Below are 254,861 nucleotides of genomic sequence, written 5' to 3'. Positions count from 1 at the left end.
AAGCCAGCCTCAGCAAAAGTGAGGCACTAAGGAACTCAGTGAGACTCTGTCTCTAAATAAAATACAAAATAGGACTGGGGATGTGGCTCAGGGTAGTCGAGTGCCCCTGAGTTCAATTCCCCTTACCAAAAATAGAACAACAGTTACAAAAGATCCAGATCTTGTGCTGGGGATATAGCTCAGTTCATAGAGTGCTTGCCTGTCAAGCACAAGGCTCTGGGTTCAATCCCTGGCAGTGCAAAGAAAAAAAAAAATTCATATTTCCCCATTCCACCTCAATACCACCCTCCCCCTCTTTTTGTGTTTGTTACACATATAGAACATACGATGGAACTATGGAACTGAAAAATCGGAAAATAGTTCTTGCTCTAATTGGAGGAGGGGTGCCAGGGTCTCAGGGCAGCTGAAGAATGAAGTACAGTAGACCCCCCAATCCATGGTTTTACTTTCCATGCTTGCAGTTACCCTTGGTCAATACAGGTCCGAAAGTGTTACATGGAACATATCAGAAATAAATAACATAGGTTTTAAGTAACTTTTATTACAGCATATTGTTCTAATTGTTCTACTTTACTAATATTGTTCTCTCTTATGGTACTACTTAATTAAATAAACTTTATCACAGGTATGCAGGTGTAGGGGAAAACAGTATACATAGCTTTCTGTACTGTCTATGGTTTCAGGCATCCCTTGGAGTCTTGAATGTTCCCACAAAAGGGGGAGAGGGGCTACTACAGAGGGAAACAGCAACTAACACCCATGCTGGAAGCCTTATAGCCATTAAAAACCCTTCCCTGCTGTCACTCCCAGCCACTCAAGCTGTGGTTTCCAACCAGCAAATCAGACCTTTTTGTAGAAATTCTCACAACTGTAGATTGCCACCTGCAATGACAATCTCCTCCCCTACTTACTTTTACCAAGGTGAGATTCAGTGAATTCATGTGTTCTTACAGGAGTGCTAGATTCAGAGAAAGAAATAGCAAAAAGGTGGAGACTTCCCCGCTTGAGGAAATGCTTTCTAAATAAATCCAAGTGCTGTCCATTCTCAGAATGAGGTCCTCTGGCAGTCGACCGGAGGTGTCACAGCTGGTCAAGGATGTATTCAGAGGCCAGTCAGCCCACCAGACAAGAGTTGTGGTCACCTCTAAGGACCCCAGGAGGTGGCAAGGGCAGGGACTGTCACTAAAATGGACCCAAGACCAAATCAGGTTTGCCCAATCCAACAGTCATATTGGAAAGTGTCTCCCAGGAGTTGGTTCTGGTTTCTATCTAACTAAAGGCAGCCAGGCAGTTGCTTTACCAGCTCCAGTCCCCAGTTGCCAGATTTTCCTGTTTTCTTCCAGAAACTAGGAATCCACACTTTTTAAAGTAAAATAACTCCCCCACCACCACCCAGCTTGAGGCAGGGTCTTGCTAAAACACCCAGGCCTGCTTCAAACTTGTGATCCTCCTGCTTTAGGCTCCAGAGTAGCTGGGATTACAGGGGTGCGCCACCGTGCCTGGCACCTATTTGTATTTTAAATGTCCTGGCAAGTTATTCCAAGGTGTTTTAAATACTACCAAGTCACTGGGCCAGACATGGCCTCTGATGGTCGGTGTCCGACTCTGACCGGAATTTTTGCTACCACGCCTAAGTCCCAGAGTTCGTGAAGCTGGGCTGAAGGAGGATCCCAGACTCTGGAGTAGTAACGGAAGCCCCCTGTTACCAGATGGGTCAGGGCGCACCCCGGGACTCTAATCGCTTCACTTTTCAGTTTGGGTCAAGGGCCAAAACTCAAAGCCAAAACCCTGCATCCTCCTTCAGAGGAACCGCGATCGAGATGGTGCTTAACGCAGCCAGCAGAACTCACCGACCATGGCTCCCACTGCGCGAGGCGGAGGAGCAGATCCGGAGCGCTGATTGGTTGGAATGCTGGTTGCCGGGGCGACCCCTGGGGGCGGGGCAAGGAAGTCCAAGGGCTGCGCGAGGTATTCCAAGTGCTGGGCACCCGCGGGTTTATATCCCGCCTGGCCCAGCCCAGGTGACCAGCGAGGGTGGGGCCGGACAACTGCACCCTGGGGCCCTGGGCAGAGGACGCCAGGGCTGAGATACAGGAAGTATCTCAGTATCCAGCCTGGGCCCTGGATGTGGAAGTCAAGAAGGTTTTCTTGGGGTCAAGGAGACCTGAAGGATCTGGGTGGGTGTGGGAGGCACCCCGTCCTAGGACCACCTGAAGATGCAAAAGGGATAATTCCCCGTGGAGGCCCAGCCTCTGTTGGATGTTGGGAGTCTGGCCTTTCCCAGTCCCATAAAAAGAGCCTTTTTACCCAAAGGGGTGGACAAAAAACTAGGTGAGTTGGGGGCTGGGGTTGTAGCTCAGTGTTAGAATGCTTGCCTAGCACGTGTGAGGCACTGGCTTGGATTCCTGGCACCACATAAAAACTAAATAAACAAAATAAAGATATTAAAAAACAAAAACCTAGGTGAGACTGATTACGATCATTTCATCTGATTCTGCTGAGTCACTGTGACTCCGGACTTGAGAGCACCAGGGAGCCTTGCTCGGGTGGAAATCAATAGTTTCTTCCTTGATAAGGTTCAGTTCAGACCTGGAGCGGGATGAGGGGCACAGAGTCCACTTCCCTGCATGCACGCTCCTCATGCCAAGCAATGGGGAATTAACCTGCTTTGCCTCCCTTGAACTAGGTAGGGCAAGGCGGGTGAGGGAGATAGCAGCTATGGGGCGGATGAAAGTTTAATGGCTTCACACATAGCTTAGGGTATGGAACAGAAGAGCAGAAGTTTAAAATCTTAAGTAAAAGTTACACTGAAGTCATCTTACCCGATAGAGGGTCTAGAAAAAAAGGAATTAAACTTGAAAGTGATGATTCTGAAGGAGGGAAGGGAGCTAGAGAGTACAGGGCCCTTACCAGTGGTGCCAATTTTGAGATGGTCCTGGAAAGCTTTGCCTTCCAGATAAATAATACTTGAATGCAGTATTTCTGAAAATCAAAATTAATACCCAAAACAAATCATGATGAGCAAAATATTGAAATGGTAAAGACAGGATTAGTGACATTACCAAGCCATACTGAGCCTAAGAGAAAGGAGAAACTAGTAATACCATGGTGAAGCCAGAATTAAGAACAGGTAGTTAGTGTAGAAATAGGGGATCGGGTCAAATCGAGGACATGGAGGCCATTAAGCCATCTGCCTCTGGAAGTTGGAGACTGCCCCTGGAAGAACAGAATGTCACCAAATTCACCTGCCTTTATCAAGGACTGCAAACAAGGGGCTGCTAATTGGTGCCCCTTGGACCGTTATCTGCCTGAATCACCCTGGCTCTCCCCCTGCCCATGGTTTCTCACTTAATGAAAAACCAGGCCTAGTCAAGTAGGCAGGAAGGAGAGATAAGCGGGGGAGAGAACTGAAGAACAAAAGAGACTTTAACCTCTAAAAGATGTAGGGTGCGCTCACTTCTTGGGGGACTTTTAGAACATAAGCCATGGCACCCTTCTGCCGGGAGAAGTCTGTATTATTACCTTTAAATAAAACCTGCTTAATATGCTTGCCTTGGTGTGCTTCTCTAGTGTTCAATCTTCAACATTAGAAGGAGCAGAACTCGTCACCGGTAAATGGCAGTATCAACGGTATCTTTTATTTAACATTTTGTTTACCCTAGACTTTTTTATTCTTTTGTCTTTTTAAAATATTTTTGGTGTAGATAGGCTCACTACCTTTATTTATCTTTATGTGGTGCTGAGGATCAAACCCAGTGCCTCACATGTGGTAGGCAAACGCTCTACTAGTGAACCACAACCACAGCCCTGTTTTTTTTTTTTTAATACTGTATTAAAATTATTGCAATCATTGAGTCTCCTTAGATTTTGTGCCTGAGGCAGCAGCATCTCACTCTTGTTGGAGCCTTAACTGTAAGTAAACCATTTCTTCATAATACAAAGTAAATTGATACTGTATAAAGTTAATAATTGAAGACTTAGAGGCAAAAGCACTTAATTAGAATGCAGCAACCTCTGGAACCATTAAACACCACATTTCAAGTGTATCTCCTAGGAGTGGAAACTGATCGGAGATGACTGCATCTAAGAATTAAAACCATAGCTGGGTGCTGTGGCACTCACCTATAATCCCAGCGGCCCAGGAGGCTGAGGCAGGAGGATTGCAAATTTGGGGCCAGGACAACTTAGGCTCTAAGCAACTTAGCAAGAACCTGTCTCAAAAAATAAAAAGGGTTGGGGATGTGGTTCAGCACATACCTATAATTCCAGCAGCTCCAGAGGCTAAGGCAGGAGGATCTCAAGTTCAAAGCCAGCCTTAGCAAGGGTGAGGCACTAAGCAACTCAGTGAGACCCTGTCTCTAAATAAAATACAAGATAGGGCTGGGGATGTGGCTCAGTGGTCGAGTGCTCCTGAGTTCAATCCCTTTGACTTGTAAGCATTTTCTTTTTCCTCTTCTTGGGAAGGTGTCTAGAAGCACCCAGAATGATCTAGTGTTTGACATCTGTCACAGGCTTTCCTACCAAACAGCCTCTAACAAAACTCGGGTGTCCGGAAACACTGGTGATAGAATTGTTTACCTTTATACCAATAAGGTGGGCAAAGCACCCAAGCCTACGAGTGGCAGTGCCCGGGCAGACTCGGAGTGGATCCTGTCGTGATACCTACCGTTCTTGTAGATTGTCTAGGATCAGAAAACATCTGCAGGCCTGTGGTTGTCCCGTGTGTGCTAAATGTGCCTGTGACAGGGGCAAGCCTGCCTTCCTCACCAAGGAACAGTACATCATTGTCAAAGTATTGAAAGCACAAGAGTTAAGGCTGAATTTAAAAATGAAGCTTCTTTGAGTAATAAAAGGTCAAAGGGCAAAAAATAAAAATGAAAGGTCTTGTTAGCACTGGCCAATAGGAATTGTCATACTGTGCTGCCCAAATAAGGTAGTGACAAGTCACAAGTGGCTATTGAGCTGGGGTGGGGGCTCATGGACTGAGGAGTTGGCAGTGTGCCAGCCATTTTGTCCCCCTACTCTCTCCTCCTCTGCCCTGTCCTGTCTACTATGCTCCCCAGGAGGCCGACCGAAGGTGGCATCCTTGAGCTCCCTTGTGCTCTGGCTTCCAGATGTGTAGATGTAGCCAATGGGATATATCGCAAAAGGTCACGCGTCGAGAGAAGGTTCTGCCACCTCTGTGCCCTGCCATCCTCAGAAGAGTCGCTCCTGTGGTGGCCCCTTCCTGTGACTCTGACTCCCTGGGTCTCCATAACTGGTCCTTCCCTTTGTTTCTTGGTCCTGGCTTCCCATTGCTGTGGGTCCCTGGGTGCCTCACCACCCCAGTTTGGTTCCCTTGACTTTGCCCAAACACTTTTGAGTGTGCCACCTGCTTCCCGCCACACCGTGACTGCTGTAAAGCCTTGAAGGACATTACCATTTCTAGGAAGTGCCAACTGAGGGGCACCTGGGGCAGCATCCTGAGAAGGACCTTCTAGGTTCAGACCAAGGAGGCAGAGCAACTGCATGTGACAGAGTGCGGATGAGCAGGAGACCAGGTACCGAACGGCTCTTCGCAGGGGCGTGTCTGTCAAGCACAGACCAGAGATACTGCAGCAGCTAGAAGGCCGTGCATCGTGCATCGGGAGGGCAGGGGCATGTGCGCATCTGGTGAGTGGGCGGGGACGCGCTTCAGTGCTTTGCAAATGTTGAGTATTGAAACTGAGTGTTGGGTACATAGAGGTTGATTCATTATCCTTTTTATTTGTACTAGGAATTAAGCCCAGGGGTGCTTTACCACCGAATTATATCTCCAGCCCTTTTTATTTTGAAACAGGGTCTCATTAAGTTGCTGAAGCTGGACTCCAACTTGTGATCCTGCTGCCCTGCTTTTTTTTTTTTTTTTTTTGAGAAATGAGAGGATCTCACAATGTTGCCCAGGTACTGGCCTTCAACTTGTGATCTTCCTGCCACAACCGAACTAGCTAGGATTATAGGTATATGCCACCACACACACACACACACACACACACACGTTTCATTATCCTATTCTTAGTTACACATCCATTTGAAAATTTACATTATAAAAAAGTTGACCAGCCAGATGTGATGGCGCATGCCTGTAATCCCAGTGGCTCAGGAGGCTGAGGCAGGAGGATCACAAGTGTGAAGTCAGCCTCAGCAACTTAGTGAGATGCTGTCCCCAAATAAAAAGGGTTAGGGATGTGACTCAGTGGTTAAGTGCCGCTGGGTACAATCGCTGTTACCAAACAACAACAAAAATAAACAAACCCCCAAATTTACAGGAAGACACTGGACTCCTTGAAGCTTTCAGATAAAATTTTACTTTGGAATTACAGAAAAGTTGCAGAATTCACATTTTATATAACTGTAAAATATCAAATCTAAGAATTTGATTTGAATTCAGATTTTAGATTTACTGGTTTTCTCACCTGTAAAAGGAGAATTTAGGCTACACTGGTTTTGTTTTTAATCATTCATTTTCATTACTGAAATAATACATGAACACATCTTTTAAAAAATATTTTTGTTTTAATACTTATACAGAATTTTTTTTACTTATTCTTTGGTGCTGGGAATTGAACCTAGGATGCTTTACCACAGAGTCACATCCCCAGTCTCTTTATTTTTGAGACAGTGTCTTGAAATTTCTGAGGTTGGCCTTGAACTTACAAGACTCCGGTCTCAGCCTCCAGAGCTGCTGGGACTGCAGGCTACACCACTCTGCCTGGCTTCCTTCTTCTCCCTTTTTTTTCTTTTCCCAAGTGGAATATATTCTCCAATAGTTTCTAAGAAAGAATATGTGGAAAGGCAATTTTCTTATACATTGCATATCTACCTACCTTCCTGTGTAGAATCCTAGGCTGAAAATTGTCCCTTAGGACTTTGAACGCATTGACATACGCTCTCCAGGTTTGGGGGTTGTTGAGAATTTTTCATTATCTGCTTACTGATCATTTGGATCTGACCCACTTTTTCTCTCTGTAAGTATCTGAGATCTGCTTATTCCTAGCATTCTAACTTCCAGCTTTCTCTTTTATGGATTTATGGTTTTGGTGTCATAGCTGAGATATCATTGCCTAATCCCAAATCATGAAAATTTAACCAAGTGTTTTTTTTTTTTTTTCCACCTAAGAATTTTCCTCTTTGAGATAAATTTTATGTATGCTATCAGATAGGGAATAAACCCCCATTTTATAGATATGGAAACTGAGGCACCAAGTGGTTATGTGATGTGCCCATGGTCATAAGCTTATAGTGTAGAATGTGGACCCAGGCCACAGGCCCCAAGGTCAGCTCCCAGCCCTGCGAATTAGAGCTCTTGAGTCTGCCAATGCTCTTGTCTTTGAGCCCCAGTTGCTTTGTGAAAATGTGGGTTTGGGTTGTGGCTGTGTCGTCTTCCCACCTTAATTTGCTGTCAGTACAAGTTCATCTGATTCCCCTGGTCTTTTCTGAAGCAGGTCTCTGTCCCAGGAGTATGGTGTCCTCAAGGTCCCCTCCCGCACCCCCAGGGAGTGGGGACCAGAGCTGTGAGGCTTTGTTGATTGTCTTCATTATCTGGAAACACAAGCAGGAGCGGGAGGAGAAGCCTCGGGAGTCCCCCCCGACCCCGGCCGCCTCCTGATGGAGGAACACAAACAGCCTCATTAGGCCTCTGTGGATACTGTCCACACGTGCAGCTGATTTCTTGCACAAGAAGTCCTCAAAGTCCTCTAAGCTGTGAATGATGGACTTTGTACATTATCTCAAGAGCCATTCTCGGGCCAGTCTGGGGACCTGGGTATCTGTTGTCCTCAGTGGTTCCTGTGGATACCAGCCAGGTATCCCTGGAGGAAACAGGTCCTCGGTGTTAGGGGAGGGAGTTTCTTCTCCTATAAACCCTGCTCTTTTCTGTCTTCCTGTCTCCCACCATCATCGCTGCCTGACAGGACACATGCCATTATGTTGAACTTCCTGTTTGGTGTGTCTTGCTGGAATTTTGTCATGTTACATATCGCTTGAATTAGGTCACCCTCTACGGGGTGGGGGGGTTTAACACTGATTAAACTGAAATCTGTCTTGAAATGACATTCATTTGCTGTGATGGCGTTTTGTTCGATGTAGCACCTCTGGATAGACTGTACGGTACAGAAGGGACTCCATTGTCCATGCTTGGTCCTCTTCATCCTCACAAGTAGCTCTTCAGCTTTCACGCATGTACCTTCGGGGATAGGGAACTCATTTGTTATTTCCTGGAGCAAACTAAAGAATAAGTTAGGAGGAGACATTTCCTACCTCTTGATTATTTTCTCCTGGTCGATCTGAGTCACGCATTCAGTTCCACAAACATGTATTGAAATCACTTCAGATCCAGGCACCAAGCTCCATAGAGGATGTGTGAGGATAAGCCACACCCAGTCCCCCACAGGAAGAAACAGTCAGTACATGTGCACCACCCTCCCCTGCCATTGTGGCTCACAGAATCAGCCTCATTACTGTCTTAATTATGCAAGAGTCTCGTGTAAAAATCTACCTCCAAATACATGAGAACACAAACTCTGTGATCTAGACATCCAGCATCTCCACTGTAGGTTTCTTCCCATCTGTATGTGCTGGGGTGACAGTATCTAATAATTTGGGGACTATTAATCTGGACACCCCAGAGTGAGTTCATTTTTCTTGGTGCTGGAGCTTGAACATAGGGCCTTTGTACACACGAGGCAAGACTACCAGTGAGCTACACGCCCAGTTCCCTGGTTTTTTTTTTTTTTTTTTTTGGTACTGGGGAATTCAATCCATGGGTGCTCTACCACTGAGCTACATTTCCAGATCTTAAAAAAATTTTTTTTTTTAAATTTTGGACAACATCTCAATTTCTGAGGCTGGCCTTGATTTTATGATCTTCCTGCCTCAACCTCCTATTAGAATTATAGTATGTCACTGTGCCTGGCTCCCCTGTAGTTATTCTCTCTCTCTCTCTCTCTCTCTCTCTTTTTTTTTTTTTTTATACTGGGGATTGAACTCAGGGGCACTTGACACTGAGCCACATTCCTGGCCCTATTTTATATTTTATTTAGAGACAGGGTCTCATTGAGTTGCTTAGCACCTCGCTTTTGCTGAGGCTGGCTTTGAACCCATGATCCTCCTACCTCACCTCCCAAGCTGCTGGAATTACAGGTGTGTGTCACCGTGCCTGGTCCTACAATTATTCTTAAAATGAAGCTAAATATACAACCTGCTCCTTTTCTGTCTTTCTACTAAGTCCTTCTCGAAGATGAAGTTTTATCCAAATATCCATTATCTCATCATCTATCACATTTAATTGAAATAATTGTGTGCTAGAATTTTGAGCCTTTGAATATAAACATTATTCTTATTTTCAAATATGGCTACAAAATACAAAACAATTCACTTAATCCTGTGCAGCTATTCCTGTGTAGATGGTTTATTTTGGGGGTTGGGCACATAGGGACAGGCAGAATGCCATCTTTTTACTCTTCCCTTATTAAATAAAATTTACCTTCTCATAAGCTAGGGATGTAGCTCAGGAGTAGATCCCTTATCTAGGATGCTCAAGGCCCTTGGTTCTGTCTCCACTGGAGAAAAAAAAAAACTGGTTCTCATATATATATCACACATAGGCCAGTGTCCTTTGGCGTTAAGGCAATCTCAGTTTGAGCATATGTATAAACAAGGCTTCCTCTGGTTCCCTATGTATTTGAAGCTGGTGTCGAATTTGAGATCTTCCTGTCTCAGCCTCTGTTGTTGCTGGGATTGCAGGCATGGTTGCTAGCCTTTTTAAACCTGCAGTCCTGTTGGCTGGAAAGCTGGAATTAATAATTAGTATGTACACATTTAACACCCCTTTTCTACAAGTTGCTTCCAGAGATGCATGCTTCTCTGCAACTGTGGTTGTCATTAATGCTGTTCATCAGGGATTTCTGGTGCCTGGTCTTCCAGACATTGGGACTGTTTCTGGATGTTGGGTGACTGGATAGGGCAACAGGACTAGTCCTGGCCATTGAATGGTGAGCAGGATCCTTGGGGGCTTGCAGTGTTGGGTAGCACTAGAAAAGCTTTTGATCTGGAAATGAGTTCCCACTTTGTAATGTTCTACCTAATGCCTGTGAATTTCAATGTTGTCCATTGTTTAGTGGGAAGTGAACTATTCTGGCCTGTATGCAGTTTGAGGATTGCTTCTTTTGCTTTTTGGGAAATTTCTTTCCTTAGCTTCAGGGAGCGCCTCACACGCATGTAAGATCAGTACTTAATTCTTAGCTGAAGACTTCATGCGGCCCTCCACAGATCTCCAGGGCAGCTTCTCATGACATTCTGCCCTCCAAGTTCCCTGGCTTGGCCTTCTTGGACTCCCAGCTGTTATCTCAGAGACTTCTGGGCTCTACCTCCTCCTTCTAGAAACTCTCTCAGTGCAACTGTTTTCTCCTTAGGATCACCATACTGCCCTATCTGACCTCTTAAGTCTGAATTATATGAGTTTCCCATCCATTATCTGAAATATTTGTTGTTTTAGGTGGGAGGGTGTTTTAACCAGTGTGGACCCTTTTGCTTCATCTTGGCTGGTAGCAAAACTGTATGATTTGCTGAGTGGAGGGGCAACTCTGTAATCCCAACTACTGGGGGAGGCTGAGGCAGGATTGCTAAGCTCAAGGCCAGCCTTAGCAGCTTAGGGAGACCCTGTATCAAAAAATAAAAGGGAGTAGGGATGTCAGTAGTGGTAAAGGGAACCCTGGGTTCAATCTCAAGTACTCCTCCCCACAAAAATCTTGATCAGCATTACTGTCTTCTGACCTCATAAATGGAGTGGAACTGGGTGAGACTGGGAAGAGAGAAAAGGGTTTAAAGACAAAATGAGAAGAGTATAGTTAAAAGCCTTGTCCTTCTCGATTCCATCTTTTGGCCAAAATGGCAGGGAGGAAACTTCTCCACTGGCTTCTGGAGGGGTTTCCCTATAGGACATCTATTGTTTCCCTTATGCCAATGGATTGAGAGGAACATTCAGGAAAAATCTTTATGTATTCCCAGATTCAGCTGCAATTCCACAAGTGACCTGAAGGGGACAGTGGCCACTGCCTTCCCCCAGAGGTATATTTTAAAAGCATGCAAATTCTCCTTCCTCAATCTGTTTTTCAGTTTTTTCCTTTGTAATCTAAAGGTTTTCAATTTTTTCTTTGAAACTCAGAAACTTTTGGTATCTGGAATGTTGTACTAAACAGTGAAAGAGTAAGACATAATGAAGCTGTTATATCTAATATCACCCTAATTTTCTGTATGTTTGACTTACCAGTATGAGACATGGCAAAGGCAGGTGTGGCCATGCCCCAGGTTCTAACGACTAGGTATCTTTCCTCCAGCACTCTGGGATCTAGGTGGGCGTCATCCACCTAGGATGGCATCAAATGCATGAGAGTCGTACATCGAAAGTGTTATCTTATTGGCATTTGTTGCTTGAAAGCACAATGAACTAAACTGAAATCTTGACCCGGGCACTGACAAATCTATTTGGACAAGTCATTTAACCCATATGGCCCAGGGCTGCGGGAGGTAGCAGCACCCATGCTGTAAATGCATCTGATGGATTAAAGGGGCTAAAGTACTTAGCGTAGGCACTGCAACATGGCTAAATGCCTGAATGTGCAGCTTTTCACAATGGAGTGCCAGCAACTGATAAGAAGAAGTACCTGATCGGAGTGACAGTGATTTTCAGTGCTGACTGTTCATTAAATAAGTTTACCAATGTTAACTACCTTGAATTTGATAAGCGAGAGCTTCTTAGGGGTAAAACACCATCCTTTGCCCGGGAGACACTGAAAGAGCAAGTGGGACGAGATGTCAAGGACGTGTGACTCCAGGTGAAAGGCCGCCAGTTCACCACCATGAACTTTTCTGAATGACTGAAATTTTCCAAAATAGAGGTTAAAAAGAGGCAGTGCTTAGTTTTCCTGTGGAATATTTATTATAATATTTGGCAAAAAGATAAATCTAGACTCTTAATCCTTACACATACAGCTTGTCAGCCTTCACATTCCCTAGGATGCAAGAGCTGGTTCACTGCACAGAAGCTTGCAGTCACATTTATTAGAAAAATAGTCCCATTTGGAAATTCCCTTCTTTAAAGGTTTAAAATTTGTTCCTGGGCATTGCTCTTTCTGTTTTCATCAATTTCCACTCACAGGGCAGAAGTTCCGGCTCTTTGGATGCTGAGGCCACGGGATGGCCAGTCCCACCACAAACCCCGCGTAACACTGGGAATCATGCAGCAGCAGTGCGAAGCTCGTGCTAACGTTTCCACCCAGATGGCTCTGGGGACAGCACAGCTGGGGGAATGAGCCACCAGAGCTCCTCAGCAACTGCACCCTAAGAGTCTGCCTGCAGCAGCTCCCCTTCACCTTTTCTTCACAAACTTCTTTCTGGAAGCATTGGGATTTAATCGTCTCCGCCCAGCTCCCAAGGTGCTGTCCCGGACCTGCAGAGTGGCTGAGCGGCTGGAGATGTCATTCTCTGCAAAGGGAGAGACCCCGGCTATGTAGTCAGGAGCAAACACGTCGGTCTTCTGCCTGGCCTTGCGCGAAAGTCGCAGCTGAGGGAAGCGCTGATCCTCAGTCAGGTGGGGGTTGACGGCATATTTGCCCCCTTTGGGCGTGGGAAGTGAGTACTGCAAGAAAGAGAGACAGCTGTCAAAACAGGGAGCCGGGGCTGGGGCTAGGGCTGGGGCTGAGTGGTAGAGCGCTTGCCTAGCATGTGTGAGGCCCTGGGTTCAATCCTCAATACCACATGAAGATAAATAAATAAAATAAAGGTATTATGTCCATCTACAACTAAAAAAATATATATATATAATTATCTATAAGAAACTACCTTAACCATGTGATTGACCATGTGATTAAAAGTTAACATCGCTAGTAAACTATGCAACTAATGTACTGCCCGCTATAATGCACTGAGAACACAATAACATTACTTTTGGGGTATTCCTGACCAACGCGTAGCCTGGAACTAACCATGAACAATATCAGACAAATCCAATGGAGGGGAATATCAAGGTCATGAAGGATAAATGATTTGAGAAATGACTCTAGTTTAAAAGGGACTCAAGTGCCAGGAGTCATGGTGACACCTGAATCCCAACTACTCTGGAGGGTGAGGCTGGATGATCATAGGTTTGAGTCCAGTCTGGGCAACGTAGTGAGACCCTGTCACAAACTAAAAATAAAACAAGGGCTGGGGGGTATAGTTCAGCGGTACAGCATCCCCAGGTTCAATCTCCATATTGCATAATTTTTAAAAGTTGCAAAATACTGCAGAAAATTAACATTCTCCCTTTACCTAGATGTCTGTTAATCTTTAACTATATCTGCTCTATCATCCTCTTTCTAAATATACATCCATCTTTTTCTGAAGTATCTGAAAGTATACACATAATGGCCCTTTACCCTTAAAAGAACGACAGTACAGTACATAACCAGTATATAACCACAGTACAGATATAAAAACGTACACTTCTGCATCCAGTTTTCCAACTTAACTATAAATCTAAAATTACTTCAAAACAAAAGTTTAAACACCCTCCTCATGTCCTAGTGGCACATTTGCTGCTTGGGGGACACTGGTGTCAGGTGGCCTTCACTCCTGTGCTCCCCACCTCTTAATCCACCTCTCTGGATCTCCTTGCAATAAACCCGAGGCTGCTGTGTCTCCAACCCTGGCCTTTCTCCCATGCTGGGCTGCACTCTCTCCTTCTGTCCCACCTCATGGGGCTTCTGTAGATTGTGTCCATCCCCCAACTCCTGCACCGGCCTCCTCTGTGTTCAAGGATCTGTCACGTGGCCCCCTTAGCACTCAGGGCGTGGAGTCACTGCTACTTTTTTTTTTTTTTTTTGCGGTGCTGAGGATTGAACCCAGGGCCTCGTTTTGCGAGGCAAGCACGCTACCAACTGAGCTATCTCCCCGGCCCACTGGCAGTTACTTATCAGACTGCAAACTCCCTAAGAAATGCCCAGCAAGAGCACACTCTGCCCACGGAGCCCTGGATCACAGGCTTTCAGCCTCTATCTCTTGGTCACGGCTGGACTGGCTTTTTCTCGTCCACTGGTCATGCTATTCTGGTCAGGGGAATGGGGAACGAGCCACTCACCCGGAGGCCTCGAGGATTCAGCACCTTGGGGTTGCGGGAGAAGTGCATGTGCAGGGTGCCATCGTCACTGACCGTCACAGACACTTTCTTCAGCGTCTTGTTCCCACAATGTGCGCAGAACACTCGGCTCATGTCAGACGTTGTCCTGGGAGACCCAAAAGGAGAGACTGTGTGCTGGCGGCACAGGCAGCAACTCAACCCCAGCGCACAAGGTGAGCCGCAGGCCTCAGAGGAGGAAGTAACAAAATGGAGAGAAGGCTAAACCACATTATTCTTGCCGTGGTAAAAACAAAGGCCACTGGCCTCCTGCTAAATGAAGATGTAAGTGAAAAGCTGCTGTCTTCCTCAGGGGGAAAGGCAAACGCTACAGGAGCAAGTCACCAAGCCACCGTGAAACCAGCAGGATGTTGTTGCATTAAGAAGAACTTTTCCTGAACATTGCCAGGTACTGTCCTCCAAGTCTAACACCAAAAGAATCCTAGGAAGTCAGTACTACCTTGATTTCACAGACCAGGAAACTGAGGCAAGCTAAGGCACCCTGCTGAAAGTCACATGGCTAGTAACCCAGGCAGTCTGACTGCAAAATGACAGCTCTTGACATTGCTATTCTTTTTCAAGGTGCATATTATCTCAGCTTTAACCCACCTTGTCCCCAAATGTCAGCCTTGGGCGTTAACCCAGGAGGTGGCAAGAACTTATTAATGAATCACAGAGGAAACACTGTATAACCCATCATGGTTGATGGGTGTGGGTGCTGAAGGCAGACCCTGAGGCCTGGCCTCCTCCTGTCCACTCAAGCTCCCAAGGAGGACCCCAGACAGTAAGAGCTGCTATTGTCAAGGGCCAGGCAGGAGCCCACATTCCTGTCTCTCGGGGTTCCCCCACCAACTCCTGATGGTCTGATGAGAGCTGTATGAACTGGCTGGAGAAGCCAGTTCCCTTATCTGCAGTATCCCGAGTGGACCAAGTGCCTCTACAGATGCTGGAACTAACTATTCTGTCTAAGAAACTGTCTAGTCATTGTAATAATCTCACAAGTATTTCCGAGCATTTCTAAGAATGAGGGTTAAATTTGGGGAATAAGGGCTTTTGTACAAAGGATAGTGGGGAAATGGGTTTTTATGAAGCAAGGAGCTTTGCTCTCACAAGCCTGGTACCTTCAGTATGAGGAGACAGGAAAACTATAGTAAGGGCAGAAGAACGCATGGGCAACTCTGAGGAGTGGCTTAAGTTCCCAGCAGAACTGCAAGGATGGTGGCAGGCTGGACCCCTGGGCCTTCAGGGAGGGGTTATTTTTAAGCCTTAGGGAAACAAGGTCACACCCAGGTAACTCCCCAGTGTGGCAGCTTTGGGGCCCTGGTGAGAGAAGCCTCGATGCTCCAGAACTGTCCCCAAAGGCCTCTGCGACATGGGGCTCCACACAATCTGCAAGATGACCAGAGCAAGATGACAGATGTGGGATGGCTAGAAGCTGGCCCAGGCTAAGTCCCGGGGCCACACTTCCACAGACAGGGTGAGATCAAGTCCCTTCTACTCCAGCCAGAACCCAGGGCCTGCCCAAAGAACACCAGCCCCACCACAGGAAGCACAACCTGAGCCTGGAAAGAAGTGAAGAGAAAGGAGCAGTCAATAAGCTACAGTTCACCTGAAGGGAGCACTTCCAATGTGCCAAATACCTTGCCAAATCCTTCAAAGGATTTATCTTCCTAGTTCCTCACAACCCTTTCAATTTTCTTTAAGAGGAATCTGATGCACAGAGAAGGTAACCAAATTTGAAAAATCACACGGGTAACAGAAGGGATCTGGATGTAACCCACATACTCTGGGTTCAGAGTCCACTTTTTTTTTTTTTCCTTCAAATAGAAAAATTTCAGGCGTAGACGCAGACAGAAGAGCAAAATGCACTTCCACGTACTCATCACTGACTATTAACTGATGGCTCATCTCATTTCATCTCCACTCCTACTTGCTCTTTCCACTTGAGTATTATTTCAAAGCAAATCCTAGACATTCCATCCACAAATGTTTCGGTACATATCTCTAGAGAATCAATGTTCTTTGTTCCAAAACTTACATCCTTAACACTATGTCGCTGAGATAAAGTGGGAGGTCAGGGTAACCTGTTGCAGGGGCTTCAGGGAACTGGTGGAAGCAGAAAACAGCCCACACAGGAATGACGAAGTGGAAGGAGAAGACTCATGGCACAGGGTTCTCTTTCAGGAAGTAGCTAGTAGAGGTAGGAAGACCGTGTTTAACAGAGGGGCCCTGGCTCGATTATCAGCCACCTACTTGAAACAGCCGTGACAGCGCAAAATGTAGCTCCGGGCCTCCCGGATCAGCATGCCGTTCACTGCCAGCACGTGCAGCCCCATCTGCAGCAGGACATTCTGCAACCCACAAGTTAAACAAGTTTTAATGATGACTTTGTAACCAGTTAAGTGAACTCTGCACACCCTGATTTGGCTCATGATCTGTGACTTCTGCTAAGGGAAGTGGGCTTGGCTCGCCTTGATACAGAGAGGACCCAGGTTTCTCTCTAGTTGCAAGTACTGGAGCCCGCGCTCATCACGAGCAAGCCTCTCAACAGAGACCTTTATTTTGTCAGGGAAAATATTCTCCTGGCTACCTTCTCCACATGCCTAATTGAGTCTAGAACTACACATGACTGAGAAGAAAGCACCAAATGACTGTGAATCTTGTTCAAAAAAAAAAAAGGGTATTTTTTAGTTGTAAGTGGACACAATATCTTTATTTTGTTTATCTTTTTATGTGATGCTGAGGATTGAACCCAGGGTCTCACACGTGCTAGGAAAGCAATCTACTACTGAGCCACAATGCCAGTCCCCTGCCTATGAAGTGTAAAGATTAAAAATTTAACGTACTACACAAATTTTGCCACTATATGCTATGATTGTGGCCTTCAAGCAAAATTCGCAATTACCAAAGAGCACAGGCGAAGTTTCTAGAACCAGGAAAATTGGCAGTACACAAAGGCAGCTCTGAACACATCACCAATCTCCACAGCACTGTTGCTGGTGACAGGCCTACCATTCTACCTACCTGCATGGCAAAGTCTGTAGTCACACAGCCAACACGCACATCCTTGGGGACATCGCACTGTTCCAGCTCCTGCTGGATCTGCTTGATGTTGCTGGGGGTTATCCACCCACCCCCGTCATCACTGTCTTCATCTTCCCTTTCTTCAAATCCCTCCTCCTCCTCCTCCTCCTCCTCTCTGTCAGTCTGAAACATCAACAGAATCCACAAACTAAAGCCCACAGGAGCGGTGGGGAGAATCTGCATTGTCGCTGGGAAGAAATTTTGAGTCAGGGCCTTACCAGCAGCTCCTGTAGTTCACTATCAATATTAGGCAGCGGGTTCCTCCAGAACATAAAGGAACTGAATTTGAGGTTCTCAGGTTCATCAGCTGGGTGTCTATGATCTACCTTTTCTTGCGGGGGTTTGGGCTAAGATTTAAAAAAAAAAAAAAACAATGAAAAAATGTGAAAATGGAGTTAGAGGTGAAACTATGACATACAAGTCAGATTACACAGAGCTAGAAAAACTGTGCTGTTGTGACAAGTGGCAGCAAAGAGCTGGAGGAACAGGGCTCATCTAAGGAGTTACCTTGGAGGGCAGATGGAAACCAGAAATGTGAAGAGGAGTTTCTGGGTGCTGAGTAGAGGAGCTCACTTTAACCTTTAAAAAAAAAAAAAAGAAAGGTAATCAGAGCTGGGCACAGTGGCACATGCTGTAATCCCAGTGGCTCAGGAGGCTGAGGTAGGAACATCACAAGTTCAAAGCCAGCCTCAACAACTCAGTGAGACAAATAAAATATAAAAAAGGGCTGGGGATGCAGCTCAGTGGTTAAGTGTTCCTGGGTTAATCTCTGGTGTGCGCATACACATTAAAAAAAAAAAAAAAAAAATTAATGAGAAAAACTACTATCATTTCCTCCTGGTTATAAATGTCAAAGGTATCTTAACATTAGCCAGGTGTGGTAGCACAGGTCTGTGATCCAGAAACTTGGGAGGCTGAAGCAGGAAGACTGCAAGTTTGAGGACGCCTTGGCAATTCAGTGAGACCCTGTCCCAAAATTAAGCTAAAAAGGGCTGGAGGTGTAGCTCTGTGGTAAAGCATCTCTGGGTTCAATGCCCAGTACCAAAAAGGGAAAACATTAAAAAAAGAGAAAATAAGAAAACAATATTTAGTTTTCTTAGTACCACTAAATGAGTACTTCGGGACACTTCTTTTTTCTTTTGGTTTACTGGGGATTCAACCCAGGGTTTTGAGCATGTGAGGCAAGTATTCTATCCACTGAATTACATTTCCAGTCCTTTTAAAAATTCTATTTTGAGACAGGGTCTGGCTAAGTTGCCCAGGCTGACCTTGAACTTGTGATCCTCCTGCCTTGGCCTCTTGAGTAGCTGGGATTCAGGTGGGTGCTACCAAGCCTGGTACAGGTCTCTTGTTTTTTAATCATTATATACAGAGCTGCAACAAACATCATTACCTGTAAAATTTGGAAGTATCATTAACATAAAGGCCTTAGGGTAAAATTGCTCGGACAAAGGACATGCTGCTTTAAAGCTTTTGATATGCAACATGTAATTCTTTGCCAAATGCTGTAGTAAAGGATACTTTTTAGAAATTATAGGTGGGATTGGGAATGTAGCTCAGGGGTAGAACGCTTTTATAGTATGGATAATGTCCTGGGTTCAATCCCCAGCAGGACAAAAAATAAAAATAAAGTAAAATAAACCAGAGGTTGATAGATGCCAACCAGCTACACTGTGTTCAGAAAATCAGAGTCAGAGTTTATATAAAACTAATAAAAACTATTCCCTTCACCAACATCCTGCCAAAATGTGTATGTAGTATGTAGTTTTGGATTTTAGACTTTGGATGGGGGAACTCTAAACCTGTTGAAAACAAGTGAGGACAGTTCTGACTAGGGTACAAATGTGCACACATCACAGTCTTAACGGCTTTAGATAGAGGAGATCCAGCAGTTCTTTGCCAACACCATTAGAAAGAGATTATTATTGTTCCTTATTTGGCTTCCCAAATCCTGGAAAGAAGTAATGGGACCCAGGACACATCTAGCATCACTCTCTTCAACCTAACCACGTCCCTACAAGCTCAACAGGATCCTACAGTTTTTTTTGTTTTTTTTTTTTGGGGGGGGGGTACCAGGGCACTCTACCACTGAGCCACATCCCTAGCCCCATTTTGTATTATATTTAGAGACAGGGTCTCACTGAGTGGCTTAGCACCTCACTTTTCTGAGTCTGGCTTTGAACTTGTGCTGCTCCTGCCTCAGCCTCCTGAGCTGGTGGATTTCAGGCATAGGCCACCGCATGCCCAGCAGGATCCTACAGTTTTGAAGGTAGCGAGTACTGAAAGAAATGGCAAGTACTTCGTGCTCCTTTTTTACTTCCAGAAAGAAGTTTATTAAAATAAGCAAAACAATAAAAAATAAGAGTTTCACTCTTTGTATTTTCCAAATTTAACTACCTTCCAGTCAACTACAGATCAAGATGATGAGATACTTTTGCTAACTGCTATGTATGAACCCTTTACATGAATCTAGACCCAAGCAAACTACTAATGATTGCATAGTCAACAACGTTAGGGTTACTACTCATGTTGTGCAGATGTAATGATGGCTCCTCGGCTATTTTTTATAATGTTTTTTAAGAGTACATGTATCTAGAGACATATGAACAAATACCTAAGAGTAAATACCTAAGAGTAACATGTGATGTCTGAGATCAAAATACTCAGTGCAATGGCTCAGTATAAACGAAAACAGGCTAGCCATGAGACGATAACTACAAAGGAGCATGACAAGAATACAAGCTTCATTACACTATCCCCTCTACTTATATATATCTGACAGATCCCAGAATAAAATAATAATAAAAATAAAGAAATAAACCCCCAACCTTCCTGATTTACCTTTTCTGGTTCTTGTTTTAGGTGAGACACCCCAACAAACTCTGCTTCCAACTGGTAAGTGAGTGCCAGCACCTGAATATCTGTGGCAGAGAGACTGGGATAGTCTCCGGTTTTCTTTGAAAACTCAGTCACTGTAAACAAGAGATTGACAACATCAGTTAGGGGCAAAAAAACAACAGAACCTTGGGTAACCACAGTGAGTACCAGAAGAATTGAGAAAGATCATGATCCCATAAAAATGCCAACATTTTCATCCATTTTCCAACCTTTTTCTACTTACAGTTGAGAAATTTGTGTTCTCTACCAAGATTCAGGCCAGTTAGGTTTATTGTAACATACTTATCAAGCACAGATGAAGGACCAGAAGAAAGTTAATAGAAACTCACTGAAAGTTAGCATCATATTTGTCCACGATTAGAATTCCTTATTGAAGTTTTGGTATTACCATTATTTTTGTGGTACTTGGGATTTAACCCAGGAGTACTCTACCACTTTTTATTTTTTTGAGATAGGGACTACATTGCTGAGGCTGGCCTTGGGACCTGTGATCTTCCTGCCTCAGCCTCTCAAGTCACTGGGATTACAGGCATGCACCACTGTGCCCAACCTGAAGCTTTGGCATTAATTAGTAAGCCCTCTTCTCTCCCAGCTCTAAAATTCTCTGATATTAATATAATGATCTATGATGAAACAAAAATACTGGATTGTTTGTAACAAAGAGTCAATTTTAAAAAAATAATTACAGTATGCTGAATACATAGTAAATGCCAGCTATTACTACTGTATATGCTGATTGACAAAACACAATATTCTGCTAATAGAGATGTATTCTGCTACAACAGCACAAAGAACAGCACATTGCTCACATTTCCTAAAAAAGATAAATTAAGAGCAACTACAATTTATCGTGCACTTACTGTGTACCAGACGCTATGTTGAAAGCTTTACATGTTAATTTCATTCTCAACCAAATCCTACTAAGTACTATTAATCTCAGAAAGATTAAGTAACTTTGCAAAGATCTCACAGCTAGTAAACTGGGGGACGTAACAAACAAGCAGAGTAGCCAGCAACTCTATTGGCAGTCTCTAACCTAAAACACTTCCAACCACTGACAGCCTTTCCTGCAAGCCATCTACCATCTTCTATTTGGAATCCAAATTAATTTAATGCATGCTAACAAAGTGCTGGACACAGTGCCAAGTGACAATCCCCATTTAACGTCCACAGCAACCTTGGTGGAAGGTGCTATTATTACTGTTTTACAATTGAGACATAGTCTGGGTGACATATCCGAGAGCACAGGTCTAGGTAGTGGCAAGGCCTAGGAAGAGTTAGGCCTCGGAGGCCTCTCTCACAAGGATCTAGAACGTGCTGTCTCTAGGTCAAAAGCTCTGACAGAGCAACCAGACCCGCACGCAACTCGCACCCAGGCAGGTCCAGTGTGCACCCTGGTCCCCGGCTTCGCCGACGGTGCTGGGGCAGAGGCACTCACCCAGCCGCACATACTCAGGGAAGGGCTGTTTGAACCGCAGCTCGTAGGGCAAGACGGCGAGCCGCCGGCGCGTGGCCTTGTCCCGAATCTCGCTGACCACCTCCCGGATGGTGTAGATGTTCTTCCCGATGTCCTGCAGGGAAACCATGCCAGCTCACACTCTCCCGCACCTCCCGGTCCCGTGCGCTTCCTCAGGGCCTGCCAGCCCAGACCCCCCGGAGGGGCTGGAACTCCCTGTACCTGCAGTGCCGCGTCCCGTAGAAAAGCCCCAGCATCTGCCACAACGTGCTCCACCGGCGCCATGTTGGAAGGACGGGTACGCAACGCGCGTGCGCAGGAGCTTGCGTCCGCCCCTACGTCTCAATCCAGGCCTCCGGGAACCGGGAGGAGCTGCCACGACTTAACAGCGCCCCCTGGCGACCGGGCCCGGCTCAGTGTTTCCCGTGCGCGTGCGCAGTGACTCCTCCAGCTCAGACAGGGAGATGTGGGAGGAGTAGTTCAATCTTGGGTTTTGAGGGAAGGAACAATTGAGGAAATCTCAACATCCATCCACCACTGAGCCACAACTCCAGCCCTTTTTACTCTGAGACAGGGTCTCAGTAAGTTGCTCAGGGCTTTGCTAAATTGCTGAGGTTGGTTTTGAACTTGGCAATCTTCCTGCCTCAGCCTCCCCAATCCCTGGGATTACAGGTGTAAGCCACTGCACCCAAGAGTACCTTCTTAAATTTTTAAAGTAAAACCTGTTTATATAAAAATCAGTCAACAGGCAACCTAATTTAATCATAACAATCCTATGAAATAAGTACTATTTTACAGACAAGTGATAACTACTTAAGGCCAAGAGGCTCAGATAATTTACCTAGGAGGTGGTGGTAACCAGGTAACCCAGGTAACCCTCAAACAGACTGACTTGGAGATACTTTCTCATCAATTATGCTGTATGGCCAGTGTTTATGTACCCCCGCTTCCTTTTGAGCACCTTGGATTCAGGGTCTATGTCTTATTTATCCTAATATCCTCATCTCTTTTCCCTAAGCAAGGCACAGAATTTGTTAGAAAATAATTTATTACTGAATTGAATGGAAGGGGTAATTGCCTCCACATTTCCTTTCATTATTGGAGAGTCCATAATTATGAGCTGGCCTAATACATGCCATCAATTTTAGCTGAATGTTGACTTGAGTTTGTATGGTCTATCTTTGTCCCCAATCTCTTCCTCAGGTTTCCACTGCAATCTTATCCCTCACCTGTGATTTATCTGTCCTACCTCAAAAGTCCATTGGTGCCCTGATGGTATCCATCAGCAAATACCCACATCCCTTTTCCTTCCCCCAAATTTTTCTGTCTCCTTTCTTAGCTCTCAAGTCTCTTCAGCCTCTAGCGCCTACTTGTGCTACTACCCTAAAACAGTGCAGCTGAAGGTGATTTCCAGTTTTCTACCATATCCTATTTTGTTTTTTATTTTTCAGCTTTCCCAATTTATCTGCAGGATTTGACATTGCTGATCACCTCCTTTTTCTGGATTGTTTTGCTTTGCCTCCTTTGGCTAATTATCTTGTGATCCTGGTCTCTTTTCCTCTTGGATGGATTTCACCCTCTTTCATTTGACTCTCTTCTTGTCTTGCAACCAAGGTACTCCCCATAGAACTATCTGGGCATTTTTGTTTATATATGCACTCTGCTTCAGCGATACTATCTATCTCCAAGGCTTCAATGATCACATTGTGAGGACTCTATTCCCAAATCATCATCTTCTCCTCCTTCTTTGCCCCCCCCCCTCTCTTTTTGTTTGCAGTACTGGGGATTGAAGCCAGGAGCACTCTACCACTGAGCTATATCCCCAGCCCTTTTTTATTTTATTTATTTATCTTTATTTCTGAGACAAGGTCTTGCTGAGTTACCCAGACTGTGCTCAAACTTGACATCCTGTCTCAGCCTCTCCAGTTGCTGGGATTATAAGATGTGCATCAAGACACCTGGTGTACTCCTCCCAAATCCTTTGTCCAATCCCTGTCTTATTTCCCAGCCCTCCTTTTCTTGGAACTTCCATCTGAAAACTTCTGGCATCTTCACTCAGGAGGAAGGTTTAAACTGAGATAATTATCTGTGCCCCTCAAGCTTTCTATGCTTGTTCGAGTCTCTTTTTTAAATTATTTTTTATTAAAGGCATTATCAACCAAAGCATTCAAGGTAAGAATCTCTGAGTCATCCTCATCTCCACCCTCACTCTCAACCAGTACTCAGTGCTCTCAGTACATTGTGTTGACGCCACTCTGAAATGTTTGTGGTATCTGGATCCCTTCCACATCCATTCCCATTACTCTAATCAAGTTTTTATCTTTTTCCCAGAAAATAAAATTCCTTCAACACTTACTGTTTGCTTTCTCTACTTTCTCCTTCCCCCATTGATCATCCACATTGACCTAAAAGTGGAGGGAAGATGTGGGAACTGGACTCCCTAATGAAGGAGATTTATTGAAGTTGGCAGGTATCACTATAAATGCTAAAGAACAATCTAGGTTTGTGATTCTCAAACTTGAGTATGCATCAGAATCACCTGGAGAGCTTGTGAGACGATTACTGGGCCCCATCCTCAGTTTTGGATTTAGAAGGTCTTGGCAAGACCAGAAAGTTTGCAATTCTGGTAAGTTTCAGGGGATGCTGATGCTGATGCTATTGACCTGGGAGCCACATTGGAGAGCTACCTTGTTATTTACTTCCTTTGGTGCTGGGGCTTGAACCTGGGTCTTGTGCAGGCTAGGCAAGTGCTCCACCACTGAGCTACATTCTCAACTCAGAAGCCATGTTTTGAGAACTACTGCTTTAGATGGATAATCTGGGAAAGAAATTTCAGACTTTGAGCTATTTTCTAGTAAACACTAAGAATACTTAAAAAGATTTCTTGGCACTTAGTAACTTCGGTAGTACTTTTTTGTAGCATTTTAATCCCTTTTCTGTTTCCCTTTAACATTCTAAATGCCTCCCAAAGCCTTGGGACTCCCATTTATTCAACAAACATGTACTGAGAGCTAACACCATTAGGGTTAAGCTTATATAACAGTCAAGAGCAAATTGATAATTTGTGCAATATCTAGGGGCACCTTCAGAGTTTTTGAATTTGAAATTTGATCTTGAAGCACTACCAGGGCAAAAGCACTAAGGTGTGAAGTTTCAAGGAGTGTACAGGGAATTAAGGGTAATACTTCTGGGTAGCACGGGGTATCTGGGGAGAGTTTCTATTTTTTCCACCAGGGATTGAACCAAGGGGCACTTAACCACTGAGCAACATCCCTAGCCCTTTAAAATTTTTTTTAAAATTTTGAGACAGGGTCTAAGTTGCTGAGGCTGGCCTTGAACTTGAAATCCTCCTGCCTTAGCCTCCCTAGTTGCTGGGATTACAGGCGTGTTGCTACAACTTCCAGCTCCCTGGGACAATTTTTTGAAGTTTGTGGCCTTTTACAAGGCAAAGAGATGTCAAAAAACACCACTACCAAAATTATAGTCACTTAAAAAAGTTTAACAAGTAATTAGGAGGCATCCAAACTTGAAGACCCAAAAGTTATGGAATAATTAATATGCAGTCCTTAAGACTAATTAAGTTTTTTTTTCTTGCAGTGCTGGGGATTGAACCCAGGGCCTTATGCTTGCAAGGCAAGCACTCTACCAACCGAGTTATATCCCCAGTTCCTTAAATTTAAATTTTTTTTTTTTTTTTTGCAGTACTGGGAATCAAACCCTAGGCCTTACACATGCTAGGCAAGTGTTCCACCACAAAGCTAGATCCCCAGAGCCCCCCATTTCAAATTTTATTGTGAGAGAGTGTTCAAGTTGCCTGACTGGCCTTGAACTTTGGATTCTTCTGCCTCAATCTCTCAAACAGCTGGGATCATAGCATGAACCACCACACTTGGGAGATTAGTATTAATTTTAATCAGCGTGACTAAAGGCGAGAAATTGAGCCCATACAACTTGTCAAAGCTGAGAGTCCCAGACCATCAGTAAAGAATGTTGATTCAAAACGTTTTACTAATTCATACAGGTCTACGTACTCTGTAAAGTGAAAGGGGTTGGTTTGGTGGGGCAGGGTAGTTTATGGACCTGTCTGGTGTTTTGAAGTTTTTCAATTTTTGCTTTTTGTCACAAGAGCTGATGTGCCACAGAGGATTTTTGTTTCTGGAGCCTAGGACAAAGTTTGACACACAGTAGATGTAAAGTTGCCGGAATTAGCAAATGCAAACACAAGATAATTAAGTTTGATTTTCATATAATCAGTAAATACTTCCTTTTGTATAAATATGTCCCTTGTAGTACTTAGGACACATTTAACACTCTTGTTTATATGACATTAAACTTTAAGTATGTTCTGTATTTTATCTGGCAACCCTACAAAGGAGCTCAAGTATTTGTTGACTTAACTGGAAGGTCTTCTCTCACCTGTGACAAGGGGCCAATAATGGTACCCGCCCCCATAGAGATGACAGAAAAACTAAGTAAAGCCCGTGGCCCTCAATTTCCCTGATTGCTCAGGGAATCATCCACCGAGCAGAACACCTTTCCGCAGGGGGACGTTCGAGCGGCAAGAGGATCACCTTTGGGTCATAGGCTCCCCAGCCGGCCTAGGTTGCCGGCACCTGTGAGCCCGGCCAGCCTCTTCCGGGTCAGGTGACCGCGCGCGGTCACGTGACCCGGCCCGAGTGCGGGCGGTGGAAGGCGGAAGTGGGAGCGGAGTTGGGCGCCGCTTCTGTGGCCGCGGCAGGTAGCGAGCGCCCGCGCGGGGGGCGCGGGGCGGGCGCGGGGCGCGGGGCGGGCCGGGGGCGGCGGGCGGCGCGGGGTGGGCCGGGGGCGGCGCGGCCCGGGCGCCGGGGGGCGGCGGCTTCCTGTGGGAGGGGCCTGGCGCCGCGGTTCCGGCCTCCGAGGAGGGGTGTCCCGGCTCCCGCCGGAGCGGGGTGGGCGCGCCGCGGGCCGTGCGGGGCCGCGCCGGAGGGGGCGTCTGGGCGGCCGCGGGTGCAGCTGGGAGCGAGGGCTACCCGAAAGGGAGAGGAGCGAGCTTTGTGGCGGGATCGGCATCCAGGAAGGGCGACTTGGGACCGAGCTGGGAGGGGTGCCTGGGAGTGGGCGTACGGCAGGGAGCGACCCGGAGAAGTCAGGAGGAAGATGCGGCCTGACCCTCCTCCGAGAGTCTCTTCCTTCCTTCCTCTTTGGAAACGATTGCTAGCCGCGACTTTGATTTCGCTCCCATTCAGTTTTTAAACTTCAGGAGGGATCAGAGCATCTTGATCATCTTGCTTTCGTCACACCCACTTAGTCCTGCTGGTGTAGGGTTTTTACTTCTTGGGGAAACTAGCCCTTCGGATCTTATTTCTTTGAAAAAATTTCCCTGATCAGGTCATCTTCGAGGCTAAAAAATAAAAAGGTGTGGGCACTTTGGTCATAAAATGGCTTTTAACCTACGCCAGTGTTAGCTCAGCAACATAGGGGTTGCTGGACTCTTGGACAGAGAAGTGTCAGCCTGTACTGCTTTATGACTTTTCCGCTTTCTTAGGCTTAAATTATTCAGCTTTTCCTACCATGTGACTGCTTATCTTGACACACTGTGTAACTAGATAGGGTGACTGAGAGGTCTGTGTTGTGTTCTTCAGAACTGCGACCTGGATCATGATTTTGAGGTTAAAGAGTTGTTAAAATTGTTCATCCTCCTTTCTATTCATGTTTACGAAAATTTGCAGAAATGACATTAGTTTAACGAATGCTTTTTAACTAAAGCGAATGTTCAAACTGAACACACATAGGAGCCAGAGTCGTTTTGGGTTTCATATAGTGGGAAAAAAGTACTTTGCAAATGTATTAGAAGTTCAGGGCTTTGGAGTATTTGACAAACATTTAAGTTAGTTTTTGTGGCAGCCCTGAGAGTTAAGTTCTTTTCATTTCACAAGGAACAGATAGACCTATGAGAACTGACTTGATTTTTTCTTTTTTTAAACAATTAATTGCTTCTGGTCTTTCTTCCTGCTAGACTGCATATCCTTTAAGGGCAGGGTTCATGATTTTATTTGGCTTCCTTGGCTACTAGCCTGGTGCCTGGTATGTTGCGGGCACTTGGTCAATGTTAGGTGAATAAGTGAGGTTTTAAAAGTCATAGAGCTGTTAAGTGGTGAACAAGGGATTCCAACTCAGATCTTTTGTTCTTTCATCACACAAGCTTGCCATTTTCTGTTATTGGCCCATGTGAAAATGATAGGCATGAGAAAAAGGCTTGGATTAACTTCTCAGTCTCTCACTTTTCCATATGCAAAGAGCTTATACTAATATCTCATTTAATCTTCATAATCTCATGAAGGTTGGCATATTGCCTTTATTCTACAAATGAAAACAGACTTACTGAAGTCCTTTCTTTAGATTGCAGAGCTAGTAAATGAGCAGGAACTCAAGCCTAGGTCTTTTCTGTTCTACTTATAACAGCAGGAGAAAGTTTTATTTTAGAAAAATTTTCAAGTATAAAAAGTATATTTTATGGAAAAATTAGTGTAGGTCACTGAAAAGATTGTAAATGTGTTGAAGTTTAGAAAATCCTGTACTGTACTTTCTTAGTCCATTTTGTGCTGTTATAAAAGAGTACTATAGACTGGATAATTTATAAACAGTGGAACCTTATTTGACTCCCAGTTCTGTAGACTGGGAAGTCCATATTCAGGATGAAGAGGCTGTATCTGGTGAAGGCCTTCTTGCTTTGTCATCCCATGGCAGAAGGCATCACATGGCAAAAGAACACGTGTGTGTGTGTGTGTGTGTGTGTGTGTGTGTGTTGGGGGGAAAGGATGTGTCCTGCTGACTTTTATAGGAGACCCACTTTCATGATGACATTAATCCACTCATGACCTAGTTACCTCTTAACCATCCCATCTTTCAAAACTGTTGCACTGGGATTAAGTTTCCAACACATGAACTTTGGGGGACACATTCAGATCATTGTGTACACCATCGTCCCCTCTTCTGGGGAAAATACTGTTTCATTCAGTAATTATATAAGTCCCTGCCCTATGTCAGACTTTATACTGGAGTTGAACTGTTCAGTATGGTGGCCATTGGACGCATGGGGCTGTTGAACAATATGCTGTGAGCATAGAATACACACCAGATTTTGAAGACTTGTCATGAGAAATGTAAATGTCTCTGATTTTTTAAAATTCGGTAAAATCATATAAATTTATATGGATTAGGTTAAATACAATATGCTTAAAGTTAATTTCACCTGTTTCTTTTAATTTTTAAAATGTGTTTCATAGAAAATTTATGTGGCTCCTGTTTTATTTCTATTGCACAGTGTTCTAAACACTGGGAATATATAGTACACAGGAAAGGCAAAAATCTCTATCCTTCTGGATTTTCTTTTTGGTACTGGGAATTGAACCCAGGGACACTTTACCACTAAGCTACAATCCCTAGCCCTTTTCATTTTATATTTTGAGATAGGCTGTATGTAAGTTGCTTAGGTTTTTGCTAAATTGCTGAATTAAATGTTTGATCCTCCTACCTCAGTCTCCTGAATCACTGGGACTACGAGTGTGCGCTACCATGCCTAGCTGTGTGGTTCTTAAATTTTAGTGGGGAAGAACACAATAAGGGAAATAACTAAGTAAAATGCTTATTATATTGTAATAAAGCAGAGAAGAGGGATGTGGAATGTTGGGTGGGGTTGCAATTTTAAATAGAGTTCTTAGAAAAGTTTCTCTGAAGCCAGGTGCAGTGGTGCACATCTGTAATTCCCAGCGACTCAGGAGGCTGAGGCAGGAGGATTGCAAGTTCAAAGCCAGCTTCAGTAATTTAGCTCTGCCTTAAGCTACTTGATGAGACCCTGTCTCAGTATTAAAAAATAATAATAAAAAAAGGGCCAGGTATTAGCATGGCCACTGTGTGAGGACGACACACAAATTTATGAAGCGTCCCATGTTTTTAATAAATTGTAATAAACTGTTATTTAAAAAAAGGGCCAGGGCTATGGCTCAGTGGTTAAGTGCTGGAGTCACTCCCCAGTATCCAAAAAAAATCTGAGAAGGTGACGGTTAAGATCCGAAGCATGTAAATGTGACTGAATGGGGGCAGAGTGGCCCAGGCCAAGGGATGAACATGTTCAAAAGCTGGGAGGAAGGAGCACACCTGGTGGTTTTTTTTTTCCTTTTAAAATATATTTTTAGTTGGCTGTGGGCCTTTATTTTATTTATTTATATGCAGTGCTGAGAATCGAACCCAGTGCCTCACACGTGCTAGGCACGCGCTCTGCCACTGAGCCACAACCCCAGCCCCCTGATGGATTTTTAACCAGCCAGGAAGCCAGGGTGGCTGGAGAGGAGTGGGTGAGTGAGGGGTGAACAGGATCAGATCAGGGGGGTATTGGGTGTGGGGTGGAAGGTGGGCAGGTCATAGAAGCTTCGTAGGCCATTGGAAGGATGTTGGTTTCCACTCGGGGAGCAGCGGGTCCCTTGGAGGGTTCTGAAGAGTGGAGTGGACACAATTCATCCTGCCTCTTCCTGGACCCACTCAGATGACTGTGTGAAGTGAAGGGAGCCAGAGGAGAGATGGAAAGAAAGTGAGGAGGCCTCTGCCACTCTCTCAGTGACGGATGCCTTCTAAGTGTGTTTTGAAGCACAGCAGCAGGATTTGTGGATGAGTTGAGTGTGAGAGGAAGAGAGGCGCTGGCGCTGACTCCAAGGTCTTTGGCTTGAGCAGCTGGAAGAAGAGAGTCGTCATTACTGTGGGGGAGGCCTGTAGGAGGAGCGGGGTGGGGACTCAGTTTTGTTCATGTTGATCATAGAATACCTAATAGAAATTCACGTGAAGATATTGTGGGCAATTAGAGGCGGAAGTCTGGTGAGAGGCCTGGGCTGGAGGTGTACCTGTGGGTCTGTAGTATGGATGAGCGTTAAGGTGGATGAGGTCACCTAGGGAGTAGTGTGGATACCTATCCAAGAAGAGTGCATCCTGCTAGACATAAATCTCAGTTGATACTGTTCTACTAGTAGGTTTTTTAAGTACTGCAAAGCATTGTAGTATGTCTCTGGAAACTTGGATTTCTCTCCTTTTCACTTTTCATTTAAAGACCCTTTTGAAAACCACAAACTAATGGGTTTCTTTTTTCTTAAGGAAGCTGTTCTTCCAACAGGGCATTTTTGTAGTGCCACTGAAATCAATTCAAATGCCAATTTCTGGAATTAGTCTGGTGGGTTGGCAACCAATTTAGAGACCTCTGGGAAGGGTGGGAAGGAGACAGCCAGGCAGCATGGAAATGGGTTGTTAGTGTTTAAAATATTGGTTTCACCAAATAGGTATTGAATATATGCTTTTGTCACACACCCCACCATCTTATAGATTCAACACAAACAGAACCACCTGAGTGAAGTGATCAGTGTGAGGTCATGTAACCAAGAAATAGAGGAGCTGGGATTTGAATCTTGAACTTGGGAGTTCAGAGCTGATGTTTCCATGAGTAAGATAGTTGGTTGCAGATGTATGAACATCAACTCCCTTTGGGATCAAATCTGTGAGCTGCTTTTTGAGTGACTTTGAGTCATTTAGGACTATTATGGATTCTGGAATTTCTGAGAGTTGGGAACGGAAGGGAAGATTGTGTTTCCCTTAGATTCCAATTAGAATCTTTTTTAGAAGGCTACCAGTTGCCTGTTCTCGTCTCCAAATCCCCCCAGTTTATAAACAGTCAGTGATTTGAGTGGTAATAACCAGGGAAAGTACCAAGGACCGAGACAGGGCAGTCCTGACTCGGGGCCGGTCCTCGCCCTCAAGTCACCTGTGCTTTTTGCTTCTTGTTTGGTCATGAGATCAGTTTTCTGATCTCTTTTATTACTAGTCTGTAATTCCACTGTGCTTCCAAGGCTATTTCTCTCCACCCCTCATTTTTCTGTGCTTTGTCTTTGTACTGGTGTCATTTGGCAAAGTTCATTTCTGTTTGATTATTTTTCAACATGGGTCTTTGGAGAACGGACAGTAACTCAATCCTGGACAGAGGAAAGGGGCCAAGAAAGAAGCACTAGTATTGGAAAGAACTGGAAAAGCCTGAGAGTATAAAGGAAAGGAGAGAGTTTTGGACAAATCCTTCTATTGCACATCTTTGGAGAAGTGGAGGCAGGCTTGATCTATAGTTAGAAATAAGCTCTGCTTGCAGCTGGTTAATTAGAAGGAAAATCTTGCTGCTATAGTTTTTGCTTTTTCCTGGTTCATTTTTATGCTCAGGTCTTTTCCTCTCAAGATCAGTGTTTACTGGTTTTTCAATTCAAAGCTGGGTCAAGATTTTAGGAATTGAGATTGAGGTGCTGTATTCTCAGAGTCTAGAATTTTAATCTCAAGAACTAGTAGCATTTGGATGTATTTCAAGAGCACCTCTTAAGAGCTGCCTGCTTTACTTGAACACATTTAATTTGTACAGTAATCTTATGAACTAAGTATTCTTATGGGTTCACTTCTTAGATGGGGAAATTAAAATTTAGAGAGGGTAAATAAGTGTCAGTATCATTCAGTGACTTCTGAATGATTAAGCCTATTTACCTCTAAGAGATTGGTGGGGAAGGTTCTTGCTGTTAAGAATGGTAAAGTAAGGTGCAGACTCAGTGAGAGTGCTCAGTGGTAGCGCACTCGCCTGGGATGGGCAAGGCCCTGGGCTCAAATCCCCAGCACCAAAAATAGAGTCAACCCATTCTAACAATCCAAATGTTCACCAGCTAAGAATGGGTATGAAAAATGTATATCCATTGCAATGGAATATTATTTAGCCATGAAAGGGATGAAGTTCTGATACATGCTGCAACAAGGATGAACCCCAAAATATGCTCGTGAAAGAAACCAGTCCAAAAAGACCACACATGTTTTACGATTCCATTTATTTGAAATGTCTGGAATAGGAGAATCTAAAAAACAGACAAATGGTTTCCAGGGACTGAGGGCAGGAAGAAATAGGGAATGACTGCTGATGGTGCAGGCTTTCTTTTGGGGTGAATGTAGTATAACTCCATAAATAAACTACAACCCACTGAATCATATGCTTTAAAATGAATTTATTGTATCTGAATTATATTTCAATAAAGAATGAAGCAAGCCATGTGCAGTGGTGCATGCCTGTAATTCCAGTGAATCAGGAGGCTGAGGCAGGAGGATTGCAAGTTTGAAGCTAGCCTCAGCAATTTAGTGAGAATTAGCAACTTAGTAAGACCCTGTCTCAAAATAAAATAAAAAGGACTTGGGTGGGGGGGATGTAGCTCTGTGGTCCCTGAGTTCAACCCCAGTCCCTCTGTGTCCTGTGGAGGCCCAGTCAAGATTCTAGTGCAGGGGCTGGGGTGAGGCTCAGTAGTAGAGTGCTTGCATAGCATGCACGAGGTTCTGACTTCCATCCCCAGCGCTGCAAAAAAAAAAAAAAAGGAAAGATTTAATGTTACACCAGCAGCCGCTGCCCTTCTGGCTGCTGTGACATCACGTGTCATTTACCTTCCTCTAATGTTTCCAGTAAATACGTTAAAAGTTTTTTCTCCCTGCTCTTTTGACCTTAGATATTTCAAATGTTTTGACCAAAAACAACTATGATAGGTCTTTGTTCTTTCTGGATGTCTCTGGAAACTTTGATCTAGAGGTGGACCCTTGAAGCGCTTAACTGTGCTACTGAGAAGGATGCTTCTTACTGCCGCCCACCCCTTAAAGGAGACGTAAGGCCACTGTTTGTTCCCTTCAGCACATAGCTGATAAGCCTGGGCTGTATTTGGATCAAAGGCCCATGTCCTCAAAGGCCCATGTCCTGAAGACTTGGTCCTCAGCTTGGTGCCTTTGGGATGTGCCAGAGCGGTTAACCGCAGGGGCCTTGTAGGAGGTTTGTGGTCCTTGAGGGCGTGCCCTTGAAGCGGATGGTAGCCCCCATCCCTTCCTCCTCTCATTTACTTCCAGGCCACGTGGTGAGGGGTTTTATTTCACCACATGCTCCCTGCCATCATGTGCTGGCTTGGCCCTTGGCCCAAGAGCAATGGGACAGCCAGCCTGGACTAAAACCTCCAAAACTGTGAGCCAAAGCAAACCTTTCCTCTTTAAAAGATGACGTCAGGTATTTGTTAGAGTGACAGGCCGCTGACTACCTCAGCGGTCTAACTCTCCACTGCAGGTTGGGGCGCAGCTTCCTTCTTCCCCCGCTTGGTTGAGCGCCCATGGTGTCCACACGGGGCCTGGGGTGTGTTTCCAACACCGACGGGAAAGGAGAGAAGTTGGAGATAAGGAGGAAGCAGACAAGTAGGAGTGACAAGAGTCCTTGGTGTCAAGACCAGAGACAGGCTGCCTGCTAGTTTTCTACCAGAACCCTTCATGCTTCATTCTGTCACTGTTCACTAAAATAGATATTTTATGCTCAAGTTCTCTGAATCTCTTAGTGTTAGTGGTGGCATCAATATTTTTTTTAAAAAGCATGAAAAATACTCATTTTTTTTATAATGAAATAAAACAGTGGTACATTAAAGATTCTCTTTTGTGCTGGATGTGATGGTCCACGCCTGTAATTCCAGCGGCTCAGGAGGCTGAGGCAGGAGGATCATGAATTCAAAGCCAGCCTCAGGAAAAGTGAGGTGCTAAGCAACTCAGTGAGATCCTGTCTCTAAATAAAGTACAAAATAGGGCTGGGGGTGTGGCTCAGTGGCTGAGTGCCCCTGAGTTCAACCCCTAGTACCAAAAAAAAAAAAAAAAATTCTTTTTGTTCCTGGAATTATAAGGAACAATAATTTCAGTAAGACCATGCCCTGCGACTGCAGGGGTTCTTTTTTTCCCAGCTTTTCTTTCTCTTTTGGTTGCTGGGGAATAGAAACCAGGGCCTTGTACATGCTTTGCCGCAGAGATGTGCCCCTAGCCTTCTCAGTTTTTAATTTGGAGAAAGGGTCTCACTATGTTACTGAGGCTGGCCTTGAACTTGTGATCCTTTTGCCTCAGCCTTGGTGAGATTAAGGATGTGTACCACCACATCCTACTCCAACTCACAATTTTTTTTTCATCTCACAATTTTTGATTAAATTGTTTATACTATTATGATTATAAAATGCTGTTCACAGCTGAGCCATATAATTTACTCGGATTACATTTCCTTCTTTATATAGCTCTTTTTTTTTTTTTTTTTTTTTGTATTGGGGATTGAATCCAGGAGCACTCAACTAGTGATCCACATCCTCAGCCCTTTTTTAGGTTATTTTTATGTAGAGACAGGGTCTCACTGAGTTGCTTAGGGCCTTGCTAAGTTGCTGAGGCTGGCTTTGAACTCGAGATCCTCCTGCCTCAGCCTTCTAAGCCTGACCTTATACTGCTTTTTTTATTAGTTAAATATTTCCCTCAAACACTCTGATAGAGCCAAAATACTTCTTTCAATGCAAGTAAGATGCGTCTTGTAATATGTTCCTTCTTAGAGATGACATCTATAAATTCTCAAATCTGGACTGTCTGGGGTTTAGGAATTCCTTCTGCTTCTCCCGTGTGAATACTTGGTACCTCCATCTTTCTCATTTCCTCCTGGGAATGGTCTTTCATTAGCTTCCCGAGAAAGCCCCCTCTTTTGAGACTTCGCAGTTCTGAAAGTATTGTTTCCTGTCATCCTTGATGGATAGTTTTCTTGGCTATAGAATTATAGATTGGAAATAATTTTACCTTATAATTAGGAAATATTGCATATTGTGGCCTTCAGTGTAACTGTTAGAAGTTCCATGCCATTCCGGTTGCTGTTCTTCGTAAATGTTGCTGGAATCTTGTGTCTTTTTTATTCTCATCTCCGGAATTTCATGACTTTGTGCAGTATGGTCCTTTTTCATTCATTGTGCTGTGCATTTTCTGTCTAGAAATGTATATCAGTTCTAGAAAAAAAAGTTGCAATTTCTTGATGAATGTCCTCCTTTTTTTAGCACATGCCTTCACTTTATCAACTTTGTTTCTGCTCTTAGTGGGTTCTTCCCAAGACCACTTTCTTATTCTCTGAATATTTCTTCCTTTTAAAAAAAATGACATTGTTTTCTTGTTTCATGTGTGCAGTGTTTTCTTACTGTTCTGAAATTGTTTCAAGGTTTTTCTTTGAGTTTTTTAAAAACTGTTTTTCACTAAATCCATTACTCTTCAAGTTCTTTGTGTCTCTCCGTATTTATGTGTGTGTGTGTGTGTGTGTGTGTGTGTATTCACACACGTATTCTTTTTTTTTTTTTTTTTTTTCTTTTTGGGCAGGGATACTGGGGATTGAATCCAGAGGTACTTTACTGAGCCACAACCCCAGTCCTTTTAATTTTTTTTTTATTTAGAGAGAGGGTCTCACTAAGTTGCCTTGTGAAGTTGTTGAGGCTGACCTTGAACTTGCCATCCTCCTGCCTCAGCCTCCTGAGCTGCTGGGATTACAGGTGTGTGCCACCACACCTGGTCATTTGATTATATTTTAAACATTGTTCCGCTTCCTCACTTGCTTACCTCAGGCTTATGCTAACTCATACCCCCTCCTCCTTTGGAGTGACTTGGATACAAATACTTTTCAGGGGAAAATGTTACTTGAGTATAAGAATGGAGTCATGTAGGACTGGGGATGTAGCTCAGTGGTAGAGTGCTTGCCTAGCTTGTTCGATCCCTATTACCAAAAAGAAAAAAAAAAAGGGCTGGGGATATAGCTCAGTTGGTAGAGTGCTTGCCTTGCAAGCACAAGGTCTTGGGTTCAATCCCCAGCACTGCAAAAAAAAAAAAAAAAAAAAAAAAAGACTCATCTATTTGTGTTGCTGCAATGGGTATAGAATCAATTTCTGGCCTCAAGTTTCACAAGCTTCCTGTAGCAGATGGTCGGGATTTAGGCCTAATGCTGTCCATGCTAGGAACCATGTCTAAGATGAGACCCTGAGACAAAAGCGAACAGGTTGAAATTACTTGGACATGGTTGAGATCTGTGTCAGTTAGCTTTTTGTTGCTGTGATCAAAATACCTGACAAGAACTTAGAGGAGGAAAAGTTTATTTTGGCACACGTTTTCAGCGGTTTAGTCCATGGTCAGCTGACTCCATTGCTCTGAGCCCAAGGTGAGGCAGAGCATCATGGTGGAAGGTTGTGGTAGAGGAAAACCTGATCAGGATGCAGAGGGAGCAAAATGGGATGGGGGGGGTGGCACGATACAATCCTCAACGACACACCCCCATGACCTACTTCCTCCAGCCCTGCCCCACCTGCCTACAGTTACCACCCAGTACAGTAGGCCTTTCAAGTGATTAATCCATCAGATGGATTAATTCTCTGATTAGATCACAACTCTCATAATTTGGTCATTTCACCTCTGAACATTGCTGCATAATCTCTCATGAGTTTTGGGGAACATATCATAGCCAAACCATAAAATCTGTCTCCCTTCCTAGTTATGGTTATTTTCCTTACATGGAGACTGAACAGGCTTTATAATTCACAGAGCCTGCCTTGTAATGTCCAGGTGGTATCTGGCTAATAGGGCATGGAAGTACACATGGAGTTGCACATAATAACTTCAACTACTGTTGATAAATGATGGTCTGTAATCATGACAGACATGGGAGAAAGAAAACATGGCGGCATCCTCTACCCCATTTCTCCTGCTTTCTCAGTTGCCTTTGTTCTTTCTGAGCCTTCTTTAGAATTTATCCAATTGATTTTGTTTTGGGGCCATGAGTTGTAGATCAAGAGGTTTGGTCTTCTTCTCACTTAACAGTCGTGTGGGGACTTGGAATTTCATTCTCTAAGAGTTAGGACCAAAGGCTAAACACAGTTAAAGCTACCCTTAGTTGAGTTGCCTGAGGAAAGAAAGAGTCCCAATAGATATAAAGATTTTTAAAATATTCTTTTATTTTTAAAATCTATAAATAATGGATTTCCAGCTTTTAGTGTTGTAACCCCTGTTACTAGAAGCCCCAGGGCTTCATTTATAATCATGAATCTTTCTTTCATTACTACTCAGGGTAGAATCTTTTTCCCCCTTAAAATTATTATTCAATTATGAAAAAGATCAAACATGCAAATGGTTCAGAGACTAAGATAACAAACAGTCATAAAAGCCACCATCTGGATTTAATGAATATGGACATTTTGCCATATTTGCTTGAGAACTTTTTTCTTTAAAAGATAAAATGTTACAGCTACAATTGAAGCTCCCTGGTCTCGCTCCTTTTTCCAGTTCCCCTGCTCCCCGCTCCCCTACCCCAGAGAGAACTTCCGTTCTCAGCCTGGTGTGTCTCCTGCCTGTCTGTGTCTCTGCATTTTCCTGTGTATGTACCCACAGCAGCATGCAGGGTTGTCAGGTGTGAGTTCAGGTGTACGCCAATGGCATCATGCTGTACTGAGGCTGCCACTTGGATCCCCCTTCTCTCTTGTGGTTTGGGATTTGTCCATATGGATTAAATTCACATCTTTCAAGTGTGAGGTAGCATTTTAGAATTCTATCACAACTTGTCCATTCCCCCACTGATGGGCACTTAGGTTCGTTTACAGATTTTTGCTGTTGAAAGCATTGTTTCTTCTGCCTGTATAGGAGACTCCTAACCCCTGCCAATGCAATCCTGGGGACAGGTTCTGTATAGGCACCTTCGGTGCTTCCAGAAGTTTCTGAGTGTCGTCTAATTGGCACAATCTCCAGAAACCTATGAGACCTCCCACCAACACTATTGTTAGACTTCTAATCTGATGGTTAACTGAAAGAGTTGATTATTTTACTACTTCTGCAAAAGAAATTCAGCCGAAGGGAGTCAAGAATGAGGCAGTATTATGTCTTTTTGTAAACTGAATATATCTTATAAATAAGGAAGATTCTGTTTGTTTGGTTTTGCCAAAATCATGAAGCATAAAATTGTTTGACCTAAGATGTGAAGAGTGACAAGGTCAATGTCACTTTGCTATAGATACATTTAATTCTCATTTTAAAAGGCTTCCATTCTTACAGTAATATTGAGGGTTAATAACCATGTTTAGGGTCAAACAATTCATTAAAATAGGACTTTAAATAATCTAAAATAGATTGAAAGATGGTATAAAGGATGTTGAATAGGACTGGAATTTGACAGTGTTTTTAAAGCAGTAGTTTTCAAGCATGATTATCAGGTACCTCGAGGCCTCCTGGACTCTCTTTGGATTTTGCAAGGTCAAAACTATTTTCATAATAACACTAATATTTTATTTACCTTTTCACTGTAGTTGTATTTGCACTGATGGTGCAAAGGCAAAGGTGAGTAAAACTGTTGGTACCACAGTATGAGACAGAGTGTGCTGTTTTCATTGTATTTCTTATCAGGACACTTGTAAGAAGAATACAGCCAGTTTCCTGTAAGAATGTTCTTGCCTGGTAAGGTGATGCATGCCTTTAATCTCAGTGACTCGGGATCCTGAGGCAGGAGGACTGCAAGTTTGAGGGCAGCCTGGGCTTCTTAGAAAGACTCTGTCTCAAAAAATAAGAACTGGAGATGTAGCTCACTGGTAGAGCGCCCACCTAACGTGCCTGAGACCCTGAGGTTCAATCCTAGCACTGAAGAAACAAAACCAAAAAATCCAATGTCCTTGGTAAAGTGGTAAAAATCTATTACTGTGATTAAGTCTTAACTCTTGAGCACATGTCTTCTTAATATTGTGTGTTGAAATGGGAACAGGCCTCAAGTGCTACTTACTCCGAAGCATAAAGGCTGATGGAGAATAAGCACTTGTGCAGTTATTTGAATTGAGAGCTTAAATAGTTGCGTTTTTCATGAAATACCATTTTTTTCTTCAGAAAACAACTAAGATACAACTAAAATTACTAAATTTGGGAATTTGGCAGACATTTTCCTCCAAGTGAATGAAGCAAGCCTGACGCATCCAGGAGAACAACTGGCAGTATTTGCTGCCAGTTCCAAAATAGGAGTTCTTCAGTGGAAATCAGAATTTTGGAATCCTTACATCTACACCCAGAGCTTGACAACTTCCCAATGTTGGAGGCTTATCTGATGAGATCATTGGTGACATTCACAAATGTGATTTTTTTTGATACCGTATAATTAAATGTGTCAACATTTGGAATATCTGCATGGCTCAATGAACCAATATTTTCCAAATGACAAATGACAGCATTCCAAAATCTTATTTGAGTAAGAGATCTGTTCAGAATGCCAGTTGGACTTCAGCTTCTAGATGGAGTGACAGGGACACCCAATGGCTAAGGATGGTCAGCATCTCTTCTTGGATTTATTGGCCATGGGGTATCTTCTTTGGAGACATGTCTATTCAGATCTTTTGCCCATTTGAAAATCAGACTAGTTGTTCTTTTATTATTGAGTGGGAACTTTCTTTTTGGAAATGTTCTGTTAGATCCTGCCTCCTCCAGGTTTGGCTGGAACAGGCCTGTCGCCTTCCTAGCCACCCAGGCCTTTCCACATTCAGTAATCTTTACAAGACAGACCACACAGCTGAAAGTAGCATGGCCACAGTGGCTTAGATGTTTGTATTTTTTTTTTTTTGTCTCTGTCTCTTTAAACTTAAATATAAAAATTTAGTTCAGTTCTTTAGTCCTCTGAGATAGCCTCTAAACCCACTGCTCTGCTTATCTTGCAGTTTCATGGTGATGATATGGCATCTGCCAGCTCCAGCCGGGCAGGAGTCGCCCTGCCTTTTGAGAAATCTCAGCTTACTCTGAAAGGTGAGTGGCTTTGGGTGAAGTGTTTTATCATTTGAGGTCTATCCCAATCTGGAGAAGAGGTAGAACTGCATACCACATCATAATCTGGAGAGTTTAATTTTCTGAAATAGCTTTTGAGTGTAACTGTTCATTCTTTTTTTTTTTAAATATATATATATTAGTTGTCAGTGGATCTTTTATTTATTTATATGCAGTGCTGAGTATTGAGCTCAGTGTCTCACACATGCCAGGCAAGTGCTCTACCACTGAGCCACAACTCCAGCCCCACTATCATTCTTATAGGATTGTCACATAGCTAGAATTCTTAAAAAGAAAGGAAAATAACTTGACGAAGATGGGAAAAAAAAGTAACTAAAATGGTGTGAAATGGTGGTGATTCCTTCACATCCCAGGGCTCTTTTCTGTCTATGTTCAACCCTTAGGCAATCTCATACAACTTCATGGCTTTCAGTGCCACTGATAAAGGTCATGTCAAAATCTGGTAGCCAACCTGTCACCCCCACTTAATAAATGTTCGGTAAATATCCAAATTTAACATGTTTGGAACTCAGTTCCTGGTTTTTCTTTCTTGTATTCAACCCATTAACAAATCTGGTTGGTTCCATCTTCAAAATATCTTCAAAATACATTCACTATTCAGTACTTTCCTGCATCCCTCCTGTCCCATCATCTCTACCCTGGGTTAAGACAGTGGCCCCCTGACCACTCCCCTTCTGTCCTTTGTCCCCCTTCAGTCCGTGGGTCACACATCAGCTAGTGATCTTGTTGAAATAAGCTGGATCTTGTTACACGTCCGCTCAAACCCACCAAGGGTTTTAACTTCCACGGTTGCTCTGCTGGAGCCACCTGGGCTTCTGGCTCTTCATTGAACACACTGGGCCGGCTTCTGTCTCTGGGCCTTTGCACTTACTGTCCTCTCTAGGTTTTAGTTTGCTTCTATACTTTCACGGTCTTTACTCAGATGTTATCTTCTTCAATGAGGCCTCCTGATCTCCTGATCTATAGCCACCTCCCTCCCCGACTTCCTCACACCTGTCTCCTTCCCTCCTTTACATTTTTCTTCTCAGCCCTTGTCACTGTTTAATATACTACACATTTTCATTTATTTGATTTGTCATCTGTCTCCTTCAATAGAGTGTAGACTCTGCGAGAACAGGGAGTTTGGTCTGTTTGGGTCACTGTTGAGACCCCGGCCACCGTGAGAACTCAGTGTCTATGATGGGGATGGAAGAGCAGAGTGCTGCGGGAGTCAGGGCCGAGCAGGTGCCTGGGATGGGCTGGGGCACTCAGTACCTGAGCTCAGGCCTGCAGCATGGTTGTGGGGAGGCAAAAAAAATTTTTTCTTGGACAATATTTTCCTTTAGAATTTTTGAGATGTAAATGTTATTCATTTGTTTAATAATTCATATAGTTCAAACGTGTTTCCTTCAGTACCCTGCTTGGAGGAAACTACTGTCACCTGTTTCTTTGTGTCCCTTCTAAGACACACCCAATTTTGAGAACCAGATTGCCTTTCTTGGAGTACTCTTAACACTGGGCAAGAGGGCCTGTTTGCCCACGGCTTTACCAACACATGGTGTCGTTGGACTTCTGTTTATTCGTTTTGTGGTACTGGGGGTCAAACCCAGGGCATGTTAGGCGGGTGCTCTGCCCCTGATCTACACCCCTAGTCCCTGTTGTTAGACTTATGTTTTTGTCAATTTTATTAGTAAAAGGCTGTGATTTGGGCTTGGGGTGTAGTTCAGTGTTACAGTGCTTGCCTAGAATGTTCTGAGGGCCCTGGGTTTGATTCCCAGCACTGGGGGGAAATGATAGTTTTCTCAATGTAGTTTTATTTTGTACTTTTTTAATTATAAATGATGTTTAGCATCTTCTCATATTCAAGGGCAATTTATGTTTCCTTTTCTTGTGGCTTGTCTATTTGTATTCTTTGCCTATTTCTTATTGAGTTGAGTGTGTGTGTGTGTGTGTGTGTGTGTGTGGTGTCTTGAAACATTGAAACTATTTTTCTGGGAGTCTCCCGCCTGCTGTAGCCCCTTTGAATAGGGAAATGGGTTATAATGCACTGATAAGGTTTTGGTCTTGGGTCTGTAGCCTTTATTACCTTCCCTAATAATTAGCAGGCCTAGGTCAAAGTAGAAGCCTGCTCATGGAACCTGGTGACATTCCTAGGTTCCTGTTTTGAGGGCATGTTATTCAGGATACACTGATTTCTAAAGGTCTCTGTGTTGCCTTTCCTCAAGGCAGATTTTCTTACAAGTGTGGAAAGAGTTAACTTGGAAGTACATTCAGTAGGGATTCAGTAGTACCATCCAGGAAAACAGTGGGAGAGAGACCTGACGACATAAAGAGCAACAGGGGTTCTTACTCCCATTTCATTGATCCAGCCAGTAGTGCAGCTGAGGGGCATTACTAAGTGGTTCCCTCTGTTCACCCCTGTTGCCTTGTGTTTCTCCATAATGAGTGTGAGCATGGAGTCTTAAGGGTCTTTATAAAAGACATCAAAGCCCTTAAATATAAGCCATCATTTTGTCTGATATTTAACTCAATTGAACATTAAAAATCACAGCATAATAAAGCAAAAACTGGCTACTTGGAACCTCTTGAAAGACAGTAGGCCAAACTCTATCATGGTGGCTTTCTGGCAGTATTTTTTTTTTCTTTTTTGCAGTGCTAGGGATTGAGCCCAGGGCTTTACGCATGCTAGGCAAGTGCTCTACCACTGAACTATACCCCCAACCCTCTAAGAACTGAGGGTATAATTTTTGATTTTTTTTTTTTTTTTTTTTTTTTTTTTTGTATTTGTGGTCCTGGGAATGGAGCCCCATACCTCAAGCATACTAAGCAGGTGCTCTCTCTGCCACTGAATAGAAGCTAAATGAAGATGAGAAGCTAGCATTTATAGTTAATGAAACATTTAATAACCTTTCTAGATAACCTTGTTCAAATATATATTTAAAAAATTTTTAATAACATTGAAATTTTTTTTGTAGTTGTAGATGGACAGAATGCCTTTATTTTATTTGTTTATTTTTATGTGGTGCTAAGGATCGAACCCAGTGCCTCACACATGCTAGGCAAGTGCTCTGCCACTGATCTACAGCCCCAGGCCCATCTTTGCTCAAATCTTGAGGTTTTTATTCTGACAAGTCTTTTGTGAGTGTGTGTGTGTGTGTGTGTGTGTGTGTGTACTGGGGATTGAACCCAGGGGTGCTCTACCACTGAGGGACATCCCCAGCCCTTTTTATTTTTTATTTTGAGACAGGGTTTTGTTAAGTTGCAGGTGCTGACCTTGAACTTGTGATCTTCCTGCCTCAGTCTCCCAGGTAACTGGGATTACAGGCATGTGCCACCATACCCGGCTATTTTGGCATGCCTTTTAAGAACAAGAAACATTCAAAACATCACCCCACCAATAACTATAAATTACAGAGGGGGAAAAAGTATCTTTGTATAAGCAGGACTTGACAGACTCCAAGCTAACAAGCCAAACTTGGCATCTTCAGTAGGAGGATAACCTAATGTACAATTGGAGGTACAAAATGAAACCTACGAAATGTCCTTGATGCAGGGTCTGCAGTGAGGGACTGGGACTTGGCTCAGTGGTAGAACACTTGCTTAGCATGTGCGAAGCCCCAGGTTCCATCCCTGGTACTACAAAATAAGCAAAATGAACAAAAAAGCAAAGGCTCATAAAAATGCAAATTTTGGCATATGCTATAAAACATCTAGTCAAAGACTTTAATCACCAAAGTGAGTGCTGGAGTTGTAGCTCAGTGGTAGATTGCTTGGCTAGCATGTGTGAGACCCTGAGTTCAATCCTGTCACAGAAAAAAATCATTGTCATGAAAAGAAGGGAGGGCATTATAGATTTTAAAACATTAAGGAGATAACAATCAAGTATAATTTGTGTGTCTTGATTGGATCCAGGATTGGGAAAAACAGCAGTAAAAATGCTTGGAAGAATTGGGGGAAATTTGGACATGGCATGGCTGTCATATGACTGAAGGAGTGACTAATTTTTTTAAATTTAAACATTTTATGTATTTTTTTTTAGTGGTAGGTGGACACAATACCTTTATTTTATTTTTTTGATGGTTTATATTTTTATTTACCTTTCGTTACAACCACTTCTTCCCTGAAGGGCCAGAAGCACCTCTCAGGTGAGTGTCATTTCTCAAATCACAGATCCTTTATTTTCTAGATACAGAGTCCCCATCATTCTGTCCATTTTGTCTGTGGACTAGACCCATCATGTCCGGCCTGGTCAGGACCATAATCTTCAGCCACATTCCCAAAGACAAAGACTACACCAGCCCCCACTGTCCTCTAAAGACTCAGGAACTTTATTTTACTTTTATGTGGTGCTGAGGATCGAACCCAGGACCTCACATGTGCTAGGCGAGCGCTCCACCACTGAGTCCCAGCCCCAGTCTGTGACTAATTAAATTTTTTTAGGTATGATAATAGTGTTGCGGTTAGATGGGAGAATGTCCTTGTTAGGAGTTGGCATTCTGAAGATATTTAGAGCTGATCTATGATGTGTCTATGACTTACTTTCAAAGAAAGTATGGCTAGATACATCCAAACATACCCATGGACATAGATGTCATGTTTCTATAACCTGTCCAATTAGGGTAGCCTTTATAGCCACAAAGAATTATTTACATTTTAATTAAGATTAAGTAAAATTTATAATTCACAGCCATCGCACCAGCTATCTTTCAAGCGCTCAGTAGCTTCACATGTTCTGGAAATGCGTGGACCAGTAGAATGTTTCCACGACTGGGGAAGTTCTTTTGGGTAGTGCTGATGTAGACACACAGAGAAACAGAACAAAGCAAATGTGGCAAAATGGTGACAATTGGGGAAGTGTAGCCAAATACTGATTCCATTCTTTGAACTTTTCTGTGGATTAGAAACTTCCAAATAACTACTAAAAATACCATGTGATCCCACATTAAGGCCTGGACTAGAAAAATTTTTTCCTGTTTTTTGCTATGTTGGACATTGATAGGACAATTGGCATGATTTGAATAAAGTTCATAGAGTAAATAATGGTACCATAAAAAATGTTAAGTTTCCTGAGTTTGGTCATTGTTCTACTGGTTATGTTAGAAAATGTCCTTGTTCTTAGCCAGGCACAGTGGCGCATGCCTGTAATCCCAGCAGTTTAGGAGGCTGAGATAGGAGAATCGTGAGTTCAAAGCCAGCCTCAGCAAAAGCAAGGTGCTAAGCAACTCAGTGAGACCCTGTCCCTAAATAAAATACAAAATAGGACTGGGGATGTGACTCAGTGGTCCTGTGCCCCTGAGTTCAATCCCCAGTACCCCATCCCCCTCAATAAAAGTTCAAAGCCAGTCTCAGCAACTTTGCAAGGTCCTAAGCAACTCAGTGAAAATACAAAAAAAGGTTGGGGATGTGGCTCAGTGGTTAAGCACCACTAGGTTCGATCCCTGGCATACCCCGGCTTAAAAAAAAAAAAGAAAGAAAATGTCCGTGTTCTTAGGAAATGCACTCTGAAGTATTTAGGAGTAAGGAGTAAGGGGTACTTCTGCTTACAAAGTTTCAGGAAAAAGTGTGCACAAGTGAGATAAGGGAAAGGAGTTGTAAGGCAGGTATAGAAACAGTTAATATTGGGTGACTCTAAGAGAAGGTTTGTAAGAATTATTTGTATTTTTCTTGTAAATTTCTATCAAAAATTTAAAAAACTTAGGGGACAAAAGCTAGAGGATAGAAAAAGGCACATCAGGGTAGGGTTGAAGGAATTGCCTGGGAGTTGGAAAAGCTGGTTCTAGTCTTAGCTCTGCCTTTGTCTAGGGCAGTAATTTTGTATGTTATTTCACTTTCCTGAAACTTGGTTGGTTGTGAAATAAAGGACTTGAAACTTGTTGATTTTAAAGAGATCGTCAGCCAGGTGCAGTGGTGGATGCCTGCTCATCCCAGCAACTTGGGAGGCTGAAGCAAAGCAGGAGGATCACAAGTTCAAGGCTGACCTCAGCAATGTAGCGAGGCCCTAAGCAACTTGGTGAGATCTTCTCTCAAAATAAAAAAATTAAAAGGACTACGGATATGGTTCAGTGGTAAAATCCCCTTGGGTTCAATTTCCAGTACCAAAAAGAAACAAAACAAAACAGAAAGATTATTTAGCTCAAAATTTCAAGACTCTTAATTATATTAAACCAGTGCCTTATTTTTGTTTGTTAAAGGAGCGCAGAGCTGCTCTGTCACCACCAGGTGGCCTCAGCTAACCTTGGTCCATGTGTAATGTACTGTGTGTTTTTACTCTGGATCCTACCTCAGTGCTGCAAACCTTTGTTCCTCGTACCCCTTGTAGCTGCTGAATCTTAGCCACGGCTGGGCTTGTTCTTTTAATTTTTTGTTTCTTGGCTTCCTCCTTGCTGCTCCTTTTGGGCCTGGGGAAGAGTTACAGCTAAAAACAACCAGTGGTTGAGTTGAACTTTGTAAAATTGTAGACTTTTATAGGGACTGCCACTCTCCAAAATGTCTGGGAGAAAGATTTGCTACCTCTCCACATAGGAGAGTTCAGGCCAGGGTAATCTTGCCATCACGGGCGAGGAATATCATCGTGTCTTCCGTTTTGGGGCACAGGATGGAAGGCATTTCATCCTAGTGACCTGGAGTTCCCACCATGGGTCATACTTGTTAGCAGACTTGTGCTCCTGGGAATGACGCTTGCTTGGCTTTGTGCTCTGTGAGTCTTTGGCTCGCTGGTGCCAAACGAACAGCAGAAATGCTGCCACATGAAGGCTATGAACAGAAGAGGAAATGCAGATGGCCAAACAGCACATGGAAAAAATTCAGCCTCACTAGTAATTTTAGAATGGCAATAGGACAGATAAGCAAAGTCTGGTGATGACACACAGAATGGCGTGGAGTCAGACTGGCTGGGTGTTCTTTCTGACCCCTTGTTCCATGCATGTGTAGCCTGGGCAGTGACCTTTCTTCTCAAGCCCATTTTCTCCTGGGTAAAATGTGGGTGATGATATATTCTCTTCTTCATGGGTTTGTTGTGAAGATTCAGTTTAATGATGTGTGCATACCAGAGTGTCTGTAATAAGTGCTTATTAAATCTTAGCTATTATCTTCAAATTACTATTTTTTTAAACCTGTATCATTTGCAAAGAGTGAAAAAAATGGTACTCAGTGCTTGGCAGAGAAATGGATGTACTCACATAGCCCTGCTGGGAGGCTTCATGGTTTACCCCTTAGGAAAGATGTGAGCAGTTTTAAGAACTTTAAAAATTTTTCCATATCCTTTGAGGGATGCTCAGAGATACATGCAAATATATGCATTTTTGGTAGTTTTTCCAGAGTAAAAAGCTCAACACAATGTTTTCAACAATGAAGAAACAGTTAACATATCCATAAAATGGGTTTATATTACAGTCTATTTAGGATAGATTAGGGGGCTGTAAGTCAGTGGTAGAGCACCTGCCCATGTGTGAGGCGATGGGGTTTTTTGATCCTCAGCACTGCAGAGGGGAAAAAAAAAAGGTTTTGGGAAGAGAAGAATATTTAAAGAATTAGGGAAATAAAAGTCTGGAAGATTTACCAGTGATAAATTGGTAATGATAATTTTCTCAGTGGTTTCAGGATAGGAGTGATTTTTTTTCCCCCTTAGGCTTCATATTTTAAAAATTTACCCATATTTCTTTAGAATCAGAACAAAACAGATTTTCGTTTTTTAAAAACAGCCATAAAGAGCCAGAACATCTGCCACAGGGGGGCATCTGGGAGCCCTCTAAGTCATCTTTGACTTTCTCTCCCTTTCCCGTCCAGTGGTGTCAGCAAAGCCCAAGGTGCATAATCGTCAACCTCGAATTAACTCCTACGTGGAAGTGGCGGTGGATGGACTCCCCAGCGAGACCAAGAAAACTGGGAAGCGCATTGGGAGCTCTGAGCTTCTCTGGAATGAGATCATCATTTTGTAAGAGAAAGTCCTTGTTTTGGAATGCTCTAAGAGGGGGAAGAGTGAGGTGCTCCGAGGGGTGGGGAGTCCAGGTCTCCAGGGTAGCCTCAAGACGCTTTCCCTTGGTCCCCAGAGTGCCTCTGTCCAGGTGTTTCTACCTCATTGAGCTCACAGAGTGTTCATTATTAGCTAGAGGGTTACAGGTTCAGTGCTGTGGGGGAAAGGGTATGTATGAGTGTCTTCCTGTTTTGTCCCCCAAGATGTCAGCAATATGGTTGAACTGATTTCTTCCAAGTTTTGGGAGTGACTGAACTTGCTTGGATGTGATGAATCAGGTATTTGTTTTCCAGGAATGTCACGGCCCAGAGTCATTTAGATTTGAAGGTCTGGAGCTGCCATACTTTGAGAAATGAACTGCTAGGCACCGCCTCTGTCAACCTCTCCAATGTCCTGAAGAACAATGGGGGCAAAAGTACGTATGATGCAGAGGGTGGCAGACGTGATTCATTAGTGGGCCTGGGGAGGACATGGCGTTTACCTGGTAAATGTGGAGATGCACTTTCCTCCAGAACCATGGGCTATGTGCTTCTGCCCCTTTGGATGGTATCCATGGAGTTTTGGGATGGCTGAGAGCTCCTCTCTGCTTCCACTGGGGTTCAGCCTCCCATGTCTGGGACCTCTAGTAGTGGGATGCAGTGCTGTGTCCTGGATCCTTCCTCTGGGGTGGAGACTCCTACCTTTGCCCCTGTTCTGACTCAGATGTGTGAGATGTTGAGTTAAACTGTCACATGCCTCCAACCTAAATCTTTGCTTTTCTCAGCTGAGCCCGGAACAGAATAAGGAACAAGGAAGCTGTGTGTGTGTGTGTGTGTCTTATGTGTGTGCGCACGTGTGTGTGCATGTGTGTACGTGTCTGTGTGTGTGTTAGGGACAGTGTTACAAATGGTGCCTTGTGCTTAGTGAGTGCTCAAGAGACAGTGGGATGTATGGCAGCTCCATCTTAATTATCGAGGGTGCCTCTGCTGCCTGGCCTTGTAAATCCTCACGTCTGTTCTTGCTGTTTGTGGTCGTTGCCCTCGCCTGTGCCTGTGGTCGTTGGACCCTCCCTCATAAAGCCTCTATTCAGAGTAGTACCATATGTGGCAACTGAATGCCTCAGAAAGAAAGACTCCTTTTTCTCTTGATGTCTGCTGTCTAGAAAATATTTTTGGAAAGCAGATTCAGCCCAAGAGGGCTGTAGGGGTGGGGGTGTCGAGTTCCAGGGACAGCATTGCATTGATTCAAGAGTCTTTTCTTTCTGAGCCTGTCCTTTCTGCTGGGCCATTTGAGAAGTGTTCGTACTTCCTCTGGTTTTTTCCTTTCTGCTTTATGTGCTTTCACCACGTAAAGACGTGGCGAACCTTCTCTGGTCTGAGAAATTGGCCGGGATCAGGGATGCGCCTCTGTTTGGATTCTGCAGGGAGCTCCGCATGCTGTGTCTTCTGAGTTGACCTTTACTTTCCCAGATCCTAGCCTGCTTTTTGTGATTTGATTATCAAGGAATTATCATTATTATGTTATTTGGAAATATACTTGTGAACATTCTCACGTTAGGAGGCTGCACCAGCATGATTGGTCTTTCCCTTTTTTGTTTGTCCGGTCAACATACTGCAACTTTTTTTTCTTTTTTCTTTTTCTTTTTGTGGTCCTGGGAATCCAACCCGGAGCTTCAGTCATGCCAGGCAGGGGCTCTACCACTGAACTGCACCCCCAGCCCCAACATACATCAGCTTTTGATTATAAAAGTAATTGTAGAAAAGTTGGAATTATAGAAAAGGACATAAAACCAAAGAAAATAAAATTTGCCTTAAGCATGACACCTAGTGATAATTATTGTTAATCTTTTTTTTCCAAGTGTGTATGGTACTGGGGATTTACCCCAGGGGTATTCTACCACTGAGCTACATGCCCAGCCCTATTTTATGTTTTTATTTTGAGACAGGGTCTTGCTAAGTTGTTGAGGTTGGCTTTGAACTTGCCATTCTCCTGCTTCAGCCTCCTGAGGTGCTGGGATGACAAGTGCATGCCGCTGCACCCAGTTTATTGTTAAGATTTTGATGCATACACCCTTTTGGACTTTTTATTTCTTTGCATGAATGTATATTAATATTTATGATATCAGAGAAACAAAACATTGAAATTATACACATTGTTTTGCAACATGCCTTTTCTGTTTCAAATGTATCACTGTTTATATATGTAACTGTATTTTTGATTGTGATAAAATATACAACATAAAATTTCCCTTCTTAATCATTTTTAGTGTATAGTTGGGGTGGCAGTAAGCACAGTGGCCTGATGTGCCACCATTACCACCATCCGTCACCAGAACTCTTTTTCACGTTATAAAGAAACTGAAACTTTGTTCTCATTAAATACCTCTCCATTCTCCCTTCCCCTGGCCACCACCATTCCACTATGACTCTAAATTTTATATTCTATGTACCTCATGTAAGTGAACACTTAACAGTATTTGTCTTTTTGAGACTGGCTTATTTCACTCCGCTTAATGTCTTTGAGTCATATTCATGATGTGCCTGATATATCAGAATTCCCTCCTTTAAAGGTGGAATGATATTCCACTGTATGGCTATACTGCATTTTGTTTTCTGTCCATCTGTTGAAGGGCACTTGTGTTGCTTTAGACTATTGTGAATAATGCTGTTGTTGGTACCAATATCCCTTCAAGGCCCGGCTTTCAATTGTGTGGCTACACACCCAGAGGTGGAGTTGTGGGCTTATGCAGGATCATCTTATTGTTGTTATTAGTAGTCGCCTTACACGGTGGTAGGGATTGAATCCAGGACTTTGCACGTGGGAAGGTACTCTGCCACTGAGGTACATCCCTGGCCCTTGTTTTCAATTTTTTGAGGAACTGCTGTAGTGTTATTTGCTTCATAAAAATGTAGCAGCAGAGTGTTAATTCTTCTAAAACCCAGTTTTTGATGATTGCCTAGTAGTTTTCTGTCATATAGTTGTGTGAAAATATGAGGTTGAATGTTGTAGTAGTTTTTGATATTTGACAATCATAATAAACTTACAAGTTTATAAATCTTTGTGCTTATTGTTTAAGTTTGCTTGGAATAAATAAAATTTTGAATATGGATTTGCCAGGTTTAAAGATTTCTCAAGGTTTTTGACCCATGTTGCTAGATTTCCCCTCCAGAAAGTTCTAGCTAAGTTCCAGCTTACCCTCTTTCAGCAGGGGTTGAAATTGCTGGTTTCCATTTCACCCTGACATGTGTTGAATTTTATTTATTTTAAAAAATTCTCTTTATGGCCTATTTGATAATTTGCCAGATTTGCCTGTTCCTTTTGGTTAAAATATTTAAAATGATAAACATTCAGACATTTTATTCTAGATTCTGCAGCCCATGTTGAAAAAAGGACATTTTCTTATATAACTGCCCTACATTATCACACCTAGTGGTATTAACATGAATTCCTTATTTTATGTAATACCCAGTTGCGTTCAATCACTCTTTGTCTCTGAAACGTCATTTTTGCCTTTTGCTTGACCCTGGGCTTAGACAGAATCCACTGACTGCACTTGGTTGTTAGTCTCTGAAGGTCCCCCACTTCCACCCCACTCTTTTATGCCAGGATTTGTTGAAGGATATTGAATGTTTTAAGTGTGTTTATTGCCCTATTAATGTCCTTTGCTTGTTTTTATATTCAAGTGTGCATTTTTCTCTTTTGGTTTTGAAAGAGATCTTTATATGTTAAGGCTATTATTCTTTGTCTTATAATCTGTAAATTTTTTTCCCCAGTTTTTCATTTGCATTTTAACTTTGAAGGCTTTTTTCTCTTTTTTCCATATAGATGTTTTAAGTTTTATATTTTCATCATTATCTTTTATGCTTTGAAAGGTGTTCCCCCTTCTGAGGTCATCTAAATATCTCTGTTTCTTTCCTGTTTGTGTGTTTTTTTTTTTTTTAATATTTTTTAGTTGTCAATGGACTTTATTTTTATTTTTTTATATGTGATGCTGAGAATTGAACCCAGTGCCTCACATGTCCCAGGCAAGCATTCTACCACTGAGCTACAACCCTAGCCCATGTTTTTTTACCTGTTTCTTTGTGATTTTATTTGTTCATATTTAATTCTTCATCCAAATGAATTTATTTTTTAATATGGTGTGATGAGAGATCCCATTTAATTTCTTCCTTAATAGTTAGCCATTGCTTTAGCACTACTTATTGAATAATCCATTTATCACTCCCAATGATTCAGGTTTCTACCTTCAGCATATATTGAAACCATATGTATACTTGGGCCTGTTTAGAGACTTTTCATTTAATCCATTTTTATTAGTCTTTCCAAATCATTCTGTACATTATTATAAGATTATGTTTTAATATCTGGCAGTTCAAGTTTCTCTTTTTTTTTTCCCAAAATCTTCCTACTTTTTTCTTTACATACATGACATTTAAATTATTTTGGCATGTTCTCCCCTTTTTCATACCTGCCTCCTATTCCTTGAGATTTTATTGGAACCCTTTCATATATAAAGTTAATTTAATGGAGAATTTTCATACTGAACCTTCCTACACAGGAACATAGAATGTTTCTAAATTCATTCAAATAAATTTGAAGTTTATCTTTGGATGAACTCTGTTTTGTTTTGTTTTCTTTTAGTGCCGAGAATTGAATCCAGGGCCTTGTACATCCCCAACTCTACGCTGTTTTAATTTTTACAAAGTGTTTATTATTTTAGTGAGACCTTTTCTTGTTGGGTCTTCTGACTTAGTACAAGTTTTCAGTAATTTACTATGAGTTTTCTGAGTAGACATTTATTTGGGTCCGATGCTGATACTTTTGCTTGTGCTTTGGTGATAATTGTGCTTCTCTTTCTTGTTAGTTGCTTTGTGTGGGACCTTGTGTTTTGGTGGTGACTGCAGCAACATCTCTAGTCACTCATGTCTAGGTGTTAAGATTAGGTGTCAGTAACCTGTCTTTTTACTTTATTAATTATTATTATTATTATTATTATTATTTAATCAGGAAGGGTGTTGAATTTTTATCAGTTACCTTTAAAGCACCCATTGGGATGATTACATGATTTTTCTTCTTTAATTTGTTATTAATTCCCTAATAGTAAGTCTTAGAATTTCTAGAATTTATCTAATTTCTCAAGGTAGATTGTTCCTCGACATTTTTGTTAGAATCATTTATTAAAATTTTATTTGGAGGTTTCCCACTTCTGTTCATCAGTGAGATTTCTCTGTAGCTTTGCTCTATTTTTGTTAGCCTTGGACTCGAGGCTAAGCTCAAATTTTATGAAGTAAATTGAAGCACTTTCCAACTTTGGGGGGGGCAGACTGCATAGCTTGGGAATTATCTGTTCCATGAGTGCAGGAAAGAGCTTGACTGGGAAACCAATGAGGTCTGGCATCTTCCTTGAAATCATTCTTTGATGACTTTTTCAGTTTTTTTCCACCCATAATTATTGGTTTGTTCAACTTTCCTGATTGATCTTGAGTCAGTTTTGTTAATTCATTTTTTTCTGAGAAAATTGTTTCATGAGATTTTTCAAATTTATTGGTGTATGGATTTTAAATAGCATTCTCATTTTTAAAAAAATGTGTAATTTTTCTCACTTAAAATTTTTGGTGTTTATGTTTTTGACAATATTTTTTCTTGACCAGCTTGAATATTTTAACTTCTGGTCTTCAGTTTACTTTCCACAGAATAGCTTCTTGGGTTTTTGTCCATTATATTTTCTAGCATTAATTTCTGTTTTTAACTTAATATTAATGTTTTTCTACTATCTGCCCTATATCTTTTTACACTTTATTCATTCATTCCTTCATTCATTCATTCGTTTATCTATAGCTTTTCAACCTGAAAAAACTTAGTGCATTTATTTTTTATTTAAATTGTGCAGTGCCGGGGTAAGGGCTCAACCACTAAGCTAAACTCTTAGCCCTACTACTTTTATTTCTATCCTTTCTTGTTTAGATAATGAAAACATTCTTGTTTTGAATTTGTCTTTTTTTTCTCTCTCTTTCTCTCTCTGGGTATTTAAAAATTTTTTTTCAAAGTAAAGTGCACAAATTTTAAGTTTCACAGCTCAACAAATATGTATACATATTCACATCTGTATAATCTCTATTTGGATAAAGATATAGAACATTTCCTGCATTCCCAGAAAGTTCCTCATGTTCCTTGCATCCCATATCCCCTTCCCCAGCCCTGAGGAACCACTGTTCTGACTTTTGTCACTGTTGATGAGCTTTGCCTATTCTTGGATTTCCTATCAGTGAGATCATACAGTGTGTCTTCTTTTGTCTGGCAGCTCATCATTTCACATCCATGAATTTCATCCCTGGGTTTGCATGTATCACCAGTGCTGGTTTTTAAAATTTGGTTATCTATTGCTAATTTATGAACATACCATGATGCCCTTACCCATTCTTGCATTGATGGACGACCTTGGATGGTTTCCAGTTTTTGACCATTATGAACAAAATTGCTGTGTACATTCTTTTTTTTTTTTTTAAAAAAATGTTTTTAGATGGTTAGACCTTTATTTTATTAATTTACTTATATGTGGTGCTGAGACTTGAACCCAGTGCCTCACACATGCTAGGCAAGCACTCCACTACTGAGCCACAACCCCAGCCCACTGCTGTGTACATTCTTAAACACGTATTTGGAGGACATATTCCTGTATCTTTATGGGACATAATCATATTAAGGGGCCTCAGCTCATAAGGTGCTTATGTGTTTAGCTTTAGTAGTTTCTATTAGTTTTCTAGCATCAAATGTGCTATCCCATAAATTTTGCTATATTCTGCTTGCTGTTTGTAATTAGTATTGTGATTTTCTCTTCCAGCCCAGAGTTATTTAGGAGAATGTTTTCCAGTGGTTATGTTGTTTGTGGTATTGGTTGCAGCTGTTGCTGCCTCCGCCCTGGCTGGCACTAGCTGTAGCGCACTGTATGTGTGGCTGGGTTGGGCAGTAGGCTCATTAGATTAGAATCTGATGCAAAATGTGGATTGTAATAGGTCAGTGGGCTGCTTTTTCTTAGAAAAACAAATCTAGAATGACAGTAGCATAGCCTGTATACATAATATTATGGTCATGTTTCATAAAGCCTTCTGTTTAGAGCAAGGCTATTTCTGGGTATATGATTATGTTGCATAGAGAAGTGGTTAATAACATGTAGACTCTGGAGCCAGAGTATCTGGATTTGAATATTGATTCCACCAGCCTTGTGATGTTGGACAGTTACTTAACCCCTGTGCTCTTGGTTCCTTATCTGTGAATTGTTGTTTTGAGATTAAATGAGCTAATGACAGTACCTGGCACATGTAAGATCTGTGCAAGCAGTGGTTGTAATAGTAGTATCCTCTGACACATTTCTTCCCAAAGATTGAAAGGTTTGAGTCCCAGAGATGGACAGCAGAGTCCCTGTTTCCTGGTGTGGGCCTTCTTGCTTAAATGGAAGGCAGTCCGGAGGTTGTTCTAGGAGAGAATTCCAAGATGGGACAAATGGAAAAGCTTTGGTAAACATAGAGCGGGTAGACTGTCATTGACAGGGGACATTTCAGCACCATAGTCTTGGTTCCTTGCTCAGTGTGGCGCTGCGAGGCTGGAAGTGGTGTCCAAGTGTGAATACAGTTATGTAGGGTAAGTGGGTCACAGTATGTTAGGAACTCCTCACTGTGGCCTGGTCTTTCTGAAACAGCTTTTTTCAGGAAAGAACGTAATGGGCAATGGTTGCCCTAACTGGCACTCTTCTGTTCCATGAGCATAATTTGTTCTTTCATTCGCTCCCTTGTTTCCCCTGGGTAGACTTGCAAGTTGACTGGGAAACTCAGCTGGCCTTTCACACCTTCCCTTGGCAGAGGGAAGCAGTGATGGAGGGTTTTGCTCCAGTCTGGCAGTTGGTCTGATTCATTGGCCCTGGCTGGGCTGCAGGCACATTGGCCTGGCTAGATTGTCGAGAAGAGTTGACCAGAAGTACCAGTTTGGCTCCTCAAGGTAGCTATAGATACCTCTGTGTAGCAGCCAGTTTTTGAGGTTGCATATTGATTGTGAAAACCTTTTTATGAGGCGAAGTTTTAAGCTGCATCTTCATCACTTGGCTTCACAAGTTATCAGTGTGGTTCCTGTCTGCTTGCCTACTGAGTGACCTTGATTTCTTTCTGAACTGGTGGCTGCTAGGGTCCAAGACTATCCTCTTGTGGTTCTCTTGCAGCTGGCCTCACTGTCACCACAGACCCTGGCCCTTCAGATTCTGATCCTTGTAGGAGGGAAATGGAGCTGGAAGTAGATTTTTAAAAAAAATTCTTTAAGATAATTATTTCAAATTCAGAGAAAAATTATAAGAATAGGATAAAGAACTTCTCTGCATCCTTCAACCAATTGTTGATATTTTGATACAGTTGCACTCACATGGTTTCCATCTGTATATTTGTGTATAATTGTTTCATGAATCATTTTTAGTGTGAATTACAAATCTTGAGGTTTTTCCTCCCTAAATAAATACTTACGTGTCTGTTTCTGAAGGATAGTCATACATAAGCACAATAGAATTAACCAAATCAAGAAATTGAACATTTTTACAATATTGTTATCTAATTCAGATTTTCTGGTGACCACAGTAATGAACTTTGAGTTCTCCCTCCACTAGCCCAGGATCTCTTGCAAGGTATGCAGGGAAATTTGTTATCATGCCTCAAATTTGGTGGGCCCTCAGGCTGTATCGTTCATGACTTTGTCATTGTTGAAAAGTATAGGTCATTTTGTAGAATCCCCTCAATTTGGAAAGGTAAGATGATGTATTTTCTGTAGAAGCACTCAGAAGGGCTGTCGTCTTTCTCAGTGCTTGGTATCAAGATGTACATGGACAGATGACATTAAACCATTTGGTTGAGGTGTCAGGTTTCTCCAATACACAATTACTACTTTCCTTTGTAATTAAAAAATGATTTTTGAGGTGATACTTTGAAACTGTTCCACATCCTATCTTCACCTGCTAGGTTTTGCATTCAATAATGATTTTACTGTGATGGTGGCAAATTCTTTGATTCGTTTGTTTCTGATTTCATCATTCCTTCTGTCCTCACGAGTTGGCACAGTACTGCAAGGGAGAGTTTCCCCTTTTCCTTGGAATTTGCACATAGGTGTGTGTTGTCAGGCTCAAATCATGGATTCTTATTTTATTCAGAGGAATGTGATTTATGAGTGCCTTTTGTTTGATGCTAATATCATCCCTGGCATGGTCTTTTGAAGAGGACAGAGAGGAGCATCTTCATTCTTTTCAGAGATGCGTACTCTTCAGGCTCACTCCTGTGTCTTTTTGACATGTCCCCATCATGTGTGTGTGTGCGTGTGTGTATTTGTTATTGGAAATTGAACCCAGGGGTACTTAAGCACTGAGCCACGTCCTCAGCCCTTTTTATTTTCTATTTTGGAACAGGGTTATCACTGAATTGCTTAGAACCTTGCTGTGTTCCTGAGGCTGGCTTTGATCTTGGGATCCTCCTGCCTCAGTGTCCTGAGTCACTGGGATTATAGGTGTGTGCCACTAGGTCTGGCTCCATCACATATTTTTGTCCAACTATAACCTACTATAGATACGACTTGCTGTATGGCAAAGGTAGCACATAAAATCAGAGAAGAAAAGCATAGGAATGGTACTGGGATCATCAGATAACCTAGTGGTTTGCAAACTGTGGTCCTGAGACCAGCAGAAAGTACATCTCCTGGAAGAAATTTAAATTCTCAGGCCTATTCCATGCCATCGATTCAGGAACTGGGGGTGGGGCCCAGCAATCTGTGTTTGAACTATCATTCCAGGAGATTGGGATGTGAGCTGAGGTTTAAGAATCACTATGCCAACTAGTTGAGAAAAAATAATACCTTCCTTATATCAACATGTGTCATGGGGCCTTGGGGCTCTTATTATTCAGGAATTTGTTTGTTTGATGACCAGAGACTTTTAATCCTCTCCTTAGCAATTTAGGAGAACAACTTGGTGAGCACAGCATTCCCACTGCCTGAATCCTGAGCCATGGAGCAACTGGAAATGCAACCTTCCTCTAATCTACCGTCTTGCCTCTTTTCCCTTTTCCCTTGTTATTTAGTTTTTTAAGCATTTAACTCTTGAATAAATCTGGAGTGCATTTTGGGATAGGGATCAAATTGTGTTTTTCCATACTGGGCTTTACACATTCTCACTGTTTTCACTGGCAGGAGAGTCCACAGCAGGTGGGACTTTTTTTTTTTTTTTTTTAATAATTTTTAGATGTTGATAGATCTTTATCTTATTCATTTATTTATATGTGGTGCTGAGAATCGAACCCAGTGCCTCACACGTGCTAGGCAAACGCTCTACCACTGAGCCACAACCCCAGCTCAGCAGGTGGGACATTTGAAAACACTCTTGGCTCTTCAGCCTTCATCTTTTTTTTTCTGGATGGACTTTATTGATTGACTGATTGATTGTACTGGAGATTGAACCCAAGGCTGCTCCACCACTGAGCTACAGCCCTATCCTATTTTATTTTTTGAGACAGGGCTTGCTGAGTTGCCTAGGCTGGCCTCCAACGTGAGATCCTCCTGTCTCAGTCTCCTGAGTAGCTGGGATTACAGGTGTTCGGGCCATACCTGGCTCTGACAGACTGTATATATAAATGTGTGCATGTACACAAACATGTGCACACATCAGTGCACACACATGCAAGTCTCTTTCTATAGCTACATATTAAACCCCATGAGTCCACACCAAACCCTCCAGTTCCAGTTCATACCCATGGGTTTCCTCCACTTTGTATGAGAGTCCTGGCTCTCAGCACTGTCTGTATACAGTTACTTATTCCCTCAAGTCTACTGTGCACAGAAGGTGCTTTGAGAGTCGCTGTACCCATACCATGGTGAAAAATGAAGTAGGCTTCAAAAGGCTCCCTGCTGGACCCTCTCTGTTCTATGTATGGCTCTTTTCTTTCCCCCATGTATGTCTCCCAGGTCGAAAAAAAGAAAGAAAACAGCTCCTTATTTATTTAAAAATCTTATAAGCAGAGGCCTGTTACGACACTTTACCTTCTGAGAACAGACAGGCCAGTTAGGAGCAGCGGCCTCCTCCCCGGCTCCTCTGTGAGGATGGCGTGTTCTGCTGGGTGGGCCACGGGGCTCCAGGAGCCGCGCCTGACACAGTACATGCTTTGATTTTAAAGTAAACACTGTACTGTTTTTCTGCCTTTTCAACTAAAATATAAATAAAACTACTGAACCTTGGAACTTGATTCAGAGGGAGAAGAGAAAAATTTAAAAAAAATTTAAAAATTAGCATTCAGTTAAAAATGATTTTAAATTTAAATTTGAAATATTGCTCATCATTTCTTGAACTGAGGGGGGAGGTCAAGGGACAAGGGCTGTATGATGATTTTGTAAGCAGGTAGGGAGATGTCATTTAGGACATGACTGCAAGCCACAGTGCCTTGAATAGGCTGTGTGGTAGAAATGGCTAAACCAGTCCTGCTGAGCCAGTTAGCTATTTTTATGAATCTGGTAAGCCACCGAGACCAACTATTTCAAACTCATGAAATGCTCCACAATAATATTAGGTTCTGAGAGTTTCTATCTTATTTCTGAAACTGCAAATTATTAATATTTTTTCTGATCATAAAAGAAATATAAAATTTTGTCATGTGTTTTACTACAATTAAAATAAAAAGCAGGAGAAATATAAAAAGTATAAAGCAATACATCTAAAATAAAAATATCATTGGTATTTTTTATTATTATTTCATGCATATTATAAAAAGACAAAAATATTCTGAGTGCTTAGTGTGTGTTAGACATTGTTCTGAATTCCCTCCCTCTGTGTATTTATGTTTGTGAAAATTTGTAGATACATACACATGCAGGTGCTCCTTGACTTCTGGGCTTATGTTTGGATAAATCCATCATTAAGTTGAAAATATCATAAATTAAAAGTGCATTTAATACACTAAGTGGCCCCAGCACACTGAACTGTCATTCTCCTTGTGATCTTGTGGCAGATGGCGGCTGTGGTTTGCCTCCCCTGCCCAAGATCTTGAGAGAGGATTGGACCACATATGTCACTAGCCTTGGAAAAGGTCCCAGTTCAAAATTTGAAATATGATTTCTACTGCCTGTGTATCACCATAGGAAAGTTGAAAAGTCCCAGTTTGAGGTAACGTAGATTGGGGACTGTCTGAACATGTACTCATTTAATGTCCTCCATACTACAAGGGAGATCCTACTGACATCCCCTTTCCTGAGGAAACAGAACAGTTACAGAGCTTGCCCAGGACCATGCCATTGGATTGCAGAGTTGGGATTTAACCCAGGCGCCCTGATTCCAGAGCTATGCCCTTAACCTCTATATGTGCTGCCTTCCAGTGAAGGGGAAGTTAAAGTAACTTGAAAGTCTGTTATTCATACCTATACCTCTTCATAATTTGTTAAACATTAATTTTTATTTTTCCTATCATGAAAATCATGTTGGTGTGTATGTATGCCCCCTAACCCCACAAAGGGAACTCATTATATATACATAATTGCTTTGTAACTTTTTCCCACTGTTTCCACATCACGGAAATGAGATCATTTTGTTAAAAGTAATTTTTTTGGTTGTAGACGGACATGATACCTTTATTTATTTATTTATTTGTTTACTTATTTTTATGTGGTGCTGAGGATGAAACCCATTGCGTTACACTGGGTGGGGCAAGTGTTCTGGTGAGCCACAACCCTAGCCCTAGATCATTCTTTTTTAAAAAATATTTTTAGTTGTAGATGTACACACTACCTTTATTTTGTTTACTTAGTTTTTTTAATGTGATGCTGGGGATGGAACCCAGTGCCTCACACAGGCTAGGCAAGTGCTCTACCACTGAGCACCAGCCCCAGCCCCTGCCCCTGGGATCAAGCTTAATGGCAATAATAGGGTTTTTGTTTTTGTTTTTGTATGAATGCACCCATGGTCTAACCACAGTCTTTCCTACTTTTTTATTATCCTAAGCAGCACTTTTTGTTAGATTCTTTTTTTTTTTTTTGCATTTTTTGAAAGTTTTTTTTTTTAATCATTAAAATCTTTTTTATTTTTGGTTAAATTCTTGTAAAGATATCTTTGTGCTTCTGTCCTTTTCTCAGGGCAAATTCCTAGGCAGACAGTTGCTGGGTCAGAGGGCAGGTGTACTTCAAGGTTATTGGTGTTTGCTGAGAAGTCTGGGCCAGTTTTCATGCTCATTGTGAGCCAGTCTGTGACTTCAGTGGCACCGAGTGCTGTCAGTCTTTTTTACCTTCTGCCAGTCTGTCAGGTGAAAGCAATTTCCTTTTGTTGTTTTAATTTGTATTTCTTTAAATTTCTTTTCTGTCTTTTCTTCTTCCTAAAAGAAATTGAAAAATTTACCTTTTTTCCATATTTTTATTGGTACATTATAATTATACATAATAATGGGATTTATTGTTACATATTTGTATATACACATGATATAACAATATGATTTGGTTAGTATTGTTCCCATTTTCCTTTCTCTCCTTCCTACCCCGGTCTCTTCCTTTGATTTTCTTGAGATGACCCTGCCCCTTTCTTTTCCTTTTTCCTCTCCAGCTTCCACCTATGAGAGAAAACTTATGACTCTTGACTTTCTGAGTTTGACTTATTTTGTTTAACATAATGCTCTCAAGTTCATCCATTTTCCTGCAAATTACATAATTCTGCTTTGTGACTGAATAAAACTCCATTGTGTACACACACACCCACACACACACACACACACACGACGTACCACATTAAAAAAAATCTATTCATCCTTTGACAGACATCTAAGCTGGTTCCATGATTTGGTTGTTGTGACTTAGCTGCTCTAAACATGAGTACGCATGTATTGCTGTGGTGTGATGACTTTAACTCTTTAGAACAAGTACTGAGGAGTGGTGTAGCTGGGTCATGTGGTGGTTCCATTCCCAGACTTTTGAGGAACCTCCATATGATTTCCATAGTGGTTGTTTATAGTCCCACTAACAGTGTGAAAGTGTTCATTTTTCCTTGTCAGTATTTATTACTGTCTTTTTTTTTGATGGCTTTTACCTTTTCCTCTTGAGGAAGCTCCAGTTAGATTCTTTTCATTAGTGCTGTGCTGTGATCGCTTGTATTGAGTTCACCAGTGACCTCCATGTTGCTAAACCCAGTGGTCAATTCTCATGCTTAACTCACTTGTTTTGCAGATGACTGCAGCTGATCAAATCCTCCTCATTGATGTACTTTTTTCTCTGGGTTTTCAGCATGCTACATTCTACTGTTTTTCTGACTATCTTTCTGGCCAGTGTCTCTCAGTGCCCTTTGCTGATTTTCCTTTTTGCAATCGTGAAACACCATGATGCTCCAAGTTGGCTTAGGTCTCTGTCCCCTTGTTAACCTACATGCTTCAATTTAAGCCATGACTTTAAATTCATTATGGGTGCTTGTGATTCTTAGCCTAAACCTCTCTTCTGGTAGCCCAGGACAGTTTTTATGTTTGATAACTACCCTGAAATTAATATGTTAAAATCAGAGCCACCCTTTCTCACAGCTCAGGCTAAAATCCTTGGTGTCCTTGTTGCTGTCACTTTCTGCTACAAAGGATCTGATCCTTGAAGATGTATTATAGGACTGGATCATTTCTCACCCTGACAGCTGTGTCACCCATGTCCAAGACACCATCACCTCTCCTCTGTTACTGCACAGGCCTCTTGACAGGCCTCCCCATCTCTGCCTTTGTCTCCTGACAGGGCAGTTTTGAAGGCAGCAACCAGAATGATCCAAACTGTAAGTCAAATTACATTACTGTTCCAGTACTTTGCCTTCTCACTCTGAGTAACGATTGAAGTCCTTCCTTCACTGGCTGACAGGCCCTCCTGATTGTCCTGCTGCCTCATCTGCTTTTACCTTGCTGGCCACTGGTGCCCTCTTGCCTCAGGGCCTTTGATGGCCTTACCTCCTTTCTGAATCACTCTCCTCGAACACTCATGGCCTGCTCCCTCACTCTACGGTGACAGTCTACTCATGTCATCTCATCGAAACCTTCATCATCCTGCTTTTTTTTTTTTTTTTTTCCTTTTTTAATGCAGTGCTGAACCTTGATCCCTGGGGCCTCACACATGCAAACACATGTTCTTCCATTGAGCTACCCTCAGCCCCAATCATAGTGCTTTTTTAAAAAGTATACAACTCAGTGATTTTTAAAAGATGTACTAAGTTGTGAAACTATCACCATGAACCTTCCCAAGAAGATCCCTTGTGCCCATTTCCTGTTAATTTTCATTCCCATTCCCAGTCCATGGCAACTACTGCTCTATAGATCTGCTTTTTCTGGACATTTCCTACAAATGGAATCACACATATGTTGTGATATATTGGCCCCACCCTACCTTAACCGTGGCTTCCTCTCCCCAACATTCCCTTTTTCCTTATCCTGCTTTATTTGCATTTTAGCAGTTGTCTCCATGTAATACATATTTGTTCATTTTTCTCATTTATTGTCTTCTACAATTAGAATATCAGCTCCTGGGGGCGGCGGGGGGTGTGTGTTTTGTGAATTTTGTTCATTCTTGGGTGCTACTTGCACTTGGCCTTGTGCACATGCACGTACACACACAGAACACACTCATACCTGAGGCCTGTTGGAAGATGGACTTCTCTGGTAAGTGAGAATGAGTGCCTCTTCTTGTGACTGAGGTCTTTGTAGCCATGTCTAGCTCACTTCTGAGGCAGAGTGGGACCTCTGGAGTGTTGGATGCCCAGTCTGAGGAGCGTGTGCTCAATCCAGCCCTGGCCCCCAAATGCAAGCCGGTGCTTCATTTCGCCCCAGCTGCATGCAGTTACCTCAGAGCCTACTGTTCTCTTGACTGCTACCAGACACCAGGCTCTGGGATTTAAACTCATCGTTAATAGTCTCTGAAAAGCCCTCTGTGTGTTGCTTTCTGTCATCCTGCACCTCAGGCAGATAAGCCCAGGCCAGAACCTCAAGGAGTTCCTGAGGAAGTCAAAAGCAGCCCCCAGCCCTGGCCCTGCACCCCCACCCCCTCAAAGGTGGAGACCAGGCCCATTTCCTTCATGGCTTTGGTGTCAACCAAGAGCTGTTGGAAAGAAAGGTCCTTTTAGCTAGGAGTCTTGTAAAGTAAACATAGGCCCTGCAATGAATGTTCAAACAAACCGGGCTGAGAGGCTGCTTTGTGAAGCCTCATTTGAGGAAAGAAGAAAAGCTTTCTGTCAGGAATGCCTTCCCCTGGACAGCCGGCCTTGGCTGCTACCTCTAGAGTGTTCTGTGAGGGTGTTGGCTCTGAAGCCTCTAGAGTGTTCTGTGAGGGTGTTGGCTCTCAAATCAGTCAGCCTCATGGGAACACATATTTGACAAAGGGCAGTTCCACCCCCTAAAGTGCTGAATGCTGGCCTCTTCCTTTTCCTACAGATACATTGTGACCTTTTCTTTGTCCCTAGTAGGTGGTCAAGATGTTTCCCCTCTTTTCTTTCTTCCTTCTTAGACTTAAGAAGTTCTCAATGTTGGGTCAGGGCATTGCATGAGAGAAAATTTCCTTTGTCCCTACAGGACATGTTCTTAGGATTTTAAGACTTGCCTGGCGAGGGAAGGTCTGTTTGCCAGCACTCAAAAGATAACTCTCTAAGTGCTGAGCCAGGTGCTAGTGTTGAAGCTGTGGACAAGGCAGACGACACCACTGTCCTGGAAGTAAGGGAGGGTCCAGAGAGGAAGCAGACTAACAGTGCAGGCAGATCCATCTGGGCAGATGGCAGTGGAGAAAAGTACTGGGTGCTCTGGGAACCATCCCAGGGACTTCCCCTAGCCTGGGGGAGGGATGGTGTGGATCAGGGAAGGCTTTCCAGAGGAAGTGACTCCTGAACTCCAGAAGGGTGAGAAGTAATTGCCAGGGTGGGGAACAAGAGAAAGCATTCCAGGCCGAAGGGACAGGGTGTGGGAAACTTTGAGGTGGGAATGAGCAGAGAAGGCCGGAGGGCTAGGCAGGGTGAGTGAGAGGGCCAGTCAGGACAGTGACCAAATATGGCAGGGAGTGGGGCAGGCACCAGATCAGTATTGTCCAGTGAAAACATAATGCAAGCCGCATATGTAATCTAAAATTTGCTAGCAGCCACATTAAAAAGAAGTAAAAAAAAACAAAAACAAAAACAAAAAACAAAAACCATATATATATATATATTTATCATATATTACTAATTTTATTGCTATATCTTATTTAGTTCCATATATATAGAATGTTATCCTTTTAACATATAATCAAAATAAAGAAAACTTTCACTGAAATCTTTTAGTTTTGGGGGGGGCATCAGATCTTTGAAATCTGATTTATGTTTTACACTCACACCACATTTCAATCCAGAGTAACCCCTTCCAAGTGCTCAGGGGCCAACATGTGGCTGGTGGTCTCCCGGTGGGACTGACTGTGCAGGCCTAGAGGTTGAGTCAGTGAAGGCAGATGGGAAACTTCTCACTGTGGTTATTGTTAGGGTAGGGCTGTATTGTTTGTTCAGTTATAGAAATGTTTTCTCTTCCTCTTGGACCTGCCCCATGGAGGCGTTGGGCCGCTTCCTGGAAGACCGGGCTTTCTCCTGAGGTATGTAGCCTTCAGGCCCTAAACTTACAAATGTCATAGGCACGAAAAGTGTCCTTGAATTCGTGGTAGGAAAATGAGTCTGTTGCCTGGATACAAGCTGTTTCCTTCCCTTGGTCAAAAAATAACACTGAGACATTTCATCTGGCGTTTAGGCCTCTGCTTTGTGCCCATCACTGAGAGCTGTTCCCTCCAGACTGTCCATCCCAGTCTCCCAAGGTTCTCCCCAGGGGAGGCAGCAGGTCAAACTTGATTATCTCCACGAAGTGTTTGAATTTTTTCTTTTTCAGTTTAGTAGTTGTAGTAGTTTTTTGTGGAGTAGGAAACTTGCTTTGATAACAGGGAAGGGATCTTGGACCAGAGTGAGATTACGAGCAGCACAGTTAGTGCCACTGTTAGGTACGGAGGGGTCTTTATTTCAGTGCCATGCCTGAAAAATTTGCTAGCAGCCACATTAAAAAGAAGTAAAAAAAACTAAAAACCACACACACACACACACACATATATATATATTTATCATATATTACTATTTTATTACTATATCTTATTTAGTTCCATATATATAGAATGTTATCCTTTTAACATATAATCAAAATAAAGAAAACTTTCACTGAAATCTTTTAGTTTTGGGGGGGCATCAGATCTTTGAAATCTGATTTATGTTTTACACTTACACCACATCTCAATCCAGAGTAACCCCTTCCAAGTGCTCAGGGGCCACAATTTCAGTGCTTAGCCTGGGGGCTAAGGTACAGTTTTTCAGAATGTGATGTGCCTTCTTTCCCTCTCCTTCCTTCTCTCTCTCAACTAATGTTTATTTATGTATGCAAATGCACATTATCTTGTATTACACGAATTCATTCTCTTGGAGGCAGGCACACTATAGTAATGGCTAAATTAACCTTGAACATGCACGTCCCCAAACTCTCCTCAGCCAATAGATTGTATTAACATTTTAGAAGATTCAGAGAATACATCAAGTGAAAAATCAGGGCTGGATCATTTTGGTCTTGGATGACCTTGATTTCGCAGGTAGTTTTTTGGGTTTTTTTTTTGGTACTGGGGGATTGAATCCAGGGGTGCTTAACCACTGAGCCATATCTCCAACCCTTTTTATTTTTATTTTTATTTTGAGACAGGATATTGCTAAGTTGCTTAGGGCCTTACTAAGTTGCTCAGGCTGGCTTTGAACTCATGATCCTCCTGCCTCAGCTTCCCAAGTGGCTGAAATTACAGACATGTGCCACCATATCCGGCTCTCGTACCTGTAGTTTTCATATGTACACTTGTGTTAGCATTTGCAGGTACAGTGACTTTATACAAAGTTGTTTAAAAGTGGATGATCCTGTGGGAAAAGGATTTGTGATGTGATATTTTACTTTTCTGTATTAGGATTTTCTTATGAGCATGTTGTTACTTTTTTCAGTTAATTTTATTGGTTGTGAAACAATTTTGTTTAGCATAAGTGGGAAATATTTTTTTCTGTGTGCAAATATTATGCTAATTTATTTTATATTTTTAATTAAAATATTTTTTATTTTCACAGACACATTTTGATTCATTGTACACAAATGAGGTACAACTTTTCGTTTCTATGGTTGTACACAATGTAGACTCACACCATTCATGCAATCATACATATATATAGGGTAATACTGTCTGTTTCATTCTACTGTTTTTCCATCCCCACCCTCTCCCTCCCCTTTTTCCTCTACACCATCCAAAGTTCCTTCATTCTTTTCTTCCCCCATCCCCCCCCCCCCATCATTATATATTGGCATGCACTTATCAGAGAAAACTTTCGACCTTTGATTTTTTGGGCTTGGCCTATTTCACTTAGCATGGTATTTTCTAGCTTTATCCATTTACCAGCAAATGCCATAATTTTCTTCTTCTTTATGGTAGAGTGATATTCCATTGTGTATATATACCACAGTTCCTTTATCCGTTCATCAATTGAAGGGCATCTAGGTTGTTTCCACAATGTAGCTATTGTGAATTGAGCAGCTATGAACATTGATGTGGCTGCATCACTGTAGTATGCTGATTTTAAGTCCTTTGGGTATAAACTGAGGAGTGGGATAGCTGGGTCAAATGATGGGTCCATTCCAAGCTTTCTGAGGAATCTCCATACCGCTTTCCAGAGTGGCTGCACCAATTTGCAACTCCACCAGCAATGGAGGAGTGTGGCTTTTTCCCCACATCCTCATCAACACTTATTATTGCTTGTATTCTTGATAATAGCAATTCTAAATGGAGTGAGATGAAATCTTAGGGTAGTTTTAATTTGCATTTCTCTAATTACTAGGGATGATGAGCACTTTTTCATACGTTTGTTGATCACGTATTTCTTCTTCTGTGAAATCTCTGCCCATTTCCCTAGTCCCTTTATTGATTGGGTTCTTTGTATTTTGGGTGTAAAGTTTTTTAAGTTCTTTATAAACTTTGGAGATGAGTGCTCTGTCTGAAGTGTGTGTGGAAAAGATTTTCTCCCACTCTGTAGGCTTTTTTCACATTATTGTTTCCTGTGCCGAGAAAAAACTTTTTAGTTTGAATCTATCCCATTTATTGATTCTTGCTTTTATTTCTTGCGTTATGGGGGTCTTGTTAAGGAAGTCTGGTCCTAAGCCAACGTGATAGCGATTCGGGCCTACTTTTTCTTCTATTTGGTGAAGGGTTTCAGGTCTAATTCCTAGATTCTTGATTTTTTAAAACTTTTTGTTATGGAAAATTTCTAACTTAAGTACAAATAGAGATGACAGAGTAATGCACGGTCCTGTACCTATTGCCCAGCTGTGATGATGATCCGCACATGCCCAGTTGCTTTTCCTCTTTAGTCCCCACTGTTTTGGGGAGTATTTGAAATAATACCTTAGACTTCATGTCATTTTACTTGCCGGTAGTTCCACATACACCTCTAACTAATAAGGAGATTACTAAAAAACAGAACAAAATTGTATGCACTATGCAAGTAATGGGAATTGAAAAAAAAATAAAACCTCTATTTCATAATCTTACTCTTCAAAAACAACTTTTTCTCTTGGTTCTTCTATTTCTTTGTCCTTGATATATATACTTGTTTTTACTTGGTTTCACTAATAGGTTCATCCTATAACATCGTTTCTTTTAACTTAATGTTGTAGTTTGAATAATTTCCCATGTCATTTATATTCAAAAAATTGTTAATTCATATCTTAATTGGAGCCTCATATTTCATGCATCTGAAATTTTAATTCTAAAAAGCTAGTTTTTAAAAAGGGGAATGTTTTAAAAGCAGAATTTTAGCCATAAAAATAATTTTCTAGGAGGGTTCCTACATTTTGCTCTGTAAGAAACTTTTAAAAGGAGGTTTGTTCTTTGTAAGCCTGCCTCTGCCGTGTTTATAAACATGGCTTTGATCCTGGGCAACTGGGAGAGGTGGTTGTGGTTGCTGAGGTTCCCTGAGGGCAGAGATGAATGATCTGTGAAAGCTGGCGGGCCTAGGAATGGAGATTAATGGTGTGAGGAGGCCTGTCCTTCCTCTCGGGCAGAGGGGTGCTAATGAGGAGGAGAGGTTGCTGTTGTGAACTCAAGGTTTAATCTAAAGACTTAACTTTCCAAGATCTATGCTTATTTACCCTAAATTTTTAGAAATTTAAAATGTGCTGCAACTTCATAAACAGTAGGATATAAGGATGAAGCCTTTGATTCTGTTTTCAGGGGATCCTCAGATGGCTCTGGAAACTCTTTGGTATGTACTTTTTTGGATGCATAAATAACCATTTTTGAAGTATGGATGTATGTGCACTTTTTTTTAAGTAAAACAAAAAAACTTGTGTAGCTTCATGAACTTTTGTTGTTAACTCTCTGACCTTAAATCAAAAGAAACAAGAATGATCAGTATTGTTGGGCCTGTATGTACCTTAAATGAGGATGTTGGGGCCTAATCTCTGATCCTTCTCTCTTTTTGGAGGAGGGTATTGACCATCTTCTTCCTGTCAAGGGGGTGACTCCCCCTTCCCCTCTGTGCACGGGGCTGCCGCTCCTGGACTCCTCCCTGACCAACACTGCCCCCATCTTCTCCAGCTATTCTCTCTTCCCTTTGCAAGTCCATTCACCTATTAAATGTGCACGTTTCCTTCCATTTTGCCCTCTTCCATGATCTCATCCCCATCCACACCTTCCTCCCTATCCCTGCCGTATGCAGATGACCCCCAGGTTTGATCTCTGACTTTAGCCTTTCTCTGAGGCCTACTTCCATGCAGCTGATGACTCTCTTGGTATCTCCTTGTGGATATATTAGAAGCATCTCAACATGTCCAGGTCAGCATCCAAATCTGAACTCGTCATCTTCTTCTGAGACTTAGTTCTCGTCTAGTATTCCATATTTCAAGGCACAGGCCCTCCATTTTGTCCAGAAAGGTGAGTTTCAGAGCCAGGAGTTGTCTTTGGTAACTCTGCCCCTCTTGCCCAGACCCGTTTATAATTCTCTCTGTCTTTCCTTTGCAAACCTGCCTACCTTTCATCCCTGCCTTCTTCCTTCCCTGTCCCTCACATTTTTCATCTGCAGACTACTTTCTGCTCTGCCTATTTATGCCCTTACTTCCCTTCAACTGTTTTTAACACTACAGACAGAACAATTTTTGAAAATGTAAAACAGATCTTATCAGGTCTTGATTAAAAACTCCAAAGTTCCTTACTGTTACTCTGAGGATAGAGGAAAATTCTTTAACGTGGCTGTCCCACAAGGCACTCCAATATCTGACCACCATTAGCTCTCCTCATTCAGACAACACACCACCCCACTTTCCTCTATTCAGTTTCCTAAATGCATTCAACTCATTGTGCCACAGGACCTTTGCACAGGGCATTTCCTCTGCCTGGAGTGGTCTTCCTGGCTGCCCTACCCCACCTGCAACCTGCTAGATGTCTGCATGAAACTTCATCTCACAGTGCCTTGTCCTAGGGCTCTTGGGAAATGTATCCTGACATCCCGACCAGGCCAAGTGCCCAGTTGCTCGTGGGACCATACATGTTGTGCAGGAAACCTTTTCTCACAGTTACAACTTTATATATCTGTGAGATTATGTAGTTACTTCTGCTGCTTCTACTGAATCATGGGGTTCTAAAAGCAGGGACCGTGTCTGTTTTCTTTTCTTTTTTTTGTACTGGAAGTTTAACCCAGGGCAGCTACCATGTCTTTTCTTTTGTATAACCCAGCTTCTAGCAGTGTTTGGTAGATAGTGGGTGCCTGATAAATGTTTCTTGAATAAATGAACAAGAAGAAAACTCTAAATTGGCTTTGTAAAATGAAGGTATTTTCTCTAGAAGAGTTAATGCAATCCCCAGTAGACCAAACTGTATGTTAGACTAGATAAAGGGTAGACTCTCAGTAGCAGCAGAAAGAAGAGTCTTCAAGACCAAGCTAGACTCTTCCTTACCTACTCTGTCCTAGGAAGACCCCACCGAGCAAGGCATGAGTGTTGGGGCCGGAGGCGATGTGGGCAGAGCAGAGTGATCCTTGTTACTGTGACAAGAATGCCATGTTTACAACCTGATTCCAGTTTGGTAGGAAAGACTTCACTCGTTAGGCTCTGGCTTTACTTGGAAGCCAGAGAGACCTCGTAAAGGTAAATCCTGGAAGCCTCAACTTCCTTTACTGCGAAGGGAATGTGAAAGAGCGTTCTCTTTCAACCTGGGTAGACTCCAGCCTGTGTGTGTCTGAGTTATGGGGAACCAGGGAGTGGAAAGGAGACCATTTATTCTCTGCCCTTCTGGAATTTCCTCTGGTTCCTTTCCTGTGTACACCAGTGTTTCTCAGTTATGTGTAGAATGAACACTGAGCTGTTAATGAATGCTCTGCTTATTTTCACTTTCTTTTGAGGGGCCTATGGGATGAGGACCGAGGGAGGCAGGAAGGAGGAGGTTGGTTCCCCTGAGCAGCTCTGTTAAGGCCAAGTCAATCCCATCTTCATCAGGCTTCAGAGACTCTTAACCCTCAAGTACTTGGTCTTTCCTAAATGTATCCTACTTTTAAAAATATTTTTTAAGTTGTCGATGGACTCTTATTTATTTTTATTTATTTATATTCGGTGCTGAGAATCGAACCCAGTGCCTCACATGTGCCAGGCAAGCGCTCTGCCACTGAGCCACAACCCCAGCCCCCATATCCTACTTTTATGTCACTTCATTTTTCTCAGATTTCCAAGTTAGTCCTTACATTTGCATTCTGAATTAGGAAGAAAAACTCAGTTTTTCTTTCTTTCTTTCTTTCTTTTTTTTTTATTTTTGGTACCGAGGATTAAACCCAGGGATACTTAACCACTGAGCCACATCCCCAGCCCTTTTTTATACTTTATTTAGAGACAGGGTCTTGCTAAGTTGCTTAGGGCCTCACTAAGTTACTGAGGTTGACTTTGAACTTGACATCCTCCTGCTTCAGCCTCCCAAACCACTGGGATTACAGATGTACGCCACTGCATCCAGCAAAAAATCAGTTTTTCCTTTTAAAAAATTCAAGTGTGTTAGGGACAGGGGTTATAGCTCAGTGGTGGAACACTTGCCTAGCATGCATGTGGCCCTGGGCTTGAACCCCAGTACTGCAAAACCAACAAACAAAAACAAAAACAACTCCTAAGTGTGTATACACACATACATTTTGTTGGTGTGGGAGTAGGGAGAGACAATGATGATGATAAAAGACCCTAAATTGGAAAGTTGTTTTATACACTAGTGTGAAACTGTCCAGGCGAGAGTTCTGGATTTCATAATGAAATTGCATTGTAGTAGCAGGGTTTGGCAGTTATGGTTTATGTCGTTTTTTTCTTTTGTTGGAATAAGGATGGCAGCTTCCATGCCCTATTTATCTATACTTATACTTATTAGTACCATATGCAGACAATATGTTAAAAAGCCTAAGTCAAGAAAGGGAAAAAGTAACTTTTAGAAAAGTATTACTCATCCTTTTTGCATGTACCAACTCTGCAATAGGAAATTATTAACTTGAAGCTACTTGCAAATGTGAGGCTCTGAAGTGAGGGAAAAAGAGAGTAGGAGTTATTTTCTAAATATCTTCTACTGTTTTTCGTTACCTTGATATTTTTGGGATTTTTTTTTTCCCTTCACTTTTTTCCCCCCAGTACGGAGGACCAAACTCAGGGCCTTGAGCATGCTAGGCAAGCACTCTGCCACTGAACTAAATCCCCAACCCCTATTTTCTTCCTTTTCTGTATTTCAAGCCATGTATATACTGTTGGATTCTTATAAGCTTTTTAGTTAGCCTGACGTTGCTGTTGGTGTGTTGGTGTGTTGGGTGTGCTGGCCTGAGGGGAGGGTGTTGTAACAGAAAATGTGCAAAGAATAATCAGTGGATCCCTGTGTGTCCCTCACCTAGCTCTACAGCCTCCCTTGCCCCACTGGGTTAATTTTGTAAATCCCAGATATATTTCATCTAGGAATATTTCAGTATGTATCTCCAAAAGATAAAGACTCTTTAAAGTCATAATCCTGGGCTGGGGTAGAGGGTTTGTCTGGCACTGGGTTTGATCCTAGCACTTTAAAAAATTCAAAAAAAGTGGCAGTTATTTAATCTTGTCAACTATCTAGCCACTTTTTATGTTTCTCTAATTGTCTTATGACAGTTTCTTTTCTGTGAACTGTCCAGTCTGCATTTGGTTCAGGATCTAAACAAGATCACTGTCACTTAAGTCTCCTTTACCTGAGATTCCCCTTCCTCTTTTTACCCCTCGTAGTTTATGGTTGAATAAACAGGACAGTTTTCCACACTCTGAATTTTGCTGTTTGTGTCCCTGAAGTGTGGTTTAGTGTGCCTCTTGGTCCCTTTGTGCTTCTTCCACAGATGGGTCTAGAGGTTTGACCTGTTCTTTGTTGTTCATCTTGGTGTTGTGCACGTTTCCACCAGTAGGCACCTGGGGTTTGGCTGTTGCTGTTGGTGTGCTAGCTATTCCAGGGTTCTCCTGGCATGGCCCCGCGATTCCTCAGATTCTTTCCCCCAGCGTACCTCCATGAGGTAGCATCACAAGGTATTGGTAGCTGGTTGGCATTTGGAACAGAAGGGCACAGTCTATTAACTGAAGAAAGTGGCCGACTGCTGAAGTTAGCATGAGAAGTTAGCATGAGCCCAGGCCTTTGGCTTTCTTGGTGGAACTGCAGTCTCTTGCCAGCAGAATATTTTCATTGCATATGTTCCATTTGGCCATAATTGAATGTGACTTCCTTCAGCCATGCTCTCAGTTAGCCCATCATCTGCCTATGATTTGTGTGAGACCTTGATTCTCAGGGACCCATAGGCTAGTTGGGCCTGCAGATGTGCTTGGTGAGGAATCCTGGGTCTTTGCTCCCCTGTGCCAGAGAAACAGCCCAGGACAAGTTTTCTTAAACGCTGTGTTCCCAGAGTACAGTGCCATTGCCTGAGTCTAGGCCGCCATCTGCTCTCGCCTAGACTGCTGCATTGCCCTAGGCTCTCCTGCTTCCACTCTGTTCATGGAGTGGATTGTGCCCTCTTGTGGCTCTCTGTCTCATGCACAGTCAACACGAAGGGCCTTGCAGGGGCTGTAGGCCCTTATTCATGGGCTTGTTACCCCCTGCCCTGCTCCTCTTCCCTCACTCTACTTCAGGCACACTGGCCTCCATGCCATTTCTCTGACAGGCTAGTTGTGCTCTCACCTGGGTCTTCACATTTGCTTTTTTCTCCACCTGGGATGTTCTTCCTGTAGATACCTGCATTTCTTCCCTTATCCTTCTTTAAGTCTTAGTTCTGTTGCTACCTTCCCATGAGACTTTTCCACCTGAAGTCTTCTCCCCTGTTTCATTTTTTTCCTACCATATTTGCCATCTTCTGGCAGATTATGGTTTCTTTCCTTCTTTCCTTCACTGGGGGTTGAACCCAGGGCCTCACACATTCTAGGCAAGTTCTCTTCCACTGGTCTACATCCCCAGACCTTTTTAACTTATTTTGAGACAGTCTTGTTAAGTTGCACAGGCTGGGCTTGAACTCATGATTCTTCTGCCTTAGCCTCAGCTGGGATTACAGATATGGGCCAGTGCCACACAGGTTGCTTTTTAAAAAATTGCTTATTTTCTGTTTCCTCCCAATTAGATTATTTGTGTTCCCCAGGAACACACATTTCCTTGTCTTGTTCTATTGAATCGCAGTGACTGTAGAATAAAGGGTACTTAATACTCATGTGAACTGCTAGAATTTCGGTGAAGCAGGACCTGTCAAGGTTGAGAATAGCAGGTCAGCTTTATGCTAATTCCAAGACTAGTTATGGAAATCTCCACAGTATACCCACTCTTACGAATTTCTTTCTTCCTTCCTTCCTTCCTTCCTTCTTTCGCTAATGCTGGGGTGTTCTGGTCTTGTCTGCTCCCACCTTGTTTCTCCTGCAGCCAGAGCGACTGTGCTACAGTAGGAGTCATGTCACTTCTGGGGACTAAACCCAGCCACATGCATGCTGAGGACACACTTCAGTACTGAGTAACACCCCCAGCTCCACGTGTTTCTTGATTCTTGAGTAATACCTCAAAAGGTAGTAGGAAGACATGCTGAAAGAAAAAGGACCTTTGTAGAGTTGTCAACGTGGCTGCAGTGAAACCAGAGGGCCCAGAGGTGAGGTGGTGGAGACTGCTATTTATAGCTAAGATTCCAGTATATGTTTTCCGTCACACTTAGCTTTTTGGCCTCCCTGTATGCTCCAGTCTGTCACTCAATTAGCTAATGGTTTCTTTAGTCCCATTATGCATTGTAGGGTTCCCCTGGCTCAGTTTTTTTTAAAAAAGAGAATAATAGGGCGTTCTGTTCTCAGTGGTTTAATATTTTAAATAGCCTTGCCAATTAAAAAAAAAAAAAAGCCCTTCTTTCCAGTCCTTTATTATGAAATTTGCAAACATACAGAAGAACTAAAAGAGTGATACAATGACCATCCAAATGCCCTTCACCTTCGCCACATCTGTTTTGTCCGTACATGTGAGTGTGGGGCTTTGTGCATGTCCCCACTGAACCATTTGAAGATAAGTTGGAAATTCCATGACCCTTTACTTCTAAAATCTTCAGCCTATTCTCCTGGAGAATAAGTGCAGGTATCCTCATAATCCACTCTGACTTCTCCCAAGAATAAGGATGTTCTTAACATAAAACCGTAGTACTACTGTCAAACCTGAGAAAAGTAACAGTAATTTCAGGTTCCATCTAATAATATGTAGTCTGTTTGCAAATTTATTTAATTATCCTAATAAATTTTTTTCAAGCTTAAGATTTAGTACAAATTCATGAATAGCATTTGTTGGTTTTATTTCTTTAAATCTAGAAAAAATCTCCCATTTTCCCTTTGTTAAAAAATAAAAACATATTTAACACCATGGACTTTTTCAAGAGTCCTGGAGAGTTATCCGACAGATGCCTCATATTCTGGATTTGTCTGGTTGTCTCATGATATCGTTCAATCTGTTTCTCTAACCCTTAGTTCATGTGAACTGGGAAGTAGTTTAGAGGCTTGATTAGATTCAGATTAAATGCTTTTAGCAAGAGAACTTTAAAAGTGACTTTGTGTACTTCATACTGAATCCCCTCAGGAAACATGTGGCATCAGGGTTTTGTTAGTGACACTAAACTTGATCACCTGGTTATGATAATGATGGCCAGAGGGCCCTCTTTGTAGTACAACAGTGGAGGATTATGTTCTCAAAAATTTAGTTTAGAGGAAAACACACGTGCTTGTGCATGCATGGGCACACACACACACACAAACAGAAACAAAAAACAAAACCACATTTCCCTCACTGGCTCATTTTGAAGGTAAAATGTGTCTTAAAGTGCTTAAGGTAACGTCTGAGCCTGTAAGAATATGACTCTGCTGGAGACATTAGTGGGTAAACTAGATTGAAGAGCTGGATTGGAACTTACAGATGAGTCCACAGAGAGAAAAATTCAAGTTACATCTGTGGTTTTGGTCAGAGGATCATGGCAGTGTGATCGTCGAGGAGGGCAGAATTAGAGCTAGGGTCCGTTTGTTCCTCTACCTTGCCGTTTAACTTTATCATCCCTCGAGGAATGAGGAAAACATGCCCATACTCCATTACAAACAGATGGGCTTTGGGATGTCAAGGAGGGAATCTAGGAGCTTTTCTAGAATGTTCATATTAACACAGTTCCAACAGTGGTGTTCGGGATCCAATAGGCTTGGTGTCTTTGGGAGGTGTCCTAGGAACAAGACAAGACAGTTCATCCTTTGATGGTGTGTGGCTTACCTTGGAAGATTTTGTGGGGTTTGTTGCTATAACCTAAGAAACTCTCAGAAAGGGCTAGAGTGACCCTGTAAGGAATGCCAAGTTAGAACAAGGAAAATCAGGCCTCTGCCTAAAGACAGGAAAGCCAACAGGCAGGTGATGAGGGTGGCAGCATACTAGCAAATTACTAGTGCCACTGAGTTCTGTTCACGTGTCTTCTGCAGAAGGTGCAGGCAGGGAAACCAATGCTCAGGTTAAGTCACTTGCTCATTGCCACCCGCTGCTTTAGTGGTAGCACTGAGACTGGAACCATCCCGCCTGCCTGGCCTGCCCACTCAGCACCCCTGCTGTGTTGTTAGAGACTTAGGTGCTGGATTGTGCCTTGGTATAGGAGTGGGGAGACACCCCTGACTTTAATGAATAAACACACATGTACTTACCATTGCATAATTTCAGTGGTTCAGAATTTGGCAGCAGCTCAGCAGTGTGGCCTGGCCTGGGATCTTGCGCACTAGGTTGCAGTGACATGTTGACTGGGCTGCAGTCACCTGCGGGCTCGACTGGGGCCGCAGACTCATCCGCCAAGGTGGTGCACTCACATTCATGAAGTGCGGCTGGTGGTGAAGGACTCTCTTTTACTCTGGAAAGAACTGGTTTCTAAGTTACAAGTATTATTTTATGGAAACATTTAGAACTCACCAGGCCCTTCAGCAGAACTGTCTGAAAATAGCAGCAGATGCAAAAAGGAGTTGATCGGTAGAGGGAAGAGAGATGAAGGAACGGTAGGAAATATTTAGGAAAGCCCAGAGTCTGCAGGGTGACTGATTTCTACCTTCTGGTAAGAAATCCTTGAATCGATTGAGACTTTTCTGCTAAGTTCTTAAAGGGCAGTGTCTTTTTTTTTGAATCGAAGGTGACTTTTTGTTTTATTATTTCTTAGGAGAGGGTGTTCATTCTTAGAAAGTACTGGAATTTACCTTAATGTTTATATAGAAACACTTATTTAGACATACTCTGCCTATTTCTAAAAAACAGGTAAGTTAGCTTGTAATAGTACAATACCAACTAGGAAATGAAAGGAAGGGTGGATCGGGTGCAGGGGTGCTGCACTTCCCTCCCTTGGTTCGATAAAGTGCGAGCAGGAGTGGTGGGGCCGCACAGCCCGTGGAGATCTGAAGCTGCTTCTTTTGGAGGCTACAGCTCTTGACGGGGCTCCTCTGAACAGAACTGAAGCTCAGTGTGGACAGAGTATTTATCTGGATGGAAGCCTTTCAGTGTGGCCAAGCTTGGTGGCACAGCTTTGGAGGGGTGTGCAGCAGTTTCTGGCCCATCTGAGGTTTCGTGCTTCTGCTCCTTCTTGTTTATTCCATTTTTCTGCCATGGTTTCCCACCTTTTCTTATTTGCCACCCCCCGCCGCCCCGGGCTGAGTCTGCCTAGTGGCCTAGGGGCTGGGTGACCAAACTGCTTTTTACCTAGGTCACATAGCCACATGTTGGCTGGTCTCCCTTTCCTTACAGAATTGATGGAACTGACTTGTCTATATTGGGCTTTTATTGTTTTAAAATTTTCCTCTATATTTCACAGTGACATAGTTGTAGGATAAAAACATTACTTGTTTGTTTGGATTTTGAAACAGGATTTTACTGTGTTGCTGAGGCTGGCCTTGAACTTGCAGTCCTCCTCTATCGGCCTCCTGATTACCTGGAATTGCAAGCATGCACCACCATGCCCAGCAGGATTAAAAAGTTTAGAAATACTTTTTGGGGCTGGGGTGTAGCCCAGTGGTAGAGCATGTGCTTAGCATGCATGAGGCCTAGGATTGCTCCCCAGCACTGGTAAAACAGAAGAAAACAAAAAAAAAAAAAAAAAAAAACATCTTTTACCACATAAAAGAAAAGAATAAGCCTGTGTAGTCCCTCCTCTAAAGAGGTCTCCTGCTGAAATTTCCTTAGGGTATTCTGGCCTGTTTCTTCTATGGGTAGTGAGATGTCCCTGCAGCCAGTTTCCTCCTCAGCAGGCATTCAGTATCCCTATTCTCTTCTTAGTCCTGCAAATAGCTGCAAATAGGTCAGTCATGTAAGAATTATGTGGCTAACCTAGTGATATAAAAATGTTTAGGAACAAAAAGAATACTGTTTCCCCACCAGCCTAATGGAACCATGATGGCCGTAGGCAAGTTCCTTCCCGCTCTTTTTTTCATGCCATGAGACAGATTTGAAGGTGCAGAAAAATGTTGCCAGAGAAGCGAGAGTGGGTGAAATGGAAGCTTCTGATACACAGAATCGTAACTCAGGGTGCACTTGATTTAGTCCATCCATGTTGCATTTTGTGCCCAACAGTGGAGAACACGCAGCTGACGCTGAACCTGCAGACGGAGAACAAAGGCAGTGTTGTCTCGGGCGGAGAGCTGACAATTTTCCTGGACGGGCCGACTGTTGATTTGGGAAATGTGCCTAATGGCAGTGCCGTGACAGACGGTGAGTGCCGCCCTGCTCCCCAGGGCTGTGCCGGGACAGGGCGGGCCGGGCAGGGGGCAGGAGGTGCTGAGAGCTGGGTTCTCCACCAGACGTCTTGGTTTGGGAACTGCTTAACCAGTCCTGGCTCACAGCTGGCCCTGACTCTTGTTAGCCTCCCAGTTCAAAATCACGACATGATTTTTCAAGGACTGGTTTCTGATCAAGGACCAAAATAAATGTCACATCTTTGTGTTATTGTTTGGATTGAGAGGAGAGAAAAACATCTTTTAATTCCACATGGACTTTGGAAAATAAAACATCTTTAGCAAATGTGAGTTTAGCCCATTTTTCTTCTCCCAAATACAGTTAACCCCCAGGGGATGTTGAGAGTGTTTTTATGAGATGGCGTGGGTTGGGGAGGGGACTGTGCCCTGTAGAGATGCACACTAGCAAAAGACAGGCCAACGCAGGGAAACTGGAGAGAGTCCCCGCTCTGTCCTGAATGTTGGTAGTTATTTCTTCTTCTCTAGTCTGAAATTGGTCACTTTTGGATCTAGCAGGAAATTAATGAAGTCTGAGGTCTGTTAAGGGTTGAATTTCTCCATAATTTTTCCTCATTAAATATTTGTTAGATGTGATGTAACTGTGGCACTTTTAAAGGCCCTGGAGAGGTGTCCCATACCTTTAAGGGGTGAAATTTGAATTCTAATTCGCCATTAGATGAATCTCAGTGGTTGGATGGACCTTGGCTGCTGGCAAGAATTCTGGCCCTGGGCTGAGCAGCACTTTGGGTACTCTTTGTATGGAGAAAATCATGCATCATTCACTTGATCAACACAGATATACATAATCGAGCACTGATGTGTACTAGGTCTTAGTCCAGGTGCTAACAAATGGTAATGGGCAAAATTAATATGATTTCCACTCCTTGAAGTTTATAATCTACTTGGTGGGGAAGTTAGATGTGAAATGATTAATACACGAGTAATTACTGTCATTGTGACAGAAATTGTGAATGAGATGGCACAGGGTGGTTTGAGATTCCGCTACTCTGGGTGATCTCATCTAAACTGAGGGATTAGGGAAGGCTCCTTGAGGGAGTTGAAATCCAGGATATGAGAAGCTTAGATGGACCAAGCTGGGGGTGGGGAAGGGGTATGGGGAAAAGGCATGGCTGGGCCTACAGTGAATGGAGGTGCCAGGGTGACTGGACCCTGGGAAGCAAGGAGCGTGTTGGAGGTGAGGCTGGAGAGGCAGGTCCGCTCAGATCATATTGCCTAGAGCCCCTGGTAAGGGGGTTGACCTCCTCCTGAGAAGCAGAGAGCTCCTGAAGGGCTTTTAGTGGAAGAGTGTCATGATCTGATTCAGCTTTAGAAACTCTTGGTTGTACTCTGGAGAAATACCCCCGTTCCTTGCCCCCACTTTGCATGGTTAACATCTGTTCTTTGTCACGCTTGTGAAGTTGAAGTTCACTGAATGTAGAAGGCATCTGCTTGTTATTACCTTGGGTGTTCTCGAATGTTTTAGAGAAGAAATGGTGTTCCTGTTCCATGTCGTGGATGAGATCTCGCGTGATTGTCTCTGTTCTTTCTTGTGCCAGTGGCTACAATGGGCCCCATGTCCATATTCCATCATGTGGATAACTCTAATGCAAGGGAGTTCTATGCCTGGTAGCCAACTTTCAAACAAGGGTTGAGCTTCTCAATGTTGCCATTCTTTCTTTTGATTGGTCCCCTTTCTAGGATCACAGCCACCTTCAAGAGAATCTAGTGGGACAACTATAGCTCCAGAGAACCGGCACCCACCCCCCAGCACAAACTGCTTTGGAGGGAGATCCCGGTAAGACTACCACCCCCCACACCCTTTTTTTTTTTTTTTTTTTTTAACTTTATTTTATTTTTTTATTTTTCTGTGGTGCTGAGGATCGAACCCAGTGCCTCACACATGCTAGGCAAGCGCTCTGCCACTGAGCTACAACCCCAGCCTACCCCCCTTGTTGATGAGAAGGAGTTGGGAAGATGCTTGAAGCTATTGGAAAAACACTGGGAAATGGCAAGAAACAATTGATGTTAGAAACTACTGGAAATTTTCAGAGATCTTATAACTGATTTGGTATGGTAAGGAATTCCAGAGGGGAGTATAGACCTCAGGATTCTTAGAAGGGTTGCTGGTTCCTTAGCAAAGATTAGGTTTAACTAGATTGTTTATTGGGATAAAAGAACCTTTTTTTTCTTGCGACACTGGGGATTGAACCCAAAGGTGCTTTACCACTGAGCTATATCCCCAGTCCTTTTTATTTTTCATTTTGACACAGGGTTTGTTAAGTTGCCAGGTAAGGCCTTAAACTTGCAATCCTTCTACCTCAGTCTCCCAGGTCACTGGGGTTACAGGTGTGTGTGATTGTGCCAGGCTGAAAGAACCTGTTGAACGGAGAACTTGGTTGCTTTTATGTACATCAGGGGCTGCAGTGACCATAGTTATGCTTCTAGCATACACAAAGGAGTCCTTAGAGCAGAGTCTTTGGCTGTGAAGTTTTCTGACTAAGTATTTCCTTTTGTGGGGTGTCCAGTGGTTCCATTTTGAGTGTTGGTTAAAACCTTGTACATTTAAGAGTCTGAGTTAAATAATAATTGCTATGCATATCAAAGATTATGTAATTTCTTTTACCGACATTCCCACCTTTATGGCAATTTAATTTTTAGGCAGAATAGCTTTAAGTGTACTAGAGAGATGCAGAAGGGGGTGGAGTACCGTGTTTGTTTATACCAATGTACATTCCCCAGACATTCGAGGAAATTTTAAAGGAAAGAATCAATGAACATAATTTGTAAATTTTATTATCTACTGAGAGTGGATGAATAACTGGTAAAATTTTTCCAAATATATCCCAGGGAATGGGGAATAATGCTTTGAAAAATGGAGCCTAATTTCAGCCAGTACCAATGGCATCTTGACAGACTCTTCAGAGGACAGCAATGAGCTTCTCCAGAGTGGTGGTTTTGTGGGTTTATGAAGGTGTAGTGACTGAAAGGTGTCCGGGTTGGGTGGGCAGGAGAGGGTGGACCAGTGAATCTTTTGTCTGTAGCATCATTGGAAGCTAAAGGGGCCATTTCCCTGTCATTTCTTTAAGTCTCTGCAAAGGTGTTATGTAACACCTTGTAGGGCATTTGCACTTTCTGTGACTTGTAGATGGCTTACAAGATGGAATAAATAGTCAGATCTTATAGGGTTAGGATTGATGATATGATTGCAGATCTTGTGTCAGCAAAGGACTGATCCAGAACTATTATTGCCTTGGGTGTTCTTGAATGTCTTGGAGAAGAGAAGAGAAAGTGTTCCTATTCCATGGCCCAGATGAGATCTCACGTGATTGTCTCTTCAGTGGCGGCCAGCTGGGACGAGGAACGCTTCAGCATTTCTCTTCCCAGAGTAATGCCATCTTAGCTTGGGTACTTAGTGACCTCTCTCTTGGGTCTTTAGTTGGACTTGGAAAATTTGTGTCAAAAACAGTGATGTCACTTTTTTTGAATCTGGGAAGCACAGTCCAGCTGTTAACAAGTTTGAACCTCAATTGTCAACCTATTTATTAGTCTCTGAATTTCTGTAGTTGATCAACCTTGAAATTCATAGAGCTTGATGATCCTTCTTTGCACTAAGGATTGTTGCCTTTTAAAATAGCAGTCAGACTTCAATAGAAAATGAGTTGCACTTTTGCTCATCCTGTGTGGTAGATGTTGTTGGTGGTTAATGTCCAGTGAGTTTTTGGTAGGCCATTGACTTCTGGAGAGCTTAGGTGGCTTGGGAGTCTTCCTCAGTCAGCTGAGCTGCTGCAGCGCTTGACTGGACTCAGTCTGAGTTTTTCACGGGCCTCTGCCATCTACATGTTTATTCTGCATTCATATGGAACCTGCTGCCATTCAGCAGCAAACACTTTTAGAAATATGACCCAAAGGTAGTATCTTCTGCATTTGTAAGGTCACTGTGCACATACGCTTACTCCTGCAGTTAATAGAGTAGTCTGCTTGTCAAGAGTATAGGACTTTGGAACCCAAAGGGTGTAGATCAAATCCTGGCCTGTTGTTTACTTGCTGTGTGATATTGAAGGAAGCACTAAACTCCTCAGAGCCTTAGTTTTTCTCTGAGGTATAAAAAGGGGATATCACCTGCCTCCCAGGGCTGTTATAGGAATTGGCTGAGATGAGGTGTGTCATTCTGAGGGCCTCGACTTCCAGGAGCCCTTGGTGAAGGTGGTAGTGGTTTTTCTTTGCATCTGGAGGCTATTGTGTGCACACCCCCCAAGCCTGAGAAAGTGAGGCACTGCTGATGCATTTATCAAGGCTGAAGTTGGGAGGTGGTGAGCTGAACCTTCCAGATTCAAGGGCAATGTTCTGCTGTCCTTGCTTCTCTGGGGCAGAGAGAATGATGGGCTTCTCCCTGCTGCCTCACAGACTAAATATTTAGCTTTCACTGTCTGAAGGGTAGGTTTTTCTTGGACTTGGTTCTGTGCACCATGGTCAAGCAAAGGTGTTCTGACATGTCTGTGAAGGTGAGGATCGCAGCGTCGAAGCAGCCTCTGTCCTGCTTTGTAGAGCTGTGGAACTGGGATGTGGAGGGTTTGTTCTGGGGGATTCTGCTACCAAACTCATCTGGTGGAGCCACCATCTGCTTGCTGAGCAAGGTCTCAAAACTCCATGGAATCTTATTCTCGGAGATTAATCAGATGAAGCATCTTTAATTGTCTGCCATCTGTTCTGCCACATGGAAGCCAGCATGGGATTGTGGCACAATTCATATGACATATTTGTACCTGAAAAAAAAAAAAAATGAAAGAATTAATCTAACTTGTGTTATGCTCCTACAATGGAATACTGTCCCATAGTAAACATGGTTGAAAGTAAGTTAGGTCAGCATGGTAGAATCTCAGAAAAACACAAGCAAGAGAAGCAGATCTCAGGAAAAAAAGATTATCTGATGCCATTTATATAAAATTTTAAAATGCCGAACTAGACAATGCATTTATTATGGATACTTTCATAGGTGGTAACACTGTAAAAAATGGGTGGGAAAGCTGGCATGTGGTGGTCCTGGCTGCTCAGGGTTGAGCCCAGGAGTTTGAGGCCAGTCTGGGCAACATAGCAAGACCCCATCTCAAATAAAACAAAGAAATAATCAAAGAAATAGGTGAAAATAATTGACCCTGCATTCAGGGGAATGGTTATCTCCAGGGGGAGGAAATGGGAATGAGGAAAAGCACAGAGAACAAGTTTCCAGGGCCACGTTATTTCTTAGCCTGGGTGGCTCTCATGTGATCACTTTCTTCTTCTTTAAAAATATATATTTAATATATTTCTGTGTTCACATGTTATACTTCATGATAGAAAAATAAAAAGCATTACCTACCAACCTAAGGAAGCTGAACAGTAGTGTTGGAGAAATTGTCATTTGCCCTCGAGGAGACAGGTTTCAGGCCTTGGATCTCTCTAGGTTCAATCATAGCCACCTTATTTTTATTCCACCCAGGTTATATATGTCCTAGTATAGCCAGTGATTCTAAATTGATGCTCTATGTTGGCCACTGAGGCTGCACTGCTGTCACTTAGGAATCTCAGACCTGAGAATTTTTGGGGGGAACTTGGAGGAATGGGTTCAGGGAGAAGCTCGTGTCCAGGTCCTGTATCAGAACAGCATCGAGCTTGGTGTCCCGAGGGGTTGGTCCATTGCCATTCAGTATTTGAGCGAGTGAGGACAGCTCTGTGTTGTACCCCAGGATTATGCCTGTTAACGTGCCATCCTGTGCTGCATCCTTGTCAGTGTTGCTCATCCCAGGGTCATGGTGTGGGTGCTTCGTAGGTTTTGAAGCCCCTGGGACAGTGTGTGCTGATTGGCAGTGGGAGCCTCTCCTGCATCCTTTAAAGTTCCCTCAGTTTTAACTTCTTTTGCTGGAATGAGACCAGCCCTGGGAACCTTGCCTAAGAGGGTTTGGGCTGTGAAGGTCTTGTGTACCTGGTATTTTGTTCATGTCACACCTGTGCCGTCAGGAGCATGGTCTCCACTCTTACAGTGAGTCTAGTCTTCATGAAGTGACAGGATTTGTGAAACAGGCAAATAAAGCTGTGAGAGAGAAGAAACCAGTGTGTGGAGAGGGGAGGACCAAGGAGAGAAGGGGATGGAAGTTTTCAGAGACTGTTGTTCTTGTCAGTGGTTCAGTACCCTGTCTTAGGGGTCCAGTGGAGTGTAACTTGGGGCGGAAAAGAACCCAAAAGAGGGTCCGTGCTGGTACTGGCTGCTCTCTTCGGAGTTACTGCTAGGTTACAGATGGTTGTGAAATTCCATGCTGAAGAGTGGAAAGGCAGGATGTCTGAGCCCCTTTGTGGTTTGCTGATTCTTGGTCACCTGTGACTTTTCTTCCTACCTCCCTAGACTGTCTGTGGCTAGCCTACTGCCCTCCAGGCACTGCCCAAGGCTCCGGCCAACCTAAAGGGCTGGTTCCTCGGGCTGGAATTTCTGTAAAGTTTCCATGCAGAAAGGGAAATGGAACAACAACAAAAAAGGAAGAACACATTTAATTTGCTTTTAGCATCACAAAGTTTTTCATTAATAGGTCTGAGTGTAAAGCATCTTGGTTAAGAAACTATATGTAGGGGCTTAAACAATTTACTTTTCTTTATTATGTACATATGTATTATGTTGTTTGGTATAGAAGTGTATATGAATGTGTGTGTGGTAGGGGCAATGGGCTGGAGGCCTTGGATTTGCCTGTGTCCCTTGCCAGCCATCAGTATTTCCACTGTTGGTCTGAACCTGCATTTTAACATGCTCCTCTTTGTGGTTCTCTTAAACATGAAAGTTTCAGAACCTCTTGTGGTAGTTTTCAGTCTTTCTCCTTTACTCTTCTTTATAGTCCTGCTTTGATGAAAATATATCAGATTTATTGGATCCCTTGCCTTGGCATTAATGACCTCTGAAGATTTAAAAGAGCCATATTCTTGGAGCCTTATAAAGCCCCAAGGTCTCTGGTGAGCTCTAAATAGCTCATCAGCTATGTCTGCAGACAGCCTATCCCAGAAAGGAAAGAAAAATAAACTCGGCCAGTGTGAGCCTGCTGGGAACACTTCAGGAAGTCCTGGGAGGGCGGGGGTGGGGGTGTGGATCAGGAAGCAGAGCTGGGGAAAGAGGGGTGGTTGGGAGCTTGAGCCTTGGGAACTGGGCCATTCTGTCAGTCATTGCTGGCCATTGCCACCCCTTCTTTAAGACAACTAAAGGCGCCGTGATTTGTAGATGTCACTCTGTGAGCATGGAACTGAATTTAGCACCTGTACAGTTTCCATGCGGGCCTCCCACCCACCAGCTTTTCCTTAAGACCTGGCTGTGGCCTCATTACTATTGCTGGGGAAGAGAAAGGAATCTGTGTAATTCATCTTTTCATTCAGTGATAACTAGGACACCATCCCTGCTCACAGGGAGCTTGCACCCTCGTTTCTGAGCAGTTGGTGTGCATGGAGTAGATCAAGACTGGACAAGGGCCCCACTGCATTCTCCAAGCCACACATTGAAAAGTAATCATGGGGGTTGATCACACATTAACTTGTATGTTGATTTATTAAGTATGCATTAATTATAGTGACACATGATACATGATACATTTATTTTTTCAGATCTGTTTATTTCATAGGTACTTATTTGGCATTTCCTCTCTATGAGCCTACGGGGATGTGGTGAGTGCCAGAAAGCTGGCTAGGAGCTAGGAAGAAGGAAGGCAGATGCCTGCAGTTGAAGGCAGAAACCATTTCCCACACATTGAATGCCAGGCACTGAGCTAGGTCATGGTCACAAAAAGATGAAAAGTCTTGGTCGTTGATATCAAGGACTGTCTCTAGTGGGAAACATATTTGGGTGAAAGATCACAGGCCAGTGTGATGGATTCCATGGTGCCAATATGTATCCACGCAGGAGGGACATGGTACCTAAATCTGCACTGGGGATTTGGAGACGATCTCACATACTTGAGCCGTATTTCAAAGGACTTTGCTGGACCAGTGAAATGGGGGTCAGGGATGTCACTGCAGGCAGAGGGTACAACCTGGGCAAAGGCAAAGGGGAATAAGAGAGGTTGGCATATTTAAGGAAACAGGAGTCGTTTGGCAGTGGTGATGTGGACATGAATGATGACTATGGCGAACTGTGGTTTACAGGCCAGATCCAGCCTGCCACTTGTTTTTTGTTTTTATTTTCTAAGAGCAGTTTTGCAAAGTTGAGCAGCGGGAACAGAGTTCCCATGTGCCTCTTGCCCCCACCCATGGCCTCTCCTATTATACTTTTTTCCCACCAAAGAGGTATACTTGTTAGAGTTGGCAGACCCACATTGACACTGCATTGTCACTCAAAGTCAGTGGTTATGTTAGGGTTCCCTGTGGGTGGGACATTTGGGAAGTGACTGGACCATGAGGACTCTGACCTCATCAAGGATTAATTCACTGATGAAATTGGAATCTGAGTGGACTCTTGAGAGGTAGGCAGTAGAGGCTGTAAGAGTGGAGCCCAATTGCAGGGAGTGGGTCATTGGGGACTGTATCTTGTCCCTCTGCTTCTTGGCTGTTACAAGTTGCACAGCTTTTCTCTACCACACCCTTCCACCATGATGTTCTGCCTTACCTCAGGTCCAAAGCAATGGAGCCAGCCAACCATTGACTGAAACTGTGAGCCAAAATAAATCTTTCTTCCTTTAAGTTGTTTTTCCTTAGGTATTTGTCCCAGTGACAAAAAGCTAACACTTTTACTTTCTGGTCCTTTATAGAAAGTTTGTTGATTCCTGCTATAGGAAGTGGTAAAAACATAAAACCAGTTCATAAAGGGCTTATTTTGCTTTACTGAGGACTTTAGATTGGTTCTTTAGAGATGGGAACCTTTGGATTTTGAGCAGTGACATGATCTTTCAGGAAAGTAGTCTGATGGCTGGATTTGAAACTGTATTAGTTTGGGTTCATTGTAGGAAGTAGAAACCATTCTAGGTATTTCAAGCAGAAAGGGATTTAATATTGGGAATTAGGTGCCACTGAGTGGGCTGGTGCAGCAGAAGTGAAGGGTCCTTCCTGGTCTTTGGCTTCAAGGTCACAGTCATACAGCTGTAATCCAGATATTAGGAAACTGCTGCTGCCCCTATAATCACCTTATATGCACAAAGCATGTGTCCAGGTATTATGGCATGGAGTCTGCGGAAGCCCCTGCCATTCATCACCACCACAGGATAAATGGCTTCTGCCTTCCTCTGTTTTCAAATCTCTTGCAAGAACCTCTCATTGGTACAACCTAAATCACATGTAGAACCTTCCTGCAAGGGAGTCTATAGATCTTCTAGTCACTCCTTGCAGGGGAGCTATGTGGAATTCCCATCACAGTAGTGATGAAGACTAGAATCAGAGACCAGTTAAGAGAACTTTTGTAGGAACTAGTGACCAGGGAATTGAAAATTAGCCTCTGGCAGTGGTAGAATAGAGAGAAGACAGGAGAAATATCTAGAACTACCTAGAGGAGTCATGGAGAAGGTTGGAGGGTGGGGAGAAATAGAGGACCTCCCAGACTCTTGGATTGTGATGTCATTCTTAGAGATGAGAAATGTGGTAGGGGAGGAGCTTATGGATCTCTCTGTTTAAAAATCACATTCCCCACTGGGGTTGCCTTGGGCACTTAGCTGCTCTATGAACAGCAGCGCTGCATGGCTTTGGGACAGTCTTTCCTCTGAAAGTATATTCATAGAAGGAGGAATAAAAACCAAAATTAAGAGATGCAGCAGAACATCATATTCCTGACCAGGGACAACAGGGCCAAGATAGTGATGACCACAGTTTAGAATGCAGGAGTGATATTTCTACTTTTACTAGATCAGTGTTTGGATACTAGGGCTAATAGTTCTAAAAATTTATGTTGGAAAGGTAGAGGGTTTAGAGAGAAACCAGGCAAACAAACAAACAAGAAAAGAGTCTGGGTCTTGGAGAAATGACTCTTTAGCCAGGGCTTAGGCAGCTTGGATATGTGGTGAGGAAAGACCAGAACAGAACTGAATACAGATGCTTTGGACAGATGTGGATGGCAAAGGAAGGGAGTTGCTTGAGCCAGTGTGTTTGTGGCTGTGGTTTGGTGTGATGAGGCTGGACTTTATTCTACAGATTTAATGGAACTAGGTGGCTCAGTTTCAAGTTCCATGGAGTTGGTGATTTGGGGTTAGGATTAGTGACTGCCTTTGTGATGGCATACTTGATGGCCTAAGAAGGGTGACTCCTTTTAAATGCTGAAACAACTATATTTAGGCTTTTCATTTTGTATTAGTTAAAAATAGGCACAGAAGTAAAACCCGGAATTTATATTGCTTTATGCTTCACATGTGCTGATTTCATAAAGTTATGCAACTCTGACTTACTGAAAATACAGTGGAGGTATTAGTTTCAATATTTTTTGATCCTCCCATCCTTATTTCCTGTTTGTTTATTAGTTCATGTCATTTTGCAGGAATTGCAGCCACAAAAACCCACTTGATCTATCTGTAGGTTTAACATTGTGGCCTAATCCTTTCTGGAAACAATATGTGCCTTGACTTCTACATTAATGCAGAATCCCAGAGTGTTCCCCTGCCCCTCTCTCACTTCAGCTTTCTTTATTATTTAAAAAATAAGTTCGATTCATGTAAAAAAATATATTCCATAAAAAATAGGTTGTAGTATTTAATAGGGCATTTGAGGGAGGCTTTACAGATAAGGTGACCTTATAGTAAAGATTTGAAGAAGGTGAGGGATTAAACCCTGAGGGTAGCTGGGGTAGGGGAAGACTGTTACAGAGGCTGTGAGATGGGTTTGTGCCTTTGGAGATGAAAAACAGTAAGGAGGCTGGTCCGTTTGCAGAGGAGGGGGAGACAAAGTGATCAGAGGAGGTGACAGTGGTAACAGGTAGGGCCAGATTGTTTCTATGAATTTCTGCTCTATGTATTTCAACGTTCTTTGCCTGGACTGACAGTAAAATTTGGGCTAGGCACAGTGGTACACACCTGTAATCCCATCAACTTGGGAGTCTGAGGCAAGAGGATGACTAGTTCAAGGCCACCCTCAGCAATTTAGCAAGACTCTGAGCAACTTAGACCCTATCTCAAAATAAATAATAAAAAGGGTTGGGATGTAGCTCAGTGGTAAATTGCTCCTGGGTTAAATCCCTAGTATCAAAACAAACAAACAAACAAAAACCAACAAAACAAGCAAAAACCAACAAAACAAACAAAAACACAGTACAAATTTGTAATATGTCTTATGGCAAATTGAACTTTTATCTTTTTTTTTTTTTGTGATCCTTTTTTTTTGTTACCAGGAATTGAACTCAGGGGCACCCAACCACTGAGCTACATCCCCAGCCAATTTGTATTTCATTTAGAGACAGGGTCTCACTGAGTTGCTTAGTGCCTCACCATTCCTGAGTCTGACTTTGAACTTATGATCCTTCTGCCTCAGATTCCCCAGCCCCTGGAATTACAGGCGTGTGCCTCTGTACTCATCTTTAGTTTTGATGGTGCTGGAAATTGAACCCAGTACCTCTTGCATGCTAGGTAAGTGCTCTATCACTGAGCTCTAATCCCAGCTGCTGTTTGTTTTTTTCTTTTTTCTTTTTCTGCTTTTTTCTTAAACTTTACTTGGTCTGAGCAGTAAAAAGGAACAACTTACAACATGAGTGATTATCACAAACATTATGTTAAGTGCAAGAAGCCAGACCGAGAAGTTATATTCTGTATGATTCCATTCATGTGACATTTTGGGAAAGACAAAATTATAGGGGTAGAAATCCAATCAGCAGGGGCTGGGGTTGTGGCTCAGTGGTAGAGTGCTTGTCTCGAATGCACGGGGCACTGGGTTTGATCCTCGGCACCCCATAAATATAAATAAATAAAATGAAGGAATTGTGTCCATCTACAACTAAAAAAAAAATTTAAAAAAAAAAAAAAAGGAAATCCAATAAGCAGCTACTGTAGGTTCAGGGGAGAGAGTGACTGCCAATAGGCCCGAGGAAATTTGGGGGGTCAATGGAAATGTTCCATGCCTTGATTGTGGTGGTGGCAGCTTGACTGTGTACATTGGTTTAAATTTGTCAAACAGTACCCTTTAAAAAGGGTAAATTTATGTATGTAAATTATGCTTTAATTTAAAAAACTTAAAAGAAAATCCTATTTGTTCAGAATTAGTGTAGCTGCCCCAACCACCTTTTATTTTGGGCTTTTTGGCATATTTTTTCCCCATCCACTTAGTTTCAGCCATTTGGTCCTAGTATTTTAGGTGGAATTTCTGTCAACAGCGCTTGACTGGATTTTTTTTTTTTTTTTTTAAACCAATGTCGTAACTTCTGTCTTTGTCCATCACAGTGAGTGCATACATATTTCTTAGTATCTTTGGAGTAGTTTTAAGCCTTTTGCCTTTGTATTTTTCTCTGTCCTGCCTTCTGTGTTTCCCTTCATAGTAAGCCTTCGATGAGCCTCTCTTTTAAAGAAGAGTCTTGATGGGTCAAAGGCATCTTTCACTCACTGATTATTTGATAGTGGAGTGTCAAATTCTGCACCCCTGGGTGTGAAAAGAGCAAGAATTTACTCACTGCCTTCTTGTCTGCAAATTTTCTGTTTTGTTTTTTTGCTGACTGTGGGTTGGGTCTGTTTTTTGTGTTTGCAAATGACCTTTGAAGGTGCAACACTTTAATGACAGAATGGCAGTAAAAAATTTTAATTTTTTTCTTGTGGTGTTGGGAGATTGAATCTGGGACCTTGAAAATGCTAGGCAAAGGACCTACCACCAAGCCACACCCCAACCCTAATGGCAACATTTTCACATGAAACCCCAGAGTAGGATATGGTACAAACACTTGTTATTTTGTGGAGGAGAAAGAAAGACTAGGACCAGGTGGATTTTATTTTTTGGGGGGTTCTGGGATGGAACGCAGGGCGTTGGGCGTGCAGGAAGCACATGCTCTACCACCGAACTGCATTCCCAACCAGAAAAAGTTTTATTTTAAATCAAATCATAAATTTTTTCTTTACATTTGGAAAGGAATAATGACTTGGAGATTCCCGAGGTGTTACTTCTTCCTCTTCTGCCCCGTTTGTTGGTTTTGGGGGGGAGGCGGTGGTGGAGTGGCACAGAGGCTCTTGGCCCAGGTGCATGGCGCGTTGTGTGTGTCTCATTCATCTTTGTGTCTCGCAGGACCTAGTGCGGTGCCTTGCTGCACGTAGCAGCGGTTCAGAAAATATTTGTTGAATTGAAAGAGGCTTGTATTCCTGCTCCTTATTTGCCAGGACTTTGGGGTGGGTCTTGCTACTGGTTTACATTCCTTGGTGCCCTGGCTCCTGAGGTGTGATGGTTTTAGGGACACAGGGGGCAGGGGGGCTTTTTATCAGAGCTGCCTTGTGCTTCCCAGGCTCTACCTCCCCACCAAGAGTGTGGTGGGTCTCCACTGCCTGCTCAATCCTTGTTTCATCAGGGTTTTTATTCCCCATCATTGATATTTCCCTTTTGAAGACTTTTCATGGACTCTTCTTTTCAGATCCTTGTAACTTTAGGTTGATGTTGGAATTAGATGAGTTGACACAAAAGTAAATCTTTGGGAAAAGAATGTGTAAAGGGCATGTATTTTAACTCTACCAGAAAAGAATGTTACTTACCCTCTAAGAATAATAATATCTCATATATAGTTGTTCAAATTCTCATGTGACTGTTGAATCTTGGAAGTGTGTGACTCATAAAGGACAGGAGAATCACGACAATGCTGCCCCTTTGTGATGGGCACTAGATTCCACAGAGCAGTGCATAGCTGAAGGGGACCCTCTCAGCTGGGGTGAGATAGGGTGATTAGCAAGAACTGGGCTGAGGTCATAATCAGTCACATATTTGAGAGTTGCTATTTTCCTTTGCGTTCCTTCTCTTAGCCCCCTCCATCTTCCAGCCAGAATGGGGTGTCAAATCTCCCCCAGCTTCAAAACTCTCTGATTTTCTCTTCTGCCACCTGCTGGAGAAAGTGCTCTGCTTTGAGATGATGTAATTAGATGGGGCCCACCTGGGTGGTCACCATTCTTAAGGTCAGCTTCGGCATATGACTTGAGATAATCAGGGGTGTGGCGCCTCCTCACATTCATACATTTAGGCATCAGGAGGGTATGTTTGAGAGGGGAGATCATTTCAAAATTCTGCCTGGCATAGATGGCCCCTCACTCATTTCCCATGTTTAATTGCTTACCTGGTCTTTATCTGTTGGAGTGTGCTTGAAAATCATAGCTGGAATAAAACAAAAACATGCCAAATAAAATTTGGATTAGGAGATGATGTGGGCACAATATGAGTCTAATGAAATGTGTTTTATTTCTAGGTTCTGATCCTAAAGTATGATTTCACATGCCATAGGATTAGCCTTTCTGGAAGACACTGTATCCAACACTTGGTGGACTGTGAAATTCCATCCTTTGGCATAGTTTCCATTCTTTCTTTTCTTTTTTTCCCCTTTCACTTATTATTTATTTATTGTTGATTGGTACTTTCTACACATACATAAAGGTGGAAATCACCGTGGTGTATTTATATATGCACACAGCATGATTCTGCATTGCCTCCCCTTTCCCATCCCTTCCCCTCCTCCTCCTCCCTCGACTCCACTACTCCATGGTCTCACTGTGCAGCCCAGGCTTGAACTCCTAGACTTAAGTGATCCTGCTGCCTTAGCCGCCCAAGTAGATGGGACATCAGGCAAGCCACCATGTTGACAGAGTCCATTCTTTAAAGAAGTGGAGGAGATGACATACAAAGTATTAGAGATCACAGGCTGGAGAATGCTTCTGAACTTGACTGCTTATTTCTTGGTTGCTCACTGTGGGGTCAGGTGCATGCCAAGTGCTATGTATACAAAGGCACACAGAACAGATATGGGTCCACACTCATGAACTTTATTGGAAACAGACATTAAACAAATAAAATGCAAACCAATATAAATGTTTTTTTTGTTTTTTGTTTTTTGTTTTTGTTGGTGGCGAGAATTGAACCCAGTGCCTTGCACATGCTAGGCAAGCACTCTCCCACTGAACCACGCCCCAGCCATATATGGAGGTGCCATAGAGGGAAGAGTTGAGATGCCGTGCAAGAGAATGAAAAGGAATTTCCTGTGGTTTAGGAGATGAGGGACATTCAGACCAAGCTTTGAATCAGGAGCCAAGTGGATAAATAGTCTAGGGATGAGTATGCCAGGCACGCAGTCAGCAAAGGACCTACCTGCATTATCCTTGGAAGGAGCTTAGAGGGCTGTCTTGAGGAATGTCCACTGATCATATTCTTTGTAGAGCTTACCTCACCCCTGCTGAAGTCTTGCCTTTGATTGTCATGTTGGAACTTTTAGAAATAGTGCTCTAAGATACCGTAGTCCCTAGTACAGTTGTCCCTCACTGTCTGTGGGGGGCTGGTTTCTAGGCCCTCCTTGGATTCCAAAATCTGAGGATGCTTAAGTCCCTTATATAAAATGGCATAGTATTTGGTGTATTACCTATACACATCCTCCTACATACTTTGAGTCATCTCTAGATTACTTATCCCACTTAATAATTGTCATTCTGTATCATTCACTGAACAATGCCAAGATAAAAAAGTCAGTACGTGTTCAGTACAGACACATTCTTTTTCCTGAAAATTTTGGCCTGCAGCTGGTTGAATCTTCTAGGTGGAAGTCAGCAGATACAGAGGGCCTTTTCAGGATCCTAGCCTTTTGGCCTGGAGCTACCACGTGGGGAGGCTGGTAGGGCCAGGTTCAAACAAAGTGCAGTGCCAGTTAGGAAGAAGGGGAAGATGCTTTTCAGTTCCACCTGTACAAGCTGGTGTTCCACATTCCTTTCCAGGCCAGTCCCAAGCAGACTCCTCCTATGCTAGTGCAGGTTGGTGGCCCCATACTCATCTCTTTACGTGTTCCATGCCCTTGTAGTTCAGGTTCAGATAGTCTCATGTCATAGGACATATCACATGCTGCCATCTCTGTTCCAGGAATCTCAAGTCATAACTCCCGTGCAGAGTAGGTGAACACTTGCCCTCTGAACCTTGACTGTTTTTCAGAGTTGGGACGGTGTTTGAATGTTCTTTTCAAGTAATCCCAACATCCAGCCTGGAATTAGATAAGATGAGTCACAATTTATTATATATTTTCTCAAGATGATCTCTTAATCCAATAAAGCCACCACCCTTGAAAGAATTGCTCTGTACTCCAGGTTGAGCAAAAGTAAATCATTTGTCTTTGTGTAATTTGGAATGGACTTGGCAGCAGTTTTATTTTTACCTTCCTGTCATCTGTGAGACTGGCAGCCTAGAGGTAGGGTGTGGAATGGAGCCATAAATTACTCTGGAAATGACTAGAATGGTCCCATTTTAACTGTAATTGTGCCTTTCCCAGTTCACCTCTCCTTTTTACCCCCTCCCCCACTTTCTAACTCACTACAGAGTGGGGGGAGAATTGAAAGGGCTGGAGGTGGAGTAGACTTACTTGTTGATATCTGAGTGGTGGAGACCAGTTCTTTTCCCATCACCATTTCCCATTTTTCTCCCCCATGCTTCTATTTTAATGCTTGTTTCTTGCTGGTTCTGTCTTGCTGGAAACTGGCCCAGCTCCACTTAGTTTTTTTCTTTTTTCTTTTTTTTCTATGCTGCTATTAAAAGACAACGACCAGTTAAGAGTGCTTGCAGCAGAGGGGCAGACAGGAGCCCTCTTGGTTCTGGTAATCCCTGGCAAATAGCAAGTCTGGTGCCCTGGTTTGGACAGAAATTTAAGTTAAGTTTCAATTCATTAGGCAACTTTCGCTTTTGTGCTTGTTTTATTAAAATGGAGGAAAACCAGTCTTCAGTTATTAAACCCCAACATGTCTCTTTGCAGAGCTTGAACTCCAACAGGCCTGAATCTGAAGTCAAAAGAGCCTCTTCCCATGTTCTGGGCCTCTTTTGCCATGATAGACCGCTATGCTTGGCACCTCATGTTCAGCCAGCTGTGAATTCTTGACCTTTGGGAGGATGTGTCCCTAGACTTTAAACAATCTCCATATTCACTTATAGAAATGACTGTGGGGGTCTTGGTTTTTATTTAAATCACGATCCCCAATCCCATCTTGTTTTCTGTTTGTTTGTTGTGGTGGGGGAGGGGCATATTCTCTCACCATAAATTACCTGCTTTCTGAAACTTTTGATCACTTTAATTTTTTTTCTTGGATGTTTTCAGAGTGGATAAGACACACAAATGATTTTTTTAATTTATGAAGTTAAGTTTATTTGGGTATAACTTACAAACAGTAAAATTCATCCTTTGTAGAATATAGCTGTGTATGTTTTGACGAAAGCCTAAGTTAGGTTACCTCTATCACAATCAAGATATAAAAATGCCATCAGCCCCCAACAATTTCCTGTGCCCCTTTGTAACCAGCCCCTACTTTGACCCCTAACCACTGGCAAACCCTTATCTGTTTTCTTTCCCCAAAGTTTTGCCTCTTCCTGAATGTCATAAAGATGGAATGAACCACCCCTAGCCTTTTGAGTCTCTTACTTAGCATAATGCATTTGTGAGTCATCTGTTTGTGGGTATCACCGTATTCCTTTTATTTGCTGTGTAGTATTCTACTGTATGTCTGCCCCGTGGTTTGTCTACTTATTCACCAACTAAAAAACTTTGGGTTGTTTATGGTTTTTGGAGGCTATGAATAAAGTCACTATGAATATTTTACAGATTTTTGTATAAACATGTATTTTCATTTCTCATGGGTAAATACCTCTGAGGATTGTTGTTTATATGCTAAGTGTCTGTTTAACTTTGTAAGAGGCTGCCAAACTTTTCCAAAGTTACTAAACCATGTTGCATTCCCTCCAAACAATGTAAGAGCAAATTCTAATTATTGTCAGGTTTTTTTTTTAAACCTGCCCATTCTAATAGAAATGTAAAGGTATCTCATTATAGTTTTAATTTGCATTTTCCTAAAAATTGATGATGTTGAACATCTTTCCTGTGCTTATTTTCCATCTGCAGATCTTTGGTATGAAGTGTCCAGAGCCAATTATTTTAAAAATTTTGGGTTGTTTTCTTACTAATTTTGAGTGTTCTGTTTTATACCTTTTTTTTTTTTTTTGGTGGTGGTGCTGGGGATTGAACCCAGGGCCTTGTGTGTGCTAGTCAAGTACTCTACCAACTGAGCTATATCTCTAGCCCCTGAATGTTCTATTCATATAGTCTAGATTTAAGTTTTTTTTTATCAGATGTATATTTGCAGTCTAAGGAACGTCTTTTCATTTTCTTGACTGTTTGGAAAAGTGAGAGTTTTAAATTTTGATGAAGCCACAAAATACTGCTTTTGGGTTATGTTTAATTAGATATTTTTTCACCTTTCTTTCACATTACCCTCTCTAACCAGCCTCTTGCCTACCTTTCTATTTTAGACCCTATGAGTTTGGTTACTCTGCAAACCAGAAGATTTGTCCTCCTGCAGCTGGCTTATTCCACTAGCATGATATCCTCAAGATTCCTCCATATTGTAGCATATGTCAGAATTTCTCTCCTTTGTTGATGATAGGTCGCTTACACCTCTTGGCTACTGTGAAAGGGCAGGGGTGACAGATATCTCAGAGACCTTGCTTCCAGTTATTTCGGGTATATAACCAGAAATGAATTACTAGATCATGTGGTAATTCTATTTTTATTTTATTTTTTGGGTTCTAAGGATTGAACCCAGGTCCTGTGCATGCAAAGCAAGTGCTCCACTTGAGCTATACCCCCCACCCCTTTTTAAAATTTAAGAATTTTTTATTTTATTTTATTATTTAAATTTTTAAAAATTGTATATGGACATAGTACCTTTATTTTACCTATTCATTTTTATGTGGTGCTGAGAATAGAACCCAGTGCCTCACACAGGCTAGTCAAGCGCACTACCATTGAGCCACAACCCCAGTCCCAAATTTAAGAAATTTTGAAACAGGTTCTCACTAAGTTTCCTAGTGTGGCTTCAGATTTACCATCCACCTGCCTCAGTCTCCTGAGTAGCTAGGGTGATAGTTGTGCACTGGCTCTAATTTTAATTTTTTGAGGAACAACAATATGTTGTTTGCCATTAGTGGTCACACCATTTTACATTCCTCCCAACAGAGGACAGGGGTTCCAGTTACTCCACGTCCTCACCAACACTGTCCTTTTGATAGTAGCTGTCCTAATGTCTGAGGTGATACACTGAGACTTTGGTTTACGTTTCCCTAATGATGATCAGAGTTTAATGTCTTGACATGTATGTTGGCCATTTGTTTACCATCTTTGGGAAATATCTATTTAAGTTCTTTGTCCATTTTTAAATCAGATTTGTCGTTGTTGTTGTTTGGAGATACAGGAATAAACTGCCTTTTAGAATCAGTTTTATTTAAGGACTTATTGATCTCAAATTCTGAATCACCCCCAAGGTTTGGGTTCTACTTTTTAATTTTTTTTTTTTTTTTTTTTAATTTTAATGCTTCTAATTTATGAGAATAATTTCTTACTGCTACATCATTAGTAAAGTCATCAGTACTGAATTTGGAAAGCACAATTAAGACCCACAACTGTATTGGAACTACACAACTTCACACAATACTATGCACCAGGATTCTAAAATAAAAACAAAAAAACAATAACTGAAGTATGCATGACAAAGTTCTTAATCTTCAAGGGACTCATGAACCTCCCCAAACTGTACAGAAGTTGTATAGTATGCATGCGTACATTTTTCTGGGGAGCAGCCTCATTAATCTACTTCTAAAGGGGTGCAAGGAGGCTAAGAAACAGTACATGGAAGAATTCTAATCTTCCCTATATTTTCAATGGTTGAAGTTGTGGACCACAGGAGTTCACTTTTGCACATCTGAGGGTCAATTTTGATGGAAATGGGTAGAAAAGAAAACAACAGATAACTTGCAAGGATTGGTCAGGGGTAAACTCCAAAGTGGCGTTTGTTTTCTGAGTTTAGAAACATGTTCTGATTTAGGAGAAATGGGGCCACAAGTGGTAACGTGAGCTGGAAACAAGGAGACTCCTAAGGGATTTTGTATGAATAAAGCAATAGCATGAATTTAAGATGCAATTTAACTCAAGTACAATTTTTAGTTTCTGTATATTATCAACTTATTTTTATTTTTGAATATCACAAACATCAATCAGAATACTTTTAAAAATATTATTTTGCATGCATTTAACAAATCTGACAAAAAGGACAAGTATCCAGTATACTTGCGTTATTAACTATGAAGTTTTAACTCAACAGCCAATTAACATATATTTAAAATAATTAGGTACAGGTAACAATGGAAAAACTTCAATGAATTAAATGGATGGCATCCTATCACTACGCATATGTTCATGTAACACTACTAGTAATGACCCTGAAGCACAGGCAAATGGAGATGGAGGACTCTCCCTAAAAAGCAAGTTTAAGGGATTAAATATCGTCATCATCATCATCACTACTAAGGACAAAGCTGCTGCCTGTGGACAGCCCATCTTCCTTCATGTTCCCCAAGTCCCCCTCTCATCAGAATCGTCAAACACCTTCTCGTTGGAACCCTCCTCCTCATCAAACTTCTCGTTGGAATTGCCATCTTCAAATACCTTCTCATCTCCATCTTCATCTTCCTTTAGATCTGCATCTTCTTCGTCTTCCTTTTCATCTGAGTCTTCAAAAGGCTTTTCATCAGCATCATCATCATCTTCTTTTTCAATAGCATCTTCCCGCTCTTTTTCATTGGCAAACTCTTCATCCTCTTTCTCATCAGACTCATCATCAAAAACCTTTTCATACATATCTTCCTCTTCTTCCTTTTCATCAGAATCTTCATCAAACTCTCTCTCAGAACCTTCCTCATCATCTAACACTCTCTCAGAGCCTTCATCAAATTCGGATTTGTCGGTGTCATTTTCTTCTAACTCTTTGTCAAGAAGGTTTTCAGGAAACTCCTTGTCAGAGCCATCTTCATCAAAATCATTTTCAAGGCCATTTTCTTCAAATTCTTTTTCAGAGCCTTCTTCCGATTGTTTTTCAGAACCATCTTCATCAGATTCTCTCTCTGAGTCATCCTCTCCAGATTCTTTTTTGGGGCTACCCTCCTCTTCAGACTCCTTTCCAGGGTCGTCATCTTCAGACTCTTTTGCAAGGCCGTTCTCTTCATAATCATGTTTGAGTTTCTTCTTTTTAGATTCTCGCTCAGGGCCATTCTCTTTCAACTCCTTCTTAGGACTATCCCCTTCGGCATCTTTTTCAGGGCAGTCTTCTTCATATTCTCTCTTGGGGCAGCCTCCCTCACACTCTCTCTCAAGGCAACTCTCTTCAGATTCTTTTTCAGTGAAGTCTTCTTTGATCTCTTCTTCAGGCCCACCTTCTTTAGCATCTTTTCCAGAAGCACCTTCTTCAACTTCTTCCCCAGCTTCTGTTTTTTCAAACTTCTTCTCATCAATAGGTTCTTCAAATGCCACTCCAGTTGCAGCTTCTTGGGCATTCATTTTAGATGTGCTTGGGTGCTCTGAAAAATGCCTTATTCTAGAAGGCCCTGCCCTTTCTGGAGCACAGACAGAATTTGAACGCTGAAGGCCTCTGTTGGCCTCAGGAGCATTGAGGAATGCCTCCCATCCTCTCAGCCTTTCCTCCCTTTCTCTTGAGGTCTCCTCCACCTGATAATCTGTAGTCCCATCCCATGCTTGGGCGGTGATCTGACGACCACCAAACCACCTTCCATCAAGGGTCTGAATACAATGATCAGCTTCCTCTGGATCCCTAAAGGACACAGAGGCCACACCATCTGGGTGTCTATCAAAGAGAAGGAGCTTCCTAATTTGTCCAAACTTTGAACACTCTACTCGAAGATCTTCTCTGATCTCATTCAGCACCAATGGATCATCCTCAAAATCCATAGGGTGAAACATATTTTTGATGATGACAACTCGCTCATGGCGCATCCGGGATGGCCCAGCCCTCCTCTCAGGTCTCCAATCCAACTGCTTCTGTTGCAGAGACAGCTTCTTCTTATAGTCCTTGCACTTCTTCTTCTTCTTTGAGGCATCATATTCCCCCTTCAGCTGAAATTTTGCTACCTCGACATGTAATTTGTAGCCTCTAATTTCGTCTTCATCCAAAAGTTTTAATGCAAGTTCCACAGATTCCCTCTTCAAGTAACAGCAAAGTCCATCTCCTTTAAGATTTCCTTGATTATCTTTGTAAAGTTTGACCTTAAATTCTTCCGTCTGAGGATCCCTCATAATAATACCAAACTTGGACACAAGCTGTATAAATTCATCCACTGTAATGTCAGGAGGCAAACCAGACACATATACGTTTGTATTTCTGTCTTCTTCAACATGAAACCATCCTGATTCAGCCTTTCTTTTTTCTCCCTTCTTTTTAGGATCAGCAGGTTCAGGGGTTTTTCTTTGTGGTGGTTCCTCTACAGTCCTAGTATTGGCATCTTGAACATTTGCAGTAGAACTAGATGCACCATCATTAGAGAAGCCATAATTAGCCTGATAGGTAGCAATGAAATCTTCGGTGATCTTGGGGAACCAAGCCTTCTTGTCCAGGTCCCACTCATAGGGGGTGTCAGCCGGCTGCTGCCCAAAAGAATCAGGTTCTCCGCTGGGATCATTCTGGGTGTCATCGTCCTTGGTGTCTCCGTACAATTCTTGCATTCGCAACTGCTCATCAAACTCATCGTTCGCATCCAAGTTGTTGCCGCTCATGTTTCCTACCTAGCCCACGGGCAGGGTTTAGACTAGAGAAGAGGCCGAGATGACGCTAGAGGGGAGCAGAAAAAGGGAGGTCCGCTGTGCTCGGCTCGCGCCCCGCCGCCCCCCGGCCCGCCTCCCCACGGCGCCCCAGCAGTCCCCCCTACTTTTTAATTTTGAAAAAAAAAAAATTGTTTTCTGGCTTGGGAACCATTACTTATTCAGACTTTTTACTTTGTTTTCCCTTACTTTACTAAGGCTAAGCTTGGCTTCCTTTTCTTTTTTCCTCAAATTATGGTAAAAAGCACATAATGAAGTTTACCATCTTAACCATTTTAAAATGTGCAATTCAGTAGTATTAAGTCTCTTATTATTGTGAAATAAGTCTTCCTTTTTTTAGACCAATAAAAATAAAGCTTTTGCTTTATTTAATTACTTTCTATAAATTATTGCATATGGTTGACCATGTGGCATTGAGGTGGCCACGCCAAATAGTCAGCTGGGCTCGCTCACTAGCCAGGAGGTTCCCGCATACCAGCATTTTATGGTATGATGGAAATCGTGAGCAAAATCACAAATTATTGCATTTCCACTAAGGCGCTTAAGCTCCTTGGGGTCAGGGACTTTTTCTGCTTTGTTGCTAGCTCTAGAACTGGGCCTGGCGCTCAGAAAATAATCATTGAATACAAATCCAGTGGCCTTCGTGAAGGGCAAGGCAACCATGTCCCAAGGCATGCAAGACTTAAGTTGTCGGGGCGTAGGTGAGGACTGAGGCTGGTGCTGTGACGTCAAAGCTTAAACGTCAAAAGGGACAACCTAGAGCCCACTCCTGGGACTTTATCTGCATCAGCACAGCTTTGAGGAGTGTGGAGAAAGAATCCCCAGAGCCCTGGTCCTGATGGGTGCTCCTTGGTGGCTTCGGTTCCTGAGGGAGGAACTTAGGTAAGGACATAGCAGCATTCTGGGAAGGACATGCTGTAGAGAGAGCTGACTTTCTGTATCTAGGTGACTTGAAACCATTTGTTGAGTTTGGCCTGGCTGGCACAGCCAGTTGGCCCTCTGCTGACTGCCGGGGGCTGCGGAACTCCTCCCTGCCCCCAAAATGTCGAGGGGGATCAGGCCAAGGTTGAAGTCATTGGCAGAGCTGAAGCCAGACTGTCTGTGGTGGAGGCCAGCTCATCTCCACCCCATCGCCCCAAGTTTGTCCTAGTGCTATTTTGGCCTCTGGTGTGTGGTTTCAGCATGTGGGCCAGTGTTTAATCACGACACAATCGCATCTTTCAAGGGTTGAGTGAGTCCCAAGAGAGGGAACTGCCGAAGAGATTGGCCTCAACTGTCGAGGCTTCCCTTCCTTCCCAGTGTCCTGTTTGAAAGGTAGTATGAGAGCAAGAAACTGGAAACTCCAGATTTAGGGCAAGGAGAGAGTCAGGAAAGACTGTGTGTGTGGCGTGTGTGGCCTGTGTGGCTGTGGGGGCGGGCAGGGAGGCAGCAATTCACGCAAAGTGGTCCCAGCTGCCCCTGCTCCACGGGCTCGGCCCGGCCCTGCTCCAGCCTGTCATTCAGGGTAAGCTGCTATCATTAGTGGTTAAACATTTCTGAAAGTATTCTCTCAACTCTGACCGCATGCCCTTTCGCGGAAGGGAGGGAGGAGCCAGGAGAGTACTGGGACTCGCCCTGTCGTCCTGCCCAGCTGCTCTGCAGAGGGACAGGAGCCCTGGCCACTGGAAGCAGTCGTGGACTTGTAGAGCCCATGCGTCTGACAAGATGGATGTTGCATTTGCGTACTGCCCTCGTGACTGCTGCTCCTTGAGGGATGCAGCCTCTCTTGTGGCCTTAGCTCCAAGTCAGAGAGGCCATTTTTGCCTTTGTAAGGGGATTCGGGGCTGAAATAAGCCTCGTATTAACCAATTTTATCTCTTGCAAGCTCTCTGCCCTCAATACATACACATAGACACATGTTGGCCAGCTGCTGGAGACCGCCTTTCCCTTGGAACTAGTTGGTGCTCATTCTGCTTTCGATGAGGAGTTGTGGTAAAGTGCTTAATACCAACGTTTCTTCCCTTGAAGTGGGGACTTTGAAATATTTTTCTTTGACTGAGGTATGGTTGACAGCTTCTGATTTATGAAATTAGCTCAGGGTAAAATAAGATGGAAAAGAGAGTCCAAACTGAATCTTTATTTCCATAGTTCATTTGTACCCTCTCTCCATTTTTAACTGCCACGTGGTCTTGAGGTACAAAGGATTCCAGAGTTGCTGGGAGTTGGCTTTTCTTGACCCAAGAAAAATTGTTTTTGTTTGTTTGATTTTAAGTTTGTTTTCTTTTTTCCTTACTCAAAAGTATACAGGCTCAATGAAGGAAACTGGAAAAATCCAGAAGAGCACAAAAGGCAAAATCAAAGCATCCAGTTCTGCAGCATTTAAAGATTATCACTGTTAACATTTTGGTTTCTGCGTCTCTTGTCTGAAAAGTCTGATGCTGCAGGCTTGTCCCAACACTCTGGACTAGAGGCCCTCACCAGGAGGGATGCCCTTGTGGGTGTGGCTCCCAACAGGGAACTTTCTGTTGCAAGTCTTAGTGTTGCCATTGACCAAGTGACCAGTGAAAGAATAATCTATAGGAGTTCAGCCTAAGTCCAGGGCCCACTACATCCTTTAACCAGAGTGTGGACCCTTAAAGTCACACTACCTGAACTTGAATCTGTCTTCTGTGGCTTACTTGCTGTAGAACTTTTTTTTTTTTTTTTTGCAGTACTGGGAATCGAACCCAGGGCCTCGTGCTTGCAAGGCAAGCACTCTACCGACTGAGCTATCTCCCCAGCTGTGTAGAACTTTTTTGAGTGTGTCTGTTTTCTTATCTGTAAAATGATGATAGCATTAAACTTCCCTCAGAGTGTCCTTGCTAAATGAGGTCATATGTGTAAAGTGCACAGCACTGGCATGTAATGTTACAGCTCAATGAATAGTGTGTATTTCTGAGGTCATCATTATTTTATTGTTTATAGTTATCTTACTGCTTCACGTCATGTAGTTTAAGTTGTTCTCTGGGTCTCTTTCTCTGCCTGGAAAGCAGTGGCCTTTTCTTCACTGGATATTGTTTAAACCATATCACTGTTGCAAAGTGGTATATAACTTCTCAGTAGTGGAATAATGTCCTTTGGTGCAGCGACTGAACTGAAGAACAGGGAGGCATAGACATCGCTGAGTGAGTGAAGGCAGCTTACACAAGGATCCCAAGCCCACACTCTGCAATGAGCCTGAGTGCTCTGAAGGTGTCAGATAGGCTTTCTTCTGCTAGATGCCACCATTTCTTTGTGATCAGGTCATTTCTGCATTGGTTCTCACTTGGATGGGCTGTTGAGTCATCGTTTCTAGGTAAAACACGTCACCAGACACATTGACTAAAGTTGTTTAACACCTCTTGACTTCTGTTTCCAAGGGAGTCATCTTTCTAGCTATACAGAAAATTGATTTGAAGAAGTTTGGGCTCCTTTTGCCTAATGGGAAAAAAATATTTCATCTGCTGCCTGTCCAGTGATTCTTGTTTATTTCTAACATTTCAGCCCAATAAAAATAGTGAGATGGTCACAGGCTATTTTGCCGGTTATTTCAGATGTGGGGGTAATTCACTCCGGATTTGTTTACTTCAAGTGGAAAAGTTTACACAAAGCAGCCTCCTGGGCTTCTACCAAGAAGGAGGCTTCCCTGGGTCTCTGTTCAGAGCTAGCTTCTATTGAGTTGAAAACTCGAGGGGCTGTTGAAGGTCCTGTTTCCAATAAATAGCAAAAGAGGGAGGACGCTGGTTTAGGGAGGACATGCTTCCTTCTTCTTCATCATGCCTTATGTCTGTCTGCTTTACACTTTGAACCCCTAGGACACACAGACATTCAGGCGGTTCAGCCAGAACAACCACAACAGCCGGTGAGCAAAGCCCTGGTACTAGGAACCGACACCGCCAGCCCATCAAGAACCCAAGCCACAGTGGCCTGGCCAATGGCACAGGTGAGTGATGGCACAGCATGCCAGCCTGGACGAGAGCACTGTGCTCTTACCTGTTCTGTCGTGGACTTGGAACTCTGCCTGATGTGTCAGAATATAGGGAGGGTGCGAGAAGACTTCAGTACCGAAGGGAGTTTGAGTCCGTCAGTCTTTCCATTGGCCCACCTTCTTTGATCTCTGGCTAATTCTGGGCATACAGTTATTCTCCATAGTATTGTGCCTGTTTGAAATAATCCTTTGTTTGGAAATAAAAAATTGTTTTTCTGTTCATTTTTTACCAATGTTGGATTTCTTTGGGGGAAGATATTTTATTTACACATAACACATTAAAAAGAATTCCTTAAGGTAAGGAAATTGTCAGACTAGGGGAAAAGAGAAAACTAAGTTTGTTGCTGAGAGCTGAGTTGGAGAAGATGGTGGCACTGTGGAGGGGCTGGGCACAGACTGACTGCTGTGAAGCCAGATTACCCCTGAGGAGCGTGCGTCCCCACTCCCGCAGGGCCCATTTGAGAAGACAGTTAGTCCTATCCACACACAAATAGAACTTGGCTCTGCTTCTATGTAAGTGGGAAAGGAAGGACCTCTTTCCAAACAAATCATTTTTTGTTCTGCTTATGTGTGTCACATCAGGACAGTATCAGAAAGGAAAAGAAAAAAATATTCATTTTTCTACACTTCTTGAAGATGGTCAAATCTTTAGCAACCACTGGTACGTTGGTCTTTTATCTAAATTGGGGCAGATGGGAAGAGTCATGAACATTTATTTCCATAAGGCATAGTCAGGGGAATGCAGGTGTTTTAACTGGTAAGTGACACTGAAATTATTTTGTAGTTGCATGTTGGTGATGGCAGAAGTGTAATATGAAGGACTAGAGAGACCCAGAGCTGCATGGTTTTGCCACATATGCATTATCTTGGCCTGGTTACTGACCTATGTGTGACAAACTTCCTGAGTAGAAGAAATCTACTTGTCACTTGGTAAGAACTTTCAGTTCTTCAGCAGCACTCTGTGGGGTTCAGAGTCCCTCTGGTAGCTTATGTTGCCTGGTTATCTCATTATCTGTAAGGGACTGACAGGGTGGAGTGGCCTGTGTCCAGCAAGACTGACTTTGAACACAGTGGCCTGACTTCCTTCTTGGAGTGTGGGACTTGCCTGAAGGAATCGAGTTCACTGTGGGGTCTTGGGGATGAGAATGAGCTGCAGATGAAGAGCCCAGCAGCTCCCATCTCAGCCTGCCTGGCTCTCCTGTGTGGACCACTGTATCCATTTGCTAGAACCTTCCCATCTGCGTGAAGGTGACTGTGACGTGGCGGCTCTAGATAGACTGTGATGTTGAGAACCGTGTGTAGCTTCACAAGCACCAGTAGATGTGCTACTCTTAGAAAAATAAGTTGCTCATGGAGGAGAGCCAGCGTTTACAAATGGAGAAAGGGAACTAGCTTTTTGGAAGCAGTTCCCAGGTGTAATTGCTGAGATGCCAACCGCTTTATCCTTCCAGGGGTCTACATGTTTGTAATAGTGGTTTCCTCTGCTTTTCTTACAAAAACTGTTGGTAGCCAGACTTTATATGGTGATGGTCTTTGAGTCATTCTCCTTTATTTCCCCTACTTTTATTTTTAGGTACCTTTGCTGTTTGTTCTTATATCCAGGAACATTGTGTTCTAGTAGACAAGTCAGGTGCCCAGCCATGTCCTCAGAAAGCCACATGTCTCTAGCTCACACTGCCTTGGAAATGTGTTTGGGTGGTGTATGTGAATGCCCCAGCTGGTCCTACAACCATCTGTGAAGGGCAGTAGTTGTACTTCAGGGCTTTCTGCCCTCTAGGATACTAAGGCCTTGGCTTCTGCCTGTCCCCTTTCTGGCTTGGTGATGGTTCACCTTTACCTGATAGGCAGCTTGGACTTGAAAGGCTCCTTCATGTATATCCAAAGGGTGTATGAAGATCATCTCTTTCCTGTGGGGAGCAGGCAGAAGCTCCTTTCTTAGATAGTGCAGGACAGAAGGGGGTTTGAGGGTGCACATGAGGATGTTTTTATCGCTCAGTGTGCTGCTGGTAGGCCTGTGAGGACCAGTTCTGAGAGGTGGAGGTGGCCAGCCATGCCTCCTGAAAGTGCTCACAGACATAGGCTATGTCTTTAACAGGCCTTTTGGGCTGTGTGCTGTAGTTACGCATGAAAAAGACATTTGGTGCAAAACCAGAGCTGAGTTCCAGGTGGTTTTTTCATGTTGTCACAACTGTAAAGTATCCATTTTAATAAGATGAGAGTGAATGACAGCCTGTCTATGTAAACATAATATTTCTAAGTTTTAGAAGTGGTAGAATTGAGAAATAGACTAATGGGATAGCACTTCGTTGAGACTTATGTGGAATGATTTATTTTCTAATATTTTACTGAAAATTTTACCCCCCAAAATGAAATCTTTTACTTCTGCCTTAAATGTAATTTCCATGCATGTAGGTCACACTGGCTGCAGTTGGATCCTGTCTCCTCAGGTGCAGTATGTGTAAGAGGTCTAATTTTTAAAGTTAGGGCAAGACTACATATCTTTTAAGTTGTTATAAGGAATAAACAATATAAAACATGTAGAGCGTTTGGCCTGGTGCCTGGCACGTGGAGTTAGTTTATCTTTGTGAATAATTTCCTACAGTGATGGCTATGCAGCATGGATATATGTTTTTATTCATTATGTTATTTTTTAAACATACTCCTTTTATCTATGTGGTCTTCTTGTTTACTTTTTAAAAAAGTGACCTCTTTTCACAGTTGATTTGCCATAATTCACTTAACTATTCCTCAAATCTTGTGTATTTTCCTGTTGTAAAACGAAAATTCTACTGTAAACATCTCTGCATACAGTCTTGTTTCTTCTTGCATGAAATTTATTTATTTATTTTGTAGAGACAGAGCCTCACTGTGTTGCCCAGGCTGGCCTTGAACTCCTGGACTCAAGCATCCCCCTGTCTCAGTCTCCCTAGTAGCTAGACTACAGGAAGGAGTCAGTGTACCCAGCCCTTGAGTGAAATTCTTGAGTCAAAGGATATGAATTTTTAAAAATGAGAACTACTATGCATTGTATTTTCTTCCAAGAGGATCATTTTTATATATCCAAAGCAGTATAATATTTTTTGTAAAATGATATATGAGGTTTATTTTTTCCTGCAACTTTGTAAATATTGACTTGTCATTTTTGCTAGGGGTAACTCATGGTTTACCCTCACTGCATTTCTTTCCATTCTCTTCCCTTCCCTTCCCCTCCCCTCTTCTCTCCTCTCCTCTCCTCCCTTTCTTTCATTCCTCCTTTTCTTTATTCGATACTGGGGACTAAACTCAGGAATTGTGCATGCTAGGCAAGCACTCTACCATTGAACTACATACCTAACCCTAAATTAATTATTCTCTGTATTGGAATCCTATTATCACAAGATAATAATCAGTTTTTTTTCCACTGTGATTTTACTTAGTGTTTATTGCATATCACATTCTTATATACAGTGAGAATTTCTTCATTTCTTGTTTTTGAGCAAGTCCCATATGATTTTGATTATTGATGTACTATAATGTGGTTTGTCAATGTCTGGGAGGGCTAAATCTGCCTTATTACTTTTTCTTTTTGATAGATTTTCAAAACAAATTTCAGACTTTTAAGACCTTGAATTCTTAGAAGCTTCCTGAAGTGTAAATGGGAATTGCATTAATCTATATGTTAACCAGGGAGGGAATTTTTTTTTTTTTTGGCATGGTACTGGGGATTGAACCTAGGGATCCTCTACCACTGAGCTACACTTCCACCGCCTTTTTAAAAGAAAAATTTATTTTGAGATGGGGGTCTCACAAAGTTTTTGAGGCTGGCCTTGAACTTGTGATCCTTTTGCCTCAGCCTTCTGAGCTGCTGGGATTACAAGCGTGCACTAACATGCCTGAAAACCCAGGAAGGATTTAATCTTCCCATCAGTCAGTTACTAGGGTGTGACTTTGTCCATTTTTAAATATTTTTCCTTTTTTCCCCCCTCGTAACTTTTCTTTTTAATATTTTTTTAGTTGTCGATGGATCTTTATTTTTATTTATTCATTTATGTATATATGTATTATGTATATATGTATTTATTTATTTATATGCAGTGTTGAGTATTGAACTCAGTTCCTCGCACGTGCTAGGCGAGCACTCTACCACTGAGCCACAACCCCAGCCCTTTTCCTTGTGTTCTGTATAAGCCTTACCATCCTGGGCCATGCTAATTAATGATGAAATCTCTTTCTAGTTTTGGTTGCTCTCCTGCAGAACTGAATTAGCCTTCTGCATTGGAAGTGCAGTTGATTGTGTGTCATGGTGAACGATGCTGGCTGCATTCCTGTGGATCATGGTGGGAGCTTATCTTCTGAATGAGCCTTTGTTGTTGGCAGTCGCCCCTTTGTATCCAAGTGTGGGGACCGAGGAGACCCACGTGTGTGCACCATGAGCCTGTGCTCTACTCCCCCACCTGAACATCCAGGAATGCGCATCGAGCTGGCAGCGTACCCAGAATTAAGAAAAAGAATTTCCAATTCCCAATCTTCTCTTTTGGCTAACAGTGACCAGAGCGAGTCTCAGTTCTGAGTGAATATGTGATTCATAAAGTGAGTGTTTAGCCAGCATCGCAGAGGGAGCTTGGGAAACACCCACAGTTGCAGAAACCAGAAGCCGTTCAACTGCCTTTTCACCTACTACCCCAGCTACCCTGGGTGCCCAGATTTCCTTCCCGTGCAGGAACGCCGTCTAGGCCAGCTTCATGTCCCCTTCTCCACTATTTTTACCTCATGGTGCTCTGGGGGGGAACCTGGTTCTGCTGCTTGCTGACTGCATGGCATCTCTGAGTGGTCCCTCCAGGCACCTCAGTTGTGTCCTTAGTGAAATGGGCATAATATCTTCTTCCTGAGGCTGGAGGATACATGAGCTAATAGAAGTGTGCTTGTTAATGGCCAGGGATGATCCTGAGCTGGATGGATCCTAGATCAGAAAAAGGACCCTATTAGGAAAGCTGGCAAAATCCAAATGAAGTCTGGAGTCTAGTTAATAATAATAATGTGGGCTGGGGAGATAGCTCAGTTGGTAAAGTGCTTGCCTTGCAAGCACAGGGCCCTGGGTTCGATCCCCAGCACAGCAAAAAAAAAAAAAAAAAAAAGTACTAATTGAATTTTTCTGTTTTTGTTTTGACATGTGCCATGGTTATATAAGATAGTATTATTAGGGGAAATTGAGTGACAGGCATGCCAGATTTTCAACTTCTATATATGTAATATTATCCCCCCAATTTTTCTTTCAAGAACCTGTGTTGCAAATGATAAGTGTCTCACAATGTCAAATACCTTTCTTTTGCTAGGTTATTAGGCTTATTGAACAAGTATTTGTTGAACAGATATTTATCAAATGCTATTTTGCTAAAGAGATGGACAATGTAAAAAGGTGTAAGATAAGTCCTCTGCCCTATAATCTCTTTCCGGAAGTAGAAAACACACCTCAGCTAAGCACAGATGTCACAGGGGCTGTGGGCTGAGGATCTGAGAGCACAGGGGCTGTGGGCTCTGCACAGGGGGATGACTGCTTGGGGCCACAGAGGTGGGGAGGGGCCTCCAGGGAAGAGGGCTGATGTGAGCTAAGAGGTAGAGCAGGTTTGTAGGAGGTGGAAAGGGGAAGGCAAGCAGATGTGCCCTCACTCCCAAGAAGAAGGGTACAGTCTTGGGGCCGATGAGGGGTGCACATCAATGGTTAGGATTAGAGGTGAGAGAACATTGACTGTATTGAACAGAGTGATTCTCCAAGGCATGGTGAGATTGTAGCTCCTTGTCTGTGACAATCCAGGTTTTTTCTCTATTTGAAGCCCCATCATGCTTGAGTATGCCCTGTCACTTGCTTACCAGGGTGATGATGGCCAGTAGCTCAGTGTCTACATTCTTCTGGCTGTAAGCTGTGATGGGTTGGACTTACCTTGGAGGTAAAGCTCTCAAGTTCTAAGAATGGGCATATGCAGTCACATGTTGCTGAAGGATGGGATGCAGTCAGAGAAATGTGTCTACGACGTCATCATTGGGTAGACATCATAAAGTGTACTTACATACTGAGATGGCTACAATGTTAGTAGGCAGAATAATAATATGGGACCACTATAATATATGCCTCCATCTTTGACCAGAATGTTCTTATATGGTGCATGACTATATACCAAGGCACACACACACACTCACACACACATACTCACACACATACAGCACAAGAGTGTCAACATAGGTGAAAAAGCTCATGAGTGTTAGGATATCTGGCTTTCATGTTTCTTTATTTCCAAATCTGAACTCAAGTGTGGCATAGAACTCTTGAACAACTGAGCAACTCTGGTGAGTCCAAGGCCCCTGGATAGGCCAGTGGGTAGATGCAGACCTGCTGGGAGCCCTTCTAACTAGGTTTGCAGCTGCATAAATAGATCCAGATAGTGTTGATTAAAGGTGCTCCTCCATTAGCATGCTCTGGGCTCTGCTTTTGTCTCTCCCCGGCCAACAATTTCATAATAATTATTTTAAAATAATAGTACACATTATTACAACTTTAAAGGCATAGAAACTTACACAGTGTAAAGAATGTTTTCCCCTATTTTGCTAGTCTTCAGTCACTGTTGTGTTTATCGTGACTTTTCCCAGAGGTAGTCACTGTTGTGTTTCTTGTGACTCTTGTAAAGTTATTTTTTGAAAACAAGCATATGCATAGATTTTCTTTGAAAAAGCACATATATGCACATACCCACACAAATAACACTATGTAGATGTGTCTGCATCACCCCCCCCACACACATACAAATGCATATGCTGTTCAGCATTTCCCCACTTAATAGGTATCTTAGAATTTTTCCATGGAACTTGAAACCAACTTGAGGTTTGTCCCCTTTCTGCATCCCCACTAATCACAGCCAAAGATGGGGACAATTTTTTAGTGTCAATATGAACATCATGGGGGCTGGGGAGATAGCTCAGTTGGTAGAGTGCTTGCCTTGTAAGCACAAGGCCCTGCGTTCGATCCCCAGCACCCCAAAAAAAAAAAAAAAAAAAAATGAACATCATGGTAATAGATTGAAATACTTTAAATGTTGAAATCTAGAACTTCATAATGATTTTTTAAACAAAGCAAAACTTCAGCATTTAAATAAACAGTGCAAGGAAATCAACTCATCATTCTGAAGACTGGTAAACGAAAGGAAAGAATCAAGCATTTGTCCTGGATTTTCCTTCACAAACTGAACCTCAAGGTTGCCCGAGAGTTGTTGAAAGGAAGTTCCTTTTTTGGAAGGATCCCAGCCAACAAATGAAGATGGCATGATAGAATTAGAATATGACTATTTTGCAAACTCCATTGAATTATTTCAAAAGTCTAGTTCTGAGCTTTCTTATTTATTTAATTGGTGTCTGCCTACTCATGCATCCATATAGTGTATTAATTGTTGCAGTTTGATGATGTTTCAGAACTTTAGAAAACAACCCCCCCCCCCACATAACTCTCTTTCCTCTCCTTTAGACGTTTCAAGGCTACTCATGCATACCATACTTAGCTTTCCTTATAAATTTGTGAATGAATTTATCTAGCTGTGAAAAAAGCCATGATGGGATCTTTTTTTAGAAGTTGGAATTGAGTAAAATGTATATATTTGCTTAAAGAGAATGGCCATCTGTTGTGTGTTACTAGCTTGGCTGAACTAGAATAAGGAATGTAAATATGAAGCATTGCATTTATGTTGGGGAAACGTTAATTGCACAAGATTTATTCATTTATTAAACCTAATTTAACCTTCACATGGGGGAGAAAGCAAGTGAATAAGTCAGAGGCAGTCCCAGCTCAAGCTCTTCTGCATTTGTTAGGATCAAGCTGGTGTGGCATCAGGTCCTGTGAAGACATTTCAGTTCCACCTGACCCCCAGGTCAGGTGGCCAGTAGAATCTAGGGATTGTTCAGAGTTTTCATAGTATAAGTCATACTAAAGGACCTGCAGAGAAGTAAGAGTGTAGTGAGTGAGGTTAAGCTTTGGAGGCAGACAGCAGGGTGGGAATTAGATGTTCTATGACCCTGGCAGGTGATTTCCTTCTTCTGTGCTTAGTTTTCTCAATGTAAGATGGGGCTTATCTAGGATGCTGCCTAATTTGTGGAGTTGTGTGTGAGGTTTAAATGGGATAATCCAAAGTACCTTACTCCTTGCCTGGGATATACCTCTGGGTTCTGTAAATATTAACTAGTCCCATTTAAATTGGTAATCTGATCCTGCTATTCTGAAGGTGTCAGATTTATTATGTTCAGTTCATATACATACATATATATATATATACATATATATATATATATTTCAGTTCTTGATATCATTGTTTAGGAGAGGTGGCAAAAGATATCAGTGGGGGAGCTGTCAGAGGGTAAGGAAATGTGTCCTACCTTGAGGAAGTAGTAGGCCTTCTTACTGGAAGAAGACGACTAATGAGAAACAGAAAATTCACATACTCGTTGTGAATTGCTTTGGAGCTGAGAGACTCAGACCAGCTAGTGGAATTCTGCTTAATATCAGAAAAACTTTCTTGAAAGTACATCTGCTCAATAATGGACTGGTTCTGCAGTGAATGCCCTGTTAGAAGAAATGTTTGAGAAGAAATGATAGCTTTTGTTAGGGAAATTGCAAAATGAATTTCTGAATTAGAAAGATGATACTAAATGATGATTAAGGTGATGATGATTATCTCATGAAGTTCTAATAAAAACATACATACATGCAATTACATATATAAAAAATTCTCTGCATCTGGCTTCTGCATTTGTAATTCCTTGAAACCTCGTTTGATCCGTGTGGAGTTAGAGTATCGCAGTGCCTTGTATGCATAATGATCATTGAAGACATGAAGAAATGGTGAGATAATGAGATTTGGGAACTGGCTTATTTCACTTCTGTTTCTTTGCCTGGTTGCTACCTGGGAAATAAGACCTTAGCTTTTGAGCCCCTTCTTTTTCATCTAGAAACCTTCCTCTTTTGAGCAGGAGCCTTTGAAAGACAAACCCATGATTGGGAGTTTTCTGTCTCTTCACGTGTGTGGAGTTTTCTGAGGGGAGGTGCCATCTGTGTCCAGCTGACGATGGCAGATTTAAAGAAAAGGGTGCGACCCTGTAAACTTGGTCTTGGTTTTGCTCCATTTGCCGCCAACATGCTTCCTTGTTATCTTCATCTTTCCTACTATTTTATTGTAATGAATGTAACCATAGCAAGTTAGGAAAACCTAATAGAATTATTTTAAAGGAAGTATTTAACATATTTGTTTCAGATTCATCCTCTAGTTTTTCTTTCAGGTCTTACTATCTTTTCTTTTCTTTCTTTTTTTTGGGGGGGGGGGTACTGGGGATTGAACTAGGAGGCACTTGACCACTGAACCACATCCCCAGCCTTATTTTGTATTTTATTTAGAGACAGAGTCTCACTGAATTTAGTGCCTTGCCATTACTGAGGCTGGCTTTGAACTCGAGATCCTCCTACCTCAGCCTCCCAAGCCACTGGGATTACACACATGCACCTCCTTGCCCAGCTGTATTTTCAAAGTTACATTTTGTAAAACTTTTTGCTGTTGGACCTGATCCACCTAGGGTAATAGTGTAGATATTTTGTTAGCACAATAAATGAAAGACCTACTAAATGAAAACAAAATTCTTCTTCATTGACCTTTGAAGTTTGGTTTGTGCGTTTTCAGTGAATGATGAACCCACTGCAGCCTCTGATCCTGAAGAACCTTCTGTTGTTGGTGTGACATCCCTATCTCCTCCAGCCTTGAGTGTGACCCCAAACCCCAACACGACATCTCTCCCTGCTCCGGCCACACCTGCTGAAGGAGAGGAACCCAGCACTTCTGGGACACAGCAGCCTCTGACAGCTGCCCAGGCTCCTGATGCTCTGCCTGCTGGGTGAGTAGCCTTCTGTCCTACAACAGTCCTGTCCTCAAAGACTGAGCCCCCTTCACTGGATCAGAAGAAACATGGTTATTTATTACCTAGTAGCCTGTAGTCCCAGGGGAGTCCACTGTGCACAGAAGCAAGGGAAGTCAAGAACTGCTTGTTCTACATAAATCCTGCAAAGAATCTAAATCATCCAGGCAGAATCAATGCTACCTTATGCCATGGCTTGAAATGAACAGCTTTACTCAAAAAGAGTGGTTTTTATGGAACAAGGAGCTCATTTTGCTTTCCTGAATCGTGGGAGGGTGTTCCTCTGGTTTCTGCCAGAAAACAGCTCTTCTCTCTTCAGCTTTATCTTAACAACCTCCGGAAGACTTGGGCTTCAGGTTCTGAACATTGATGTATGTTATTCCCATAACTGGGTTGATGTTAACGTGGACTACTAGTTTTCTGGCCATCCTTAGTTTGAAATTAAATTTGATGCTTAAGACCTTGGGTGATAAGATAATGACACCCAGTAAGTCAAAAAGAAGTTCAAATTTGACCATACAGTAAGTGGAGATTAAGAGCAGGAACCTGGAAACCGAATATCTGGGATTAAATCCCCCCTTCACTTCATCTATGTGACCTTGGCCGAGTGAATTTAAGCACACACATCTGCCCAGGAAGTTAAGGGACTCAAATAAGATGGTGTATGTGAAGTACTTGCTGAATGAAGGCATTATACCTGGAAAGGGGCATTTAAAAAAATACTTTTTTTTTTAGTTGTCAATGGACCTTCATTTTATTTATTTATCTGTGGTGCTGAGAATTGAACCCAGTACCTCACTCATGCTAGGCAAGTGCTCTACCACTGCACTGTGACACCAGCCCAGAGGGGGATTTTTGAAGAGGTATTTGTGATGGAGCCATAAAAGAGAACGCCTCTGACCTGGGAAACAAAGTCTTAGTGACAGCTGATCATAGCCAGGGCTGGTTCCATTGTCCATCCTGGTTACCAGTTTGGTACTGAAGAAAGCCAGTGTCCATATTGTTTTAATGACTGGTGACCTGGCTGAAACTGGCTTGGTGGTGGTGTGTGTCCTTTGAGCCCTTAAGATGTATGAAGGAGAAAGGAAGGATGCGAGGCCTTTTGCTTAATATGTAATGTGCTGTATTATTCTTAAAGGTACTTCTGAACACTTAATTGCTAAAATATGAAGCACGAAGGCATAGGTGTTTTTAACTCCATACACTTGGCATACTGCCTACTTCTTACCTCTCAATAGTGTGTCGATTAGATGGAGAGTATTGCAAACCTGCGAGCACCCTGGGGGTGCTAAGAGGCAGCTCAAGTTTTTGATTTTGCAAGATGATTATGAATCAGCTGGTTATGGCTACTCCCTATAGAGATTTCTTTTCTCTTGTATATGGTACAGAATACTCAAAAGCCCTTTGGTTTATAATCTCAAATTTGTATGTTATAGTTTTGGGGGAAAGAGAGCAGAATCATTTTGGCAGAAAGGAGAGAAAATGACTGCCTGTGTCCCTAGTGAGCTGTTTGTTTTCTTTCCACTGAGCAAATGCCTGGAAGGCCGGCCTCACTTCTGTGTCAGTCACAGGCAATTAGGGCTAATGGCTCAACATGTCTTTATGTAGGGCGTGTGTGAGGGTTACTGTTCTCCTGGATTGGGCACTTCCTGTTTCCAGGCAGCTGGAAAACTCCAGACTCTGAAAACACTCTTTATTCTCAGTCTGGCAGATTGAGCAGGGAAGCCGATTCTCCTCCCTCCTCTGGCCAGAGGCTGAAGCACTTTTTTGAGGTAGAGTTTGAACAGCATCTTTTCCTTGGAGCTTTTGGAACGTGACAAAGCCCATATGCAGGTCTGGGGTGACTGCTGCCTACTTTAACGTGTATGATGGTCCAGAGAAGGATACTGGAGTCCCTCCCACTTTTCCAGCCCAGTCAGGCTCCTCAGTGCCTGTCTCTAAGTTGACAAGGAGTATTCAATACCTTGAAGATGGTCTCAGGGCCTCGAAAGGGCCAACTACCTAACTGGAGGTGGCCATCGGCACTGCTGAGCGTATGGTAGTGAGGACAGCAGGCTTTTGGTTGGCTCATATGTTTTGGAAGCCAGAAAGGCATGGTTTCTACAGTGACCCTTCCCATTCACAGACCTGCTGTCTCCACCCATCCCAGCTTATTTACAAGTTTAGAGGATTCAGAAAAGGCAGATTATTAATTCATTCCTGGTACTTGACTTCGGAATATCAGGAACCAATGAGAGAATGAAATATATCACCCTAACTCATATAACCAGCGAAGTTATGTTGCAACAGAGGGATAGAAGTGTCACATCATAGGAAATGTACCTTCTTGAATTTACAGAATGCTTTTGTCTTTTTTGAGGACATATAAATGTAGTATCTAAATTAATCATATATCCTAGTGCCCAGGTTATAAACTGGTTATATAATGATTTATATGATCCAGTTTGCCATTAAATAAAGTATTGGTTACTATTTCAAAGATGGCCATTCCAGGGCTGGGCATTGCAAATGCAGTGTTAACCAAGACTTTGTTCTCAGAATGTTTTACGGTGTCTTCTCTGGTCACTCAGAGTTCTCCTTGTGGTTACTTTGTCCATTTCCTTGGCTTCTTTGGGATCTGATGCCGATTCCCATTTCTGTCTCTTGAGCCCATTTACTCTGCCGAGGTATGTTAACCCTAGTTGTCTGAAACAGAACTTATCATCTTGCCTTCCCCATTCAGTCTAGAATCTGTTCTCCCTCCTGATAATGCCGCCACCATCTGCCTAGACAACCGTCAGGCCATCCATGTCACTTCTTCCTGACATCCATCTAGCCCAGCTGTCAGCTCCCCATGCTTTCCTTCTTAGCATTTATCACAAGTGCAATTAAAATAATGATATATTGAGTGCTGTCTCCCTTTTGATGCTGTAGGTGCCACATGGTAGGGATGATGTCTTTTTAATCTACCACTATATGGTCGTGCTTAGCACAGTGCCTGCCACATGGCGGGACCACAGGAAATGGTGAAATGAAAGAATGATGGCTTCATGTTTTTGCCTTATGCAGTATTGAAGTACCACTGTCGGGCTGGGGAGATAGCTCAGTTGGTAGAGTGCTTGCCTTGCAAGCATAAGGCCCTGGGTTCGATCCCCAGCACCGCAAAAAAAAAAAAAAAAAAAAAGATTTGACGATGAAGTACCACTGTCTGTCACTTAAATGATTGTTCTTGTGCTTTCCTGATTTATTTTAATCTTTTAAAATGAAACTGAGCATGACTTTGCACCATTTGGAAGGCTGTAGTGACTTCCTATTGTTTTAGAGTTAAATTCCCAGGTCTTTAATTAAGCCTAAAGAGTCCTGCATGATGCGACCTTTTCTGCCTACTGGCCCTCTGTGGAAGCCACTCTGCTTTGCCCACGGAGCTCCAGCTATGATAATTTAGTTTGACAAACACACCCCCCTCCCTTCGGAGTAAGGACCCTCTCCAAGCTGAAAGCTTCCTGGACATTTTGTCCGTTAATTCCTGTACATCTTCAAGTCTTAGCTTATTGGTAATTCCTCTGGAAATCCTCCCTAGCCCTTGGGAGATGAGGTTAAAACCTCCATGTGTGTTTTCTCACATCTGTAATTGCTTGTTCATGTCTCTGCCCTGCTGGGCTATAAATGCCAAGATGGCAGGGTGCCTGGCACAAAGTAGCCCCCTGAGACATATTTATCATGAATAAATGAATATATGTTGCCCCCCCCCCCTTTCCTTCACCTGGATGAATGTTGTTATGCTTCTCTGATACCTTAGAGAGAGAGCAACTGTGACAAGAATATTGCATTTTCTTCCCAAGGGCAAGAAAGTTAAGCCTAACTCTGTCATGCACTGGGTTGACTGACAAATTCACGTCTCTCAAAATCAGAAAACTCCTGTTCACAAGGGATCCTCACGCATTGGCAGATACTGTGCAGCATGGCTTCTCTTTGCTAAAGCATTTGAGCCAAACTAGATTGCTTTCTAACAGTGGATTCTGCTTCTAGCGTTATCTCCTGAACTCCATGATGTCTTTCCTAAGTGACGGGAGCAGGGTTCACCTGGGGATCCCATGGTTCTAGTTTTCAGATGGCCACGTTCCCTTTCTGTAATTTGCAGCAGAGGGTATGTTTTAAGGCCCCAAGTCCCCTGAAACTTGGACTGCCTCCGTCCATATATGACTCTCCTCATTCTTATCCTCTCTCGCTGTCTCTAAACCCTCCTGCTTTCTGGAGCTTTTAACTTAATTAGCACAAAAGAAGCTACTGGAAGGGTGTGGAATTTCCAGGTTGCAAATTTCTATTAAAGAAGGACTGCCAGGACCCTCTGGGGAGACATGTGAGATAGTGTTCCAGGCAGGGGGCAACGGAAAGTGAGGCCACTTTGGTCCGCTGGCCCTATATCTGGTTTTTGTCAGCACTGAGCCCACTTTGGGGACCGAATGCTTATTAACAGACTGTGTGGACATGGCTTCAATAAATTCCAAGCGCGCCCCAGTCTGTGCAGCTCCCTCCTTCCCTCGCACACAGAGGCGCATTATTTGACCCTGGCAGCCGCACACTGCTGTGGTTTCTTACATAAGGCAGGGCGTTGTGTTTGGCCTGCCGACTTACCTCAGCTCTGCCATTTCACACCAGCCTTTCTCTCCTGCAGTCATTGGCTGCCCTGTCTGTTTCCTGCCTCATAGTAGAATTAATTGAGGAGAGAGGTGTTTTCTGGATCTTTGGGATTCACCATCTGCCCTGCCCCCAAGTCTAGTTATGGAGACCCAAAGACACTTTCTTCAGGTGGTCCTTGAGACACTATCAAGGGTGACAGCCTCTTAAAGAGTTGGTGCTTTGTTTGTAGAGACACCCTAAGAGAAGTTGGAATTTGGAACTTCTCTGCTAAGCTCTAAACCAGCCACTGCCATCAAATTCCATTCCAAATTCAATTTCAGTGGTTGCCAGTCTTACCCAAGGAGTTTTAAAACAGTGCTTCTCAAATTGCAAGAACCTTTCCTTTGTTGTTGTTGTTGCTGCTACTGTATTGTTTTAATTTTAAATTTCAGTCTCATGCAAACTCATGCTTTTGTTCTATACTCTGTTCAGGGGAAAGACTGTACTGATACTGTATTTAGATGTTGTGGCATTGTCAAAGACACAAAAGTTTCTAAGTGCTGAGAATCTTCTATACTTTTCTGGTTGCAGAACTGGAAGAGTTTGTGCTGTGGATTACTTTGCACTAGAAGAAAGAATCTGTGTCTTTCTCCCAGCCTGTTTATTGCTGAATTTAAGTTCTTGATTTTGCAAGGATTTTCACAGGCCCAGGTCATACTGAACAGTATGCACTCTGGCTTCCTTTCCTTGTCTCAGAACACACACAGCTTTATTTCTAAAAACTCTATAGCCTTATTTCTGAAGATCGGACAGTGGATATTCTTACCATAGCTACATCACTATAATCACTCCTAATTGCTAATTCTCATTTTTACTGTACTTTTTTGAGAGCTCCTTAAGAGCAGGGTTTATTGTGTCCGTCTTTCCATCCTTAGCACCAGCGTGGTACTTGGCTTTCAGGGAGGTAGAGTGGTTTGTGGTTTTTTTTTTTTTTTTTTTTTTTTTATATTTTTAGTTGTTGATGGACAACAACTGTTGTTATTTACTTATTTATTTATATGTGGTGCTGAGAATCGAACCCAGTGCTTCACACATGTGAGGCAAGTGCTCTACCACTGAGCCACAACTCTAGCCCTGTGTGTGTGTTTTGACTAAGTGGATATGTGATTTCACATTTTCAGTTACCCTTAAAATTTTAGTGTCCTTTTTTCATCTGATTATAAAAGCCCATTGATAGAAAACTAGAAAAGAAATAGAAGAAGCAATGACAACAATGACAATAACCATTGGTGTTTTTACCATTGGTGTTTTTTAAATACAGTTTGTGCATGTTGTTTCTGGACCATTAATAATAACTCCCATTTTTTGGGGACTGCTAAGTTGCATGTATGAATTATTTCATGCAATCCTCACAATGCTTCAGGTAGAGACTCATCTGCATCTTGCAAATGACGAAACCTCAAGAAATTTGCCTGAGGACACATATGCAGAAATTCACACCTCAGCATACGTCTTCCAAAATTTGATCACCGTACAGTATAGGCTTTAAATCTGAAGTATTTTTATGATAAAGTATAGCAAGCATTTAGATAAGAATGATGATAAATTAAAAAGAACTGAGTATGTAGCTTAGTGGTAGAGTACTTGCCTAGCATGCGTGAGGCTTTGGCTTCTACCCCGGCATTATTAAGTGAAAAAAAAAAATTCCTATGGGCTTACCAGGTAACTTTATCAAATTTTAGCCTTACACTGCATTTGCTAGAGTTCTTCCTTAAAACAACAACAACAATAAATAAGACCCTTGTGAATAAGATCTTACCAGTACATTTGTAAGTCCTCTGAACTCCTCTATGATCCAATTTCCTATATACAGTGAAACATGAAACTTGGGACATTCATTTAAAATGCTATGTAGTATTCTGTTGTATGAACAGGTAAAAATGTGTGCATTCTCTTATTTCTTCATAATTATGAACGGTGCTGGCAAGATGGTTTTCTGTGTATGCCTTATGGTGTACATATTTGTTTATTTAATATGTCCTGGAACTAGAATTTCTGTATTGTAGAGGATGAAGATCTTCAATGTTAGCAGATACACTATCAAATTGCTTTCTCAAATCAGCTCACCAGTTCACTCTCCTTTGAGCATGTGTGAGCATTCCTGCTAAAGCTGACCATCATCAGATTTTTTTCATCTTGGCTGGTCTGATAAGTGTGAATGATATCTTCTTGTGGTTTTGAGTTTCATTGATTACCATTGATAGTGAACCTCCTTTTAAGGTTTTTACTTGGTACTTTGGTTTCCTTTTTTGTGAATTACCTATTCATATGTTTTTGTCCATTTTCCTATTTGGCTGTTTAACCTCAGAATTCTCCATATACTAGGTAGTAATCACTTCTTAATTATATGCATTGCAAATATTTTCTCTCAGCTCATAGCTTGTCTTTTCACTTTGTTTAGTTGCCTTTGATTATGCAGGAGCCTAAAATTTAAAATAGTCAAATTTTTCATAGGCCTTTTTTTTGCCTTGTCCAAAATTCTTCCTTACTCCGAACTTGTAAAAATTGTACACATAGGCGGATACCCCATATTTCTGTTGATTTTGATATGCATGCTATTTCATATTTAAACTCAAGATATTTAAAGACATTGCCATGCCATCATTTACTTGGTAGTTCTTTTTCTTAATGCTATGTTAAATAATCATACAATCCAGGGTATTTTAGATTTAATGAAAAGCAGCATATTTATATAAATTTTAAACATGATATTAATGATCTTGGGGGTGTTATTTATTGACTTGCTTCTGCACCCAATATACTGTAAACATCTGAACAAGACCATATTCGTCTTCAATGTTATTTTCAATGAATGAATACCCCTTGTAGAAATAATAACATTTATTTTATTAATACTCCACTTGGGGGCATTTAGGTTGTTTCTTCATCTTTTCTGTAACTGCTCTAATGTGCTGTAACAGATGTGCATGTAGCTATATCTCTTCAGGCTGTGTCCTGGAAGTGGAGCTGGTGAGTTAAAGGGTAGTCAGGAAGGAAGGGTTTTAGATCAAGTTGCCAAATTGCCCTTTGGAAAGAGAATACCCATTTTTGCATCTACCAACCATTTTTGAGAATGACTACCCACATTGCCAACATTTACCTGAAAAAAATGTTTAAAAAAAAGTTTTATAGACACCATCTCTAAGAATTTCTTGCTTGTCTGTCAAAGCATATATCTGAAAATTGCCAGCTTCCATTGAAGAGCTGTGGAGACTTTCTCAAACAAAAATAACAGACTGGTTGAAGACTAAGGAGAAGAAAACTAGACTTAATTCAGAGCTGATAGCCTGCCCTCCTGGGCTTAGAGGGCATAAAGTACTGTTGATAGTTGTGGAAAGGAGGTTAGTGTGCTTAGTTTTTAAGGCTAGGTAAGTATTTTAGGGGAAAGGTCCTTGGGGGGAGGGACTGAGTTAACACATTTCCTACCCAGTTTACAGAGGACCTGCTGAGGCCATAACAGTGAGCAGGAAGAGATACATTCCATTTTACATGGGTCTCTGACTCAGAAAACAGGCTGAACACTCCCTGCAGAGGAAATGAATCTTATGGTTCACCCCAGAAGTGGACTATAGGACTTGGTGCTGAGGCATTTATTATAGGAGCATAAAATAAAGAACAGTAAACAAACAGGAATTTTATGTATTATTTGCCTGTGGCAAGTTGAACTTCTACATAGGCTGCTTTAAGAATACTTGAATACTTCTAGTGTATTCTTCTGAAGTTCAGTTTTTATCTTAGTACCAGCAAGACATGTTTTTGTTAGGGTGCGTAAAGGTTCTGGCTTGACTATTCTCTAATGGAGAAAGTGTATTTTGCTTGAGAGTCATCTTTACTAATGTCCAGTGCCTGGGTGACTAAAAAGTGAACAAATTGATGACTAATACGAGTTAATAATAATGCTCTTACTAAAATTGAGTTTTTGAGCATTTCAACCTGTACATTTGTAAGGGTCATTTAAGGAGAACTCTGATACTAACCTGAGTTCCTTGCCCAGCCCCAGCCATTCCAGCTCTATCCTACTTTTGGTGAAACAGATTCTCTCCAAACACAGGAGGATTTAACTAAGAAATACATTGACCAGGATGGGCGAACTCATGCTGTAATTGCAGACCACAGAGGATTAACTTCCTAAAGACCTTTTAGGAAGTCTTCTGTAAGAAAATGTGGTTCAGGTGACCAGACATTGTCCTGTTAGATGACACAGGAGAAAGATGATCCACATCCTCCTAATGATGGGATTATCTTCTAGTCCTTAACCTTTTAATGATGGCTCTCATTGGGAGATTGCATGTGGGTGGAGAAGATATACAATAAAGAGCACCCATAGGAGCAAAGGTAATTTAGGTAAAATAAAAATTAGTATTTTTTGACACAAAGACCCCATGCCATGTGCCATCTGACTGAATGTTATTCATTGAAGGCCAAGGAGCAACGTGTTGCGTAGGAACCTGAAATAAACCCAGTGTTTTGAACCCTGAGAGAAGAATGCTTCTTAACAGGAGCAGGGAGGGTGCAGGTGACTGAGATGAGTATTAAGTGAGACCTTTGGGCTGGTAGTTAATCTTAGTGTGAAAAAGATGCTATAAGGGACAGACGCCTACCCACCCTGACAGGGATGTACCAGTCTCACCTTCTTCATGTGGGGACACCAAACCAAGCTAGTTGGAAGGCTTCATCTAGCAGTTAACTGAGAAGTGAGAACTGAGAGGCTTGTGTGGCTGATGGCAGAACAACTGAGTGCTGTTGAATGAAGGGAAGATATTTGTATGATTTGAGTGTGGCCGGCAGGTAAGGAAGGAGTGAGAGTTAGAGCGAGGTAGGCAGCGAGCAGGGAGGACCCACATGGATGATTAACCTGAGCAGGAAATTTTTGCAGGAAAAATGTAGATATGAAAAGAGAAGGGAGGAAAGAGCTTGTTTCTCTGGTGACTGTATTTTTCCAGCTAAGCCAATTGAGAGGATTCATAGAAGGACACTGCATTTTGTTGAATAACAGCAGTCAGTAAAAGAGAGACTTTGATTTTTAGAATCAACTGCCATCAAAGATGGGAAGAAAAGATCTTGTCTGAGCCTGTATGCTCTCAAGAGCCGCTGAACTTTGTGGAATATAAGGGAAGAGGAGATAATACCAGTTCTGCTCCTGGAAGCGTGTGGCAGTTCCACTGTGCCAATGAAGGACATTTACTACATGGAATATGAAGTATTATCCTTCCTTCAAATTAAAATATTAGTTAGAGTATAACAAAATCAGAGTTTTCCCCTTTTCTCAGTTTAAACAAAGGCAAAAGTGGGTGCTTTTTATAAAATGAAAGTTCTAACAAAAGAACTTTTTGAATAAGAGAACATGTGTTCAGTTTTTTTTGTTTGTTTTTAAATCTCCTGTGCTACAACAGATGCTTTGTCTTTTTGAACGGGACGTCCCATCCAAATATTATGGACAGTTTTCCAAATAGTGACTGTAAAATGGGTAAATTAGTGTTGTTGTTGGGGCTTTTGTACTGTAACATGGCCCAGAGAACCTGTTTTTAAGGAAGGGAAGGATATAGCTGGCTTCTTAGGGAATGCTGGAGTGTTCTCAGGTACTAAACTATACTAGGGACAGATGTGTGTTCTCGTTGTATCTAGAAACTTCCATATTTCAACACTCTTATTTATATATATTTTTGTAATATGGGGATTGAACCCAGGAATGCTGTACCACTGGGCTGCATCCCCAATCTTTTTTTTAAATTGTAGATGGACACAATACCTTTATTTTATTTTATTTTTTTATGTGATGCTGAGAATTGAACTCAGTGCCTGACATGTGCTAGGCAAGCGCTCTACCACTGAGCCACATCCCCAGCCCTCAACCCAGTTTATTTTTTTCTTTGGGACAGGATCTCTCTTAAGTTTCCTCTACTGACCTTGAACTTGGTGATCCTCCTGCTTCAGCCTCCGAGTCACTGGAATTATAGGAATGAAGCTGTCTGGCTTTTAATACTTACTTTTAAGTCAAGTATCTTTCTCTTGACCTTTTTTATTTCCAAATTCAGATGAATAAAGAGGGTATCAGATTTGCAACTTCTTCCTAAACAGGCAGAAGGCAATTGGTGACATAGCATGTGGCTCCATATACTGCCTGGTTTCTTTGCTGATAAGTCCTGCTAGATCCCCACAGGTACTGGTGGGACACCAGCCTCTGGAGCTACAATGTTTGTTATTCTTTTGTTTTTAATTCTGAAGGGCATTCAGAGGAAGAGCTTATCCTAGTCTTATATTTTCTTCTGCCACTTTGCTAAGAGATTTTGTACTTTCAATAAACATTAATAAAATACCAAATTGGGTCCTGAGGATCTTCCTTGTGCACTGGAAGGAAGCAGGGCACCTGGGTCAGGTCCCCAGGAGTCTGTCCAGGCAGAGCCTGAGCACAGATACCCAGGGGAGGAAATGTTCCTGAGTGTATTTTTGTGGTTTTAGTATAGTTAAGGAAGCAGGAGACAGCTTGAGACTGTCTTATACTTTGAGTTACTCCAGAACAAATTGTAGCTTAACTTGGTATGTAAACCAACCAAAATCTAATTTAGGAGTGTATTTTTTTGTAACAAATATTTGGATTTCAGCCAGTCACAGGTAGTCAACTGATCAAATTCTGCGTAAATAAGACAGAAGCCTGACCATAGCCTTTCAGGTGACTTCTCCACTTTGCTTGTGCTAGGCCTGTTGAAGGTCACTGCTCACAGTGCTGGGCTGAGCTCTCTGTTCCCCTTCTAGTTCTGAGTGCTTCTTGATTCATGAATCATTCTTTGTTCAGACAAACTCTGTGATATTTAATTTGTGTAAAGTTTTTCTTTCAACAGTGGCACTCTGGTGCTTAGCCCAATAGTTGACAACTTTTGGCTGTGTGCGTGGAACTGCCAGACATGGCTACCCTCAGACCCTGGAAAAAGTGCATGGAAAAAGTGCAACTTCTTTCAATGACTAGTGTCTGAGAGGAAGGCTGAGATTAAGATGGAACCTGGAAATGAACCCCATGGTCCCATTATAATCCCCCCAGCCTTCTTGGTCCTTCTGGGTCCCCTCCCTTGATATCAGTGCTAGGGACACCTCTTTGATTCTGAGATCAGGATAGGGAGGATACCTTGTCTGGTCCCTATACAGTCCATTTCTTCTTCCCTTTCTTCCTTTCAGCAAGGTATGGTCAAACTCATGGGCTTAGTGGGCAGAACAGAGTTCGACTCCCACGAGAGAGTTATGTAGTTTCTCTGGGTCCCAGTTCTCTCAGTGATGCTGGCATTGCCACCCAATGGATGGACACAAGGGTTGCCTGGCAGGAAGCACATGGTAGTCCACAGCTCACTACAGAGTCTCCCTCGCCTTAGAAACCTCATGCACCACCTCTGTTTCTGAACTGGTTTTTAGGGGCTGACCAATGCAGCATGATGATCATACATCCCTGTTTAAAAGAAAAATGGAATTGAACACAGCTAATGCCTATCAGAGTAGACATGGCAGGCTTAATAATAGAGTAAAGACACTTGCTTCAGTGTGCAGTCAGCTCTGCTGTAGCATAGGTGGTCCTAAGAATCACAACCCTAACAAAATTGTGCAATAAAAACCATAGCCCTTCTGGGAAAAAAATGGGTAAGAGGCTTAGCGCTCAAGAAATTTGTCAGTGCCACATAAACAATCTAGGAGCTTAGTACTAATGGTAGCACAGCTTTACACATGTTCAGTGATTAAGAAATACACAGCCCTGCTGCCAAATGGCTCTTTCCCTGCAGAGTTCCCGGAGTTGGCATGTGGAAGCAGATGGTGGGAGGGCAGGGGCTTGTGGCTGCTACTGTGAGCTGAATAACTCATCCTGATATCAGAGGGAACACGTCCCATCCATACCAGATGTGGACCACGTGGTGCAGACCTTGAGGTAAACTGAGGTGCCTGGCGGATGCCTGTGGATTTTGTGTATTTCTTTGTGACCAGGTATAGCTGAGGGAAGTTTTTGTGTTCATCCAGTCTTTCTCACATACAAAATCATGTATAAGCAAACACAAATTCTCATTGTGCTCATATCATTCTGTCATATATCAATCACATTGGAACAAATTTTCATTTTCAAATGAAGCATTGGAGTGAATAGACTGTATATAGTAGCTTCTTGAAAAGCCCACCTTCCCCGAGGTGGTACCCAAAGGAGAAGTAAATGGAGTCAGTGTAAAACATAGAGGCTCATGGGACCATTGACATCCTTTATAAAGTGGTAAGCACAGCAGGTGCAGTGGTGCATGTCTGTAATCCCAGCCACTTGGAAGGCTGAGGCAGGAGAATTGCAAGCTTGAGCTCAGCCTCAACAACTTAGTGAGGTCCTAAACAACTTGGCAAAACCCTGTCTCAAAAGAAAAAGTAAAAAGGGCTTGGGATATAATTCACTGGTAAAATGCCCCTGGGTTAAATAAATTCCCAATAGCAAAAAAAAAAAAAAAAAGGTAGTAATCATTATATTAAATGTTTTATCCTCTGTTTATAGATTGCTGTATTCCAGGTGAGTAGTTTTTGTCAGAGGTGTGTGCAGATAACAGGAATGTTGGGCTGGTGGTACTCGGCTGTATTTGAACTGTTCATGCTTGTGAATTCTGAGTCACCTGCCACCTTGTCATCCTTCTTTAGCACAGATGAGCCCCCTCAGCATTCGTTTTCATGTTAACGTTGACACAGACTGAGCCTTTGGGTGGTTAGTAAATAGTAGTATGCTGTGTTCCTTGATTCACCCAGATTTTTTGTAAAGCTCCTCTGTTAATGAATCCCATGCTTTTAAAAAAAAAAATTTGATCATGAATATATATGATGCTAGGAGAACAGGGAGGGCCAAATAATTTGTGCCTTGAACAGGTTATATTGCCTGAAAAGGCAAGAGGGTTCATAAATAAACTCTTGGAGAGACCCATAAAACCCAGAAATTGCATATGTATTTTTGTCCTAAGTGTATTTTGGAATGAAAGGAACCTCAACTTTCATCACAATTCCTAAAGGGATCTTTGACCCTGATATGACCAAGAAATACTGATTTCAAAAAATCCACAAACGTAGACTCATGTGGGTAGTTTAGGGGATCTACAAGAGTCCTTGTGGTGTCCTAGTACACTGATCCCACCAAGAAGGGCTACTGTTGTAGTTTCCTCAAAAACATTCCTGGATGCCACTTTTAGCAATAGCAGGAAGCTGGTGTGACCACGGGTGCAATGTTGTACGCCATCTTTGATGTCTGCTCTAAATTCAGTGGTGACGGGTTTTTCTGTCTGGTGGGCTTTGCCTTACTGTCAGGTGTCTCATGCTCTCCTCGGCTTTGTTTTCCAGGTGGGAGCAGCGAGAGCTGCCCAACGGCCGGGTCTATTATGTTGACCACAACACTAAGACCACCACCTGGGAGCGGCCTCTTCCTCCAGGGTAAGGCCTGAGATTCTAGAACTGGCACAAGAGTCACCCAAGGGCTTCTCCGCCACTCCCTGTGACAGCTCTTTCTCCCTATTCTCTCCTCTTTGTTATCTTTCCTTCCCTACCTACTTTCTCTCCTTTTTCTTTCTTTCCATGTGCATTGTGTTGACCACATCTGATGGGCTTTATTAAGTGGCTGTCAAGTCCTGGAGGTAGGTGGGCGAGGAAAGCCTTTTGGGCTTCAGCGTCTCAGTGCCTCAGTCACATCACCATTCAGAGACATCCTGATCGGGCCAGGTATCCAGTTCATTTCTTTGAAGGTAGCAGAGCACTGTGATACTTACCTTGGATCACTCAATGGTTTTTTCACCCAGTTACCTTAATCCTGTTCTCTTTCTTAGGACGGACTAGAATTTTTAGAGAATTCCTGGGGAGTGGGCTCAGTGGTAGAGCACTTGCCTAGTGTGCATTCAATCCCAGGTACCACACACTCTCTCTCTCTCTCTCTCTCACACACACTCACACACACACACACACACACACACACACACACACAGAAGAGAGAGAATTTCGGGGGGATAAAAAGATATGAGAAGGTCAGGCTGGGTTGTGGCTCAGTAGTAGAGCGCTTGCCTAGCACATGCGAGGCACTGGGTTCGATTCTCAGTACTGCATATAAATAAATACAATAAAGGTCCATTGCCAACTTAAAAAAAAAAAAAAAAAAGGCATGAGAAAGTGGATAAAGGAGGGGTGTTTGCCTTTCACTGCACCAACATACCCCAAAAGTCAGAGTCTTCTCATTCAGTTGGGCTTGGTGAGAGCACAGCTGGGTTCTCCAAAACCAAAGGATGAGAGAGGCTTCCAGGGGAGGGAAGACTGTCCAAGTTCAAGGAGAAGGGGTTGGATTTCCTGTCTGCCAGGGACAGAAAGTTCTTTGCACATGTATCTCTCAGTCCTGAGAGAATGTATTCTGCTGCCAGGAGAGAATCACCCCTCCCCCCCGCACTAAAGCAGCCACGAAGGGCTCCTGTATAAAATATGAGCACGTCCCCCTCTAGAGTGTGTAGAGGAGGTGTGGGGGGTAGGGAGTCTGGGCGAGCCCCTGCGTTTTGTTGGGTTCAGCTGTCATGTGTGCACCCCAGGCAAATACCACCTCACCTTCTGGCCCTACAAATTTCCATGGATGGGCTGCTTTTAGCTTCAGTTTCCAATAGAGTGCTTGAGTTTTCCTTCCTTGCCTGCCTCAGAATGGAACTCATAATTTGTCATCAGTAGTGCTCAATATTTTCTTCTTTGACTTGAAGTCAAATAAGTTACCAGAGTTAAATACTGACTTCTTTTTAAAAATTAAAAAAAAAAATTTAGTTGTAGATGGACACAGTATCTTTATTTTATGTATTTATTTATTTTTATGGTGCTGAGAATCAAACCCAGTGCTTCACACATGCTAGGCAAGTGCTCTTCCACTGAGCTATAGCCCCAGCCCCAAACATTGACTTCTTAACTTAAAATAAGCAGTAAAACATTTTACTGTGGCAATGATGGAAAATATCGTGTTGTTTCAGAACATTTCAAGTGTGTGCAGAGTTGAACAGTATAATAAACCCCACGTACTCCACACTCAGGTTCAGTTGTCAACTCATGGCCAGTTTTGTTTCACCTGTACCAGGGGTTGGCACCCTGTAATGGCATGTGGACAAAATCCAGCCCTCTACCTGCTTTTGTAAATGAAGGTCTATTGGAACACAGCCTCGCTCATTTGCTTACTTTGTTGTTCTGCAGTGCTTGGGATTGAACCCAGAGCCTCATGCATGCTAGGCAAGTGCTCTACCACTGAGCCATATTCCTGGCACTGCTTGCCTGTCCGAATATCTGCTTTCATGCTTCAAGAAGAATTGAGTAATTGCAACAAAGACTATATGACCCACAGAACCTAAAATATTTACTTTATGGCCCTTTGTAGAAAAAAATTGCCAGTTTTTGATCTGCAACCCTCATCCACCTCCCCCTACATCCTGGTCTAGATTATTCAGAACACATCTCAAGCATCATGATATCATTTATCTATATTTTACTATGTATTTGTAAAACCTATCCTCATTAAAAATAAAACCATAGGGGCTGGGAAGATAACTCAGTTGGTAGAGTGCTTTCTTCTCAAGCACAAGACCCTGGGTTCAATCTGAAGCACTGCAAAATAAATAAATAAAACCACAGGTTTGTTAAGTATTTTCTTCATATTATCAAATACCTAGTCAATATTTGAATTTCTCTAATTGTGTAACAAATTAAACGTTTACGTTAACAGTACGTGTTGCACACTTGAACTTGTGTGTGTTTACAGCATGTGTGTGTGAAAGTGGTAGGAACTCTTTGAGCCTGCTGTTAGCCCCTTAACTCTCTAGTCTATGAGGTATGTAGACCTTGACCTGGTGAGTGTGTGTGTGGAATTGAAGTAAAGATACAATTCTAAGGAAGGTCAGAGATTGACTTTCCTTGAGATGTTCAGGTGGGAAACTAGATCAAGCTTTCTTCTTCCCAGGACAGTTTTAATGTTCTCCAACTTAGCTTATTAGTTCTTACTGAGTTTTAGGCAAAGAGCTTTGAGCCTCTGGGTCTTAATTCACTAGTAATAGTAGGGAACCCAGAGAGAATACAGTGATTGAATGCTTATGATTTTATTGGTGATTAATGGGAGAAGTCCTGCCCCAGGGAAGTGTAAACCATGGTGAGAGCAACTTGGAAATTACAGATAGAGCCACTGTCTCAGCATATCTTGTCACCAGGAGCAAGATCGAGCCAGATGATTCACTTTCACAGGGCCATCCCTTATGGCAAATCTATGGGAAACGTATGCAGAGTGGTCATTTTATCCAGGAGCACTGAGTATTGGACCTGGTAGGCTGAATGGGGTCACTTGCTCCTTATTTCCTCTTAAGCAGTGCTCAGATCAGGAGGAAGCCGAGAGAAATCACTGTAGAACATCAGGGTTGAGAGAACCTCACAGAGAGTGGATCATACTCTTGCAGGAAGGGCTAGACTTTCATAAGAATAGGAAGGTGATCCAGGTTGAGGGGACAGTAGAGGGGCAGCATGCACATGGAATGTGAAAGATGTGTTCAGGGAATGATGCCTGGAGCCGTTTTGTTGGAGTGGATGGTTGATATGAAACAAAGATGCCCAGAGTGTGTCCAGTGAAGCCCTTGGGTATGGTGAGATGCCCACCAGAGTCAAAGATGGTAAGAAGGCTGACAGGGCCTCTATCCTCTGCTCCACTTTTATATATCATGAGTCTGCATTAGATTTCATCTAAAATAAAAGATGGCTTATGCTGCTTAGAAGTTTGAAATTGATCCATGCAAAGGAAATTTAGTTAAACAAGTAGATTGAAGGTTTATTTCCCTTCTTCTTGAAAACCCAATGAATTGGCTATTGCCATTTCAAGGTCTGAAACTAAAAAAAGCAGGACCCCTAAAAAAAGAAGGACGGAAGAGGCAAAGAGCATATGGAGGAGATGTTAATAAGCTTAGTTGCTGAGAGATAGATGGCAGAGCTGAGAAAGCTAAAACGGAAGTCTGTAGTATGAGGTGTCCAGCAGGAAGCTGACCAGAGTGCCCCGTGGAGCCCTGGGAAACCTCAGCTATTAGAGACACCAAGGAGGGCTATGGAACGAGATTGAAGCCTGAAAGTTGGAAATTTGTGTGGTGAGTGGTTAGACTCAGATTGTCAGCCATCCCTCCATTCCTCAGCCACACATGCACACATACAAAGCCACATGAATCCTGCTGAACCTGAGAAGCTCCTCAGAGAGCAGGATTAGCCTTGGGTTCAAGACACAGCTGTAGGAAGCAGTAAACTGGAGAAAGGGATTAAGCGGGGATATGGTATTAAACCTCATTAAGAAGACTGGAGATTTTTTATTGATAAGAAAAATGACCAGTCTGAAGGAAAGAACTATAGATTGTGATATCTGGGGCCCTTCTGATGAAACAGCTGAGCCTCTGCCTGGTTGCTGTGCAGAGAAGCTATAGTGAGAGCCTCACCTGAGCGTGGTGGTGGCTCCCTTTTAAATGTGGTTGAGCAGCCAATGGTCAGCAGACAGGGACAAAAGGGGACTTGACAAAAACAATATAGAGAACTGGAAACAAACTGAAGCAAGGAAAACCAAAGTATAACTAATACCCTCAAAGATTTGAGGAAGAAATATGGACTCTATGCAACAAGAACAGGAGGCCATGAAATGATCCCTTCAGGAAGCAAGAGCTTTTAGAAGTTGCTATATATGACAGCAGAAGTGAAGAATTCAGTAGAATGGTTGAAAGATAAATTTGGAGATAAGAAAATTAGAAGCTGAGTTTAGGAGATCCCGCATCTGAATAGTCGTTCTAGCAACAAAGAACAGAGAAATAGGATAAGAAATTATTGAAAATAAATTTTTTAAAAAATCAAAAAAGGATCAAGAATCAAGAATGATACAACAGCTATAGGGTGGGTCCATCACCATTCTGATGGAAAATGATTTCCTGTCTTGAAATCAACTTTTAAATCACCTTTTATTCGTTTTAACATTGAAGTGTGGGGGTATAAAAAAGGGCATCTTTAGATATTCTGGCTTTCAGAATATTAACTTTGGGGTATCCTTCATCAGACTGTACTAGATTATTTATTCCACCAAATGAGAGGAAGCTGAGAAAGAAGAAGCCATGGGATGCAGGACAAAGGGGCCTTAACAGAGAGGCCATGGAAGTTTCTAGCAGGAAGAGGAGAGATACCTCAGGCTGAGAGTGGAGAGCAGTTGTACGAATTAAATGAAGGGTGTGGGAAAGATGTGCCTAGGGGATTAATGTCGCCTCCATTATATCTAGATATTACATTTTGATTGTATCTAGAGTCAGTCCTGATTTCAAGTAAAGCTGGGTCTAGTGGGTCAACAGTACTATCAGGGAGCTTGCTTTTCTTGTGTTCTTCTGCTTTGCCATCCACAGGGTCAGCTACAGATTGTATTTGAATCTGGGGGTGAATTAATGATAGGTTCTTAAAAACCAAGCACAGAGACATAAGGCAGTTCTTACCTCCAGAAAAAAGCAAAAGAGTTCCCTGAGTAGGAAGTGTGTTTCTAATATTCTGTCATTATAATACAAATGCTGAATATTGATTTAATGATGATTTTCCATATTAAAGGATGAGTGGAGGAGACGGCAGTGTGTATAATGAGTGATAGAATATATTAACTAAATCCTCCTTTTTTGTAGTGGAAATTCCATAAAGTAGGGAATGTGGAGAAATAAATAATGGAATAGCATGTTGTTTAGAGGCGTGGATATACATACATCCATAGAAGAAGCACATATGAGTCGAAGATAGTCTCCTCTGGGGACCAGGAATGAGCAGTGAGGCTTGTTGTCCTCTTTACATTTCAAAGCTATAGAGAGATAGTTTCTTTGGTGACAATACAAATGACTACTTCAGAGAAGCTGCGAGAGTGGTGGGCTAGCTCCAGATTGTTGTAAGCCTTGAGTGCTAAAGGATCCTGGCTTATGGGCAGCAGGAACCAGTAGAGTTTCTGAGCAGGAACAGGACCTTGGAGCCAACCCAATGTGGTCGTTCTGATGGCCACGGATAGTCTGATTCCAAGTGGGGAGGTTAGTTCGGGGGCGCTGCAGTAGTCTGGGGGTGAGGTGGTGCAGATCTGGATATTGAAATGGAAAGTCAAGGGTGGAGAGACAACAAAAAAAGAAGCACTCAGACTGAGTGATATTCTGATGTCAGCAAGGACAATGTGGAGTAGTATCATCCCTGGGAGGAAAATATGGGGAAGACTCAGATTTGGGGAGAGCTGTGGCATTTAGTTGAATACAAAGGGACAGTACGTTGTCAGGTATGGCTGTCTGGCAGGTGGGATCCAGACCCAATCTGGGATCGAGCCATTGGGTCTGGGAACTGCTTGAGGGGAGACCACTTTTAGTGAGGCCATGAGTTTTAAATTTAAAAGATCATTGAAAAGATGGCAAAAAAGTCAACTGAGAGGCTAACCCAGAACATCAAGGATGGGATCATAATAATTATGCAAGTGACATAAAACTCCAGGTGAGCAGAAATGAGAAAGAAGTCAGGCAGCAGGCTCTCCAGTTCATTGGGGTGATACAGTGCAATCTCCATTAGCTTCCCTTTGCATGAGTTTAGTCCTCTTTTTTTTAGTATTTCTTTTCTTTTGTAGATCCTTTTCTTCCCTCTTGGTTTTTCAAACTTATAATGGAAAAGTTCAAGCATATTTCATACTTGAAATAGTATAGTACAGTAAACTCTTTGCAACCCTCATCTGGTTCTAACAATTAAAACCTTTTGTCTCCTCCTGCTTTTCAGGGGAGGACCTGATGGATTTTAAAGCAAATTCTAGACATCATATCCTTTGACACCTAAATATATCATGTATGTCTCTAACAAATGAGATCTTTAAAAAACACACATGCAATACCATTATCTCACTCATCACAATTATTACATTTCCTTATGTAGTGTTATACCCAGTCATGTTCCATGTCTCCAGTTGTCTTAAAAATATTTTTACACTAGACTTGTTTGAATCAGATCCAACCCCAAGATCAACACATTGCTTTTGGCTAATATGTCTCTTAAGTCTCTGTTGATCTCTGAGTTTCCCTGTTCTTTGTTATTTTTTTCAGGCCATTTTTTTGTTGAATTACCTGGGCATTTGTCTTGTAGAATTTCTTTTACTTGGGATATGGCTGATTATGACCTTGTGGCGTTGAAGAACATGTTCCTTTCTCCTTTGTCTTTCCTATAAGCTGGTAGCTAGATAAGCTGGCTTGGTTAGATCCAAGTTCACTTTTTAACTCTGGGGTATTATCCACATGCAGTGAGAGGCACAGTGCTGTCACTGAGGTTTGACAAATGCATTCCCTCACGTAACCCACACCCGTCAAGATGTAGAAAACTTCCATCATGCTGGAGATTTTCCCTCCTATGTTCTTGTGGTCACTTCTTCCCCATGTATGCAGAAATTGAGTTATGCTTACCAAGCACAGCTGTCCTGGCCCCTCACTGTCTGCAGGTGTGTGAGAACCAACTTTGGAAAGGTGCTTCCTCACCAAAGATAACATGAAGAGTCCTACTAATTTTTGGACCAACTCTTCTTCCCAAGACCATACAACTGTTTCCATTGATACGTTATATTGGGATAATTTCAATCACAAGTAACAAAAATTGTTATCTAAATTGTCTAAATAATGAAGGACACGTAGTGGTTTAGATAACTGAAAATTCTAAATATAAATCATGATTTCATGTGAAGTTCGATCTGATGCCTCAACAGTATTACCAAGGAGCTGACTTTCTTGCATTTTACTGCTCTGCTGTCCTCGGGGTCAACTTCATATTATGTTTGGGTCCAAAATGATAACCATTGGCTCCCAGGCTTGAATGCTTCCTCACTCATAGTTAGATAGAACCAGAGACTCTATTTTTCCCTGAATTCCTAGCAAAGTGCCAAGTTCTATCTTGATTGTCCCAGCATAGATCACATGCCCATTCCTTGTCCAGTTGTTCGGTTGTGGGGCTGGGAACAGAGTCATTTTTCCCAGAACTACGGCGATTTCCCCCAGATGGAAATCAGGAGGCTGCTGAGGCAGCCACAATCTGCCATGATCATCTAAGCCCCAGACGCCTCTGAAGGTGGGGCCTGCCTGGCTGTGCCCCCCTGGGGCATGCAAGCTCCCGTGTTGCACTTGGCCTTCCCTTGGTCTCTCCTTGATGTCTATCCTGAGATTTTTCTAGAAACTGTGGGGGTGGGGTAGTCCTTATATTCATTCTGAACTTAATGTTTCCAGCTGGGAAAAACGCACAGACCCCCGAGGGAGGTTTTACTATGTGGATCACAACACTCGCACCACCACCTGGCAGCGCCCGACGGCTGAATATGTGCGGAACTATGAGCAGTGGCAGTCACAGAGGAATCAGCTCCAGGGGGCCATGCAGCACTTCAGCCAAAGATTCCTCTACCAGGTGAGAGGACAGGGGCCTGCTACCAGGGAGGGCAGCCTCCCTGCACTTGAGAATGTACAGCCTCACTTGTTCTTTGTAGATCCACATGGTAAGTGGGAAAGCAAGGGCTGGAGACGTCAGTGCTCTGACCCTGGAGGTTTTACTCATCACAGTGAAATTCCTCAAATTCGAGTGTTTGTAACTTAGAAACTCCATGTCCAGCCTCTGTGTTTAAGAAATCAACATGTCTGAAACTAAATTCACAATATTTTTTCTAAGATTGACTTTGTTTTTTTTCCTCTTCATTTCAGTCCCTTGTCCCTGACTTGACACCTGAAGGTCAGTTTTGCTTTTGCCCAATCCTCACCTTTCTGGATAGAAGCAGTCACCCAGTTCTTCTCTTTCTATTGCTGCTATGACTTTTTTCTTTAGACTTCTTCTATCTGGCAGATTCTCAAGGATGGAGGACCTTTAAAACAGTGATATCCCAGGGGCCAAACTGGCCCACCACTTGGTTTTGATAATAAAGTTTTATTGGAACACAGGCATACCCAGTAGTTTATATGCCAACTGGGGTTGCTTCCATGCTACTGCAGTGGAGTTGAGCAGTCATCAGAGATGGAATGGTCCTCAAAGTCGTAAGACATTTGTAGTCTGGCCCTTTACAAAGTTTGTTGACCCTTGGTTTAGATCAGTCTTCTGTGTGGCAATAAATCTTTCTTTACTCCCTGCTCTCTTGAGTTGTCAGAGTAGCCTTTGAAACTCTCTCTCTGCTGGCATTCCCTCTGTTGCAGTCTGTACTGCCTATTCCCATCAGAGCAGTCTTCAAAAGCATTACTCTCCTTGCCTCACTCTGCTGGCTTAAACTTTCCGTGGTCATTACCCACAAAATAACCTTTTAACTTTCTAGTTCAGAATTCAGGGTGTGCGGGGCTGGGGAGATAGCTCAGTCGGTAGAGTGCTTGCCTTGCAAGCACAAGGCCCTGGGTTCGATCCCCAGCACCCAAAAAAAAAAAAAAAGAATTCAGGGTGTGCTAGTCCCAATCATCTAATGGCCTCCCCTACTAAGTCCCTGTAGGAGCCTTCTCAGCCCCGCTCTCTGGAGCCTCCATCTCACTGGAGTGTCCACCAGTGACCTGGAACTGGGAGGAGCCCAGCTACATAGGCTCTCTGGCAGGGAGAGGTGGGGTCCCAAACTGGAGTACTGATTGTGTTTTCTGGGGCACTTGGAACACAAAGGTCAGGTTCATGGAAGCACCAACACAGGATGGGTCAGTGTATTCCAGGCTGATGGTTCTGGACCAGGACTTTTAATTACCTTGTATAACCTTGTTTCTATTTGAAATGAATTTTAACCCTATAACCCATTTCTAAGTTGCATTCTATCCTAGTTTGGTGCTCAGAAAATCTTTAATCTATTTAATTGAGCAGCAGTCTTTCAAAAAATTTTTAAATTACTTTTGTGCTTTGATTGTGACTCTTCCCCTGCTCCTCCAAAGCTCCGTCATCAGCCTTAAATCACGGGAGCATCTCCCTTGGTAAACTAGACCCTTTTTTCTGTGCTCATCAGAAAGTGAGGAAACTGAAGAGGACCCCAGTTTCCTTATTGGGGATGAGCAGGAAGTGAGGTGTTTGTCACATGAAGTTGCCTCCAGGGTCAATCATCATGTCCTACAGCTGATGCCCTGGTGGACTTGCTGAGCACAGCACTGCTTTGGTCCTTATGCCGTGCTACCCAACCCACAGCATGACTGGCATCCAGTTCTGGCTTCTTTCAAAATTGGATGCAATCTCATCACTGTGTGCATTTCAGAGATTGTTCCTCTTGAGGCTGTTCCCAAAAGCTTTGCCTGCCATTTTCTTGGGTGGTCCTGGCTCCAAAACTGGGAAGATCTGGAGCAACTTTCTTTTTTTGATCTGTCTGTCCTTTGACTTAGAGACAAGGACACAACTTGGGGTTTCACATGGTTTTGTCTCCAGATTGTCCATCTTCTCTAATTAAAAAAAAAAAAAATCCATTAAAGGAGTGCTTTTTCCTTCTCTATCATACCATGCGCCAAAATAGGTTCTGCAGGTTGATGGAGATGTTTGGTGTCCCAGAGAGAGGATCCACAGGTTCTGGCACTCCTGGCCTTTCTGGAGCATTCTTTCCTCTTGCTGGCCTCTCATTTTAGTGACATCATTTCAGGCTTAGAGAGGTAGAACTTTGACTTGGAAGGCCCTTTAGAAGTAAAAAGTCAATGCAATTTTTTTTTCTTAGTCTTAAAATGGCTTTCTCGGCTTAGCTGGGGACATAGGAGGGTTCTGCCTGGGGGCGGGGGTTACCTTTTCTCAGAGAAACAAGTCTTATATTGAAAAATATGGTGGGAATCTGTGTTTGGTCTGCTCTCAATGTCTCTCTGTTGCCTTTTCTCCCCCTCTGGAGTTGGTTTTCCCCTCTTGTTTGCTATGGTGCCATGTCCTGGTTACAAGCAAGAAGGGTTGCTTTCATACAGTTATTTTGGGGTTTGGCCTTGGCCCAGGGTTTGACTCGGAAGACTTAAGAGCTGATACTGTACTGGCGGTTTCCCCTCCTCCTCCTCTTGCTGGGCTTAAACTGAGACCTCGTTCTTTCTGCTCTTCAGAGAACATGAAATACACTTCAAAATGGGAGTCCAGGGAATCCCAGATTGCAGTCTCCTGTCGTTCCTTCCTGCTGTCTGCCTCTACATACACCTTTTTCATGTTCTCTCAATTATGTTCTCCATATTTCATGTTCTCCGTATTTCTGGCAGGGTTTTCTTTCCTGACTCCTAATGTGCCTCTGTCTTTGTTTCACCCTTGCACTTTTCGTTGGTCCCATGTTTGTGTTCCCGCTGGGGTCCGCCGAGGCTGCTGGCACAGTTGTGTGCCATGCCGTTGTGCCAGGGCCATCATGCAGCCTGCCGTTTCCAGGGCACCTCTGTCTTTATTCCCACTTTGTCCACCTCCCACCCAGTGACTGAAGGAGGAAGCCATGGATGCAGGGCTGACACTAATTGTTCTGGGGCTCGGACTTGTGGAATCAAATTGCACCATTTGGAAGCAGACAGCTTGCTCCTGTTCTGCAGAGCGTCCCTCGGGCTGAATTCTCTAGCACCTGTGTGTTGTTCTGAGTTCACTGAGTGCAGACCAAGAGAAAACAACCCTGATGCCTGCCTTCCACATTGTAACCTTTACGCCCTTCCCAGAACCTTTCTTGCCCTCGGCAGTGTTTGCTAGACATTCTTTATTTCTGAATTTGTATCTTAAAATATTACTGGGACTTGGTGCCTAGTTCCCAAGGGACTTGAATTCACGTGAGCTGTTTGGCTCATGGCCTGCACCCCAGATCTGCCAACCCAGGAACATTCCCCGGGAAAATGGTTCAGCTCTACTCCTTTTGAGTTCCCAGTCATAAAGGATGCAGACCTATCCCTTGGAATTACCTGCACATCCCAGGATCTCTCTTCTGGTAATAATTTTCCTTGCCTTATTTGTGTGTTTTTCCAGCTTTGCACCACGTGACACTTTGGGATCCCTTATCTTGGGGGAAGTGTGCTAGAAGAGAAGGGCTGATAATTGACTGATTGGAGGGGTTTTTGGCTTTTCTGGCCATGATGTCTTTTATTTTTTGTTTCTTCTTGACTTCTAATTACTTCCTTCCTTCAGGTTTTCTTCTATTTCAGGTTGTACTATGTGCCTTAGGGAAGAAATATCCAATATAGTCAAGTGTTTTGCCTTGACTATAAGAAGTAAACTCCTAGAAGCGTGAACTTCCATTGATTTTGATTTCAGGTGTTACTTGTGTTCATCAGTCTCTGGTCTTGCCCTTCCCTGCCTGTCTGCTCTTCTCTCCCCTTAAAGTCAGGGAGGACAGCGAGTGGAGTTCTGATATGGGGAGAACGGGAGGATACAAAGGAAACTAAGTGAAAATTCACTTGAATGAAAGAAAACTAATGTTGTGGGTTGGGGATATTAAAAAAAAAAAAAAAAAAAAAAAGACAAAGATTAAGACAAAGGGATGAGAAGCACATGCCTGTAGTTGCAGCTGCCTAGGAGGCTGAGGTGGAAGGATCACTTGGTCCCAGCAGTTCAAGACTAGCCTGGGCACTGCAAGACCAAGTCTCAAGGAAAAAAGGAGCCAGGAGTGGAGGCACATGCCTGTCATCTCAGTTACTTAGGAACCCGAGGCAGGACAACTGCAAGTTTGAGGCCAGCCTGGGCATCTTAGTGAGAGCCTGTCTCAAAATAAAACATGCTGGGCATACAGTTCAAAGGTGGAATGCTCCTAGGTTTGATCCCTAGTACTGTTAAATGTTTTTGGGTTTTTTGAGGACTGGGAGTGTAACTCGGGTAGAGCACTTGCTTAGTATGTGTGAGGCCCTGGGTTCAATCCTCAGGGACAAAAAAGAAAAAAGTCTGATAAATACTTTTTATTCCTGGTTCAGTGCTGTCAATAAAGACCTTCTGGTCTGTTGATTTGTAGAGTTAAGCAAAAAATGACTATAAACCCGCTGAAGCTCAGTTGGTACCAGGTGGTAACTGATTTTCCCCCAGAGTTGAAGGAATTTGGATTTGATGAGAGGCTGCGCCCCATCACCTCCAACCCCTCCAGCACCCAGACACATACCGAAATGAGTGCTGGGAACTGGGGAGAGGTGCTTCAGTGATTAGACAAATCTGAATTGTGATGGAGATAGTTAAGCCCCTCCTGGAGGTGGGAGGTCACGTGCCCCAAATCCAGGCCTGCCTTTCCCGACTTTGTGCGGTTTCATTCGTGTGGGAAGGAGGTCCGGCACTGAAAGGGGGCCCTGTCCCATCAAGGAACCTAAGGTTTCAGGACTTAAACGCCTTTGTTGGAACTTGCTTGGAAGAGGAGCTTGTGTTGCCACCTTGGAAAGAAAGTTTCTCTGTCCTTTCAGTTGGGGTGGAGGGAGGGCTGCGAAAGGGGGTCCGTTGGCAGCCGAGCTCCACCAATGTTTGCTCAAGCCAACACTGGGCTCCATTCATCCTCCTGCCCGTGTGTGGCTCCATCACCCCAGATGGGGCCAGCCCAGCAGCCTGAAGTCTGCATTTAGAACTTGATCCCCTAATATAACGATTAAATTTTAGTAAGTGAAATAAAAATGCTTTTGGGTAGGGGGAGAACAAGCAGAACAATACTTGTTTTATTTAACTCTGAAAAGTTTTTGACAGCACCCCCCTTTCCCCGAAGGATCTGAGAACTCTCCATCCACTGCAGCTGTTCCCCAGGGACCTCGGAGCAGAATTAGGCTGGTGGGGGGGGACTCTAATGTAAACAGTGACCCTGAAGTCCTGGAGCCGACTCCCCTTCTCTCTCCTGTCACCCTGCCCCCAGCCCCCTCCCCAGACAGGCAGACAGAGAACACTAAACAACTTCAGGTTCAGGCAGGGAAGAATAAAGGTGCTTTGTGAAGGGGAAGGAAAACATTCCTGGGGGAGGTGAGGGGCTTGGGGCATGAATGTACCCTCAGTCTGGGTGGATGCTGCACGCCCAGGAGGCAGTGGGGGCTGGACGCTGAGGTGGAGGGAGGAGGGTCCCGCCCCAGCCAGGAAGCTCTGGGCGTGGGCAGGGCTTGTGGGAATGATTTCATTGGAAAGGCCTGCGATATTTTTTCCCCTCCCGTGTGTGGTTCTTGGAGAAAGTTGGAGGTGGTGGTGATTTCAGTCGCCTTGGCTGTTGCGGGCAGGAGCTGAGCAGAGGCCGTGGGCGAGCTAGCCAGGCAGCCCTGCCCCGAGCCCTCCTGCCATGCCCGGCTGGTTCCTGCCTCTGCCACCCTGGCCCACCTTCCTCTGCGCACCTCTTCCTCCCCCTCGCTCACCCTTCCCCAAACCCAACTGGACTCTCTGTGCAGAGTTCTTTTTTTTTTTTTTTTTTTTCCTTAAACAAAGACTTTCGAGAGGAGCAGATGCCACCTGAGGCTCCCTGCATCCTTTGTGAAGTATTGAAATGTGGAAGTGAGTCGTTAGTATTTTTATTTTTATCGATTGATTTTTTTTTAACTGGCGGCTTTTTTTTAACCTCGGTGTTCTGCTGTATTTCTTGTATTTAGTCTTCGAACACTTCAGTTGACCATGATCCCCTGGGCCCGCTCCCTCCTGGCTGGGGTAAGTACTGAGTTCTTCTGTGCCTCAGCCTTTGGTGTGAGGGCCAGACGCTCTGTCCTCTTCTCCTGCATGTCTTCTTTCTTCATTCCCATCCCTTGGTTTCCCATGACGCTTTCCTCCCGCTTACCCTCTAGGGATGCCCAGCCTGAGCAAAGACTAGTAATGGAGCTGGCAGCATTTCAGGGTATCTCTGCTCAGGAGTCCATTCTGTCACTGAGACATTTTGACACCAATGACCAGATGGACCTATTTTGGGTCTGTAACTCTGTGATTGGAGGGAATCATTCTCAAGAACCTTTCTTTGCCTCTCAGATGTTGGAAAACTTCAGCCTAATTTTGACTAATAGCAGCCACTTTATTTGTGACACAGCTAGGAAAGAAGCCACAGGGAAGCAGATCGAGCACTGGCTACTGGTTCTGAAAGTACCTCATTGCTAGTTAATAACCCCGCACTGGGTTTTCTTGCCTTTGATAGCTCCTCTTCCCTCTTCCAAGTCCCGGGTGCAGTTGCACAAGCATGAGTTAAGGGACAGGCATCCATGCTTTAGGAGAGATTATGGGCTTCATGGCTATTCTAGGAAGGAGTGGCCATGCAAAAAGGGGTCATTAAAGATGGTGAGACTGGTGCATTCTGCCGCTCTCTGAACCGGGCAGGGTTTTCTCAACACTGCAAGAGCCCTGGAGCCCGGAGAGGGCAGTTTTCACAGGAATCAGCAGGTGTGTCTTTAACTTATTGGTGAGGCCAGCAGAAGACAGTCGGTGCTGGTTGGTGGGGTTGGTGTAAAGCTGGGTGGGATGCACTCCCGACAGAGGTGGGCAGGCATGTTCTGGGGGGAGGACAGTGATAGGATGGCACCTGCCTGGAGAAGTGCTGCTTCAGGCTTATCTTCTGGATGCAGACACAGCTGCTCCCTGGTAGTAATCTAAGAGGTGAATCAGCCCCCCGAACCCACAGGGCATCACTTAGCCAGTGACCACTAGGCTTCCGGAGGACCTTCTATCGAACTTCTAGTGGGAGATATCAGTTAGTAAGGCTTGCTTGTGTTTCTCGATTTCCCGCTTGGGAATCCCTGTGCTAACAGATGATCTCCCTGATTCCCTGGACCAATGGGAGGTCATTGTTATCTCAGAGATTGGCAGCAAGTCCCATTTGAGAGGGCAAAACTCCTCAGTCCTTGCATTGAAAGGGAAAGCACATCAACCTGAAGAAGGATCGCTAATGCTGTTTGGCAGCGGGTGACCTTGAGCCACATTTGTTTCTGGCTCTGTAGAGGCAGACGGTGTAGCCCAGTCAAGTGAGTTTATTTCTGAGGCAGTTTTGCTAGATGTTGGTCACCAGTAAGAGCAGTGATAGAGACTTGAAAACCGCTCCCAGGTGCTAAGTGGGGAAATATTTGAGATGGGAATAGGGGAGTCTTGGTCCGTCAGTGCTGTTTATGAACAATCAGAAAATGCCACAAAAAGCGTGATGATTCAAAATGAGAAAAGAACATTCTGACCAGAGTCAGGAAACCTTCCCAATCACAGTCCTTTGGGCTCCGTGTTGGCATCCCAGGCCTTTGGCAGGGGTCACTGCCTCCGCAGGGATGGGAAGAATGGGTAGAGAGAACAGCCGCGTCAGTCGCGAGCATCATTGATGGCCAGCCTGCTGGTGTTCCCTGGTCCCTTTCTGCCACTCCAGGGAAGACCCCATGGGGCTCCCCACACACTCACTGTTCTGGGAGTTGGGACACCATGGGTTTTGATCCATGTCTACACCTGGGCAGTTCTGTCCTTGGTCCTGTGACAAATGCACTGGAGGCCACTTGATCTTGGATCCAGATGGAGCTGTGCTCACTGAAGGGCTCACCTATCACTGTACACAGTGAGGCTGCTCAGTGGGCTGCAGCCCCTGCCTAGAGACTGTGCCAGCAATGATGAAGCAGGCATCAAGCCCGCTGGACAGATCCCCTGGCCTGGTGGTTGGCCTTGGCTTTGGCATTTCACAGAGCAGCCATGGGGGAACTAGTTCAAAGCAGTAGCTCCTGGGCTGAGAGCGGCCTATCCTTCCGGCACCTCTCAGGAAGCCCACATTCTGCGCTGGTCACACGCTGTCTGGTAGGGATAGCTCTGCAGCATGCCAGCCGCCTCCTATTCTTTCTCCCTTATTTTCCCAACTTTACTAAGTTGTGATTGACAAGTAATGTCTGTGTTTATAGAAATCCAATTGTGTAATAAAGTATGGCAGAATGGGAGATGGGACCTGGGGCTGAAACTTGGAATAGTGCAGCCTGGTTTGGGGGGGGGTCTTTTCAGTGCTGCCCCCTTTTCAGTTTTTGGGTTACCTGTAGCTTCTGGAACTGATTATTGTCATTTCTTCAATTTCACTCTGATCTTGTAAAAGAGGGAGAGCCATTAGCATCATTTGTTTCTGGGACAGACTCAGCAAAGGAAAACTCAGAAACTTCCTGAGGAAGGTGACCTCCTTGGAGTTTGGAGCCTTGCCTCTGGTGTTTTCTCCCACCCACCTGGCGCTGGTGGGTTACCCCACCCTCTGGGGCTGAGTGGAGGCTGGCAGGGTGTCCTTACTGCACACAGCTGGATGCAATTAAGCCTCTGGTTCCTCCAGGCTGCCCCCCTCAGTGCCGCCACACCACCCCTTCCCTCTGACAAGCCAAACAATCACAGAGGTTGAAAATGTGTGTATCCCTCCCCCCAACGACAGGGAAAGATTCTCTTTGTCCTTTCTCCCAGTGACAAGTGTGAGTGAGCCAGGCTTCAGCCAGCTAAACTTCTCCAGTAGGTTCTCCAATAGGCAGAGATTCAGACCCAGGGCCCAGGCGAGGGAGCCGAGGGAAGGACACTGACGCACGATGTTTGAATCTGAGTGCGGTCTCTCCTTTCTTCCCCCATGGCAGAGAAGAGGCAGGACAATGGACGAGTGTACTACGTGAACCATAACACGCGCACTACCCAGTGGGAGGACCCTCGGACCCAGGGGTGAGGACTGGGCTGGGCTGTGCTTCTGTGCAGTTCCAGCATTGGCCGGGGATCTGGGACTGCATTCACCCTGCAGCACTGATGTTGGGGAACTTGAGCCAAATACAAGCGCCCTGAGACTCTTGGGATACAGTGTCAGCCTAATGGAAGCTGGAAAGTTGTTCCTCAAATAGACCTTCCTGGTGGGTGGAGAATGGCCACCAGCAGATGCTACTGGTCTCAGTATCATTGTACAGGGTGCTCAGAGTTTGATTGAAAAGCTATAAAGGAACCCCCAGTCCCCATGAGAAGTGGGACTGGGCTCTTGGTGTCATAGGATTGCTGGTGTCCACTCAAACCAATGCCATCCACACTGGCTGGTATTTTTGCCTATATCCTGGATCCTCACAAGTTGGGTTATGCCAGGTGCATATGTCTGAGGGCCCACTCATGGGCTCTATAGAGCCTGTGTAGAGATGGAAACAGAGCAGCACTTGGAGGACACCAGCCTCCTAAGCAGAGGCCCAGAGGTGGGGCTAGCCCTTGTGCCCTCTTTACCTGTGCTTCCAGGATGATCCAGGAACCAGCTCTGCCCCCAGGATGGGAGATGAAGTACACCAGCGAGGGGGTGCGGTACTTTGTGGACCATAATACTCGTACCACCACCTTCAAGGATCCTCGCCCAGGGTTTGAGTCTGGGTAAGAACTTTGACAGGCACCAGTAGCATCCATCAGCACAGGCCTCTGTCCTGTTGACAGGTCTTTGGTTCCCATGACCACTGTTGCTCACTGCTCTCTAGTAGTCAATGTTGCTTTCACCTCAAAGGGATGGGGAGGAAGGGGCAATCCTGTCTATCCAAACAGTACCAGTAATGTTTCTCTGAAAGCAAGAGGTCTGGCATCGTTTCTGTATAGTCTTTTGTCTCTTCAGAGCACTTAATGGCTGCTGCTTCCTTTCTCTTATGCCTCCCTCTGCTCATCTTTAAATTTACAGAGCATCACCTTTTCCTAGGGCTGACAAAGATAGGTCGTTTATATTTTTGAGAAATCAAACAAATTCTAGAACACCTTTACTCTTCCCAGGACCAAGCAAGGATCCCCCGGTGCCTACGACCGAAGTTTTCGGTGGAAGTATCACCAGTTCCGCTTCCTCTGCCACGTGAGTTCTGGTTCTGGGCCCGGTGGAGGTGGGCCCTCTTGTAGCCCAATTTTCTGGCCTAGACCAGGCCTTGGAATGTTTCTGTCTTAAGGGTGCAAGATGCTTGTCTCGCCCTGGGCTATCACCTCTCGGAACCAGCTCCCATCCTTGGGCGGGGGGTGCCTGTTTGTGCAGACAGCAGACCACATTGAGCAGATACCCATGGGATTCTGATTTGAATTTTTTCCGTCTCTTTTCAGTCAAATGCCCTACCCAGTCATGTGAAGATCAGTGTTTCCAGGCAGACACTCTTCGAGGATTCTTTCCAGCAGGTTGGGAATAGTCATAGTGTTGAGATGTGGGGCAGGAGCTAATCCTCCTTCCACTCCCCCTCCTCTGTCACATGACCTGTCAAACCCATGCTGTGGGATTTCTAGTCATGGGTCTTGAGAACCATGTCTGTTAGACAGTATGCCTTAGAGTCCCCTTTCCCCCCGCCACACACACACATCAGCCGCCTGCTGTGCTGGGGATGTGACAAGCTGGCCAAATCCTCTGTCTCTCCAGATCATGAACATGAAACCCTATGACCTGCGCCGCCGCCTCTACATCATCATGCGCGGTGAGGAGGGCCTGGACTATGGAGGCATCGCCAGGTGAGCTCGGGTGCCCCGGAAGACCACACTGCATCTCTCTTCCCTGTGGTCAGAGGGCCACCTCCACCTTACTCATATTTATTCCCAAAACTCTTCTGCATCTTCAGCAGGGGGCACAGGGGTGACATTCTGAATGTCATTCTGGCTAATCCCAGTGGGTACTGGAGCAGGGTCAGGCATTAGCCCTTTAGTTACTGGGTCACAGGAGCCTGGGGCTCCTGGGTGTGGTCTCAGGACACAGTTCTTTCTCCATCCCACATGTCCTTGTTTCTGTTAACCAGTCCATCTGCTCCGTGGGCAGAGGCTGAGTACTGCAGCTGTGTGGATGTCTCTTAAATTTGATCCTAGACTTCCCTTCCTTTTGAGGGGCCAGGCCAGGGAAGTTCAGTGTCCCAGAGCGCGAGGCACGTGTGAGCTGTCATGATCAGATGTCTTAGTTCGTACTCAGCTGCTTGCCAAGTGTATGGGGTTGACAAAGTTAAAATGGCTAATGTATCCCTAGAAAGAAGGCAGAGCACTGTCTTGCCCTCACCCCAACCCACCTGAAAAAGTCCACAGGCTCTCTGGGAAAGTGCTGCCTTGGACAACAGGGCAGAGGGCCCAGCAGAGAGGAGCGTCTTGGCCTTGGGACCGCCCGGCTCACTGACCCTCACGGTGGGGGCTGTCTTCTCACTTGGTGTTGGGTTGACTCGCTTCTGGTGCTCTGTTTGCTGGTGTTGTTGCCTTCTGCGCTGGCCCTGTGGATGGACTGTTCTTTCCCGCAGTGACCTCCTCTGCAGGCTCTGCTTGGTGGCTTCTGGTGTGGCTCCTGCCCTGTGTCTCTCTCTGTGTCCTGCCAGTGGTTTTACCCTATGGTAGGTTACGTCATGCTGTTCTACCACAGGGTAGAACCACGGACAGGATACCGGGGCACCCTCTGCATCGGACTTCTCGTCGACCCGGCCACACACAGCCCAGCAACCAGGGACCGGCCCCTGGGGTGTCCCTCAGCCGCCTTAGTTCAAGCCCAAAAGGACTCTAAATTCTGGCTGGGGGCTTGTACATAGGATGCAAATAGATGCTGAGGCATGGGTGTTGTTTCAGATAATTGTGGAAGTGTGGGAATGGGTGTGGTGATGGGGTCGGGGTGAGGGGAGGGTGAAGTGTGAGAACGGGTGGGAATGAGGTCTGTGACTTGGAGGTAGCATGGGTCACAGAGTCGTCGTCGTTCAGGACTTGGGGACGTGTTACCATTATACACCTATGCTGCCTACTCAGTAGGGTGGTTGCTGTCATATAGCACTTCTGCAGAAAAATTGTTATAATAAATGTGCATGTCTCTGACGCTTTAACATGGGGCTCTCGTGCAGTGCACAGCCAGCAAAATTGGGCATGGTGGGAGCCCCTTTGCCATTGGAAAGTCTGGCTGCCGTGATCTAAAGTCCTGGAGTGTACCACCTGGAGCTGACAGGCACGCACACAGGTTTTCCTGAGCATCCTCTGAAAGTGCTATTGTCCTGCTTCACCCTAGGTCTGAACCACACTGGCTTACAGACCAGCTATTAATATAGCCTGGCCTGGGCCCTGACCGCAGTGGACTTGACTTCCCAGCCTCCCTGAGACACACGGCAGAGTCATAACTGCTATGCGGGTGCATGAGGGCTCCATTGTTCTTTTTTTTGTCTTCCCTCAGAGAGTGGTTTTTCCTCCTGTCCCACGAGGTGCTCAATCCCATGTACTGCTTATTCGAATACGCTGGGAAGAACAACTACTGCCTGCAGATCAACCCCGCCTCCTCCATCAACCCGGACCACCTCACCTACTTCCGCTTTATTGGCAGATTCATTGCCATGGTAAGGGAGTCCCAGCACTGCCTTTCTCCTCCCCTTCCTCCTCCTGGTGAAGCGTGCCAAGGGCACCAGGGGAATCCACTCTTCACTGAGACCTCTGAGGAGGTCAGCCCTGGGCATCAGAGGCATTGTGGGCCCAAGGAGCAGCATCATGGACTGGAACCCCTACTCTGGACCTCACCTCTCTTCCTCGTAGAACTCCTAACCTGAAAATACAAAGAGCTAGAGGTAGTTCTGGAGAAACCAGAGTGGCCACCAGGAGTGGGAGGTACCAGGGAGTCACTGAAGGATTTATTGTGCTGATTTGCAAAGGGTCCTTGGGCCATGGGCTTCACTTAACCTTAAGTGAGCACCCGTGGTGGATTTGGGATGGTGGCTGGGTGGGGTGAATTCATAACCACCTCCTGCTGCCAGTCTCTGGGAGGTGCCACTGTCTGTCCTGAGCCAGGGGTGGGAGTGTTTGGGAGTGTCCCACTGAGACACTGAGGGCTTCTGGAAAGGAATTTGGAGTCAGCATGGGCTTAGAACAGAACCCCTGTAGACAGGTCAGTGCAGGGTTAGGCAGCAACCTGTAGGGGCTGATGGCCTGTGTATCTATCTAGAAATAGAGGCCCAGCATGCTTGTAGAGAGAGGGTCATGCCACATCCCCCATAGCGAGCATCGTCTGATAGCCGCCCTGCTGCTTGGCGGGTGCCCTGAGATGCTTCAGTGCTGACTTTCCTTTGCTCGCCCCCTGACTGCCCAAGCGTCTTGCCCTGCTCCCCTCTCAGGAGGACCCAAGGGCCCTAAGGGTTTATGACTAAATATGGTACTTCCCCTCGTTGGAAGTTCTTGGCCAAGGTGCTAGGCTCTGGCGGTGGGCACATTTTTCCCAGGTCTAGAGACCTGCCTGGCCCAGCAGCTGACGGGACAGACCAGTGAAACCCTAGACTATTACTCATTGCTGGCCGCCAGCTCTCTCCATCCCTGCGTCTGCATTATTTTTGGCCACCTCTGCCACTCAGCTCTGAGTACCAGTGAGTCAGGGCTGCCACCTGGAGCTGTTTTGAACAAGCCTTTGCTAAGACCACAGGGCAGGTCGCTGCAATCCTAGGAACAGCCTGGCTGGCATTTTGCGCAGGCAGTGAACTGGCTCCACTTGTCCCTGTGGCCTGTCGGCTGGGATGAGAGTCTGTGCCAGCGTCCAAGTCAGGACAGAGTGGTCCTCCTTTCCCAGACCTTCCCTTGCCTGTGAGGCAGCTGACTGCTTGGGTTCTATCAGGGAGGGGAGGCAGTGGTGGCCTTCGATGTGGAACATCCAAGAGCTTGCCTTGGCTACTGTTGTGAGAAGGCCAAACCTCTTTGACACGCGTCTTCCTTTCTCAGGCTCTGTACCATGGAAAGTTTATTGACACAGGCTTCACTCTCCCTTTCTACAAGCGGATGCTCAACAAGAGACCAACCCTGAAAGATCTGGAGTCCATTGACCCTGAATTCTACAACTCCATTGTCTGGATTAAGTGAGCCCCTTGTTTGCCCTGGGCCAAGGGAGGCAGAGCTCTGGCTGGGCAATGGACACCCGCAACCTTGAGTTCCTCTGCCAGAAGCCCATGAGCACAAGCTGGGCACGGTGACACACACCTGTAATCCCAGCAGCTTGGGAGCCTGAGGCAGGAGGATCTTGAGTTCAAAGCCAGCCTTAGCAAAACCAAGGCACTAAGCAACTCAGTGAGACCCTCTCTCTAAATAAAATACTAAATAGGGCTGGGGATGTGACTCAGCGGTCAAGTGCCCCTGAGTTCAATCCTCTGTAACATCCCCCCACCCAAAATAAAATAAAATTATAAAAAGAAACCCATGAACACTTGCCCAGCCTCTCTAAGTTCCTATGGAGATAAGCAGCTTCTAGGTCCCCTGTAGGATGGTTCTAGAGATCTCTCCTTGCATCAGGAGATGTCCTGTGCCACAGTTCAGCATTCTAGGCCACCTGTGAGTCCTTGGTGTCCTGTGGGCAGTAAAAGTGAGAGGTGGGGCAAGACCACAGGAAGACTCTGCTAAGATGGACATCTTTATCTTGACCTTCTGTGCTCCAGAGAGAACAATCTAGAAGAATGTGGTCTGGAGCTGTTCTTCATCCAGGACATGGAGATCCTGGGCAAAGTGACAACCCATGAACTGAAGGAAGGTGGTGAGAGCATCCGGGTCACAGAGGAGAACAAGGAAGAGTACATCATGTAAGCCTCAGCTCCAGGGAGGGGCGGGAGGGGTGCAGGACCCAGTGGGTTCAAAGGATTCCTTGCTCTTGTCTCCTGGGTGCTCTCTTCAGCCAGGCCTCCACATGGGGCCCATGGTTCAAGCGAGGTTGCAGGAACCTCCCAATTGTTTCTGCCTTGTTGGGTGGCCTACGGCTGGTCAGGTGATGATTTTGTGAGGGTTGCCGGAGCCCCAGACACTCGGTCACCAGCTCCTGGTTGCTCTGCTAGGCATGTGGGAGACTTCCCGACTGCAGGGAGTTTCTTGGATGATGCTTAGCTCAGATGTTGCCTTCTTTTCCTCCTGAACAGAAGAGTAACTGGGTCCTGTGTCCTTAAATCCGTGTCTCGGGTACTAGCGTGCAAACCTCCCTCGTACAGTCCTCAGGCCTTTTGGTCTTGTCCTTTAATCTCCCCATTTCCATACATTTGAGGTTCAGTGAGTGGCAGTGGGAGGGCAGGAGGGAGAGGGGAAATCTTGGGGTTACCGTGAGGGTCCCGAGGCTGCGCTCAGGCCTTCGGCATGCTGGTTCCAGTGGTTGACTCTCAGAGCCTTAGTGGCTGCTGTGTTGTATGGCCACATGGACAGGCTGAGAACGCATGGGGTCCTGGGCTCCTGGGCTTCCCCAGTGACTTTGGTCTTTGGTTTTAGGCTGCTGACTGACTGGCGTTTCACCCGAGGCGTCGAAGAGCAGACCAAAGCCTTCCTGGATGGCTTCAATGAGGTGGCCCCACTGGAGTGGCTGCGCTACTTTGATGAGAAAGAGCTGGAGGTGAGTGTCGAAGTTGTTAGGACCCCCAGCTCCTGCTCCTTGATGTGCTCCCTGTGCACCCAGAGAAACTCAGCAGGATGGAGGCTGCGCCCCAACCTCTGCCCACCCTCCCTGGACACTGGGGCTGGTGTTACCCATGGTATTGAAAGAACCTGCAAAAGTAGCTGGTTGAAGAGGTTGGGGACGTGAAGGGTGACAGAGTGCAGGCCCCAGGCCCCGGCGATGGGGAGGGACTGGCACCTGGGCCACTGATGTCTTCCTGGCTGCAGCTGATGCTGTGCGGCATGCAGGAGATAGACCTGAGTGACTGGCAGAAGAACACCATCTACCGGCACTACACCAAGAACAGCAAGCAGATCCAGTGGTTCTGGCAGGTGGGTCTTGGGTCCTGTCCTTGGTGGGCTGGGGACAAGGGTTGTGACAGGGAGGGATGTTTTAGCAGTCACCCAGAGGAAACAGGACCTGGCTTGCTCTCAGACTTAAGGATCCTTTATTCTGGGTGTGCTCTGCATCTCCCCACTTGCAGAAGGGGTTGATACACCACCTCCAGCAGAATGGAGGCTGTTGTGGCTGGACTCTGGCCAGCTCATGTGACAGGAGGTTGACCGTGGTCAGCCTTGTGCTGGCTAGGAGAGAGCGGGGGGAACTTCACCCGGGAAGTACAGCTGCTGTTGGTCATGTGTTTTCCTCCAGCCAGATGAGATGGGAAGGCAGGTGGTAGGCTCCAGAAAAATGGGATGAGCTTGTCATCCTGTATTTAATGACTTCTGTTCTTTATATGTGTGTGTTCTATAGTTGTTATGAAGTAACATAAAAAAGAAATGTAACATATCTTTAGTTTATGTGTGTGTGTGTGTGTGTGTGTGTAAATTTTTTGTGGAGGCAAAATTCACATAACATGCAGTTCATTTTAAATATGTATGTATATTTTTTGATACTGGGAATCTAAGGAACGCTTTATCACTGAGGTTTATTCCCAGCTCTTTTTAAATTTTTTTCATTATTCATTTATTTTTTTTAAATTTTGAGACAGTGTCTCACTAAATTGTTAAGTCTAGTTCAATGGCTGAGGCTGGCTTCAAACCTGGAATCCTCCTTTCTCATCCTCCTGAATCACTGGGATTCTAGGCATATGCCACTGTACTCGCCTCATTTTAAATATTTGAAGACACACAATTCAGTGACTTCTAGAACCTTCAATAATGTTGTGTGACTATCACCACTGTCTAGTTTCAGAACACTTTATTTCCCCCAAAAGAAACCCTGTACCCGTTAAGTGGTCACTCCCATCTTTAGTATATTTTAAAAAGTGGAACTTGGATAAGAGGAGAATACCTGCCCCAAGGTGTCTCATGGACACATCCTCTTAGAGAAAGCAACTTTGAGGTTTCCCAGGTTGGTGGCTGTTATTCCTGCCCAAGGTGGCTTGGTGTCCTCATAGAGGCCCTTGGCTAGCTAGAGCATTGCCTGTTAAGGGACTCACCAGATTGAGAGGGTCCCCTGACTACACCTTGGCTTGTGGAATTGCAGGTGGTAAAGGAGATGGACAACGAAAAAAGAATCCGGCTGTTACAGTTTGTTACTGGAACCTGCCGCCTGCCCGTGGGGGGATTTGTTGAACTCATCGGTATGTTTCCATTGCCCTCTTGGGGCCCTGGTTGGGGGAGGAGAGTCATCAGAAACAAGTCACTGGGAGAAGGAAGAGCCGTGGCCCCCTTGAGCTGGACTGCGCATCTGTGGGTGGAACTAGTGGTCCTGCTTTGGGAAGGCCGCTTCTGTTGATACACGTTGCCTTGCCTTGGATAACAGGGAGCAATGGACCACAGAAGTTCTGCATCGATAAGGTTGGCAAGGAAACCTGGCTGCCCAGAAGCCACACCTGGTGAGCATGCTGGTTTGGGTAGACGTGGTGGAGCCTCACAGACCAGATAGGCTCCTCACAGCCCAGCAGGTGGAGCAGCTTCAGGGCCTCGACTCTGATGTTGGCACAGCCCTGGGGGTTTGGGTTGGAGAGGTGGGCTGCGACATATAATACCAAGTTCTACACACTGAAGCCCTTCTGCTCCAGTAGACAAGAGCTGCTGCCCCAAGTGCCCACTCCCAAAGTCATTCCCACTGTCCCCATTCCTTTGCTAACTCCCTGAGGGTCCAGGAACTAGAGCACTGGGGCCTGACCAACTGGTTCTGCTGGTACCGCATCCCAGCCTGGGCAGGGCTGTTGGAGCCCTAGCGTTGGATGCCACATGCTGCTCTCCCCTCCCAACAGCTTCAACCGCCTGGACCTCCCACCCTACAAGAGCTACGAACAACTGAAAGAGAAGCTGCTGTATGCCATTGAGGAGACTGAGGGCTTTGGACAGGAGTAACAGCCACCTCCATGCCCCCCAGCACACATGTAGTCCTGAGTCCTCCCTGCCTGGAGGCCACAGGCATGCAGCCCTTGGGAGGCCCCTGTAGATGACGGCCCTGCGTGGAACCACACTGTCATCATGCTGGTGGTGGAAGAGCCTGACCCTAGGAGGCCCTGCAGCCCCTCCCTCCTACCTGCTGGTGGTAGTCTGGAATAAAGCCCCTCGTCACCTTTGACCCCATCACCCATTGCAAAGTTTGAGAACTGACCTCTGCAAAACTTCCCCCATCCCCTGGGACCAACCTAGGTGTCCGTGAGTGGGCCCTGCCCTGATGGGCTGCGGCAGAAGCCCAGGCCTCACAGGCTGGTTAGGTGAAGAGATTGGCTGCTCTGGGTGGCTGTTCTGCACTGAGAAAGCCAAGGGTCTTTGCCAGCAAAAGAGGTTCTATCTTAATAGAACTTCCCAGGGTCTGAATGAAACGTGGGTCTGAGGGAAAGACTGTCAAGATCTTCACCTCACTTCCCTTCCTGGCAGACTCCAGCCACAGAGGCCAAGCAACAGGGACTCGGCACTGCCAGCTCAGGTCGTCCCTGCCTGGCAGACCAAGGGTTGGGCGAGCTGCCCGCCTGGGTCTCGGGGGAAGGGGAAGCAGCAAAGTCCCCCAGACCTTTTTGTTCTTTACATAAACTTGAAGCGTTTGTGTGTAGGGTTGCTTTTTGTTTTGTTTTTGATATGCTGCTGTCACTTTCTGTCAAGGAGCTGGTGCCCCAGGTGTCCTGGGGCCTTGAGGGACCTGTCCCCCTTGGTCCAAGAGTTTCCAGAACAGCTTCTCCTCTCAGGAGCCTGCTTAGCAGTTCCATGAGCTCAGGTGGGCTTGACCCTGTGGCTTCACTGTGCAGCATCCAAGTCCCTGAACTTGGAGGAAAGGCTTGGTGTCCTGAGTGCCACCCGCACCTTTGCGCCTTTGATAGAGATGAGATCCTTTGCTAGATACAGTCGCCCACGTGGCCCCCATTGAGGGGTAGATGGGTCTAGACTGTCCCTCCCTGACAGCCCCTGGAGCTCCAGAGGGCCTGTTAGTCCCCTGCTTAGAATGAAGCCCATTGTGGCCAGCGGAGTGTTCGTTCTGCATAGATGGGAGGCTTATCTGCATGTGGGAAATGATCCCGTTGAAACCCACAGCAGGAGCCCCAACGCTGGCTCGCTGGCTCGCCTTGGGGATTCTGCCTTTGAAATCTGCAGGCTCCTCTGGGAAGCCGCAGAGTGATGGTGGCATACTCCCTAGTCTAGGCCCCCAGGGCTCTAGGGATGGACCCCCGGCTACAGACCTGCTTTCTGGGACCCCGGGCGGGCTCTCAGACTGGTTGGAGGAACCTTCCAAGGACAGTCTCTCCTTCCCACATCTCATCCTTCCCCATCCCACAGAGGTGCTGCCTGCGTCCACCACGCTGCACGTGCTGATTTGAGTGGCTAAACTCGCTGCAGCTCAGCCCTTTGCCTCCTTTCCGTCACCTTCAGTACTTCCCAGTGCATGTCACCTTGAAGGCTGCTCCGTCTGGTGGGTAGGGGTGCAAGCTGCCAGGGAGGTTTGGAAGCATCAGGCCCATGGCTGTTCACGTGTGTCGTGTGTGTGCGTGCAAACGTGTATATAACTGAAGTGTCTGTGTGGAATGCCCCACGGTAGCACGGGGTTGGTCACTGGGTTGTTTTGTAATGCCCACCCCCTGCTTTGGTATTGCCAGTTTCTTGTGCAATAAACAATCAGCAGCTGTGGGTGGTGTCGGTGTGGCTGTCTACAGAATCACTGTCCTCCAGCCAAGAGGCCTCCGGGCTCCACAGTCCCAGGCCCAGGTAGAATGGAAATTCCCTGACCTTGCTGGTTCTGAGAAGTGTGCATGCTGTTAACCCAGGAGCCCACTTCTGAGGCAGCCAGCTGGGGATTCATCCCGGGTCACTGCCTCACTACACCCCCCATGATGGGGCTGCTTCAGGCCGTTGCTGGGGAGCAGAGGAGAAGAGCTGCAGGTCAGGCAGCTCGGGGAAGCGCATCTTGGGCGGTGGCTCATTCATGAAATGCTGAGGTTGTGCAGGTCCTGGGATGACTGAGGGACTCTGCTGTTGAGCTCCTTGTCACACAGGTGGTTTCTACCCACTTGTTTTGACACTTGAGGGTTCAGAGATGGAATGGATCACCACACTGAGGGGTCTTGATACATTTAACATAGAAATGACTTTGTCATAGACCCGTCATTCCTCATTGTGCCTCTTCTCAGGGATGCAGAAATGTCCAGAGCTCGTTGGCTGAATTTGCTCCCCCCAGCTCCAAAGTCCCTTTTTCTTTTCTCCCCATTTGCTGCTGGAGATAGAACCCAGCACCCGTGTACACTGAGTGTGTTCTCTACCACTGAGCTACATGGCCTGCACTTGCAAAGTCATTTTTTCACTTGACCGGGCAACACTGTACATAGACAGAATTATTGAAGAAAGTCCACGTGTTGTGTAGACATCTCATAGTAAGTTAAATAAGAAATGCTCCCGTGGGAATCGTTCTCCCAGTCCTTATGCCCAGAGGTAACTGCTGTGCACAATTGGCTGTGGTCCTTCTAGACTCTTGTTTTGTATTCATGTGTAAATCATGTACACATATAATTTTAGAATATACTCATATCATACATGTTGAGAAACTCTTTTATTAAAAGAGATATTAGGGATGCCTTTCCATGTTGGCTGGTATAGGTCTACTTAATTCTTTGACTGTGTGATGTTCGTGTCCTATACCCATCACCTTCCTGAGATGTGCGTCCAGCAGCTTTGGTATAGGACCTTGCGCAGATCTGTGTGCTGATGCTCTCCCAGTAGGGGACAGTTCTGGAAGCTGAGTCATTGATTATGCCCTTTATTTTTGTTTTAAAAATGTTTTTAATGTTCAAATTCAAAGATAGGAAAGCCTTGTAGTGAAGGGCCTCCCTCACTCGTTCACCCCTCTGATCCCCTCCTGGAGGTAACTTGTTGCAGACTTCTTTTGAATCCTTCCAGATAGATTTTTAAAAGTCCCAACAGGTTCTGCCAAATTGTCCTTCAAAAGCATTCTTATTAGCTGGTCGTGGTGGTGCATGCCTATAATCCCCACTCAGGAGACTGAGACAGGAGGTTTGAAGGTTCAAAGCCAGCCTCAGCAGCTTAGTGAGACGCTGTCTCAAAATTTAAAAAGGGCTGGAGATGTGACTCAGTGGTTAAGTGCCCTTGGGTTCAATTCCTGGTACCAAAAAAAAAAAAAAGAAAGAAAGAAAGAAAGAAAATTCTTGCTTTACCAGCCTCACCACCATCAACAGGGTCTCTTGCCTCCTACCTCACAAACTATCCTTTCCCATTTCTAGCTCTCTACCCTTTCACTTTTACACAGTCAAGTTTTTTTTTTAACACTTACATTCTATTGTGTAACAATAATAAAATCTTTTGTACTTTGTTTAAAGGTTTATTCTAAAAACTGAAAAACAACAAAGTATTTCTATGACAAAGATTACGTGGATAGTTTACTAAATAGTATAATGCAATGATTTATCACACAGCTCTTCCCTTCTAGGTTCATCATCATCTCTCTTTGCTATTATTAAGTCCTCTAACCTGTTGAAAATAAAATTAGATCGGAGATCCCAACCCTGATAGAATTAACCAGAGAGACACAGTTACTTTGGAAGTGAAGAGCAGCAGGAGGATTGCTTTGGCACCCAGCGTGCCCAGATGTCAGGAAAATTTGATAGGAGGCAGGCCCTCGCCAGGTCTAGAGAGCTCAGTTCTTGCCATACCCCTGCCCTGCTAGATGTTGGGGCTCCTATCACCTCCCTAGAAACTTCACGAAAGATCCCGGTGTTTGCATTTCAAGGAGTGCTTGTAAGTAGTGTAGTCTCCTGGCGGAGGAGCCAGACTTGGCATCCACAAGGCCCCAGCCTCCTCTTAGGGAACCAGAGGTAGCTGGATAAAGGGAAATCAGATTCTTAGGGCAGGCTGTAGGGAAGGCACTTCGTTCGTGACTTTGGGTACTGACCCTGTTTTCTGGGGCTGCTCCAGGTACCAGAGTCAAACACCCACTTCCCTATAGTCATGCCTGTGTGAGGTAAGCATCAACCAACTGATTCAGAGGGTAGCATATGTTTTTTCTTTGATGCACTTTCTAATATTTGTAACTTGAACATCATCATGGAGCCAGGGTTTAACTTCATCTTAGAGTTCTAGTGACTCATTTTTTAAAATTACTTGTTATTGTGGTAAAATATACAAAACAAGAAATTTATCACCTCAATCATCTTTTAAGTGTATACAGTTCAGAGATTCTACATGCATTCATAACGTGCAGCTATCGCCCCATCCATCTCCAGCGTTCCATCATATAAAAGAGAAATTCTAGCTAGGCAACGTGGCACAGGCCTATAATCCCAGCCACTCAGGAGGCTGGGCAGGAGGATCAAGAGTTCAAAGCCAGCCTCAGCAAAAGTGAGGCACTGAAAACTCAGTGAGACCCTGTTTCTACATAAAATACAAAATAGGGCTGGAGATGTGACCCCATAGTTGAGGGCCCCTGAGTTCAATCCCCAGTACCCCCCCAAAAATAAATATTTTGCACCCATTAAACAATAACTCCCCATTCTCCTTTCTACCCAGCACCCAACCAACATTTTACTGTCCAATTTTGATTACTCTTAACTACCTCATACAAATGGAATCTTCATGTTTTTCTCATTATGATTGGCTTATGTTACTTAGCATAAGTCTTCAAGGTCAATCTATGTTGTAACATGTTAGAATTTCTCTCCTTTTTATGTTATATGTATATACCACATTTTTGCTTATCCATTCTTCTGTAGATGGACATTCTTGGGTTGCTTCCATGTTTTATCTATTGTGAATAATGCTACTATGAGCATATTTCTTTGAGACCCTGCTTTCATTCTTTTGGAAATAACCCAGAACTGGAATTGCTATATTACATGATAATACTGTTTTTAATTTTTAAAGGAACTGCCATATTGTTTTCCATAGCAACTGTACCGCTTAAATTCCCACTAACAGTGCACAAATGTTCTATTTCCCCACATCATAGCCAGCGTTTGCTATTTTGTTTTTAATAGAAACACCCTAATGGGTGTGAGGTAGTATCTCACTATAGTTTTGATTTGCATTTATCTAGTGTTTAGTCATTGACCATCGTTTTATGTACTTGTTAACCATTTATTTATCTTTGGAGAAATGTCTATTTGAATCCTTTATGACCATTGCTTTCTTTTTGATGTTATAATTTGGTCCCTTCCATTTGACTCTGCTGTCATCCTTCTGGATATCTTTGACAGTCTACAACAAATTTTACTCCCAACTTTAGTTTTCTTGTCTGAAACAAATATTCTCTTGATAGCCCTGGTTCTTTGGGGTATTAAAAAATATATTAGAAATCAAAAAAATGGGGTTATTTCAAAATGGTGCAGTGAATTCATACTCTACTATCTTCTACAATAAAGACACACAGAACTGAAAAGCCTGATCGGAAAACAAGACAATGATTCTGTGGGCTAGGAACAGAACCAAAGTGCAACACATTGAACAAAGAGGAAGCTGTGGCCTGCTGCATCTGGAGCTTGGTGGTGATGGCCGAGAATTCCCCTCTGTGGGTGAAGGGGCTTGAAGATGCTTCAGAACAGATGGGAGATAGGGACCAGCTCACTGCGCCCTCCCAGTATTCATGAAAGCAAGTCAGCCAGCAGACAGATGCGCACTGCCCCTGCTGTGCATCTGGGCTGTGGTTTTGAGAATGACAGTGGAAATTCACCAACCCAAACCCATCCCACTGCTTCTGAACTGGGTCTGGGATATTCCTAGGTCATTTCGGGCCAGAGCTCCACCTGCCAGGAGAAGATCAGGCTGTGAATGTGGAAGCCCAGAAGGAAAGGAGGCGGCAGCTGCAAAACCCTTCACAGGAAGGAACAACTGCTTACAATTTTTGGCTTTCCAGATTTCAGAGAGAGACAGGCCTGGGTTGTCTTTACCAGATGGTCTTTGCTGTAAAGGGATTAGGTGTGAAGTGGGCCATTTAACTGAGTCCCCAAAAGTCGCTCTTCAAGGGTCTCTTCTTATGGGTGACCAGTTACTAGAGAGATAGAATTCTAAGGTTTAAATGTGTCCTCCAATGCTTCATGTGTTGGAAACTTATTCCCCAAATTCTTTTGTTAATGGTATTTGGAAGTGTTGGGGCCTTTGGAAGGTAAATGGAATTGGATAAGGTTAAGAGGGTAGGGACTCCATGGTGGCATTAGTGTCTTCGTAGGGAGGGGAAGATCCCCAAGCTGGCAGGCTCGCTCGGTATCACCATGTGATGCCCTCTGCCATGTAATGATGCAACAGGAAGGTCCCCACCAGATGCTGGTGCCGTGTGTTTGGACTTCCAGACCTCCAGAACCATAAGCCAAATAAGCTTCTGTTCTTTTAGATCTTTTTTATGTGTGCGTGTGTGGGGTATGGGGATTAAACCCAAGGGTCTCTATCGCTAAATTATATCCCCAGCCCTTTATGTGTGTGTGTGTGTGTGTGTGTGTGTGTGTGTGTGTGTGTTTTTATTTTATTTTTTGGCGGTGCTGGGATTGAACCCAGGGCCTTGCGCATGCTAGGCAAGAACTCAACCAACTGAGCTATATCCCCAGCCCCCCAGCCTTTTTTTAATATTTTATTTTGAAACAGGGTCTCGCCAGTTTGCTGAGGCTGGCCTCAAACTTGCCATCCTCCTTCCTCATGTTCCCAGGTCGCTGGGATTACAGGTGTGTGCCCCATGCCCAACCAAATTCTGTTCTTTATATAACGCTAATTTCCCAGTCTCAGAATTTTTTTGTTTTGGGGTTTTTGTTTGTTAAACCAACAGAAAATGACTAAGAAAAATGGGTCTTCTACTTTCCTACCTGAGGAGGGAGAAACCCCTGAGCCAGGGTACACCTGCTCGTGGGCTTTCTGGAACAGAGAGCAGGAGGGAACTGAGGCTGTCAGAGTTAAGCCACTGCTTATCCTTCCTCCCACTTGTCTACCCTGCAGCTTCCCCCAGCCTCCTGCTTCGACTCAGGTCCCCAAGTCTGGCTCCACTTGGCCTCTGGTCTACTGCAGCAAGAGTGGTAGGTAGCCAGGCTGCTGGGCGGAGGAGGACCTGGGCGCTCTGCCTTCCGTATGGAAACTTGTTGGTGTCCCAGTTTTCAGTTCACCCCTCTGGTGTATTCCTGCTGCCCTAAACACGGAGCCTCCAGGGGCTCTGCAGGACTTTGCTCCTTTCTTGTCTGCAGTTCCCTCTGCAGTGTCTTGGGCTGAAACTTTGGCGAGGCAGTTACTCTCCTCTCCTTGTTTCCACCTTTTCAAACGTTGTTGAACACCCTTATCCATCGTGGGATCCTCTTTCCAACTTTCGCTCTTGTGGATTCAACCTTCAAACCTGGGTATGTTAGCGTGTACCCACAGTCCCAGCTAGTTGGGATCCTGAGTTGGGAGGACCACTTGAGGCCAGAAGTTGAAGCCAGCCTGGGCAACAGGGCAAGACCTTGTCTCGTAGGAAAAAAAAAACAAAAACAAAAAAGACTATGAAACTTTCTTTACTGTCATTTTAGCTGGGCTGGAGAGGGGAGAGAAATGGCTAAACTGCAATCTCATTAAACTTTTCAACTTGATGAGATCTGCCTGGAACAGGGACAGCAGGCAGCTGGCAACTGTGCATAGAGGGCTTGAAGGCCTGACTTTTCTATGAGGTTGACTTTCAGCTGGTCTGTCTGTACTAACTCCATCCTCTGGCCGGTCTGAGCTCTTCAGGGTTCTTCGGGGCTTACAGAACCTTCCTCGGCTGGGCTCCCTCTGCCCAGCCACGCCTGTTTTATACTTTCCAGAAGTGTGTTGAATTCTCTTGTCGATTTCTGAGATACTACCTCTCAGACTGGACAAATGGCTACAGCAAATTGGAAAGACTTTTGTATTCATTCACTGTCATTTTGATGGGGACTTAGAATAAAAGAGAAATACGGGTCAGAATTAAGTTTTTATTAATCAGCCAGGACTAAGCCCATTGCATCCCTGCTCTCTGAGCGAAATCACTAGGTTTTTATGTTCTGGGTGGAGGAGTGGGTGTACTCTGAGGTGGGGGTGAGTGGAACTGGGGAATGGGATGGGGTGGATTTGCTTCATCCTTTTTTTTTTTAACTCTCCAAAGACATGGTGGCAACAGGTCATCCTGTTACATATAAAAGGGATGTTTTACTTCTGCATTTCCCACTAACCTTATCCTAATTCTAAGACATTAATTAAGTACTAAAATTAACAAAAGCTCAGTGTAGCCTATTGCTGATTACCCTGGTGAATTCTTATTCCTTCCTGTGTGGTAGGTGGAATTCTTGGTTAGCCCCCAATGATCCCTTCCAGGTAGTCGCAGCCTTGTGGTATATCACCCTCCCCTTGAGGGTGGCTGTTCTAGTTCTTATTTCTAAGCAATAGAATGTAGCAATGGTGATGGGATGTCACTGTGTGTGTGTGTGTGTGTGGTATTAGGGACTGAACCAAGAACTTTGTGCGTGCTAGGCAAGCACTGTGCCACTGAGCTACACACCCAGCCCCAGAATGTCACTTCTGTGGTTAAATCGTAAGGAATTATGACTTACTCTTTGCCAGTGAACTCTCCCTATTGCCTTCTTGTCCTGTTGGCTTTGATGAAGCAAGCTATCATGTTGGAGGGGCCCTCATGGCAAGAGCCTGAGGGCAGCTTCATGTCAACAGCCAGGAAGGAACCTCACAAATTCTCTGTCCAACAGCTGTAAGAACTTGAATTCTGCAGCAGGGTGTATTGGGAACCAGCTCCTTCTCTTGCTGAGCCTCGAGGCCTACAACCCAGCAGTTACCTCCTTTGTAGCCTGTGAGCAACCCTGTGCAGAGGAGCCAGGTAAGTTATACCTGGGCTCCTGACCCAAAGAAACTGTAACTTAACAAACTCATGTGGTTTTAGGTCACTAAATATTTTTTTTTTGTAATTAGTTACTCAGCAATAGGTAACCAATACACCATCCTGGGTCAGATCAGACATCCTTGGATGAGTGCCTTCCATTTCCTGTTTCCTGAATGTGGCCAGGATTTTTAACAAATAAAAGAACTCTGGCATGGGGATTATCTGTAGATGAGAAAGACTGCATGAACCGGAAGTGCACCAGAAAGGTAGTAGCTCTCCTCTCCTCCCTTTTCTTGGGGAAAGAGAATGCTGGGAAGTGGGTGTCACTTCAGCCCCTGCCCCTGCCCCTGCCCTCTCCTGGCATCCTTCCCTGGGGTCGGGCCCAGTCTGCAACTGCTGCTCCCTGCCTTGGATGTCCTTAGTGCTTGTCTGGGCCTCCAGCCAAACCCAGTTGGCAAGAGTCACGTCCAGTCTCTCAAGGACAATTTTGGGGCTATTTCCTGTGTAATTACGGGGTGAGCTGCAGGGTAGACGGTGCTATTACAGCAGTAAATTAGCCTGAAGGACGCCTTCGCCGCCCCAGACTCCCACTGAGGTGGCTTAGGGGCACAGCTGCTGCCTCAGTAGTGGCCTCCCTGTGAGTGTCCAGGCCTTGGTGTGCCTTGAGTGTAGCATTGCTTCTTCTGGGAGGGAATTCATTTCGTCCCTAAACTTACAGGTTTTATAGTCATGGTGGTTTGCCAGTTGCTTGTAATTGGTTCACACTGATTAAAGTGTGGGATGGGGTCTGTCTCTGAGCTCCAAAAGGGGTACATACCCCTTGGCATCAGGTATAGGAAGCTGCTGGATCAATATAATACGGCAGAAGAGTATGGGAAGATGGGGTGCAGGTGAAGGGCCTCCTGAACACTGAGTCTTAAGGAAAGCATTTCTGAAGAGTGTTTCAGCTAAAGACCTGAAAGATAAGGAGCTCAAGTGAAAGTCAGAGGAGGAACATCCAGGTTGGGACCGTCGGGTGCGGTTGTCCTAGGGCTGGTGTGATGATGGCGGGTTAGGGGTGTCCAGCTCACACACGAGCCCAGGGACCTGGAGACGAGCTTGCGTTCTGAGACCTGGGGAGCCACTGGAGGCCCCAACACGGGAGTGGTGTGACTGCAGCTGATCAAGATGGCCCCACAGGCAGGCTGGAGAGCGTCACCTGGAGCTGGAGGGAAGCAGGGGGCACAGGGGCTTCTGCTGTCGTCCAGGAGAGGCCGTGGCTTTGGGTCAGCATGGGCTTTGATGTGGAGAGGAAAACGAGCAGACGTGTGCCGCCTTCTGGAAGTGGGATTGACGTGGTTTTCCCCAGTGGATTGGAAATGGTGCGTGAGGGACAGAGGAGAATCAAGGCTGACGGCTGCATTCTTGTCTTGAGAAACTGACGATGGCAGTTCCACTTACTGCGATGAAAAAGATGGGGGACGAGGGGTGGTCACTGAAGAGAGCAAAGTTGAATTCCTCTCCCTCCATAGAAACAAGGTGAAGGGAGCTCCACGGAGGTCTTGACTTCCACGGGCAAAGGGGACACCGGGGGCCTCACAGCAGACCGAGTGGTCCACACAGTTTGACGAGGTAGAGAGCAGGTGGCGGAGCGTCACGGGAAGTTACGCTGCCGGTGCCAGTTGAGCCACCTGGTCTACAGAAACCTTGAGCCTCAGTACGTGGGGGCAGCAGGAAGGCAAGAGTGACATGAGGGACTACAACAGGCAGAGCAGTTAAATGTTTGCATGCAGAGGAGCTGGACGCCATGTCCTTCCTGAACCCCACACTCCACTGTCACCATCTCCCAGCTACAACAGAGAGGTATATTTAGGCTCAAGGCTTGAGACCCATGGGACAGCAGCAGGCTCGGAGAGTGTGTGAAAAATCCAGAGGTGAAAATGTAAAGCTAATCGGTATGAATGTATGGAATAGATTTAGGACCTTGAACTGGGAAATATGACTAAAAATGATTCACAAAGTACTTGAAGTAGGGGAAATTGATAGATGTGTCTACATCAAAGAATTTTTGTCCCCTGAAGGTCTCCATAGATAACAGACAGAAGTGACTGAGAGAAGATAGGTGCCACACAAAACCAAAACAGTAGTTGTGTTCTGAGTATTCAAGGTATTTCTATAAATCAACAAGAAAAAGAAAAAAAGAAATAGAAGAAAAAAATGGGCGAATGATATAAGTAGCATTTCAGAGGAGCCTGGGAATTAAACATGGTCTGGGTGAGAAAGTCCTATCAAGATAACACTGGAATACTATTGTATTCATAAGATTTCTAAAAGTTGGAAAGGTAATAACGCAGTGTTAGGTCAGCAAGCCCAACTCCCATGGTGTTACAGTAGATATGTGGTAGGCTCTGCTCCAAGACTGGACAGCTAATATTTTGTTTAATTCTTCTGACAACACCATGAAGTAAGTAGTTTCATTATTCCCATTTCACTGATGAGGAAGCTGAGATAGAGTTGCCTTAACAGCTAATAAAGTTGTAGGTCTTGAATTTAGAGGTGCAATCTGACTCCAAGGTCCATGATCTAATTCATTGAACTTTACTATTGGGAAAAGTCACCCTCAGGAACTATAAGCAGGAATATAAATGACCTCATTCTCTCTGCAGTGCAGGCTGGCGTACTGAGTAACATCACAATACCTATATTTTATATTCCAGCAAACTCATGGGCACAGACTCTATAGAAACTTTTGCTCAGAGTGGGGTGCAGTGGTGCACACCTGTAATCCCAGGTTGAGGCAGGAGAATGGTAAGTTTGATGCCAGCCTTAGCAACTCGGCAAGCTCCTGTCTCAAGAAATAAAAAGGACTAGAGATGTAGCTCAGTAGTACTGGTTCAGTCCCCAGTACTGGGAAAAAAGAGAAAAGTAACTTTCTCAGGTCCCATTGAGGACATGTGCTGACTTTGTGGTGGTGAAGAGCAGGAGGCATCCCAGTATCTAGCATGAGCAGAACAGATAAATCATTTGTGGGAGAGGTTTACAATGTAGCACCCTATCTTATGGGCTGGCTAGGGTAGACTAAGTTCCATCAGGATGATCAGCAGCTCTGAAATCTCAAAGACTGAACACAAGTAGGTTTTTTCTTTTCTTTTTTTTTTTTTATGCTCAAGACTCCATTTTATTTCATTTATTTTTTGATACTGGGGATTGAACACAGGGCACCTAAGCACTTAGTCATGTCCCTGGCACTCCTGCCTCACTTTTTTTTTTTTTTTTTTTATTGTAAACAAATGGGATACATGTTGTTTCTGTTTGTACATGGAGTAACAGCATACCATTTGCATAATCATACATTTACATAGGGTAATGATGTTTGATTCATTCTGTTATTTTTTCCTTCCTCCCACCCCTCCCACACCTCTTTTCCCTCTATACAGTCCCCCTTCCTCCATTCTTGCCCCCCTCCCACCCCCCATTATGTGTCATCATCCACTTATCAGTGAGATCATTCGCCTTTTGGATTTTTGAGATTGGATTATCTCACTTAGCATGATATTCTCCAGTTTCATCCATTTGCCTGCAAATGCCATAATTTTATTATTCTTTATAGCTGAGTAATATTCCATTGTATATATATACCACAGTTTCTTTATCCATTTATCAATTGAAGGACATCTAGGTTGGTTCCATAGTCTGGCTATTGTGAATTGAGCAGCTATGAACATTGATGTGGCTGTATCTCTGTAGTATGCTGATTTTAAGTCCTTTGGGTATAGGCCAAGGAGTGGGATAGCTGGGTCAAATGGTGGGTCCATTCCAAGTTTTCTAAGGAATCTCCACACTGCTTTCCAGAGTGGCTGCACCAATTTGCAGCCCCACCCGCAATGTATGAGTGTACCTTTTTCCCCACATACTCTCCAACACCTACTGTTGCTTGTATTCTTGATAATCACCATTTTAATTGGGGTGAGATGGAATCTTAGTGTAGTTTTGATTTGCATTTCTCTTATTACTAAAGATGGTGAACATTTTTTCATATGTTTGTTGATTGCTTGTAGATCTTCTGTGAAGTGTCTGTTCATATCCTTAGCCCATTTGTAGATTGGTTTATTTGTATTCTTCATGTAGAGTTTTTGGAGTTCTTTATATATTCTGGAAATTAGTGCTCTATCTGAAGTATGAGTGGCAAAGATATTCTCCCACTCTGTAGGCTCTGTTTTTGCATTGCTGATAGTTTCCTTTGCTGAGAGAAAGCTATTTAGTTTGAATCTATCCCAGTTGTTGATTCTTGCTTTTATTTCTTGTGCTATGGTAGTCCTGTTAAGGAAGTCTGATCCTAAGCCAACAAGGTGAAGATTTGGACCTACTTTTTCTTCTATAAGATGCAGGGTCTCTGGTCTGATTTCGAGGTCCTTGATCCATTGAGAGTTGATTTTTGTGCAGGGTGAGAGATAGGGGTTTAGTTTCATTCTGTTGCATATGGATTTCCAGTTTTCTCAGCACCATTTGTTGAAGAGGCTATCTTTTCTCCATTGCATATTTTTGGCACTTTTGTCTAACATGAGAAAGTTGTATTTATTTGGTTTTGTGTCTGTGTCCTCTATTCTGTACCATTGATCTATCTGTCTATTTTGGTGCCAATACCATGCCATTTTTGTTATTATTGCTTTGTAGTATAATTGAAGTTCTGGTATTGCCATACCCCCTGCTTCATTCTTCCTGCTAAGGATTGTTTTAGCTATTCTAGGTTTCTTATTCTTCCAGATGAATTTCATGATTGCTTGCTCTATTTTTGTAAGGTACATCATTGGGATTTTAATTGGAATTGCATTGAATCTGAATAGCACTTTTGGTAGTATGGTCATTTTGACAATATTAATTCTGCCTATCCAAGAACATGGGAGATCTTTCCATGTTCTAAGGTCTTCCTCAATTTCTTTCTTCAATGTTTTGTAGTTTTCATTGTAGAGATTTTTTACCTCTTTGGTTAGATTGATGCCCAAGTATTTTATTTTTTTTGAGGCTATTGCAAATGGAGTTGTTTTCCTCATTTCCCTTTCAGCTGTTTCATCGCTTGCGTATAAAAATGCCTTAGATTTATGCGTGTTGATTTTATAGCCTGCTATTTTGCTGAATTCATTGATGAGGTCTAGAAGTTTTCTGGAGGAGTTTTTTGGATCCTCTAAATATGGACTCTGTCATCAGCAAATAGTGACAGTTTAAGTTCCTCTTTTCCTATTCATATCCCTTTAATTTCTTTAGTCTGCCTAATTGCTCTGGCTAGAGTTTCGAGGACATTGTTGAATAGAAGTGGTGAAAGAGGACATCCCTGTCTTGTTCCCATTTTAAAAGGGAATGGTTTCAGTTTTTCTCCATTAAGAATGATGTTGGCCATGGGCTTAGCATAAATAGTCTTTACAATGTTCAGGTATGTTCCTACTATCCCTATTTTTTCTAGTGTTTTGAGCATGAAGGGGTGTTGTATTTTGTCGAATGCTTTTTCTGCATCAATTGAAATAACCATATGATTTTTATCCTTAAGTCTATTGACATGATGGATTATGTTTATTGATTTACGGATGTTAAACCATTCTTGCATTCCAGGGATGAACCCCACTTGATCGTGGTGCACGATTTTCTTAATATGCTTTTGGATACGGTTTGCCAATATTTTGTTAAGGATCTTTGCACCTATATTCATCAAGGATATTGGTCTAAAATTTTCTTTCCTTGATGTGTTTTTTCCTGGTTTGGGTATGAGGGTGATATTAGCTTCATAGAATGAGTTTGGTAGTGTACCCTCTTTTTCAATTTCCTGGAATACTTTGAGAAGTATTGGAATGAGATCTTCTTTGAAGGTCTTGTAGAACTGGGCTGAGAATCCGTCTGGTCCTGGGCTTTTCTTGGATGGTAGGTTTTTAATGGCTTCTTCTATTTCATTGCTTGATATTGATCTGTTTAAATTGTGTATGTCCTCCTGGTTCAGTTTGGGAGGAGCATATGTCTAGAAATTTGTCAATGTCTTTGATAGATTCTATTTTGTTGGAATACGGATTTTCAAAGTAGCTTCTAATTATGTTATGTTTCTCAGTGGTGTCTGTCGTGATATTTCCTTTTTCATCATGAATTTTAGTAATTCGAGTTTTCTCTCTCCTTCTCTTTGTTAGTGTGGCTAAGGGTTTGTCTATTTTGTTTACTTTCTCAAAGAACCAACTTTTTGTTTTGTCAATTTTTTGAATTGTTTCTTTTATTTCAATTTCATTGATTTCAGCTCTGATTTTAATTATTTCCTGTCTTCTACTACTTTTGCTGTTATTCTGTTCTTCTTTTTCTAGGGCTTTGAGCTGTAACGTTAGGTCATTTAGTTGTTGACTTTTCATTCTTTTCTGGAACGTGCTCCATGCAATGAATTTTCCTCTTAGTACCACTTTCATAGTGTCCCAGAGATTTTGATATGTTGTATCGTCATTCTCATTGACCTGTAAGAATTTTTTCATCTCCTTCCTGATGTTTTCTGTTATCCATGTTTCATTCAATAGCATATTATTTAGTCTCCAGGTGTTGGAGTAATTTCTGTTTTTTATTTTGTCATTGATTTCTACTCTCAGTCCACTATGATCTGATAGAACACAAGGCAGTATCTCTATTTTTTTTGCATTTCCTAAGGGCTGCTTTGTGGCATAACATATGGTCTATTTTCGAGAAGGTTCCATGTGCTGCTGAGAAAAAAGTGAATCTGCTCATTGATGGATGGAATATTCTGTATATGTCTATTAAGTCTAGATTATTGATTGTGTTATTGAGTTCTATGGTTTCTTTGTTCGGTTTTTGTTTGGAAGATCTATCTAGTGGTGACAGCGGTGCATTAAAGTCACCCAGAATTATTGTGTTGTGGTCTATGTGATTCCTGAAATTGAGAAGAATTTGTTTGATATACAGGGATGCACCATTGTTTGGGGCATAAATATTTACTATCATTATGTCTTCCTGATTTATGGTTCCCTTAAGCAGTATGAAATGTCCTTCTTTATCCCTTCTGACTAACTTTGGCTTGAAGTCCACTTTATCTGATATAAGGATGGAAACCCCCACTTTTTACTGAGTTCATGTGTGTGGTAGGTTTTTTCCCATCCTTTCACCTTTAGTCTGTGGATGTCTTTTTCTATGAGATGAGTCTCTTGCAGGCAGCATATTGTTGGGTCTTTCTTTTTAATCTATTCTGCCAGTCTATGTCTTTTGATTGATGAGTTTAGGCCATTAACGTTCAGGGTTATTATTGAGATATGATTTGTATTCCAAGTCATTTGGCTTATTTTTTGGTTTTTAAGTTGGCTTGGTTTCTCCTTTGAGTGGTTTTTCTCTAAGGTAGTTCCTCCATTTGCTGACCTACATTGTTTTTCATTTCCTCCTCATGGAATAGTTCATTGAGAACATTCTGTAGTGCAGGCTTTCTATTTGTAAATTCTTTTAACTTTTGTTTATCATGGAAGGATTTTATTTCATCTTTAAATCTGAAGGTTAGTTTTGCTGGGTATAGGATTCTTGGTTGGCAACCATGTTCTTTCAGAGCTTGAAATACGTTGTTCCAGGCCCTTCTAGCTTTTAGAGTCTGGGTTGAGAAGTTGGCTGCTATCCGTATTGGTCTCCCCCTATATGTAATCTGATGCTTTTCTCTTGCGGCCTTCAAAATCCTATCTTTATTTTGAATGTTAGGCATTTTCATTATAATGTGCCTTGGTGTGGATCTGTTGTGATTTTGTGCATTTGGTGTTCTGTAAGCCTCTTGTAGTTGATTTTCCATTTCATTCTTCAGGCTTGGGAAATTTTCTGATATTATTTCATTGAATAGATTGTTCATTCCTTTGGTTTGTATCTCTGTGCCTTCCTCAATTCCAATAATTCTTAAATTTGGTCTTTCATGATGTCCCATAGTTCTTGGAGATTCTGTTCATGATTTTTTACCATCTTCTGTGTTTGGGCAACTTTATTTTCAAGATTAAATATTTTGTCTTCATTGTCTGAGGTTCTGTCTTCCAAGTGGTCTAGTCTTTTGGTGATGCTTTCCATTGAGTTTTTATTTGGTTTATTGTTTCCTTCATTTCAAGGATTTCCATTTGGTTTTTTTGAGAATCTCTATCTCTTTGTTGAAATGATCTTTTGCTTCCTGCAGGTGCTTTTTCAGCTTATTGGTATTATCATTCATTGCCTGCATTTGCTCTCTTATCTCATCCTTTGCTTCACGAATCATCTTAGTCATGTATAATCTGAAGTCCTTTTCTGACATTTCTTCTACCATGCTGTCATTGGATTCTGTTAATATAGAATCTAGATTTGTTTGGATCGTTTTCTTCCCTTGTTTTTTCATGTTGTTCATGTATCTTCCCCTCTAGCAATGCAGATCTGGGGTATTGCAGATTTCCCCCCATAGGCTTATAGTGGCTCTATAGGTTCCAAAACCCTTTCTTTAAGGGGAGATCAATATTAGCAGTGCCCAATTCAGACACTATGCAATCCTAGACCAAATAGCCCCTGACAATGAGCTTCAAGTCTCCAGCAGGCATCTCAGGATGGGATTTGCCCCACCTAAAGATCAGAGCTACGACTTCCAGGATTACCCAAGATGGCCGCTTCCAAATGTGTTGGCAAATGGGGAGCTGCAGCTCAGGGTGTGAACATGGTCGGCTGGAGGTCCTGGAGGCGGGGTGCGGCTGGTCAGGCAGGGGTCCTGGAGGTCGGGTGTGTTTGGTGTGGTTGTGGGATCCTGGAGGCTGGGTGCAATCAGTCAGTCTGGGGTCCCGGTGATAGGGTACAGTCAGTTGGTCTGTGGGTCCTGGTGGCAGGGAGCAGTCAGTTGATGTGAGGGCCCCAGAGGAAGGGAGTGATCGATCGGGCTGAGAGATCCTGGAGACAGGGCTCAGTCAGTCCGGCCAGAGGTCCTACGGGGCCTGGCTGTTGTCTCAAAATGGCGGCAACCACATGTAATCAGACCTGCAGGTACTATGACAGAGAACTTCCAGGCAACAGCAGGCAGCTGGTGCTTCACTGGTGGTCGGCGATCAGTTTGCTGACTGTTGTTGGATGATCGGGAGGTGAACCTCGTGCGTTGGGTGGTGGAAAGGTGTAAGGCAGGCGATGGACCCGCCAGAGGCAGGCAAATGGCGGATGATAGGCGCCTGACAGTGAGCAATCTGCACTCAAAAAAGGCATTGATATGCTGGCAGACTGCAGGTCATCACAGCAGGCAAATGGGGTAAACACCAGGCAAATGGGGTAAACACCAGGGAATCGATAAGCAGCAAAAACTGCCTCACCAAGAAACAGATATCCTCTGCTTGAAACCAGAGTTATGGAGCGACAAGGACCACGGCCTCCCTCTAGTCCACCATCTTGGATCCCCGTCATAAGTAGGTTTCATTTCATGCTTATATCAGGACTAAGGCAGGGCAAGTATATCTCTAGGACATCTCTGCTCCGCAAGGGAACTCAGCAATCAATCTGCACCCTTCTGGAGTGTGTGACATACCATCTCAAAATGTCCCTCCTGTCACTAAGGCAAGGGAAGAGAGGCTGGACAAGCTGTTCACTTGTTCACTGTCTCAGCCTGCTCATATATTTTCACTGTCTAGAACTAATCTTGTGGCCTTCTCTAAACAGCAAAATGGGCAGCAAGTGTGATTTACAGAATGTTCAGGAAAGAGGAATTTGAAGGGGAACCATGGAATTGTCTCTCTTCCAAGCAAAGGCTATGATCTGAATGACTGTATTCAGGCAGCAATGAAGACAGATTTTTTTTTTTTTAATTTAATGTGCTGGGGATTGAACTCAGGGCTCTACCACAGTTATCCTCCCAGCCAAAGGCAGATCTGAGTGTTTACGCACTGAGGGCAAGAGGTAGGGAGAAAGCTGGAATTGAAAATGAGGAGAGGGACACTAGCTGGAAGAAGGATCCTACTTGATTATTTTGGTGGAAAATGTAGTCCCATTTACGACAACACTGAGCAGACGTGGCAGCACATAGGCACAGGGTGGCCGCGGTGCTAAGCTGCAGAAGTTGCAGAGAAGAGGTCTCTATGGAGGGTCATAGGTGTGAATGCAGGAGCCCAGATTCTTAGAATTTTTTTGGTTGTCAATGGACCTATTTTATTTATTTATTTATATGTGGTGCTAAGGATCGAGCCCAGTGCCTCATACATGCTAGGCAAGTGCTCTACCTCATAGCCACAACCCCAGCCAAGATTTGGGGTTTTTGAGCTGGGGAACGGCTGCGTAAGTATGATCCAGAAAGCACTAACCGTAAGACAAAAATGTGATAGATTTCTTTTTATCAAAGTAAATGGATGGAGTCCTTCAGCCAGAACTGCTGTCTTCCAGCAATTCACCAAAATAATGAAGAGAAAGGGAAAGAGAAGAAGTACCTGCTCTGTATTCTCTAGACCTTCTAGAAAACCTACAAAAAAAGGGTGACAATGTAGACATCAAGGGAATAGGCACTGTCCAAAAAGGTGTGCCCCACAGGTGTCATCAAGGCAAGACTGGGAGAGTCTACAGTGTGTCCCAGCATGTGGTTGGTATTGTAAATAACCAGGGTAAGTTTCTCTTTTAAATTTTTAATTTAATTTAATTTTTTATTTTTTTGGAAACAGGGATTGAACCCAGGGGTACTTAATAACTGAGCACCATTCCCAGCTTTTTAAATATTTTATTTAGAGGCCCTGAGTTGCTTAGGGTCTCACTAAATTGCTGAAACTGGCTTGAACTCACCATCTTCCTGCCTCAGCCTCCTGAGCCACTGGGATTACAGGAATGTGCCACCTCGCCTGGCAGGGGCAAGATTCTTGCCAAGAGAATATTGAGCATATGAAGCACTCAAAGAGCTGAGATTATGTCTAAAATTGAAGAAGTAAAATGCTCGGAAAAAGAAGTAAGCCAAAGAGGGGCTGGGGTTGTGGCTCAGTGGTAGAGCGCTTGCCTAGCGTGTGTGAGGCACTGGGTTCGATTGTCAGTACTGCATATAAATTAATAAAATAGAGGTCCATCAACAACTAAAAATATATATAAAAATAATTAAAAAAAAAAGAAGCCAAGGAAAAAAATTGCCTGGGTTCACCAGCACATAGCCAGCCTGCTCCACCCAGAGCAGCACTCTGTGAGAACAAATAGGAAGGAGCCTAAGCTTCTGGCACCTGTGCTCTGTGAGTTCATTGTGTAATAGGTGGAAAAAAAAACAAAACAAACCCCAAATCTTTGGGTTGTACATTAAAAAAAAAAAAAAAAAAAAAAATCTGAATGGCAGAGAAAACTTGTATATTCATCCTCAAAGTAGGAGTGTGAGTGGAGTACCGGTGTTTTCACCTGCACACTCTTCAGATCCCTTTACAATCTTGCCTGGATGCTTGCAGCTCAAAGAATTGGCAAGAAGCGACCTCCAGGGAGGTCCCTAATTCTAAACTGAACTGGAATATAGTATTTCTCTTCCAAAGAGGCGAGATTGTCAATGGCACCATCTAGTGTCAAAGAACAGATTGCCTCCAAAGAGGAATGATTAGAAAACCATTTGATTTGGGTCCGGGAAACATAGTGACTTTCGTGGCTGCTTCTTTCTTTTTTTTTTCCCTTATTTTCTTTCTGCTTCTCTTTCCCTGCTTTCCAAATTGATTTTTATCTAGTCCCCCAACAAAAGTAGCTATTTTTAGAAGATCTCAACTTTTTGTTGCTCCTAGGCAAAAATACATAATGCCAGCAGTTGAATTGGTATGTGGATATGCAAATAAGTACTTTACTATATTATGTATATATTTATTATATGTGTACTATATACATACTATACATACATACATACTAATACATACTATATTATGTATAATAATAATTTGGGAATGAATTTTTTTCCTTAAGAAAATTATAGAATTTGTCTCCTGTGGATCACATAAATTATTATTTTTTGCCTTCCCAATGTGTCCCATATGCTTTCCATTTCTTGGGACAGGATAGATGAACTCCTTTTGTTAGCATGTTGTAATTTAACAACCCTAAGTTACTCTCAAGCTTTGTAGATTTTTTTTTTTTTTTTTTTTTTTTTTTTTTTTTGCGGTGCTGGGGATTGAACCTGGGCCTTGTGCTTGTGAGGCAAGTACTCTTACCAACTGAGCTATCTCCCCAGCTGTAGATATTTTTGTAGAAGAAAATGGCTGCTCATAATTTCCTGGTGAACATTCTGAGGCCCAGTGTTATAATGTATTTGAAGTGAAAGGACTTTTATGTGGTTGAATTCTTAAGGCTAAAGCGTCTTCCAGAAATTGGAGTAAAATTCTGGATCTTTAAATCCTGCTGGAAAGATTTGCTTTGCTAAGATTTTGCTTAGCACATTGGAGAATAATATGGGAGTCACTCAATGATGACTTACTTACCTTTTGTCCCTTTAGTGACTGATGACCTGAGCCAAATTAAAGAATGTTTAACAGGAACTTTTGTTCCAGTTCTGATGGTTTTCATCTTTTCATTAAGGGTAACCCATTAGCTCAGGAAAAGATCAGATATTTTGAAATAGAAAACCAGATCCTGTAAGGTGTGATAGAAGCCAGGACTCAGTCACTCTGAAGATGTTGGAAAGTGGAAGCGAAATTGGTATGCAGCTATGAAGAGGAGAGCCAGCCTTCGGATCTGACGTCTTCCACGATACTTTTTCAATGTTCTCAAAAATAACTGAGATATCTCCTCTTGAGACAGTGAGACTACCCAAACGCAAGGTTCCATTTTAAGTGTGGGCCATGGGTTTCGCAGGTAAGCCAGCTGCCATTTGTAGGACTTCATTGATAGCCTACTAGTCTCATCCTCCTATACACAATGGTAGCAGTTTGGTCTTAGAAAAGCCTAAGGGCTCTACTGGCTACAAAATATTTTCTTTAGAACTGATGATCCTGTTAGAAAGATATTTTTTCCCAAATGTGGGCCAGACTTTTAAATATTAACAAGACCTGGGTATTCTCATGTTCTTATATACTCAATAAATATTCCAATTCATCAACTGTGACAAGCTTACAAGCTTGTGGTATTGTACCATATCACTGGATGGTGAGAAAGCTTTTTCTCCAAACTACACTGTTAAAGACACACCTGAATCCTGTGGCCTGGGTTCAGGTGTGCACTTACCACCTAACCCTTACATACGGGACCCAATCCTTAGGTGACTTTCCACATTCCCCTGCCTCAGCTCATATCCATGGCATCCTGGCTCTTGCTCGTTCCCTGAAAGTCAGTGGTTCAGTTTCCCTTTCTTACATCAGTTAGTATGTTCTAAACATGGCAATCAAATTTGAGAAGCTTCTTCAACATTCCCTAAATTTTGGATCCATCACAATTTTTAAAAAATTTTTTTTGATTGTTGATGGACCTTTATTTTACTCATTTATTTATATGTGGTATTGAGGATTGAACCCAGTGCCTCACACATGCTAGGCAAGTGCTCCATCACTGAGCCACAGACCCAGCTCAAGTTTTAACCCATGTGTTTCACATTTCTTTTATTAGTTAGATGTTAATCCATGACTTCTGACTGCTAAAAGGGCCAAGTAAAACTTGTTCCTGTCATTTTTCCCTTTTATTTCAGAATCTTAACCTCAGTGACTCCGTCATGGGCCTGCTTCTATTATTTTATGTATTTAGGAAGAATAAAGCTTAGCTTTACATTTTACTATGAACGCTAGCTGATGACTAGCTCTTGGTAGGTCTGTGGATTAAAATTGATGCTTCTCATCATTTGAGGCAAATAGCCTCATGAAGTGGTTTAAGACTCATTATATTATCTTATGGTATTTTAAAAGTTTCTTATCTTATTCTGGAGATTTAACCCAGAGGCTCTATATCACTGAACACGTCCCAGCCCTTTTTGTCTTTGAAACAAGTTTAAGATGCTTAGGGCCTATGTTGCTAAGGCTAGCTTTGAACTTGTGATCCTATCTCAGCCTCCTGAGCTGCTGGGATTATAGAGTGCACCACTACACCTGGCTCATTTTAAAAGTTTCTGAACATTGATAATCCATATGGTGAACTTTTAAGGAGGTAACTGCTCAAGAAAGGAAATTACTATCAAGATGAGTGCTATGTTTCAAGTGACTGAGTTCCCTTGATTAATTGGTTTCACTGGAGACTTGTGTGTTGTGTTCCATTCTTAGTATCCCTGTTAACCTTGAGCCTGATATACTTTAGACCTGTTGCAGTTGCAAATGAATGTGTCCCTTTGCAGAAACTATTCTAGGGTCTTCAATCTACCACTTATCAGGTGAAGAATCTGAGGCACAAACTAGAACCTGGGACTTCTTTGGTATTGGGGATTTAACCAAAGGGCAATTTACCACCGAGTTATAACCTCAACACTCTGAACTTGTGGTCCTCCAGTCTCAGCCTCCCCAGTAGCCAGGATTACAGGTGTGCACACTTTGCCTGCAGAAACTGGGACTTAGGAGTTAGAGGGACAGTTCTCACTCTAGCAGGCTGCCAGTTTTTATTTCTAGGACTGAGATACTTTCTTTCCTAAAAGATGTAAATTTAAAAGAATTCTCAAGGCAACTTTAATTGAAGTCATCTTGCTTCTGAAGACAGTGGACCTTTACTTCCAAAGCCAAAAACCACTAGAACACAGACTTAAAAACCAAGCCATTTAATCGTGTCTTAAAAGGTAAACAATACATGAAGCTGGATCCCAAGCCCTGAGAATGCCAGAGCTGCAGGTCCAAAATGTGGTGTGGTTCTCAAGAGTTCAGAAGTGTCAGAACTCAAGGTTTACAAGCCAGAGAATGTATAGAATCCACACATTCTGTTTAGCAATTTTGCCAATTATCAGAAGGAGACCCCCAAGAATCTCTCAAGGGGAAAATTCTGCTTCTGTTTTTAAAGAATGAAGAGTACCAAAAATGTTATGTTGTTGTCTCTTCACTTTTCTCATACAATCTGAAGCCTGAGCTATCATAATCCCCAGCGCACAGCAGCTGAGGCTGCAGTCTGAGTTGGAGATCAGTCCCTCTGTCATTTACATCATGTAATGCCACAGCAAGAATGATCGGAGGCAGAGAGCTCTCGTCAGGACAGCTTTTAACAAGCACTGAAAGTGAAAAAGAACCCTCTAGTGGCACACTGATTTAGTTTATAAGATTTTAATTTACAAATTAAAAAAGCTACATGTTACTTTTTCTCCTTTTTCTCTTCTTTCTTCACATCACTCTTTTCCTTATCTTTATCCTTCTCTTTGTCATCTTTCCTATCCTTTTTGCTCTCTTCCTTTTCCTGCCCTTCTTTCTTTTCGGCATCCCGGTTGGCGATCTTGTTGTTGATGAGGTTGTGCAGGGCAACCACGGAGCGGATCAGTGAGGCCAGGTACACCACCACCATCTGGTCGTTGGTCTTCAGGTAAAAGGCCTTGACGAACTCCTGCAGGCTGACGTCAGGCAGCAGGTTGAAGACGTCTTGCAGCTGGTAGATGATCTGGTGATTGATGGGCAGCTTGCCCGTGGCTACTTTTTCCAGGTAGCTCCTGATATCCAGAAGCTTGGAGTTCAGTCCCTTCAAACCATGGACCTGATTTGTGATCCGCTGGGAAAGAGTGCCCACTGTGGTGTCTTTGATGTCTCTGTAACAACCCATCACAAGGAAGGACAAAGCGGAAGGATACCATATTACTACGTAGGTTCTCACACTCTACGGAAACATCTAGCTCTGCAGGGAGGGGCAAGCCTCAAAGGAAAAAAGTTTCTGCTCCATTTGATAAAGAGTTGGATATAAAGCACCTCAATTTTGTTTTAATTTGAGGGCCCGTATGTATCTTTCTTATCATAGGACTTTTTCAAAAGATGACTATAAGACAGCTAAAATGAAACCATTTTCACTTAAAAAAAAAAAAAGGTTGTTTCGGCCAACAGTTCAGATCTGCCAATAGCTTTCTGGATCACCTTCTGTTAAGCAGCTCTCCATCTCAACTTACCTGTTCCTACAGAGGATAGAATGTTCCCTACCTGCACTTCTAGAATGTGAAGCTTCAATGAGAAGCTTCAGTTTTCAGAACTGAAAGGCTGACCCCCCCCACCCCCCCCCCCAAAAAAGTATGACCTTTTTCAAATAAGGATTATATAGATAAGAGGATTAAAAATACTCTGTAGCAACTGGACTGCTGGCTGGGAAGGACATCAAGTGGAGAGTAGCTCTGCATTCATTTCACACCCCTGCTCCTATTACAGGTTTACATCTTAAGATACTTTACAGATGATCTAATTCAAGCACCTCCATTTATTGGCAAAAACCCAAAGATCCAGAAAGGGACAGTAATTTGTTCAAAACCAAGGAATTGTTAACGGATGGCCAGGACCAGGACCAGAACCAAAACCTGCGTCTCAAAACTCCTCATGGTCTCTTCCTCACACCCTGCAGCCTCTTGGGCAGCTAATGATTCTGATGCTGTAGGAAGAACTCACCGTAACAAGTGTTCGACCCCAACTTCCTCAGCTTCTTCTGCTCCAATTTCACTAGTCACATGCTCAAATGTTTTCGAGGTTGGAGTTCCATCCTAGGAAAAGAGGCTTAACAATAGTTATGCATCTACAACAAGCAAATTGTCAGATATGCCCTTTCACACCTTGAGTCTCCTCTTTTAGTCAGCTCATTTCTTGTGCTTTTACCAAGCTGCCCAAAGCAAGGGTGGGTCAGGTCTACTTTGAAAGCTTAGCCCTCAAAGCTAAAACTACCATGGTGGCATTCAGCGATGGGGTCTGCTGGGGCATCATGGCTAGCTTATTTGTATGTTGTAGTGGCTATCACACATTGTTTTCTGAGGAAAATCTTTTTTTGTTTGTTTTTAATAAAAATTCTTGATAAGTCCCTCAATTCCATACTGGAGATGAATGCTCAGGGAAATCTCAGGTTGATTCTTAAAGTATATTGTTCTTTCTAGAATGGACAAAATACCATATTTGAGGTAAGTGCATACCCCCAAAAATATGAATTTTAGCCATTTATTGTCCCTTGGATCGAATGATCCCAGGGCACCAGAAATAATGCAATTGGTATAAGTGGTTTTCTGATGGTCTTAATGAAAGGATTCATTGGGGAATGTGGTTCACTGGATCATCTATGACTGATGATGAGATGCAAGGGATACTCTTCTTGGACCTAGTGCCGAAAGAGGGTATCCATCTTGTGTAAGGGCTGTACATATTCTGTAGCCAGAATGCTTGGCTTTGAAATCTGGCCTATCATGCATAAAACCAGGGAGCTGCAGGATCTTGGGCAAGTCACTTACAATATGTGCTGTAAAATGAGCTGTTGTCACTTCTTTGGTCTAACCTCCTCATATGACCCTTACGTGCCTTTTAACCTCTACCGAGAAACATCTACACTGTTGTGCACATTTGTGTGTGTGTGAGCAGCCTCAAATTACTTTTCTAAAGAAGTAGCATGAACTAAAAATTAAATAAAATCAACTGGATAAAGACCATGGATGAAAGCCTTCTTGCAATCAGGCAATAAATTTGGATGTAAGCTCCCTGGGATTAAGCAAAAAGAAAAACAGGAGGATAGGGCTTAGTGAAGGAACATTTGCAGAGCTATCCAAAACTACTCTTTTCCAAATTTTGAGGATAAGTACCACATATCTAAATCCAAAAGTAGACTTTACTCCATCTCTCAAACTCTTGGCTTTGGAAAGTTAACACTGAGCTTTTTGGTACATACCCTAAGTACAAATATTTTGTGCTTAAAACATATATTTTTACATCAAGTTCTACCCTAGAATTTGAGTTTAGTTTTCCTAGAAACAGGGAAAAATTATATTCTGGCAACTATGCACTTTTATATCAAAGCAACTCAGATGTCAATGATCATAGAGATGGGTCTGGGCAGCTCTGACTTATTCCATTTGAAAACCCATGATTTAGTCTATAGGAACTGGAAATTCTCAAGGAGAAAAGAACACCAGCACAGAGAAGTCCAACAGTGGATACTGTATGAGATTAGGATCAACCTCCCTAGTCCCCACATTTCCTTTGCTGTGAATATTTCTGGGTAATCTTTGGACTACTCTGAGCCTCCATTTCATTTGTGAAAGCAATTTTAAATTTCCATGGTCCTTCAAATTTCCTTGGTCCTTTAAATTTCCTTGGTGATTCAAAAACTTAAGAGGAAAAAAATCTTAAGAGCAAACTGTTAGCAGAAATCAGCTACCGTCTTTTTGTTAGAGAAAAGATTTGACTTGAAAATGGAAAAGAATGAATACTCATCACTCAAATGAGGTGCCAGTCCCATCTCCTGAGTTCATAGCAAGATGACTTACATCATGAACTTCTTCCACTGAAATATATGCTTCTGTGGGCAGCCCCAGGTCCTTTGGCTTCACATCAATAATGACCAATACCTGGCAAAGAAACACAGCTTAGAAATCTACTTTACATTCAACACAAATGGGATAATTTTGGTCATTCTTCTGATGGTTACTAAAGTAACTTCATTTATTCAATCAGAAATGAGACAGAATTTTAAGCAAAAATGAATTTATATTTCAAATTATTACATCATTTGCTCACTTTTTACTTCCTTCCCTGAACAAGCTAAGGTCATACAGTGTGGTTGGTGAGCACAAGGAAATCAGAGTTAAGATGGCAAAAATTTCAATCTTCATCTCATTACATCAGAACATACTAAGCACTGCGAACTTCTGTGTTCTTGTTGAAAGGTGAACAGTTACTGAGATTATTAAATAAGTCACATACCAGGCACTTAGCAGGCATTATGTATTTACTAAATCCATAAGGCTATGGTGTACTGTACAAATTAACAACAATTAACACAAAAAATTTATAAAGAAAATGCAGTGAACTAATTCACTACCCAAATCTATCTGAGTTGGCTGGCAAAGAATATCATTTAAGAGTTTTAAAAAGAGAACACTTACTGAGTTAGGGCAGTATCTTTTCATGAGTTCATTGATGGCAATATCATTCTTATGTAGTTTAGGGCCTGTGTGGTACCATCCAACTATTCTTTCTCTGGCTGGGAAGAAAAAACTCGGTTTTAGTTGTTTCATCACAATCTATACAACTTGCTTAAGAATATCAGGAGTTATGTCCTTTTTATATCTTTTTGGAAATTCCAGACATCTATTTTAAACCTTGAAATTATTTTAAACTTATGAAATTTAAAACTCAAAAACAGAATTTTCAAAAAATAGTGTGTGACCTAGAGATCATTATATCCTTGACCAGTTTATGAGAACAATCTTCATGAAATGACTAGAAAACAATTCCAAGGCAATATATAAGTATATTCAAGTTCACGTCACGTATGTGGTAACTGGAGAGTTGTGGGAATAAGTATTTCCAAAGCAATGTGGCCACTGTGATGATATAAAATGAAAATGACACATGTGAAAGAGGGATTTATGCTGGCTGGTGGTACTAAAGCTCTAGGGGCAGGGGGATCTTATTAGATAGCCTTCTGCTTTTATGATGAAATCAGAGGACTATCCCTCCAACCTCTCCTGCTCAATCCTAGGGGCATAATCTGGCCATAAATTACTATTGTAGTTTTTCATTTACTCTACTTCAACTTCAAAGCTCTAATATCACCAATCCTACTTAAGTCTAGCTAAGTGAAAGGGCCCTTGACATTAAACAAATAACTGGAAAAAAAAAAAAGAAAGAAAATACACATACACACACATATAAGTCAACATCATGCCATAACACCTTCTTAGAAAGACTCACCATTAACCTTCTTAAACATTCCATACATGTTTTCCAAATAATCATGATCTAAGAACCAGACGGAATCATCTTTGTCATCTTCATCAAAAGGAACTAAACAGAAAAAAATTAAGATTTAAGTGCTAGACAGAAAATCACTTTTACATGTCTGATTTGTCCAAAACAGTATTAAATTTTACTTTACTTGATTTTTTCAGCTTATCGGCAAAAAACCATTAAGGCCTGGTAGTTACTGGGTGGAATCTTTAAAAAGGACACATACTCTTCAGTTTGCTAAAAGCCTTATCCCTTTACAACATTTCTCATTTGGCAAACTGCATCACTGGCTGGTTCTTTTTAGACACTAGAGTTAGTGACTTCTAATCCAGAAGTCATGCCAGCAATTACTTTGTCCTTTGTTGTTGCTTCTTTGATCATAAAAGCAGTACATGGAGCACTAAGCATGGTGGCACACGGCTGTAATCCCAGTTACTTGGGAGTCTGAGGTAGGAAGATTGTAAGTTCAAGGTCATCCTGAGCAACTTAGCAATATCCTTTCTCAATAACAATAAAAGGGGCTAGGAAATGTAGCTCTGTGGTAGAGTGCTTGCCTTGCATGTGCGAGGCCTTGGGTTCAACTCCCAGTATTGCAAACAAACAAAAAACCAAAAAATAACATATGGAACACAAAAGTAAAGTTTTTGAAAGGATTTATGATACAAAGTCAAAGGTTAAAGGTCTCCATATCTCCTCTTGCCCTACCCATGGCAAGGGTTAAATAGTTTCGTACTATTGTAACAATAAACTTCGTTTATTGTTTTTGTGAGAAAGGATATTGCTAAGTTGCTCAGGATGGCCTTGAACTTACAATCTTCCTACTTCAGACTCCCAAGTAACTGGGATTACAGTGTGTGCCACCATGCTTAGGGGTTGACAAACTACATGACCTGTTCTACTGGAATATAGCCACACTTGTTTGTTTACACACACTCTGTGGATGCTTTTGAACTTCAACAGCAGAGAAGAGCAGTCGAAATGGAGACTACAAAGCCTGCAAGTTAAAATATTTAGTGTTCTGGCCTAGAGTGTAGCCTTGGTCTCCCTTTATAATAGTCCAGCAATTCTGAAATAGAAACTGTGGCTGTAATAAACAATTGTAACAAATGTTTATTTTTGAAAAGTAAATTGACATTTCAATCATGCTTAGAGAAAAATTTAAAGTTTGTCTTTTACCTGCAAAACTGTTGGACACATCAAGTACTTTCTTTTGCCACGACCCCAAAAGCACACCAACAACACGCTTCTGGTTTCCAACCTTGCCAATTCTAAATGAGAAAACAGGTGGTCAGTCTACATAGATATATAGATACAGGACCCCAACAATTAAGATAGTTAATGGCAAATATCAACAGTACAGATACGATTGAGTTTACCTTGCAACTAGTCTCCCTAACAAATGTAATAATGTTAGATTAGTATGCAATATTAAATATAAGGATTAATTCATAAACTTTGTAGTAATGTACACTGAATTTTTACTTACCATTGACTGCAAAGTAATTCATGGTTGGAAAAAATTCAAACTTTATTTTTTTCTTTGCAGTGCTCCTTTGTACTTTCTTCATCTCCTCTATCCTGAAATCTCTTCAGGGATAAAAATGCTATAGTAGTACCAGTATTATGGCCTGGGATCTCCATGCAAATTTTCTGTAACATACGCTGTATGTCTATAAGCCCCAGTAGATTTACTTTGTAAAGAATAGGTGCTTAGAAAGTGATTCCCACCTGAAGACATGAGTGTGCTATTTGTGGTCTCTCTGACTGGTATATTGGGCAGAAGTTAGAAGTGAGCTGTTAATTAATTACTAATTACAACAAATGAGTTATATTTTACTTTAGAATCTCTAACTCTATTTCAAACCTCCTCAGTGATTTTCTACTAAGAAGCTACAAGTGTATCACTCTTTAAGAATTCTTCAATCACTAGTAAATGTTAAGACACAAACAATACAACTGAATGATAAAGAAAGTCAAACCATTATAAAATGAATTACATTTCCCCAACAGTTGCTAGTTTCACACTGTTTTAACTGCAGTAATTTTCTTAACATATAGTTTGGTAAATATATTGATGCTTACTAAGTTTGGATCAAAGTTAAGGATCCTTGGTGTCTCTTACATTGTTTTTGGAAGTTGTAAACACTGCAAAGGTGAGTTTCCACACTTCAAAGGAAACTTCCACTGGCTTTTCTTTGGGTCTACAAAAATCTATTTGTCTTTTTTTTTTTAAATCTTACATGTGTTATTTGGCACAGCAACTAACAGCGTCTGCCTGAACTATACTCTTACCAAGTGTCTATGAGAACAAAACAGTAATTACTGTGCAGTAGAAAAGTCCACATATCCTGTTAGGCTGAGGCTTCTACAATGCAACTGAAGTGGGTCTTGTAACCCTCATTGAGTCCTGAGTTCGTGTTTGGTTCAATTAGTTGTAGAAAGCAGGAAAATGGGCACACAGCAACCAAGACTTTACAGCAGATGCTCTCAACTGGGTCTTTACACTGCTAATTAATTATCTTGTAAAATTTCTGAACACGTGCAACAGGTCCAGCAGGATGAACAGCTCCAAAAAAGTAAAGGCGGCAGACACAGCTTACCAAGTGCTCTGTGGGATGTTTTCTCACCTTATTTATTAATGCCCCAGTCTCCCACTGGTGTCGTTGTTTAAAGAGAAACTTGCCCTCTCACTTACATTTTAAGATACCATCAAAACAGATTCCCACCTAGGAAATTTCAGGGGTTACCACCACCGCCCACCGCCCATTCAGGAAGCTATTCCGGACGCGAGAACAGAATTTCGGTGGCAGCTTTCAGAGGCACACACGCGCAGGGCTGAAGCGCTTTCCTAGGACATCAGTCTTTTTGTTGAAAAGGGATGGGCGAGGTGACGGACAGGCACGAACCTGGAGGCAGGGGGTCAGTGCCAACCGAAGCCTGCCCCTTCCTCCATACTAAAGCACCATCCAGCTTTCGTTGAAAGAACAGGCAGCCCAGGCCCCCGAGTGGCGGCGGGGGCGCGGTTCAGGGTCACTCTGGCTTCATGAACCAAGGCTAAGCCGCGGCCGTACCACCTGCGTCCCCAGCCTGCCCGTGGCCACCTCGCTGTCCCCAGCGTGCCGGTGACTCAGCAGCCCCAGCTCTGCCGGCCCCGCTAGGCCGCCCACTCACCGGTTGAAATGATCCACCACACTAAGCAGCACCAGCGGGTGGACCACCACCTTCTGCACTGCCAGCTCCGGCATCGTTACACACCCCGCACGCCAGGCTCGGCTCCCTACGATCCGCAAACACCGGCAGCGGTAGAAACACCCGCGGACCCGCCAGGCCCAGCTCCTCCCCTTCCGGTTCGGCAGCCGCCGCGCAGCCTTCTTCCGCTCCCAGAGTGCTTCGCGCAGAATGCCCGCACTGTCGCCAGGGACGCCCTGTTAGAGAAGGGAAAGCGTCGGAGCAGGGCGGAACCGTCTTAAATTCCGCGCCGTGGGCTTCGGGGGACTTCAAACCTAAAGCGATGCTGGAGATTAGATCGGGATTTGGGTACCAAGGATAGAGTGATCTAAGGATTTTTAATGTGTCTGCATTTAGAAGTATCCATAAATCTTGTGTCTGCAATTTGGCTTTCTGTTCAGATTTTTTGCTCTATTCACAAGAAAGTTATGGCTGGACATATTTGTAATTAGAAACTCAATATATTATCTTTAAATTTTTTTTCCAATTGTAAATGGGAACAATACCATTATTTAATTCATTTGTCTTTATGTGGTGCTGAGGATCGAACCCAGTGCCTCTACACGTTTGAGGGAAGCGCTCTACCTCCGAGCCACACCTCCAACCCTCAGTGTAATCTTTAATGAGAAATATGTAGTCATGGTAAGGAAAAGAGAGCCAAGAATTATTGATTCTATCTATTGTCTATAATTTGCCAGTCCTAATGCAGTTACTCAAACATTTAATCCTTTGAATTAATGTGCTGGAAACTTTGATATGCTTACAAATCACCTACAGTTCTTGTTAAAATACAGATTCTGATACTGCAGGGATAGGTTGGGACCTGAAGTTCTGTGTGCCTTACAAGCATTCAGGTGAGGCCTATATTTGTTAAGAAGTCTTATAACAACCTTAGGAAGTAGGTATTTTCTTATTTTACAAATAAAAGCTACTGCTCCCAAGGTGTGCTTTTACTGACCACTTTGTTTAAAATTCCATTTTTGTCCAGTAGCAAATGCCTATAATTCCAGCCATCTGTGAGGCTGAGGCAGGAGGATTAAGGCCAGCCTAAGCAATTCAGTGAGATCCTGTCGCAGAATAAATAAAAAGGACTGGGGATGTAGCTCAGTGGTGAACTGTTTTCCTCTCATGTGAGAGGCCCTGGGTTCAATCCCCAATACTAAAAGAAAGAAAAAAATCCATCTTTCTCCCACTACCTGTCACTGTTTTAGTTCTCTGGAGTATTTACCACTTTTGAGCAGATGGTGAAGTTCACCTATTCTGCTTCTTGTCTTTCTCCCCTTTTCAGAGGATAAACTCTTGTGCAGTTCACTTTTTTATTTTCAGTGTGTTGAGAAGTGCCTGGCACATAGGAGGCACTCGGCAATTATTACATGAATGAATGAATAGTTATGTGAGTGATATAGAAAACAAACAAACAAACAAAAAAATATCAGGACCCAGACATCAGAAGGAACCAGGATTCCATAGCCAGTAAGAATCAAGCCAGGTTTCTGTGATCTCAGGTCTTATACCCGGAGAAGAATTGCATCTGTTTCATTAAGATGCTGAATTTCAAACTTTAGAAAGCAATTGTATCTTATTTTACCTTGTGTTCACATTGAAATTTTAGACTCAAGTTCTTTAGAAGCTTCTTGGGAATCTTTAATTGTGATTCACTTGACACAGTGTGACTTTTCTAAAAATATTTTTTTAGTTGTCAATGGATCTTTTTATTTTATTTATTTTTATGTGGTGCTGAGGATTGAACCCAGGGTTTCATACATGCCAAGTAAGTGCTCTACTACTGAGCCTCAATTCCAGCCTTTGACTTTGAATTTAAAAAACATTCAAGTTACACATGACCACTGTAGAAAATGGAGAATATTCAGATAAAAATAAAATCACCCAAAATCTTTTTACTAGAGAAACTCATTATTGACCTTGGTCCAAATTGCTAAGCCTCTTCTTCCAGGTACTTGGGTATTAGCTTCCTAATTAATTTTCCTGCTTCCAGTTTGAATCCTTCCCATTTGCACTGTCCTCTCTGCAGGCCGACTTGTTTAAGAAACCCTTTAATGGAAAATTTCAAGCCTCTAAGAGTGGAGAAAATAAAATAATGAACCTCTCATGAACCCATTACTAGCTTCAAATCCCTGTCACTTTCCTCACCTCCAGTTCTCTCCTTAAAGCTAGTCACTGGTTACCAGTTTCTGGTGAATCCTTCAGGAATTTAAAAAATATGTACCTTTCAGCAACTATTCACATAGCTTTAAAAAACATTCAAATGGAATTAGCTAAAATTCTGAAACATGCAATTTTTATTAATCAGGTATCATTAACACTTTTTTTAAAAAAAGTAATTGTAGAACTATATCATCATGGATAGCTGTGTAGAATGGATTTGATTTCTTTAAAACCGGCCTTCTCCATCTCCAGCTACAACATTACAATCCCCCAGCCTTTGTAAACCTGGAATGGGCAAAGCTATCTCGAAGGTGTGTCTAGAATAATTAATTTTTCCTCTGTCATGTGACTCTTTTCCACTCTAAATTTGGTATTCTATAACTAGAGTCTTTCAAGTTTTTCGAAGTATTCATTTAACAAATATGGATAGGTTACGAACTGTGCCAATGTTTTAAGCACTAGTTTCATAGAAGTACATAAAGTTCTTGTCCTCTGTGAACTTGATGAGGGTGATAGACTATAAACAAATATTAAATTATAAGTCCCATATAATATCCTGCATATGGTAGCAGAAGTTATGCCAGTTCAAGTCAGAGTTGCTTGCCATATCTGCTGTGATGGCTGTCAGTGAATTGTGGCTCCTGGTGTTTGTGACTTGGAGTAGTCTTCTTTAAAATTGACTCTGAGCTTTGGTGTGTGACTTTTTTTTCTTGACTGGTAAGATAGATAGTAGCAAGTGTGATGCTGACAGAGGATTCAGAAATATTCCTACTTTGCTGCTTGCTCTCTTGAAATGCACACTCCTGGAACCCTGAGCCATCAGACAGAGAGGCCTGTCAACTTGGCAGGAGAGACTACATAGAACAGAGGAGGAATGTCTGGCTGGTTCCCAGCTGTTCCAGCCATTCCAGCAGCAATGCTGAAAATGTGAGTAAAAAGCTCTTGTGAGTGTTCTAGCCCTGGGAGACACATGGGGCGCAGGATCTGTCCAACTGAACCCAGCCCAGAGTCTAGGATTCTGTGAAATAATAAGTCATTGTTGCTATTTCATGTCATTACATTTTGGGTGGTTTTTAATGCAACAGCAGGTGACAGAAGCACCAGGCAATTCGTGAAATCTCTGTGAACCTAAGTTTTTTGAGTCAACAGATTATCTGCCACTCAAGGCTTTAGAGTAGCTGCTCAGTAAATGCTACTTCTGGCATTTTCTCAGTGTGCTTTGCTTCTTCCACTCTCTTATTTGACGGTTATTTAGGTCTGTCACGGAACATTACTCAGCTCAAGTGCTATCCTCTGAAACTGAAGAGATTCCTAAAGTAGGCAGATTTTGGAAACTCACTGGAGCATGGAGAAACTGGAGCAGCCGTCTGGCAAAGGAGAAACTCTTGATGCCTCTGGCACCCTTCCCTGAAAGCTTTCTCCCTTTTACCTCCTTCAAGGAAGACAGGCAGCAGAAAACAGCGTGGACTGTGAGTCAGATCTGGATTTGAGTTTTGCCCTTTCTATTTACTGGCTATGTTATTTTAAAGAGTTGACTCATTTTTTTCTAAGCCTCAGCTTCCTCCTTTGTAAAACAGGGATGATAATAGTGACTGACTCACAGGTGAGGGAGCCAGGATGGTGAGGACTGCTGTCCTGAGCAGAGGGACATGTAAGAAAGTACAGGTTGATTATCCCTAATCTGAAAATCTGAAATCCAGAATGCTCCAAAATCCAAAACTTTTCAGGTGCTGACATGATGCCTCCAGTAGAAAATTCCACACTATGAAACTTTGTTTTAGGCCTAAAGTTATTTAAAATATTAAATACGATTATCTTCAGGCTATGTGTATAAAGTATATAGGAAGCATAAATGAATTTCATGTTTAGAATGGGTTCTATTCTCAAGGTATCTCATTGTGAACATGTACATATTCCAAAATCCAGAAAATCTGAAATCCAAAACACTTCTGGTCTCAAGCTTTTAGATTAGGAATACTCAACCTATAGTGAGAAATAAGCTTTAATTGGTTGGATTATAAAGGGCCTAGAATTTTTATTGTAAGTCAGAAAGGGATATGAAAAAGTGATATTTTGGGACGATTAGTCTGACAATAGTATGCAAAATAGATTCAGAGGAGCTGAGCCAGGAAGTAGGAGGCATTTCAAGTAATAAAGACCTGGAGTGGCAGAGAGAACAGAGGAAAAAAAAAAGGAAACACACACTTCAGAGGAAAATGGACAGAAAATGGGGACTGATTAAAGAAAAAAGATGAAGGAGTGGAGGCATGAAAGGTCCCTTCCAGGCCTCTGCTGATTCTCTCCTGGAATTCATGTTTATTTTTTTTACTCTTATTTTTTGACAGTGGCAATTGAACCAAGGGGTGCTTTACCACTGAGCTGCATCCCCAGTCCTTTTTATTTTTTATTTTGAAACAAGATCTTGCTAAGTTGTTGAGGGTCTTGCTAAGTTGTTAAGGCCAGCTTTGAACTTGTGAACCTCCTGCCTCAACCTCCCGAATTGCCGGAAGGCTTGTGCATCTGTAGTTTTTAATATGTGCATTTGTGCTAGCATTTGCAGGTACAGTAACTTTATACAGACTTGTTTAAAAGTGGATAATCCTGTGAGGAAGGGATTTGTATCTCTTTGTTCTGGGCTTACTGGACTTGCTAGCACTTCTCATTTAAAAATTTTCATTTCGCCCAATTTCATAATTAACTATAGACGTAATTACTTACCTATTTTGTGTTGGAGTCCCACAACTGCTGAGAAGTTTTGACCTGCACATCTCTGAAGAATGGCTGGAAGACATGTGCTCTGCACCTTATCCTCCTGGTGTGTTTAGGGAGGTTTTTTCCCATTCATTTTTTTATTGGTGCATTAAAATTGTATATTATGGTGGGATTTGTTGTTACTATTCATACATGCACACAATATAACAATATAATTTGACCAATATTGTTTCCCAGTATTTTCCCTTTTTCTCCCCTTCTCCCTCCTCCTGGTTCCTTTCTTCTGCTCTACTGATTTCCCTTTGATTGCCATGATATCATCCCTGTCCCACACCTCTTTCCTTTTGCCTCTGTAACCTCTGTATATAAGAGAAAATATACACCCTTGACTTTCCAGTTAGTCTTATTTCACTTAAATAATGTCTCAAGTTCTGTCCATTTCTTGCAAATGACATAATTTCATTTTCTTTTTTTTTTCTGTGCTGGGGATTGAACCCAGGGCCTTGTGCTTACAAGGCAAGCACTCTACCAACTGAGCTATCTCCCCAGCCCTTATTTTTCTTTAAAATTTTTTTTCTTTAGTTGTCAATGGACCTTTATTTTATTTATTTATTTGTATGTGGTGCTGAGGATTGAACCCAGTGCCTCACACATGCTAGGCAAGTGCTCTACCACTGAACCACAACCCCAGCCCAATTTCATTCTTCTTCATGGCTGAATAAAACTCCATTGTGTAGACATACTACATTTTACTCATACATTCAGGTGACAGGCACCTGGGCTGGTTCCATGTTTGGCTATTGTGAATTGTTGCAGTTATAAACATCGGTATGATTGTATTGCTATAGTTTGCTGACTTTAATTCTTTAGGATAATTACTGAGGAGTGTTATGGTGGGTCATGTGGTGGTTTCACTTCTAGTGTTTTTTTTTAAATATTGTTTAGTTGTTGATGGACCTTTATTTTATTTATTTCTATGCAGTGCTGAGAATGAACCCAGTGCCTCCCACGTGCTCGGTAAGCACTCTACCACTGGGCCACAAGCCCAGCTCTCATTCGTAGTGTATTCACAAACATCCATACTGACTTTCATAGTGGTTGTACTAATTTACAATCTCACCAAAAGTGTTCCTTTTTCCTCCCTGTCCTCTCCAGCATTTATTATTGTTTATATTCTTGACAGCTACCAATCTAAACAGAATGAGATAAAATCTCAGTGTAGTTTTATAAAAATATTTTTTTAGTTGTAGATGGACACAATGCCTTTATTTTATTTTTATGTGGTGCTGAGGATTGAACCCAGGGCCTCACACTTGTGAGGCGAGTGCTCTATCACTGAGCTACAACCCCAGCCCTCAGAGTAGTTTCAATTTGGATTTACCTAATTGATAAAAATTTTGAACATTTTTCCATATATTTCTTGACCATTTGTATTTCTTTTGAGAAGCACATTTTTTTGCCTTGTTTTTAGAGTTTCTTTATATATTCTGGATATTAATCCTCTGTCAGAAGAACTGCTCGCAAAGATTTTTTTCCCATTCTGTGGGTTCTTTCTTCACATTCTTAATTGCTTCCTTTGCTGTACGGAAACGTTTAATTTGATGCCATCCATTTATTATTTCCTGAGATTTATGGATCCTATTGAGAAAGTCATTGCCCATGCCCGTATGTTGGAGTGTTGATCTTACATTTTCTTCTACAAGTTGCTTAGTTTCTGGTCTAATTCCTAGGTCTTTGATCCACTTTGAGATGACTTTTGTGCAGAGTGAGATAAAAGGATCTAGTCTCATTTTTCTACGTATGTATAACCAGTTTTCCCAGCACGATTTGTTGAAAAGACTCTTTTCTTCCATATATGTTTCAGCATCTTTGTCAAGGATCAAATTACTATCTCTGCGTGTTTGTATCTGTTTTATATTCTATTCCATTGGCATATAGGTCTGTTTTTATTTCAGATGCGTTTTCTTTTTTTGCAAAAATATCCTTTTTTTTAGATTCAAGATATTTTATTAACAGTTACTACAAATAGTAAGATAGCTCAATTAGATTACCAAGTACAAAATCAACATACAAAAATCAGTAGTTTACATATAAACTCAAAAACTCTTTTGGAAGATTTAATGGAAGAAAAGATTTCATATGTAACAGTAACAAAATTATATTAATATGTTTGTCAATAAAAACGTGAGACCTATTAAAAATAAAAATTAAAATACCACTGAAGCCAAAAAATAGCCTTTCTACAAATAGAAGGAACATATTACTATATAAATTAATTTGTAAATTTAACAAAATCTCAATGAAAACTTAACAATTTTAAACTATATCACCTGTTGCTAGATTTGGTGAAAAAATAAACATAGAAGTGGGACCAGCACTAAAACATATGAAGGCATTTTAAAAAGCCTAAATAATTTAAGAGTATCATACTGGTCTATTAGCAAAACAGAATGCCCAGATGTAAGTACACTCAGATACATATAGAAATTGAATGTATAAAGAGGACATCATCTCAAATCACTGGGAAAAAGAAGTAATGAATAAATGTTAAAGGGATAAGTAAAGTAATATCCCTGCCTTACCTCATATACCATGATAAATTCCATATGTACCAAAGATATTTTTAAAATAACACAACCATTAAATAATAAGAAAACTTGAAAATTTTTTCTTTATCTGGAGTTAGCAAGAACTATCTAACCTTTCATGACTCAAGATCCCCAAGTCATAAATTATTTCACTGGTACTCTTTGTTACATAAAAATCAATTTTTTTATGGAAAGAAGCATCATAAACAAACTTTTCAAAAAGGACAACTAAGGGAGATATTTACAGTTCATATCACAAAGCGTTATCCTTCCTAACACGTAATTTGACAAAATTATAACCCTTTGAAACATAGAAAAAGGAAATAAAATTTGCTATTAATAAACAACAAGATAGTTAACTTCACTCATTAAAAAAGAGGAATGTAAATTACAACTGCAGATGAAAGACGGTTTTCTCTCTCCCCATTGGCAAAAATCCAAAGTTAGTTAACATACTCTATTGATAGAACTCTGGAAGGGAAAGCATTTTCTCATGCATTCGGATAGCAGTGTGTTAAAGTCACCCAAAAGTATTGTGTTGTGGTCTATTTGATTCCTAGAATTGAGAAGGATTTGACATACATGGATGTGCCATTGTTTGGGGCATAAATATTTATGATCATTATGTCTTCCTGATATATGGTTCCCTTAAGCAGTACAAAATGTCCTTCTTTATCCCTTCTGACTAACTTTGGCTTCAAGTCCGCTTTATCTGATATAAAGGATAGAAACCCCAGCTTTTTTACTGAGTCCGTGTGGTATTTTTTTTTCCCTATCCTTTCACCTTTAGTCTGTGGATGTCTTTTTCTATGAGATGAGTCTCTTGAAGGCAGTATATTGTTGGGTCTCGCTTTTTAATCCAATTTGCCAGTCTGTGTCTTTTGATTGATGAGTTTAGGCCATTAATGTTCAGGATTATTATTGAGGTATGATTTGTATATCTAGTCATTTGGGCTTATTTTTGGTTTTTAACTTGACTTGGTTTCTCCTTTTATTGGATTTTCCTTTAGGGTAGTTCCTCCATTTGCTGATCTACATTGTTGTTTTTCATTTCTTCCTCATGGAATATTTTGCAGAGAATGTTCTGTAGTGCAGGCTTTCTATTTGTAAATTCTTTTAACTTTCGTTTATCATGGAAGGATTTTATTTCATCTTCAAATCTGAAGGTTAGTTTTGCTGGGTATAAGATTATTAGTTGACAAACATATTCTTTCAGAGCTTGATACACATTGTTCCAGGGCCTTCTAACTTTTAGGGTCTGGGGTGAGAAAACTGCTGATATCTGTATTGGTTTCCCCCATATGTATTCTGATGCTTTTCTCTCATAGTCTTTAAAATTCTGTCTTTATTTTGGATGTTAGGCATTTTCATTATAATGTGCTTTGGTGTGGATTCGTTGTAATTTTGTACATTTGGTGTTCTGTAGTAGTTGATTTGCCTCTTGTAGTTGATTTTCCATTTCATTCTTCAGGTTTGGGGAATTTTCTGGTATTATTTCATTGAATAGGTTGTTCATTCCTTTGGTTTGTATCTCTGTGCCTTCCTCAATGCTGACAATTCTTAAATTTGGTCTTTTCATGATATCCATAGTTCTTGGAGGTTCTGTTCATGATTCCTTACCATCTTCTCTGTTTGGTTAACTTTATTTTTTAATTTTTATTTATTTATTTATTTTTTTGGTTAACTTTATTTTTAAGATTAAATATTTTGTCTTCATTGTCTGAGGGTCTATCTTCCAAGTGATCTAGTCTGTTAGTGATGCTTTCCATTGAGTTTTTTATTTGGTTTATTGTTTCCTTCATTTCAAGGATTTCTGGTTTTTTTTTTGTTTGTTTTTTCAGAATCTCTGTTTGTTGAAATGATCATTTGCTTCCTGCAGTTGCTCTTTCAACTGCTTATTGGAGTGAGCATTCATTGCCTGCATTTGCTCTCTTATCTCATCCTTTGCTTTACAAATCATTTTAATTAAACATGTTCTGAACTCCTTTTCCAACATTTCTTCTACCATGCTGTCATTGGATTCTACTAGTATAGAATCTAGGTTTGTTTGGAACACTTTCTTTTCTTGTTTTTTCATGTTGTTCACGTATCTTCCCCTCTATCAGTGCAGATCTGGGATATTGCAGTTTCCCCCCTCTAGGCTTATAGTGACCCTGCAGGTTTCCAAAACCTCTTTAAGGGGGAGATCAATTAGCAGCACTAAGTACAGACAATATGCAATCCTAAACCAAATAGCCCCTATGAAGACGTTAACAATATTGTCATAATAACAGAGAGGATGAGTTCAGTTATTATCTACAGTATAACAAATAGATTTGCAGTGAGGTCTAAAATTTCTAATGGTGGACAAAGAGGATGGGGAGGGGTATAGGATGTAACTGTTAATGGGATAAGAAAAGAGTATATAGAAGTATTAGATCATAGAAGAGTGAAAGCGGAATCAAAAGAAATTGCTTGTTAGCATGAGAAAAAGGAGAAAGAGACTCTGAGGAAACAGGTAAATAAAAGGAAAATAGAGTGAGAAAAATAAAGAAATAAAAACTTAAAAAATTTTCAAAAAGGAAAAAAAAAATATACTATAACTATTAAAACCTCCCAGTCTTCAGTAGCCTGATGCATGAGAGGTACCTGACAATGAGCTTCCGGTCTCCAGCAGGCATCTCAGGATGGAATTGGCCCCACCTAAAGATGGCTGCTTCTGTTCCAGGATAATCCACAATGGCTGCACTGGCTTCCAAATGTGTTGGCAAATGGGGAGCTGCAGCATGGGGCGTGGGCACTGAGTTTGTGTTGGGTGTGGTCAGTTGGGCCTGGGGTACTGCAGGTCCTGGCTGTTGTCCCAAAATGTCAGCAGCCACATGTAATCGAAACTGTGGGTACTGTGACAGTGGACTTCCAGGCAACAGCAGGCAGCTGGCGATCCATTGGTGGTTTGTTGGCAGTCTGCAGGCTACCAGCGAACAATCTGCAGGTGGACCTCAGGCAGTGGGTGATGGGTAGGTGAAAGGCAGTCAATGGGCAGGCAAGAGGCAGGAAAATGGGCAAATGGCAGATGGTAGGTGGTAGTCAGTGAGTGATCTGCACTCAAAAAGTAGTTCATATGCTGACAGACTGTGGGTGATAGAGGTGGACAATTGAGGTAAACAGCAGGGGATCAATGAGCAGCAAAGACTGTCTCACAGAGAAACAGATTTTCCTCTGCTTGAAACCTGAGTTATGGGAGTGACAGGGAATGCAGCTTCCCTCTAGTCTACCATCTTGGATCTCCTCACATGCAGTTTTTGTTACTATAGCTCTGTAGTATAATTTTTTATTTTTTTTTTTTGTACCAGGGATTGAACCCAGGGTTGCTTTACCACTGAGCCATATCCTCAGACCTTTTTCCTTTTTATTCTGAGACAGGCTCTCACTAAATTGCTTAGGGCCTCACTAAGTTGCTGAGCCTGGCCTTGAACTTGCCATCCTCCTGCCTCAGCCTCCTGAGTTGTTGGGATTATAGGCATGTGCAACTGCATACAGCTTAGGAATTTTTTTTTTTTTTTTTTTTTTGCTACTGGGAATTGAAACCAAGAATGGTCTATCACTGAGCTTTGAGACAGAGTACTACTAAGTTGCCCAGGCTAGCCTCCTGCTTCAGTCTTACAAGTAGCTGGGATTATAGGGATGTGCCAATGTGCTTGGCCTTAGGGATTTTTTTTTGTTATTGTTTCTGGGTCCTACTAACCACCTTCATTGCACATACTCTTACTACTTTGGGGAACATTGCTTTGTGTTTTCCTCATTCCTTCAAATATTCTTGATTTGACTATCAGGTGATTGATACTACTTCCTAAGATAACAGAATTTTTAGATTAAGAAATTTTAAGCCAGCCCTCAATGTGGAATGTGGTAAAGCATACTTGCTGGTGTTAAGTACCTGATTGAAAGTAGACCTTCTTGTTTTGGCTCTCAGGTAATGCTAATCAACACAGGGAGATGTGTCCATTATAGAAGGTGCTTGGAAGGATTTTCCCTATAATTTGTCTTTAAAGATTTGATAACTTTGGGGTTGTCAAAGATTGATTTTGATTTTCTTATATGCCAAGTAAGGCTTAATATTGGGAGTCTGAAGGAAATATCTTTTTGAAAAAAATATGTGAAGTAAAGAAGACCTCTTGAAATTAATAAAGGAGGCATTTTCCATATTGCTTTTCACTTTTTTGAAAAATGGGACTGAATTAAAATCATCCTTGATATTGTAGCCAATTCTGGGGGCTGAGTTCTTTCAGAGGAACACAGGAGGAAGAATAAAGAAAAAAATTCACTTTCTTTTGATCATTGAATTTTGGACTTAACTTTAAGAGGACCTGATGAAGAGACTAAGGATAATGCATTTTTCTCTCCTTTGGTCAACTTCATCGTTAGTTCAGGGAGTCGGCCCCCATAGATCTTAGCATCTTAAAAGAATTCTTATTTTTGTCAAGTCCAGAACAAGGAATAATGATCCTGCAAACATTCTAGCTATACCTGGAATTATGCTATCTTTGTTTATCATCCTATTAAATTTGGAAGGAAAAAAAATAGATAGCACAGCTATCACCTTCAGCCTAATCTCTGTTCATCAGTGGACTTCAGACACCCATGGGATTATCTAGTACCCAAGGTAGGCTCACTGGAACTCCACTGAGTTGCTGAGAGAATGGGAGGGCACCTCATAGGATAGGAGTCAGGTAGAAACACAGCCTGTCTTTGGAATGAAAAAGGCAATTCTTGAGATGGTAGGAATATACCACTTGGACTCATGGGCTTAGATCTGAGACCAGAATACCATGTTGGGTAAGCTGTATGAGAAAACTGAGAGAGCAGTTTCATAAAAACTCTGTGAAACACTTGGCTACAACTAGCATTACTGTTTATAATATTTCTCTAAAATGTAACCTGAAGCAGAGAAAAGCCTTCTTATATACCCACTTAAGAGTTTTGACCCCTTGAGACACCAACCGGTATTTTAGCAATTATGGTGGCAAGAGACTGGAGTCTGTAGAAATTGGTGGTATCTAACAGTGTCAGCTGTAGGGGACTCTGGGAAGACATGGAATAGACAGAGACCAGAACAGGAAAAAGCAAAACCAAGGACACCACGGAAGTACTGTCTGAACTTGTTTGTGAGGATTTGCAGCACTTCTGGGGTTCTAGAAGTATTTGGGATAGGAGAAACATGGTAGTCCTGGGGTCCCAGAATAACCAGTGGAAGGAAGTGACCAATGAAACACTGATAAGGTGTATACGGGGTGGTGTTTGTTAAGTATTCAACAGAGACTGCCTAAAAATGGCTCCTTCCCTATTCCAAATCACTTGCAGAGCTCAAGGCCCCTGTTGGTCATTTTAAAAAGTTGCAACATTTTCCTGGGAATAGTCCTTTAGATTTTTATATAAAAAATAATAAAATTAGAAAAATAATTAAAACATTCTAGTCCTTTATAAATCAAGGTTGATGACATGTAAGAAAACATCAGGGAATGAAAGATAAGATTTTTATTAGTAATATATACAGGCAAAAAGCATTTTAGAATTATATATATGTGTCTATGAGCATTGGAGTGTGATTATGTTATAATGAGCTTGTCTATTGGTTCTAATGGAGGTTATTGTATGCATGTAATGGAGGTAGTTTGGGGGAAAGTATTAATATGCTTCATGTCTTTTGCTTTTTCCATATAAAACATTTGCTCCAGTTTCGGGGAGGCATCTATGTGTGGGAAAGGCATGGGTCAAGAAGTAAAGTCAGAAAGAGACAATATTTAACTTCAGACATGAAAATAGAATTATTCAACAAATTAATAGCTTAGCAAACCAGGATGTTATCTTCAGAAATAATTCTCTGAATCTCTTAATTTTCCTTGTTTCCATCCTAGGTTGATACTCTCAGTTCGTAGGCCCTCCTGTAGTTTAGGGAAATGCCCTGCTTACCACTGAGGCTTGGGTGAAGTCATGAAGAATGAAGACAGGAGGAGAAGGAGGTGAAACAAAACATAGAGACCATTTCTTTCCCTCCCAAGTGAAGCAAAGAAAGAGGAAGAGCAAGGTTGTTTGATGTGAGAATTTTAGTGTTCCTTCTTTGGCTTTGTCTCAGAGAGCAGGAGTGTGTCAGGTGGATGAGGGCACCAGAAGGCAGTGAAGAGTCTCTGACTTGCGCCTTGCTTGGGACTCTAGAAAGATCTTAGATTGCCCTTGTGTCCATTGGGGCACGGCTGTGTTGATGTGACAGCACAGAGAGGGCAGGGGAAACAAGGCTTAGGTTTGGCTGCCCACACCACCATTGATTACCATGTTGCATGGACAGGACACACAGAGAACAAAAGCAGATGGTGGTGATGGGGGTGGATCTCTGCTCTGCCCTGAATTCTACAGCACAGGATGCTTGAGACAGCTCTTACCAGAGTCCCACACAAGTGGCCCCATTAGAAAAGTGAATGCCATTCTAGATTTTCTATTCCCTTTTCACAGAAACACAATTGATCTGTAAGCTCCTGCTTGTCACTCTTCCTTGCCTCTTCGAGATTCTGGACACACCACCCAAATGCCAGCCCTAGTGGAAGTTCCCGTTGTGCTTTCTCACACATGCCTTCATACCTATGCGCATGTGTTGTCTCTGTGTGCAGTATCCTTCCCTCTGTTGTGTGTTCACAGAACCCCTAACTCATCCTTAGCTCTCAGTTCAGGAACATCTGTGAAGGCCTGGGCCCCAAGATAGTTAGACTCCAGCACTTTGACACAGACTCTCCTTGTGCTTACAGTATGGGCCAGTCCCTGCTTGTTTGCAGGCTCATACAGTGGAATGAAGGGTAGGGATTTTGTACTATTCAATTTTTAAAAAATCTGCTGTGGTTTGGATATAGTTTGAGTGTGGACCCCCCAGGTTTGTGAGCTGGAAGTTTGGTCTTCGGTGTGAAGATGTTGGGAGGTGGGATGGAACTTTCAAGAGGTGGGGCAATATGGGAGGTAATTAGGTTCCTGGGGGCATCATCTGTAGAAATTAATGTTGTTCTTAGGGCACCGTGGTTAATTCCTGTGAGAGTGGGTTGTTATAAAAAGTCTGAGCCTGGATCCTGAATTCCTCTGGCTTCTCTCTCATCATGTGATCTTTTTTACATACCTCACCATTGTGATGATGTCTGCCAGGAGGCCCTCAGAAGAGGCTCAATCAATGGGGCTTTCATATCTTGGACTTTAACCTCTAAAAGTGTGAACTAAATAAACCACCTTTCCTTATAAAATACTCAGCCTCATGTATTGTGTTAAAGCCGCAGAAAATGGACTAAGACAGTACCTCAAGACAGGCTAATGTGAAATACTTAATAACTCCAGGTTTTAAGTGTTTGTTGAATGAATGAAATTCATAAAGCCATGTTTTAAGAAACTTCTAATATTTTTATGTTTTACTTTTGATTCTTCCCAGGAATGTAGGTAAATTAACATTGGTATTGTTAAGAGGTCTTGTGTAAACTGTGCTGACTTTTCAGTTGATTCTGAATGCTTTTGATCTTGCCCTACTTTTGAGGAAGCCTAAATGATTGCATATCTGGCCTTCAATTTGTCTACTATCCTCTACTGACAGTTCAACCTTTTTAAGAGGATTTCTGTTCGACAGCATATGGTATTGTTTAGTGATGTGGGGTTCTTAAAAAATGTGAGAAACATTATGCTGGGGTTGTCGCTCAGTGGTAGAGCATGACCTATCATGTGTGAGGCACAAAAATAAAGGTATTTATAAAAATAATTAAAGGTATTTTGTCCATCTACAACTAAAAAATTGTAAGAAACATGAAGCAGCAGTTTAAAAACAATACTTTGTGAATACTCAAATACTAATATGAAAATATTACTAGATACTTCTTCAGAAAAACCTGGAAAGAAATCAATCAAATTGTTAACAGTGGTTCTCTTCAGATGGTGATAACAAGTAATGTGTCTCGTGTTTTTATTATTCTGTTTTCTAATTTTTATAAAGATATATATATATGCATATATATTATGTTTTTAAATGGAAATTACTGAAATTATGTTGTGATAGAGGGTAATAGAGCATAGAGGTTAACAGTGCAGCATTTTAACATCCTGAACTGTAAAAAGGGATAATAGCACACAGGCTAAGTATACTAATATACCTGTGATTTAGTCAACTTTTTGTCCAAAAGACCTGATGAGAAGAACATAGAAGGGCAAAAGTTTATATTAGCTTCTGTTTCCTCCATTGCTCTGGGCTAGAGATGAGGCAGAATATCATGGTGGAAGGGTGTGGTAAAGGAAAGGAACTCAAGGCATGGCAACAGAAAACAGAGTGCTCTGCTCATCAGAGACAAAATGTAAACCACAAAGGCATGTCCCCAGTGACCCATTTTTTCCAACCATACCCTACCTATCTATAGTCACCACCTAGTTAAATCCATATCAGTGGATTAATCCACTGATTAGGTTATAACTCTCAATCATTTTATCTCTGAATGTTCTTGTATTGTCTCACACATGAGCTTTTGGGGGATACCTCGTACCTTTATTTTATTTATTTATTTTTATGTGGTGCTAAGGATCAAACCCAGTACCTTACATGTGCTAGGCAAGCACTCTACCACTGAGCTACAACCCCAGGCCCACCAGATCACTCTCAATTGCTAGTAGTGGACCCTACTCTAATGAGTTAAAATACAAAGGAAAGTCATTATCTCATCTTACTGGTACTGCTGAATCCAGAGTTTCACATGAATTTCCTCTCCTCACCTCTCAGTCTCCTTTGGTGTTTTGACTCCATTTTCAGAATAATTTTCTACTAATGATCATGAAACAAATGACTACAGATAGTCATATGTTTATATCTATAAAAGAAAGGGAGACCTTAAACTCCAAGCCTTTATTTATGAAACTTAATTGGTTTTGCCAGGACTGGGGACCATCTGTAAACTAACCATTGTGCCTAGGGAAATAGAATTCTTCAGTTTGGGATCAATTTGGGGATGGGCCAACTGGAATGGATTAGATCAGAGGATCACAAGGATTGGAGAAGGGCAAAGGGGTGCTGTCTCCAGGAGGGGAAGTGAGTGTGGGTGGGCAAAGTCTATCCTGTGAGATACATAATGAGCTTAGCACACTTCTTGTTACGTGGTAAGAGCTTAACTGACGTCAGACATGGTCATTATTAGAGTATAGGGGTATCAAATTATTGAAACAGTTCATAAGAATTTTGTGTTTTTATTACCTGGTGTTTACCTATTTTTAGAACTCAGCAGAATTAGAGGTAAAATTCACTCTTGACTTTGTCAAGTATTTCTTTATCTTTTGCCTCAAGTATTTTGAGTTGATGAATATTATGTTTTTTACAATTCCTTTCTCTAAAAAATTGTACTTATGATCATTTCAACCTTTCCAATGGCTGCTTGTTGCAGAAAGACTTGATTTGTTAAAGAGGTTTCCTTGTTTTGTGCTTCATGCAAGCGATGGCCCTATGCATTGGCCTTGGATACTGACATGGTTGTTATTCCTCTGGTTGTTGTCATATTTCATTTAACTGCAAATTAAAAAGAACTGAAAAAATCACAGCAATTTCTAGTTCACATCCAGGAAATAGAACTCTCTGCAGGATCTCTTACATGGTACAGATATGTTAGAAAATCATTTTCCATTGTACTTGGAGGGTCTGGATGGTCACCATGGAGCACAGTTCACCTCTCCTTGGTGAAGCCCAGAGCCACTGTAGAGCGGAGACTGTAGGAAATTTCCAATCTGAAGAGTTAATTTTCTTTCAGGATCAGTGTTAGAGGCTGCTGTGATTAAAACAGCACACTTTAAGATTGGTATAGGAACACTTGTAACAGTTGACTAAAAAGAAAACCCAGGAGGTCAGATCCAGCCTTGGGAGCCACTTTGGCTTGAGACTTATAAAACTTTTATTTTGAATTTATCTCCTCCTCCCATTACACATGCTTTTGCCTTAATAAAATTAATTTGTTAAATTAATGTAAGTAAGCAAAAAACCTTTTTAAAAAATTTTAAAAATATTTTTATTTGGTGATCCTGGGGATTGAACCCAGGGCATCTCATATGCAAGGCAAGTGCTCTACCACTTAGGTACATGCCCCTGCCCCATAATTTAGTTTATTTAATGTTTTAAGGCCATTTAGAAAAACATTGTTGCCATTTTCATTCTCTTCAGAATTGGTTATGTAAAATTCAATATTTTTTTCCTTCTCAAGTTTTACCTTTTAGATGTAGATCTGTGGATTTGGTACCGAAACAAGTGCAAAGTTTGAAGATAGATAAAGTTCTTCATCTTTTTAAAGACAGAGATATTTTTCCTTATTTTCTTCAAGACAGTACATTAAAGCATCATGTATTGGTAGTTTGAAATCCAAGGCAACACTATTAAATAACAGTCATGGGATGAAAAACAAAATCAACCATAATCCTGATCTCAAATGTGGCAGCTAGTTTTTGGGGCACAGGCACACGCAATTGATCTGGTTAGAGTGTAAATTTAAGCAGCATTTTAATGCAATTAGAAAAACTATTGAAAGGAACTTTGAAGTCATTTAAGTCACACTGAACTCGGTGTACTTCATGTTGTAAGAATGTATTCAACAATTCCAGGTTGTTAAATATACTTGAAGTTTGCTAAGAAATTGAATCTGAACCCTTCTCACCAGACATAAAAATTTAACTGTGTAAGGTAATGGCTATATTAATTAGCTGATTGTGGCAGTTATTCTACAATGTGTGTGTGTATATCTCAAAGCCTTGCATTGTGCACCTTAATTATATATAATATTTGTCAAGTATATCTCAGTAAAGCTGAAAAAATAGAACATATTTGTCAAAAGTAAAAGCTAAATTTTTATTCTTTGGGAAGGGGGAAAATCTTTTAAAAATCAGTACACTGCTCGTATAACTTAGGGAATTTTCTTCATTTTCACATGGAAATCAGAGGAGAAGAAGGAATTATTATGGGTTCTGGTAATGCTTGGTTATCCCTGACATACTCTCCATTCTTCCAAATTTCTGCAGTTTGTTCCTTATCTCAGTAATTATCTGCTGTGTCTTATATTGGCTTTCATCAAGGTTATTGCAGGTAATAATCACCAATCAATGCGGGGTCTGTAAAGTACAAAACAGCTTTATTTGGGGTCTTAGGAATTTCAATTTTGGGATACACAGACTTGGGTAAAACCAAATTGTGTTCTGGAGAGAGAGAGAGCAAGCAGCTTGGGTTTAAGAAGGAAAGAGTCTACAGATCTGTGGACCACAGATGACTGATTCACTTGGGGTCATGGCTGCAGGCAGCTTGAGTCCATAAAAGTGCAGCCTGTGGAATGATCTCCAGAGATCCATTCTGGAATGTGCTCTCTCTGACCAAAGTGATTCTATCTTAGGTAGATTTCCATACTTCTGCAGTCCCTCTTACCTGCACCGCCCCCCACCCCCAAGCCAGGATCCCTGCACCATCTTCCACATTCCTAGCATTTTCACCACTGCCAAGTGAAGTGCTTATGTTACTTCCTTAAAATTTATTAAAACCTTTCCAGTGCCCACAGGATAAAATCTGAATTTTAGGAAAGTATCTGGGACTCTTCTCGACTTGCACTCAACCAATCCCTTGGCCTCATTTCCTTGGGTGTTCACCCTCTGCCAAACCCACCTGGAATTGCAATCATTTCAGTTAAAGTTGTGATCCTTCAGTGGCCCCTTGCTCCCGCAGAGTTTTCTAGGTCTTTCTGAGGGCTCTTCCTGAAGGTCACCCCTTTCGTCACAGCTTTCCTTGGCACCCCAGGCAGAGGTGTTCCCTCTGTCCTCTGGCTCATGCTTCCCTTCCGTTTTCATTGGTAGCAGTGGCTCACTTTACCTGTGTCTCTTCTGTCTTGTGTGTGTCTGTGTGAAGGCAAGTATCACAGTGTAGTCATCTTTTTAGCATCTGCTCCAAGCAAGAGTCAGGCATTTGTTAACCATACAGTGTAACTTGGTAGTATGTTACAAACCACCATGTGTTGGTCACTGATCCTTCAGCATGCAAAAAAGAATGATATTTTCTGTCATTTCCCATGGAGTCCCTGTTTCCCTCTCTCCCTCTCTCTCTCTCTCTTTCTCTCTTTCTCTCTCTCTCTCTCTCTCTCTCTCACACACACACACACCAAAACTCATATAGAATAGCAAAGCTCTTTGATTAAAACTTTCTTTTGTTAGTGCACATAATTTTATCAGTACTGATTGTTTTGAATATGGTAAGTGTGGAATGTGAGTAAAAAAAAATAGATGAACTAATAAAACCTTTCAAAATCAAAATGGTATATTCTGGGTAGCTATAATTTTTTGGAAGGTACTATGCGCAATTTTAGGTTAGTGTCAGATGACCTCCTCACCTTCATTTCTCTTAACACCTTTTATCATAATTTCTGAAGTTCTGCTTTGTAGCTGGAGTTAAAAGTCCCGAGGCAAGCTCTTCAGAACTCTAACATCTGCTTAGGGCTGAACTGGCAGGGGGAGAAATTGAAAAGCAGTGGAGAGTCTTTTCAACAAAGTATTTAGCATTTTAAATAGTAGATGTGCTTAAAAAATGGTAATGATAGTATTGGAAACTCAAACTACCTCATGCAGGTAGAGGAATGTGAAACTGTTTAGTGGATCCATACCTTGACTTCTCAAAAATCTTTTACAAAGAAAGGCTTGTAAGTTTGAACCGAAGTTCAAACTTGGTTTTGATCAAATTGAACTATTAAGAATATAGACTTTTCCTTGAACATAGATTTATACTTTCTCTTTAAAAATCAAACCTCTGTCCTCTGACATCAAAGAGAAAGGATTCAAGGCTTTTAGAATCTCATTTCCAATATACTCAAAATGTTAGAATAATATTTAGAAAATTGGGAAGAGAATTTTGAAATAACTAAATTTTGGTACTCATTTGCTGTTTGATACTGCACATAAAATACCATGTTCCAGGTTAATGACCATTTTTAAAAAGTGTGTGTGTTTGATCCTTAATGATCTTGTATTATTCCCATGAATTTCAAGATCTTTTTACGATTCAGAAGCCTCTTGTGGACTTTTCCAGGTTGTATCTTTAATTTTTTCCTTTTTGTTCTGTAACTGGAAGAAACTGTTTCATTTGTTTTTCCAGCAGAGGGAGACATCTGACCATGAACGTGGTATTGCTACTTGCCAGGAGTATCCTGTAGCCCATTTTATCAATATACATAAAAAACTCAATGTTCAAATTAACTAGTTCAATAAGTAATTTAGCTCATTGATTTTTGGGCATATCCTAAGTGCCATTACAAGCTACGGATATTTTAAATGCCATTACCTAATAGAAGGAATGTTTTAAGCACCTTTTATTGATTTTATTACTGCTTTATTTTGCTGTCTTGGTTTAAAATCATTTTAACCACTCCGTAATCAAGAAGAAATATATCGTTGGTGAAATACAGTCAATTTCCTAAAAACCTTTGACATCGTTAAATAAGGAATTACAGTTGTTAAATCATGTCAGGCAATAACTGAGGGACAGAAGAGATATAAAATTTGGAGTAGTGGGCCAGCATACCAGTGAGCTGCGCTGACCTCTTGCATTCAGATTCCGCATGTGCCAGTCACACTCAGGTTTGCTTACAGTTTTCACATCCAGAAAGATTTAAAATCCCAGGTAGCAAGGAAGGTGGAAGAATGATAGCAAAATGTGATCCAAGGGCAATTACAGAGGTTTTTAATGACCTCTTGTGACTTTCAGTTGAAATGATTCTCTAAGCAATTTTGTAATTTCATTTGCTTTTCTTGCTAGATTATAGTATATTGATATTCTGCATAAGAGGGAACTGGGGTACTCACATTTTTTTTTTAACCACTTCCTTCTGCTCATTTGATTTCATATTAGTGGTATTACTGAGCTGATCAGCTGAGAGATGGACCGGGAATATGGTCCATATACTGCTTAATCAAAGAGGTGCAGGAGTGGGTAGTGCACACTGAAGCTCAATACAAGCCTGCTAATGAGTTGATTGCATTGACATTTGATGTAATTTAACTGTAGAGTGGCAAATATCAATACCTGTATATGATTTGGCAGATGGTTGTTGAACTGTGATTAGAAGTTTAGAATGATTCCCGGTAAAAGACCACCTGGCAGTAACCCAAGAACAGAGAACTGAGTTTTCCTCATTAAATGGACTGGGTCCAGAAAGTCAAGTGTTTTGATCATTAATAGAATCTTTCCTTTTCTTTTAGCAAATGTTAGCTTCAAGAGGAAATTGATAATTATGCATGGGTCTATTAAATGATCTTAGGGAGAGCTTTTTTCATTCCTTCAAATGAGCTCATATCTACAGTTGCAGCAATTATTCACTGTCAAGGAAAGAAAACTAGTTAAATGCTGATAGGCATCATTTCCAATATGTTGGTGAGGTTGGAAGCAACTGGATGGAATTAATCCATTTGAGGCTGAAAACCAGGTTTGGTTGTAGCACGAGTGATTATTATATTTTATAAATTTATAAATATAATAGGAAATAATTTCAGTTGTATTAAGTACATATTTAGGAAATGAAAGATGCTGTTGTAGGTGTTTCAAGATGACATCCTCAGCAAAGGATGACATGGCCAATGCATGTTCCATGGGAGGGTTAGAATAGGGATCCAGTGTTGTGGCTGCATAGATGGGAGCCATGGGGAGAGGCAATGTTAGGAAAGGGCTCATGGAGGTGTCATTTGAAATAATCTTGAACAGTTGGTGATGGGTATTCAGAAGGAGACTAGCCATGTGAAAGCATAATATACTTTTAAAAATTTGTGAGTGATCGTCTTAAAAATAAAGATCACTAGCTGGGTGTGGTGGTGCATCCCTGTAATCTAAGTGACATGGGAGGTTGAGGCAGGAGGATTGCAAGTTTGAGGTCAGTCTGAGCAACTGGTGAGATAATATCTCAAAATAAAATAAGAAAGAAGGCTGGGAATATAGCTTGGTAGTGCTTGCTTAGCATGGGCAAAGTGCTGGGTTTCATCCCCGGTACAGAGAAGAAAGGTCTCTTTTGTTCTGTTTTCTTCTTTTTTCACTTTAATTATGAAATGTTTAAGGATTGTGTGTGTGTGTGTGTGTGTGTGTGTGTGTGCATGTGTGTGTAAGAACAATGAAATACATAAAAATGTGTTCATCTCCCAGCTGAGATGCAGAATATTACTGAAACCCTGGTGGATTCCTATCTAACCACTGCCTCCCACCCTATCAATCTTTCAAATTATTTACTATTCTTATACCCAATTGCAAAGCACAGGAGCATTCAGACCTCTCAAGATCCACAATTCTGTTATTCTTAAATTTGGTTAGATCCTGAGAAATGAAATGAAGGAATGGGTTGATGTTTGCCTGATGATTTCATATTATATAGAAAGCAGTTTTTTGGAGGGAGGAGTAGGGAACAAAGAACATCCCAGATAACCTGACTGTCAATATAATTAAATAAATGAGGAAATAGCCTGATTTATTCAAATTATAACTTGTTTTACTTTGAGTTTTATAGACCTTTCTTTTCTTGCCCAGTGTATTCAGATTGAATGATTAATTCCAGTGCATTATGGTCAAGCCACATATACAGACTCATTTACAGTTTTCATGCATATAGACTTCCATGACATATGGAATGTTCATCTTTAAATTTAGTAACAAATATTTTCAGACTTTTAAGTTTTGCTGGTGAGTGTGCTCTTCCCCTTTTCATTTTCTAGTTTCATAGGACCTACAGGTGGATATGTAGTATGTTACAGGTGATGGTAGGTAGAGAGAGCTGAACTCTAAAAAGTGCTTCCCCCCTTCCTGTCTAACCTGCTTTTGGGGTCAGTTATTTGCCTACTTCTGGATGAAATCTCAGGCTTACATCTCAGCTTGTCTAGCCACTCTTAGATTCAAGATATACTCTGGTTACTTCTAGTCTATCTTATTTCAGTAGCAAAAATGACCAGTCCAGTGTAATATTCTGGCCTCCATTCAAAGTATAAGCCTGTCTTCTCCCCCAGTTGGGGGTGGAGATTCCATTTCTCCTCCTGGTCCTTCTCTTCTCATGGTCCCACCTCAGGGTAAAGGGTTCTTGATGAAGACGGGGGAGGGGTCAGGGACAGGAAAGAGTTCCATGGCAGGGGCTACCATCCCTGCGGGTGTTCTCTGGGCTTGACAGTGCCCTTGCTGACTCTGTAGAGGCATTGTGGGTTCCCCTGTGGGAATAGCATCTATGGGTCACATGCCTGTCTTTTGGCCACATTCTATCATCCATCTTCTCTTTCTACTCTGATCTTTTGGGGTTGGGATCCCCCAACTTTTTTTTTTTTTTTCAGTGCTGGGGATTGAACCCAAGGTTTTGTGCATGCTTGGCAAGCATTCTACCACTGAGCTATACCCTAGACCCCAGCCCTAGGATCTCTCTCTTTTTTTTTTTTTTTTGGTACCAGGGATTGAAATCAGGGGCAGTAACCATTGAGCAGCATCCCCAGCCCTATTTTGTATTTTATTTACAGACAGGATCCCACTGAATTGCTTAGCACCTTGCTTTTACTGAGGTTGCCTTTTGAACTCCTTCTGCCTCAGCCTCCCGAGCCGCTGGGATCACAGGTATGCTCCAATGCACCTGGCCCAAGGATGTCTTTTAAAATGTTCCCCTGATTATTCCTGAAGACCCCCAAACCCCACATGTATGATACCCTCCCATGAGCCAATCATACAGTTGTTAGGAGGATTAAATTAAATAATGTATGCAAAGTACTCTTTCTGGCACATATTTATTGAAGAAATTAATGAGTGATTTATTGGGTACTGTTTTTCTGGGATACTTTGCAAAGGCTTTATAAATCTTATCATACACTGGTTCTACAAGGTAGATTTAAAAGGACTCAGATACCTTAAATCATTTTCAAGGTCATAAAACCACAAAGTGATTAAACTTGGATTTGCATCCAGCTCTGTTCAATGCCAAAGTTTCTGGCCCTTTGGATATGGTTCTTATTGTTCTAAACATTGGGAAATCTGTGAATCCCCATGGATCCTACTACCATTCCATCTTGTCAGGTTCTCAACACAAGTGTGCTATATAAGGGGAAGTCTCCTAGACACTTGTACTTACTCATGCTTGAATGACATTCCGACCCATCTGACTTCCTCCATATGTATCCTTTATCTCCAAGGACCATGGCCAGGTTTCTACTAGTGAACTCAATGCGAGAGTCTAGGAAAGTCATCCTGATAGTTCATATAGAACCTAGAAATGCCTCAGTGTTCCACTGGATGCCATTGTACATGCAGGGTTTTGGACCTTCAGGAATATTCTCTGGAGGGAAGGAAATGGTAATGGAGAGATAACCCCACCCTGTCAGTGGTTAAAGAAGAACTGACACTGAGTTTGAGTTACCAAAGCTTTGCTGTGCTCACGGCCTCATGTGAACTGTCCAGATTGGAAATCTCCACAGAGGCCTGGAAGAACATGGCTTTGTGTTCGTTCTCATACACATAGGACAGTGGGTTAAGAATATCTGCTTTGGAAAGAATTGGTCAGTAAGACTGGGATATGGCAAACCATAGATAGGAAACAAAACCACTGGAACATTAGCTCTCATTTGTTTTAGTCAAATGTTATTTAATGAAATCCCAGTGTCAAATCAGGGTCCTGGATATACATGGTCATGAAATGTATACTTAGTCAGAATGCTGTGAAAACCTACATTAAAGTTATCTAGCATCTTCCCTCTTTCACTTTATTACTACCAACCAGCAGACTTGGCCATGGGTAGATAATTTGAAAGCACAATTTTTATTTGTTCTTGTTGTTCTTTGACAAAGTGAGGTAGAACCCCAGAGTGTAAACTGGCCCATTTCTGGCAGCTACTCAGCAGTGTATGGATTCCAAACCCTTCCATATGCCTCTGCGGACGTCTTGTCAGGAAAATACATTAAAAAAATTTTTTTTAAACTGTAATATTAAGTGGAATCTTGTGTGAGATAAAAACCAAGTCTAGTCCTGTTTTTGGCTCTATGGAGGATTTGGCAAAAATCAGAAAAATATATCCCTTGCTTTTTGTATTTCAGTTTCATCCCCAAGAAATTACAAATGACAAAACCTGCCCTTTTAGGATTTTGTACTGTTGTTGTGGCAAAGCATTTGGAGCTCCTTGAAGAAAAAGGCTACTCAGTGAGATAGCATCATTAGTCCTTTTAAGTCAATTATACTCTGAAATATGATTTCAGAATTTCAGGATCCCAGGACCTATGATCCAACTGGCAGCTGATCAATTCAGTGGAATTTAGAGTTCTTGCTCTCAACACTGAACCGAAATTTGCTTTGTCTAAACGAGGTAAAGCATACAATTATGGTCAGAAATGTAATAATAAATCTACTGTAACAACCTTCTTTCCACCACATATCTTTTCTGGTATTTACCTGAATATCCAGCTTACAAAACCCAGAAGAGATTGCAATTTCAATAGCGCCAGCAAAGCTGTGAGTATACGAAGCCTTTTAAACTATGATCTGTTTTTATTTTCCTAATGTGCTTGTCTGAAAGGTTTTCTTTTCTTTCTGCTTTGAAAATTAAAGAAAGGAGACAAACAGTTAAAAGTACGGAAGGTCCATGTGTGTTGCTTTTTCTACACCTTGAGGACTAGCAAAATCTTTAATATGAGACTTTATTTGTACAAAGCAAAACTTCAAAACCACTCAAAAGCTTTTCTTATTAACTGCTGTCAGTCCTGTGATTTACAGAGGCAATAAAGAACTAGAGGGGGCACATTTATCATGGAGTTCCACACACCAGAAGCCATTTTCTCCAGCGGTAAAGGCAAGTGATAAAACGAATTCTTTTGTTCTAAAGCAAGGCACATTCCCTGTTCCCTGTTCTCTAAACTTGGGCACATCAGGCTCCTCTGGTGGCAGCGTGGCACCACCTCATCCACAGTTAGTGATAAATTATTAGCATGAAACCTTGATGACACACCTGGAGCACCTGGCTGTGGACCCTGCTCTGTGTTTTACCTTCAACACCCGATGGTTAGCGGCCAACACATCTCTAGTATTATTTCCTACTTCACTTTGAACAAAATTTGTGTGTTTGTGAGTGTGTGCTTTCTTTCATTTTGGAAGAGAGTAGATGAGAATGTTAAATATTGTGAATTTTTTGTTTTGTTTAGTAAAGAACGTAACATTTGGATTTCGAATCCCTGTTTTTTTTTTTCTTGTTGTTGCAGCACAGAATGCCTCATCTGAATTTTGTTGTCAAAAGCAAAAACCAGTATCGGGACACTTTTTTTTTCAATTCACTTTGTTTTTGATTTTGATTTTGTGTTTTGCGTTCTAGGCAGGCAGGTATGATATACAGAGATGCTTTTAAGCTGTCTCTGAGCTTTGATTACACATTTGTGAGCTTTTGAAATGAATTAGTCAGGCACCGGCAAAGCTGGAAATAAAGGCTACAACAGTTTTGCTGTTTGAGAGACTTAGAAAAATGGAGAAGTTTTGAATTTTCTATAATTGAGTACATCCATCATCCAATAGTATTTATTAAGCACCCACCTGTGCATGACAATGTTCAGGCACAAAGATTACTGGTAAAAATGTCAATGATTTGGAACCAAAGACAATTGTAATGTTTGTGCTTGTGGGAAAAGGAACACAAATGTTAATTTGTGAATGTTATTCCTGATAGAGCAAGTTACGTAGTTAATTTAGTCTCAGAAAAAGACAAGGTTGCTCAAGTAAAATTCTTGGTATTTCCCAATTCTCCAATAATTCACTAAGCTCTTTATCAGTGTATTAATGAAAAAAAACATGTTCAGAAGACAGGAGTAAGGCAGAGGCCATGAGAAATACACAAAAGAAAAATTCAGGTCAGGTACTTTTGTGACTTCTTGGCCATTCTTAAAAACTTTTAGCTGGGAAGGAATTTGGAATGGTATTATGTGGGAGTTTCATTTATCCATCCATCCTTTGCAATGTATAATTTAGTGGTTAAAGTTATTCTCTTGCTTCTGTCACTATCAGTTTCTTTTCACAGGAAGGGGAAATAGGTCCTTCTGTCAGTAATTTGGCAAAAGTGCTGAAAAGCCCATTATCCCTGTTGGAGAGAAAGCAAACCAGCCCCGGAATGTGAGGACTTGGCAGGCTTCACCGCGATGAGCCCGAGCAGGCAGCTTCCAGGAGGCCTGGGTTTATTCTAGGAGAGTACTGACCATTAGACATTTTTGTTGAACCCACCTAACATTTTCTCAGAGCAAACTTATTTTCCACCCCCATTCCTGCCTTTAAAAGAAATTCATTGCCACAGAAGGCCCATGGGATGGCAAAGGAAACAAAACAAAAAACTCCAGTCATTTGGATAAAGAAGTCACCTTTCTTTCATATTTTGGGAGGGGACTGCATCTCTTGAAGGATGGAGGGAATACGTGCATTTTTGTTTCGTTTTGTTTGTTTTGTTTTTGGTCCCCGTTAAAAGATGGGGTCTTGCCATGTTGGCCAGGCTGGCCCTGAACTCCTAGCTCAAGGATGCTCCTGCCTCAGCCTCAGTCCCAGAGTAGCTGGGACTAAGGGCGTGTCCTGCAGTGCGCCACTTGGATTGTGGCAAGCTTAACTCCATTTCATAGTGTGTGTCTCACTGTAGTTTCGGGAGCAACTCACTTTCCAGTAGCAGAGGGAGCATGGCCGCCATGCTGAGCACTTGGAAGGCCAGAGTTTGGGCTACTTTAGTTGTCTGGGCGCCATTGCAGAAAGACTGTCATAACTATTTGCTGTGATTTTAGGTTCATACTTCACTGTTGGAAAGAAAAACTTTATACCGAGGCTTACTTTTTTTTTATATGACTTTGAAAGGAATTACATTTTATTTCTGACACTTATTGTATTGTAAAATCTCTACTCTCTGATATTTAAGGTGGAAACTTTTAACTTTCTCTCTTTATAAAAAAACACACACACAACAAAACTCTTGGGACTTTTTAGTGCTGTAGCCCTCTCAAATAATCCTAAAGCTTTGAAAAATGAAATACTTTATTTTATGAAGCAGTTTTGGGGTCAGTTTTTCCCCCTAAAATGTATGCTTTTATGTTGGGTAGTTTAAAGACCAGCTGTTAACTGAAACCAACCGTCAACGAAGTTGCGTAAAGTTGTGTTTCCTATTAGTCTTGTATCTTTCCTATTAGTCATTTATGAAAGGATACAGGAACATCTAACAGAACTCCAAAAAAAAAAAAAAAAATTGAAAAAACAGATGTTGAAACCATATTGGCTTGATGGTTTGCTGTTTTTTTTTTAAAAATAAAAAAGCTCAGTAATTATCAGTGGATTATGAAATAAGGCTTGTTTTGCTAACTTATCACAAAATTGTTACTAGTAGTTGCAATTGAAAATTGATGTTTTACTAGAATCTCAGAAAATAGAAAAAAGAAAGAGTTGAGGTTTTTGCCTGGCAGCACCATGAAAGGGGACTCTGACATTTTCAATAGTTGGGCATGTATGAGCCTCTAAAGGTGTGTTTATTATGTTGTCATGGTGAGCAGTGAATTAAAAAAATAACAAGACTGCTCCTTGGGTAGTTGTGACTTATTGGTAGTTATCTTTACAAGAGTTCCATGCTGACTTAAGTAAAGATCTTCGGGGAAAAAAAAAAACAAACTTTATTTTTCAAATAAATTCAGCTAAGAGCCTACAGGCTTCCATGACACCGCGCTGAATTATTATTAATGTGCACTGCTGTGAGAATAACGCTTGCCGCTGTTTAACAATAACCCCTTCCTCTGGAATTTCAGGAAAGTGGTAGGAAAATGAGAGGCAGATTAATGTGCTGCTGCTGAATTAAACGTGCTGGTTGACGGGCACAACATTTTTATCGTTACTTGTGCAAGGGAGTGTGGAGAGAGACCGTTGCTCGGGGTCAGGTCACATGTGGGATTGGTGAAGTGGTTTGAGAGGCATTTTTTGGCAAGCTGGGGTCTCGGTCCTGGCTAGGAAAATGTCTGTTTAACCCATTGCCTTTATCACGGACGCTCCACTTCCGTCCTTCTCCTGAGGGTTATGTGTGGTGTTTTTGGAGGCAGGGATGTGACCTTTTTTCTTGTTGACTTTGAGTCTATTATTATAATCGAACGTTGGGCACAGCATTGCTCATCAGCCTTTTTCACTTGCGGTAGACGTGTTCTGAAGCTCACTGGTAGAATTATAGATGGCTCCTTCATTTGGAGTGATCTTTAAGTCAGTCTACAGTCCCAAGTTTCAGTCCAGCAATCTTTCCTCCCCTGTCCCTCTTCTCCCCACGCTCCATCTTCTAGTCATGCAAGACTGCTGTTCTCCAGAGATGCCCCCTGACCTCTGGCCTCTGTGCCCTTGCTTGTGCTGTGAGTGTAGCACGTGGCACCTACCATTCCATGAAGTCCAGAGCGTTGTGAGCCCCTCCAGAGAGCGGCTGCCAAGTCCCTGCACCCTGTTTTATGGAGTGCTCTTCTCCGCTTCCTCCTCTCCCACTGTACTCTTTTTGCCACGGTGCAATCTCTCCTAATTTATGAGTGTGCTTCCCTTGGCCCTGTACGTGAGGGACCTTTGCATCCTACGCGAGGTCCCTTGGAGCACGAGCATGATCACACGTGGTAGATAGATCCTCGCTCCCTGGAATTCCATCTCAGGTGAGGGTAGGTTTCTTAGAGCATGAAACCGTCAAGGAAGCCAGAAACGATTCGTTGGTCTTTTAAATTGTATTTCTGGGAGGTGCAGTTTGGTTTTATTTTATTAGGAAGAAATGGAGACTGTTAGGGTGACAAGTGTCCCCAAAGGGTGGTGAGGCTCCTTCTGCTGTAGAGCATCTCCCTTGCTGCTCTGGCATTTTTGCAAATGCCATGTGAGCGCCCCTTGTGACGGGAGGAGGCACTTGGGCAGCCTGAGAGGTGGGACTTTGGACAACATTTAAAATACTTACCTAAGGTGCATTTCATGCATTTTTCAACTGATCCTTAATTTCCCACAGATTTATAGGGCTCTTAAAGATCAACTCAAGCCAGCACTTCACTAGGAAGTGCTAGACCATTGCTAGATCTCACCAAGAGTGCTTCAACATGTTGGTGACACAGGTATCATACTCTGTGCCTTAAAGGAAAGCTTGGGAGAGGGGACCAATACTCTTCTTGCGACGGTTTCTCCATAGTTGAAATCACCTTTCCTTCTAGGTTTTCCCTTTTCTGGCCTAAATATTTCTAATCCCCTGTCCCACAGGACTCCAACTCCTCGTTGCACTAAGGCTATTGGCTCAGAGATGAACACCTCATCAAAGCCAGCTGTTCCACTGGCCTGCGAGCCACCAATCCAATTTTCTCTCTCCAGAATCTGGCTCACAGACAGGAAGTGTAGGCACTTGGCTGTAGGAGGCTGAGCTGAAGGGTCATGTGGGGTAGAAGCTGAGTCAGCACCATGGCCCGCCTGAAGCCAGAGGAGAGCTAAAGCTGTGGTTGAGCAGGAACCACAAGTAGGTGAGTGGAGGCTGACTGTAGAGAGGTGGAGCAGAGCCACACAGGCAATCAGTGACAAGGGACACATGCAAACCCAGAGACAGATGGAGGGACTGTGTCGGTCCCCTAGAGGCGAGGCCTCACAGGGCTGGAACCTGGGGAGTTTCCCAGCAGCCTCTGCCGTCCTGGTGCTCTGCCCTGGAGAGGGAATGTCAGCATTGCTCTGGAGGAGGCTTAGTGCTCAACTCTTGAGGCGACAGTTGTGGGTTGTAGACTCGGGTAGGAGACTGCAGGAATCTGTGTCACATCTCTGGCATGTAACTACATACGACTTGGGCTGGTTACTCACTCTTCCTCTGGGCCTTAGTTTCCCCATATGTAGAATGGGCACAATGCTAAGACCTTATCCTAGGGCTGTCGAGGGATCCAACAATTTAAGTGTGTGTGGCATTTCTCTTGAAAAACTGACCAGCCTCTAAAATGTTAGTGTTTACTATTGTTAGAAAACAGTTGTGTTATTTTAATGTCTGAAAAGTTATGCAGGCCTTTTTTTTTCTGAGAGAAAGTAAAATAATGGTAAGATTCTGGATGCTAGAGTGCTTGGCTTCAAGTCACCATTTCTAGCTGTGTGACACAGAATACATAGCTTCCTGTGCCTTGTTTTCCTCTGTGTTGTACTTACACATAGAGTTCCTGCAAGGATTAAATGAGTCGATATATATTGACCATTAGAAAAGAACTCATGTAGAAAAGGTCTCAATGAAAAAATATTACTTTTTTTTTTCAGTACTGGATATTGAATCCATTGGTGCTCTACCACTGCGCTACATCGCCAGTCCTTTTTCTTTCTTTTTTTGAGACAAGTCTCACTAAGTGCTGGGGCTGGTCTTGAACTTGTGATCCTTCCTGAGTTGCTGGGATGACAGTTGTGCTTCCCCAAGTCCAGCAATGATTACTTTTATGACTGTAGTAAGCCTTTGATTCTCATTAAGACATATTATCTTTATGAAGCTTCAGGAGACCTGAAAATATTTACTTGGATGAAATTTTGCCTCTTTTGTCCTTTGGGGGATCAGAGTCTTTCTGATGGTTGTTTCCAGCTGATGTAGGCTGTACCAGGAGTCTCCTAGGTAAAGCCTGAGATGTTTCTGGAGTTCAGGTGAGAGGTCTGGATTAGCGGTATTAATTTGAGTAGATAGCGCAGAGGCCATGGAGTGGATGATATTATCTTGAGTGAATGTTCAGAATGAAAAAAGAAAAGGCTTGAGACAGATCCCTGGAAGGGACTTTGAGGATGACTGGAATTTTGGAGTGGGCTAGAAAGTGACAGGAAGAGTCAGCAGATACCCCTCAGTGTCTTCAGACAAGTGATACTAATAGTGTCTATAATTGAGGGCTCACTGTGTGTCAGACAGTGTTCCAAGCTCTTTTTATTAATTTATTTAATCTTCTCAGCAATGCTTAGGTAGGTAGAAAGTATTATGTTTCCATTTTTCAGATGGGAATATTGGCATATGGAGAAGTTAAGTAATTTGCCCAAGGTCACAATGCTGATAAATGATAAACAGTAGAGTCTGAATTTAGATAATCTCAATCTAGATTTCATGGTTTCCAAGGCCAAACAGAAGTAAAATTAGAATAAATTAGGACTAAGAAGTTGTCTCAGTTGGTATTTAAATTGTTGATATTCTCTATTTTTGCTTTTTTTATTATTTAGTTTCTAACCAATAGCAAATGGTATTATTCAGCAAGAGTGATTCCATGGTATGTTCAGAAACAAATGGTTGTGTTTTGAGAAATGAAAGTGTATCAGTTAGATTTTGCTGCAATCATACTATATAATAAACAACTCCAAGCATTTAGTGACTTATAACCATAAACAGTTATTTTTTTGCTGATGGGTCTGTGGATTGGCTGAGGAGACTGCCTTAGGCTATAAATCGGGAGTAGGTCTCTTCCACATGTATATTAGTTTACTAGGGCTGCTATAACAAAATACCACAAACTGGATGGCTTAAACAACAGAAATTAATTTTCTTAGTGTTCTAGAGGCTAGAAGTCCAAGATCAAGGTGTTGGAAGGATTGTTTTTCCTGAGGACTGCCTCTTTGGCTTGCACATGGCACCTTCTTGCTGTGTCCCCCATGGTCTTTTCTGTGGGCATGAACATCCCTGGTGTCTTTCTCTGTGTTAGATTTTCCTCTTCTTATGAGGACACCAGTCAATTTTATTAGAGTCCCACCTAATGGCTTGAGTTTGACTTAATCGCCTCTTTGAAGGCCTTTTCTCCATTCTTTTGCTTTTTTAAATTATTATTTTTTTTATTTTTACAGACTGCATTTTGATTCATTATACACAAATGGTGTACATCTTTTCCATTCTGAGGTACTGGGGGTTAGGACTTCAACATATGAGTCTCCTTCTCTGACCTGTGGCTCAGTGGTACAAACTCTCTTCATGGCAGAGGGCAGAAGTTCCAGGAGGGACAGGAAGCAAGACATGATGCTCGTAAGGCTTCAGCTTGGAACTGGAACACTGTCCACGGTCATTGTTTAAAATAGGTCACGCAACCAGCCCAAAGTCAGTGGAGTGCCCTCACCCACAGGGGAGCCGGGAGATGAAGGGGGAGGAGAGGAAATATTGAGGACAAAGACCATAATCTGCTATAGAGAGGTAGCAAATCTCTGTCAAGAAGTTTTATTAAAGTAGAAAGCTGGGGTAGTAGCTCTCCAGGGACTCCTGTTCCTGAAACATGTAGGTGGTGGGAAACGAGATGTTCCACTGACAGCCCTGTAGCAGGAAGCTGCTGATGGCATGGGACAGAATAGCAGTGCCCTTCTCCCCCGGTCATGTGTGGCTGCTTGCCTGTCCCCAAATGTCTTGTCTTTGTTTATGCTGTTGCCCTTCCTGGATACATTTCCCCATTTTTCTTTTTCTGGATAATTGTTATTCATCCTTCAAGACTCAGTTTAAAAGTTGCTTTTCCTGTGATATTTCTGTCTCCCCGAGGCAAAGCAGGTGGTTCCTTTCCTGTTTTTCTCACAGCAAGTCTGTTTGAGCTTTTATTACTTTTTAAATTATAACTTTGGGTAACTCAGATATCAACTTTTCCTCTATCTTTTGGGTCCTGCATCGTCATGATCAGTTTATGCCCTGAGCGCATGAGGATGCCAAGTTCAGCTCTGCTTTGTCACTACAGCTAAACTCCAGATGATACCACCACCATTACCTGCTGAATGGAAACAAAAACTAGCAGTAAAACGTCAAGTTCACTTAAATAAAAGCATTAAGAGAAAAGTTTGTTTCAGAGGTGAGATGTCATACCCCAAGATAAATAACAACAGTAATCCCTTCTAGACAGTTGTGCTGTATCCCTAGATCTCGTCTTGGCCACAGGGGATTCTCTTACTCTCAGCAGTGTCCCATTGTTCTGGCTGTCGCAGGGCTGTAGGGCAGTGCAGTCTTGGGGCTGCCACTCACGGAGGATATGATGTTTATGGTGCCTCTGGGCTTGTATACAGTGGCCCTCGGCCTGCTGGGTCTTTTCTCCTGAACATCGGCCCACATTCTCAGGACCTTCAGCTGCTGTCCCCTGAACAATTCTAGCTCCTCCAGCCGCTTCTTAACGCTCCACTCAGGAGAGGGAGAGCCAGGAGCTATTGATTTCAGAAAATTTTAGTGACCATTTTAAATTTTAGGATGCCCTTGATGGACCCATAACCCTAGGGGCCCATCAAGACATTTCCTAAACCTGGATGGATAGCCTCTCATAAGGGATTCTTTTTTTAAAAAAAAATTTTTTTGTAGTTGTAGATGGACCTCATGCCTTTATTTTATTTGTTTATTTTTATGTGATGCTAAGGATCAAATCCTGTGCCTCACACATGGTAGGCAAGTGCTCTGCCACTGAGCTACAGCCCCAGCCCAAGGAATCCTTATTATAGATCCTAGGACAACATGCTTTTCTCCATACCATCACGCCTCTTCCTAGTTAGACCGTGATATTCTTTCAGGCAAGAATTCTGCTCCATTCATTTTTATATTCCAATATCCAAGACAGTCCCCAAAACATAGGAAGGTCTTTAAAAATATTGGTTGAATAACTAAATGAGTCAAATTCAATGTTTTCTATTTTCAATTATAATCAAGAAGCTGATGGGATGTGAATCAGAAACTAGTAAATATGTTTCCACATCCCCAGCACTGAACTAGAACTGTTATTTTATTGAACCTGAACTAAATTGAAACAAAGAGCCTTGATATTTTCATTGTAAATCAAAATTGCTCACTGACTTAAACCAGAGAGAAACTGCAGTACTGCTTAATTCAGTGGAACTAATCTGGAAAACCTACTGGTTTGATTCTCTAGTTACTTACTAAGGTACTTAAACATTCTATGATTATGAAATTGCCATTTTTTGGACAGTGGATCTCTATATATTAACTCATAATGGAGATCTTTTCCTGTTGCTTCCAGAAAGATCCCAGGATGTCCTTTGGGACCCTCTGTCCTAAGTGGCATTACTTTAGAGACTCTAAAGATATTGTGGATATTCTCACTTGTTCACACATTCAGTGGTTCCTTGCCTTATTGCCAAAAGTCTATTCTAAAATACAATGAAAATCAGTTGTTGAGGAAAAATTGGAGATGGGAGTAGGGGATTTTTTTGTGAGTGTGTGTGGAGTGGGATGGGGAGATAGCAAACCCTAAATAAGAAAACTAAAATGAAGCCAGGAAAAGATTTGTATCTAAGTATGTGCCCCAAAGCCTTACTTATTTGGTTAAATGATATTATAAAACTTTAATAAAATTAAAATTATAATAAAAACAATAAAGAGAATATTTGGAAACAATGACAGTAAGATGTAGTTAAATTTGATCTGCTAGAAGAAAGTCAGACAAATTATGAGGGAAAAATCATTACACTTAAATTTTAACAACTTTCTTTTTCCTTCCTGTTTGACGAAGAATTTATATTAGTTTACCACTCAAAATACACCGATGCCCCTTTCAGTTAGTTGAATTTGATGGCAAAATTAAAATCCACCAGGTAATTTCAGACTTGTGCACTGTAATTTAGCTATACAGATCGGTCTATAGAAAATATTTCTTTAAAGTGTTTTCCTTCTATTACAAATAACATATGTAGCTCTAAATGTTCTTGATGGTGAAATGCCACATTGTCTCACTGGTTCTCACAATCTGGTGATGGTCCCTTTAACTTTCCCGTGATTTTATTAGAGTTTAGAAAAGGTTAATTAGGTATCCACTGATCTTAGTGGAAGAAGATTTAAAAAAATATAATATTACAAAATGTCCTCGTAGGGTATGAAGGTAACACCACAAGGGGGTACTATAATTTTATCAAATTTGTCCTGGAAAGTTGGCTCAGAAGGTGAATTGATTAGCGCCTGCAGAGTTAATTTTAATATGCTAATACATCACAGCAAGTTGGAACTTAAATAAAATGATACAATTAATATACTTTTATGGGATGTAGAAAGACTTAGTAAGGTCATTTGTAGATTATATTAGAGCTGCATTTAGACTTACTGGGTTTAAAATTCAGCATTCTTAAAAGAAAGCAGCAGATGTCTGACATATGCATTTTAGTGACCTTTGAATGAAGAAGTGAATGTCGAATTGGGTGGATCTCGATCTAGGCTCTTAAAATAAATTAACTCTCTGGTTTCCCTTCTAAATACAGCCTGGATAAAGCTTTTAGATCTTACTTTCCTTAGAGTTGCAACACAAAGCGTTATGGTGTGATAATCCTGGAAGGGAGTTTTTGAAAGGCTATTTAATCATAGAAGACTTCGGTTTCTTAATGTGTCTCTGAAAGTGATTCTACAGTTTTGCTTGGTAATAAATTTGAGTATCTTGGAGTCCTTCAGTCCTTGGTTGGACAGTTCTGTTATTTAATCTGAAATCATTGAATGTGCTTACGTGGCCAAAGGATTTTTTTATATATATATAACATCCTGGAACTCTGCGTGTTTATGTGCTAATTTCAGCAGATGTTCATTTACTGAGCAAGGTAGACTGGGGTATTTGAAATAAGCTAGTGATTTATCTTCTGAAAGAACAATTAGGTGTTTACAGAGTGCAAGTAGACTGTTAGGTATTCTGTCTTTTGTCACATACTTAGTCGGTGGCATAGACAGCATGCTGGACCAGCATTTGGTATCATGCTAAGATTAACTGAGATAATGTATGTTAACTGCCTAACACTGAAGCAGGAACAATGTTGAGGTAGCCACAGCCTCAGGGTTGTTGGCGGCTTCCTTAGCTATGCCATATGGCTCCAATCCCACGGCAAAATGCAAGATCACAGAGCTGCCTCTGCCTCTCTACCTCTCCAACATGCACAAATGTTAGAATTTAGTGGTCGGAAAGTAGAGCTGTTTTTCTTGACATTCTTTTATTCAATAAAGTAGGCAATCTAAAGTTTCAAGAATTTGTGCTTTACTCCCCACAGGACTAAATACAGCTATTTTTATTGTGTACTTTAAGAAAAACAACCCATAAGGCTTCCAGGTCTCTTAAATTATCCCAGCCTATAAAAGCTTGCTCATGACTGTCCAAGGACAGAATCTGGCAAGGGTTTTTTTTCCTTTCTTTCTCCCTTTCTATCTTTAACAAGGGATCTCTATTTAAAAGGCCCTGACTTGCCTCCACCCTCAGAATGATTCACATCTTTGGAGACAGCAGATGTTTCATATGTTGTCATTGGTGTCTGTGTTAATCAGCTTTCCAATGCTGTGACAAAATGCCTGAGAAAATCTGCTTATAAGGAAGAAAGGGGTATTTTGACTCCTGTTTTGAGTTCATGATTGATTGGCCCTGTTACTTTGGGCCTATGGCAGCACATTACCTCATGGTGGGAGCATGTGGCAGAGGAGGACTGTTACCTCATGTTGCTGGGATGCCAAGAGAGAGGAAGAGGATGAGGTTGGGTCTCCATATCCCCTTCAAGGGCACACCCCCAATAACCAAACTTTCTTCTGCTGGACCTAACCTTTTAAAGGTTCCTCCACCCCCAGTAGCACCACAGCTTAGTGACCAACCTTCAGCAAGTGAGCCTTTGGGGGATACCTCTAAACCATCTGTTTTGACACCCTCTTTTTGACTGCTCATTCCTTATGCTTCTTCCTCAGACTCTGCCCTAATTGGATTTCTTCCAGTTCTTAATGCCCCGCATTCATTTCTCCTTTTCTCTGCTCTTAACTGATTACCCAATGTTGGTATGTGCTGGTTCAAAATCTGAACTCTGCTTGTCCATCTTTCCACCTGTTCTGCCTTCTGCTGGTCTTTGTTTACTTAACTCACCCCAAGTTCCCAGGGTTATTAAATTTTCAGTCATTGAGAATCAGTCTTCTTATTCCTGAACTTTTATGTTTGGATTGATATAAATGTACCTTCATGGTGAAATATAAATCAATGACAAAATAGCAAGTAGAGGATCAACCCTCTTTACAAAACTAATAATGCCTATTATTATCATGGGGCCCTTTTTCTAATAGTGGATCTGAGAAAGAAATGAGCGATTGAGAAATTCCTGCTTCCGATGTACCATTCTTGTGCAAGTCATAGGTATCTACTTGGAAAAGGATTTTCCCTATGGTGGTGGATCTGTAAGCATCGATGTGGAAACTAAACTGCATCAGGCTAAAATGAGCAGTAGAGATTTGCTCTCTTAAATAAACAAACAAATAACCCAGTTTGTTGGGGAATGACAGGAATTGCAGGATGTGCAGATCAGCATGGTGAACCATGGGCATATCCAAGGAGATATAAAAATGACAAGGATCCCATAAATTGTTTTGAAACAGTTCTCTTTGGCCAGAAGGATGAAAACAAGGACAGTGCAGTCCAAAGGTGGTTGTGGGGAGGCATCTTAGGATAACTATTTTGTGTGCAATGTCATGGTAGACTTTATGCAAGGTGGTGGTTTTGGTAGAGACTTTTGTTATCAAGCAAATATGCCTAAGGACTCCTCCCTCATGGCCTCCTGACTCCTCTTTGTTAGGGTTTGACCTAAGTGACTCCATTTTGATTCTGATGGCTTTCTCAACTGTAGGTAGCATGGAGGCAGACACTGGGTCTGTTTTGCTCACTGTTGTTTCTCCAGAGCCTCACAGTTGATAATCTTCTAAGAACCATTTGATAAATGAATGAGATGAAGCGCTATCCCTGAGCCCACCATGGGACTATTGCATGAGAGATCCAGACTGTTCAGATGACTCCCTTCAAAGACCTGGCTTTTTCCAGTACAAGCACCTTTGATGGGCACCTGAAGCACCATATTGTGACCCGAGAGGATCTCTAGCATGTCGTCTGTCTCTAATTATATCCTTTATAGAGAGGCTGTTCATACAGGTGGTTGGCATTGCTCCTTCTAAAGGAAAAGCCTTCAACTCTGAACGGGTCTGATGTTATTTGACCAACCCTGATGGTGTCTGGGGGTGGGGGGATAAACTATTTCACTTTGCTCTTAACTTCTCCTGCTAACTTGTGGACTTACTGGTGCAGAGTAGGTGCCCAACAAACCTTTGCTTCCTGGGATGGGAGAGGCTTGAGAATCTCTTAGACTGTGATGGAGTTTGTAGAAAGCAGTGAGTAAGAGAGGAATCAAGTTTGGTTCCAACAAGTGGATTTTATTCATGCAGTGCACACTCAACTCAACATTCCTAATAATAGCAAGTCACAAATACATTGAAGATTCACTTCCTTGTTCACCTAGAGTCCAATGCCCATGGACTTAGTCAATGCAACATTTCTTATCCAAGAAGTCAGTCAGCAAGACCGAGGGGATTCTTCTCAGCCATAGCCTCTCTCAGCTCCTCGGACATCTCTGGCTGTCCTTGGGTGTCTGATAAGCAAGAGACTGGGTGGCAGGTGTTGCTGCGGGAGAGGTGGTCAGTCGTCTGGCCTCGGTGACAATGGTTGATCAGCAATCAGTGATGGGGTGGACAGCAGCCAGGGCAGTCAAGAGACCGAGTGACGTGGAGTCCTCTGGTTACGGTGCTGCTGACAGTTTGCTCCAAAAGTCCAGGGGTTTAAGTAGTGATTTTCAGCCCAGTCATGCTCTGGTCTTCATTGATAAAGACCGGAACACGACTATACTAGGAGCCCCCACTCAAATCATAGATAAAGGTTTATATCAGCATTGTTCAGGAGTGTCATCCTGCCACACAGCAAGTTTGTCACCAGGTGCCTTTATTTTAGTTTTACAAGTTCAGGCAAATACCAAATACAGCTTATTATTACTGCATAACACACAACTATAGCAATTCCTATTATTTCCTTGTCTCATTACAGAGCTGCAGGAATGAAAAGGGGTAACTGATGGGGCAAAGCCCTGGGGAGGCTAGTGTTGCTGGGGTCACTGTCACAGGGTCAGAGGAAGGACATCTTTTCCTGAATCGTCTAAGTCAGAAACTAGGTTTTCCCTGCCCTTGTCCGCCTCCTTCCACTAGATACCAAATGCTAAGCATTTTCACCTCAAACAGCTTGTCCTCGTTCTGATGTCTTGGTTAAGGTTCTTGCTCTCTGCAGCCTGGACCCCCAAAATGGGGCAGAATGCTGAGCTGCATTTCTAATGCCATGTTCTTCATTTCCTCCATCCTAGCCTGACTCAACTGGATGCTCACTGGCTGCCTGAAGGACCTTTCTAAAACGCAAATCCAATCACGCCTAATTCCCACTTTAAAAAACTCTACAGTGATTCCGCATTGCCTTCAGAATAAACTCCCCACGCCTTGGTCTGGAATCTCAACTCTGTGATTTGGAGCAGGCCTACTTGTTGAGCTTCACCTATTACAGCTTCTCTGATCAGCTCCTAGCCACCAGCCCTATGTCCTGGAATCTGTGCAGTTTCACCCCTGTTCCTCTATCATGCAGCCCGTGAACCTGGACCGTCCTTCCCCCCAGCTCTGGACTCCCTGCTTGGATCAGGCAGTGAGGACGGCAGGGTGGGTGTTGTCTCTCCTTGCTGTCTGACTACATTCTGTCTCCTGTCAGTCAGAGGCTCTCTCCCGGCCTCTTCCTGTTTCAAGGTTTGTGCCTCCTCGTGGGATATTCACATTTCTTATTTTCTGGTCTGTTAACCTTTAAAAATTTGACGATTTTTACAATTCACTTAAATAGTGTTTTAAAAAATCTCATTGTAATTTTACAATATCAAAAGTCTTAATCATACAGTAAAAATCACAAAAGATGATTTCTACCAGGTGCACAGTTGTTCTCATGTTCGTGGCCAAGAGACAGCCTGTTTTATTTTAGAGCATTCCCAAGGGTAAGGAGATGAGGCTAAACTGGGGCTCGATATTTGTTAGAGAAAATGGAAAGAAGGGAGTAAAAACGGAGAGGTGTCTAAAACATATAAAAGGCAAATGTACCACTGGGTAACCTTTTTCTTATGTTAACACTTTTGCTCCTCTTTCTGAGAACAGGTATACATATCAACTATTTCCTTTTCCATTTCTGCAGAGTTCTGATTATTATGGGGTTATTTTTGATGATCTGTGAGGAGCCTTAATTAGAGGAAATAGCAATGTGTTTCTGACGTAGAAAAGTCATAGGAATAAAGAAAATAATTCAAATTATTCTCAATTTCTATTTAGCAAGATCTGATGCAGAGCAGAAATAATGAGAATGATAAAGTCAACTGGCACTGGTGAATTTGACTAAAAGCCAAGAGCCACAGAGTCAGGACGCTTATGTTCATGTTTAAATTACTCAAGTGCTTAATTGTATAATTTCAGTTTCAATTACCAAATGCCCTTACTTTTAAAATTAGTCCTTTGAGTATTAGCTGCATGATGTTGTTATTAAAGTTGAAAATCTGCTATTATGGTTTAGAGGATTATTGCAAAGTTGTTGGCATATGTCTTGTTTAATAAATAAGTTTAATTGTGCATGTAATCTGGTAATTTAATAATGATGAATTATTTTTACAGAGCATAGAATAGCTTTTTTTATTAGGCAAAAACAAAATTACTTTTTAGGGATTTATTTTCCAGATAAAATATTGTATTATGAAAATATCTAAGATACCTCTTGTACTAGATAAGCTCTTGTAAACTGTGAGACTTTTAATGGAAATTTTACATTAAAGATCCCCATCTCTGACCCTCACATGAAAGAGGTAGAGAGCAGGGGAATGAAGTTTAATGAACAGGAAGCTATGTGTATGTATTTAATGCTTTCTCAGTTTGTATTTCCCCTAGAATATCGAGAGTATGACAAAGTAGCCCATATAGTAGATTAGTGTATTTTTACCCCATGAGGCACTTTCGCATTTGATCATGAACTCAACAGCTGCTATTAATGCTAATGAGGTTTAGTACTCAGGAGAGTCCCTGTGCTCATCCTGAATTACCTTGGGCAAAACCTTCTGATTGGCATTATTTTGTTCTTGCTTCCATTAGCCTAGCTGTCTCCATTGAATCCTAGGCAGGGAAAGAGCCAATTGTTTTAGATCTATGTATAAAGAGAAGAAATTTTGGACTTTTAAAGTTCAAGTACATTTCACTTCTAAATGATGTTGGCCTCTCAGTGGATTCTTTCATGAAATCTGCAACAATAAGGTTTGCTTTGGGTCTGGGGTTGTGGCTCAGTGGTCCAGCGCTTGCCTAGCATGTCAGGGGCACAGGGTTCGATCCTCAGCACCACATAAGTAAATAATGAAAAAAAGGTATTGTGTCCATCTACAACTAAAAAAAAATGTTTTAAAAGATTTGCTTTAAAAAAAAGAACGGTTGCTTTGTTGACCTTTACTTTCCTTTGATGGGTGAAGAAACTGAGGTACCCATGATTGGATGACTTTTGAAATCACATAATGAATGATAAAGGACCAAAACCCAAGAATTTTGCTCCTGTGTCCCCTCTACTTTGATAAGGATCGTAGCGTGAACTCTGGGAAGGATTGTGTTTGTAAACCACAGGCCACAGTATCCTTTCTTATTCTTGGGGTCAGATGGTTTTTGAAACTCAGAATTCCTGGAATATCAGAAAGGTCCCTCAGCTGCATTCCAATGACAATTAAGGAATAAATGAGGACAGAGAGATCAACCAGACTGGAGTTGTCTAACCTTGAGGCCAGAAAAACAGATGGAAGAACGGTAATTAATTTAGAGGAACAGAGAAAGCTGGAACCTAGTCAAGCATTGGAGCAAAGGCCTCAGAGGCACCAGGACTCTGAATGTGAGGTTGCAGAGAAGGGCAGGGGACAGGTTCACAGTCCTCGAAGAGGATCGTTGGACACTCCTACCTGCAGGCGTCATCGGAAACTCCTCCTTCCTCTCAAAAGAGATGCACTTTTTTGGAAAGAATGAATCAGAGAAACTTTGGTTCAGACACAGCTCTGTGTGTGTGTGTGTGTGTGTGTGTGTGTGTGTGTGTGTGTGTATGAGATGCTGCTGAATCCCAAATGGAGACTAAGAGGAGCTTCAATGCCGACTTGGTGCAACACCATGTCTTGTCCCACAGCTTCCAGAAAACCCTAGACAGGTTTTTATGCTCCTAGTTGGAGACTGGAGGGTTCTTCATTGGGAAAATGGTCCCAAAGAAAAGCCCTTTCGGAGTCTGCTAGTGAAGTGGTCAGGGCTCCACCTGATCACCTTTGAGGTCATTGAGTCTTTTTGGACTGGCTCTTCCATGTGAATACACAACTAATAATTGCCAGATATCTCAGAAATGCCTGCAAAGTGAAAGGGAATAGAATTACTGCAAAAAGGACTCAATGGAAACAGGGAAAAACTGTATGTACGTGTGTGTGTGTACATTGTATTCATCATACAAAGTACACACACACGCACATACACATATACATACACACGTATAAAATTAAAGTCAATTAAACAAAAACAAAAAAACCCCAAGGCTGGGGTATAACTCAGTTGGTAGAGTGCTTGCCTCTCAAGCACATTGCCCTGGGTTCGATCCCCAGCACCGCAACAAAACAAAACAAAACAAAACCCCAGTTACTAATATGACCAGAGAGAGATGACAGTACATCTGTGATTCCCTGAAGAACAAAACATGTAGAGAAAAAGAAAGAAGTCTTAGAAATTAAGTGTAAGATAAAAAGAAAAAGAAATTCAGTAGAAGGGATAGAAGATAAATTCGAGGAAATATCCTGGAAAATAGCATAAAGAAAAAGAGAGCCGGGTGCAGTGGCGCACACCTGTAATTCCAGTGGTTTGGGAGGCCCAGGCAGGAGGATTGTGAGTTCAAAGCCAGCCTCACAACTTGGCGAGGCGCTAAGCAACTCGGTGAGACCCAGTCTCTAAATAAAAAATATTAAAAAGGGCTGGGGATGTGGCCCAGTAGTTAAGCACCCTTGGGTTTAATCCTCAGTCCAAAGGAAAAAAAAGAAAGAAAAAGAGAAAAAAGGTAAGAATATTTGAAAATGCAGCCTAAAGTTTAAACATCCCGTTTTCAGGAGTTCTAGAAAGAGCAAATCGAAAAAAATATAGGAGAGAAAGTTACAAAAAATTGATATAAGAAAAACTCCCCAGGGGCTGGGGTCGTGACTCAGTGGTAGAACGCTTTCCTTGCATGTGTGATGAACTGGGTTCGATTCTCAGCACCACATATAAGTAAATAAATAAATTCATTGACAACTAAAAAATATTAAAAAAAAAAAAAAAAAGAAAAAATTCCCCTAACTGAAGGACAGGAGACTTGTGATGGAAAGGGGTGAGTGCCTAGCATTTGTGTTTGTCAGAGTTTTCCAGAGAAAAGAACCAATAGGATGTGTGCACACATGCGTGGGTTTATTATAAGGAAGTGGTTCGTGGAGGCCAAGAAGCCCCAAGATCTGCAGGGCGAGCTGGCAAGATGGAGACCCAGAAGAGCCAATGTCTAACTCCAGGCCCAAGAACCAGGAGGGCTGGTGGTGCAGTTGGAGTCCAGAGGTAAGAAAAACCCGATGTTCCAGTTTGAAGGCAGTCAGGCAGGAAGACTCCTCTCTCACTCGGGGGAGAGTTAATCTTTTTATTCTCCTCAGGCCTTCAACTTATTAGATGAGGCCCATCCACAGTAGGGAGGGTAATCTGCTTACAGTTCAACCAATTTTAATGTTAAGCTCATCCACATGCAGCCTCACAGAAATACCTGCAGTAAGGACTGACCAAATATCTGGATATCCTGTGTCCGGTCAAGTCAACACACAAAATTAAGCACCATACATGTTCTGCAACCAGTGTCTCCCAGGCAGGTAGACTAGAAAATCAGGCAGCCTGAAGGAAATACAGTGGGGCTGTGGGAACTCTGCCATACCTTTATTTGATGGGTGGGCAATCTGCATAGTGCAAAGTCCTGGTCAGCTTATACACAAAATTGCAAGGAAGCCTGCAGCGCACCATGACATCACTGGCTACATAAGACACACGTATGCGGTTGTTCCTGACTTACAGAATGCACCTTAGTCATCGCTTCCCAGTCATCCAGTGAAGAAGCCCGACTGACTCCATTTTCCTTCCAAGAAGCAACAACAACAACAAGGATCCACACTAAGTACATCACCATAAAATTTCAACATAAAAAGGACAGAAAGATCTTCAAAACCTACAGGAAATAAGCAGGAAACAGAACATCAGGATGGTTTTAGACTTCTTAACAGCAGTCTTGGAAACTTGTTAAGTCTTTCTCCAAATGGAAAGACTTGGAGAAAATTATTTCTAGACTAGAATTCTATATACGGCAAGCTAAGAGTTTAATTATACATTTATATTTTATTTATTTAAAATTATTACACCTAGCATTTTTATTCATTCACAGTGGGAGAGTTCCTGAAGGTCTCTAGTCTTTTCTACTGGCAGAGTCTGCTTTAGGCAGGCCAGTGTTCATATAAGAACTGGGTTTGTGGTCATAGATTCTATACGGGAGATAAGGAAACTAAGCAAAAACCACTCACGACTATGGCAGATGGGGTAAACCCCTGCCTTCTGTATCAGAACACCTGAGTCTAACCCCAGGTGGCAGAGCTTCGCACCCAACACCTGCTGGAGGAGGTGGCTGGGCACAAGTGTAGCCTATGAGCAGTTTTGGGGTGAGGCTGATTCTGTGGGAGTTGATATAAATGCCCACCTCCTGCCCTCAGCACTGTTAGTTCTGAGCTGTGTGTTCCAGAAGGTCCCAGTTGGATCTTGCTCCTGGTGTCCGAGAGGTAACTGCTCATTTATGCACCCTCGACAGGTCTGGGACCATCTCTCAAACTTCCTGCAGTCTTTTCTCAGGATCTGCTTTTGGAAGAACCAGGGATTTTTAAACCAAAGAATACTGCATGTGAGTTCTCTTTGCTAAGATACAGAAACATCTCTTTGAGTTTAGTTTGAAAAGAAAAAAAAAAAAAGATGAACTTCTTTGTAATTTTGGATTGATTTATGAAGTGTGTTTTATTTCTGGTTGATTTTAATTGGAAAAAAAATGTAAGTGCTGGTAAAACTACCTTTTCCCTTAGTTTCCTATGATATTTTATATAATTGAATTTTCTTTCTTAAAATGTTTTAGAAGTATCCCAAACTGTTTTGGTCATTGACCCTGAAAGTAAACTGATAAATCTTTCTAGACGTTTTCATAGATGCAGTAGTGGTAGCATAAGGTGATACCACAGTGATTACTCATGCTCAAAAAAGGTGAGAAAAATGAGTAAGAATCAGCATTAATTCAAATCTCTATACAATAGAAGAGGCTACATTAATTCTGGGAATGATTCTGTCTGCCATATGTGTCTTTGTATTTTGCTTAATTTCTTATATATTTTGTTTTAAACCATATTTTCGTTTGTATGTTTATAGTCCTTCATCTTTTCAAATCCATGTTTATCTTTTTCTTTTATTTCTTCTGTGGTACTTGGGTTCAACCTCAGGTCCTGCCACTGAACTACCTCCCAGCCCCTTTTAAATTTTTGTTCTGAGACAGGGTCTTGCAAAGTTGCAAGGACTGGCCTCAAACTTGGAATCCTCCTGCCTCAGCCTCCTGAGTAGCTGTGATTCTAAGGATGTGCCACTATGCTAAGCTTAAGTTTATCTTTCAGCAATTTTCAGAAGTTCCCAAAGTTGAAAATAATGGAAATTAATCAAGTGTGTAAACAGCTTCAATTCTTGTTAAAGATAAGTGATGGTTTGAGGTTTTCTTGTTGGTGCTGGAAGGAAGTTTGGAATGAATTGGAGTTCAGTGACTTTGTAAGAGTCGGCGAATTTGGAATGGGTGCTATCCTGGGCCCAGCAGTTCAAATCAATGTAGAGTTTAATTGCAGCAACGAGCTTTATTTGGTTGAAGGAGGAGGCCCAGTGCCCAGTTAATTAAGCTGTAACCAATTGACTGGGCGATGGACTAAGTTGTGCAGCCAGTGAAGTTGTTTTTGCCTTAATTTTTCTAATGCTGTTTGAGCACATTGCTGACTGACGTTCTGAGGACCTGCTCTGGTTCTAGGGCCGCCTGATGGGAGAAGAGGGTGTTTTTGTTGTTGTTCTCTATTGCCATGTTTTTCTGTGCTTGAGTAAAGTCTACTAAGTTTAATTGGTCTAAGGAATCATCCTTTTGGCAGCATCAGGGAGGCACAGGTTATGGAGTGGGAGATGGTGGCCTTTAAACTCAAATCCGTGGAGTTAGCCTGTCCTAAGGGCATGCACCTGGGAAAGCCCCCTTGGCAGGGTAGTCCTGAGGATTAGGTGGGCTGAGCAATACGAAGTACCAAATAGAGTGCCTGGGCTGTGAGGCAGTTCTGCACCTGTTCACTTAAAAGGCAGAAGCCTTGAAGCCATCTGAGCGGGATGGATCTGTCCTATTTTTGTGGGCGTGAAACCAGCCCTACTTTCTGCAGAGGTGTGGGTCTGGAGCCCGCGGCCTTGCATCGTGCGTCTTCAGCCTGCCTCACTTCACTGCACTCCTGTGTTTTTGCTCGTTGATCTCAGCTCTCGAAAACGGCCCGTCCTGAATGTGGACTTTCCCTCACAGTGTCATGTCAAGGTGCCCTGGCAGTGGGGTTGCATTCTAAGTACGGTGACAGCAGGTGTTTGACCCACCCCTTTTTTTCCTCCTTGATGCGGGGGAACGGACCTTGAGGCCTGGTGCATGCACCACTGAGCCGCGCTGGAGCCCCATCCATTCCTGTTGCAAACTCGCTCTTGGCTCATCTCCAGGCTGCACCATTTCAGTGCTTGCCTGGACAGTGTACCTTAGAACCTAAATTCTAAGTTAGGCTCCCCAGTTATAACTTGGACCCCATTATATCACTTTGGGGTGCCACATGGCTCAGTTTTAGGATACTGTCCTGTTTGTGGAAACAGTGTAGTTACCGAAAGTAAAGTACTGCATACTGATCCCATTGTTACCATTCCTTCCATAAAGCACTTTGGATGAGGGTCTGCCACCATTTTGCTTCCTCCTCAGGCCCTTTTGCTCTCATTTCTTGAGTCACACACTTACTGAGAGTCTAGTCTGTTGATAAAACTGTTAGGTCAGTTTTTTTTTGGAGGGGGGGAGGGCGTGTACTGGGGGTTGAACTCAGGGTCGCTCAGTCACTGAGACACATCCCCAGCCCTATTTTGTATTTTATTTAGAGGCAGGGTCTCATTGAGTTGCTTACAACCTTACTTTTGCTGAGGCTGACTTTGAACTCAGTCCTCCTGTCTCAGCCTCCCAAGTCACTGGGATTACAGGCACACGCCACCTCGCCTGGCTTGTTATACCAGTTTTACCTGACAAAATACACAACTTAGTTATGTGAATTGATGAACAATAAGTGTATAAAAGTTGTTTCTATGAAAATTATCTTGAGTTTTTTAATATTAAAAAAATCAATAAACACATGTTGCTAAAAATGTCAGATTAGATGTTTAACAATGGAAAACATGACAAATCTGGGTATCACAAATACCACAAATCCATTCTTATATTGTTGTGCAAATGCTTTTATGTTCTTGATATAGTTTAAATGAACCAGGAACCAGACAATGTATTTTAGGTGCAGCTTATGCAAGACAATGATGAGGCAGTTTGTGGAGTGATATTGAAAAAGTCTTTGTTTCCTTTAGTAGTTTGATACTAGCAAATATTTCATGGCAAATAATATATGGCTTGGATGGTGGGGAAAAAATAAAGATGTTCACATATTGGGCAGTAGAGAAAAGAAATTATCCATTGGATAACCTGCTCAGCAGCAATATAAAGGTGATGGAATCGTTTTCCAAGGTGTTCTATGGTGAGTGTTCTTACAGCATTGACAGAGGTGGGAAGGATGGGGTCTTACCTATAGAAATGATGGCACAAGTTGGAATTGGGATCTGGGGTAACCTCACAGCATGGCCTGTAGCTGAGGAGCTGGAGCTTAAAAATGTCCACTTAAGGTTATTGATCAACTAACAAATCCTAGAGTGTTTAAAAGTGTGAATTATTTGTCTTTACCAGTATACTACAGTTCAAATATGGCACAGATGAACTCGGCAGAGAATTTTTTATGAAGTTATATATTGTCTAAAGAAAACTATTAGGTGAGAAAAATACTAAAATACATTCCTTTCAGTTATTGCTCCCTCCTAGTATGATTTCGAGGACCCTGAAGAGGATAAAAATACCATATGTACCCCAGGAAATGTAACATCCTTGATCTAGGGTTAAGAAATTTTGAAATGTTTGTAGAATAACACAGGTGAAAATTTGACTTTAGTTTTGGAAACAGTCTAAGTTAGAAAACGTAGGTAACAGGCTTATCAAGAATCATGAACTTGGGCTGGGGTTGTAGCTCAGTGTAGAGCACTGTGAGGCGCTGGGTTCAATTCTCAGTACCACATAAAAACAAATGTTCATTGACAACTTAAAAAAAATTAAGAGTCAAGAACTTAGCTGGATGTGGTAATTCATGCCAGTAATCACAGCAGTTAAGACAAGAGGATTGCAAGTTTGAGGCCAGCCTCAGCAACTTAGTGAGGACAGGTCTCAAACTGGTGGGGGTGGGTGGGAATATGGCTCCATGGTTAAGTACTACTGGGTTCAATCCTTGGTACCAAAACCAAACAAAACCCCAAAAGAACAAAAACCCACCAACTTAACAGACATCATTTATTTGCTTTTATTAGTTTGATGGTTATACGTAGTAGCTGGATTCATCTCAACATACTCATCATGCATAGAAATTGATTATAATTCATAATCTCCCCTTTCCCTCCCCCATATCGTTTTTAAGGTAAAGTTGGAGTGTAATAGTCTCCAGTTTAGCATATACTGCATCTCAGAGAAAACTTGGCCCCAAATTGATAATGACTGCAGGAAACCCGAATGTACTAGAAGAAGAGAGACATTGTTTATTAGCTGGTTGGCTGATCTCAAATCAAAGGCTCCAGTGATTTGAGGAAGATAGCATACAAGAAGGTTCAAGGATGACAAACCACTGGAAAATGGAATTGTGAATGATGCAGAAATCATATGCCCCAAGAAAAGACAGCTGACTAGGAAGGCAAAGATGAACAACTTGTGGCTCTGGATTGTTCAGGCCCAAATCACCCCCTTACATTAGAGGAGAGGACGGCCTGGGCCTACCATCAGCAGTGTGGTGGCTAAACAAGGGAGGAAATGAGTGTCAGCAATGCAATCCCTCCTCTACCCAGTTAACGTTCAACTTCACTATGTGAATGTCTATGTACATTCTAGGGTAAAATGAAATGTTTAAGATACGGATTTGATTATTTAACCATTTAAAAAAATTTTTAGTCAACCTGTCAACCACCAGCTCTGAATGAGATAAAATAATTCTACATTTTAAAATATCCCCTGTAACTATCACCATTTGTAGCTTGGGCCTTCTCAAAATGGATTCAATAATACAAACGTGTTACCTCTTTGGTGTTGAGGGAAGATCATGAGGTATCCAGAATTGGGAAACTCGGCCCCAGCTTTTTCCAAAGGTCCTGGTAATTTTTCTCACAGGCCAAGGGCAAGTGTGACCGTCAGGTATGCGGCTGACTTCAATCTGTGATCTTGACACACAACCTCTAGATTGCAGTGGAACATTTCCTATACTAGTGAGTCATTAGGTGAGCTAATAAAAATTGTATGGATTTATAAGACCTTAATCTATATGCAGAGCTGTTACATGCTTCCGTATCTTTTCTCCTCCCCTGTCCCTCATCACTCTTGGGCTATTACAGGTGAAGGAGGTGGACTGCATTAGCTTTAAAAAAAAAAATAAAGGTAGAAATGATTTGGTTTCACTTCTCTCTTTCCACAATGAACAGGGCCTAATATACATCACATCTCAATCTACTGAGCATCAGTTAAGTAATTCAAATCATTGTTGTGGTCATTTTGCAGAACTGACAAAGTTTTCCTCCTCCTCCCAGAAATGGCTGAAATTCTTTTGGGAGGACTAAATAAAGACACTGTATTAAGAGAAACTTTAGGAAACCTGACACGAGGGAACAGCAGATGAGCAAAAGTTAGTATGTGTACAAAGGCAAGTGATGGCCTCCTGTCACGGTTTTCAAAACCCTCACACCTGGGATGACGACTAGAAAGCTCATGTACTTTCTAATGTGTTTTTATCATGACATGATATATTTTAGCAGGCATATTTGTGGGTGTAGTGAGCTTGTCTCTTTAAAAAGTTTGGAATCATAAGATGGGATATCGAATTAAGCTTTTTTTTTTTTTTTTTTTTTTTTTTGGTTGTTTGTAAATGCAATCTTGAAAGATAACAGGTAAAACTATGCACTAATGGCCTACAGGAAGCCTCCCTAGCTTTGGAACAGCAGTAAGACAGGACCCGAACAGATTACAATATGAAAATATCTTTTTGAGCTTAAAGGAATATGAATACAAAAAAACTATCAAGCCAGGATGGGTCATTATTTCCCTAGCTCTTGGCACATACTTCTGACATCAAGACCCCTCCTTACTGTAATGTCACCTTTCTGATCGCTCTTTGTATTCGAGATGTTCCATTTCACCCCATTCAAGCCCAGACCATCACGATTACTCCTGATGCTTCGCCTCTGTTGATGCTTCGCCTCTGTTCGTGATCTCTATCATACTGGGTACTGGTTAGGTACTTGGTCAATGTTTAATGAATACTTGGAATCTCATACTCTCTTCTTGCCACTTCTCCTGGGACCCATCTTACTTTCCTATGTCCCTCACTTGCATCTGCAGCAGTTCAAGCCTCCTGTTTCACCCAGTCTGTGTGGTAGAATGGTATGATTAACCACCTCTTAGGCACCCTCTCTAGTACATCTGTCTATTACAGATAATTACCATTCGAAGTTCATCAGGTTTTCTTCCCTCTAGTTTCCCTTCCCACTCCCACTACCCACATGCATCAGATCCTCCCACCTCTGCAGCATGCAATCAGCGGTAGCGGACAACTTGTCCTGGCCTTTTAAGCCAAGATCGACGAGGGAAATATTCAAGGCAGAACTGAAGGCTGGTGCAAAGGCCCTGGCAAAATATTGTGAGGAAGAAATAAACATCTATCTTGTAAAAGTGCTCTTAACTTGAAATATCTTTTATCCCTTTGTTCCCTAGCCTACTCATGAATATATATTTTAGGTATAGCTCATTTGCATAGCATCTAAGTATAACCTGGTTTGAGAGTTTGTCTTTTAAAATGGGCACTTAATTTATTTACGTATGTTATTACTATAGATACCTTTTGCCTTGGGCTTGCCATCTTACATGGGTTTTCAATGTACTGTATTTTTTCCTTTTCCCTTTGTTGAATTTATAACTATCTTTTTCATAATTTTATTTTTCTAATTTTTCTTCCTATTTTCCTTATTTTCTAATATATCTTAGAAATTACATATAACTTCTATAGGGGAGTTTAAAGGAAATTAATTTTATTGGTACTGGGATTGAACCCAGGGCTGCTTAGTCACTGAGCCACATCCTCAACCCTTTTTAAATTTTATTTCGAGGCAGAGTCTCACTAAGCAACTTAGAGTCTTGCTAAGTTGCTGAGGCTGGCTTTGAAGTTGGGATCCTCCTGCCTCAGCCTCCTAAACCTCTGGGAATACAGGCATGTGCCACCATGCCCAGCAATTTTAATATTATTATTTTTCTTCAATGCCTAAAATTAATCATTACTCAAGTACAAAACAAGAACCTTACTTGTACTTGATTTCCCCCCACCTCACCACTTATTCTGTTGAGATTATCTTGAATATTAGCTTTAAGTGTTAGTTGGGTTTAAATGAGTATTGATTTTAAAGTATCAGTTTGGTTAATTTCTTTGATAAGCACTTTGCCCTCCCTTCCTCGCAGCCTCTGTGCTCTCACCACCTTCCAGCACAATCCCATTGCATCACATTCGTCTGTTCATTTGCTCTCTTGCTGGATGATAGCGAAGACTCCCTTGCCTATCTCTGGAGTTTGGCCTGAATGGATACATTGTAAATATTGGTCACTGAACAAAAGCCCTGCTCCTCCACCTCACTGCAGCCCCGGGCTTTGATCAGCTTCTCTGGGTTTCTAGGCATCCTCATTCCTCCTGGTCTAGAACCTTCCATGGTACCAGAAGAGTATGACGGTCTTGGATGGGGCCCAACATGGTGGGCATCAGCACTGTTAGGAAATAGAATGGAACTCTGGTCTGGAACATCTCCTGTAGGCATGTTTGCTCTGCTCTTTGGCCCTTTGTCAATTGCTGAAATTTACTTCCTTCGACTCCTGTATGCATGGTGATAAAGTACTTTACGAGGTTGAGATGGCGGAGGGGTAGGAGCACAGAAGGAGCAGGTGTGTATTCGGTAGAGACTCGCCAGATGTGCAAACAGGTAATGCTCATCTCGGGTCTTGGAGGAGGGAGGAACCATCAGGTGGTGCATGTGTTTATTTGGCCTCACAGTTGGCATATGAGGTACAAGGCAAGAATATTATCTATTGAAAAACTTTGCTAGCTACTCTTCCAAAGGAGGATTCATATCCAGAATACAAAGAACTCAAACTTAACAACAAAAATACAAATAACCCAATGAATAAATGGGCAGATGAACTAAACAGACGCTTTTCTAAAGAAGACATACAAATGACCAACAAATACATGAAGAATATTCAATATCTTCAGCAATTAGGGAAATGCAAATCAAAACTACACTGACGGGGTTGTGGCTCAGTGGTAGAGCGCTTGCCTAGCATGCATGAGACATGGGTTCGATTTTTAGCACCACATCTAAATAAAGGTCTATCAACTAAAAAAAAATACATATAAAACACAAACTACATTGAGATTTTATCTGACTCTAATTAGAATGGCAGCCATCAAGAAAACAAACAATAATAAATGTTGGAGATGATGGAGAAAAGGAAACATATTTACACTATTGGCAGGATTGTAAATTAGTAGAACCACTGTGGAAATCAATATGGAGGTTTGTCAAAGACTAGAAATGGAACCACCATATGACCCAGCTATACCATTCCTTGGTATTTATCCTAAATAATTAAAATCAACATATTTCAACATAAACAAAATATGCATACCCATGTTTATAGCATCACAATTCACAATAGCCAAGCTATGGAACCAGCCTAGGTGCCTGTTAATGAATGAATGGATAAAGAAAATATGGTTTATCTATGCAATGGAATTTTATACAGTTATAAGGAATGAAATTGTCATTTGTAGGAAAATGGATGGAACTTAAGAACATTGTTATGTGAAGTAAGCTTAATTCAAAGTCAAAGGTTGTATGTTTTCTCATGTGGAAGCTAGAGAAGAAAAAGGTAAAGAAAGGAGGTGGGAACCTTATGAAAACTGAAGGGAGATGAGTGGAGGAAGGAACCAGGGGAGGGAGAAGAGGGAAAGGGGAAATGCTGGGGAATGATATTAGCCAAATTATATTGTTACATTGTGTGCACATATGAATATGTAACAAATCCCACCATTATGAACAATTATAAAACACCAATTAAAAAATGGAAAAAGTATGTACTGATTGGTCCTTCCAGGTTTCCTCACTGAGAAGAAAAAGTACTTTATCCTAAAGAGAATATTCTACCAAATCCTGGATAAATTGGGAAGTTTACCCTTGGTTTGGGATTAACATTGATTAAATTTCATTTACCAGTAAGGATTCCACACTAAGCTTTTGTCCTCTGTCTTGAAGTCATTTATTGGCTGTTATCACTGCCCCAGCTGCCTTGGTATTTGGCCAGGCAATTTATACTGAATTTTTATTCTTAAATATTTTAATCTTTCTACTTTTTAATATTTCTACTTTTCTTTTCACACTCTCTGACTTAGGCCTACATAATAATGGGTGATGTCCACAAGGTGTATGAACCTTGTTTTTATTTATTTATTTATTTATTTTATTTATTTTTTTTTATTATTTATTTATTTATTTTTTTTACGTTTACATAGGGTAATGATGTTTATTATATTTTTTCCCTCCCCCCCACCCCTCCCACCCCTCCCACCCCTCCCACCCCTCTTTTCCCTCTACACAGTCCTTCTTTCCTTCATTCTTACCGCTCTCCTTAGCCTAACTCTAAACCTAACCCTAAACCTAATGCTAGCCCGTCCCACCCCCCATTATATGTCCTCATCCGCTTATCAGCGAGATCATTCGTCCTTTAGTATTTTGAGATTGGCTTATCTCACTTAGCATGATATTCTCCAATTTCGACCATTTGCCTACAAATGCCATAATTTTATCATTCTTCATTGCGGAGTAATATTCCATTGTATAAATATGCCACAGTTTCTTTATCCATTCATCAACCGAAGGACATCTAGGTTGGTTCCACAATCTGGCTATGGTGAATTGAGCAGCAATGAACATTGATGTGGCTGTATCTCTGTAGTATGCTGCTTTTAGGTCCTTTGGGTATAGGCCAAGGAGTGGGATAGCTGGGTCAAATGGTGTTTCCATTCCAAGCTTTCTGAGGAATCTCCACACTGCTTTCCAGAGTGGTTGCACTAATTTGCAACCCCACCAGCAATGTATGAGTGTTCCTTTTTCACCACATCCTCACCAACACCTATTGTTGCTTGTATTCTTGATAATCGCCATTCTAATTGGGGTGAGATGAAATCTTAGGGTAGTTTTGATTTGCATTTCCCTTATTACTAGGGATGTTGAACATTTTTTCATATATCTGGTGATTACTTGTACATCTTCTTCTGTGAAGTGTCTGTTCATTTCCTTAGCCCATTTGTTGATTGGATTATTTGTATTCTTCGTGTAGAGTTTTTTGAGTTCTTTATAGATTCTGGAAATTAGCGCTCTATCTGAGGTATGGTTGGCAAAGATATTCTCCCACTCTGTAGGCTCTCTCTTCACATTTCTGATAGTTTCCTTTGCTGAGAGAAAGCTTTTTAGTTTGAATCTATCCCAGTTGTTTATTCTTGCTTTTATTTCTTGTGCTATGGGAGTCCTGTTAAGGAAATCTGATCCTGAGCCAACAAGTTGAAGATTTGGACCTACTTTTTCTTCTATAAGATGCAGGGTCTCTGGTCTGATTCCGAGGTCCTTGATCCATTTTGAGTTGGGTTTTGTGTAGGGTGAGAGATAGGGGTTTAGTTTCATTCTATTGCATATAGTTTTCCAGTTTTCCCAGCACCATTTGTTGAAGAGGCTATCTTTTCTCCATTGCATATTGTTGGAACCTTTGTCTAGTATGAGAAAATTGTATTTATTTGGGTTTGTGTCCATGTCCTCTATTCTGTACCATTGATCTACCTGTCTATTTTGGTACCAATACCATGCCGTTTTTGTTACTATTGCTTTGTAGTAGAGTTGAAGATCTGGTATTGCAATACCCCCTGCTTCGCTCTTGCTACTGAGGATTGCTTTAGCTATTCTAGGTTTTTTATTCTTCCAGATGAATTTCATAATTGCTTGCTCTATTTCTGCGAGGTACATCATTGGGATTTTAATTGGAATTGCATTGAATCTGTATAGAACTTTAGGTAGTATAGCCATTTTGACGATATTAATTCTGCCTATCCAGGAACATGGGAGATCTTTCCATCTTCTAAGGTTTTCTTGAATTTCTTTCTTTAGTGTTCTGTAGTTCTCATTGTAGAGGTCTTTCACCTCTTTTGTGAGATTGATTCCCAAGTATTTTATTTTCTTCGATGCTATTGTGAATGGGGTAGTTTTCCTAATTTCTCTTTCTGAAGATTCATCACTTATGTATAAAAATGCATTGGATTTATGAGCATTGATCTTGTAACCTGCTACTTTACTGAATTCACTTATGAGTTCTAAAAGTTTTCTGGTGGAATTTCCAGGTTCCTCTAAATATATAATCATGTCATCAGCGAACAGGGATAGTTTGAGTTCTTCTTTCTTATTCGTATCCCTTTAATTTCTTTGGTTTGTCTGATTGCTCTGGCTAGAGTCTCAAGGACGATGTTGAATAGAAGCGGTGAAAGAGGGCATCCCTGCCTTGTTCCAGTTTTTAGGGGGAACGCTTTCAGTTTTTCACCATTTAGAATGATATTAGCCATGGGCTTAGCGTAGATGGCCTTTATAATGTTTAGGAATGTTCCCATTACCCCAATTTTTTCTAGTGTTTTGAGCATGAAGGGATGCTGTATTTTATCAAATGCTTTTTCTGCATCTATTGAAATAATCATGTGATTCTTAACTTTAAGTCTGTTGATATGGTGAATGACATTTATTGATTTCCGAATGTTGAACCAACCTTGCATCCCTGGGATAAAACCCACTTGATCGTGGTGCACTATCTTTTTAATATATATTTGTATGCGATTTGCTAAAATTTTGTTGAGAATTTTTGCATCGATGTTCATTAAGGATATTGGTCTGAAATTTTCTTTCCTTGATGTGTCTCTGTCTGGTTTAGGTATCAGGGTGATATTGGCTTCATAGAACGAGTTTGGTAGGGTTCCCTCCTCTTCTATTTCATGGAATAGTTTGAGGAGTATTGGAATGAGCTCTTCTTTAAAGGTTTTGTAGAACTCGGCTGAGAACCCATCTGGTCCTGGACTTTTCTTTGTTGGTAGGCTTTTGATGACCTCTTCTATTTCATTGCTTGAAATTGGTTTATTTAAGTTGTGTATGTCCTCCTCGTTCAGTTTAGGTAGTTCATATGTCTCTAGAAATTTGTTGATGTCTTCAAGGTTTTCTGTTTTGTTGGAGTATAGATTTTCGAAATAGCTTCTAATTATGTTTTGTATTTCACTCGTGTCTGTTGTGATGTTTCCTTGTTCATTCCGAATTTTAGTAATTTGAGTTTTCTCCCTCTTTCTCTTTGTTAGTGTGGCTAAGGGTTTATCAATTTTATTTATTTTTTCAAAGAACCAACTATTTATTTTATTAATTTTTCCGATTGTTTCTTTTGTTTCGATTTCGTTGATTTCGGCTCTGATTTTAACTATTTCCTGTCTTCTACTACTTTTGGTATTGGTCTGCTCTTCTTTTTCTAGTGCTTTGAGCTGTAGTGTTAACTCGTTTATTTGTTGATTTCTACTTCTTTTTTTGAATGCACCCCATGAAATAAATCTTCCTCTAAGTACTGCTTTCATAGTGTCCCAGAGATTTTGATATGATGTGTCTTTGTTCTCGTTTACTTCTAAGAATTTTTTTATTTCCCTCCTGATGTCTTCTGTTATCCATTCATCATATAATAGTGTATTATTTAGTCTCCAGGTATTGGAGAAGTTTCTGTTTTTTATTCTGTCATTTATTTCTAATTTCAATCCATTATGATCTGATAGAGTACAAGGTAGTATCTCTATCTTCTTGTATTTACTAACAGTAGCTTTGTGGCATAAAATATGGTCTATTTTAGAGAAGGATCCATGTGCTGCTGAGAAGAAAGTGTATTCATTCTGTGTTGGATGGTATATTCTATATATGTCCGTTAAGTCTAAATTGCTGATTGTGTTGTTGAGATCTATAGTTTCTTTATTCAATTTTTGTTTGGACGATCTATCCAGTGGTGAGAGAGGTGTGTTAAAATCGCCTGGTATTATTGTGTTGTGGTCTATTTGGTTTCTGGAATTGAGAAGGATTTGTTTGACGTACGTGGATGAGCCAATGTTCTGGGCATAGATACTTATGATTGTTATGTCTTGCTGATTTATGCTTCCCTTAAGCAGCATGTAATGTCCTTCTTTATCCCTTCTGACTAGTTTTGGTTTGAAGTCCACATTATCTGAGATGAGGGATACTCCAGCTTTTTTGCTGTGTCCGTGTGCATGGTATGTTTTTCCCCATCCTTTCACCTTTAGTCTATGGGTGTCTCTTTCTATGAGATGAGTCTCTTGCAGGCAGCATATTGTTGGATTTTTCTTTTTAATCCAATCTGCCAGTCTGTGTCTTTTGATTGATGAATTCAGGCCATTAACATTCAGGGTTATTATTGTGATATGATTTGTATTCCCAGTCAATTGACTCATATTTGTTTTTGACATGATTTGGTTTCTCCTTTATTTGGCTATTCCTTTAGGCTAGCGCCTCCTGTTGCTGATTTGCATCGTTGTTTTTCATCTCTTCCTCATAGAATATTTTGCTGAGAATGTTCTGTAATGCTGGCTTTCTTTTTGTAAATTCCTTTAGCTTTTGTTTATCATGGAAGGATCTTATTTCATCGTCAAATTTGAAGGTAAGTTTTGCTGGGTATAAGATTCTTGGTTGGCATCCATTTTCTTTCAGGGCTTGGTATATGTTGTTCCAGGCCCTTCTAGCTTTTAGGGTCTGGATTGAAAAATCTGCTGATATTCTTATTGGTTTCCCCCTGAATGTAATTTGATTCTTTTCTCTCGCGGCCTTTAAAATTCTGTCTTTATTTTGTATGTTAGGTATTTTCATAATAATGTGCCTTGGTGTGGGTCTGTTGTAATTTTGTATGTTTGGAGTTCTATAAGCCTCTTGTACTTGGTTTTCCATTTCGTTCTTCAGATTTGGGAAATTTTCTGTTATTATTTCATTGAATAGATTGTTCATTCCTTTGGTTTGTTTCTCTAAGCCTTCCTCAATCCCAATAATTCTCAAATTTGGCCTTTTCATGATATCCCATAGTTCTTGGAGATTCTGTTCATGATTTCTTACCATCTTCTCTGTTTGTTCAACTTTGTTTTCAAGGTTAAATATTTTGTCTTCAATGTCTGAGGTTCTGTCTTCCAGGTGTTCTATCCTATTGGTTATGCTTTCTATGGAGTTTTTAACTTGGTTTATTGTTTCCTTCATTTCAAGGATTTCAGTTTGGTTTTTTTTCAGTATCTCTAACTCTTTATTGAAATGATCTCTTGCTTCCCGTATTTGGTCTTTTAACTGTTGATTGGTGCGATCATTTAATGCCTGCATTTGCTCTTTCATCTCCTCCTTCAATGCCTGCATTTGCTCTTTCATCTCCTCATTAGCTTCCCTGATCGTTTTAATTACGTACATTCTGAACTCCCTTTCTGACATTTCTTCTGCTGTGCTGTCATTGGGTTTTATTGATGTAGTATCTAGGTTTGTTTGGGACATTTTCTTCCCTTGTTTTCTCATAATGGTCAGTTGTCAGTGGGACCCTGAGATATTGCAGTTTTCCACTATTGGCTTATAGTGTCCCAGTAGATTTCCAGTGTATCACCTCCCAGCCTTCAGTAGCCTGATGTCTTGGAGGAATCTGATAAAGCAGCTCATTTGAAGAATACTGCCCCTAGCCCCCTACTGGTTCCACGTTTTGGAACTGGCTCTGTGCGGAAATGCTCTCACTGTGGGCCTGCACCGTGCAGCTGGCCGTGTGGGAAGAGCCCACTGCCGGAGTGTGGAAGACTACCTTGGGAAGACTCAAGCTGCCCTGCCCGGCTCTGCTAAGCCACCTCTATCTGGGCCTGCCACCCGGGCTGAGCTTTACCCAGTGGGCAGACTCACCCGTGGCTCCACTTCAGTCCGAGTCTCTCAATGCCTCCCCTTCTTAACTCCTGGGTTGTGGAGCGACCGGAGGTGCAGTCTCCCTCTAGGCCGCCATCTTGGATCGCCCCGTGAAGAGAGCCCGCAGCCGTAGTGGGCAGAGCGGCCTGAAGAGGTCTCCGGCTGCCCTGCCCTTATCCCTGAGGCTGACTGCAGATCGAGGCTCTCCGCTGGTTCTTTGCAGGAGTACACTGCACTGCAGGGGCTCCGGGACTCGGAGCCTGCTCTGTTCAGACAGGCTCTCACTAGCGGGCCAGTTCCGTTCCGAGAACCTGGAGAAGCTGGCTGTGTGGGCGGGGCCCACCGCCGGAGTGCGCAGGACTGCCTGTGGATGACTCTAGCTGCCCTGCCCGTCTCCGATAAGCCACCTCTATCTGGGCCTGCCACCCGGGCCGAGCTTTACCCAGTGGGCAGACTCACCCGTGGCTCCACTTCAGTCCGAGTCTCTCAATGCCTCCCCTTCTTAACTCCTGGGTTGTGGAGCGACCGGAGGTGCAGTCTCCCTCTAGGCCGCCATCTTGGATCGCCCCATCTGAACCTTGTTTTTAGTCAGTTATGTCTTAGCCTGTTTGGACTACTGTAACAAAATGCCATCAATCGAGTGGCTTATAAACCACAGAAACTTATTTTTCTCACTTTGGGAGCCTGGTAAGACCAAAATCATGGCACCAGTAGATTGAGTCTCTGTTAAGAGCCTGCTTTCTGGTTCATAGATGGCATCGTCTAATTGGGTCCTCATATGGTAAAAGGGTTGAGGCAGCTTTCGGGGCCCTTTTGTAAGGGCACAAATCTTATTTCTGAGAGTCTGTTCTTAAGACTCATCATTCCCCAAAGGCCCTGCCTCCTCACACCATCATGTTGGTGATTAGGTTTCAACATAAGAATTTTGAGGGGACTTGAACATTCAGAGTACAGCAACATTTTTGTTTTTCTTTTTTATGAGATAGAGAAAACTCCAGGGACCAAAAGCAATGTTATTATAGGAGAGGATAAGTTAGGACATTCACTTGGAGCCCCAGACCTTAGAGAATACCCTGCAGTCATCCTGGCAAGATGGAGACCCACAACGAAGTGAATTCAACCAGCACTAAGATCAGACCTGTGTGTGCTTTTCTTTCTACCACTTTCACTCCTGTCTCAGTCCATCTGTGTGCAGTAATGGAGTACCTGAGTCTGGGCAATTGATAAGGAACAGAACTTTATCTCTCAGACTAGAGACTAGGAAGTGCAACATCCAGTGTTGTCATCTGGTAAGGGCTACTCTCTGCTTCCAAGATGGTACTTTGGATGCTGCCCCCTCAGGAGGGGAGGAATGCTGAATCTTCACATGGCAGAAGGCAGGAGGGTAAAAAGGGACAAACTCGACAGGCACCTAATGCTATTACGAGGGAGGAGCATTTGTGTCCTGAGTATGTCTTAAAGGTTCTACCTCTTGATATTATCTTATGGATGATGCCTGGATATCAGAGGAGATAACCAGGCAAGGTTGTACATACCTGTAATCCCAGTGACTTGGGAAGCTGAGGCAGGAGGATTGCAAGTTCAAAACCAGCCTCAGCAGTGTAGGCCCTAAGCAACTTAGTGAGACCCTGTCTCAAAAAATAAATGGGCTGTGGTTGTGTAGTTGTGGCCCAGTGGTTAAGTGCTTCTGGGTTCAAGCCCCAGTACCCCTGCCTCAAAAAAAAAAAAAAAAAAAAAAAAAAAAAAAAATCAGACAATTCAACTCTAGCATCCCCCTCAAGATTCTGAATCTGGGAGAGGACAGACATGTAGTCATGCCTCTGAAGCCTCATGGAGTAACCCTATTTTTTTGTTTTCAGTAATGATCAACATTTACCTTCATGGCCAGCAAGAGACAAGGTAGAAAAAGCCAGGTTTGCAGTTTTGGAAGGAGACTGTAGAGGGGTGTGTGTGTGTGTGTGAGTGAGAGAGGGAGATTTTGCTATTGTTGCATATTGAGGCTTGTAGTAAATAACTTGATAGTTGATTGAGCTCTTGTCTTCTCTGTAATGCCCAGTCTCTCAACTATGTAAAAGATTCAAGCACTTTAAAACCACACTCACATGAGATTTCACTCAGAATAGGCCTTTATGAATATTCATGTTGAAATATTTAGCCTCGGGGTGTGAAATATTAATCTCTTACCTGAGTTTTACATCTAATTCTTTTTCAATGACACAGAGAAAAATTAAATGTTACCTGCCACCAGGGGCATCATTAGGACGAGCTCTTTGGATTAAAACTCTGAAAGAAGAACTCAGTCTTAGATAATTTTTAGCTTTGCCCATCATGCGACAGGCAAAATTTGCAAAGGTATTACCCATTGTTTTTCAACAGCGACTTTCTGTCTATTCATATTTGAGAAGCAAATATTATTAGAGGTCAGTTTCCATTGTAGTGAGTTTGAGCAGTCCAAGTTATTTGTGTTAGGATTTGTTAAGAAAAACCCACGTTCAGAGAGTACAGTGCTTAACAATAGAGAAGAGAGCTGAGACTTACTGATGGATAAGCAGTGAAAGCAAGTACTCCTAATTGGGCAGGAGAAAGGAAGAAATGGCATTGGATGTCATTGGCTGCATCGTTGTCATGCAGTTTTGTCTTTGTGTTTTGATTTTTGCTGGTTCAGATTTTTTTTTTTGGTAGGAGTGGGATATCGAAAGAATGGAGGGGAAAAGGCAGTAGGGGGTAATTTTTTATAAAAAGTGTCCTTATATGCTCATTGAAGAAAATTTAGAAATAGATTCAGAAGTAGTTTTAATTTCTCACAAAGGGAAACCACTGCTATCATTTTAGTTTTCTAAAAAATTTTACTGTCTTTCTCTATTGAAAATTCAAATATGTATATTTTACAAAAGCCCAGACTGTGCTGTTTTTATAATATATTTCAATCATTTTGATGGTTTTCTTTATCATTTAAAATATCTGTATAATAATCTATAATAGGGCTGTATCATAATCCACTTAAGCAATTAGACATTTTGGATACTTACGTCATTTGCTATTTTATGTTCGACTTTTTTTCAAATTTAGTTTTCGGTACTGGGGATCAAACCCAGGACCTTGGGCATGCTGCATAAACCCTCTATCACTGAGCCCTGTCCCTGGCCCTACAATTTTATGTCACAGGTGGCATTTTAGTGGACATCCTTAGATTTATGCATGTATCTGTTACTTCTTAGGGTGAATTCCTAGAAATGGAGTTGCTTAATCAGTCTAAGTTCATTTTAGCTCTTTAGATAAATATTGTCAAATTGTTCTCTAGAAACAGTGTTCCAGGGCTGGGGACATGGCTCAGTGGCCAAGGTTTGCCTGGCATGTGTGAGGCCCTGGATTTGATCCCTAGCACCACAAAAGCAAAATAAACATTGTTCTGATTCCTGCTTCCTTACCCTCCATAGAGCCAGTTATTATCATAATACATATTTGCAAGTTTTTTTGTTCGAAAAGCCAGTAACTCATTGCTGTTGTAAATTTTAACTGATTTAAAATTCCACCTTAATCTCAAATGAAGTATATTTTTTCTTAAGGGTAATTATTTCTTGATGAAGAATAAAAGAGCAAAAGAAAAGCTTCCTCTTTTCTACTAGGAGATATAATCTCTTCAAAAGAAATGATTACTTCACATCAAGGATTAGTAATAATTCCCTAGATGTGGAAATCACTCCATTGGTAGGACATTCCTCTCTTGAGACACAGATCTTTTTCCACATCTTTTTATCGTAATTAAATTCTTTGTGATGGAATTTTACCTGTGCATAATTCAGCACATTTGCATTTAAAAAATTAATTTTGGGTTTGTGAAGCAATACTATCCCATGAGTCTAATGACTGTGATAGTGTGATTTGGGGTTATAATTAAGAATTGAGTGGGTAGCCTTGGGCATAGGCTAACCAAGAGTAAGTAGATCACTTTCATCTTTGGGGTCTAATCCTAGTTGGAGTGAAGAACGCCACATAGCACGAAAGGATAGTATTCTAACCCATAAACAGTATTTATATTCTTTTGGAAGAATTGCTATTATAATAAGATGTTACTCTGGGCTGGCAATATTCACTAATAAACATTCACTAGCATGAACATGAATTGACCTCACTGGTACTCTGATAAAAGGTTATCTCCATTTGTTTTGGCAGCTTAAGTTGGAAGATCAGCCTGGGTATTGGGAATTCCAGTCAAGAACTGTAGCCTGGAGGCGTCTTGCTTATGTCTGCTTATTTAAATGCTCCAGGAAGTCTACCTGTCTTCACTCTCACTACTGAGACTATGATACCTATTTGGCCAAAAATGATTCTAGATGACTCCATTTATGTATCACTTTGGTTTTAAGATAGGTTCTCTTCCCTTCACTACCCTTATGTCAGTGTTCCCTGCCGGCATCCCAAGAAGTCCATTGCCTGATTAAATGTTCTATAGAACTTCGAATTTACTAAATTATATACAGGTCATATCCTGCCAGGTCAAAACTCTGTTGGAAATCTCCACTGGCTGCCCTTGACTGTGGAATCGCCTAGTGATTGTTCATCTGCCAATTAGAGGCCACTGCATTCACGGCCATTGCTAACCTTTCCTGTTCTATCTTTCATGCTTTACCTATGGTGTTCTGTACTCTGAGTAGACGACTTGCTTTCCTGTCTGTCTTTACAAAAGCTCTCCTCTCAGCCTGGAAGGTGCTTTCTCTTCATTTTCACAGAGTATCCTGAGATATAAGGCTTGGGAGACCCCTTCACCATCCATGCTTTCTGACTTTCAAGACCCAGAGTGTGCTTTCTAGTTGGAATTTTTTTTTCCTTTGATTTTCTGTAGATTTTACTCATACTCTTGAAGATACCCTTCCCCACCTTCTGCCTTATTTATAGGTTATGTACCTGTCTTATTCTTCTTACAGATTAAAATTAGGGGTCAGGGACTTGAGTTTTATTTTAATATTTTAGTTGCTTGTACTTCCTAGAACAATGGAGAGATACATTATTTTTCAGTAAAATGCTTAAATGAAGTTGGGAAACTATTGCCATATAATTTTTTTTTTTTTTTTTTTTTTTTTTTTTTTTTAGGGGGTACTTAATTGATGGTAAATTTTGCAGGCAACCAGATTATAAATTTGCTGTCTTTTTTTAATGGTAGTTAGGAAAAACTTGATTTTTTTAAATTGTAAACAAATGGGAAACATGTTGTTTCTGTTTGTACATGGAATAAAGGCATACCATTTGTGTAATCATAAATTTACATAGGGTAATGTTGTTTGATTCATTCTGTTATTTTTTTCCCTTCCCCCCACCCCTCCCACCCATCTTTTCCCTCTATGCAGTCCTTCCTTCAGGGATTTAACTCAGTGGCAGAGCACTTGCCTTGCATGTGCAAGGCCCTGAGTTTGGTCCTCAGCTCTCGGGGGGTGGGGAGGGAGTAAAAAAAAAAAAAAAAAAAAAAAAAACAAAAACAAAAGAAAAAAATCCAAAAAACAAAACAAAACAAAACTTGATTTTTAAAAACTCTAATATGAAGTTTATTTTTAAGAAAAAAGTTGGGAGGGAAAATTCCCAAATTTCTACAGCAAGAATTAAGTCTGACCTGAGAAATGGCAGTGAAATTAAGAGCGAATTTTCAATTCACCCCACTTGTTGATTCTGTCAGTGTCATTTCCCACCATCCCCACGGGATCTAAATTGGAGGCAATTTTTGTATGTACAGTCAACAAGTCACTGTCCATAATGTCTGTAGACTACAGCTTGTGGACTCCCTCCTTCCCCTG

At 42.3% G+C, this 254,861-nt stretch overlaps 4 protein-coding genes and 1 non-coding gene across 7 annotated transcripts; 2 read left to right on the top strand and 3 right to left on the bottom strand.

Annotated features, from left to right (window-relative positions):
• Nucleotides 1-11,933: 11,933 nt before the first annotated feature.
• On the bottom strand, nucleotides 11,934-21,934 carry Nob1 (NIN1 (RPN12) binding protein 1 homolog). Of its 2 annotated transcripts, none has more exons than XM_047528693.1 (9): nucleotides 21,831-21,934; nucleotides 21,525-21,723; nucleotides 20,096-20,226; nucleotides 17,762-17,833; nucleotides 17,473-17,601; nucleotides 17,195-17,377; nucleotides 16,424-16,521; nucleotides 14,135-14,279; nucleotides 11,934-12,655 (listed from the first exon to the last, which is right to left on the bottom strand). In XM_047528693.1, exons 1-9 carry the CDS (start codon nucleotides 21,891-21,893, stop codon nucleotides 12,386-12,388), a joined length of 1,290 nt encoding a protein of 429 aa, XP_047384649.1. In that variant the 5' UTR covers nucleotides 21,894-21,934; the 3' UTR covers nucleotides 11,934-12,385. The 2 variants fall into 2 exon arrangements, with proteins under 2 accessions (XP_047384649.1, XP_047384650.1); XM_047528694.1 differs by having other exon boundaries at nucleotides 21,591-21,723.
• A 4,317-nt stretch (nucleotides 21,935-26,251) lies between these two features.
• On the top strand, nucleotides 26,252-159,499 carry Wwp2 (WW domain containing E3 ubiquitin protein ligase 2). Of its 2 annotated transcripts, XM_047528030.1 has the most exons (24): nucleotides 26,252-26,346; nucleotides 40,166-40,250; nucleotides 48,054-48,201; nucleotides 48,534-48,655; nucleotides 79,393-79,530; nucleotides 81,252-81,348; nucleotides 106,131-106,258; nucleotides 115,990-116,200; nucleotides 130,214-130,303; nucleotides 138,142-138,316; nucleotides 144,370-144,424; nucleotides 147,322-147,403; nucleotides 147,953-148,081; nucleotides 148,466-148,541; nucleotides 148,781-148,852; nucleotides 149,088-149,176; nucleotides 150,849-151,008; nucleotides 152,372-152,505; nucleotides 153,079-153,219; nucleotides 153,890-154,010; nucleotides 154,280-154,384; nucleotides 155,541-155,637; nucleotides 155,820-155,892; nucleotides 156,277-159,498. In XM_047528030.1, exons 2-24 carry the CDS (start codon nucleotides 40,181-40,183, stop codon nucleotides 156,374-156,376), a joined length of 2,613 nt encoding a protein of 870 aa, XP_047383986.1. In that variant the 5' UTR covers nucleotides 26,252-26,346; nucleotides 40,166-40,180; the 3' UTR covers nucleotides 156,377-159,498. The 2 variants fall into 2 exon arrangements, with proteins under 2 accessions (XP_047383986.1, XP_047383987.1); XM_047528031.1 differs by lacking the exons at nucleotides 26,252-26,346; nucleotides 48,534-48,655 and having other exon boundaries at nucleotides 156,277-159,499.
• Nucleotides 99,668-102,394, bottom strand: LOC124966602 (HIV Tat-specific factor 1 homolog). Its single transcript, XM_047528032.1, has one exon. It carries the CDS (start codon nucleotides 102,271-102,273, stop codon nucleotides 100,054-100,056), a length of 2,220 nt encoding a protein of 739 aa, XP_047383988.1. The 5' UTR covers nucleotides 102,274-102,394; the 3' UTR covers nucleotides 99,668-100,053.
• A 20,434-nt stretch (nucleotides 159,500-179,933) lies between the features above and the next one.
• Psmd7 (proteasome 26S subunit, non-ATPase 7) lies at nucleotides 179,934-188,407 on the bottom strand. Its single transcript, XM_047530001.1, has 7 exons — nucleotides 188,237-188,407; nucleotides 186,242-186,333; nucleotides 185,030-185,122; nucleotides 184,219-184,316; nucleotides 183,601-183,681; nucleotides 181,748-181,839; nucleotides 179,934-180,909 (listed from the first exon to the last, which is right to left on the bottom strand). Exons 1-7 carry the CDS (start codon nucleotides 188,308-188,310, stop codon nucleotides 180,465-180,467), a joined length of 975 nt encoding a protein of 324 aa, XP_047385957.1. The 5' UTR covers nucleotides 188,311-188,407; the 3' UTR covers nucleotides 179,934-180,464.
• A 43,715-nt stretch (nucleotides 188,408-232,122) lies between these two features.
• Nucleotides 232,123-232,195, top strand: Trnae-cuc (transfer RNA glutamic acid (anticodon CUC)). The gene has a single exon. It is a non-coding gene; the product is annotated as a tRNA-Glu (tRNA).
• The last annotated feature ends 22,666 nt before the right edge of the window (nucleotides 232,196-254,861 follow it).

This window comes from Sciurus carolinensis, chromosome 16, assembly GCF_902686445.1.
Source record: "Sciurus carolinensis chromosome 16, mSciCar1.2, whole genome shotgun sequence".
In the NCBI taxonomy this organism is placed as follows: domain Eukaryota; kingdom Metazoa; phylum Chordata; class Mammalia; order Rodentia; family Sciuridae; genus Sciurus; species Sciurus carolinensis.
This window is presented reverse-complemented; position numbering and strand designations above follow the sequence as displayed.

Bases quoted from the DNA above. Each gene is read 5' to 3' on its own strand.
- Nob1 (XM_047528693.1), bottom strand. From the start codon at position 21,893: ATGGCGCCGGTGGAGCACGTTGTGGCAGATGCTGGGGCTTTTCTACGG. The intron at 17,378-17,472 runs GTAAGGCCCTGA...TTGATGTTTCAG, and splicing joins GTGAACTACAGGAGCTGCTG to ACTGACAGAGAGGAGGAGGA. The intron at 16,522-17,194 runs GTAGGTAGAATG...TGTGGGTTGCAG, and splicing joins CTACAGACTTTGCCATGCAG to AATGTCCTGCTGCAGATGGG.
- LOC124966602 (XM_047528032.1), bottom strand. From the start codon at position 102,273: ATGAGCGGCAACAACTTGGATGCGAACGATGAGTTTGATGAGCAGTTG.
- Wwp2 (XM_047528030.1), top strand. From the start codon at position 40,181: ATGGCATCTGCCAGCTCCAGCCGGGCAGGAGTCGCCCTGCCTTTTGAG. The intron at 144,425-147,321 runs GTAAGTACTGAG...CCCCCATGGCAG, and splicing joins CCCGCTCCCTCCTGGCTGGG to AGAAGAGGCAGGACAATGGA. The intron at 151,009-152,371 runs GTAAGGGAGTCC...TTCCTTTCTCAG, and splicing joins TTGGCAGATTCATTGCCATG to GCTCTGTACCATGGAAAGTT.
- Psmd7 (XM_047530001.1), bottom strand. From the start codon at position 188,310: ATGCCGGAGCTGGCAGTGCAGAAGGTGGTGGTCCACCCGCTGGTGCTG. The intron at 185,123-186,241 runs GTAAAAGACAAA...TTTTCTGTTTAG, and splicing joins TGTGTCCAACAGTTTTGCAG to TTCCTTTTGATGAAGATGAC. The intron at 180,910-181,747 runs GTGAGTTCTTCC...GGGTTGTTACAG, and splicing joins GGGGTCGAACACTTGTTACG to AGACATCAAAGACACCACAG.